The sequence below is a fragment of the Neoarius graeffei genome, chromosome 11 (genome assembly GCF_027579695.1).
Source record: "Neoarius graeffei isolate fNeoGra1 chromosome 11, fNeoGra1.pri, whole genome shotgun sequence".
NCBI lineage: Eukaryota > Metazoa > Chordata > Actinopteri > Siluriformes > Ariidae > Neoarius > Neoarius graeffei.
Window position 1 is genome coordinate 45,067,302 of NC_083579.1, and position 264,774 is coordinate 45,332,075.

Here is a 264,774-nt window from a genome sequence, read left to right on the forward strand (position 1 = left end):
ATTTTTTTTTTTTACCTTGCGCAATACCAGAAAAATTCAGTTGAAATCAAGCCATTTGAGGCGAATTGGTCCGCCTCTGAAAAAACTTGGCATTTGGATTTCCCGGGAAACATTGATTTTCATGACGTCATCTGCGGGACGCCTCCCTCTGAATCCTACGTCAGCGCTGGTTTGTTTATGAGAAAACGACCTGGTGGTTTTCTGCAAATTTCTTCAACGTTATCGCGCAATTATTAAAATGGCTAACAGATGTATCGTAGGACGGTGTAGCAACACCAATCTTGATGGGATTAGTACTCATCGTTTTCCAAAAGACCGGACAATGAGAGAGAAATGGGAGCGCTTGGTCTACACAGGCTGTGCACTGAAACCGTGCAAAGCTCTCACAGCCTGCTGGCACTTCCGCAGGTAACGTCACGAATCTGGCTCCAGACTCCCTTGTGATTTTTCCAGACGCGTTTTGTTATTTTATTTTTTTCTGCTGTAGACAGATGGCCTTGTGCAAAATTACCCTTCTAGATGAGTGTGTAAAGGGACATAGTTTCATATAAAACAAAAACACTAAATTGGTCCAGAATATGCCCTTTAAAGTAGTTTGACATTTGGCTGTATTATCATACATTCAACATTGTCCTCAACTGGGTTCTGGAGCGTGCCCTGTCTAAGCGAACCTTCTCACATGGAATTCTGCTCCAGAATCGACGCAGCTCTTGACACCCGGCAGTATACATCAGTAATCTCGACTATGCAGATGACATTGCTGTCCTTGACAGCAGGTTAGATGGTCTTCAAGAAGCGACATCCAACATCTCTGACACTGGTAAAGAAGCTGGCCTAAAGATCAATGCCAAAAAGACCAACTGTATGCTAATGGGCAAATTCCACAACCAATGTCCCTTTCAGCAGGACGAAGTCCTTGACCTCACAGTGGATAACGAACCTCTGGAGCAGGTGAACCATTTCAGATACCTTAGCTCTATTATCTCCAGTGACTGCTCCCTTGACAAGGAAATCAATGTTAGGATCGGCAAAGCATCGGGCACATTCAACTCTCTAAATAACATCTGGAGAAACTGCAGGATTACCCTTAGCACAAAGGTAAAGATCCTTGAGAGTGGTGTGCTCTCGCTGCTGTTGTATGGCTCCCCCATTTGGGCTCTGAAAAACTGGCATGTACATCGCCTTGAAAGCTTCCAGCATTCCTGTTTGCAGAGAATACTTAAAAGTATGTTGGCAAGATCGCATCACCAATAGGGAACTTCGTGCTTGGACTGCCTGTTGTAAGCTTGGTACACTTATACAGGTGAACAGATTGCGCTACTTCGGGCACGTCGCTCGGATGGAGACTGCCCAACTCCCTCCCATGGTCACCGCAGCGTTGGCCACCCACATCTTAGCATTCTGCAAACTATTGCTGTGGACATCAGGCAACTGTTCAGCGACTACTGCGACATCTCCACAGCCATTCGTGCTGCTATGGACAGGAGATCTTGGAGACGCCTCCTAAGTTCATTAAAACTAGATTGCGAGCAGGCAGAGTAAACATGAAGACTTTACCAAGTACAATCATACATTTGGGTGGATCATAAGGAAAATGCTAGAATAGTTACAACCCCGATTCCAAAAACATTGGGACAAAGTACAAATTGTAAATAAAAATGGAATGCAATAATTTACAAATCTCAAAAACTGATATTGTATTCACAATAGAACATAGACAACATATCAAATGTCGAAAGTGAGACATTTTTAAATTTCATGCCAAATATTAGCTCATTTGAAATTTCATGACAGCAACACATCTCAAAAAAGTTGGGACAGGGGCAATAAGAGGCTGGAAAAGTTAAAGGTATAAAAAAGGAACAGCTGGAGGACCAACTTGCAACTCATTAGGTCAATTGGCAATAGGTCATTAACATGACTGGGTATAAAAAGAGCATCTTGGAGTGGCAACGGCTCTCAGAAGTAAAGATGGGAAGAGGATCACCAATCCCCCTAATTCTGCGCCGACAAATAGTGGAGCAATATCAGAAAGGAGTTCGACAGTGTAAAATTGCAAAGAGTTTGAACATATCCTCATCTACAGTGCATAATATCATCAAAAGATTCAGAGAATCTGGAAGAATCTCTGTGCGTAAGGGTCAAGGCCAGAAAACCATACTGGGTGCCCGTGATCTTCGGGCCCTTAGACGGCACTGCAGCACATACAGGCATGCTTCTGTATTGGAAATCACAAAATGGGCTCAGGAATATTTCCAGAGAACATTATCTGTGAACACAATTCACCATGCCATCCGCCGTTGCCAGCTAAAACTCTATAGTTCAAAGAAGAAGCCGTATCTAAACATGATCCAGAAGCGCAGACGTCTTCTCTGGGCCAAGGCTCATTTAAAATGGACTGTGGCAAAGTGGAAAACTGTTCTGTGGTCAGATGAATCAAAATTTGAAGTTCTTTATGGAAATCAGGGACGCCGTGTCACTTGGACTAAAGAGGAGAAGGACGACCCAAGTTATCAGTGCTCAGTTCAGAAGCCTGCATCTCTGATGGTATGGGGTTGCATGAGTGCGTATGGCATGGGCAGCTTACACATCTGGAAAGACACCATCAATGCTGAAAGGTATATCCAGGTTCTAGAGCAACATATGCTCCCATCCAGACGACGTCTCTTTCAGGGAAGGCCTTGCATTTTCCAACATGACAATACCAAACCACATACTGCATCAATTACAGCATCATGGCTGCATAGAAGAAGGGTCCGGGTACTGAACTGGCCAGCCTGCAGTCCAGATCTTTCACCCATAGAAAACATTTGGCGCATCATAAAACGGAAGATACAACAAAAAAGACCTAAGACAGTTGAGCAACTAGAATCCTACATTAGACAAGAACGGGTTAACATTCCTATCCCTAAACTCGAGCAACTTGTCTCCTCAGTCCCCAGACGTTTACAGACTGTTGTAAAGAGAAAAGGGGATGTCTCACAGTGGGAAACATGGCCTTGTCCCAACTTTGAGATGTGGTGTTGTCATGAAATTTAAAAATCACCTAATTTTTCTCTTTAAATTATCCATTTTCTCAGTTTAAACATTTGATACGTCATCTATGTTCTATTCTGAATAAAATATGGAATTTTGAAACTTCCACATCATTGCATTCCGTTTTCATTTACAATTTGTACTTTGTCCCAACTTTTTTGGAATCAGGCTCGTATTTTTAAAACATCTAACGAAGGCTAAGAGATTTTTAAGCCATCATTACCCATTCATTCATCCCCAGTAACTGCCGTATCATTTATGGGTTTTTTTGGGAGATGGGAGGAAACCAGAAAACCCTGAGGAAACCCACAGACATGAGAAGAACATTGAAACAAGACAGACAATATATGGAGCTCAGGGTTAAACCAGGAACCCAAAAAAAAAAAAATTTATGGTGATAAATAAGGTATTTATGAAAAGGCACATCACTAACCTATGAGAATGACTATGAATCCGGAAAAATCTATTTAATAAAACATGCTCCGAGACTGGCAAAAGTTATGGAATCACCTCACTTCAAGGATGTTCACCCAGCTTTTTTACTTGGTAGCAAATAATCAAATCAAGGATATGACAACATTTTTTCTTCAATAACTGGAAACATGGCCTCAAACAAATTATTTTAAATTAATGGCATATTTTTTTCCCCAGATCATGTAAAGCAGTTATGGAATCACTCAGTGTTGAGGAAAAAATTATAGAAATCACCTAATAATATGCATTTCAAAAACAAATACAAGCACAAGTCTAAAAGTTCGAATCAGTCTGCTGTTGGACTCTGCTACCTGAAAGGAAACATGGCCCCAACAACAGAGTTGTCAACTGAAACAATGGAAAAGATTATAATCATGTTATATTATATTCCTTCAAGATGGAAATCCAACAAGATGTTGGTTGATCCCAGTCGGCACACTGCAAAAAATAAAAATCTTAGGAAGTTTGTCTATTTTCAAGTCAAAACATCTAGCCACCCTTATTATAAAGACATAATTGCCCAACAAGCAAAACCTCATTTAGCTAGAAAGGCTAGTTTTTAGACAGTCCATCTTGAAAATCTTGTATAGACAAAATGTCTAGAAAAAGTCTTATTTGGAGCACCTTTGAAAATAAAACAAGTTTTTTTTTTAAACAAGCAAGTACATTTTGGACATTTGTCAAATGCGGTTCATCTTGTTTCAAGAAAAAAAAAAAAACAAAGTATGCTTGTTTTGGGAATAAATGAACTTTACTGAAATCAGGCACCAAACAAAAACAAACAAACAAACAAACAAACAAAAACAGTCAGTGCCCCCAAAATGCATTGTTGCTTTGGCGTTGTGTAAGCACTGTAAGTCAAAATGCGTAGATGTTTGGGTCACCTTTCATATCCTTAGTTTACTGCGACTGTTTTCTCAGTCATTCAGAGTGAGCTCCTTCTAGATGCTGTACAGACTCTAGACCACACATGTGCCTTCAAAAAGGCTATGAGTGAGCGGAGGGCGTTTTAGTGAGGTCTTTTTGGAATGCTGCAAGTTAAGTTGTTTTTTTGTTTGTTTGTTGTGCCTGATCTTGTAAACCCCTCGTACACAAATAGTCAGTGCCCCCAAAATGCACTGTTGCTTTGGCGTTGTGTAAGCACTGCAAGTCAAAATGCGTAGACTTTTTTTTTTATTATTTATTTATTTTTGGTGCCTGAGGTCCTGGGGAAGTGGAATCTTAAGAGATGTTTTAATGTTTGAATGTTGAAATGGGAAAAAAAAATAAACTTGTTGCAATGCTACACGTGTCGTCAACTTGATTCAAGATAGTCTCTGGTCTCATATCTAGAGTATTTTACTAATTACAGGTCACAAAAGGAGAATCTTTTAAGCTAGCAATGCTTAGTTGTAGAATTTAACAATCCTAATATTAGTATATTTATCTTAAATTCAGTTTTTACTGCTAAGACTTTGTCATGAATTTAAGTGAAATACCCTTAAAATGAAATAAATAAAAATGACTTGAATGGCGAAATGTAAGAAGTACGATCTTGTTATAAGAACTATTTTGATTATTTTGAGTTAATCAGATCTCGCATAATAAGTTCCCCAACCTTATTTTGGAATTATTTCACCTAAAACCGGGTTAGATTTTTCATCTTAGTTTAAGAAATCTTACCAAGTCAAATTTGACTAGTTCCATTGGCAGATTTTTTTTCCACCTGATTCAAGCAAATATCTCATTATCTCTAGCCGCTTTATCCTGTTCTACAGGGTCGCAGGCAAGCTGGAGCCTATCCCAGCTGACTACGGGCGAAAGGCGGGGTACACCCTGGACAAGTCACCAGGTCATCACAGGGCTGACACATAGACACAGACAACCATTCACACTCACATTCACACCTACGGTCAATTTAGAGTCACCAGTTAACCTAACCTGCATGTCTTTGGACTGTGGGGGAAACCGGAGCACCCGGAGGAAACCCACGCGGACACGGGGAGAACATGCAAACTCCACACAGAAAGGCCCTCGCCGGCCACGGGGCTCGAACCCGGACCTTCTTGCTGTGAGGCGACTCAAGCAAATATGCTTTTTTTAAATCTTTTATTTCTTATTTTTGAAAGGCCATTTTTTGCAGTGCAGTGTCTAAAATCGGGTGCAGGTATAATCAAAATGGAAAGGTTATAAAAGGAAAATGTGTGGGTAGACCCAGGAATATGTCAAAGCATCAGGATAGAAAGCTCAAAGCAGTATGCCTTGAAAATATAAAATTACAAAACAAAACGAAGGCAAAACAAAATCTTCAGAAACAGAAGTCAAGGCTTGTGATCGACCTGTAAGAAATCAGCTGCAGGAAATGGGATTTACATACAGAAAAGCCAAATGAAAACCAGCTCCTATCCAACACCTAAACAGAAGAAAGCAACGTTACAGAGGGCTAAAGAGAAGCCGTCGTGGAGTGTAGATGATCGGATGAAGGCGACATTTAGTGATGAATCACGAATCTGCATTGGTCGAGGAGATGATGCTGGAAATTGTGTCTGCTGCCATTTTAATGAAACATATCAATATGATGGCCTGAAGAAAACAATCACATTTCCCCACTAATTTATGACATGAAGTTGCAGGTCAGGTAAAGGACCAGGGGAGATCACAATCATTACTTCAACAGTCAAAGCTCGGGTGTACACTGAAAATTTGGACACGTTTCTCATTCCACTGATAGAAAATAGGTTTGGTGGTGATGTAGTAATTCTTCCAGGATGATGTGTGTAGCCAAGACTGCTAACACCTTTCTTCAGGAAAGGGATATCAAGTTAAAGCTAGACGGCCTTTTGATTTCATAAAATCGGTGAAATTTAGTCATTGTGATACATGTTTATTTCTGCAATATCTGAAAAACAGGCCATTCTGTGGCTGGGAAGTTATTTAATTTGAGGGGATTCCCGAGCAAATAACGTGCATGAAATCGCTCGCTTCGCGCAGTCAAGCAGACAGAGGGAGTCCGTGTGCACCTTCTTCTTTTGGGTTTTACAGCAGCTGGCATCCACAGTATTGCATTACTGCCATCTACAGGTTGGGTTTTTTTTTTTTATTGATGCACATCACAATACAACATATAACACCACAAGGACGACACAGCAATGGCACAATAATACATCATTACAATTTACATACATAAGGGAAGAAAAAAAATGAAATACACAATTATCATTTTAGAAGTGTGTGGAACAGGCAAAGTAGTCTGTCTTTTTTTGTGTGTGTTATTTCTGACAACACGGAGGGAGTTGAGGAGCGAGTCTAACTCCAAAATAAACTCTCAAAAGGAAAGCTGTGTTTTTTGCCTTTTTTTAATGAAGGAAAAATTTTGCCTGCAAAATAAAAGAAGTTCACCACATATTACAGTGGTTTGTGTGATTTTCATAAAAAATAAAATACTAAAATCTTTATCACTAAGGGAGTACAGTGTGCGTCATCTACAGGTTTACCTTAACCGTGCACTGACAGTTACATCATTCTGTCGCTAAACGAACAGCTGATCACACCGAGGTGCTCGCTGACCACCGATATTTATTAGTCTGGTCCTGTATTTCCTTTCCTTCGCAACATAACGTGTTTTCTTCTTGCTTTCCATTACTGTAGTCAGTCTTTCAGGTTTCATTTGCGTCGTCCATTTTTCTCTCCTGTTTCAAATTTCTGTCCCACAATGCCTTGCATGAACGGGGAAAGCCCACCATGTAGTATCTTGAATTGGGTCATGGTGAAGCAGGAAAAAATAGTGGAGAATGTAGGACCACGTGGCCCTAAATTCATTAAATTGTTCCATTTATAAAAAACCTAATAAAATTGGAAGTCTGTGATTCAAATTCACTAGCTTTCAGTCCACTAAACAAAAATAATTGGGTGTCAGGGAAAATTCTTTTTATGACCCACACTTGAAAAATCGGAAAGGCAGTCTAGATTTAATGACACAGCCAGCAAACAGTCCAGAACTCAATCCAAGTGGAAATTTATGGTGGAAATTAAATGTAATTAAATTAATAAATAGGTCCATGACAAGGCCCAGTTCCACAAAGCTGACCTGTCAAGTGCTAACTGAGAAAGCCGATGTGAAATATTGCTTTTCATTAGCGAAGTCCACGTCTCAAAGAATCTCATGGAGTGTAGATGATCAGATGAAGGCGACATTCAATGATGAATCACAAATCTGCATTGGTCGAGGAGATGATGCTGGAAATTGTGTCTGCTGCCGTTCTAATGAAACATATCAAAACGATGGCCTGAAGAAAACAATCACATTTCCCCACTAATTTATAATATGAAGTTTGCAGGTCAGGTAAAGGACCAGGGGAGATCACAATCATTATTTCAACAGTCAAGGCTCGGGTGTACACTGAAATTTTGGACAGTTCCCATTCCACTGATAGAAAATACGTTTGGTGGTGATGTAAATTTTCAGGATGACATGCATTTTGTGACGTAGCAAAAACCGTTAAAGCCTTTCTTCAGGAAAGGGATATCAACTCAATGACATGGCCAGCAAACAGTCCAGACCTCAATCCGGCTGGAAATTTAAAAAAAAAAAACCCGGGCCATGACAAGACCCAATTCCACAAAGCTGATCTGTGAATCGCTACTCAAGAAAGACGATACCAGCCTGATGCAGAACATTGTTTTTCATTCATGAAGTCCATGCATCAAAGAGTTCAGGATGTTATAAAAGCCCAAGGAGGAGCAACAAAACATTAATTTTTTCCTGCATATTGAATGATTCCATATTGTTTCTTCTAATTGGTCTGGGGGAAATGCCATTAATTAAAATGGTAATAATTAAATTATTTTGATGTATGTTTCATAGAGGGCGGCACGGTGGTGTAGTGGTTAGCGCTGTTGCCTCACAGCAAGAAGGTCCGGGTTCGAGCCCCGTGGCCGGCGAGGGCCTTTCTGTGTGGAGTTTGCATGTTTTCCCCGTGTCCGCGTGGGTTTCCTCCGGGTGCTCCGGTTTCCCCCACAGTCCAAAGACATGCAGGTTAGGTTAACTGGTATGCAACCGATGCAAAGATCAGAGGAAGAAAAATAACTTTTCTACGAAAAGCTGGGAGATTGTTTGAATAATGCAAAGGATGACAATATCATTGCCCTGGGTGACTTTAACGCACGAGTTGGAAAAGACTGGATGTCCTGGCCATCAGTGTTTGGCAAACAAGGAGTTGGAAAAATGAATTCAAATGGACTCATGCTTTTAGAATTCTGTACCAGGTTCCAATTATCAGTTATGGGAACGATGTTTAAGTTGAAAAATAGGTACAAAAACACGTGGCAGCATTTACGGTCGAAACACTGGCATCAAATTGATCATGTACTAGCTAACGGAAATGCAAAGATGCATATCTCTGTAACAAAAGTCAATATGACAGCCGATTGCTTTACAGACCACAAGTTACTTATGTGCAAGTGTAATTTCACTCTTAAACCAAAGAAGAAGGGCGTGAAACCTCCGAAGAAGCTAGATACTACAATGAACAATGAGCGAAAAGTAAAGCTTGAACGGTTTCTTAATGAAAGACTTCCAGAATGCAGCGAAGATTGGGAAGAATTTAAACTACTTCTTCAAGAGGCAGCTACGCACACATTTGGAAAAAAGAAGGTGTCCAATAACTGGTTTGACGATCAAGATGCTGAAATCCAAGAGCTGTTAAGGGATAAACTCAATAAGATTGCGATCAGAGATCGCATCAGAATGATGAAAAACAGCGGAAGCAGCGGAACAGTTTGCTCAAGAAAAGAACAATCGGGATTTTTATGCTATCATGAATGAAGTTTATGGTCCTAGAACAAAGAATACACACCCAATAAGAGCAAAAGATGGTGCTCTTCTCACATCATTGGAAGACATCAAGGCGAGGTGGGTGGAACATTTTACTGAACTTCTCAACCAACCTTCGGAAGTAGATATGAACATCCTTGAAGATATCGAACAGCTTCCAATAGATGAATCGCTAGATGAACCAATCAAGAGGGAGGAGCCAGATCAGGCAATCAAAAACACCAAACTTGGAAAAAGTCCTGGACCTGATGGAGTTCTACCTGAAATCCTTGTTCACAGGGGTAATCGATTAAATACATTCTTATTCGCATTAATGTCTATTGTCTGCGAGTCTGAAGAGATCCCGTCTGATTTGACTGATCCCAATATTTCGAAACTTTTCAAAAAAGGGCGACCGAAGTGAATGCGGCAACTACAGAGGTATATCCCTCCTCAGTGTTGTTGGAAAAGTGTTGGCTGATATATTTCTACAAAGACTCAAGAGACTGGCTGAAAAGTTATATCCTCAATCACAATCTGGATATCGAGATGGGAGGAGTACCATCGATGGTATTTTTACTCTAAGACAACTGATGGAAAAAAAAGAACAACGGAGGAATATATATCGCCTTTGTCGATTTCACTAAGGCTTTCGACACAGTAAATCGAGACCTTCTCTTCAAAATCTTGGGTAGACTTGGTTGTCTGCCAAAATTCACTCGATTAATCAAGAAACTGTACTCTAATGTACATGCAAGGCTCATTGTAGATGGAGAACGAACAGATCCCTTTGAATACAACTGCGGAGTGAAACAAGGTTGCAAACTAGCACCGACTCTTTACGGTATCTATGCGGCAATTCTTCTATGGATTGCCTACAAAAACATAGACCACCTGTATAGTATGAAAATCAGTTTCCGCCACGATGGTGACCGGTTTGACCTTAGAAGATTAAAGAGTAAATCTAAAGTCTTCACAGAATACGTCAGAGGCGCTCAATACACTGATGATATTGCGATCTTCAGTGGCAGTTCCTATGGGTTGCAAATCCTCTTAACAGCTTACAACGAAATGGCCAAAAGGATGGGCCTGTCCATCAACATATCAAAAGACTGAAACTATGTGCATTGGACCGGAAGTTGAATTCCTCATTGATGGTGAGAAATTGAAGAACGTTACACGCTTTAAATATCTGGGTAGCTATGTGACTGAAGATGGCTCGTTGCACGAGGAATTAACAGCTCGCATCCAGGCAGTGTCCTGTGCGTATGGACAATTACGTAGCCATGTTTTTGACTCACATGACTTAACTCCCTCCACCAAAGTTAAAGTCTACGACCAGTGCCTGATGCCTTTACTACTTTATGGCTGTGAAACCTGGACTTTGTACCAGCATCAAATCAGACAACTTCGTACTGTTCAGCAACGCCATCTTAGAAGAATATTGAAAATAAAATGGAATGACTATGTCAGCAACGAACAGGTCCTCTCTGTGGCTGGTGTAGAAGATATAGAAATAAAATTAGTCCGAAGTCGCCCAAGATGGCTGGGTCATGTTTCCAGAATGGGGGATGAGAGGCCAGTAAAAGCCTTATTATACGGTGAACTTGTGGAAGGAACACGTCCCACTGGACGTCCTAAGCTTAGGTTCAAAGACACCTGCAAGAGTTCTCTGAAGTGTGGAGAAGTTCTTGACCAATGGAAGTCCAAGGTTGTAGACCGACCACAGTGGAGAAAGCTCATTCGTCATACATGTGACAAAGTCAATGAGAGAAGAGTCAGTACTTACAAGAGAAAGAAGGAAAAGAGAAGAAAACTGTAGCACCACTAGAGTAGTTTTCCTTCCGTAATCATTACTGTTTTTTTGTTGCTGTTACTCTATCATATGCCTTTTTGTGTATGGTATTGTGTATTGTAGTTTTAAATGTGTCCCTACCCACTTCGGGTCAAGGCGTAAGTAGTATGACTCTAAATTGACGGTAGGTGTGAATGTGAGTGTGAATGGTTGTCTGTGTCTATGTGTCAGCCCTGTGATGACCTGGCGACTTGTCCAGGGTGTACCCCGCCTCTCACCCGTAGTTAGCTGGGATAGGCTCCAGCTTGCCTGCGACCCTGTAGAACAGGATAAAGTGGCTAGACATAATGAGATGAGATGTTGCATGGAGCCAGAATGTCCAGCAATAAATAAAAATGGCCTCTGCTCCAGGAGCACTGGATCATGGCAGACCGTGCGCTCTGACCCTCAGCCCTGATCCCTAAAGTCGGGATACGCGAAGAAAAGAATTTCACTATGCTGTAATGTATAAGTGACAAATAAAAGGTTTCTTCTTCTTGTTTATTTGCTAGAAAGTGAAAAGGCTGGGTGAGCACCGCATCCATTCATGTGACGATTCCATCATTTTTGCCAGAGGTTGTAGGATCCAGGGCAGCCATGGCCTGAAGGTTAGAGAAGCAGCTTTGGGACCAAAGGGTCACCAGTTTGATTCCTGGGACCAGCAGGAAGAATGTGAGGGGTGTTGAGTGAATGAACAGCACTTTCCCATCCCTCTCTATCATGGCTGAAGTGCCTTGTTCAAGGGCACCTAACCCCCAACTGCTCCCCGGGCACTGTAGCACAGCTGCCCACTGCTCTGGGTATACGTGTGCGCTCATTGCGTGTGTTCACTGCATTTTACGGTCCTTAAGTGTACATGTGATAAATAAAAGCTTCTAAAAAAAAAAGATAGATAAATAAATAAAAAGCCTTCTCTATCCAGCCAAGTTAAAAGTGCATTTTCAGTCTGGATTTAAAACAGAGTCATTCCTCATGTTCCCTACAACATTATTCCACAGTTTAAGGCTGACGTACCGCAAGAACGTCATCTCCCACCGCGTAATTAGACATGGAAGTATTTTCCTTAACTTCTCAAACTTTTCCCAACGCAAAGCTGCAAGCTATGGCCTAAATAACTGGAAGGTTAATGCCGATATAACTGGACGTATTCTGATCTGCGTATACAGTCTGGGTGCCATATTGTTCGAATAATGTGTGTTTAATTTCTTTTTTCACTCCTGCTCAAAGCGGCCTTGAGGTGGTGTAAGAAATGTATCATAGAACAAAAAAAAAAATCCTTCCTGTGCCAGCCCCTGGTCTTCTCAAGCAGTCTCGTGTCCCGGTACTAAATAGGCACTTAAGGCACAGATCTCCGTTTCAGCAGCCCTCGGCCTCTCGCCTATTACACAGCTGGTGTTACAGCGGGGAGCTGGTCCTCTGGTAACCATGAGAGACTCCCTGTTCACATCTGTATTGTGGCACTTCACCACATGGTAGTAGGTACCATTTTTATGATGGTCTTTGGTATGGCCCGACCGCAAGTAGAACTCGCAACCTCCTGGCCGAGAGGCAGACAAGCTAACCACTACACCAACTCACCTAGATAACAAGTGGTATTGAATTAATTATTCATCTCATCTCATTATCTCTAGCCGCTTTATCCTGTTCTACAGGGTCGCAGGCAAGCTGGAGCCTATCCCAGCTGACTACGGGTGAAAGGCGGGGTACACCCTGGACAAGTCGCCAGGTCATCACAGGGCTGACACATAGACACAGACAACCATTCACACTCACATTCACACCTACGGTCAATTTAGAGTCACCAGTTAACCTAACCTGCATGTCTTTGGACTGTGGGGGAAACCGGAGCACCCGGAGGAAACCCACGCGGACACGGGGAGAACATGCAAACTCTGCACAGAAAGGCCCTCGCCGGCCCCGGGGCTCGAACCCGGACCTTCTTGCTGTGAGGCGACAGCGCTAACCACTACACCACCGTGCCGCCCTGAATTAATTATTACTGAGCCCAAAATCTCATTGTAAAGTGACGCTTTCACATGTAGCCACACTGATAATAGTTTGTAATTCTGCAAAACAATTACATTAAATCTGCCAAAAAAAAAAACCCTACCTTAGTTTCTTAATTAGCCTGCTAGCTAATAACACATATTTAATTTTTCATGCATAAATTAATTTTAATAGTAAGTGGATAGTCCACCTGTAGGAACACCAGGAGTATCTAAAGGATAAAACTGATTACCTTAAAAGATATCTTCTAATGTGTTTATAAAGAAAAAAAAATTATTAAACATACAGGCTTAAAAGACTTAACGTTGGTCACCAAGAGTATATCATTTTCTGAACAAAACAAAGCACTCTCATAACATTCAATCAATCAATCAATCAATCAATCAATCAATCTCTTCTGATATGTACAAATTTTACACAGTTCTGTGGCGGGTTGCCCAAAAGCCTCTTAACACTAAGGGCGTCTTAACTAGAAGAGAGAATTCACCGTGTTGCTCACTCTACCATTTAACGATGATCTTTGTGCTGCGACGCTTTTGGGAAACTCAGGCCAGAGCAGTTGCATGTTATGCAGGCGATTTCATAGGTTAAAAAAATAAATACATTTTCTACAGCCTACTGCATATCCATTGTGGGTGGCAGCTGAAGCTGGAGCCAATCCCAGCTGACTTTGGGTGAGAGGTGGGGTACAGCCTGGGCAGGTCACCAATCTATCATGGGGCTAACATGGAGAGATAGACGGCCATTCACACTCACAGTCACATCTATGGGCAATTTAGAGTAGCCAGCTGACCTAATCCACACGTTTTTGGACAGCGGAAAGAAACGCACCAGGAGAACACGCAAACTCTACATCCTGTACATACCCTGCAGATTCGAACCCAGAACCTGTGTGCTGTGAGGCGACAGTGATAGTTTCTCATTCTCATCTCATTATCTCTAGCCACTTTATCCTGTTCTACAGGGTCGCAGGCAAGCTGGAGCCTATCCCAGCTGACTACGGGCGAAAGGCGGGGTACACCCTGGACAAGTCGCCAGGTCATCACAGGGCTGACACACAGACACAGACAACCATTCACACTCACACCTACGGTCAATTTAGAGTCACCAGTTAACCTAACCTGCATGTCTTTGGACTGTGGGGGAAACTGGAGCACCCGGAGGAAACCCACGCGGACACGGGGAGAACATGCAAACTCCGCACAGAAAGGCCCTCACCGGCCACGGGGCTCGAACCCGGACCTTCTTGCTGGGAGGCGACAGCGCTAACCACTACACCACCATGCCGCCCAGTGATAGTTTAAAAAAAGTCAAGCTGTTCAGTAGAGGTGTTGCACGTCTCGAGCCAGAAACATCATCAGTGACCCCTCACACCCTCACTATGGACTGTTCTCCCTCCTGGCTTCTGGAAAGAGGTTCCGGTGCAGGACCACCAGGTTCTGTAACAGCTTTTTCCCCCAGGTCACCAGACTGCTGAACTCCAAATCCAAACTCTAAACTTTGATTTATACTTGAACATTTCCTAATTCCACAGGTCACTTTATACTATTGCACTTTAGATTAGAAAGAACTTTATTGATCCCTTTGGGCAGGTTCCCTCAGGGAAATTAAAGTTCCAGTAACATCATTACAGGAGGAACAGAGAATAGAAATAGAGAAAAACTTCTAGATAAGTTAAATTAAATTATATTTTTGCTACTGCATAATTTAATTTAATACACTTTATATTTAATTCCGTGCTGAGCCAAATTGCAACGAAATTTCGTTCTGTGTACACTTGTTGCATACTGAATGACAATAAAGGTTGTCTAAGTCCTTGGCACATATTTAATTTTGCTATTAATTTGGTGTAGACAGTTTGTAAGGATATACCACAGACATTCTGTGTTGAGGAAAATTGAAATCAGGAGAATTATGTTTAATTACAGCTGTAATGTTTTCAGTGCATTTTGTTTTATTTATATATAAAAAGAATTGATTGTCAGCAAGTGTAGACATCTACAAAAAATGTCCTATAGGACTTTCCATAGAATTCCGGTGTTCTATAGGATTTCAGCATGGTTCTATAGGAGACTGAATTGTGTTTTCTCAGCGTACTATAGAACTTGCCAAGTGTTTTCTTTAGGACAGAAAATTTCTATTAAAACTCAAGTTCTATAGAAAATCTATATTTGAACATTATTTAATTGGCTTGGCGGTTTTGAGTCTACTCAAGAATATCTCCTTGATATGATGGTGGTGGCACCACTGTTGGGTTAACCATACTAAAGGAACTGGAGAGAGCCCAGAGGACCCCAGACCCCTGTTGCAAATCCTACACAGGATCCTGTAGGATCCTGTAAGATCCTGTAGGATCCTATAGGATCTTATTTAGGAATGGGATCCTGAATAGGATCCTACATAGGAACAGGATCCTATTTAAGATCCTGAATAGGATCCTATGTAGAAATAGGATCCTGCACAGGATTACATTCCTATTTAAGATCTTAAGTAGAAATAGGATCCTATATAAGATCCTGTGCAGAATCCTAAATAGGATCCTAGAAGGAACCAAAATCTTGGAAATGACAGGATCTTGAACATGATCCTGTATAAGATCTTGAAAAAGTATCAGGATCCTGTAAAAGATCCTAAGTAGGATCCTGAATAAGATCCTAGCTCATATGCTTCAGGATCCTAAGTAGGATCTTGTAGGATCTTAAACAAGATTTTGAGTGGGATCCTGAATAAGATCCTAACTCAAATGCTTCAGGATCCTGAGTATGATCTTGTAGGATCTTAAACAAGATCTTGAGTAGGATCCCGAATGAGATCCTAACTCGAATGCTTCAGGATCCTAAGTAGGATCTTAAACAAGATCTTGAGTGGGATCCTGAATAAGATCCTAACTCAAATGCTTCAGGATCCTGAGTATGATCTTGTAGGATCTTAAACAAGATCTTGAGTAGGATCCCGAATGAGATCCTAACTCTAATGCTTCAGGATCCTGAGTAGGATCTTGTAGGATCTTAAACAAGATCTTGAACAGGATCCTGAATAAGATCCTAACTCTATTGCAGCAGGATCCTGTGTAGGATCTTGTAGGATCTTAAACAAGATCTTGAGTAGGATCCCGAATGAGATCCTAACTCGAATGCTTCAGGATCCTGAGTAGGATCTTGTAGGATCTTAAACAAGATTTTGAGTGGGATCCTGAATAAGATCCTAACTCAAATGCTTCAGGATCCTGAGTATGATCTTGTAGGATCTTAAACAAGATCTTGAGTAGGATCCCGAATGAGATCCTAACTCGAATGCTTCAGGATCCTGAGTAGGATCTTGTAGGATCTTAAACAAGATCTTGAACAGGATCCTGAATAAGATCCTAACTCTATTGCAGCAGGATCCTGTGTAGGATCTTGTAGGATCGTAAACAAGATCTTGAACAGGATCCTAACTGGATACCAACAGGATCCTGGGTATGTTCTTGTAGGATCTTAACAAGATCCTAAGTAGGATCCTGAATAAGATCCTAACTGGATACCAACAGGATCCTGAGTAGGTTCTTGCCGAACGAATTCCCAATACTCTGATTCAGCAAATTCAGGGTAGCATGGAAACAAGGCTTGCTAGCCCTAAATTCTTGAATAGATAGTGCATTTAAAGTTTTTTTGCGAGGTTTTTTTAAACTTAAATAAATATCCTTCTGTACAAGAGCAGAAGAGGGCTCACACATACTATATGTGATTTAGGGTTTAAATATAGCTAAATATGATGACCTTTATTTCAACAAACCATAATAATGTGAATATGGAAGACAATTTTAACTATTCCATGATAATATTTCAGAGTTACAGTTTTTATGAGTTTGCTTGAATAAAGTTATAAAGAGCACTGTTCCATATTTATTCAACTATGAAACCTAGTACAATCAACAGCATGTTTGGTTGAAAAATAACCTTCATAATAATGTGATTCATCTAAAAGCCCTGGTGCAAATCCTGGCCAGGATCCTACCAGGATCCTAACCAGGATCCGAAATATAATCCTAAAGGATATTGTCCAAGATCCTGTAGGATATTGTATGATCCTGTTCAAGATCCTGTAGGATCCTGTAGGATCCTGTACAGGATCCTGTAGGATCCTGTAGGATATTGTAGGATCCTTCACAAGATCCTGTAGGATATTGTAGGATCCTTCACAAAATCCTGTAGGATCTTACCAGGATCCTATAGGATATTGTAGGATCCTTCACAAAATCCTGTAGGATCTTACCAGGATCCTATAGGATCCTGTACAAGATCCTGGTTAGGATCCTACAGGATCCTGTTCAAGATCCTACAGGATCCTGTTCAAGATCCTACAGGATCCTGTTCAAGATCCTGTAGGATCCTACAGGATCCTGTAGGATCTTGGACAAGATCCTTTAGGATTATATTTCAGATCCTGTACAAGATCCTGGTTAGGATCCTGGTAAGATCCTGGCCAGGATTTGCACCAGGGACCATGTGCAACTTGCTGGCATGCAATCTGATTTGTCTTTTTAAACTTTAGGTTGTAAGTATGGCTTACATGTCATGTCATGAAATTTCAGTGCCTCAGCCAATTGGTTTCACCTTAACTCACCTGATCACCAGAATTATTTGGAGGAGGAAGTAGGAATTATTTTTAAATACAATATGGATTTATTAACAAACAGGAGCTTACATGTAAGAGATGCACAAATCATGAAATGTGTTATTAAATCAAAATAAGTAAAACAACAAAAACAGGACTAAAATTACAGTTGTAGGTTAATTTTTCTTTGGGAAAATACGGTCATTTATTACATTTATACATTTCGTACTAGTTGAAACTTCACACCACCTGCAGTAACTGCATTTTAGTGGAAATAAACCACCGCATCTATCTTGACGAGTATAGATCATTGTGCATCCTGCTAATGGATTTATCTTAAAATATTTAATAATTTTTACTCCAAAAGATACTGCAAGTATTTACTAGTATGTGTATAGCGAGGTGACAAATTTTAGGGACTGATCAACAGTGCAGCTTGCATGGAAGAATGCCAAAAGAACCTGTAGCAATAGTAGCTGCGGAGTTGCTGGGTCTATGGAACTGGTCTATAGGATCTGCTCTAGATGACGTTTTTCTATAGAATGTGCCTATGGAACTTTTTTCCTATAGAACTTGAGTACTACAGGATTTCCATTGGAGCAGCACGGTGGTGTAGTGGTTAGCACGGTCACCTCACAGCAAGAAGGTTCTGGGTTTGAGCCCGGCGTCCAGGCCTTTCTGTGTGGAGTTTGTATGTTGTCTGCGTGGGTTTCCTCCACAGTTCAAAGACATGCGGTTAGGTTAAAGGGCATATTCTGGACCAATTTTTTTTTTTTTTTTTTTTTTATGAAAGTATGTCCCTTTACACACTCATCCAAAAGGGTAATTTTGCACAAGGCCATCTGTCTACAGCAGAAAAAATATAAAATAAAACGCGTCTGGAAAAATCCCAAGGGAGTCTGGAGCCAGATTCGTGACGTTACCTGCGGAAGCGCCAGCAGGCTGCGAGAGCTTTGCACGGTTTCAGTGCACAGCCTGTGTAGACCAAGCGCTCCCATTTCTCTCTCATTGTCCGGTCTTTTGGGAAACGATGAGTACTAATCCCATCATGATTGGTGTTGCTACACCCTCCTACGATACATCTGTAAACCATTTTAATAATTACGCGATAACGTTAAAGAAACTTGCAGAAAACCACCAGGTCGTTTTCTCATAAACAAACCAGCGCTGACGTAGGATTCAGAGGGAGGCGTCCCGCACGCGACGTCACGAAAATCAATGTTTCCCGGGAAATCCAAATGCCAAGTTTTTTCAGAGACGGACTAATTCGCCTCAAATGGCTTGATTTCAACTGAATTTTTCTGGTATTCTCTCATCTCATCATCTGTAGCCGCTTTATCCTGTTCTACAGGGTCGCAGGCAAGCTGGAGTCTATCCCAGCTGACTACGGGCGAAAGGCGGGGTACACCCTGGACAAGTCGCCAGGTCATCACAGGGCTGACACACAGACAACCATTCACACCTACGGTCAATTTAGAGTCACCAGTTAACCTAACCTGCATGTCTTTGGACTGTGGGGGAAACCGGAGCACCCAGAGGAAACCCACGCGGACACGGGGAGAACATGCAAACTCCACACAGAAAGGCCCTCGCCGGCCACGGGGCTCGAACCCGGACCTTCTTGCTGTGAGGCGACAGCGCTAACCACTACACCACCATGACGCCTTTTTCTGGTATTGTGCAAGGTAAAAAAAAAAAAAAATTTCCAGAGAATGTAGAATGTGACAGATATTTGACCAAAGTTTAATATAAAATAGGAGAATTACATTGATCTTGCTCCTGAATTTACCCGTGATATGCACTTTAATATAGGACGGCCTTGGGCTGAGGTGCGCTTGAGCGAGGCCCCTGACTCCCAACTGCTCCCCGGGCGCTGTTAGTATGGCTGCCCACTGCTCGGGGTGTGTGTGTGTGTGTGTGTGTGTGTTCACTGCTTCAGATGGGTTAAATGCAGAGAGGACTTTCACAAGTGTGTGATGAATAAAGTTGTCCTTTCTTTCTTTCTTTCTTTAGTTTTCTATAGGATTCCTCTAGAAGATTTTTAGCAGGGATACACTGCATGAAAGGATTGATTTGATTTCAGTGTCACAGTGAGATGTAAATGATGTTTTGTCTCCACAATCCTGAATGAAACACTCACTCACATCTGAACTCACCTTTCCAATGAGATCAACATTCTGAAAATAATCCTCTAGGTTTATGTGACAATCCGGATCGATGAATGAATATTTGGTCTCATACAGGCCTGTGTTAGCCCACAGACTTCCTGTTTTACCTACATAAACATAAACACACATCCCTTCAGCCTTATAGTGCAGCTAAGCGACAAAGTATTCACAGGATAAACTCAGCTTCGTGTTCAGAAACAAAAAAAATCATTAATCAGCACATGAACACAAATATACCTTGTATGTAGGACGCCATGAGCTCGGGAAACTCAGGCTAGTGCACCACTAAGGCCTAAAAGCACTATGAAACCAGCCCTTTGTACTATTTTGTTTACCGAATTACTACTAAGTCATCGTGTAGTATACAACAGACACAGCCTGTGTGTGATAGTTCACCACTAGATGGCGCCTTTGGCATAGCTTCGGTGTGGTTTGTTTAAACGGCTTATTTGAATACTCAGTTCTGATTGGTCGATTACGGCATTCAATCTGTATAAAATCTGTATAAAAGATTGTTTACGTAATAGCGTCATACGTCATTAGCGGAAGCAATAAAATTAATCAATATAATATTTTTAAATCAATATTTTATGTCAAATTATTGATTTATTTAGTAGGTAGCCGTGTGATAAGCGTGATAACAAAATTTAAAAATAAATAAACCCCTTCAGTGTGATTCAAGGCCCCTCCTCTTCCTGTTGAGGTTCTGCTTCATCCTATCAGGGTTTATTTTGCATTAATGACCGATTCACTGTACATTATGCCTTACATAATAACCGGCTCTTAATACTTTATCCCTGATTTGTTGAATACTCGATTCTGATTGGTCAATTACAGCATTCAGCAATCTGCATAAGAGATCGTTGCTAAGGCCTACGTCATTAGCGGAAGCAATAAAATTAATCAATATATTTTTAAATCAATATTTTATGACAAAATTATTGATTTATTTAGTAGGTAGCCGTGTGATAAGCATGATAACATATAAAATTTAAAAATAAATAAACTAAATAAACCCCTTCAGTGTGATTCAAGGCCCCTTCTCTTTCTGTCGAAGTTCTGCTTCATCCTATCAGGGTTTATTTTGCATTAATGACCGATTCACTGTACATTATGCCTTACATAATAACCGGCTCTTAATACTTTATCCCTGATTTGTTGAATACTCGATTCTGATTGGTCAGTTACGGCATTCAGCAATTTGCATAAGAGATCGTTGCTAAGGCTTACGTCATTACCGGAAGCAATAAAATTAATCAATATAATATTTTTAAATCAATATTTTATGTCAAATTATTGATTTATTTAGTAGGTAGCCGTGTAACAAGCGTGATAACGTACAAAATTTAAAAATAAATAAACCCCTTCAGGTTGATCCAAGGCCCCTCCTCTTCCTGTCAGGGTCCTGCTTCATCCTATCAGGGTTTATTTTGCATTAATGACCGATTCACTGTACATTATCCCTTACATAATAACCGGCTCTTAATACTTTATCCCTGATTTGTTGAATACTCGATTCTGTTTGGTCGATTACGGCATTCAACAATCTGCATAAGAGATCGTTGCTAAGGCCTACGTCATTACCGGAAGCAATAAAATTAATCAATATAATATTTTTAAATCAATATTTTTAGTCAAATTATCAATTTATTTAGTAGGTAGCCATGTAATAAGCGTGATAACGTACAACATTTAAAAATAAATAAACCCCTTCAGTGTGATTCAAGGCCCCTCCTCTTCCTGTCAGGATCCTGCTTCATCCTATCAGGGTTTATTTTGCATTAATGACCGATTTACTGTACATTATCCCTTACATAATAACCGGCTCTTAATACTTTATCCCTGACTTGTTGAATACTCGATTCTGATTGGTCGATTACGGCATTCAACAATCTGCATAAAAGATCGTTGCTAAGGCCTACGTCATTAGCGGAAGCAATAAAATTAATCAATATATTTTTAAATCAATATTTTATGACAAAATTATTGATTTATTTAGTAGGTAGCCGTGTGATAAGCATGATAACGTACAAAATTTTAAAATAAATAAACTAAATAAACCCCTTCAGGTTGATCCAAGTCCCCTCCTCTTCCTGTCGAGGTCCTGCTTCATTCTATCAGAGTTTATTTTGCATTAATGACCGATTTACTGTACATTATCCCTTACATAATAACCGGCTCTTAATACTCTATCCCTGATTTGTTGAATACTCGATTCTGATTGGTCAATTACGGCATTCAGCAATCTGCATAAGAGATCGTTGCTAAGGCCTACGTCATTAGCGGAAGCAATAAAATTAATCAATATATTTTTAAATCAATATTTTATGACAAAATTATTGATTTATTTAGTAGGTAGCCGTGTGATAAGCGTGATATCGTACAAAATTTAAAAATAATTAAACCCCTTCAGGTTGATTCAAGGCCCCTCCTCTTCCTGTCAGGGTCCTGCTTCATCCTATCAGGGTTTATTCTGCATTAATGACCGATTTACTGTACATTATGCCTTACATAATAACCGGCTCTTAATACTTTATCCCTGATTTGTTGAATACTCGATTCTGATTGGTCAATTACGGCATTCAGCAATCTGCATAAGAGATCGTTGCTAAGGCCTACGTCATTAGCGGAAGCAACAAAAATTAATCAATATATTTTTAAATCAATATTTTATGACAAAATTATTGATTTATTTAGTAGGTAGCCGTGTAATAAGCATGATAACGTACAAAATTTAAAAATAAATAAACTAAATAAACCCCTTCAGGTTGATCCAAGGCCCCTCCTCTTCCTGTCGAGGTCCTGCTTCATTCTATCAGAGTTTATTTTGCATTAATGACCGATTCACTGTACATTATCCCTTACATAATAACCGGCTCTTAATACTTTATCCCTGATTTGTTGAATACTCGATTCTGATTGGTCAATTACGGCATTCAACAATCTGCATAAGAGATCGTTTCTAAGGCCTACGTCATTAGCGGAAGCAATAAAATGAATCAATATATTTTTAAATCAATATTTTATGACAAAATTATTGATTTATTTAGTAGGTAGCCGTGTAATAAGCATGATAACGTACAAAATTTAAAAATAAATAAACTAAATAAACCCCTTCAGGGTGATTCAAGGCCCCTCCTCTTCCTGTCGAGGTCCTGCTTCATCCTATCAGGGTTTATTTTGCATTAATGACCGATTCACTGTACCTGTGAATAACAGTCTTTTGCTATGGATACAATTCTGATCATTGACTCTGGAGGACCACAAACAATCGTGCCAGTCCTCAGAAAGAAGTCTGGTAGTATTTTGTTGCTGTAATAATCAGGTTCGAGTGTCAGCTCACAGGGCAAATAAAAGGACCAGAAAACACCATGGAAGATTTTTCTTATATGTATTTTAATATTTAGTTTAAAGTGAATTTTCAGGGTCAGGAGGCAAATCTTAAGAAGGCTACAGAGTTTATATTTCTATGGACAAAGTTCCAACAGTAGAAGCTAACAGACTTTTTTTTCTTTCTTTTTTTTAGTGGAAGCAATAAAAAAAAAATTAATCATTATCACTGATGTCATTACAAAATAAACCCCTTCAGTGTGATTCAAGATCCCAGTCAGTCAATAATGACTTACATAATGAATCCCTTGCATACTGAGCATCTCCCTGTACAGTATCCCTGACTGAGTGTATTTATTCAGTCTTTTACCATTTTGTTTCAATTATAAATGTTCACTGCCCACTTTATTAGGAACACCTGTACACCTGTAATTAGCCAATCAGAAAATCCTGTAGGTACAGGTCGACGGTGCTGCAGTGGAGAGGGTGAGCAGCACCAAGTTTCTGGGTGTGCACATCTCTGAAGACCTGTCCTGGAGCAACAACACCGCATCACTGGCCAAAAAAGCCCAACAGCTTCTGTACTTCCTCCGCAAACTGAGGAGAGCAAGAGTCCCGGCCCCCATCATGCACACATTCTACATCAAGAACATCCTGACCAGCTGCATCACCGTGTGGTATGGCACCTGCACCGTGTCCTGCTGCAAGACTCTGCAGCGCATCGTGAGAGCAGCTGAGAGGATTATTGGTGTCTCTCTCCCTTCTCTTATGGATATCTATAACTCCCGCCTCACCTGCAAAGCCATCAGGATTGCAGGTGACCCCACCCACCCATCTCACAGCCTCTTCAGCCTGCTGCCGTCGGGGAGGAGACTGTGGAGTCTCTGGGCCAAAACCAACAGGCTCAAGGACAGTTTCTTTCACCAGGCGGTCAGGAGGCTCAACTCCCTCCCTGTTCTACCCCTCCTCCCCCCTCATTTGCTCATTTGCAATATTCCGCACTACCTCACCTTAACAGCTATTAGTTTACTGTTTATACTGCTTATTTCATGTTTATCTGCTATATCTCAAGTGCCCTTGACTGTTTATTTGCTCCAATTTATATATATATATATATATATATATATATATATATATATATATATATATATATATATATGAGTGATTCCACGCTTATGGGTACTGAAATGGGGACATGAACTTATTTTTAAAAATTCACCTAAAACCATTTCTTTTTTTTACCATCAGGTCACAAAACATGTAATCTTTAATGAATGATATGTTAAAAGATAACTTTAATTTTCTGAGATGCAATAAAAACATATGCCAAAGTCAGAACGTAACAGAAGTGTTGTGGACATATATATTCTCAATTTTAACAATGTAGAATTACTTTTTGAAACATAGGAAGGTGATGTTTTAGCAAATATAATTAATAAACATGTGTAGTAGAATAAACATACACATTCTTTCAATAAGATTAACATGGTATATAGCTAGATTGTAATTAATTTGTAACAGACGCGAGATGGACAATCGTAACAGAAGTAATGTAACAGACATCATTTTGGAACTCATAGGCTTGACTTTGGCATATAAATATGTTTTTATTACATCTCAGAAAATTAAAGTTATCTTTTAACATATCATTCATTAAAGATTACATGTTTTGTGACCTGATGGTAAAAAAAGAAATGGTTTTAGGTGAATAAGTTCATGTCCCCATTTCAGTACCCATAAGCGTGGAATCACTCATATATATATATATATATATATATATATATATATATATATATATAAGGACTGGGACTGTTTTGGCCTCTAGAGGCCGCTGTTATTTCCATTTTGTCATGTTTGTTTTGGCCTCTAGAGGCCGCCACTGTGTTTTTTGTGTTTGTGTTGATTGCCTGTTTGTCTTCATTATCGTCACCTGTGTTCAATTTATTTTGTGTATAAATACCCCTCTGTTTGTTCCCTTGTCATGGAGTCTTTTTCCTTTACTATGCTGTTAGTGCTAGTTCCTTCTGTCCCATGTACCTTGTCTTTGTATTTGTTTTTTTTTTTTGGCTTCTTTCTTTTGGACTTTGTGGATTTTGTTTTGACCTTTTTATCTTCTGAGCGTTTGAGTTTTTTGCCTCTTCTTTTCTTATGTGGATTTTGGACTTTGAACCTTGGAATATTTTATTTTCGTTTATCTTCTGAGCTTTGGATTATTCTTTGTTTTTTTCCCTTGGATTGTACATATTGTAAATAAACTGTTTTTATACTCTACTTTTGCCTCACGCCTCTGCACTTGAGTCATCCCCCTGGTGGCCTAGTGGGGGTTTGTTGGATTATCACACCAGTGACCTGGGTTTGAATCCCAGCAAAACCCTAACTATATATACCATATGTGAGTGTTTAGTCTAGTTCTTATCTAGAGTGTTTATACTGGTTTTTTTATATTGTTTTTCAATTATTCTATTTTTATTTATTGCATTGGCTGTTTGCACTGTGGGTCAGAAAGGACTGAAATTTCATCTGTGCTGTATGTTGAGCATATATAGCATATTTGACAAAGTTGACTTGACTTGGAAAAACTTCAGTTAAATGTTCTGACTGCAAAGTTGAATTCTGTGCAAAATGTTCTATGTTAGGGGTGGCACGGTGGTGTAGTGGTTAGCGCTGTCGCCTCACAGCAAGAACGTCCTGGGTTCGAGCCCAGCGGCCGGTGGGGGCATTTCTGTGTGGAGTTTGCATGTTCTCCCCGTGTCTGTGTGGGTTTCCTCTGGGTGCTCCAGTTTCCCCCACAGTCCAAAGACATGCAGGTTAGGCTAATTGGTGGCTCTAAATTGACCGTAGGTGTGAGTGTGTCAGCCCTGCGATAACCTGGCGACTTGTCCAGGGTGTACTCCGCCTCTCACCCATAGTCAGCTGGGATAAGCTCCAGCTTGCCCGTGACCCTGTAGAACAGGATAAGCGGCTACAGATAATTGATGGATGTTCTATGTCTATTGTTGAAGTTTCGAGATGTTCTGCTGCACACACCGTGTACCCTGTGTGTACATGTTTTGATAAAACATGAGAAAACACATCCCGCATTTTACGATTACGGAGATTGCCAAAGTAAGTGAGCAACAATATCATGTGACCACCATGGGGCATGTTTGACCTACTTTTAATCAAAACAATTCAGTATGGGCAAACATGGCAGACTCGGCTCTCCCGCCAGCAGAAAAGGAAAGCCTGCCTAGTGAGCACAACTGCAAGATAAAGCAAGGTTTGATGACATCATTTTTCTGGACAGATAAAATCATTCTCACGAGTGCTCAGCTATCTTGGCCTTAAAACTCATGGGCTCGACTCCACGGTAGTGAGTATGGAGTTATACACCGAATGTTTTGATCTTACAGAGAAAGAAACAATAACACAAAAGCAGTAACAGAGAAAAGATATATTCATCTTTTGTTTCACTGATCTGTTCACAAACATCAAGCACAAATTACATCCCTGCAACTCAAAACTCTCCGAGGTTGATGCAGAGTCACGATGTTTTCTGCGCATTGCCATCTTGGTGTGATGCAGATCCGTAGTTAGACTAATTAGTTAAAGCTCCTCGCGTTTGGCTGTTTCCATTGGGCCATACTGTTTACCTTAAGAGGCAGGATATTCGGTCCCAAAACGGAGAAAAGCAACCCTCAGCACATCAAAATGATCACATCTTGTTGGCATGATATTGTTCTTGCAAAACAGGAAAATGCCATGCACAGTAAAAAAAAAAAATCAGATGACTTTGCAGTCAGCACCTTTAATGTTCACGTCAAACATGAAAATATGAAAATGCACATGTGATCTTCTGCTGTTGTTGACCACATGCCTCAATGTTTAAAGTGCCATTCCACCATTGGATGTATTCTTTGGCATAAAATACAGTATATTTTGACAACATATATAAATGGTATCACTAGATAGAGAAATCTTTTAGCTTCAAAATGATATATCAAACATAATTTTTTGACAACGACAAGTATATTAATTTTGCGACCAAAGTCACCTACCCTTTTAATTTCCGCGTGTGATGTCATCGGCAGGTTCCCCTTCTTGTGTGACGTGGCACATATTATCAGCAATGGCGGATAGAATGCGATAAAAATAATACCAATAAATCTAGCTAATACCAATAAATCTAGCTAACTGAAAGATTAACTCAAAATTTTTCGCAATTTTTTTTGGCCCCCATATACGAGGAGAAATGACTCTCTCACTTTGGGGGTTTCCTGGTCTAAAAATAGACCGACACGTGGTACACAAGAAGGGGAACCTGCCGATGACATCACATTTCACTACCGCGCGGAAATTAAAAGGGTAGGTGACTTTGGTCGCAAAATTAATATACTTGTTGTTGTCAAAAAATTATGTTTGATATATCATTTTGAAGCTAAAAGATTTCTCTGTCTAGTCATGTTGTCATAAAATCTATTGTATTTTATGCCAAAGAATACATCCAATGGTGGAATGGCACTTTAACGGTGTCTGCCGTCACCCTACACCAGCACGATAGAACGTGGTATCTACTGATCAGAGGTTTACGTCACACAAACAGGAAGCCAAGCGTCAGAGTCTCCTGCCAGCGAGAATATATCCAATGGTGGAATGGCACTTTAACATGCTGTGCATTCTGTGATGCTTTTCTGCTCACCATGGTTGTAAAGAGTGGTGAGAATAAACAAACTTCCTGTCAGCTGAAACTAGTCTGGCCTTTCTCCACTGACCTCCTCTTCTCATCAGCAAGATGCTTCTTCCCACAGAAATGCTGTTCGCTGGATATTTGTTTGTTTTTGTTTGTTTGTCTGTCCACTTTAATAGGAACACTTGTACACATGCTTATTTAAGCAGTGATCCAATCAGCCAGTCATGTGGCAGTAGCACAATGCATACAGTCATGCAGGTATAGATCACGAGCTTCAGTCATACATGTCAACCTTTGGTCAATCAAACCTGTATAACCAACCTCCAAAATCAGTATTTCCCTTATAAAATCCTTATAAGATGCAAATTAAAATAATTTACCTAAAATTTGAATGATAATTAACAATGATATATCCAAGTTACTTTTTATTCAATATTAATAACAATAAACCTTCAGAATGAATACAAAGCTCCAATGTTCGATAAAAACACAAAGTGTCACTCTAATGTTCTGAATTGTACTCCATGACAGCTTTTTTAGCACTCTGCACCAATACTCACTAGGCTGCATGTCACAGCAAGTGTCTGTGTTGATCTTGCCGGAGTGCCCATTCAGAATCTTTTCTGTCACTAGTGAAAGTCGCTCAGGTGGAAATACGCGTTTCAAACAAAATGTTACTTCCCGGTTGGCGGGATTCTCGCACTTTGGTGTGCGCATGATCAAAAGTGGAATGAAGTCTCGCTACCACAAGATAACGCGCGATTTCATAAGACTCTTTACTGGCTGTTTGTGCTTTCTGTGGTGTACAGTACGTTTGTAAATGTTATGCGCTTTTTTATCATTGTGGGAATTGATTATAGCTCTAAATAAATATTGAAGGTTTTTTTAAAGAATCCGTATAACTTTATTTGTACGCCCGTATACTATGTTTATTGAATCAAATCCGTATAAAACCTTTTGCACTATGTTAGTATGTTATTGTACAAATGGGGAGAGCAGAGCAGGAACTCTTTTCACTGCCATTGTCTTGAATGTTGTGTATGTGACGAATAAAAACTTGACTTGTCTTGACTTAACATCAAACATCAAAATAATGAAAAAGCGTGATCTCTGTGCCTTTGAGCATGGCACCAGATGGGTTTCATGTGTTTCTGTGGCCAACAGTTAGTTCTGGTCAAGCAGTGATATTAAAAACAACACAGCACAGGGGCTTGGTCTTAACGATATCCCTTAGCAAAAAGAAGTTTATTCAAGTGTACTATGAGTATACTTATTTTTTACTAAAACTGAGGAAGTATACTTGAAGTTGACTTTTTATAAACTATATTTTATATACTTAAGAACAGTATAGTGAAGTATACTTGACTTATACTGAAAAGTATAAACAAAAGTCTAAGACTAAGTACATTAATACTAAGACTTATACTTTAATACTAAAACTTATACTTTAGTATACTTTTAACGTTTTTCTGCCACAAAGTACTAATACTTAGTATATCTTGCTCCAAGTGCATAATAAGGTCAAGTCATTGACTCATGCTTAAGATTTAATTTATCTCATCTCATCATCTCTAGCCGCTTTTTCCTTCTACAGGGTCGCAGGCAAGCTGGAGCCTATCCCAGCTGACTACGGGTGAAAGGCGGGGTACACCCTGGACAAGTCGCCAGGTCATCACAGGGCTGACACATAGACACAGACAACCATTCACACTCACATTCACACCTACGGTCAATTTAGAGTCACCAGTTAACCTAACCTGCATGTCTTTGGACTGTGGGGGAAACCGGAGAACCTGGAGGAAACCCACGCGGAGACGGAGAGAACATGCAAACTCCACACAGAAAGGCCCTCGCCGGCCACGGGGCTCGAACCCGGACCTTCTTGCTGTGAGGCGACAGTGCTAACCACTACACCACCGTGCCACCCACAAATCATTTTTTCTTTCAGTTTTAATTTCAATTTCAACATACTGATCTAACTTTTTCTGATGTGGGATACTAGATTTGGGCCAAAAAGATATGTCATTAGGGTCTTTTTTTTTTAAATAGACATTTATAATGATCTATAATAATTTATATTTTAATAAAATAAACTTTAAATATATAATGTCATGTTCAATTTTTCTAAAACTGAAAACATTTATACAGGGTTAGTCAAAATTATGTTAACACTAATGGATTATTTTTCTCCTGAATGTGTGGTGCGCTGTGACTGCTGCTGGCGTAACTGGGCCCTACTTTTTTGACACCCCAACAGTGACGTCTACTTACAGATGGTGCAGCAGTACGCCATTGATGAACAGATCCAGTTGGTTTCTACCATTTAAGTGTTAACATAATTTTGACTAACCCTGTATATAGACTTATAGACTTGTACATTCTGTATCAGAAAAGACACATAGTTCTATCCATTATTAGTGTTCTATAATTAATAGCTTTAATTGCATTAGGTTGTGCCCGCCTGGGTGTCTGCATAAGCCTTGGCAGTAATCTGGACCTGTTTGCATCATGCATGCCTAAGCTTGTCATGTTAATCTTTTATGGGACTGAACATCTGCTCTCTCATCATGACGATGTGAGTCATGCAATGAAATCTTGTTGCAGAACAAGCCATTAAACATGTCTCCGACGTTCACAAAAGTAAAATCGAATAAATCGGAGGAAAAGTATAATGTTTCTTGTGTAAGAAATGCTCACAATATACAACCCATCTGTCATCATGGGAGTCCTTTTGAGCTACTTTGCTACATGTCTAACTTTTCGGAGCTACTTATTCGGGTGAATTAGGGAAGTGTTTCTTGCAAATCCCAGAAAGATGGGAGAGAAACATTAACCTGTTAAGCCTGTGTATAGGTTTTGGGAGTTGGCTAGGTAACAAAAGAAAACACACACACACACACACAAAGAAACAAAGAGTCCTGAATGGTACACTGTAAAAAAAAAAAAAATTCCTTCTGAATTACACACTGGAAAAAACTGAAAACTGAACTCGTATTCTCCTAATAGGAAATGCTAGATCATTTCAACTATATTCAAGATATTCTAACTTAAGATATTGTTTTTGCGGTGTAGAAGAATACAAGACACCAACTCTGAGATTATTAAAACTAGTTCTAGCTTGTAACCAACTTATTCCAAGATGCCTTTTCAAGTAAAATTATCTGTCCATGCAGCAAGATAATTTCACTACTATTAAGCAATTTTCTCCTCAAATTCAGTTTTGATTTTTTTGCAGTGCATCTGAATTGATAACTACAGTAAATGTACAAATAGACAGAAATTAACTTCCATCCATCCTTCCATCCATCCATTATCTGTAGCCGCTTATCCTGTGCAGGGTCGTGTGCAAGCTGGAGCCTATCCCAGCTGACTACGGGCGAAAGGCGGGGTACACCCTGGACAAGTCGCCAGGTCATCACAGGGCTGACACATAGACACAGACAACCATTCACACTCACATTCACACCTACGGTCAATTTAGAGTCACCAGTTAACCTAACCTGCATGTCTTTGGACTGTGGGGGAAACCGGAGCACCCGGAGGAAACCCACGCGGAGACGGGGAGAACATGCAAACTCCGCACAGAAAGGCTCTCGCCGGCCACGGGGCTCGAACCCGGACCTTCTTGCTGTGAGGCGACAGCGCTAACCACTACAACACCGTGCCGCCCTGAACTTATCATTATTAATTAAAAGCATTGGCAAAAGGTACAAATCAGAAGATGTTGAAAACACAGAGAATGCTAAGTACTAGGAATCTGGAAACTAGAAACTATAAAATAAAGACTAGAATCTATGAACTTGAAACTATGAATGCTATGCAATCACACTGAGTCCAGCTCAGAATGACAAACCTAGAACAATACAGGAAGCCATGGCCTAATGATTAGAGAAGCAGCTTTGGGACCAAAAGTTACTGGTTTGAGTCCCTGGACCAGCAGGAATGACTAAAGAAGCAAGGCACCTAACCCCAGGCTGCTCTGGGTACATTGTACATTACTCTGGATAAGAGCGTCTGCTAAAGACCTGTAATGTAATGTCATACAGTATATAGATATATACACTACTGGCTATGCCAGATTAACAAAAGAAACCATGAAAAGTAATAAGTGAAAAGTGATAAGTAAGACAGCATGTAACCAGAAGGCTACATTGTAAGCAGTAGTACCTGACAGAGTGGAAAAACAACAACAAATCATACGGAATAGAGCAGTATAAACACTAGCCAGGCAGTGGACATGGCAAGGATCACTATCCTAAAATTCCTAAATGAGTCTCTTTTCAACACATGGGGAAGTAAGTCATCTGTGCATGTGATTTTTTTTTTAAACCTTGGGTTATACAGACAGTAACGAGTCGTTGTACAATAGAATGCCTTTATTGTCACTGCACAATGAAATTTAGTTCATCATAAGAGAGCAAAGCCACTGTGCATACACGTGTGCCGCCACTCTTAGGCACTTCAGCCCAAGGCCATCCCATGTTAACCTAACCACTTGTCTTTGAACTGTAGGGGAAACCAGAGCACCTGGAGAAAACCCATGCAGACATGGAGAGAACATGCAAACTCCACACAGAAAGGCCCCCATCAACCACTGGGCTCGAACCCAGAGCCTTCTTGCAATTTGTGAGGCGATAGTGCTAACCACCTACACCACCGTGCCACCCAATGTGTTCTGTTTGACTCTAGTGACAAGACAGGTGTGTTTCTGAAGGAACAAACCAACCAAACAAAAATGTCTGAAGGTAGGCTCGAGAGACTTTCCAAGACATACACAGGTGTAGCTGCACAGACTGTGACATGTATCTGACAATTATTGGTCATGGACAAGATCATGCAAAAAAACAAATATTCTTTCGTGTTCCAGGCTAGCTTAACAATGAAAACTTTGTGAGAAACGCATTTATGAAGCTAATCCAGATTACAATGCTACTGAAGGCCAGTGTGGCATGGTGGTACAGCAGGTCGTCCTGAGTGCTTAAACTGTATGCTTGGGCAAGAAGGCAATTGTCAGAGAAGTGTCTGTGAGTCCAGCTACAACACTGAATGGGTTACAGAGCTCACTAGCAGAAATAGATAGGAGAACTGGTGAAGACCTCAACAATATCATCAGCACTTCACAAACACTTCGGTCGAATCTATGGGAGAGTGGAGAAAACCTGAGAGCTTACAATACATTGGTCCATGGTTGCCTCAATTTGGTTGAACAAACAGTGGAACGATTGTTTTTTGCCATTTCTTCCCGTCCACTGTAATTGTGAACCTCTTTAATACCACTGGCAACTTTCTCCACTGTTTTTTGTTTCTATTCTCAGGTTGGGCTCCTTTCCACAATTACATCTTCTATTGCTTATCTTCTTCCTCCTTCTTGTGTCAGTCTTCAACTGTGTCTGCTTGGTCTACTTGAACTTCTCTCTGCAATGACATAATCTGTTGCTTATCTTCTTCATTCTTGTGTAAGTCTTTGTGTCTGCTTGTTCTTTTTGAATTTCCTTAGTTTCACAATCAGATATTTTTTTCTTTTCATTCGTCTCTCATGACATTTCTTGTTGTTTATTAATCAAATCCCTCACTCCAATTCAATTTCTGGTCCATATGGCCCACAACCAATGATGGTTTTTCTTATGATCTTGACCAAATATGGTTATAGATAGTTCAGACCAGATTTCTGATGAATAACCTCAGAAATAAGATTTATTTCCCCATCATAGTCATTTTGCAGCAGACTGAAAATGATGGAAATACTACTGCAGGTAGAACAGAATCGAACATTGCTCCTGATTGGATAGTGACTCAGTCACCTCATGCATCCTTCATATGATTGGTGTAAAGGCAAATGGCCATAAGGGAGCAGTGCAGCAACAGATGATCTATTATTAGCCATATGAAAATTCACCAAAATTAAAATTCTCAGAATTATATGAAAGCCGTTTTTCTTGAACTAACTGTTGTAGTATAACCAACAGGAGACTGCTGATGTGTGCAGTGATTTTGGTGACACTACAGTGAGTAAGAGTGACGTTATCAAATATTTTTCCCAATAAAAATTCCCCAAAATTACAACCCCAGTCCCAAAAAAGTCGTGACACTGCGTAAAACAGAAATAAAATCAGAATATGATAACATGCAAATCATGGAAACCCTATATTTCGTTGAAAATAGTACAAAGACGACATATCAAATGGTGAAACTGAGAAATTTTATTGTTTTTTGAAAAATATATGCTCATTTTGAATTTGATGTCAGCAACACATTCCAGAAAAGTTGGGACAGGGGCAACAAAAGACTGAAAAAGTTGTGCAATGCTAAAAAAAAAACCAAAACCTAATTTGGTTAATTGGCAATAAGTCAGTAACATGATTGGTATAAAAAGAGCATCCCAGAGAGGCGGCGTCTCTCAGAAGTAAAGATGGGGAGGGGCTTACCGCTCTGTGAAAGACTGCATGGGCAAACAGTGCAACAATTTAAGAATAATGTTCCTCAGTGTAAAATTGCAAAGAATTTGGAGATCACATAATCTATGGTCCATAATATCATTAAAAGATTCAGAGTATCTGGAGAAATCTCTGTATGCTAGAGACAAGGCTGAAAACTGGCATTGGATGCTTGTGATCTTCAGGCCCTCAGGAGACACTGCACTAAAAGCAGACACGTGTCTGTAGTGGAAATCACTGTCTGGGCTCAGGAACACTACAGAAAACCATCATCTGTGAAAACAGTTCATTACTGCATCCACAAATGCAAGTTAAAACCAGATATAAACAATATCCAGAAACACTGCCACCTTTTCTGGGCCCGAGCTCTTTTACGATGGACTCAGACGAAGTGAAAAATTGTCCCGAGGTCTGATGAATCAAAAGTAGAAATTCTTTTTAGAACTCATGGGCACCATGTCCTCCAGGCTAAAGAGGAGAGGGACCATCCGGCTTGTTATCAGTGCACAGTTCAAAAGCCAGCATCTGTGATGGTACAGTATGAGGGTGCATTAGTGCACGTGACATGGGTAGCTTGTACAGCTGGGAAGGCATCATTAATGCTGAATGATATATACACATTTCAGAGCAACATGCTGCCATCCAGACAAAATCTTTTTCAGGAAAGGCCTTCCTTCTTTCAGCAAGACAATGCCAAACCGCTTTCTGCAAGCATTAAAACTGCATGGCTCTGTAGTAAGAGTCCAGGTGCTAAACTGGCCTGCCTGCAGTCCAGACCTGTCTTCCATTTAAAACATTTGGCTCATTATGAAGTGCAAAATATAACAAATGAGACCCCGAATTGTTGAGCAACTGAAATTGTATATCAGGCAAGAATGGGACAACATTCCTCTTTCAAAACTACAGCAATTGGTCTCCTCAATTCCCAAAAAGTTTACAGAGTGTTGTTAAAAGGAGAGGTGATGCAACACAGTGGTAAACATGCTCCTGTCCCAATTTTTTTGAAACGTGTTGGTGACACCAAATTCAAAATGAGCATATATTTAAAAAAAAAAACAATAACATTTCTCAGTTTCAGTGTTTGATATGTTGTCTTTGTACTATTTTCAATGAAATATAGAGTTTCCATGATTTCCAAATTATCACATTCTGTTTTTATTTACAGTTTACACAGCGTCCCAACTTTTTTGGAATTGGGGTTGTATGCAAAAGCATATTTTCCCAAAATAACTGTTGTTACTTTTTGACTGTTGATGTGTGCAGTGATTTTGGTGAAACTACTGCGAATAATAAACTTTTCACATTATTACTTGACACTGATTTTTTTCTTTTTTTCTGGTGTGGCAGTTTTGGCAACAAAAGAAGTGAACATCTAAAATAACAGATACACCGACAGGAATTTTAATTGAATGTTTACGCCTATGTTTTTCTTGCCTAACAAATGCCTGAGTTTGAATGACATTTCCAGTATTTTCTCTACACAATGATCAGGATATGAAACAAAGGCATAACAATTCAATAAGCCTTATAGAGGACCAGATTTACAACCAAGGGTGCAACCAGTTTACGTATTATAAAAATCCAAAGAAGTGCACAAAAGCAGAGAGCCAATAATACTGAGCCAATACAACTAAAATCTAAATCTAAATCAATTGTTCTTTGGCCCATGGCTTTCCTTTACCTTTCCTCAATATTTAATCAAAATCCATTCACTACTTTTTGCGTTACGCTGGGAACAGACGAACACACAAATAAACAAACAAACAAATAGAAGTGAAAATATGACCTCCTCCATTAAAGTTGGTGGAGGTTAAAAAAAAAAGGGTACATAAACAGAGTCAACATGCATGTTATTGTATCTCTGGCTTTGAATACAGCCTGTCTGTGGATTCCAGAGATGTTCACAAGCAATAAAGTGCAAGTCCAAGTCGAGTCTCATGTCTTTAGCTGAGAATCCAAGTCATGTCTCAAGTCTTTAAGCTTGAATTCTTTGAGCTGTAAGTCGAGTTATAAGTCAACAGATTCTAGGAGTACATGAGAACTTTAACTGTATAGCAACCATAGAGCACAGTAGTGTTCAGAGTAAAGGCTGGGCTGCCAACTCTCACGCAATGAGCGTGAGACACACGCATTTGATTGTCTTCACACGCTCACACGCCATACCTCTGATTTCTCACGCTAGAAAAAAATCTAGTTTATCTATCTAATCTAGGCTACCCATTGCGTCGCGCCAACCACTTGCGATAGATCAATTACGCCTTACGCATGGCTAAACAGGCAGAGAGGTGTTCCCTTCTGTACACACTCCCCTATGGTAGGTGGCGCATCTAATGATGCTGCACTCGCCGGAAGTTGGATAATTGCCTACCGTCAATTTAGAGGAAGAGGAGAGAGAAGAAGGTATCCGAGTTGAAGACGGGTGTCTCAGACAGGTTTGTACATATGCACGCCAATGTGTGATGTTACTGGCATAATTATGAACTTATATAAAGTTTCTGAATCGTTTTAGCCTATAAGTGTTGTGAGAATATTTAATGCCATATCGAGAGCTGTGTACTAGGCATGCTAAATCATTATAGGCCTCCTGCCGTGCCACAGCCTCTATCTTCCCCAACAAGCAGCACGGGAGAGCACCTCCTTAGCACACGTTTATTAAGGCGCATTTTTAGTTTGTTTACTGTATGTTATCATACTTTATGACTTTATTTGAAGCCATACTGGAAATGTTGTAAAATAAAGCAAGTAAGAGATAATATTACAAATGTAAGAAGAGCCATTAGCCACCATACGTATTGTTTATTTACAGGGTATTTATTTTTAATTATTTATGATGTACGTAATTGCTCAGTTAAAGTAAATAAAGCATGGTCACCTGTAATATCAAAGAACTTGAACTTGTGAATAATTTAAAAAAAAGACAGAGAACAATATACTGAGGAGACAGGGTTTCAAAGAGGGCAAGACAGGTAGAGAATATTTGTCAGATAACAGGCCCTGACAAATCCTCTATTACTAATAAGAAACATAGATAAGAAATAAATTAATAAGAAATATATTAATATAGCTTATTTACTGTAAGTATGACCAAAATTTTTAAGCCCAACTTTGTGTGCACATTCCCACCTATGGCCAAGGTTCAGCTTTTTGTGTTTCAATACTGTTCAAACTTAATCATTTTATTGTTTCTTGTAGCACATGCACATTTTGCTTACTGTTTAAGCATTTTATTTGTTCTTTTGCTGTTGATATTTTTCCCCATGCCAATCTTCTGCTGAACCCAGTGGTGGGGAAAGCCCTTAAATGCATAATGAATAGTCAGTGAGGGACAATCTTGTTTTTTGCAACAGTTATTAAAAACTTAACATTTAGTTTCAATTCAGAAGGTGTTTAGGCTTAGCTGATGAAATATTTTCAAACATGAACTTGCCTTTAAATCTGAAACACAGGTCTATAGGGCTACAGGAACATTGGCAGTCATCTGTAGTTTTCTAGTGTGGGGGCTTTTAAGCCAAAACTTGGTGCTTTTGTTGGCCACAAGCTGAAGGCCTGGCAAGTCAGGGTGTGTAAGAATGTAGGTATGGCACAGCAGGCCACTCCAAAAATCCACCAGAATGCAGGAACATCTACTAAATCCAAAATCTCAACACCCCCCCCCCACCCCCCCCCCCCCCACCCCCCATTGTCCATCTCCAGCTGGACAACCCACAAACAAAACACCAGAATGCAGGGGGACAAGTGAATATCAAACTGAATACAAAATTCCCACTTACTGCATGGTGTGCGGAAAAATTTTGCCATCAACCCCCCTCCAAATCTCACTCGAAGGAATTTCGAAAAGTTGGCAGCCCTGGTAAAGGGGAAAAAAACCACAATAGATCAACAGGTGTGTGCAAGTTGCAACTATATTTTTAGAAATACTTTTACAACACTTCTTTTCATAGGCTGAAAATACTTTAAAAATGCCACTTGAGACATTAAAAAGTCTTGTTTATGATACCACACATTTTTTACACATAGAAAGGAGCATTAAGGTGCAACATGATAATACCAATTTGGTAACAGTTCTATGTTGGAGAACTTAGCAAGCGCATTTGTCCCCCAAATGTCTGCTAATACTAACACAAGAAATCATGAAATGGATTCTAAGTGCACAACTGTTAGTCTGAGTAAAATGAATGGTAGATATAGATGTTTAGTTCTAGTGTTACCAAATGTAGCAAGCAGCTCAAATGCCTTTGGTAATGATGCAATGAATATGCCGTGCTATGTGAATATTTACTGACATGAGCAGACGAATGACTTGTCAACAACAGCAACATCGCTCTGACACCAATGACACTAAATGAAAAGAACATGTATGGGTGTGTTTTCTGGTGTATTATGAAATTCTGTTTAGTCAGTCTGGTGTCCCCACATTCTTTACACATTGAAATTCTTCTGTTCCCATGCACGATGTTTCTGATGAAGCTATGATGTGCTGCTCTGTTTACACTGGCGCTAGCAGTTGTGGGAGGCTGGAGCCCAAAATACATAAATAAAACAAAGCAACTACATGTGCCCAAATAAAAATTCTTTTAATACAACGTCACACTCTATGTCTGGGTAACTATATCCATCCATCCATTATCTCTAGCCGCTTATCCTGTGCAGGGTCGCGGGCAAGCTGGAGCCTATCCCAGCTGACTATGGGCGAGAGGCAGGGTACACCCTGGACAAGTCACCAGGTCATCACAGGGCTGACACATAGAGACAAACAACCATTCACACTCACATCTACAGTCAATTTAGAGCCATCAACTAACCTAACCTGCATGTCTTTGGACTGTGGGGGAAACCGGAGCACCCGGAGGAAACTCACGCAGACATAGGGAGAACATGAAACTCCACACAGAAAGGCCCCTGTTGGCCACTGGGCTCGAACCCAGAACCTTCTTGCTGTGAGGCAACAGTGCTAACCACTACACCACCGTGCAGCCTTTGGGTAATCATGGAAAGACTTATTGTTCACAAGTTACTATGGATGAATCTAAGTCAAGTCAGGAGTCATAAAGGATGAGTTGCAAGTCAAGTCTGAAGTCTGTTTTTATGCAACTTAAGTGTGACTCAGACTCAAGTTGCAAGTTCTGCTGTGGCCGTTCCTATATTTCATACACCATAACAGCACTGCACACTATACAGAATCTAGATAACATTTATTTTTTAGGTGTTTTGCACTTGTATTCTTAATTCATATAAATACACAGGTGATTATGGAAAACTGTGTGTGCTGACTGGTTGAGAAATTCAGACTACTTCTTGATAATCACCTTGAGTGACTTGACAAAATGGCAGCCAGTCGCTTTGCCACTGTAAGTGAGGAAGAATTACAACCCTGATTCCAAAAAAGCTGGGACAAAGTACAAATTGTAAATAAAAATGGAATGCAATAATTTACAAATCTCAAAAACTGATATTGTATTCACAATAGAACATAGACAACATATCAAATGTCGAAAGTGAGACATTTTGAAATTTCATGCCAAATATTGGCTGATTTGAAATTTCATGACAGCAACACATCCCAAAAAAGTTGGGACAGGGGCAATAAGAGGCTGGAAAAGTTAAAGGTACAAAAAAGGAACAGCTGGAGGACCAAATTGCAACTCATTAGGTCAACTGGCAATAGGTCATTAACATGACTGGGTATAAAAAGAGCATCTTGGAGTGGCAGCGGCTCTCAGAAGTAAAGATGGGAAAGAGGATCACCAATCCCCCTAATTCTGCGCCGACAAATAGTGGAGCAATATCAGAAAGGAGTTCGACAGTGTAAAATTGCAAAGAGTTTGAACATATCATCATCTACAGTGCATAATATCATCAAAAGATTCAGAGAATCTGGAAGAATCTCTGTGCGTAAGGGTCAAGGCCGGAAAACCACACTGGGTGCCCGTGATCTTCGGGCCCTTAGACGGCACTACATCACATACAGGCATGCTTCTGTATTGGAAATCACAAAATGGGCTCAGGAATATTTCCAGAGAACATTATCTATGAACACAATTCACCGTGCCATCCGTCGTTGCCAGCTAAAACTCTATAGTTCAAAGAAGAAGCCGTATCTAAACATGATCCAGAAGTGCAGACGTCTTCTCTGGGCCAAGGCTCATTTAAAATGGACTGTGGCAAAGTGGAAAACTGTTCCATGGTCAGACGAATCAAAATTTGAAGTTCTTTATGGAAATCAGGGACGCCGTGTCATTCGGACTAAAGAGGAGAAGGACGACCCAAGTTGTTATCAGCACTCAGTTCAGAAGCCTGCATCTCTGATGGTATGGGGTTGCATTAGTGCGTGTGGCATGGGCAGCTTACACATCTGGAAAGACACCATCAATGCTGAAAGGTATATCCAGGTTCTAGAGCAACATATGCTCCCATCCAGACGACGTCTCTTTCAGGGAAGACCTTGCATTTTCCAACATGACAATGCCAAACCACATACTGCATCAATTACAGCATCATGGCTGCGTAGAAGAAGGGTCCGGGTACTGAACTGGCCAGCCTGCAGTCCAGATCTTTCACCCACAGAAAACATTTGGCGCATCATAAAATGGAAGATACGACAAAAAAGACCTAAGACAGTTGAGCAACTAGAATCCTACATTAGACAAGAATGGGTTAAACATTTGATATGTCACCTATGTTCTATTCTGAATAAAATATGGAATTTTGAAACTTCCACATCATTGCATTCCGTTTTTATTTACAATTTGTGCTTTGTCCCAACTTTTTTGGAATCGGGGTTGTAGAAATGATGAAAGAAAATGCTGTTCCTACAAGCACTACAAAGTTTGATCTAAAACTATTCAAAGGTAGGGTGGAATTGTGATTTATATTAGTGATTTCAAAACAAAGTGTTTTATACGAGTCAGCATAGATAAGTGACACAAATCGGTGTACATTACATTTGCATGCCGCTTTTGAAGTTTGAAATAAATAATTAAAAAATATTTAAATAATCACCTGCAAATTTATACTAAAACAGTTATCCTCTTCCACAGTGGTGTAGTCGCCTCACAGCAAGAAGGTTCTGGGTTCGAGCCCAGTGGCCGGTGAGGGCCTTTCTGTGTGGAGTTTGCATGTTCTCCCTGTGGGTTTCCTCCGGGTGCTCTGGTTTCCCCCACAGTCCAAAGATATGTGGTTAGCCTAATTCAAGAAGCCTTTATTTGCCACACGTACACTCAAGCACTCTGCATTTAACCCATCTGAAGCAGTGAACACGCACACACAAGTGAGGAAAGAGCACACACACATATCCAGAGCAGTGGGCAGCTATACTGCAGTACCTGGGGAGCAGTTGGGGGTCAGGTACCTTGCTCAAGGGCACTTCAGCCCAACCTCAGGCCACGGCTCCCCTGTGTTAACCTAACCGCATGTCTTTTGAACTGTGATGATCTGGCGACTTGTCCAGGGTGTACCCTGCCTTTCGCCCATAGTCAGCTGGGAAAGGCTCCAGCTTGCCTGCGACCCTGTAGAACAGGATAAAGCGGCTACAGATAATGGATGAATGGATAGAAATACCTGACTCAGGCTCAGTGAATATTGGTGAATAATAACCTAGACTTTGTTTCGGTTATTATTCCCTGGCATTAACATCATCTTCTGTGAATAATTGTTAATTATAAGATTAATTAACTTTTGTTCAGTATTATTGTGGTGGCATGAATTTCCAAAGTAGACATGCTGTTTGTTTTGTAAAACCTTTCATCCCACTACTTCGGGCTCTGAAATGTCCTTTGTATGTAATTATCATCATTTGACTTGTTTTCTTGTTTGACCTTAAGCCTCATAGAGTAATTATCAGTTGACAGACGCTCACTTTAACACAAGTCTCCTGTTATATGCAGTGGCTGTTTTTCAGGTGTGTATGGGGAAACTGACATACCTTGGAGAACCAGTTATGAGCATTTGTTTTTGGGAGGACCTCGTCCGGGAAACACTGGAATGCAGTGTGACTGTTGGTTTGTTTGTTTGGATGATATATAGAGCGCCAGCTACAGTTATCCATACCTTAACGATCTTTTGGCTGTTGCAAAAGTAGAAAAGACTTTCAATACGTAAATTGTGCATGAATAATTACTCAAACTTCCACTGGGAAAAAATGAGTTGATTCCCGATTACTTAGTGTATCAGATCACGTGACACTGTTCCACAATTATCATCCAGATGATTAAAAAAAATAATCGGTATGTGGTATTAAGTTAACAAAACATAGTTTTTATTTAAAATTTGTTTTACATAGACTTATATTTAGTACATAATATATTTTATATGGGCGGCACGGTGGTGTAGTGGTTAGCGCTGTCGCCTCACAGCAAGAAGGTCCGGGTTCGAGCCCCGTGGCCGGCGAGGGCCTTTCTGTGCGGAGTTTGCATGTTGTCCAGGTGGGTTTCTTCCGGGTGCTCCGGTTTCCCCCAAAGACATGCAGGTTAGGTTAACTGGTGACTCTAAATTGACCGTAGGTGTGAATGTGAGTGTGAATGGTTGTCTGTGTCTATGTGTCAGCCCTGTGATGACCTGGCGACTTGTCCAGGGTGTATCCCGCCTTTCGCCCGTAGTCAGCTGGGATAGGCTCCAGCTTGCCTGCGACCCTGTAGAACAGGATAAGGCGGCTAGAGATGATGAGATGAGATATATTTTATATAAATATATCGATGTCGGTTCTTACGTAAATGAGGAAGTAATTCTAATGTTTTGTAAACAAATGAACTGATAATGTTTAACCTCATCTCATCTCATTATCTCTAGCCGCTTTATCCTTCTACAGGGTCGCAGGCAAGCTGGAGCCTATCCCAGCTGACTACGGGCGAAAGGCGGGGTACACCCTGGACAAGTCGCCAGGTCATCACAGGGCTGACACATAGACACAGACAACCATTCACACTCACATTCACACCTACGGTCAATTTAGAGTCACCAGTTAACCTAACCTGCATGTCTTTGGACTGTGGGGGAAACCGGAGCACCCGGAGGAAACCCACGCGGACACGGGGAGAACATGCAAACTCCACACAGAAAGGCCCTCGCCGGCCCCGGGGCTCGAACCCAGGACCTTCTTGCTGTGAGGCGACAGCGCTAACCACTACACCACCGTGCCGCCCTAATGTTTAACCTGTGTCAGAAAATCTTTTAGTTCCACTTTCTACCCACTTTCTAAGTATTTTCGTAGATCACATTTTGTTAATCATTCGTTGTTGTTTATTAATTTCTAGTTTTGTAGTTTACCAATAAATGTCAACAGGCAATTGACATTGTAACCATATGAAAATCCAGGTCAAAGGTTGTATATCGTTCCTCAAACCAAAATATAAAATGTTTACTGATATTGTAATATGTGGTAGATATTTACAACAAACTGCAAAAAAAAATTTTTTTTAATTCTGAATGTAATAGAAAAATCTGAATATTACAAGCATGTAATTTTTTATATTCTAGGAATTTAATTCTGGTCTAATTCTATTTATAGACCGCTACCGCGTGAAGTCAGAGGTCACATGATTTATGTTTGCACTGCCATATTGGAAGACCAGCGCGAGACACACACACACACACACACACACACTTCACAGGGCCTCTGAATACTTGAGGTTGTATTATGCATGTGAAGTGATTATTTTTACTGGAGGCTATTTTTGTTGAGTATTCTCATGCTGCTGCTGATAAGCATAAAAATAATTTAATCTCATCTCATTATCTTTAGCCGCTTTATCCTTCTACAGGGTCGCAGGCAAGCTGGAGCCTATCCCAGCTGACTACGGGCGAAAGGCAGGGTACACCCTGGACAAGTCGCCAGGTCATCACAGGGCTGACACATAGACACAGACAACCATTCACACTCACATTCACACCTACGCTCAATTTAGAGTCACCAGTTAACCTAACCTGCATGTCTTTGGACTGTGGGGGAAACCGGAGCACCCGGAGGAAACCCACGCGGACACGGGGAGAACATGCAAACTCCACACAGAAAGGCCCTCACCGGCCCCGGGGCTCGAACCCAGGACCTTCTTGCTGTGAGGCAACAGTGCTAACCACTACACCACCGTGCCGCCCACATAATTTAATCTAAATGGGAAATTTATTTTACTTTTTACTGATATTAACCTGAATAAAACATTAGAAAATTACCTTGCATTTCACCACATGATTTTCATTCTTCATCATGACAAACACATGATGGACCCAGCCACACACAAACTGATTATAAGCATCCAGGCTTTTGTAGGATTTTAGATTGTCCATGGTGTAGGCACTTGGTGAGAATACCAGATAATTTACTACATCTGGATAGGTCACAGCTGGCAGGATGTCAACATCTTGCTCCCACTCAGCCCCAGCATCACTGCCAGGGTCAAAACCATCAATCAGTCAGTTTCTCTACATATCGCTTCCTTTCAGCAGGCTTCAGGGTTTTGAAGTAATCTGCCATGTCCGCAGACCATGCACAGACCAGCCACTGTTTTTTTCCAAGTCTCACACAGGTTTCTTTCAAGTCTACTGTTGGGTCAGTAAATCATAAATAAAACACCTCAGATTTGTTTGTTTAAGTTGTTTGCCACTCCACTTTATTCTTGTGGGTTCACTTACCGCTGCTGTTATTTCCTCTTAACCACGAGTTTGTTGGTCTTCCAATATGGCGAAGAGTGCTGTTACTTCCAGTAGTGGTGATGTCAGGGGTAGCAGTCTATTGCAATAGGATTCCAAATACTCTATAAACATTCCATTCTGTTATGAATCAGAAAAAAATTATTATAAATCACAGCACTTTTTTTTAAGTACTTCATCTACTTCAACAATGCTACACAAAGATCGATCCATAACAGTTGTAAATGTCACTTAATTCCACAGGGTGTCGATAATGGTGGACACCGGTGAAAGCGATCACTATTATCAACACCTCACGTGACTTCTCAAACGCATGTTTAGATACAAAATGGCGACTGTCAAATGAAAGAGTAAGAAACAAAGTAGGTTTCAACAAGGAGATCATGAAATATTGGTGAATTTGATCAGTAAAAACATGTCCATGATTTTTCCACCATGCTCAGCTGCGATGATAACGTCCGGGTTTTCCTCAAATTGCTGATTGTGCTAAAAAATTCCAGCTCAGGTAACGAGCAGTGTCATCAGATGACAAGATCAAAGGGTGGGGGGGGGGTCTTCCGGTTGATTAATTAACCAATAATAACTGTTGTAACTGAAACTCATCTCATTATCTCTAGCCACTTTATCCTTCTACAGGGTCGCAGGCAAGCTGGAGCCTATCCCAGCTGACTACGGGCGAAAGGCGGGGTACACCCTGGACAAGTCGCCAGGTCATCACAGGGCTGACACATAGACACAGACAACCATTCACACTCACGGTCAATTTAGAGTCACCAGTTAGCCTAACCTGCATGTCTTTGGACTGTGGGGGAAACCGGAGCACCCGGAGGAAACCCACGCGGACACGGGGAGAACATGCAAACTCCACACAGAAAGACCCTCGCCGGCCACGGGGCTCGAACCCGGACCTTCTTGCTGCGAGGCGACAGCGCTAACCACTACACCACCGTGCCGCCCTAACTGGAACTCACCTTTTGTAAAATTGTTTTTTATTGGTGAATCTGAAAAGGTGTCGATAATTATGCACTGTCGATAACTGTAGCTGCCGCTCTAGTAGCAACTGTATAACATTTGCAAGTCTGGAATTCCTAAGAAAAAAGTGTTAGCCAATGCCCCCCAAAACTGGCTAAATTATATTTAAACTTCAGAATCCTCCATCCTCAGACTGCTCTAGTTTTGAAAGAATCTCCATTGAGCTCCTTCAGAAAGGACAACAGCATTCACAACACGCTTCTCTGGAGTGAATTAATTGATCATTCTTGCCTGCAACTGAGATGTCCAACAATCTGTAGCAGAAAAAAACTCTCAGAAACAATCTTCTTCTAACCTAAAAGCAAAGGCAGAAATATGTACAAATGAAGACTGAATGTGTGTGTTGGTTTCATTAAGTAAATATCTGACTCATTGCCTTACAAAAGTATTCATCCCCCTAGGTGTTTGTCCTATTTTGTCGCATTACAAGCTGGAATTAAAATGGATTTTTGGGGGGTTAGCACCATTTGATTTACACAACAAGCCTACCACTTTAAAGGTGCACATTGTTTTTTTGTGTGTGTGACACAAACAATAATGAAGAGGAAAACAGAATTCTGGAGTGTGCATAAGTATTCCCCCCCCCAAAGTCAATATTTTGTAGAGCCACCTTTTTGTTACAATTACAGCTGCAAGTCTCTTGGGATATGTCTCTATTAGCTTAGCACATCTAGCCACTGGGATTTTTGCCCATTCCTCAAGGCAAAACTGCTCCAACTGCTTCAAGTTAGATGGGTTGCATTGGTGTACAGCAATCTTCAAGTTATGCCACAGATTCTCAATTGGATTGAGGTCTGGGCTTTGACTAGGCCATTCCAAGACATTTAAATGTTTCCCTTTAAACCACTCCAGTGTAGCTTTAGCAGTCTGTTTAGGGTCATTGTCCTGCTGGACCGTAAACCTTTGTCCCAGTCTCAAACCTCTGGCTGACTCAAACAGGTTTTTCTCCAGAATTGCCCTGTATTTAGTGCCATCTATCTTTCCTTCAGTCCTGACCAGCTTTCCTGTCCCTGCAGATGAAAAACATCCCCACAGCATGATGCTGCCACCACCATGCTTCACTGTAGGAATGGTGTTCTCAGGGTGTTGGGTTTGCGCCACACGTGGCATTTCCCATGATGGCAAGAAAGTTCAATTTTTGTCTCATTTGACCAGAGAGTGCTCTTCCATGTGTTTGGGGAGTTTGCCACATGCTGTTGGGCAAACTCCAAATGTGTTTTCTTAAGTAATGGCTTTTTTTATGGCCACTCTTCCATCAAGCCCCACTCTGTGGGGTGTACAGCTTAAAGTGGCTCTATGGACAGATACTCCCATCTCCTCCATGGATCTCTGCAGCTCCTTCAGTGTTATCTTTGGTGTCTTTGTTGCATCTCTGATTAATGCCCTCCTTGCCCGGTCTGTGAGTTTTGGTGGGCGGCCTTCTCTTTCCAGGTTTGTAGTGGTGCCATATTCTTTCCATTTTGCTATAATGGATTTAATGGTGCTCCCTGGGATATTCAAAGTTTGGGATATTTTTTATAACCCAACCCTGATCTATACTTCTCCACAAGTTTGTCTCTGACCAGTCTGGAGGCTCCTTGGTTCTCATGTTGCTTGCTTAATAGTGTTGCAGAGTCAGGGTCCTTCCAGAACAAGTTGATTTATACGGACATCATGTGACAGATCATGTGATACTTTGATTGCACACAGGTGGCTCTTAATCAACTAATTATGTGAGTTATGAAGTGAATTGGTTGGACCGGCTCTTATTTAGGGGTTTCATACAAAAGGGGTGAATACTTATGCACACTCCAGATTTCTGTTTTTTTCATCTTAATTATTGTTTGTGTCACAACAAAAAACAATGTGCACCTTTAAAGTGATAGGCATGTTGTGTAAATCAAATGGTGCTAACCCTCCAAAAATCCATTTTAATTCCAGCTTGTAATGTGACAAAACAGGACAAACACCAAGGGGGATGAATACTTTTGCAAGGCACTGTATTTATACTTTTAATGTAACTGAATGATCTGCTGGACAGCATGGTGATGCAGTGGCTAGCGCTGTCACCTCACAGCAGGAAGGTTCTGAGTTCAAATCTTGCAGCTGACTGGAGCTTTTCTGTGTGGAGTTTTTGTCCCACACATGGATTAGGTTAACTCGTTTCTCTAAATTGCCCATAGGTGTGAATGTGAGTGTGAATGGTTGACTGTCTCTCTGTATTAGCCCCGTGATTGATTGGTGACCTGTCCAGTGTGAACTCCGCCTCTAGCCCAATGTCAGTTGGGATTGGCTTCAGCTCACGCACAACCCTCAAAGGATAAGCAGTATAGGCAATGAATGAATGAATGAATGAATGAATGAATGATCTGATGCATAATGTTAATGCGGGCGGCACGGTGGTGTAGTGGTTAGCGCTGTCACCTCACAGCAAGAAGGTCCGGGTTCGAGCCCCGTGGCCGGCGAGGGCCTTTCTGTGTGGAGTTTGCATGTTCTCCCTGTGTCCGCGTGGGTTTCCTCCGGGTGCTCCGGTTTCCCCCACAGTCCAAAGACATGCAGGTTAGGCTAACTGGTGACTCTAAATTGACCGTAGGTGTGAATGTGAGTGTGAATGGTTGTCTGTGTCTATGGCTACATCCACACGACAACGGCAACAAGATGTTATTTAAAAAAATATCGCGTCCAAATGGGCAACGATCAGTAAAATATCAGGTCCATATGGCAACGCAACGCTTGCTGAAAACGATGCAATACACATGCCACACCTCTAGGGGCGCTGTAAGACGGTCCCTTCGGAGACACCAGAACAATAGAAGAAGTAAGGACGCATGCGCGTAAACTATTACGCGCGAGACTTCATATTAGCCACAAAGTCAGAAAAATCTGTTCGTAAAATTACATTATAATGACCAAATACAATGAAAAGTATTTTTCCAGTCTCACCTGTGAAAGGTAATCCCATGTGATCTCGTTTGGACGGTAAACCTGTTGGTACAGTTAAACGCAGCACATGAATGAGGCATCTTTATTCTCCGCTTTGACCTATCCAATATGGCGGCGAGGATGATGTATGATTCTACGTGGAAGGCGGCGTCTTTAATGGTCCGGAATAAATTGAATGCTACACGTTGATGGATTAATTTGTTCTTCTACGCCCTTTTTGAGGAATGTATTGTAGGACTTAAACCAACATCTGAAGAGGTGAGATCGCTCCTTTTTTTCCCTATTTTTGCTGGCGGGATTGACTCTGCCCTAAGGGCTATTTTCTCTCTCTCTCTCTCTCTCTCTCTCTCTCTCTCACTTTGCACCATTACACAATAAATATTCACAGTGAAAATATTTTGTAAGCGCGTTTCATGAACCAAGTTATAGGATTTGTTGACAACTCGCATCGAGTTCGTTACACTTCTACCCGGCGTGAAGCACTGACAGTCATGTGGTTGTGACGTCATCGTAAACAAATCCGTTCTACTCATCCAGACGACTTCGCAACGGCACCGTTGCCAAATCTTTCCACTCTGGAACCCGTTCTCAAAAGATTGCGTTTTGGGGCACCCAAAACACCGGTGCCGTGTGGACGCCAGGCCTAAACGATAAACAATTGTATCAGATTCACCTGAATCCGTTGCCATGTGGACAGGGCCTATGTGTCAGCCCTGTGATGACTTGGCGACTTGTCCAGGGTGTACCCCGCCTTTCGCCCATAGTCAGCTGGGATAGGCTCCAGCTCGCCTGTGGCCCTGTAGAACAGGATAAAGCGGCTAGAGATAATGAGAGATAATAAGATAATGTTAATGCAACTGATTCCAAATAATCAAGTCAAATCAACTTTATTATCAAATATGCTATACATGCTCGACATACAGCACAGATGAAATTTCAGTCAATGAAATTTAATTAAAATGTCAGAAAGGTATTAACAATACCATACTAGTATGTACCCAGTTTTATTCACAACTAACATGAAGCTTTTCACTAAAATGGAACTGAAAGGTTTCAGAAGCTTTTATTTATCTTTACGTATGCACTGGATAAACCACTCTCATACACTTTTAACTCTAAGTACATATTGTATGAAAGAGTTCCTCTGCTACATCAGCGGTTTATTATATATTGTAGATAAAAGCAGCAGCCTTTTTATAGTTGCTTGTATAATGTCTGACAGAACATTATACTCAACTCTCTGTGGGCATTCATTTATCCTGACAAAAACAGCCGAGTGATTTCGGACAATGTTAGTGTACCGTTTTAGACAGTATAAGATAACAAATATTTGGTTGGCAAACCATTCTGGTGAAAATGTATGAATAATTTATTAAGACAGCCAATCAGGAATCCCTAAGGGATCAGGTTTTGTCATCCATCACTCCTCATGTATTAGCGTAGGAGTTGTTTATTGTATTTCCTGCAAGAGACGCAATAAGTTCTACATCAGAGAAACCCAGATGAGACTGGCTGACTGTTTGGAATGAAGGATTTCTCTTTTCTGTTGGTGATCTGCTTCAACAACAATGAATATATGATCCTTTTGTGTCAGTAGCTGTTGCTAAAAGAACCCCATGGAACGAATGTCATGTTTTGATGACAACAACAATTACTTCATCAGCCATTTTCAATATCGAATGCTTTCATCTCCAACAGCTTCAGGAGCACTTTGCTTGCACAGCACAAAGACTAAATATTATAATTTCTTAAAATATTATAATTAAGCAATATTGCAAGAGCAAGAGTGGGGTTTCGCTAGAAGTAATTACAGTTTATGTATCTACACTCACCAGCCACTTCTGGGTTCGAGTGGCCGACGGGGGCCTTTCTGTGCAGAGTTTGCATGTTCTCCCCGTGTCTGCGTGGGTTTCCTCCGGGTGCTCTGGTTTCCCCCACAGTCCAAAGACATGCAGGTTAGGTTAACTGGTGACTCTAAATTGACCGTAGGTGCGAATGTGAGTGTGAACAGTTGTTTGTCTCTGTGTGTCAGCCCTGTGATGGTCTGGTAACTTGTCCAGGGTGTACCCCGCCTCTCGCCTATAGTAAGTTGGGATAGGCTCCGGCTTACCCACAACTCTGCACAGTATAAGCAGTTACGGACGATGGATGGATGGATGGATGGATGGATGGATGGATGGACTCACCGTCCACTTTAATAGGAACTTGTTCTTGATTCTAAGATTCCTGTTCTTGACTGGCAGGAGTAGAACCCAATGTGGTCTTCTGCTGTTGCATGCTGAGATGCTTTTCTGCTCACCATGACTGTAAAGAGTGATTATATGAGCTACTATATCCTTCCTGCCAGCTCAAACCAATCTGCCCATTTTCCGCTGACCTCTCTTATCAACAAGATGTTTGTTTCCACCCACAGAACTGTCGCTCACTCAGTGTTTTTTGTTTGTTGCACCAGTCTGTATAAACTCTAGAGACTGTTGTGTGTGAAAACCCCAGGAGATCAGCAGTTTGTGAAATACTCAAACCAGTCCATCTGGCACCAACACCCATGCCATGGTGAAAGTCACACTCTGAGATCACAAGTTTTCCCGTTCTGATGTCTAAAGTCAACATTAACTGAAGTTCTTGGTTTTTATCTGCATGATTTTATGCATTGTGCTGCTGCCAAGGGATTGGCTGATTAGAGAACTGCATAAAACAGCAAGTGGATGAGTGTTTCTAATAAAGTGGCTGGTGAGTGGATACAGTATAACTGCAGGAATGTGATATTGATATTGCTTTTATACAGCAGTTCTATAAATAAGAAATTAATATCAAATAAGTGAAATTTAGGACACAGTATGACCAAATGTACTTTTTAGTTTTACTCTGGGGCGGCATGGTGGTGTAGTGGTTAGCACTGTCGCCTCACAGCAAGAAGGTCCGGGTTCAAGCCCCGTGGCCGGCGAGGGCCTTTCTGTGCGGAGTTTGTATGTTCTCCCCGTGTCCGCGTGGGTTTCCTCCGGGTGCTCCGGTTTCCCCCACAGTCCAAAGACATGCAGGTTAGGTTAACTGGTGACTCTAAATTGACCGTAGATGTGAATGTGAGTGTGAATGGTTGTCTGTGTCTATGTGTCAGCCCTGTGATAACCTGGCGACTTGTCCAGGGTGTACCCCGCCTTTCGCCCGTAGTCAGCTGGGATAGACTCCAGCTTGCCTGCGACCCTGTAGAACAGGATAAAGCGGCTACAGATAATGAGATGAGATGAGTTTTACTCTGCTCGCGAAAATAGACTCCAAAGAAACCAAACTCACTTTGGAACACATTGGCTAGCTGGCTAGCTAACTTACATTGATTTGTACATTCCCTTTAAAGGTGCTTCTGGTATAATTGGCATCCCTTTTTCTTTTTCATCTTCATATGACAAGCTTTCATATTTTAAGCCAAAAATTATAAAAGTATTGTTTGGCATGTCTGCTGATGATGTCACTCACTCCATTGTAGTTATCATGTTAAACGAGGAAGTGTAATTTTATGAGCGGCGTGATACACACAGTGAAACCAGAACTAACACAGACTAAGGCTGCACTGATCCACTGAGTATCAATATCAGTATCAGGACTGATAATGGCTTGAAATCCCAGGATCAAACAATTTTGGAGCATTTTCTGTCCAATCACTTTATTCTATTCTGTGAGTGCATGTGATATTGACTGACATCACACACATACCCTTCATGTGAATACAGGCAACATTAGAAGGAAAGGCTTGCAAAGAGTCAGTGTCTGATCAGTATCCCAGCAGCGATATACACCGATCAGTCAAAACATTATGACCACTGACAGGTGATATATCCACTGACATAACATTGATTTATCTCATTACAATAGCACCTGTCAAGGGGTGGGATATATTAGGCACACAGAGAATAGTCAATTCTTGAAGTTGATGTGTTGGAAGCAGGAAAATGGACATGGGTATTGAAGGCTAGCCTATATGGTCCAATCCCAGAGAAGAGCTACTGTAGCACAAACTGCTGAAAAAGTTAATGCTGACACCTTTCTGTTTTAACCAGCATTACCTTTTTCAGCAGTTTGTGCTACAGTAGCTCTTCTCTGGGATTGGACAATACGGGCTAGCCTTCGTGCCCCATATGAAACAATGAGCCTTCAATACCCATGACCCTGTCACCGGTTCATCAGTTGTCCTTCCTTGGACCACTTTTGGTAGGCACAAATCACTGCATAGTGGGAACACCCTATAAGATGTGCCATTTTGGAGCTGCTCAGACCCAGTCATCCAGCCATCACAATTTGTCCCTTGTCAAAGTCGCTCAGATCCTTACACTTACCCATTTTTCCTGCTTCCAACACATCAACTTCAAGAACTGACTGTTCTCTTGCTGCCTAATATATCCCACCCCTTGTCACTATAAGGAGATAATCAATGTTATTCACGTCACCTGTCAGTGGTCATAATGTTATGTCTGATCGGTGTGTGTATCTTATTGAAAATGAAAAATGACATCAAGACACCTCTAACAGCTTTAATAGAACAGTTGCTTGTTTTGGAGCTTTTGCCTTCCAGCTTGTGTTTAAGTTCAGAGCAGAAACTGACCTGTGCCGAGTTTCCCAAAAGCATCGTAGCATAAACATCATCGTTAAATGGTCAAGCGAGCAGCACAATGAACGCTCTCTCTCTCTCCTAGTTAAGATGCTCTTAGCGTTAAGAGGCTTTTGGGAAACCCACCCCTGACCAGTATTCCACGGGCACAGATAGAGGGGGGGACGGGGGGGATTCATCCCACCCAGATTTAAATTCACCTCGTTCGGTCCCCCCCACTTATAGGGAGGAAAAAACGTCTATGCTGTCTTTCTTTGCATACAGCAAACCTCACGGAAAAATCAAAAGACTAATTACCATTTGGTTTATTGAGGTGCACAGCAGTACATACATAGTTGCAACTGCGCAGACTGCACAGGTTGCGAGCTCGAGCTTGGTTGCTATGGTTACCCACAACAAGTTTGACAGGCATATCGGGGACAGCTCCTCCTAGTTCAGGACCCCAACACGGCATGATGAAGGGTGCCAAAAGGCAGAAAACGATTGCATCGTTTTTTAAAAAAAAAAAACAACTGTAAGTAAACTGTGCCTTACTTTATCATATCAGCTTGCAATTTTTTGATAGTCTGTTCAAAGTAATGTCGTAGTGAAAGTAAAATCGTACGGAGTAGAGCTGCCTTTCTGGTAGCCTCCTTCTTTCGGTGGCAGCCTGTAGATACAGTGCTCAGAAGGCAGTTTTAATGTTTAATCTGGCGTTCCCTGCCATAATTTCAGTGAGCATATTGTTTCATAAGGAAACTTTGCAAAGAATTGTTGACTGACTGCCGCTCACGCAACACACAGGCATAGTTAGAAAGTCAGGATGCACTGGTTTACACTTTACACACACACACGTAGCCCAGCCTCTCGCTATGTTTAACAGTTGGAACTTAGCGGTTTTAAAACTAGTTTTGCAGTTTTGCAATTTCTGTGCGTGATGATAATGTGTAAACTTTGGATTTCCATAGGCTATGTTAAAATGTTATCATTGTCCTGGCCTGCAGGTAGTTCCTGGTGATGGCAGTGAGGAAGGTGAAATAACATGTATACACACTACCGTTCAAAAGTTTGGGGTCACCCAGACAATTTTGTGTTTTCCATGAAAAGTCACACTTTTATTTACCACCATAAGTTGTAAAATGAATAGAAAATATAGTCGAGACATTTTTCTGGCCAGTTTGAGCATTTAATCGACCCCACAAATGTGATGCTCCAGAAACTCAATCTGCTCAAAGGAAGGTCAGTTTTATAGCTTCTCTAAAGAGCTCAACTGTTTTCAGCTGTGCTAACATGATTGTACAAGGGTTTTCTAATCATCCATTCGCCTTCTGAGGCAATGAGCAAACACATTGTACCATTAGAACACTGGAGTGAGAGTTGCTGGAAATGGGCCTCTATACACCTATGGAGATATTGCACCAAAAACCAGACATTTGCAGCTAGAATAGTCATTTACCACATTAGCAATGTATAGAGTGGATTTCTGATTAGTTTAAAGTGATCTTCATTGAAAAGAACAGTGCTTTTCTTTCAAAAATAAGGACATTTCAAAGTGACCCCAAACTTTTGAACGGTTATATATATATATATATATATATATATATATATATATATATATATATATACGCACACATACATATATACACAAAATGGAATCATTTGCTGACAGCTCAGTCCCCCCCAGTTCAAAAATCCTATCTGCGCCCCTGCAGTATTCAAGTCTTTGGTACTGAAGGTCTGAACAATTGCCATTGGGGTTCATTGTCCTTCAGGGTGAAGGGCTACCCTGTGAGTTTTGAGGAATTAAGTCATGGAAGTTATAATAATATTTCAGCAGTTATTTGAATCTGTTCCACATGAATATCTCTCTGGAAAACACCGATCAAAAACAATAACATTACCATAAGAGGCCAAGAGCAATGTATCTATGATCAAAAATAGATTATAACAGTCTTGAAAAAACATTTCCAGCAGGCCTGAATTATTACACTGCACACATAGTAATAGATGATTCAACTTCAGCAGCAACTTCCCTTCCCAAAGACACACCCACAAACGCACTGTAGGAGTCACGTTATTTCCTGTGCCTTTAAGATATTCTCAGAATATTCATGTGTACACACAGTTAATTCAAACAGTTATTATAAATACACTCATACAAACAACCACACTGTGCTCTTTTATGACTTTTTTATGTATTTTTTTAGATTGCATTCATTTTCTCATAATTTTTCACATTATTCAGGCATTTAAAATAATGCCCTATATTAGCAAATCCCTGTTAATGGTTATGTTAATGGTTCAAAGAATGTCAGGCTGAATGGTCGGCCCCCACACATTTTCACCTCACCAAATCTGGCCCTCTTTGCAAAATGCTTTATCTACTTTTAGGAGTTGTGTGAAAATCTGATGATGTTTTAGGTCATATTTATGCAGAAATATAGAAAATTCTAAAGGGTTCACAAACTTTCAAGCACCACTGTATTTCCAAAATTCAAGATTTGACATTGTTTTGGCATTCCCACCTTCTTTGCTCTGTAAAGTTGCACATCTTGCCACAGCTACTTCATTTTGTTTTACATCCGGAGATTGAGATTGAAGATATGTGTGAATTTCAAAACCCAAGGAGACAACAGTTGTAAGAGCTGTTCTTTAATGCCAGTACTTTATTATCACTTAACTGAAAACAAATATATGTGGCTTACTGATACATGTTTTATTAGTCATGTTTGAGAAAAGAGAAAAAAAAAACGGCATCAGACAGACTTCAGCGGTCTCTTCATTCAACTTCATGTCATGTAATGGTTTCAATCAGATGGCTTGCCTTTGCCCTCCTTTCCACGTCCAGGTCCTTTACCCTGGCAATGATCTGGTCTATGGCCATGATCTGGTCCATGGCCATGATCTGGTCCATGGCCATGATCTGGTCCATGGCCTTTTCCTTTGCCCTTAGCCTTCTCGCACTCTTTATTGTCACCGCACTGCAGCAGAAATATACATGAGCTTCATATGCTATAGTTACATATGTATATTATATGTATGCATGCATATCATTAGCACATATGTCAGAAAGAAGTGAAGCTGTTTACCTGAGGCTCTTGATCTTTACATGCAAAAAGAGAAAACAGAGCAGTTTTTTTTTTGATTGATTAAACAAAAGCTTCTTTTAGAAAGGATTATAGAAACTAGATAAATGTTTATATAGTCTGGAAATATATTTACCTGGGTTTCTGTCTCCCATTGTTCTCAGGAATAATAGCACTGAAACTGCATGAAAAAGAGACTGTTAAACTAAAGTAAGAAGCATGCATTTTGTTCCTTAAATTCAATTTTTTCTGTAACTTTAATCGGTGCATAGTTCCACAGTCCACATATATTCGTACATCGCAAATAAACAATATTTTAAAACATCTCTTTCTCAACAATCATCATTAAAAATAATTCTCGTATCACGTCCTACCTTTTGCCTTGACGAGTCCACCTCTGAAGCAACTCTCTGCTCTGTCTGAATTTATAAGGCAGCCACACCCAAGAGATAGACGGATATAGAGTGGGACAGACTGGTAGAACATGTTAAGCAAGAGGAGAGAAAGGTTAAGGACAGCCCTATCCTGGAATGCCAATTACAAAAACTACTGGAGACGATTGTTTTCGATATTAAAGTGTTAATGTTGCAAAGTTAAATGTGGAAGAGAAAGGAGGAGAAAAATAAGGGAAAATTGAAAGAAGTGTTTATTTTGGGTGGGGGGAATTCATGAGGTAAAACATTTTGAGTGTAATCAAGGTCAAAGACCTTTTACAAACCATTGTTTTCAGTTTTAATTTCAACATACCGGGCGGCACGGTGGTGTAGTGGTTAGCGCTGTCGCCTCACAGCAAGAAGGTCAGGGTTCGAGCCCCAGGGCCGGCGAGGGCCTTTCTGTGTGGAGTTTGCATGTTCTCCCCGTGTCCACGTGGGTTTCCTCCGGGTGCTCTGGTTTCCCCCACAGTCCAAAGACATGCAGGTTAGGTTAACTGGTGACTCTAAATTGACCGTAGGTGTGAATGTGAGTGTGAATGGTTGTCTGTGTCTATGTGTCAGCCCTGTGATGACCTGGCGACTTGTCCAGGGTGTACCCCGCCTTTCGCCCATAGTCAGCTGGGATAGGCTCCAGCTTGCCTGCGACCCTGTAGAAGGATAAAGCAGCTAGAGATAATGAGATGAGATGAGATTTCAACATACCGTCCCAACTTTTCCTGACTTGGGGTTGGAGATAAATAGTGTGGGTGAAAGAGAGAGAAAGAAAAACAAATGAAAGAATCAGAAAAGTCAGGAGAGAGTGAGAGTTTAGACAAAAAGACATGAAGGAGATGGGGAAGTTGATAAAGATATTACAAAACAGAAATGAAGAAATAGATAACTGTTGAGACTGCAGCAGTGACAATTGACAGTCATAGAAGGTTAAAGTCATGACGATTGCACCATTCATTTCAATGGGAATTTTAGTCTTTCTTTAATATCTTGAAAAATATAAAAAGTGTTGAAAAATAAAAATAACATGGCTTAAGTGTCATTTACAAGACTTACAAAGTTTGAACGGAGTTTCTACATTAAGCAGTTCTTTAGGAATTATTCACAGAAAATCACTTAGAACAAAAAAGGGAGTAATAAAAAGCCTAGGAAGAACAATATAGTGCTTTAAAATGCAAGCACTATAATTAAGAATGAATATGGCTCTCAAGCTCAATCTTAGTTTATTAGGCGTCAAGCACTGATGGTGCTGTTGTTTTTTGTTTGTGTTCTTCTATTATTATTATTCTATGCCTGTAGTCTACACCATCCTTTAGAACTGTCTCATAAAAAGTTGGAAAAACTGGGTTCACAGATTGGGTATAGTCATTTCACCAGTTTTGGACTCCGTCCCTCAATCCCTTTAGTTCCACCATTGGGTCAAATTCCATCCATCCATCCATTATCCGTAACCGCTTATCCTGTGCAGGGTTGCTGGCAAGCTGGAGCCTATCCCAGCTGACTATGGGCGAGAGGCAGGATACACCCTGGACAAGTCGCCAGATCATCGCAGGGCTGACACATAGAGACAAACAACCATTCACACTCACATTCACACCTACGGTCAATTTAGAGCCACCAGTTAACCTAACCTGCATGTCTTTGGACTGTGGGGGAAACCGGAGCACCCGGAGGAAACCCATGCAGACACGGGGAGAACATGCAAACTCCACACAGAAAGGCCCCTGTCAGCCACTGGACATGAACCCAGAACCTTCTTGCTGTGAGGCAACAGTGCTAACCACGGCACCACCATGCCACCTGACTAAATTCTTATTATGTATAAATTATACATTATACGTGCCACCCAGGAAGTGAGGCCATATCTCGACAATGGCTTGGATCAACATGAAACTTGAGTGGGACAGCTCTACCCAGAATTTTCACATCATTTGATATTGCTCATGAAAACCTATATTTTTGCGATTTACTCTGGAACCATTTGTAATAAATTGATAATTCTGGTGTAGTCAGATTTCTGACATGATGTCAAGTCATGTCAATGCAAACATCTTCCATCCACCATTTCTAAATTTACACTATTACACAAACCAGAATGGCTGGCTGTTTCTCAGCAGTGTTTTGACATTTTCACACCAATCTTGACAGATACTTCAAGAATGAGTTCTGGAATAGACTTATACAGTTTTGTCTCATTTGACCACTAGGTGCTGCTATAATAAGGAAAAAAATGGTGGGTTTTTTTCTACCCCACTCCTAACCCTAACCATTTGGTTTCAGAATCATGATTATTTTTTTCCTGATTCCTTGGAAGCTTCTAAGGTCAGCAGATGTCATGTCCACCTTTGTATTTTATGAACAATTGGAAATTTCTTGAAAATCCTGTAAAACTTCTCACAGCCTTCATTTTTGTCCAATCCTCACCACCTTTGGTTCAGATCATCTTCAGGCCAAACTGAACAACAAAAAAAAAAACTAATGTGGTTAATTGGCAACAGGCCAGTAACATGATTGGGTATAAAAAAAAAGCATCTCAGAGAGGTGGAGTCTCTCAGAAGTAAAGATGGGGAGGGGCTTACCGCTCTGTGAAAGACTGCATGGGCAAACAGTGCAACAATTTAAGAAAAACGTTCCTCAGTGTAAAATTGCAAAGAATTTGGGGATTACATCATCTATTTCATCAATCTGTGACTTACAGCATGCACTGGGACGGTTTGCAGCAGAGTGCGAAGCGGCTTGGATGAGGATCAGCACCTCCAAGTCCGTGGCCATGGCGCTCAGCCGGAAACAGGTGGAGTGCCTACTCCAGGTCAGGAGGGAGATGCTACCTAAAGTGGAGGAGTTTAAGTATCTCGGGGTTTTGTTCATGATTGAGGGTGGGGGGGAACGGGAGTTGGACAGAAGGATCAGAGCAGCGTCAGTAGTGATGCGGACGCTAAACCAGTCTGTTGTGGTAAAGAGAGAGCTGAGCCAAAAGGCAAAGCTCTCAATTTACTGGTCCATCTACATTCCCACTCTCACCTATGGTGATGAACTATGGGTAGTGACCGAAAGAATGAGATCGCGGATACAAGCGGTAGAAATGAGTTTTCTCCGCAGGGTGGCTGGGCTCTCCCTTAGAGACAGGGTGAGAAGCTTGGTCATTCGGGAGAGACTCGGAGTAGACCCGCTGCTCCTCCACATCGAAAGGAGTCAGTTGAGGTGGTTCGGGCACCTTGTTAGGATGCCCCCTGGACGCCTCCCAAGGGAGGTTTTCTGGGCATGCCCCACCGGGAGGAGACCCTGGGGCAGACTCAGGACACACTGGAGAGATTATATCTCTCGGCTGGCCTGGGAACACCTTGGTATTCTCCTGGAAGACCTGGTGGAGGTGGCCGGGGAGAGGGAAGTCTGGGCTGCTCTGCTTAGGCTGCTACCCCCCGTGACCCGGATCCGGATAAGTGGTAAAAGATGGATGGATGGATCATCTACGGTACATAATATCATTAAAAGATTAAGAGAATCTGGAGAAATCTCTGTATACAGGAGACAAGGCTGAAAACTGACATTGGATGCCTGTGGTCTTCAGGCCCTCAGGAGACACGTGTCTGTAGTGGAAATCACTGTATGGGCTCAGGATCACTTCAGAAAACCATCGTCTGTGAAAACAGTTCATTACTGCATCCACAAATGCGAGTTAAAACCAGATATAAACAATATCCAGAAACACTGCCACCTTCTCTGGGCCCAAGCTTTTTTACAATGGACTGCGTCAAAGTGGAAAATTGTCCCGAGGTCTGACGGATCAGAAGTAGAAATTCTTTTTAGAAATCATGGACACCACGTCCTCCAGGCTAAAGAGGAGAGGGACCATCCGGCTTGTTATCAGTTCAAAAGCCAGTATCTGTAATGGAATGAGGGTGCATTAGTGCACATGACATGGGTAGCTTGTACATCTGAGAAGGCATCATTAATGCTGAATGACATATACACGTTTCAGAGCAACATGCTGCCATCCAGACAAAATCTTTTTCAGGGAAGGCCTTCCTTCTTTCAGCAAGAGAATGCCAAACCACTTTCTGCACATTAAAACTGCATGGCTCTATAGTGCAAGGGTCCAGGTGCTAAACTGGCCTGCCTGCAGTCCAGACCTGTCTCCCACATTTGGTGCATGATGAAGTACAAAATACGACAAAGGAGATCCTGAACTGTTGAGGACTGAAATTGTATATCAGGCAAGAATGGGACAGCATTTCTCTTTCAAAACTCCAGCAGTTGGTCTCCTCAGTTCACAAATTTTTTGAAACGTTGCTGACATCAAATTCAAAATGAGCATATATTTTTCAAAAAACAATAAAATCTCATTTCCAACGTTTGATATGTCGTCTTTGCATTATTTTCAATGAAATATAGGGTTTCCATGATTTGCAAATCATCACATTCTGTTTTTATTTACAGTTTACACAGCGTCCCAACGTTTTTGGAATTGGGGTTGTATATCATTCATACTTGTAGACCCATGGCAAGTTGAAAAAAGCAGTGTGCAGGCCTACCATGTGTACACAGCATACTAATTGCCTAATTACTAATTGTAATTGCCTTATTAGACAATTACACAAAGAGAAAACTCTTTCTTTTTGACTTTTGCCAAACAAAACATTTCATTTAATATGTTTAAACAAAGGGTGGCACGGTGGTGTAGTGGTTAGCGCTGTCGCCTCACAGCAAGAAGGTCCGGGTTCGAGCCCCGTGGCCGGCGAGGGCCTTTCTGTGTGGAGTTTGCATGTTCTTCCCATGTCCGCGTGGGTTTCCTCCGGGTGCTCCGGTTTCCCCCACAGTCTAAAGACATGCAGGTTAGGTTAACTTGTGACTCTAAATTGACCGTAGGTGTGAATGTGAGTGTGAATGGTTGTCTGTGTCTATGTGTCAGCCCTGTGATGACCTGGCGACTTGTCCAGGGTGTACCCCGCCTTTCGCCTGTAGTCAGCTGGGATAGGCTCCAGCTTGCCTGCGACCCTGTAGAACAGGATAAAGCAGCTACAGATAATGAGATGAGATGTTTAAACAAACACAATACACTCCAGCTGGTCCATATGCTGTGGTGGATGCTACTGCTTCTGAATCCTGCAACTTACTGATGCATTCTACATGTGCACCAAGGGCATGGTCTGGCTGTTAGAAGGAACTAGATTTACTAGTCATGTTAATTATCTTGAATGGATGATAGCTATGGAAACAAAGTTTAGTTATGGCCGGGTTCTTGCCCAAACTGATAATCATGTCATCAGTTTTTCTCTGGCTAATCAGACACAAGGTACGCCACCAATCTTGCCGGAGCAGTTGGAGGTTAGGCACCTTGCTCAAGGGCACTTGAGCCAGTGACCTTTTGGTCCCAAAGCTGTTTCGCTAACCATTTGGCCATGGCTTCCCATGGAAACAAACCTAAGCACTATGCAGTATAAAAACTGTTTACAACTCGATCACCAGCACAACAGTTACCTCATGTTGAAATGCTTCATCAGGTGAAATGAAGACTAGTCAGATTCCAATGCTGAGATGAAAAAATACCACAGCTCACAGCTGGAATGTTAGTCAAGACTTTCTGGCATTTTGTCAGACAGTTGTGTTTAAAAAAAATTGCAGAACACCACCAGTAACCTGATGAATCACTGTTATTAATAGTAGTGACATTTCTGCATGGCAAATAATTTCCTTGTAGATGTAGTAGTGTAACAGAAAAACAACAGACCCAACTGTCATGATATACATGATGCTTGTACTAAGTAAATGACTCATTCATTGAAAGGGGCGTGTTCAAAATAATAGCAGTGTGGGGTTTAAATTATATTTCCTTAAAATGGGCCTTTCCAAGCACTGTTCGGAGGAACAACGTAATTTGATTCAAAAGTTGATTAGAGAGGGGAAAACGTATAAAGAAGTGTCGCAAATTATAGTACGCTCAGCTAAAATGATCTCCAGTGCTTTAAAATGGCAACAAAAACCAGAAACACACGGAAGAAAACGAGCAACTACTGTTAAAACAGATCGAAGAACAATCAGAATGGCAAAGATTCAGCCAATCATCACCTCCAGAAAGATCAAAGATGATCTAAAATAACCTGTGAGTACTGTTACAGTCAGAAGATGTTTGATTGATGCTAAGCTATCAGCAAGAAACACCCGTAAAGCACCATTGTTTAACCCTTTGATGCAAAACATATGCACACCCCTTCTAATGCGCAACATGGGTCAAAAATGACCCGCATTCATTTTCCAGGTTATTTCATGCTGACTGAGTTTTTCTTTGCTCTATCTTTTTAAATCAATTTATTTTATGATTGAATATTCCAAGTATTCTTTAAATATCTTGTTTTTAATTGCCACAAATCCATCCATTATCTGTAGCCACTTTATCCTGTTCTACAGGGTCGCAGGAGCCTATCCCAGCTGACTACGGGCGAAAGGCGGGGTACACCCTGGACAAGTCGCCAGGTCATCACAGGGCTGACACACAGACACAGACAACCATTCACACTCACATTCACACCTACGGTCAATTTAGAGTCACCAGTTAACCTAACCTGCATGTCTTTGGACTGTGGGGGAAACCGGAGCACCCGGAGGAAATCCACACGGACATGGGGAGAACATGCAAACTCCGCACAGAAAGGCCCTTGCCGGCCACGGGGCTTGAACCCGGACCTTCTTGCTGTGAGGCGACAGCGCTAACCACTACACCACCGTGCCACCCTTACCACAAATCTAATTCTCATTATCTCTAGCCGCTTTATCCTGTTCTACAGGGTTGCAGGCAAGCTGGAGCCTATCCCAGCTGACTACGGGCAAAAGGCGGGGTACACCCTGGACAAGTCGCCAGGTCATCACAGGGCTGACACATAGACACAGACAACCATTCACACTCACATTCACACCTACGGTCAATTTAGAGTCACCAGTTAACCTAACCTGCATGTCTTTGGACTGTGGGGGAAACCGGAGCACCCAGAGGAAACCCACGCGGACACGGGGAGAACATGCAAACTCCACACAGAAAGGCCCTCACCGGCCACGGGGCTCGAACCCGGACCTTCTTGCTGTGAGGCGACAGCGCTAACCACTACACCACCGTGCCGCCCTTACCACAAATCATTAATTTAATTTTTTCTTTCCTACTTTATGAACAAAAATACTTTTATTACTACACATGGGTCATTCAAGTGTGATTTAAAATTAAATGTCTTAATACTATAATAATAATTTGTTTCAAGTAATTACTTGAGCAGTGAATGGGGCCAGTTATTTATTTATTAATTAACTATGTAGTTAGCTAAGCCAACTACAATAAAATTAGCTAACTAAAGTAGAATATGTCAACAGCTAGGTAGCTAATAGTAATTACTTGTAACTTTCTGACAAGTAATCTACTCACTCTCAAGGTAACCCAAACATAACCAATTTTTTTTCTAAGGTAATATTAGAACAACTGAAAAACATTACTTCTATGTATTAGATGGGCAAAGGGCGCTGTGCTGAGCTGTGAAATGTCTGACACGAGCACAATTCACAGTTCCCACCAAACGCTGGAGTAAATGCATGCGGGTCGGTTCTGACCCATGTGTGTAAACTTGATGTAGAATTACAAAAGCTGTGCTTGTTCATAACTTAAGAAAGGAAAAATAAAAATGATGATTTGTGCTAAACAAAATCAAGATATTTACTGCATATTTGGAAAAGTAAATGACAAAATGAATTTATTTCAAAAGTATATCATAGAAACACTCAGCCATACATGAAATAACCTGGAAAATGAATGCAGGTCATTTTTGACCCATGTTGTGCATTAGAAGGGTAGTGATACAAAAAGGGTTTTTATTCAAAAAGTAAGAAAGGAAAAAATAAAATAAGGATGTATGATGATCAAAAACAAGTTAATTGAGGAATACCTTGAATACTGAATGATGGAATTAATTTATTGCAAAGATATAGAAGATAAAAACTCAGCCGGGTCACTTTTGACCCATGTTTTGCATCAAAGGGTTAAAAAACAGCATGTGCTGAATCGGTTAAAATTTGCCAAAGAACAAATTGACAGTACGTCAGACGACCCCGGGGTGCTGAATTCAAGCCACAGTACACTGTGCAGCATGATGGTGCAAACATCATGGTATGGAGATGTTTTTCATACTACAGTGTTGGGCATATTTATCGTATACCAGGGATCATGGGTCAGTTTGAATATATCAGAATACTCGAAGAGATTATGTTGCCATATGCCGAAGAAGAAATGACCCTGAAATGGGCGTTTCAACAAATGACCCCAAACACACAAGTAAGCAAGCAACATCTCATCTCATCTCATTATCTGTAGCCACTTTATCCTGTTCTACAGGGTCGCAGGCAAGCTGGAGCCTATCCCAGCTGACTACGGGCGAAAGGCGGGGTACACCCTGGACAAATCGCCAGGTCATCACAGGGCTGACACATAGACACAGACAACCATTCACACCTACGGTCAATTTAGAATCACCAGTTAACCTAACCTGCATGTCTTTGGACTGTGGGGGAAACCGGAGCACCCGGAGGAAACCCACACGGACACGGGGAGAACATGCAAACTCCACACACAAGGCCCTCGCCAGCCACGGGGCTCGAACCCAGACCTTCTTGCTGTGAGGCGACAGCGCTAACCACTACACCACCGTGCTGCCCGAGCAACATCTTGGTTCCAGCCAAAAAGGATTGAAGGAATGGAGTGGCCAGCTCAATCCCCTGACCTCAACCCCAATGAAAACTTGTGGGGTGACATTAAAAACGTAGTTTCTGAAGCAAAACCCAAAAAGTCCCAGGAACTGTGGAATGTAGCTTGTTCGTCCTGGGCTGAAATACCTCTTTGTAGGTGCCAGGAGTTGGTTGATTTGATGCAATGCAGATGCACAACAGTTATCAAAAACAACAGTTACGCAACTACATATTAGTTCAGTTTGTGGAGAAAAATGTCAACCCTGCTATTTTTTTGACAGATTCAAGATACTGACTGCAAAGCCATCTGAAATTACATTTTTTAAATTTATTTTTAATTGTGCATGGCATTTTCCTATGTCCTGCAAGAAAAATATCATGCGGACGAGGTGTGATCATTTTGATGTCCTGAGGGTTGCTTTTCTCCATTTTGGGACCATTTCCTCCCTCTTGAGGTAAATAGTACAGCCCTGTAGAGACAGCCGAACGCAAGGAGCTTGAACTAATTAGTATAACTGTGGAACCGTGTCACACCAAGATGGCGACATACGGAAAACATCGCGACTCTGCATCAACCTCGGAGAGTGTTGAGTCGCAGGTACGCAATTTGTGGCTGGCATTCCCGAATAGAGCCGTGAAACAAAACACACATGTATCTTTTCTCTGATACTGCTTTTGTGTTATCGTTTCTTTCTCTGTAAGATCAAAACATTCAGTGTATAACTCCATCGCTACCGTGGAGTCGAGCCCATGCATTCTAAGGCCAAGATAGCTGAGCGCTCGCTAGAATGATTTAGTTATCTGTCCAGAAAAATGTCATCATCAAACCTTGATCTATCTTGCAGGTGCGCTCATGAGGCAGGTTTTCCTTTTCTTTTCTGCTGGCTTTTAGCTCGAGGGAGAGCCGAGTCCGCCATGTTATTTTTTAAAGATTTTTTGGGGGCTTTTTTCGGATAGGACAGTGTAGAGACAGGAAATAAGCAGGAGAGAGAGATGGGGAGGGATTGGGAAATGACCTCGGGTCAGAATCGAACCCAGGTCCCCGGATTTATGGTATGGCGCCTTATCCACCTGAGCCATGATGCCCCCGAGTCTGCCATGTTTGCCCACGCTGACTTGTTTTGGTTAAAAGTAGCTCAAACATGCCCCACGATATTGTCGCTCACTTGTTTTGGCAATCTCCGGAATCGTAAAACGCGGGATGCATTTTATCTCAGCAAAACACGTGTACACAGGATACACAGTGTGTGCAGCAGCGGAACATCTCAAAACTCCATCAGCAAGAGAAACAGAACATTTTGCCCAGAATTCAACTTTGCAGTCAGAACCTTTAATTTTCCTTGACTTTGCTTCCCATAAAAGAATAACACAGATTTGATAAAAATGTGTTAATGTTTTGATTTGGAATTGAATGTGTAATGTTTCCATTACATTTGAAATATGGAAATAAAAGCTATTAAATGTATTTCACTTTATTAACGCACTGCTATTTACAACCCAGATTCCAAAAAAGTTGGGACAAAGTACAAATTGTAAATAAAAACGGAATGCAATAATTTACAAATCTCAAAAACTGATATTGTATTCACAATAGAACATAGACAACATATCAAACGTCGAAAGTGAGACATTTTGAAATTTCATGCCAAATATTGGCTCATTTGAAATTTCATGACAGCAACACATCTCAAAAAAGTTGGGACAGGGGCAATAAGAGGCTGGAAAAGTTAAAGGTACAAAAAAGGAACAGCTGGAGGACCAAATTGCAACTCATTAGGTCAATTGGCAATAGGTCATTAACATGACTGGGTATAAAAAGAGCATCTTGGAGTGGCAGCGGCTCTCAGAAGTAAAGATGGGAAGAGGATCACCAATCCCCCTAATTCTGTGCCGACAAATAGTGGAGCAATATCAGAAAGGAGTTCGACAGTGTAAACTTGCAAAGAGTTTGAACATATCATCATCTACAGTGCATAATATCATCAAAAGATTCAGAGAATCTGGAAGAATCTCTGTGCGTAAGGGTCAAGGCCAGAAAACCACACTGGGTGCCCGTGATCTTCGGGCAATTAGACGGCACTGCATCACATACAGGCATGCTTCTGTATTGGAAATCACAAAATGGGCTCAGGAATATTTCCAGAGAACATTATCTGTGAACACAATTCACCGTGCCATCCGCCGTTGCCAGCTAAAACTCTATAGTTCAAAGAAGAAGCCGTATCTAAACATGATCCAGAAGCACAGACGTCTTCTCTGGGCCAAGGCTCATTTAAAATGGACTGTGGCAAAGTGGAAAACTGTTCTGTGGTCAGACGAATCAAAATGTGAAGTTCTTTATGGAAATCAGGGACGCCGTGTCATTCGGACTAAAGAGGAGAAGGACGACCCAAGTTGTTATCAGCGCTCAGTTCAGAAGCCTGCATCTCTGATGGGATGGGGTTGCATTAGTGCGTGTGGCATGGGCAGCTTACACATCTGAAAAGACACCATCAATGCTGAAAGGTATATCCAGGTTCTAGAGCAACACATGCTCCTATCCAGATGACGTCTCTTTCAGGGAAGACCTTGCATTTTCCAACATGACAATGCCAAACCACATACTGCATCAATTACAGCATCATGGCTGTGTAGAAGAAGGGTCCGGGTACTGAACTGGCCAGCCTGCAGTCCAGATCTTTCACCCATAGAAAACATTTGGCGCATCATAAAATGGAAGATACGACAAAAAAGACCTAAGACAGTTGAGCAACTAGAATCCTACATTAGACAAGAATGGGTTAACATTCCTCTCCCTAAACTTGAGCAACTTGTCTCCTCAGTCCCCAGACGTTTACAGACTGTTGTAAAGAGAAAAGGGGATGTCTCACAGTGGTAAACATGGCCTTGTCCCAACTTTTTTGAGATGTGTTGTTGTCATGAAATTTAAAATCACCTAATTTTTCTCTTGAAATGATACATTTTCTCAGTTTAAACATTTGATATGTCATCTATGTTCTATTCTGAATAAAATATGGAATTTTGAAACTTCCACATCATTGCATTCATTTTTATTTACAATTTGTACTTTGTCCCAACTTTTTTGGAATCGGGGTTGTATATACTCATTGCGGGCGGCACGGTGGTGTAGTGGTTAGCGCTGTCGCCTCACAGCAAGAAGGTCCGGGTTCGAGCCCCATGGCCGGCGAGGGCCTTTCTGTGCGGAGTTTGCATGTTCTCCCCGTGTCCGCGTGGGTTTCCTCTGGGTGCTCCGGTTTCCCCCACAGTCCAAAGACATGCAGGTTAGGTTAACTGGTGACTCTAAATTGACTGTAGGTGTGAATGTGAGTGTGAATGGTTGTCTGTGTCTGTGTCAGCCCTGTGATGACCTGGCGACTTGTCCAGGGTGTACCCCGCCTTTCGCCCGTAGTCAGCTGGGATAGGCTCCAGCTTGCCTGCGACCCTGTAGAAGGATAAAGCGGCTACAGATAATGAGAATGGGGGGATATACTCATTGCTCACCTGTGTGCATGTGTGTTCACTGCTTCAGATGGGTTAAATGCAAAGGAGGAATTTCGCTGTGCTTGAGTGTACATATGACAAATAAAGGCTTCTTCTTCTTCTGTAGAAACGACATTTAGTTCCGATGTATACCAGCCATAGAGAGGCATGACAATAAAAAGCCTTAAAACGTGTGTATGCAGTAATGATATTGAAAGACATGCCTTTATTTAACCAGACAGTGCCGGCATTAAGATGGAGTTCCAGTCTTGGGTCTAAAGGTTTCATTTTGTGAAAAAAAAAAAAAAGACAACACTGACTCAGACATTCAACATCAAGTCAGAATTTCAGAAGGAAGGAAAAAAAACCTTCATTAAGAAAACAGTCAGTCAAGCTTAATACTTGGAGAAACTTAATGGTGCACTTACAAAACTGCATGGCAAAGAGTCTTTATGGACTAGAACTTAGGGGCATGTCCCCAATTTTTTCAGTCTTCAGCTTTGTCTTTCAACCAGCCTACTGTACATCAGCCATGTTTAATCATCACATGACCAACTTCAGTACGACTGAAAAATGGCTTTGTAATTTTCCCCTAACAGGGCAGGTAGGTCTGAACATGTCAGTTCAAAGAGTTACACACAGAATTAATACAGCGGATAACTGATCATGTAGTGTACCATTAAAGGAATGCTCTAAAATATAAAGGGGGGGGAAAAACCCTAGTCCATATTTTCTGATTCACATTGCTTACAGAAGAAATTCTGTTTGTATTTTCCTGTGTCTAAAATTTCCAAAACATTTCTTCACTGATATAAAGTGTAATAATACCCGTTCATTTTAAACCACGTTGTTTTAAGACTGCTTTACTGAAAAATTCCATTGTGCAATTTCAAGCACATTGCAAAAAAGTGATTCATTTTGAATCTGAGGAAGGAAGAAAAAAGAAAAAAAAGCTCTACATTGGTCTTCATTTTGTGATCACTGCTCATTTTTTAAATTTCCCAAGCTGTGTTTTTATTATTATTATTTTATTTTTTTATAATGGGCACATGAAAAGCATTATTAGCCAAATCTGTTGACCTAGTTTGTGAATGATCTCACTCTTTCAACATCATGTCAACTAACTCTTCATAAAATAAGTAATTACTCAAATCAAGGCTAGTTTATCCGTTACAAGCAAAGCCAAGGCTTTAGAGATTGTACGTTGGAATAATAATAATAATAATAATAATAATTCCATCCACCACATACAAATTACAATCCAATTGGAGGGTAGGTGTGAGAGCCTGAAATTACATGCATTTAATTGAACGTAAGGACAGTAAGGGCTTTGCTGGCTCTTTGTCAGTTATAAGAACATCTCTTCACAGCAGAATACACTAACCTGTAATACTGATCCAATAACAACGAAGACCATTTACAAACTAATCAATCAATCAGCAAATCACTAGAACTCTACTGATATCTCTCTAATTTTAAACTATTACAAGCATCTGGTTCAGAAGTGTGCCGATGGTGGATTCAGTTCAGCATGTGTTAGAAGAGTCCGATGACTTCTCCGGTCACTGGGTTCAGATCGATGTCGTAGAAACATGGGCGTGTCGGGAGGCCTGGTATGGTGGGCATCTGTATCGGAAAACCGCAAAGTAAGAAACGTGTAAAGAGGCAATTTCAACCTTTTTAAAACTCTCTTTTTAAACCACAACCCTGTTGAATTCTCATTACTGAGAAGCCGTTTATTCACTTTTTTGGTTACAACAACGTTCACAGGGACTTGCATAGTTGACTTGACAGAATTGCATTAAATAAGACAGCAATATAATTGTTGATCTGGTGAAGCTTTCTGTGAGATGTTTAGTTCACATTTTTGGAAGGAGTCTCCACTGTCACAGCGATCAAGCTGTTTCAGACACAGAATTTTTCATATGGAGTACAGGTGCTTGTTAAAACTGCATTTTTTGTCTTGTGAACCAAGATAAACAAGAAAAGGCTGGTGAGGGAAAATACTGTTTATAACTGCATTACTGTTAGCGATAATAGGAATCAACTTGTTTCATAACATTAACAGCAACTAAAAATGGATAACAGCTCATTAAATAAATACACATATACAAATTATTAGTGTTGGCAAACTGTGACGATATAAGAGGAATAATACACTTACTTAAATGTTACTCTATATGTGCTCATAGGCACAATATTAATACTAGCAAGCTGTGTATGCAGTTATCAGTCCAGTGTACTGGTTAGGCTTATTGTAATCAAATCATACAGAAAATGGTAAAGCCAGTAAAGTCTGTTTTCTTGAAATGTACACTATTTCCTGTCTTAATTCATATTGTAGGTCAAGAAAGAACCAGTGACAATAACTTAGAAATGCTCACCGTGCCAACTAATGGGTAGAGAAACCCAGCACCAACGCTCGCACGAATATCACGAATAGGCAGGACAAACCCAGTGGGCACACCCTTCTTTTCAGCATCGTGAGAGAGAGACAAATGGGTTTTTGCCATACAGATGGGCAAATTGCCAAAACCCTACAAAAAGAGGACAAAAATGAAAAGCCCTTTAGAAACATAACATGCAAGTCATTTATCTGCACTGCAAGCAACGTGATGTCACAGGGCTCGACATTAACGGTAGTCTGACTGTCCAGGACTACTAAATGTTTGGTCTGGACAAGTCAAATCCACATCTGCCTGTCTGAGGGGACAAGCTGAATATTTGTTGAAAAATCACCACTGTAATAGTAATTATTCAAGGATTATATCAATAAAATTCCAACAAATATTTTCCTCAAATTGCACCAGTGAGCATCCAGGGTTTGGACATTGAGATCGTGGAGGAGTACAAATACCTGGGTGTTCACCTCAACAACAAACCGGACTGGACTAACAACACAGATGTCGTGTACAAGAAGGGCCAAAGTCGTCTCCACCTCTTGAGAAGACTGAGGTCTTTTGGTGTGTGCAGGACACTGCTTAGGACTTTTTATGACTCTGTGGTGGCATCAGCGATTTTCTATGCTTTGGTCTGCTGGGGCTGTGGAAGTTCAGAGAGGGACAGGAAGAAACTTAATAAACTGGTCAGAAGAGCTGGCTCAGTCTTGGACTGTCCTCTGGACTCCATTGAGGTGGTGGGTGAGAGGAGGATGTTAGCCAAGCTGACCTCTATCATGGATAACCCCTCTCACCCCCTACATGAGGCTGTGGGGGCTTTAAGCAGCTCTTTTAGTAGTAGACTGCTACACCCACGGTGTAAGAAGGAGAGATACCGCAGGTCATTCATACCTGCTGCTGTCAGACTGTATAACACCCACAACTTGTAATGTAGCACCAATAACCTGTTTGTCGTTATATTTGCACTACTTCACCACTACTACCTCTGCCATCTCTCATCGATGCAATTATGTGCAATTAATATAGGCCTTAAACTATTTTTATGCATACTTATATTTATATATAAATATTATTACAGAAACACCCAGACGCGCCTGCCATTATAGCAGGGGATTTAAATCACTGCCAATTGGACGCAGTTCTACCTGGCTTCTATCAAGTAGTCAAAGGTGAAACGCGGAAAGACAGACTATTGGATAAATGCTATGTGAACATAAAGGATGCTTATGGATCTAAAATTAGACCCTCCATTGCTAATTCCGATCACAATGTGGTTCACTTAATCCCGACATACAAATCCAAATTGAAACGCTGCAATGCAGTAGAAAGAGAAATACGATGCTGGTCTCCTGAAGCGTGCGAGGATCTGAGAGCATGTTTTGAAATAACAAACTGGGATATATTCCACGACCAGAACTCCTTAGATGTCACCACTTCAGTCATCACGGATTATATTAACTTTTGTGCACAGTTAGTTATCCCCAGTAAACGTATAAAGATCTATCCCAATAACAAACGATTTGTATCCAAGGACATTAAAGACATAATTAACAAAAGAAAAGCAGCTTTCAAAAGCAAAGACATGATTAAATGTAAACAATTGGAGAAGGTTTTAAAAAACAAACTAAGGGAAGCTAAACAGGTACATAGAGATCAGCTGAAAAATAACTTTAAAGAAAAAAACCCCAAAAGACTCTGGGACAATATGAAAAAAATAACTGGAATGTCATCTTCCAACAAACCCATTGTGACTGGTAATGAACTCATGTTTGCAAATGAACTGAATGACTTTTTTTGCAGGTTTGATTCTTCTTCCCACTTCAGTGATTGTGAAAATATAATCAACACCATTAACCCGTCCTACTCTGACAGAATCCTCATAACTGTCGAGGAGGTTAGGGGCGTCTTCCAGCGCAATAATACAAGGAAAGCCTTAGGGCCTGACCACAGCAGTGCTCTTATATTAAAAACATTCGCCAGGGAACTAGCCCCGGTATGGCAACCCATTTTTCAGCAGTCCCTGGACACCCATTATATCCCACTAGCATGGAAAACATCTCACATTAAACCTATCCCCAAAAAGAAATGCCCTAAAGAACATAATGACTATAGGCCAATAGCCCTCACATCAGTGATCATGAAGTCACTAGAAAAAATCATAGTCCAACATTTAAACAGACAGATGGGGGGACTTCAAGACCCCTACCAATTTGCATATAAACACGGCCGTAGCACAGAGGATGCAGTGGTTGCACTGACACATATCATATCTAAACATCTAGATAAATCCAACACATATGCCAGGGCACTTTTTATTGATTTCTCTTCAGCATTCAATACTGTTCAGCCAAACTTGCTTCTGTCTAAAATGATTAAGTTTCATATAAACCCATATATTATTTACTGGTATTTTTCTTTTTTAACAAACAGGGTCCAGCTAGTTAAGGTTAATGACACACTTTCTTCTCCCATCACCAGCAATGTTGGAGTTCCCCAGGGCTGCATAAGCTCTCCCAGGTTGTTCACCCTGTATACCTCGGACAGCACCACCAATGTGCCAAATCAATATCTTTTTAAATATTCAGATGACTCAACATTAGTCACTCTTTTCACAAAATCAGATGATGACTCTTTGTACCAAAACAATGTGGACTGGTTAATTGAATGGTGTGATAATAACTATCTTATCATTAACACAGTGAAGACAGAGGAGGTCATCTTTGGAAAACCTCCTCTCCAACTTTCCAAAGTTAAAATCCATAACTCAGACATTGCTCAAGTCCCATCCTATAAATACCTTGGTGTCATGATTGACCAGAATCTGACATGGACTGACCACATAGAATTCACATGTAAAAAAATACAACAACGTATATATTTCTTGCGAAGACTAAGATCTTTTGGTGTCAGCGACCAAATAATTTTTTTGTTCTTTACATCTGTGATCCAGAGCGTTATGCTTTACTGCAGTACAGCTTGGTATAGCAGCCTCTCTGTCAAGGATAAAGCTAAACTCCAGCATCAAATAAAAATATGCTCTAAGATCATTGGGCAGCCCATAGCACACCTATTTCAGGAAGCTCACAATAAGAGTATGCTCAGACTGGCCACATGCATCTCCACTGATGCTACGCACATCTTACACCAAGAATATCAATTATTACCTTCAAATAGGCGCTTCAGAGTTCCCTTCTTCAACCGCAATAGACTTAAACATTCTTTTATACACCAATCAATTCTTTTACTGAATCTGCAGCATGCACCAGCGAGCGTTTAATCCAATGTATTACACATGGTGAAAATTTCCCTCATGTTATGTATGGCTGTTTTTATGTATGTCTGTATGAAGGTTTGTGTCCTCCGTCTTGCCTTTACCCCTGACTATGGTGGTGGGTTATTGTACTGTTACTGTGATGTTATATGTGTGTGTGTTGTCCTCAAGCGAGTCTTGTTCAGGGATGTAAACCAAATTTCAGTGTAAACTGACAATAAAGTATTATCGTATCGTATCGTATGTGTGTGTATATATACAGAGTCTACCTGTAATATGCAATTTTTCCGAGCCTCTCAATAAGGCAATGTTTCTATACTTTTTCACAGTAGATAATGCAAATAGCCCTCTGTATTTAATCCTTTGTTTGTCTAATTTTTATATTCAGTTTTATTTGTTATCTGTTTGACATTTTCTTGCTACTGTAACACGTGAATTTCCCCGATGTGGGATCAATAAAGTGAATCTAATCTAATCTAATCTAATCTAATCTAATCTAATAAAACCAGTTCAACCCCCTTGATCTGGCCGTGTTATTGTTTACGAAATTCCGTAAGGTGCGTGTGTAAAAATAACCATGTCGTAATATCTAATTATACATTATTAGACTATGAATTAATCAAAATCAGAGAAATGGCGATCAAATACCTCATTAAAAAAAATACCTGTGGTGAATTTTCATTTCATTCGGACAGTCATTGTATTTTTCTTTTGTACGGTACACAGTAAGCATCACAAATGTCGGAATTTTGCGACAGTGCAGAACTCACTTGTGGTCTGCTTCATTCGCAATTTGATTCCGTCACCTTTATCATGTCCAACTTGTTTTCTTTGGGTTTCATTTCGTCGAAAGAAAGTGAAAAAGACGACAATCCCAACTCTTAAAACTGCAGATCAGGTAATGGGTTATAACACCACACACACCATAATGGGGCACTGGATAGTTTTAGTTTATTGTTACAGTTAAGTAGCCTAGTAAACTAGACCCGCCCGCCTAGCGGCCAAAAATATTTTTGCCTACGAGTGGGTCTAGCCTCGCACCATATCAACAAAACACCCCGGGCATCAAATCGTGCCCGCCAATCACAACGCAAGGTTTTTGTTTGGATTCTTTGGGCGGGCTTTTGCAGGAGTGACGACAAAGCTGCGCGACGCTGGAGAAAGCACAACAGGAAAAATGGCTACGGCTAGTGAACAGCGCGCGTTTGACTCCGCTTTGGAATCAGTTTTAGAAGAATTAGACTTGGAGTTTTCGTTGAAACATGAGCAGGAAGAGGCTCTCCGCTCATTCCTTTTCAAGAAGGACGTTTTCGCTGTTTTGCCGACCGGCTATGGCAAAAGTCTGATCTACCAGCTGGCTCCGCTCGTAGCCAAAAGGATGGGGCTAGTTTGTGCAGTACGAAGAATTAATAAACCGCTTTGAAACATTACTTTTTGATTGTTTCTTATTTTCCCGTTATTTTAAATTTAAGGGAAATTATTTCACCAAACACCACTAAATAAAAACTCTCAAAAACAGTTTAAGCAAACCCTTGAAAAACACTTGAAAAAAAAAAATAAGAGTGTATGTTAAGTATGTGGTACAGCCTCCAAACTAGTGGTCATTATCTCCAAACTTCTTAATATCGAGAACCTGTTTATTAATTAATACGCATTTTGAAAAATTATTTATTTCAAGGCCTCCCCCACTGCTTTCTGTCGCTCTGACTACGTCACAGTCACTGTTGCGCTGATTGGTCAGAGCGTTGGCCTATACGCACAGAGACAGTTTGAAAGACAACGGGTTGTTCCTACCCACACCCTTCGGAAATGTCTACGACCGAGACCAGACTAAATATTCACATTTAGTCTGGCTTGCCAGGCTAACAGTTAAGGATTAAGAAAAAAAAACTCATTACAACATAATGATCATCAGAGCTACACCTGCTTTTCGATAAACTTTAACCACTTTCCTTTCATTTAACTAATAAATACACAGCAATAAAAAGGTTATGGTCAGGACAAGTGAAAAATCTTGCTGCTGGCCTGACTGAACAAGTCGATTAAACGGATAATGCCAAGCCCTGTGCTCATGTGCAATTATTTCGCTCACTCACCCATTAAAACAACACACCTCATTGAGCATTTCTGGCTCCAGAGGCCTCCACCCTTTCAACAGGTATGAGTCATGTTGGCATGCAGAGCTTTTCATCTCCAGAGAAGTTGTTGTCAAAAACAAAGACGTCTCATCTTGTTTAACGGCATTCTGACGTGACTCTGGGTGTCTCCAGCGATCTGAAAGCTACCTAGACGAGGATAAAGTCCAGTGTGCTGCTCAGCCAAATGTTTTGGTTGCCTGGAAACTAAAAAACTAGTAGCTAACAATTTAATATGTGATATAGCAGGCCATTTTTGCTAGCTCAATGCAGCAATGCAGACCAGTGTTCTCCACGGGCGCTTTTAAAAAAGTGGCGCACCGCCACGTTATAATACTGATCCGCTACCCTTCCCTTGGCCAAAAAAAGTAACTTCATCAGTATGCACCAAATAAATTGTTAAGTATTTGCTTTATGATAATTTTGTAACTATTTAACACGCAGAAGACCATTAAACGAATGCATACGGGGCTACCTGAAGTGGCCACGTGACTGCAATAGAAAATCATCCGGCCGGCTGCGTACAGACTGTGACCCAGAGTTCTGCAGATTGAGGTTGATCCCTGCGTTACACTACACCGCACCACATTACACTATACTGACACATAGTAACACTGGAAGCTACAAACTGCAGCTAGCCAGCAGCTAAATAACTTTTCGGATGCACACGCAGGTTGCTTGTAGTGTTATTGTGCAACGTCTTTTCTGACCATACACAGTTACAGTAATCCTATAACAGCACACACACGCACACTTTAGTTAAGTTCAGGTCTTTTATTTTACGTATCTGTGATTGTGTAGGCGAGAGCTGCATTTTCCCGTTGCTTCACTGTTTGTTTACTGCAGGACTTCTGGGTTCCTGGGTCAAAGGACCCGAACTACAGAGGCCGGGGTGGCTTTGTAGTGCCAGTTTTGGGCATGCGCACCAGCTCGTACATGGATTGTAGTGGTTTCACCCAATTAACATTAATTATGTGTATTTAAAAAAAAAGTATGCATTTATTGTCACACATCACATCACATTATCTCTAGCCGCTTTATCCTTCTACAGGGTCGCAGGCAAGCTGGAGCCTATCCCAGCTGACTACGGGCGAAAGGCGGGGTACACCCTGGACAAGTCGCCAGGTCATCACAGGGCTGACACATAGACACAGACAACCATTCACACTCACATTCACACCTACGGTCAATTTAGAGTCACCAGTTAACCTAACCTGCATGTCTTTGGACTGTGGGGGAAACCGGAGCACCCGGAGGAAACCCACGCGGACACGGGGAGAACATGCAAACTCCACACAGAAAGGCCCTCGCCGGCCATGGGGCTCGAACCCAGGACCTTCTTGCTGTGAGGCGACAGCGCTAACCACTACACCACCGTGCCGCCCTGCATTTATTGTAATTGGGTATTTTGTTTATGAATTATAGAGATTACTGGCATGCACTTAGACCTGAAAGTGTTCTGTAAATGTATGGCTTATGCGATGTTGGTAATATAAAACAATTGGTATCTTCCAGTGGGTGGGGACAGGCCACTATATTAGATTAGATTCACTTTATTGATCCCACATCGGGGAAATTCACGTGTTAAAGTAGCAAGAAAATATCATACAGATAACAAATAAAAACTGAAATAAAAATTAGACAAACGAAAGATTAAATACAGAGGGCTATTTGCATTATCTACCGTAAAAAGTATAGAAACATTGCCTTATTGTGAGGCTCGGAAAAAAAAAATTGCACATTACAGGTAGACTCTGTGTGTAATGTAATTATATATATACACACACACACACACACATACATATATGTATATATATATACACACACACACACACACACACACATACATACACACACACACATACATACACACACACACACATATATATATATATATATATATATATATATATATATATATATATATATATATATATATAGAGAGAGAGAGAGAGAGAGAGAGAGAGAGAGAGAGAGAGAGAGAGAGAGACACACACACACTGTATACAGTATAGCCTTCTGAAGGGAGGTGGGTTAGTTGGGTCATGGGCACTGGCTGTTATGTAGTAGTCCTGTAATGTGCATGTAATCAGGTGGTGCAAACATAGTGCAATACAGTATTCTGTTTTGTAGACAAAGTATTTTTTTGTTGTAATAATTACTTGAAATTTTATTATTATAATTTATTTTGTATTAAATTTCTGCTGTGACTTTGGGAAACCGGACCCAATAAAACATCTTGTATTAAAAGTTCTATCTTTGGCTGTTGTCCATCAGATGATATGTACAGTAAGAATGTGTTAATTTTTTTGTAAAATGATTTTAACAATGACTTAGCATTTCCTATCCATTTATTGGCCAGTTTCACTGTCCAAAAAAAAAAAAGTCCAAAGTCCATCAGCTTGTGTTATTGCCAGACCCAAGTTTTAACCAGCAACGTTATTTACAGTTCTAAGGCCACACATTGGTTAAATGTAGTTTTCCGACATATTTGCGTATCTTCACAAGGGGTAGTTAAGGCTAGGCTTGTTGATCACACATCTTGCCTGTGACTCTGCAAGTGACCTCGTGTTATCATGTCAGATCACAACTCAAATTGTAGTAGATAAAGAAAAACTTAAATATTGAGCAATGTAAGACACTATATGGCAGCATTTCCGCTAGAAAAAAATTCTGCCGGTCAAAGTGACCGGCAGAGGTTTCACCTTCCGGACATGTTGATAACATGCCGGTCAAATATTCCATCGTTCCTAATTAGCCTAGTGCAGAAAAATTGGAAGTAGACTAGTAGCTTAAAGAATGACAATTAGACCGTATAAAAATAATGCAACATGTTTATTGGCCTTACTTTCAAATAATTCCATGAACACTCGTTGCGCAAACGACCCCATGCGTTATTCGCACGAGGTGCCAGAGTTATTTTTAAGAAACGTATCATTAATGATGAACCAGCAATATCAAATAAAATCAGAAAAAAATACATGTAGTGAAAATTCATTATGTCTGATTATTATAACTATTCTTTAAGTTCGTTTCTTAAGACACGTATTTTTTCGTATGTTACCTCGTTTGTTGACAGTTTCGGCGAACACTTCCGCCTTCTTCAAAACAGTCACCAGATGTCGAGTGGTGACGTGCCTTATCAGCTGATGTTACTCTATGGAGGCGTGAACGTCCCGCCCAATTTGACAGGTAGTCCACGCCTCCTGCTAGACTCACAAGATCCGAAAAAGAAAAAGCAAACCAAGAAAACTTAAAATCAGCCATTTCAGACCACTGCAAACGACAAAATCATATTATGAATTGGGAAGAGGCCAGAGTCATTCGTGCTGAAGAGAATAGATATCAGCGTTGGATTTTGGAGGCAGTGGAGATACAAAAGTGGGCGCAGAGGACGATGAACCGGGATGAGGGAGCGTACGCGCTGTCACACATCTGGAGCGCAGTCCTGGGGCAGCGACCTGACTGCAGGAGGCGTGGACTACCTGTCAAATTGGGCGGGACGTTCACGCCTCCATAGAGTAACATCAGCTGATAAGGCACGTCACCACTCGACATCTGGTAACTGTCAACAAACGAGGTAACATACTAAAAAATACGTGTCTTAAGAAACGAACTTAAAGAATAGAAAAAAATACAGGTTCTTCCTTGTGGTTTAATAAACTAATCCCCCTTCCCCACATCAAACAAATAAGACTAAATAACAGCCTAATAATAACAACACTGTGTCTTGACGTGCACCTGAATGGTGCAGGTTAAATTGTCAAATAGTAGGCTAACTATCAAATTATTCATAACACTGCCTCGTATAACTGAACTCCTACTTTTTACGCTGTTTGGCAGTGTTGAAGTTGGCAGCTGCCGACATGAAATCGAAACTTTGCAGTGTCTCTCCACAACTGGCGATGCGCATAAGGGCCTCTGCATGCTCTTGCGACAAGGCTTTCGCAGATAGCTTTTCGCAGACAGTTGTAATTTATCGTTGAGCGGGGAGTAATAGGCGTGCGCGATGTTATTCACCGCCACAACGCAAGGGGGCGCGAAGTCGCGAAATCGCTAGGAGTAGTTGGTGGGTGTGGTTAGTGGAGTGTTTATCCTCCGGTTACTTATAATGACTAGAACTGGAGTCGTATAGATGTACGTACTTCCTCGATCAACCGCTCTTCGTGCTGCTCCATCTTCGCTCGTGTTTTTAAAAATGGCGGTCGTGAAAACAAACCAAACTGGGAAAGTAGGGAAGCGGAAGTGCGTGTACAGCGGATGTAGAGTGGACCAATCAGAGCCCTCTTGTCTGCGACGCAGTCTGCGAGGCTTCTGTGGTGGTCACAATTTTTGGGAGGTGCGCGCAGAGCGTCTGCGAAGGGGGGGGGGGGGGGGGGGGCGCTACGCAGATGCCATCTGCGACGCCATCTGCGAGGACTGCGTTGTCAGCATAAATTGGCCTTAAGTCGCGTAACCTTGTTCTCTAAGAGGCGACTTCGCTGCTTTGTCTTGATCCGATTCGAGACAGGGATCACACAGGCTATTTTGGCGAGCTTGGCCCACTCTGGAAATATTTCGTTGAAATCCCGTATGAGGACTTCACAGGCTGTGGCGAATTGCAATCCTCCATAGCCACGGAGCGCTGTCATCACAGCGAGGGCATCTCGTCGCAGGGCCACGGCATCGATAAGAGTGGTGTCTGCAGACTCGACGCTTGTGAAATGGGAAACAACCATTCTGACCGTTACCACCAATTACCTCACATCTCAGCCATGGGAACTTTTCACTCCATTCCGAATGAAACCCCCGACACTTTTGCTTTTTCTCTGGAGGTGGAGCTGTCGGCACATCTGGGACAGAGCGTTGATCATGGGATTCACCATCACCTCTCTTGTGAGTCGCATCTGGCCTCTGAAAAAAACTTTTAAGGCTAGTCTGCCTGGGACCGGCCATATTTTAACTTAGCCTAGGTATTTGTTTGTTAGCAGAAGACGTTAGCCGCGTTCATTAAACAAAGTGGTTGTCATGTTTATTTTTACGCAGATTACGCTGTAGAATCTTTGCTGCAAACAAACGCTGGTCGGCCAATCACACATGTTCCTTCCGATGCGTTTTTATTAGGTTAAATTATTTTATTTTAATATTGTGTTACTACATTAGACCTAAATGGTAGTATTATTCTGAAATTCAAATTGTGTTAGAGAGACGGGATTATTAGTCAATTTCAATCAGACAATTTGACCGGTGAGATTTCATTTTCTCCGACATATTTTTTTTTTCCCGGCCAATGTCCGGTAATTACCGGACAACGGAATGTCTGCCATATGGCCAAGTTTATGGAGACCTGACCGTGTGGTTCTCAAAACTGTTGCCACAAAGTTGGCAGCGCACAACTATATAGGACGTCTCTGAATGCTAGATCATTTTAATTTCCCTTCACTGGAACTACAGGGCCCAAATATATTCTAGTATGACAATGCGCTTGTGCACAAAATGAGATTTATTAAGGTTCGAGTGCAGGTGCTCAAGTGGCCTGCACAGAGCCCTAACCTCAACACTTCTGGGATGAACTACAATGTGGACTGCACCCCAGGCCTCCTCGCCCAACAGCAGTGCCTGACCTCATCGATGCTCTAGTGGCTGAAGGGCTTATATGTTCAAGCACGTATAAAATGTTTTGCTTGTGTTCCAACACACTTTTGGCCATACAGCATACATTGCTTACGGTTTTTAATTCATAAAGTAGATCGTTTTTAAAAATTACCTAAAAAAAACCCAAAAAACAAACTATGGTGACTATAACTCCAACACGTCAATGTTTTCACAGAAGTTTCCTAAACCTCATACCATTGATTTTCTAAACTACATCCACACCGTTATTGAATGCTGAAGATGAAGTCTGAACTCTAAGTGCTAGCACAAGGCATAACCCTGATAACTGTCTTACCTGTTTGGTATAGAGCTCTACTTTATGCTGGGCTTCGGAGAGGAGCTCGATATCATCTGCTCCGTAAATCTTCTGTGCAATTATTCTGATCTTATCAGCAATGGGCAACTTAAAAAAAAATAAAAATAAATAATTGTAATACATGACTTACAATCAGCAGTCATGAAGTCTAGAAACTACAACAGAAGTGCTGAGTGCGAATGATCTTACCTCAAGGTCATACAAGAAGCTGAAGTTGCTGGGTACCTCTGTAGCTTTCTGCACAGCTTTGCCCAACTCTGTGGCTCCAGCGCCCCCGTCTGCCCAGTGAGTGCAGGTCACTGCGTCAAAGGCTCCTGCCTCTTTAGCCAGCTTACAGATCAGATTCAGTTCGGTTTCAGTGTCCGTCCTGCACACAAACACGCAGAGAGAACGTTCATACTCGAACTGTATCCCAATTCAAATGTAAAGCCTGGGTCACAACCGGCCGTACGTGCTCCTACGGCCAGTCTACGTGCAAAAAACACAAGAAACGTATGGAGGGCGCATGTGAAACGCACGGAGGGTGCACGTGTGACGTGCTGATTTTCGAGCCGTAGACTGGCCGCAGAGGTTCTTTGTCATGTCAAACAAACTCTACGGGCGCTTACGTTTTTTTCAGGTTGCAAGACAAACTTACAGCCAACGTGTGTCTTTCTCCATGAACAAAAAAAACGCAGCGATTTGGGAAACGCCAAAAATCGCACGGCCAAAAAAAATCGTACGTCCGGTTGTGACCTAGGCTTTAGGCATAAAAACACAAAACAGGGCATGCTGTTATGGGTAATTAATCAACAACAGCAGGGTGGTGTGCTGTGATGTGCGTAGATGAGAAACGGAGTTACTCTTCCCACCACAAGTTGATTGCTTTTCTTTAGCAGCAGGTCATACTTTTTATCCATTTATAGTTACATTTAAAATTTGTTCAACCTCGCTTTCTTTCGCTTACTCGTAGTTGATACACAAAATATACTGCTCGTCATGTTACCAAGAAAATACAAATCCCCCAATCGTGAAGACGTTCCCATGAAAGAAAACTTAAAGTGCATATCCTGGACCAAATTTGTTTTGTTTTTTTTTTTAAATATGAAACTATGTCCCTTTACACACTCATCCAGAAGGGTAATTTTGCACAAGGCCATCTGTCTACAGCACAAAAAAATAAAATAATAAAACGCGTCTGTAAAAATTCCAAGGAAGTCTGGAGCCAGATTCGTGACGTCACCTGCGGAAGCGCCAGCAGGCTGCGAGAGCTTTGCACGGCTTCAGTGCACAGCCTGTGTAGACCAAGTTTAGCAGCGAGCGATTTTGCATTGAAATATGGAATTGTCACCTGAGCGCAATGTTACTTCACCTTTGGATGAAGAATGTAAGGTTGCTACACCCTCCTACGATACAGCTGTTAACCATTTTAATAATTACATGATAGCGTTGAAGAAATTTGCAGAAAACCACCAGGTCGTTTTCTCATAAACAAACCAGCACTGACATAGGATTCAGAGGGAGACGTCCCGCACGCGACATCACGAAAATCAATGTTTGCCGGGAAATCCAAATGACAAGTTTTTTCAGAGGCGGACCAATTCGCCTCAAATGGCTTGATTTCAACTGAATTTTTCTGGTATTGCGCAAGGTAAAAAAATTGCACAAAATTCAAAATGTGACAGATATTCGACCAAAGTTTAATATAAAACAGGAGAATTACATTGATCTTGCTTCTGAATTTACCCGTGATATGCACTTTAAACTTATGGTACAAAACACTGACGCTGGAGACTCATTCCAAAAACATTAAACATCTCACAGAAAGCGTCAATTTGTTTACCATGCTTTCTTTGTTAAAAGTTTTCCTAATTAATGAATAGCCTTAGGTTATGACCATTATTCTCTATACAAGTCCCCATGCAAGTTGCTACTATAATAACAAATGCATTAATTCGAAAGCTTTTTAATTTGAATTGGAGCCAGGAACGCTCTCAGAGCCGTACTGTTACGGAAAATAAATCAACACCTTCTGACCAATCAGGATCGAGCATTTTTCATAACTAAGCCATATCTTTCAACGTAATATAATCTGACCCAAATCTCATGAGTAGAATGTATAGTCTGTGCATTCTGTTAAATTTATTTTAATTCCTGTATAGTTTCTTACTTGAAAGCATTGACTGCTACGACGACTGGCACACCAAAGTGCTTGGCATTCTCGATCTGCTTCCTCAGGTTGCTGAAGCCTTTCTCCACCAGCTCCAGGTTCTAGAGACCATCATATACATAAATCATACGGTCAGGTTTCTAGTAGCTTTATTTAAAATACTGTACAAATGTAATATTTCTATACAATACACGTGGCTGGTGTAAAATGCACAAGTCAATTTGTCCCGGACAGAAGAACTGATCGATATTATCACCTCTTCTACGTATTCCTTTGGAAGAGGCATGCCAGCTGTGACCTAGAGAAAAATACAGACATTTCAAATACATTGCAGGAAAGCAAAAGTACAAATCAAACTAAATATTTCAGGGTTTTTTTTTTTTTTTTGATGGTCCAATCACCAACATATCCAGCATGTCACTTTGAAATATACGGAATTAAAAATCTAGCCAATAAAAAGACATTACTACTGATGATGAATAAAATTTCTCATACATGGGTTATATTGCTTCTGTAATACTGACAAAGAGAAAAGGAAAAGGAAGAAGGGACAAGATCCGAGCACAGCACAGCAGCAGTGACCTCACAAAAACAAAAATTCATGAGCGTAACCTAAAGCAGTGATTCCCAATCGCTGTGCCGCAGCACATTAGTGTGCCGTGAGAGATCATCAGTTGTACCGTGGGAAATTATCCAATTTCACTTAATTGTTCTGAAAATTATTATTGATTTACTGCAAATAATTTGTCTTTGTTTGTCTATGCCAGTGACGTATAGTGACAGACAGAACAATTAAATACTCTTCCACTAGATGGTAGCAGGTAGCTAGTTAACCTGTGTATCTACCTGTTGCCATTCAAACAATAGAATTAGTAATGCTTCGGGTGTGACAGCGGTGATGGCGATGGATAAATATTTGAAAAGAAAAAGTACACAATCCAAACTGGGTCCTGGAGAAAATTCTGACCCAGATGAAGGCCCTAGTATGAATAGAGGTCAGAAGAAAGCAAAAAAAAGTGATTTTCCACAACCTATCTATGTGAGCTGGGCTTTTCAAGCATTACTGCTATAAAAACTAAAAAAAGGAGAGTGACTCAGAGCTGTTGAGGAAGATCTTCGTGTGTCTTTCTTCAATTCCTGCGAGTATATCAGCTTTGTGTTCAACTAAACAGGCCCAGGTTTCACACTGAGTAAGTAAATTGTGAGTAAATTGAGACTAGATGATCATTATATTTCATTATATATACTTTTTATGACATTTTTGTTTGGTGGTGTGCCGTGGGATTTTTTGAATGTAAAATATGTGCCGTGGCTCAAGAAAGGTTGGGAAACACTGACCTAAAGGACCTGGTAAAATATTTTTATATAAATATATATTTTTTTTTTTAAAGTTTTTTTTTTTACTAACGAGTAGCAAACTAGTACACTAGGGATGTAACATAATACCATTATGTGCTATTGTCTATGCTGGGCTTCTGCCGTTGCAGCCCATCCACCTCAAGGTTCGATGTTTCGTGCATGCCGAGATGCTTTTCTGCTCAGCACGGTTGTAAAGAGTTTCTATATCCTTCCTGGCAGCTCGAATCATCTCATCTCATTATCTGTAGCCGCTTTATCCTGTTCTACAGGGTCGCAGGCAAGCTGGAGCCTATCCCAGCTGACTACGGGCAAAAGGCGGGGTACACCCTGGACAAGTCGCCAGGTCATCACAGGGCTGACACATAGACACAGACAACCATTCACACTCACATTCACACCTACGCTCAATTTAGAGTCACCAGTTAACCTAACCTGCATGTCTTTGGACTGTGGGGGAAACCGGAGCACCCAGAGGAAACCCACGTGGACACGGGGAGAACATGCAAACTCCACACAGAAAGGCCCTCGCCGGCCACGGGGCTCGAACCCAGGACCTTCTTGCTGTGAGGCAACAGCGCTAACCACTACGCCACCATGCCGCCCCAGCTCGAATCAACCTGGCCATTTTCCTCTGACCGCTCTTATCGACAAGTCGTTTGTTTCCACCCACAGAACTGTCGCTCACCCAGTGTTTTTTGATTTTCGCACCATTCTGTGTAAACTCTAGAGACTGTTGTGTGTGAAAACCCCAGGAGATCAGCAGTTTCTGAAATACTCAAGCCAGTCCATCTGGCACCAACACCCATGCCACAGCGATCACAAGGTTTCCTCATTCTGATGTGAATGAAGCTCTTTAACTCTATCTGCATGGCGTTATGCATTGTGCTGCTGCCACATGACTGAATGATTGGATAACTGTATCAACGAGCAGATGTACTGGTGTTCCTAGGAAAGTGGATGATGAGTGTATATAATATAACATTTCTTCACACATGGATAACACTACATCACGTAGCGGACACATCTAATCATTACTTCAACTCTGAGACAGTTAACAGATCACTAATAAAAGTAAATCACATGTTTATTAGTTATTAATAAGTGCTCCCACTCACTGTTGGTCCACCCCCGTGCATCTTCAGTGCCCTCACTGTGGCCACCAGCACCACCACGTGAGGCCGCAGCCCAGAGTAACGACACTTAATGTTGAAAAACTTCTCCATGCCGATGTCTGCACCAAAGCCTGCCTCGGTTACTGCCAGAAACAAAGCGCCAAGTACAAAACATGATTAGAAATAAACATGACATTTCAGCTATGTCCATGTTGCGAAAAAGAAAATTAATTAAGCCAGTGCTTCTCAAAGTGGGCTTCAGGAACCTCCAGGGGTCCGGGATTTTTTTTTTTTTTACAGTGGTGGAAATCACAATCCATTATTCACTCTCAAAGTTATTATATTTAGCATCAACTTTCTAAAATTATTAGCCTGTATGACTTGTCACTAATCCATACCTAGTTAACTCCAAAGTAAAAAGTATGGCTACAAATAATGGCAACTTATTTGTGCTATTTTGTGGAAATTTCAGGGATTAAATAAATAAATACAATTTAAAAAAATTATTTATATATATATATATATATATATAATAAAATCCCCTCTATGATGCTAATAAACAACCAAAATACTATCACACTCGTTTAAATTATGTTCAGAATGGATGTGTGACATTTGAGAGTTAAATTGGCTATTGGTTGCAAAAGGCTGAGAATCATTAACTTCAGTTTTAAACCATAAACCAGAGGCTCGTGTTCAGCACTGAATTTGTGAAGTCACAGTCCACAGTAGTCGTTAATAGCTCACACTCAGGGCTTTAATAATTTACAATTTTTAATAAACATACTGGATATTTTTTTACCCATCCTACTAAGTTGTGCTGGTCTGTTTTATCTCCGTACCAAAGGTTATTACAGAGAGGTGTGACCTGTTTGCCCAGCAGAGGCTTCCATCTTATCCCATCACCCTGCTCACCAGCAGCTAAGCACAGAGTCCCGATACTCTACACTAAACAGTATCCTGAATAAGACTTGTAGTGATAAAATAATTTGTTTGGTTTACACTGACTGAAAATGTCAGATCAGTCGATTTACATTCCGCTGGCAGAATGGAACACCAGCGTACTGCGAGAAAGTTTTAACAGTGCAAGTATTTTTCTAAAACACAACCTTATGATTTACCACAAAACACGGCCAGCTCAGTCACTGGAGCATGACGGTAAGAAGTTTATCAAAAGCTTTATTTGTCATACCTACAAATCCTTCAGGCCCTACAAGCTTCAGAGCAATCTTATCAGCCAGGATGGATGAGTTCCCATGGGCGATGTTGGCGAAAGGGCCGGCGTGAACAAACACAGGGTTTCCCTGAACAGAAACATGAATCGCTTTGGTCATTTTTCTTAATAGAAAAACAAGCTTCTTTTCTACCCAAGCACAGAAAACCAACCGAGTGTATTGTCTGTTTTCTCATATTTCTCCTTTACATATTTCTAATACTTTTCATGATTTCTGACACATTTTGGGGCTACAATTCACGATCAATCTTCAAATGACATGGATGTGTATCAGCAATTATTTCAGAAGTTAGCAGCAAGAAGGGAAGCGTAAACTGTGCTGTTGGTGTCGGATGTACTGCTAATATGGATCACTTTGAAGTTCTTTTTAAAAAGAGCAACAGGTTGATGTTCAAGAGTAGACATCCAGACCAGACAAGAGAGCATAGAGCTACATGTACAGCCTATTTGGGAATTTTTCATATTTAAATCATGAATTCTGATGAATTCTAGGTAGTAAACAATTTTAGAAAAAGGTTCATTTTAAATAATTTTGTGGGAAAAAAAAAATGAATACATTTCCTATTTTAGTGTGTGCTGGGGGGGACACCACACACTAAAAAAAGCTGTTTTGCTCTTGTCCCATTTTCATTTTGAAATGTAAAATAGATGAATGCAAAGCACATGGACTCATTGCTCTCCTCCAAAACACAGCTCATAGTGGTGTGTGTTGGAGATATCCCTCATTCATATATAAATCTCGATCCAACACACGCTCTCATACCTCGAGGGTCTGCATAAGGTTGGGTTTGATGGCATCTCTCATTAGCACGGTCAGTGCTCCACACACACCCTGAAAAGAGATTGGGAGAAGATAAAACAGGGCTGGATTAATCACAAATTCACTCGCTAGAAAAGTACAATCTTCAGTGTGCTCGCCTGAAAGACTACTTACCGAGGCTAGAAAGCACCAACTAGCCATCTTAAATGTATTACAACATCTTTACGTGCATTATTTTTTTCCCCCCATTCTTTTCATTATATGCTATAGTTTTTGTAAAAAGCATAGAGTTCTTTTTTTTAATGCGTATTGAAGAAATAAAAAGTATTATTATTATTATTCTCTCCCAGAAATGGCAACATTGACAAATGGGGGTGGGGGGCAGTTCACACGTGTTCACACGTCACAAACCTGCTTACTAGAGAGAAGCGTGTTAGCACCGGTGCAACCCCACTTGCGTTCACACGGCAGTTTTTGCGACCGTGCTATACGATAGTAATAATGCGGAAATGAAATATGCGCATGCGTGAAAATGTACTTCCTTTTCCCGGTTGTCATGGCATCACCAAGCGCCGGGAAAACAACGTGGATGAAGACACCAGTGTTGCCAGATACTGCTGACGTTTTCCAGCCCAAAACATGTTCAAATCCGCCAAAATGCACTTAAAACTGCCCAATCTGGCAACACTGGAAGACACGCAGTTCTGTTGTTGTTGATATTCGCCATTTTGGAAGCGCAAAATACCAGGATGCAAATTATGCAATGCCCATATGTAATCAACTCTCCTCACGCGTAGCGAGTCTACCCCTGTAGCGTTCAGACGTCCCATTTTATATCGGTGCTGCCCCACAAACTAGCATTTACTCCGGAGTAAATTTCTTAAACCACCTCCCGAGCAGGGTTAGATTTGCACCGGTTTAAGCAGCTTTCAGGGGCTACACCGGTATAACTTTGTACCGTGTGAACGCTCTACCGGGGCAGCCCCGGTGCTACACCGGAGTAAAAGTTGCCGTGTGAACACCCCTAAAGAGGATGTTCAGATAAAAAGGGGTTCAGATAACTGAGCTTGTACTGTAATACAGCATTTCAATAGTTTCATCATGATCAACAACAAAAGCCAGAGTAAAAAAGACAAAAGATTTATGTATTGGTCTTTCAATAACAACAAAATTATTACTGTATTTACTTCCCAAACTGCACCAGTCTAACATTGGACTTAAAGTCAATACTGAAAGATGCCCATCCATACAACATTTCATTAAACTGAACATGCTGAAGTTACTTCGATCATTTGTTGTATGGAGCTGACTTTGCTTTCTTCAGTGTACTTCTGTTGTATGACTGGTGGTGGAACACTGAACCTTTGGCAATCATGAATTGCTTGTGTTTGACCAGGCTGCTCAGTCTCGGTCTTCATGTTTGGCTTGAACTCCGGCTTATTTTTGGTTACAAGACTGAACACTCGCTCGCACGCTGCATTGGAGTGGAATATACATATTACAGACAGCGTTACCTTACACATCGCTCCTCCCCCCATGTCGCACACTGAAATCGCACCTACACAGAGTACAGTAGGCGTGGTGATTGTCCAGTTTCGACTGTACAATACACGGCCACGTATTCAGCTAGACATGGCTGTTCACGTAGCCTCTTCTTTTTAGGCGGAGACCCCATCATTCACAATCCATGGTCTGGCTTCACTTCACACCTGACACTAATTTGTGAGAGAAGTCGAAAGTTTCAGTTCTGGAACACGACCGACGAAGACAGTTTACTTCCAGGAAGACGACTACGCATCACTACTGTGCGTTTCTGAGCACTGCATTTAACATGTGCTGTGATTGGCCGAGAACATGAATCAGGTCACTTCTCAGCCAATCACAGCGCAGCCAACATAAGGATATGGAAATTCCTGGAATTATCCGAATCAGTGTAAACAATGACATGTGGAACAGTCCAAACACCAAAAGTATGTTGATTTAATCGATACAGGCAAAACCGGTTGAAAAATGTATTATTTTCAGGTCTACACATAGCACCGTAATCGTGCTTCAAATCCATAGCTGCTATGCCCGAACCGTGTATGCTGGCATCTCTGCGTCTCCTGATGACAACATTCATCAAAAAGGCAGAAATTCTGTAGTGTTCCCTCTTTGCATAGAAAGACGTTGTCAAGCGTCTTCAATCTGACTAACGTCAATGAAGTGTTGAAATGGGTGGTGACCGAGTGCTGTACTGGACTGTACTTTGTTCAGTTATGTCACTTTCCACATCCCCTTCTTATTCCTGATACTGAAAAGATCATTCAATCACGCCATCATAGTTGGGGCAATTCTGTGCGAGTCTGCCTCAGTGCAGATTTTTTTGGACAGTTGGTGGAAAACGGAGAACCCAAAGAAAACAATCAAACTGGGGACCCTGGAGCTGTGAGACAACACCATTACCTGGAGTTCCTATCAAACAGAACAAGTCCTCGGTTCACAGTAGGACTTTTTTTTGGGGGGGGGAAATAGCACACCTCAGAGTTCAGGTGCTTTTCATCACTAAAGAATGTATGGACCAACTCAAGCATGTTAAGCTAATCAAATCAAATAACCTTTTGAGAAAGTCAGTAAGGAGGAGAGTATTTATTTTGCTGGTTGCTCTGCAGTTTTCCTGCAGAACATACTTGTCCACCAGATGAAACTCGTAGCCCGGACACATAACTTGCTTGTCTCAAGTGCCCGAGCTAGAGATTTGTCCACTTCTTTAAAAAAAAAAAAAGAAGTCAACTAATGCAAACCATAGGTGCTAAAGAAGGCAACCGGACTTGCTTGAAACTCTTGAAGACATTTGACCTCGTCTGAAAGGCTTCTTCAGTTCTGTCTGACAAGTGGGGCGTTCCAGGTATTTATCCTCTAGTGGACCAAAAGCAACCCTAAGGAGAGTCGTTGAGGTCACATGGGTCATTGACCCTCTAGGCTGCTAACACCGTTCACACCTGGCCTCCAGTGACCCTAACACCTACAGGATGACCGAGAAGGTCAACAACCCATGTGACCTCAACGACTCTCCTTAGGGTTGCTTTTGGTCCACTGGAGCAGTGTTTCCCAACCTTTCTTGAGCCACGGCACATATTTTACATTCAAAAAATCCCACGGCACACCACCAAACAAAAATGTCACAAAAAGTATATATGAAATATAATGATCATCTCATCTCGATTTACTTACTCAGTGTGAAACCTGGGCCTGTTTAGTTGAACACAAAGCTGATATACCTGCAGGAATTGAAGAAAGACACACACAAAGATCTTCCTCAACAGCTCTGAGTCACTCTCCTTTTTTTAGTTTTTATAGCAGTAATGCTTGAAAAGCCCAGCTCACATAGATAGGTTGTGGAAAATCACCTTTTTTTGCTTTCTTCTGACCTCTACTCATACTAGGGCCTTCATCTGGGTCAGAATTTTCTCCAGGACCCAGTTTGGATTGTGTACTTTTTCTTTTCAAATATTTATCCATCGCCATCACCACTGTCACGCCCGAAGCATTACTAATTCTATTGTTTGAATGGCAACAGGTAGATACACAGGTTAATTAGCTACCTGCTACCATCTAGTGGAAGAGTATTTAATTGTTCTGCCTGTCACTATACATCGCTGGCATAGACGAACAAAGACAAATTATTTGCAGTAAATAAATAATTTTCAGAACAATTAAGTGAAATTGGATAATTTCCCACGGTACTCCTGATGATCTCTCACGGCACACTAATGTGCCGCAGCACAGCGGTTGGGAATCAATGCACTGGAGGATAAATACCTGGAACTCCCCACTAGTCAGACAGAACTCAAGAAGCCTTTCGGATGAGAGGTCAAACGTCTTCAGGAATTTCAAGCAAGTCCAGTTGCCTTCTTTAGCACTTACGGTTTATGATGACCTGGATGACTGAGAACCTTCACAGACATATCAACTAATGCAGTTAATGCAACCAGGTAGAACAGCTAGTGCTCCACACACAGATAACTGAGCTGTAGTTATATTAGCTCTGAGCCCCATTGCATGCATATAGTGATTATAATCAGAATTTTGGCCATAATATACGCTTCGGGGCCGTACAGTGGTGCAGTGGTTAGTACTGTTGCCTCGGAGCAAGCAGGTTCTGGGTTCGACCTTGCCTGTCAACTGGAGCCTTTCTGTGTGGAGTTTTGATGTTCTCCTCGTGCTTGCATGGGTTTCCTCAGGGTGTCCTGGATTCCTCCCACAGTCCAAAGACATGTACATTAGGTCAAGTCGCTACTCTAAATTCCCCATAGGTATGAATGAGTGAGAATGGCTGACTCTCTCTCTCTCTCTGTGTGATAGACTGATGACCTGTCCAGGGTGTACACAGTCACTCGCTCACAATGGATAAGCAGTACAGAAAATGAATAATTGAAATCAATACATGCTTGATGGAGGTCTGTTGGTCACTTTGTACATATATCCCCCTCTCTGCCTCTCCAACAGACATACTAATAAATAACTATACAGTAACAGTCAAAAGTTTGGACACACCTACTCATGCCCCTTTTCCACCAAAGCAGTTCCAGGGCTGGTTCGGGGCCAGTGCTTAGTTTGGAACCGGGTTTTCTGTTTCCACTGACAAAGAACTGGCTCTGGGGCCAGAAAAACCGGTTCCAGGCTAGCACCAACTCTCTGCTGGGCCAGAGGAAAGAACCGCTTACGTCAGCGGGGGGGCGGAGTTGTTAAGACCAACAACCATGAAAGGTCGCCATTTTTAAGCGACGAGAAGCAGCAGCTGTACAAACGCGAAGTCATCCATTATTGTTGTTGTTGCTTCTTCTTCTCCGTGTTGTTGCTTCGATATTCGCGCCAAGGTTTATGCAAACGCAGCGACGTAACTGACGTATACAGCGACGTAATGACGTGGCTCCCCTTAGCACCGTGAGCTATGGAAAAGCAAACTGGTTCTCAGCTGGCTCGCAAGTTGAACAAGTTGTGAACCAGCACCGGCCCCGAACCAGCCCAGGAACTGATTTGGTGGAAAAGGGGTATCAGAGGTTTTTCTTGTATTTTGACTGTTTTCTACATTGTAGAACAATAGTGAAAACATCAAAACTATGAAATAACATATAGAACATACAGTATATGGAATTGCATGGTAAGCAAAAGTGTTAAAACACGCACACAATGTTGTATATTTTAGATTCTTCAGCGTAGCCAATGTTTACCTTGATGACACTTTGTACACTATTGGCATTCTCTTAACCAGCTTCATGAGGTCGTCACCTGGAATGCTTTCCAATTAACAGGTGCCTCGTCAAAAGTTAATTAGTGCAATTTCTTGCCTTCTTAATGCGTTTGAGATCAAACAGTAAATAGTAAAAACACAGTAAATAGCCCTATTCCACAACTCTAGTAATCCATATTACATCAAGAACCGCTCAACTAATGGCCCTTTTCCACTACCCTTTTTCAGCTCACTTCAGCCCGACACGGCTCGCGTTTCGACTACCTCAGAGCAGCACGACTCAGCTCGCTTCAGCCCTACTCAGCCCCCAAAACTCGCACGGTTTTGGAGTGGGGCTGAAGCGAGCCAAACCGAGCCGAGTGGGGCTAGGGGTGTGAGGAGACACTCCCCTGTGCACTGATTGGTGAGGAGGAGTGTCCTCACATGCCCACACACGCCCCGCGAGCGCGCTGGGATCTGTAAACACCGTAAACCCAGAAGAAGAAGAATTACGAATTACGAGAATTTCTGAAGCCTTATGTGCCTCGCCTCATCTATACGCTCTTGCCAGTATCTGTTGGCGTTGTCGGTGACAACAAGTCACAGCACCAAGACCAGCAACACTAACGACTCCATGTCCTCCATGTTTATTGTTTACTATCCAGGTCGTGAGACTACCGCTTAAAAGATCACTGATGTCACTGTTTGCGCCGCCTAACGACATCACGTGACATCCACCCACTTTCGCTAACTCCACCCAATGTGTCCACCCACTTCCAGCCAGCACGGTTCAGCGCGGTTGTAGTCAAAATGCAACTCCAACAGCCCCACTCAGCTCAACTCAGCACCGCACGGCTCAGCCCAACTCAGCCGCGTTGGTAGTGGAAAAGCGGCATAAGTAAAGAGAAACGACATCCATCATTACTTTAAGACATGAAGTGTCTTAATTAATAAAAATCAAGAAAAATCATTGAATTAGTAGGTGTGCGAACAGCAAAAGAAAATTAAGCAGCTACACAACAGATGTTTCGTTAAAATGGATTGTACTGAACTCAAATTTAATGGATATCAAAATGTGCATCACTGACCAGGTCTTCAGTGGTGATGGGTTGGCCACTGCGATTGGTTGCTACCACCATTTTAGCCAGTCTCTGCCTCATATCCTGCAGACTGCTGGTGAGAGCCAACACAGCCATGATCTCACTGGCCACCGTGATGTCAAACTGAGCCTGCAAACCACACATACGTTTACAGCTCCAGAACAGTGACTTTACTAACAATTAGACTCCAATACTATACACCAGTGACGTGTACAGTAGTAGTGCATCCAGTATGCTTACTGTTCTGGTATAGCCCTTTTCAGTGGGACTTTGGCCAATGGTAATCTTCCGGAGGAATCGATCATTTGTGTCCAAAACTGCATTGTGGGAAGGGGGAGGGGGGGAAGGGGGGGGGACCCCACACACAATAGAAAGAAACCTGTGTATTTCGGCACAAGTGAGAAGAAAGAGGATTTGATATATTTGCACACGGTAGTAAATTCAGAGGCTGCAGTCACCCATACCTCTTTGCCAGGTGACTGATTCAGGGTTAATGTCCAGCCTGGCAAAGCGAGTGATCTCTTCGTCTGTCAGCGCAGATGGATCAGTTTTCTCAATACCCAGTTTCTGTGGTTACAACACACAAATCACATTCTTCATAAGCAAAGGAATAATGCTACAAATAAACAACGGTGCTAATATTTCATTAAAATAAGCGATATTGCTGGAAAGTACAGTTTGATTTTTGTGCCAAAAATAAGAAATCATTAAAACATGTGATCAACAAAAAATGTTCCTACTTTGAGTCGTTCGATCTGCATGGGGGAAAACTTTCTCAGGCCTCCACTTAATGGCACCAGGCGGTTAAAAAGTGCCTGAAAAGATCACGGACACATAAGAGAGAGCTTGGATGGTTAGAGATGTTACAATTATAAAAACACTACATTTAGGGGCAGGCAACATGACGACAATATCACGATACTGAAAGACATTACTACAGTTAACGGTTATTCCATGAAATCGATTCCTCCATGAGCTGATAGCCAACGAAGCGCATAGCACCGAGTGGGATATAAGCTATGTACGATGAGAGTGAGTGGAATCACTGTTTTATTCTATCCACATTTCACTGGATTTTGAGAAACGGAGCATTTTTATTTTTTGTAAATTCGATAAATAAAAACTTTACTCAAAGCATCCAACAAAATCATTTCTGCTTAGAATGTTAACAAGCCAGCGAAGTGACAGTTGCATTTTTTTTGAAAAATGCTATAATAATTCTTGAAAAGTTATTTTTATAAATAAATAAATAAATAAATAAATAAATAAAATTCTTACCATCAAATACTTTTAGTCCATATTTTGTTGCTTTGTTTTCGAGTAGAGTTTTTATTTCGTCCTCAGTTGGTTAAGCAACATATTCCGCCACTTTGTTTTTCTCTACTCACAGTATCCTTGACTTGCAAGTGATGCCAAAGCAAAATAAAATAGAAACCCGGATGTCAGCCATGTTGGTGGATATACAAATGCGGGGTCAAGCGACATTCCAGACAAAACAGTCACGCGTAAGCAACTCTGTTTTTCCACTGCTTTAAGCGTTCTTTTAGCTATGCCATATCTATGTGCTGTATAAGGGTGTGGTCACAACAGTACTCGTGACTGTGGCACGTTCCTTTTTTTTTGCTTAGTATGGAGAGGAGACGAGCACGGCTGAACAACACTGGCAGGGCTGATCGAACCGAGGCTAAAATCAAAACAGCTCGTGTTTGCAGTAATCATTTTATCTCAGGTGAGATTCAAAAGCTGTCAATAATATCATGGAAGAATTTTATTTCGCTTTGCTAGATTTGCTATAAAATGAGCGCTCTCTTGTTGTGGTTCACTTGGTCATTATTATAATTTTAACACGTGTATTACCATTTTGCTTCTAGGAGCGCCAGCAAAATTATACGATAGAAACAATCCAGACTGGGCACCCACTCAGAACACGGGCTATGTTTCGTCCAAGGTCAGACTTGATTCTTCGGCAGCCAAACCAGATAGAACGCGATATCTGGGTATGCGATGGTCGGTAGAAGCGTCTTATCTTCAGAAAAGTCTGACTTTTTTTTTTTTTAAATAATATGGGTGAAAACCACACATCTATCTTCTCTTTGTATCGAATCTTCACCGAACCGTTGAAATCGTGGTAATCCTGAGCAAATTCAGCATTGTTTACAGACACGCGTTCAGCGGCGGCCATCCTAGTTGCTTGTATATCCACCATCATGGCGGACGCTCATGACGTAGCACATTTTGATCACGTGGTTGCAAGTCATCTATATATGGGCTGATTGGCTACTACTAGGCTATCAGAGCGCACGATTGCTCATACCCAGTGAATGCAGATAGAATCATACTAGATCGCTACGTTCACACTGCAAGGCTTAATGCTCAATTCCGATTTTTTTGTGAAATCCCATTTTTTTGTGAGGTCGTTCACATTAACAAATATATGCGACTTGTATGTGATCCTCAGTATGAACGAAAAGTGACCTAAAAGTGTTCCGCATGCGCATTGCAGGATACGACAACGTCACACGCAGTGAGCATGGCTAGTGTTTACGGAAGTAAAACCGCCCGGTTGCGGTATGACCCATCCAATCTAGCTTGAATAGCTGTATCCCCCCAAATGGAAATCAGCTCCCTAACCTCTGCGTCCTTCCATTGAGAAGATTCAGAACCTTCACAGCCCGAAGCGTCCCTCGCATTGATGTCATGCGCAGGGGCGCAGATACGTTTTTTGAACTGGGGGGGACAAAGCTGCCAGCAAACCAACCCCAACCCCGATATGCCTGTCAAACTTCTTGTGGGTTACCATAGCAACCAAGCTCGAGCTCGCAACCTGTGCAGTCTGCGCAGCTCAACCAACCGAATATCAGTCTTTGTTTTGTTTTATGTGAGTTGTTGCAACTATGCTAACACTGCTGTGCACCTCAATAAACCGAATGGTAATTAGTCTTTTGATTTTTCCGTGAGGTTTGCCTTATGCAAAGAAAGACAGCATAGACGTTTTTTCCTCCCTATAAGTGGGGGGGACCGAACGAGGTGAATTTAAATCTGGGTGGGACGAATCCCACCCGTCCCCCCCTCTATCTGCGCTCGTGATTATGCACCACGTTGTTGTAACTTTTTTGAGAGACCCGCCGCCTACTTCAGCGCAGAATAGTGATGTTTGTGGCTTGTTGATGACGTGTAAGTCGGATGAATGCGACCTGGCGGTTCAGACTGAAGTCGCATATGAAAAGAGCGGATAGGAATCGGAATTAGGACCACATATCCAAACGGCCTGGGTCGGATTTGAAAAAATCGGATCTGTGTCGTTCATATTGTCAATAAAAGATCGGATACAGGTCACATATGGGCGAAAAGATCGGATTTGAGTCACTTCAGCCTGCAGTGTGAACGTAGCCGATGTGTCACAATATATAGGTTTGTCAGCAAACTGCCAGATGTTTTACATTAACTTATCAATTGTACTTTTACTTAATGCCTACAACAGGATGTTATTTAACAGTGAAAAGGAAGAAAATTAACTGTGTACATTTTTAAACAATTTTCTGAAACATCAAATCAAATGACACCTGTAATGGTTCCTTTAAACAGGGATGAGAATGAAAAATATTTTTAAAAGTCTGAAAAAAGCCGGGGGTTTGGGGGCCGCAGGCACCCAGCGGGGCCCAGGGGGCGGGAGCTAATGATTTTTGGCCATTTTTTTTTTTTTAACCCCAAAACTATTAATTTTATCAGCAAAAAGTTGCAATTTATTTGGAAATAAATTCCCCTTCTTGGTGGACTACCAGGTGAAAATGATTAATATGGTACAAGAGACTTGTTCTTAATCAATTCACATTTGATGATTTCAAAACATCAATGCACCTTTTAATATAAACGAGCTCTACAGTATTATATTTCCGCATTTTTGCTATTCATGTCTTTGAATACTCTAATCCTTTAAAATGAAGTGCAAACCAGAAAAAAGTTCTATCATATAATTCTCTTAAGCTTTCTTCTGATGTTATCATGGTCGCAGGAGGTCTTGCATATTAAGCAGGCAACATTCAACATCACTTATCACTTCCCTTTCAACTGTTGTGTGAACTAACTAGGTTTTATCTGGACAGGATGTTGTGTAATGTAATACAGATACCATATGGTCAATTTGAACATCAAGATGGTGATTTTGAATTAAAGAACAGGCATGTACAATTGGCATTACATATTGGAAATTTTTTTAAAATCAAAAACTATAAGTTCATCTCGGCCTAAAAAATTTGGGTAGATGCTCCCGCGCGGCACATGCCAGCAATTCCCCCGTCCCCCTATGAAATAAGCAACAAGTAGGAGAGTTATACATGGTATCATACCTAAAATTTTATCAGAAATATAGATATGATACTATGATTCTCCCCAACATGCTACATTAGATAAGCTAACCCCATTTATAAAAGATACATGCTTATATATGACATGTATTTGAGAATATATATGGCATTGATTCGTGCGATATACATTATAAATATAATGAATCATTGAACAGGCAAAATAATTTTCGACCTACCTTTGTGGTTTTTGGTGTATATGTGAAGTTCGATAGTCCTTGCCCTAGTGTAGTTTATCATGTCAGAACACAACGACCAAAGTACTTTTCCTGGGATGTCTATTTTCCGTATGTGATCACCGAGCTTCGTTGTGACAGTCTGCTTGTCGATCCCGACATTCAGTGTTCTTTCTAACCAAGCCCATTGAAAACAGTTCTTTATTCCTACACCTTTATCAGTCTCCCTCACTCGATCCTCTTCTTTCTTATCTAGGACTTTTGCCATTGTCGATATGCTAAAATATGCCCGAATACGTGTCTTTCCGATGTTACCAATGCGTATCGTCAAACAGTGTGTCCGGTCAGTGAACGGCGATTGCAAGCCACACGTGGAGAGCATGCGTACTTGTGTTTATACACTGCACGCGATGGGATTTCCCGGAAATTCTACCGCAAATAAGTCGAACATTGTCGCAAAAGTGAATGTTAATTACGACATGTCGAAAGACAGGAGTGTGTTAACCTGGAGCCCACCAAGAATCAAGACGTTATAAGGTGACCACAGATCGTTAACCATACCCACCCACCCCGAAAATTTCTCAATGGATTTACATCGACCTCAAAAGCGATCATTTTGGTCTGAAAAAGTCAGAAATCCGCTGATCGGCGGAAAATTCTCATCCCTGTTTAAAAGAGGAAAAAGATTTGGCAACATCTGAAACCGTCACAGTACAGTTTACTATCAGGATATCAATATTAGCTTGACATATTACCCAGCCTTATACTACACTTTTACATGCGTTCTCAAAAAGCTCAAACTATGTTCAGAGAATCCTTTACCTTATCAGATTGTGTGGCTTCATGAAATATCCGAGTATCGATGGCAGCAGCCACCAGGTTATTTGCAGCAGTGATGGCATGGATATCACCAGTGAGATGGAGGTTAAACTAAAACCGACAAAATTCAGCAAACGTTAATGTATTTTAATGATTATACTTTGAGAATTATCGAGTCTAACTGGTCAGTAAGTGATTAATTTTATATAAACAGCAGCTCTGATAATAGCACCAATCATGGGTTCATATTAAATTCACTCACTCATTCTGATACATTATATTTCTGTGGTTAAAAACATTCATGGTAACTTGGATGAGAGATGCTCCAGAAATTCAAGACTAATAATAAATGGATTAAAAAAAAAAAAGTATACAGTGGTGCTTGAAAGTTTGTGAACCCTTTAGAATTTTCTATATTTCTGCATAAATATGACCTAAAACATCATCAGATTTTCACACAAGTCCGAAAAGTAGATAAAGAGAACCCAGATAAACAAATGAGACAAAAATATTATACTTGGTCATTTATTTATTGAGGAAAATGATCTAATGTTACATATCTGTGAGTGGCAAAAGTATGTGAACCTCTAGGATTAGCAGTTAATTTGAAGGTGAAATTAGAGTCAGGTGTTTTCAATCAATGGGACGACAAATCAGGTGTGAGTGGGCACCCTGTTTTATTTAAAGAACAGGGATCTATCAAAGTCTGATCTTCACAACATGTTTGTGGAAGTGTATCATGGTATAAACAAAGGAGCTTTCTAAGGACCTCAGAAAAAGTGTTGTTGATGCTCATCAGGCTGAAAAAGGTTAAAAAACCATCTGAAAAGAGTTTGGACTCCACCAATCCACAGTCAGACAGATTGTGTACAAATGGAGGAAATTCAAGACCATTGTTACCCTTGCCAGGAGTGGTCGACCAACAAAGATCACTCCAAGAGCAAGGCGTGTAATAGTCGGCAAGGTCACAAAGGACCCCAGGGTAACTTCTAAGTAACTGAAGGCCTCTCTCACATTGGTTAATGTTAATGTTCATGAGTCCACCATCAGGAGAACACTGAACAACAATGGTGTGCATGGCAGGGTTGCAAGGAGAAAGCCACTGCGCTCCAAAAAGAACATTGCTGCTCGTCTGCAGTTTGCTAAAGATCACGTGGACAAGCCAGAAGGCTATTGGAAAAATGTTTTGTGGACGGATGAGACCAAAATAGAACTTTTTGGTTTAAATGAGAAGCGTTATGTTTGGAGAAAGGAAAACACTGCATTCCAGCATAAGAACCTTATCCCATCTGTGAAACATGGTGGTGGTAGTATCATGGTTTGGGCCTGTTTTGCTGCATCTGGGCCAGGATGGCTTGCCATCATTGATGGAACAATGAATTCTGAATTATACCAGCGAATTCTAAAGGAAAATGTCAGGACATCTGTCCATGAACTGAATCTCAAGAGAAGGTGGGTCATGCAGCAAGAAAATGACCCTAAGCACACAAGTCGTTCTACCAAAGAATGGTTAAAGAAGAATAAAGTTAATGTTTTGGAATGGCCAAGTCAAAGTCCTGATCTTAATCCAATCAAAATGTTGTGGAAGGACCTGAAGTGAGCAGTTCATGTGAGGAAACCCACCAACATCCCAGAGTCGAAGCTGTTCTGTATGGAGGAATGGGCTAAAATTCCTCCAAGCCGGTGTGCAGGACTGATCAACAGTTACCGGAAACATTTAGCTGCAGTTATTGCTGCACAAGGGGGTCACACCAGATACCGAAAGCAAAGGTTCACATACTTTTGCCACTCACAGATATGTAATATTGGATCATTTTCCTCAATAAATAAATGAACAAATATAATATTTTTGTCTCATTTGTTTAACTGGGTTCTCTTTACCTACTTTTAGGACTTGTGTGAAAATCTGATGATGTTTTAGGTCATATTTATGCAGAAATATAGAAAACTCTAAAGGGTTCACAAACTTTCAAGCACCACTGTAATATATTGTAAGTTGTCAAGACGGTGAAGCTTTCTATAAGAAGACGGTTAACATTTATGGGAGTCCTGGATAACGGTCAGTACAATTTCTACTGAGGGAGAACAGGAACTAACCTGTCTCGGATGTTCTGCAACCTTAAACACAACTATTAATGGTTAAAAAGTACAAGCTATCATTCATGAAGTTTTAAAACTGTAATCAATAGGGAACTGTTATGATATGAGGAATAAAACTAGAATTACCGCGCTGTGGTTGTATGGCTCCACAAACTACTGTAGTTCAGATACAATTTCCGTCCAGACGTTTCTGATATATCGTGTTCACAAGAACATGGTCACTATAAACTTGACAGTTGACCACCCAATTCTCAGTTCATCTTTGAGTGCAAGTGAACGGTTTCTAACAAATTCAAAGTTGTTCCCTTAAAGCGTTCTTGAGATATTGTGTTTACGAGAATGGGACATGCGAGATCAGTGACCTTGACCTTCAACCACCAAAATCCAAATCAGTTCATCTTTGAGTTCAACTGAACATTTGTACCAAATTTGAAGAAATTCCATCAAGGCGTTCTTGATACATCTTGATAGATCAAGGACGTCATAGCTCATCTGGCCTGCCATCAAAACAACCATGACTCCCAAAACATCACACAGGACTGAAACATGACAATGTGAGAGACGACCAACCTCCACGACAAATTGTTTACAACAGGAAAATCAACAAAAGGACTAAATTTTGTTCCCCAAGAGAAGATCTACCCAAAACATTGATCACAGCTGAACTTGCATGATAAAAGAGAGGAGATACAATTCTAGTCAGAAGAAATTTTATTAAGTTGACCTAATGACTAATTTGTTCACAAAAAGTTGACAATACAGTGACCAAGTGTTGTGCAGAATGTCTAGTTTTTTTTCAAACAAAAACAATCAGAACTAGGGCGGCACGGTGGTGTAGTGGTTAGCGCTGTCGCCTCACAGCAAGAAGGTCCGGGTTCGAGCCCCGGGGCCGGCGAGGGCCTTTCTGTGCGGAGTTTGCATGTTCTCCCCGTGTCCGCGTGGGTTTCCTCCGGGTGCTCCGGTTTCCCCCACAGTCCAAAGACATGCAGGTTAGGTTAACTGGTGACTCTAAATTGAGCGTAGGTGTGAATGTGAGTGTGAATGGTTGTCTGTGTCTATGTGTCAGCCCTGTGATGACCTGGCGACTTGTCCAGGGTGTACCCCGCCTTTCGCCCGTAGTCAGCTGGGATAGGCTCCAGCTTGCCTGCGACCCTGTAGAACAGGATAAAGCGGCTAGAGATAATGAGATGAGATGAGAACAATCAGAACTGAAATCCATTGAGAACTGAGGGAGGAGATATGATTTAAGTGAAAACAAAGTTGTAAACAAATTGTTTACAACAGGAAAATCAACAAAAACGACCAAGTTTTGTTCCTCAAGGGAAGATCTACCCAAAACATCAATCAGAACTGGAAACGGGTGAGAACTGCGAGAGGAGATACAATTCTAGTGAAAAGTCCGAAAACTCGTTCAAGTGACCTAATCAGCAGCTCGTTATCAAAAATTTGACAATACAATGACCAAGTGTTGTGCAGAATGACTGTTTTGTTTGAAAGAACTAATCAGAACTCCAGTTCACTGAGAACCGAGGGAGGAGATATGATTTAACCGAAAATAAACAAAGTTGTAAACAAATTGTTTACAACAGGAAAATCAACAACCAACCAACCAAGTTTTGTTCCTCAAGAGAAGATCGACCCAAAACATCGATCAGAACTGGATGAGGAATGAGAGCAGAGATAAAATAGTGAGAGGCCTGGAAAATTTGTTAATTTGGCCCAATTACTAACTCATCTCATCTCATTATCTGTAGCCGCTTTATCCTGTTCTACAGAGTCGCAGGCAAGCTGGAGCCTATCCCAGCTGACTACGGGCGAAAGGCGGGGTACACCCTGGACAAGTCGCCAGGTCATCACAGGGCTGACACATAGACACAGACAACCATTCACACTCACATTCACACCTACGGTCAATTTAGAGTCACCAGTTAACCTAACCTGCATGTCTTTGGACTGTGGGGGAAACCGGAGCACCTGGAGGAAACCCACGCGGACACGGGGAGAACATGCAAACTCCACACAGAAAGACCCTCGCCGGCCACGGGGCTCGAACCCAGGACCTTCTTGCTGTGAGGCGACAGCGCTAACCACTACACCACCGTGCCGCCCCAATTACTAACTCGTTAGCAAAAAAATCTGACGAAACAACGACCAAGGTTTGTGCAGAGTGATGAGTTCTTTCAAACAAAACAATCGGAACGGAAATCTGGAGAACTGATGGAGGAGATACGACTTAAAGGAAAAGGCAACTTTTGTACAAAATCACCACAAATAGATAGATAAATATATAAAGTAATCGATCATGGAATTTATAGAGAAAGAACAGACCGCATAACAGTATCTCTTAACTTTTAATAATATGGGCTTGCGCTGAGCTCAGCGAAGATGCGTTCCGCCATATTGATCTACTGCGTGACGTCATGCGGCCCACCACTGAAAAGAACTCTTCAGTGCTTCATGGTAATAAGGTAAAAAACCAGTACAATCGCTTCTTCAAAGTTTCACCAAATGGTTTTATTTATGCAACTTAAAGCTCATAATACTGTATAACTTTGGTCGAGTAAAAACACGGAGCAAAAACATGGCTGAATCCTGAATGACTCCTATTTGGATTTGTCCTACCAAGCCTACTGCGCATGCGCGAAGCGGCTCGGCTAGGTTTTCCCTTTCGGGCGCTCTCGTTTTCTGTTAGAATTTGGTAAAGAAAAAAATAAATAAATATTATTTACCAGCTTACCGGGTCCATGAACATAAATCTGACAGCTGACAAGGTCGGGATATAAACGAATCGAATACAAGCCACCCGCCGGGACTCCTAATCACAGTGATCTGCTTGTAAACACTGTTTTCATGGGCCCAGTGACGTCACAGATCAGAGGGAGGCGCATTAACGAAAGATTCTGATTGGTTTATAGTTGCCCACAATCTCAAAATGGCTGCCTCCTCCAACTTCGACTCCTCTGTGTCAATTCATGATTTCAAAGTTAAAAATATTTTTTCATGTTCGATATATAATGGAAATAATTAACGGAATTGATTACGTACATGTTTTTCTCCTATTACACACCTGGTTTTGTACAAAAGTTGCCTTTTCCTTTAACTGAACTGTGGATGACGGATGCCACACCATACCAATAGCTCATCGGCCTTATGGCCAGAGGAGCTAATAACCGGACATGTGGACGACCTGAAAACATATTGCCTCCGACTACAGATGTCGCCTTCTTTGTTTTTTCCTATAACCGTCTGTTATTTTATTACACATTTAATATTTCTGTAAGATTTAAAGATCTGACCATTTTCTGAAACAATGTAGTAAATTAGCCAGAGAACAGCCAGATTACCTCTTCCATAGGAATAACCTGAGAATAGCCACCTCCAGCTGCACCACCTGGTAAGAAAACATGTTGTGTCCATATTCAACGAAGAAACATGCTCAGTAAATCCTGCAACATGACCACGTGACTTACCTTTGATGCCGAACGTGGGGCCTTGAGACGGCTGGCGCACGCAGGCAAACACATTGCGCTTGAGGTGAGCACCAAGAGCCTGCACTAACCCGATTGTCGTGGTGCTTTTCCCCTCACCGAGAGGTGTAGGAGTGATCCTACAAAAGCAACAGGAGTTTATAAACGGTACTTTTGCACTGAAGAGTTCTTTTCAGTGGTGGGCCGCATGACGTCACGCAGTAGATCAAGATGGCGTTTTACAACAGGGTTTTCTGAGCCACATAAAGCTGTGACTTATTTAAACATAAAATACATTTATTAATTTAAAAAAATGTATTTTCCAGCGTTTATAAACTCAATTCATACATAATGAATGTAAATTCACATTTTTGACCCAACACGAACAAAGCTAAATCTGACTTACAAAAATAACCAGATCATTTATGCCTCGTAGTCAGACGCATACATTTTTGCGAGTCAGAATGTTCCGTTCTCTGCCATCGATCTACAAACGTACGTTAAATCAATTGTAGAAATACCGGTACATTCCTTACCCAGTAACAACAACATATTTGCCATCAGCCTGGGACTTCAATCGATCAATAGTTTCCAACTGAACTTTAGCCTTGGTCTTGCCATAGAGCTCGACTTCATCTGAGAGAAGCCCGATCTCTCTGGCCAGGCGATCAATGGGCTTGGGGGTACCGGAGCGGGAAATAACGATATCACTGCAACAGAGGGAGGTAAAATTAAACAAAACTCTCAGTACTAAGATGCCAGACAGTTACAGAGTTGGATAAATGGTTTTCTGAGCCACACAAAGCTGTGACTTATTTAAACATAAAATACGTTTATTAATTTAAAAAAAATTTATTTTCCAGTTTTAGCTTGAATATAGCTTGCAACAATTAAAATGGTAGATCATCCTGTTAACGACTGATGCTATAAACTAACTAAGGAATAAAACAGGGGCGTGCTGTTGGGGTTTTTATTTATTTTTTTAATTAAATGACAGGGTGATATAATGCATTACCAGCCCAAAGTGGATTATTTTCCTGAAACAGCAAATCCTGAAGTGTTTTATTCCTCTTTTTTCTTTTTATTAGTTACATACGGTATATTTGGGGCCCATGAGACAAGCTTGTACCTGTAACCACTTTCTGAAGAGGCTCCAGTGGCATCTTCAAAATGTACTGTGTTACAAAGCCGACACACGAGCCTCCTTCCGTCCATGTTAAACAAACATTACCAGACAGAAAGCATCATCATATCAACGATTCCACAGATTTTTTTTTTTTGGTTAAATAACGAGACTTTCTTTTTTTTTCCTAAGTCTTGCATTTCATATACGCTATATGAAATGCAAGACTTAAAAATAAATAAATAAATAAAAATACAAGTCCTATGTATAAGAACGAATGCAATTAAAAGTAGACTGCCTTTCAGCTTTTAAGTGTACGTCATAAAAAGAATTTTCCCCGACACCCAATTATTTTTGTTTAGTGGACTGAAAGCTACTGAATTCAAAAATCACAGACTTCCAATTTTATTAGTTTATATATATATATATATATATATATATATATATATATATATATATATATATATATATATATATATAAATGGAACAATTAATGAATTTAGAGCCATGTGGCCCTAAATTCTCCGGTATTTTTTCCGACTTCTCCGTGACCCAGAGATGCCTACCCCATTTTTCAGTATTTTGGAATGACTTTCAGTAACATTAATTTATGCGCATTTCCATTATAAAGAGGTGTATATACCAATATGTTTAACATTTAAATTCTTAAAAAGTACTGTTTTGTGTGAATTGAATAAACAAAACACGAGCAGCCATCTCAACTGAATTTCCACTCAACAAATTTCTAGAGCATACAATTTCTCACATTTTTATAAATACAATAGTGTTCCCTGTTTGCAGACATTACGGTTGACTACCAATCATTGGTATTGAATGTAACTCCTCAAAAGTATTATATTATATTGCCTGGCAAAATGTTCCACCTGTTAACGGATTCGAATAAAATTTTTTAAAAATTTCTTATTTCATGCCAAAGAGAGTCCGACATTGTCATCTTAATGTCCCAATATATAAATACTTCAGCATAATGCTTCAGAAGAGGCACTGAATAAAATGACATTTATAATTGTATTTAAAACAGTGGAATGATCAATTTTTTGCCACAATCCCAACAGCACTAATCATAAAATTCTGTTTTTGATCATACTACATGTACATTTGCACTTGCAACACTGAAAAGACTTTGAATTAAAGAAGTACAGCCAGTGTTTGATATTTCAGTGAATAAAAATCAGACATGTAAAAAGAAACTGAATAAGTTTAACTCACATTTCACGGCACTAATTGGCAAGTTCAACTCCAAGCACAGGTCAACCATCACCGCTTCAGCACGGGTCCCGTTCCGTGTCTTTTCATTCACAGATTTTGTAAAAAACTGCTGGATACCCCCAGATTTACTTTCCACCTGACTCGCCATTTCAGCATACTCCATATGTTTTTTGGAGTTGACATGCCGCCTGCAGTCATCGCGACCACCATGAGTGATGCTAATGTCAGTTCTACACAGTTTGCAGTGCGCGTATCCATTGCCCTTTTGACTGGGTGTAATGCACGGCCATTCTACCGTATATCGTGGGAGGAACACCTGAGACCTGTGCTTCACTTGTCCCGATACTGAGCGTTTCATTTCCACTACTGAGAAGCAGCACCATGCGTGTGTGATGTCGAGCGAAAATAGCGCGAACAAATGTGCGGTATCTGCGCATGTCACGCACAGCATGTGTGGTTGTCGTAAAAATAAATAGCCGTGAATCGCGCATGGATTGAAAAAGTCGCTTGGACATTTAAAAACAACTCACTGGAATTTTTTAAGACTTTATAATAATTACGTACAGAATAACACTGTTTGCCGTAACATCGTATTTACGTAACTTTTCCGTACAAAATACGGCCAATCCGTATTAGTAGGCATCTCTGGTGACCCAATTCAAGATACTACGTCATACATCATGTGGTGGGCTTTCCCCGTTCGTGCAAAGCATTGTGGGATACAAATTTGAAACAGGAGAGGAAAATGGAGGACGTGAGTGTGCGAATGAAACGTGAAAGACTGACTAGAGTAACGGAAGGTGAGAAGAAAAGACGTTATATTGCGAAGGAAAGGAAACGCAGGACCAGACTAATAAATATCGGCGGTCAGCGAGCACCTCGGTGTGATCAGCTGTTCGGTTAGCGACAGAATAATGGAACCGTCAGTGCATGGTCAAGGTAAACCTGTAGATGGCAGTAATGCAACACTGTGGATGCCAGCTGCTGTCAAACCCAGAAGAAGGTGGTAAACCTGCGCATGCGCACACGGACTTCCTCTGTCTGCTTGCCTGCGCGACGCGAGCGATTTCATGCACATTATTTGCTCAGGAATCCCCTCAAATTAAATAACTTCCCGGACACAGAATGGCCTGGGTTTTTTTTTTTTGAGATATTGCAGAAATAAACATACAAATCACAATGACCAAATTTAAGAGGGAACTAAATTTCACCGATTTTATGAAATCAAAAGGCCGTCTAGCTTTAATATAAACCTGGGATTGGAATTAAATCTGACCCTTCTGTTTGATAATTCAAGAGCGCTATGGGATAATATGCTTTAAAAATAACAGAGATCATAAACTTGACAGCTTCTGTAGTTTACATGAACTCCCTTCCATCCATCCATTATCTCTAGCCGCTTTATCCTTCTACAGGGTCGCAGACAAGCTGGAGCCTATCCCAGCTGACTACGAGCGAAAGGCGGGGTACACCCTGGACAAGTCGCCAGGTCATCACAGGGCTGACACATAGACACAGACAACCATTCACACTCACCATGGATTAAAGCAAAAAATAAAATAAAAATGATCTGACTGAAAAAAAAAAGCTCCATGTCGTTGGCCCCTACCATGTCAGCAATGCGTCAAATTTTAAACGCCATGTTGTCCATTATCCCCTCGGCCCCTACTTATAGTACATTTACATAATTTTAACAATGACTAAAGCTAAGGCAAGACTTTACCATTGTCATTACTGGCTATAAATGATGAAACATCAAGCTTTCAGCGCAAAGTGCAAATTTATTTCAACAATACTTTAGTAATGCACAACAGTGGTTAAGAGAAAAGTGCAAGTGCAGTAGAACTTGAACCATGTTTTCAAAAGAGTGGAACAGAAAGAACTTGCAAGAAAACTAAAGTGAAAGTTCACTTTTTCTGCTTCTTCGCAGTGAAGCCAAAGGCATCTAGTTTTTTGCCATTGCTTCCATAGACTTTTTTTTATGGCAAACTACACAAAAGCACACACCTGCCATTTTCATCTTTTTGCACCATGAACTAAATGGCTTGCCATTATCGCCCATTTCATTTCGCCAAGCCCATCTCCACTTATTCTTTACCGTTTTGTCGATGTCTGACACATCTGTGCTTTCATTTAAAAGAAGCACGTCCATGCTGGCAAAACCGAAAGTAATTTGACGCGCTCTAGTGATGGAAATCGAAGGGCCTATGTCCGGTGAAATATGGCCTTATACGCAGTACTCGAGTTGGGGGGGTGGGGTGGGGGGGGGGTGTGTGTGTGGGAGGAGGCATCCCCCTTCTGAAATAAAAATCTCAAATCATCCCCCTTATAAAACGGCCATCCCCCCATCACATCCCTTGTGCCATTTTACCAATTAATGTGGAAATTAGCCTGCTATTATTTTAACAAATATTACTACCATTTCAACAGTAGAGGCTTTGCGCAGTGATAGCCTACATGTAGCCGGATAAAAAAGACGCATATTTATTTATTCGGTTGCACCTCTCATTCAAGGTTTCAGTCACTGAAAACAGCTACTTTCGCAAACTCTGGGCAGAGTGGAGATTTCTGAAAACTCCATCTTCAGACACGCGTGTAAATCGGGAAAACGAAGCAACAGTGGGCGCGCGCGAATATAATGAGTCATAGGTGTGAATCTTTCACCGAATGCCAATTGTCCCGGTTCTTCATGAAATCGCACGCGCAAATTCATCAGGTTAACTTTCAAATAACTGTTCTTGTGCACTTGCGACACCGGAGCCACTTTCCTGAATTTTGAGCTTCAGAGTATTCGCTTCTTTATCTATTTAATCAATTAATTTATTTGTCACATACATTAAATTACTAATGTAAAACATTAGTAGCCTATTTAAGCAATAGCTGTTTTCTCCACTGTTTTCCGACTTTTTGTGCTGAGTGAATGAGACACTTCATTACACTCCATTGACCGACTTCCAATTCCGGACTTTTTTGAAAATGTAAAATATAGGCCTACGAGATGTTTTTTTGGGACTTAATTCGCGTTGGTCCTTCACTATTAATTTTTGAGACTGACGAGGCACTAAATACTGTGGAATTATTTTCTCCTTACTATGAAGTTTGGCATCTTAAACAAGTGTCGGGAAATCTTGCAGCCCGACTCTGCAGCCTCCAATGTTTAAGCGAACTGCTGAAACCATAATGTTTAAAGATTAAATCGTAGGTTAATCAAACCAAAGAAAAACACAGCCTTTCCAGAACATTGTCTGCTGAAGCCTACAAAACGCTTAATAGCATAGGTCTTGCTGCGGCTTCAACTTTTCACCTGATCACCTTTCAATAGGCAAATATCATTATTACTACTACTACAAAAGGCCTAGTATTAGTAGTAGACAAGTAACCTAGTTGCCTAGTAGTAGGACAGCCAAATAGTTTCATCAGTGGCCCACGCCGAGCCTCCCCGGGACTAGACAGTAGCGTAGGCTGTATTTATTTATTTATGCCTATCTAGCGCAACAACTTATTCCTTTACATAAACTCAAACATAGCACAAGAAAGGGTTCAACAACAGGCAATCACAGCAGCTTGGTGAAGTTCTAAATCACATCGGTGTCACCCTTTTTTCCCCTCGGATCTGCATCACTCTCATTATTGACCTTTAGCGCTCCCAGTTGACGGAAATCTTTAATCCATGACTCACACTCACACCTACGGTCAATTTAGAGTCACCAGTTAACCTAACCTGCATGTCTTTGGACTGTGGGGGAAACCGGAGCACCCGGAGGAAACCCACGCGGACACGGGGAGAACATGCAAACTCCGCACAGAAAGGCCCTCGCCGGCCACGGGGCTCGAACCCGGACCTTCTTGCTGTGAGGCGACAGCGCTAACCACTACCATGCCGCCCTTTACACGAACACAAAAACACAAATTAGAAAAGAGGAGAAACAAACAGTCTAACCTGGGAACGGGTCTCTGCAAGTTCAGCTTGGTATAAGAGATGTTCCATTTGCCTGGTTCATGTGCTTGAAGGAAGCGCTTGGCACTCAGTACGGTATTCTAGGTGGGGGGGTGCCAAAACATACAGCTCATAGAAAGACAATAACAATCTGCTTACTCGAGAATAGGAAGACCGAAAACATCAACTATACCTGCATGAGCATGGCGACGGTCATGGGGCCGACTCCACCTGGTACCGGGGTGATGAAGGCTGCTTGCTCCTTGGCAGTGGCAAAGTGAACATCACCTACAACACGCTTCCCACTTGCCTTGGTGCTGTCTGTGAAAAGATTGGTTTTTAAAAACCACACACACAGCCTCAGAGATGAGAGAACTGTTTTGACGGTATGCAGTGCGTATAAAATTTTAATCGTTCTTGCTCTCTGCTTGAGCCAGCTGTCTTCCGACACTGCGCAGTAGGTGGTGTTTGTATTTTACTTTTACTCCATTTTCTCCCAGTTCTCACTGCCCCTCCTAATCACCCAGGCTGGGTGAAGGCTAACATGCTTACTCCAAGACACATGAACTTTTCAGAAAGATTGCTCATGATGCTAAAATCACAGCTCGGCGCAAAGCGCCATCTCCCCTCTTCCTCATAGACACCCGTGATTGGTTGTCGAACATCATAGTGATTGACAGGGGACAAAACTGATATTCCTCCCATCCAGAGAGACGCCTGGCCTCGGATGGCTGTGCGTGACGTAGTCAGGACTCTAATTTGTGGTGATCTGAGAATAGGGCAAATGTTTTTCCCGACGTGCCACTCAGAACCCTAAATATGAATGTTTTTAAAGAAAGCAGGCATCAGCCTTCACACTACCTGATGGTTTGCATGCGATTAGAGAACCACACACTAAACTCTGAGCAACCCCCCCCCCCCCCCAACTTTCCCTTCTCGATACCCACCTGGAATGTGGTTGATGCCACAGTCAATGACTACAGCGCCCTTCTTCACCCATTCGCCCTTCACCATCTCTGGTTTCCCAATCCCAGTCACCAAGATGTCTGCTTTCCCAACCTGTCGGGGTGGGGGATAAAAAAACAAAATAAAACCATGCATAAGTTTAGTGATCCATCATTTCAACATTAAAAACAATGTAAAGACTTGGGCCATACAATATTATCATCCCTCCACTCATTTGTCATTGCCAAGATATCCAGTGATGTTCACCACCAATTATACTGACACGGAGAGTGCACTTGTACAAGTTACAAGTCAAAACGCCTTATTAAGTTGTGATTTGGGGATGGACATTTGACCTCACAGTAATCGTGACCTGTGACCTTTTAACCTCAGAATCTAATTCTTTTATCTGTGTCCCCAAATGCACAAATGGTGAAAGTTTGGTGAAATTCCTTTCATTTGCCTTGGAGATATTGTGTTCACAAGGTTTTCGGACAGACATTTGATCTCACAGTGACCTTGACCTTAGACCTTTTGATCGCAAAATCTAATCCTTTCATCTTTGTCCCCAAATGCACCAATGGTGAAAGTCTGGTGAAAGTCCTTTCAGTAGTCTTTGAGATATGGCGTTCACAAGGTTTGCGGACAGACATTTGCAGGCCTCGACATTAACGCTTGTCCACTTGTCCGGGACAAGTGATACTTTATGTTGGACAAGTTCATCGTCTCGGTTACTTGTCCGATCGGACAAGTGCCAAAATACGCCGATATTCAGGTTATATTAAATTTATCAGTTTATTGGGGGCGTCGTGGCTCAGGTGGATAAGGCGCCATACCATAAATCTGGGGACCCAGGTTCGATTCTGGCCCGAGGTCATTTCCCGATCCCTCCCCGTCTCTCTCTCCCGCTCATTTCCTGTCTCTACACTGTCCTATCCAATGAAGGTAAAAAAAAGCCCCCAAAAAATTTAAATTTATCAGTTTATTCACATGATTTCCGAAGCATCTCACTCGACATATTGTTTTGATGAATTGCAGGATGTTTCTCTTCGGAAAGAGCGATGTGCACAGGCGCAATATTCCGCTTGCGAAACCGGCCAATACCGCTTCGTGTATTTGAGCTGAAAAGTAAACGGTCGTTTATCAGACCCTCCAGGATTTCGCGATGTTGCGCTTTGCGACATCAACGCAAATTCAACCAATCCCCGTGAATTCAGGGCGGTGTTGCAATTATATCCAATCACTGCAACTTTCCCGCAAATTTGACCAATCGTTGGCGTCTTGAGGTGACGTCGACAAACTACCTTCCGCCTTACTTCCGTGTATACATTCAAGAGAAGCAGCATGTGCGAGTCAGTGTTTATATAGGCTTAAATTCTGTTACTGAAAGTGTGTTATGTTTACAGTGAAGGACTGTGTGCACTTTACATTATTTTTTTTTCTTAATACAATAAATTAACGGATGCTAACATTTTTGCCAAAATGGTATTTTATTTTCCATTGTTTAGGCAGCTTCAGCATCATACTGTGAGATTCTGTTCAAATTGTTTTTTTTCTTCTATGAAGCCTGAGCCATTTATTTTATTAGTTTATAATTATTCTTTAATTTAGTCTTCAGGAGAGACTGCCTGCACACAGTACTAGTATTAATAGTTTTTTTTCCTTACATAAAAGCTGAGGCATTTATATTATATTTTAAGGTAACTTCATGTTGTGCTGTGAGGTTCTCTGCACTTTAACTTTTGAACCAACAGGAGCATTTGGATAAGTAAAGCTTATTTTTCTGCATTTTTGTAGTCCTGGTAATCTTTTATATTGGTAAAGTTGTTTATAGGACCATTTCTCAGTGTCTGGTTTTTTTAATCAATAGTTTTTCAGTAATAACTTAATATTTAACATATCACTCAATTTTAATCACAAAAAGAGAAAATCGCAACAATTTCTCACAACTTTCACTTCCTCCCGCAATGTAATCGCAACAAAAACCTAAAAAACACCACAACTTTCATCGCAACCATTAAATATCATACAGGAGCCACACTGAATAATTAGACAACAACAATTAAATCAGTGGAGGATATATATTCAAAGTTAATCATTTAAAAATGAAAATATATATATAATTTTAATTTTCTGGTTTTCAATTTCTCATAAATTAATGATTGATGGAGTCCAATTTTATTCTGCAGTGAATAGATTTTTGTGTTAAAGTAATTCTGGTGAAATTAGTTTATTACAAATAATTTGTGTGTGGGGGGGGGGGGGGGGTTTCTCTCAAATTTTTCTTTGGACAAGTCAACTTCACATTCAGACAAGTAAATTTCCTTTCAACTTGCACGACAGGACAAGTGGTTTCAAAAGTTAATGTAGAGCCCTGGACACAACGGAAAATACAAAAAAAGCAAGATCAGCACGTCTGGAGGAAACACAACAAAACTGTTTAACCAGCAAGGGGGAAAGGAAAAAAGTGCTCTAAAGAGTATGCTGCAAGCCAGACAACTCGAATAACCAGCACTGAAGCAAAATGACAAATACATATTTTAAAAAGGCACTACTTACACTCACCGGCCACTTTAATAGGAACTTGTTCTTGATTCTAAGATTCCTGTTCTTGGCTGCAGCAGTGGAACCCAATGTGGTCTTCTGCTGTTGCATGCTGAGATGCTTTTCTGCTCACCACGGTTGTAAAGAGTGATTATATGAGTTACTATATCCTTCCTGGCAGCTCGAACCAATCTGGCCATTTTCCTCTGACCTCTCAACAAGGTGTTCGTTTCCACCCACAGAACTGTCGCTCACTCAATATTTTTTGTTTTTCGCACCATTCTGTGTAAACTCTAGAGACTTGCTGTGTGTGAAAACCCCCAGGAGATCAGCGGTTTCTGAAATACTTAAACCAGTCCATCTGGCACCAACACCCATGCCACATACGGTGAAAGTCACAGAGATCACAATTTTTCCCTTTCTTCTGATGTTTGAAGTGAACATTAACTGAAGCTCTTGATTTGTATCTGCATGATTTTATGCATTGTGCTGCTGCCAAGGGATCGGCTGATTAGAGAACTGTATAAAACAGCAGGTGGATGGGTGTATAAGAAAACAAGTAAGCACTGGAAAGACATCTCTGATGCGGCGTCATTTCCAACGACCTAACAAAACGTTCAACGTTCAGAAGGGATTTTAAATGACTTCTAAAAAAAATAGTTGATTCTCGTTAAAACTTACTACAACTGAGCTGCAAATATTCCATGGCTGTACACGTAATGACCAGAGAAGTGTAATAAAAACCACAGGGATGAAACAAATCGCAATAAATAAATAAATAAATAAATAGAAATAAACTCTGCTAACTAATCCAGTATTTAAACACATTTTTATTGCACTTTTAAAATACTTAAGACATCGGTAAACCATATTTAACCATATTTAAAGGTAGACTGCCTTTCAGATTTTTCAAGTTTAGGTCGTAAAAAGAAGTTTCCTTGACACCTAATTATTTTTGTTGAGTGGACCAAAAGCTACAGAATTCTAATCAGATGTCGAATTTTATTAGGTTTTTTTTTAAATAGAACAATTAATGAATTTAGAGCCACGTGGCCCTAAATTCTCCACTATTTTTTCCTGCTTCACCATGACCCAATTCAAGATACTACATCATGCATCATGTGATGGGCTTTCCCTGTTCGTGCAAGGCATTGTGGGATACAAATTTGAAACAGGAGAGGAAAATGGAGGACGCGAATGAAACGTGAACGACCGACTACAGTAACAGAAAGCGAGAAGAAAAAAAGACGTCATGTTGCGAAGGAAAGGAAGCGCAGGACCAAACTAAAATATCGGCAGTCAGCGAGCACCTCGGTGTGATCAGCTGTTCGTTTAGCGACAGAATGATGGAACGATGGCAGTAATGCAACACTGTGGATGCCAGCTGCCGTAAAACCCAAAAAAAGAAGACGGTGGTAAACCTGCGCATGCGCACACGGGCTTCCTCTGTCTGCATGAAGCGAATGATTTCATGCGCATTATTTGCTCGGGAATCCCCTCAAATTAAATAACTCCCCAGCCACAGAATGGCCTGTTTGGATTTTTTTGTTGTTGTTTTTTTGAAATATTGCAGACAAACATCCATCACAATGACCAAATTTCAGAGGGAACTAAATTTCACCGATTTTATGAAATCGAAAGGCCGTCTACCTTTAACATTTTGTAAATACATTTAGATTTAACATGTGGAACAATTTCATTTTTGTTTGGAAGTGCACTTTATTGGATATGGTTTGAAAAGTGCTTTGTCCCAAGTGGTCTGTGTAATTATTTTTCTTTGAGGGTATGCATATTTATAGACTAATATTTTTATAACTAAGGAAATTAATTTGGTTGCTTTGCTCAGTGACTTAAAAACACACACAGTCTTATATATGTGCTTAAAGAATTATTGTGGAACATTGTAAAGGATTTATTCTTAATTGCAAAGGATTTATTCTTAATAATTGTAAGGATTTATTCTTGATCTCATTTTAACCAAGACCGACATGTGCAAATATTTTGTGTTTAATCTTATGTGGAACATATTGCCCTGTGCTATCATATCATATCTCATATCATATGAACAGGCTTTGCATCAAATATTTTGTGTTCTATCTTAAGAACAGGCTGTGCATAATCTGTCTGAACATTTTGCTTATTATTGACGTAATTAAGATGTGACCTGCTCAGACCAAGGTTTCACTCACACATACAGGTTATGATCACTACAGCCTCTCTCTCCAGCATGCATTCCTTTCTCAGTCAACACTGAGCAGAATTGCTGATAAGTGCTCACAGACTGACCCAGTTACAGATATCACACACACACACACACACACACACACACACACACAGTATAAAAACTTTTTTGTATTCTCTCGTCTTTGGCGAAGCTGTGAAATAAAAGACGGTGAAACTGATTTCTGGGTTCCTGTCTGTTTCACGAATCGCCCCAGAATATTCTGGGGGACACGGAGGGACCTATCTGCAAGAGTGTGATCGCTCCGGTTGGGGGCAAGACCTAACAAACATGATCGAGGAAAGGGGAGGGGGTTAAAAAAATTTTAAAAATTAAAAAAGGGCATATATGGTATGACAGTTTTGCTAGATCACCCACACCTAACTCCAATCAGGAAGAGATACTGATTCATGCTGTCGCAGCACCACACGTGTGGACATTGATTCAATTAATATTTCATATGTTTCATGTGAGCAGAGGTGCCAACAAAAAGTAACCACTATGAGAACAAATACACCTTCATATCGCAATCCTTTCCCCTTCACCGAATATTCTTTTACACCACGCAAACTTTATTTGTGTCTTGACTGTGTGTGGCTGGGACAGACGTAATGGTGTGTGCTGATCAGCCAGCAGCTCCAGACAGGATTCAGGACTGAGGTTATGATAGTTTACTGATAGCTTAATGAGTAATGACAAGCTGGTCAGGCTGGATTATGCAACAGAGTTGACTTTTTTGTTTGGTTAGATTTCATAAACGCAAGGCAAGGCAAGTTTATTTATATAGCACATTTCATACACAATGGCAGTTCAATGTGCTTTACAGAAGTAAAAACAAAAACAGTAAACAATAGAGAAATAAAAGTACATAAAATAATTTTATCTTTATTCTAAAATAATTAATTAAAATAATTAAAAGAATTAAAAGAAAATAATAAGAATTAAACAATAGTAGAAATAAAATATTAAAATGCCAAAAAGAAAAAGGAGAAAGAGAAAAAAAAACTAGCAGAATAAAATAGAATAAAGTTAAAGTAAATTTAAAACATGCAGAGAAAGTAAAGATTATAAAAAATGTAAAAATATTAATTATTTAACAGAAAGCATCTGAAAACAGCTTGGTCTTTAACCTAGATTTGAAGCTGCCAACAGCAGGAGCATTTTTAATGTCCTCTGGCAGTTGGTTCCATAGCTGTACTGCATAGTAGCTAAAAGCTGCTTCACCACACTTTGTTTTAACAACTGGTTTTAATAGTAAATTTTTCTGTTTTGATCTGGTAGATCTGATTGGGTTAGGCCACTGCAACATATCAGAGAGGTAATTGGGCCCTGTACCATTTAGAGATTTGTATACCAGCAGCAATGCTTTAAAGTCAATTCTGTAGCTTACTGGAAGCCAGTGAAGGGACCTTAGAATTGGAGTAATGTGCTCTGTTCTTTTTGTTCGTGTGAGAACCCTCGCCGCTGCATTTTGAACCAGCTGAAGTCGTTTAATGGTCTTTTTTGGCAGGCCTGTGAAAAGGCCATTGCAGTAATCAACCCTACTAGAGATGAAGGCATGTATTAGTTTTTCCAGATCATGTTTTGACATAAGTCCTCTTAGTTTGGAAATGTTTTTTAGGTGATAAAATGCCGTTTTAGTGACTGCTTTCATGTGACTGTCAAAGTTTAGCTCGCTGTCAATGAAAACACCAAGATTTTTAACCATTTCTTTAGTTTTAATCCCTTTTGTGTCAAGAATAGTGGTAATCCTGAGTCTTTCATCTTTTTTTCCAAATAGAATTACTTCTGTTTTATGTGTTCAGCTGAAGAAAATTTTGTGACATCCAGCTATTGATTTTATCGATACACTGGTAGAGACATTCAAGGGGGGCATAATCATTTGGTGATAGAGCAAAATAAATTTGGGTATCATCTGCATAGCAGTGATACAAAATTGAATTTTTATTGATAATTTGCCCAAGTGGGAGCATATAAAGGTTGAAAAGTAATGGTCCAAGAATCGACCCCTGGGGGACACCACAGGTCAAGGGCATTGACGTTGAGGAACAATTTCCCAGGGTAACAAAGAAGCTTCTATCTTTTAAGTATGATTTTAACCAATTGATAACTTTACCAGTCAATCCAACCCAGTGTTCAAGTCGATATAGCAGTATGTTGTGATCAACAGTATCAAAAGCTGCACTGAGGTCTAGTAATACCAGGACCGATGTTTTGCCTGCATCAGTATTAAGACGTATGTCATTTATAACTTTAATCAGCGCTGTTGATTAAACGCACTCGCAACATCCAGATATATATAATTAACAGGACCCAGGAATCAACTCTGCTCAGGTAGACAAAGTGGGTTTTCCACCATACATACAAACGCTCAAGTAAAACAAGCACGTGCGAGACACACCATTAGAAATAGGCGGGGCTAGCGCACAGGCGGAGACGACACTGACGGCATGTACAACCCCGATTCCAAAAAAGTTGGGACAAAGTACAAATTGTAAATAAAAACGGAATGCAATGATGTGGAAGTTTCAAAATTCCATATTTTATTCAGAATAGAACATAGATGACATATCAAATGTTTAAACTGAGGAAATGTATCATTTAAAGAGAAAAATTAGGTGATTTTAAATTTCATGACAACAAATCTCAAAAAAGTTGGGACAAGGCCATGTTTACCACTGTGAGACATCCCCTTTTCTCTTTACAGCGGTCTGTAAACGTCTGGGGACTGAGGAGACAAGTTGCTCAAGTTTAGGGATAGGAATGTTAACCCATTCTTGTCTAATGTAGGATTCTAGTTGCTCAACTGTCTTAGGTCTTTTTTGTCGTATCTTCCGTTTTATGATGCGCCAAATGTTTTCTATGGGTGAAAGATCTGGACTGCAGGCTGGCCAGTTCAGTACCCGGACCCTTCTTCTACGCAGCCATGATACTGTAATTGATGCAGTATGTGGTTTGGCATTGTCATGTTGGAAAATGCAAGGTCTTCCCTGAAAGAGACGTCGTCTGGATGGGAGCATATGTTGCTCTAGAACCTGGATATACCTTTCAGCATTGATGGTGTCTTTCCAGATGTGTAAGCTGCCCATGCCACACGCACTAATGCAACCCCATACCATCAGAGATGCAGGCTTCTGAACTGAGCGCTGATAACTTGGGTTGTCCTTCTCCTCTTTAGTCTGAATGACACGGCGTCCCTGATTTCCATAAAGAACTTCAAATTTTGATTCGTCTGACCACAGAACAGTTTTCCACTTTGCCACAGTCCATTTTAAATGAGCCTTGGCCCAGAGAAGACGTCTGCGCTTCTGGATCATGTTTAGATACGGCTTCTTCTTTGAACGATAGAGTTTTAGCTGGCAACGGCGGATGGCACGGTGAATTGTGTTCACAGATAATGTTCTCTGGAAATATTCCTGAGCCCATTTTATGATTTCCAATACAGAAGCATGCCTGTATGTGATGCAGTGCTGTCTAAGGGCCCGAAGATCACGGGCACCCAGTATGGTTTTCCGGCCTTGACCCTTACGCACAGAGATTCTTCCAGATTCTCTGAATCTTTTGATGATATTATGCACTGTAGATGATGATATGTTCAAACTCTTTGCAATTTTACACTGTCGAACTCCTTTCTGATATTGCTCCACTATTTGTCGGCGCAGAATTAGGGGGATTGGTGATCCTCTTCCCATCTTTACTTCTGAGAGCCGCTGCCACTCCAAGATGCTCTTTTTATACCCAGTCATGTTAATGACCTATTGCCAATTGACCTAATGAGTTGCAATTTGGTCCTCCAGCTGTTCCTTTTTTGTACCTTTAACTTTTCCAGCCTCTTATTGCCCCTGTCCCAACTTTTTTGAGATGTGTTGCTGTCATGAAATTTCAAATGAGCCAATATTTGGCATGAAATTTCAAAATGTCTCACTTTCGACATTTGATATGTTGTCTATGTTCTATTGTGAATACAATATCAGTTTTTGAGATTTGAAAATTATTGCATTTCGTTTTTATTTACAATTTGTACTTTGTCCCAACTTTTTTGGAATCGGGGTTGTAAGTATCAGACCTGTCCATTCGAGTAAGGGGTTTTTGTCCTCGTGTCGTGTTTGGGAGTTTACCTCAGCTGCCAGGTCAGCAGTTTTTGAGTGGCAGGTGGTAACAGTGGCGTGATTCCAGAGCAGGAGGTCATGCATTGGCGCACCGACAATCTTACTGCGGCCAACCACAACAGCCCTTTTTCCTGCCACGGAGACGCCTGAGGAAAAGCTTCACGTTAAAATCAACCACACTAACGTTTACACTTTTCAATGAAACCACTGTAGACAAGTCAGTGTTATAAGCAGCACCTTTATCATGAAATACCACTTTACAGGTTGCGATATTTTCTAAAACAATATGGCGCCGATATCGGTCTCTGATATAACGAACACAAGCCAGAGTCAAACAAGTAGGCAAGCAGGTGTCTTGTTAACACTGGGCCTCGTTTATCAAACTGGATTCAAATTCACTGACTTGTACATCATTCACCCAAGCATTTACACAATAAATGTGATATTAAAGATCCATTCAGTTTGGAGGAGAAAAAATATATATATCCTACCTTTATTATGTTCTTATTAAGTTGTCAGATGTAAAATTATGTATTTATTTCAATTGCACACACAAATTTAAGGACAAATTTTCTGACATTCATTCTTTTAATGACTTGAAAGAAAAGAATCCAAAACAAATTTAAGTCTTGGTATTCAATTAAGACAAAAGAAATGGCACCCTAAAGAAGGAGATGTAGTTATTGACTGATCACGATGTACTACAGCAGTGTTTCTGAACCACTGGGCTGTGACCCATTAGTGAGCCACGAATTCCCCCCCAAAGTTGAAGCTAATTTTTACTCATATACCCCTTTTCCACCAAATCAGTTCCAGGGCTGGTTCGGGGCCGGTGCTGGTTCACAATTCGTTCAATTTGCGAGCCAGCTGAGAACCAGTTTGCTTTTCCATCGCTCGCGGTGCTAAGGGAAGCCATGTCATTACATCGCTGTATACGTCAGTTACGTCGCTACGTTTGCATAAACTTTGGCGCGAACATCGAAGCAAAAACAACACGGAAGAAGCAGCAGCAGCAACAACAACAATAATAATGGATGACTTCGCGTTTGTACAGCTGCTGCTTCTCGTCGCTTAAAAATGGCGATCTTTCGCGGTCTTGTTATTGTTCTTGGCCTTAACAACTCCGCCCCCCCCCCCCCCCGCTGACGTAAGCGGTTCTTTCCTCTGGCCCAGCAGAGAGTTGGTGCTAGCCTGGAACCGGTTTTTCTGGCCCCAGAGCCAGTTCTTTGTCAGTGGAAACAGAAAACCCGGTTCCAAATTAAGCACTGGCCCCGAACCAGCCCTGGAACTGCTTTGGTGGAAAAGGGGCAATAGTAAGGTACAATTGCTGGGTACAACATCCACCTCATGAAGCTACGGTCACAGTACAGCTCGCGATGGGTTATCGATGAAAATGAGGCATTTTGGTGGCGATATACATGTGAGGTAAAACTTGTGGTCACACAGCAGGCAAGCGCTTAACTGTCACGCCTTCACGCACTTGAGTCTGGCACAGCTCGAGCAGCTGCGCTTGCTCACGGAGCGCGTTGTGCACGTGCTCGGGACCTGGTCATCACAGGAAACACCTGATACTGATTTGAGCGCAATCAGCATGTGCAGATACGGACGCTGTGCGAAGTATATCACGGTCACGTTTCTTTCTCGCCTTGTTTATAACACTGCTTAAATACTCTGCTTTACAATTCTGCATTCGGTTTTGCTTTCGTTTTTATAAATATCACGCCTGCTAACACACTTCCTGCACTTAGATTCGTCTACCGCCGTCGATTTTGTAGTGTCCTGATCCGCAGATCTTTAACCCGGCCACATAATAAAAGCTGTACGCCTCCATGCTCTTCTAGATTTTCATCTGTTTGTCCGTGTAGAACAATGTCTGCAGTAGAGGTCTGCGCGGGACAGAATTTTCAGTCCCGCTCCTGCCCGCTCCCGCATTGTGCAGTCCCGCTCCCGCAAAGAATTATGATTTTCAGTCCCGCTCCCGCCTGCCATATTTTGTCCCGCTCCCGCCCACAAATCCCGCATGATGCAGACGTTCGCGTTATTTCTCACGAAAGTTCTTGTCATTGGCTTGGGGAATTAAACATGCTGAGCTTAGCTGAGCTCTCCACTGACCGATCCTTCACCTAGCGCACGTAGCGAGGGTGCGCGTTGCCAGGCGACATGCGCAGCTGAGGCTTTACAGCGATACCCAACACACCTACCAAAATCTACAGTGGATATTAAGAATATTGTACATTGCACATAGCTTATATGTCACTCCTCACATTTACATTCTAGGAAATACAAGTAGGCCTATAAGAAATTAATATAATTTAAAGACACAGCGTGATGGTGCCCCGCCCCCTACTTTGAGTGGATTTGAGCATAAATATCTACAGCTCACGTTCAGGGGTGCGTTTCCCAAACACGCAAATGTACCTCTTTTTAAAGCAGCACTTACTTCTGAAGCACTGTGAGCTTCACTAGAGGAGCTCTACTCTTCTGCCATGATCGGAGATCTCAAACACAGAAGAGCGGAAAAGAATCGGAAACGCACGTGAGATTAGACCACATCCGCAAATTTAGGCATCTTAAAATGTTTTTATTAATGCCAAATAAAATATCCAGCACAAATTATATATGATAGACATGAATTAATAATTTATAAATTTTATTTTAAACACGTTTTTAGTTAGCGGGACTGCAGCTTATCACCTCTCCCGCCCGCTCCCGCATTGTGCACTCCCCCTCCCGCCCGCAATGAGCTTTCAAAATTTGTCCCGCGCCGCACTGCTTTGCGTCGGGTCCCGCGGGACTCCCGTGGGAGTGCAGGGCTCTAGTCTGCAGCACCGGGTAGTCTGAGATGTCGGGGAACTCAACAGATGGATAATTTTCCAACTCATAGGAAAACCCCTTCTTTGTTAGCGTGTAAGGATCTAATCCCACTGAGTGGTTTCTATATCCACTTCTTTTGAGTGCACTTCTTCGTTTTAATAACTTGCTTGTTTGCTGAACACAAACATGGCAATAAGTTCTTGTGTTAATGGACCAGACTCACTTTTGCATCATTAATCCCTTTTGACTGAGAATGACCTGCATGCATGGTTTGGCTTCTGGCACGTCTATACAGTTTTAAATACAAAACCTACAATTAAAAACAGTTTGTTTTTATTGCGTTTCTTTAATTCCTGGACTCCCATCTGTAACAGGGAGTGATTCTATTAATACACTTTATAAGATATTATTAGATTCTAATAGAATAGATGAGCCAAAATAATTGGGGATCTTTTTTTAATGGGCCCGACTCATTACAAGTATGAATAGGTGGGCGTCAAAGCAGAAAAATTTGAGAACCTCTGGTCTACAGTAGCGGAGCTGCATTATTAGAAAATTTAGAATATGCTGCACCTAGGAGGCGCTCTTCCACCATTTAGTCATCATGAGCTTTGCCTTTTTTGGAGATTTGCACTTGGTAATTTAGAGCTGACTGGAATTTATCACCATAGGTATGCGAGCATGAAGAAAATCACAGTTACTTAACCTTTTACAAATCTGGTGGGAGGTTTTAGTTTCGGTATGGTCTATGAAAAATAAATGAGGCCTGTTGTTATTATCAGTTATGAAACAGAAGACCACACGCAGACCTGTGTGTTTAATGAGCTCCATACAGCCGTTGGGAGTGCAGGGAATGAAGCAGTCTCCAAGGTCACCCCGGGCCAGTTTCCCTGCATTAATGCTCGTCAGACTGGAAAACAGAACACATCCGCTCTCATTTTCCAAAACATCACCCGATAATTACAAACGCAACGTCTTTACATCAGAAGTTATGATACAGAGGGGAAGGCTAGAGGAAGACTCTTTATTCACCCGTCTACATCCTTCTCTGGAGCCACAGCATTGGTGACCTTCTCAGTGTCAATGCGGTGAATGGAGTCCAAAGGCAGCTGCACTAGGAGCCCATGCACACTGTAGTTCTCATTGACCTCTGTGATGCGCTGCAGGATCTGAGGACATGTGTGATCAAGATAACAAACACTATATTTTGCAGCAGATATCAAATATTTCAAGCTTCCAAAATGAGTGACTGCTTTTTCTCTTTTAAAAGACTTTACATTTTAAACCTCTGTTTTCTGATTTACACACAACGAACAAGAACAATCTACATCCGTGAGGTTTCTCTCACCTCGTCTTCAGTAGCGGTCTGTGGAAGCCTCATGTGTGTCGCATTGATTCCAATCTAAAATTACATCCGATTAAAAGAAAAAAATTTTTTATAAAAAGTTATTATATGAAAATGATGCATAAATTGGTAAAGCCAACCAAGTCGAATAGTTTGGCACATTTTTAGTCTCTTATTTCATAAGCAAACATGCAATTACTCGAGCCCCAATGAAGTTTTTTGGCCTGTACGGTACAAGTTCTTTACCTCAGCAGCAGCTTTCAGCTTCATGCTGATGTACAGGTTGGAGTCGTCTCTGTTCCCCACCTGCGAGACAGATGGAATGTCATGACAAATGTCAATGTTTGTGAAGAGCTGCATTACAAACTAACTGATAGGTTATTAAAGTTTATTTCCAGAAATCAACTACTCTGCCAGTACAAGTAATCCTAAGCACACCATGGAGAGCGTGTGATCTGGTGCCACGTCATGGTACAGGAGTCCACTGCTGGAAGAGGACTTTTGAAAAACCTAAACTAGCTTGAATCAAGAGCTATACATATTAGCCAAATCCCACACTACAAATAGAGCGGCAGCTACAATTAATCGATAGTCCATAATTATCGACGCCTTGTCAGATTTACCAAGAAATTAAAAAAAAATAAATAAATTTACAAAGGTGAGTTTCAGTTACAACAGTTATTATTGGTTAATTAATCAACCGCAAGACCCCCCCCCCCACCACCACCCTTTGAGCTTGTCATCTGATGACACAGCTCGTTATGAGATGGAATTTTTTTTTTAGCACGATCAGCAATTTGAGGAAAACCTGGACGTCATCATCACAGGTAAGCATGGTGGAAAGATCATGGACATGTTTTTACTGATCAAATTCACCGATATTTCATGATCTCCTTGTCGAAACCTACTTTGTTTCTTACTCTTTCATTTGACAGTCGCCATTTTGTATCTAAACGTGCGTTTGAGAAGTCACGTGAGGTGTCGATAATAGTGATCACTTTCACCGGTGTCCACCATTATCGACACCCTGTGGAATTAAGTGACATTTACAACTGTTATGGATCGATCTTTGTGTAACATTGTTGAAGTAGATGAAGTGCTTTTAAAAAAATAAATAAAAAAGTGCTGTGATTTATAATAATTTTTTTTCCGATTCATAACAGAATGGAATGATTATAGAGCATTTGCAATCTAACTGCGATAAATAGAATAAGACCAGAATTAAATTCCTAGCATATATATAAAAAAAACAATTTTTAAATGCTTGAAATATTCAGATTTTGATTAAATTCAGTTTTTTGCAGTTTGTTATATCTACCACGTATTACAATATATCAGTAGACATTTAATATTTTTGATATAAATTTAAAATCTCAATTTAAAATTTTTTATATATTTTCATGTGGCTACAATGTCAATCACCTGTTGACATTTATTGGTAAACTACAAAACTAGAAATTAATACAAACAACAATGAATGATTAACAAAATGTGATCTACGAAAATACTTAGAAAGTGGAACTAAAAGATTTTCTGACACAGGTTAAACATTATCAGTTCATTTGTTTACAAAACAACATTAGAATTACTTCCCCATTTATGTAAGAACCGACATCGATATCTCATCTCATCTCATTATCTCTAGCCGCTTTATCCTGTTCTACAGGGTCGCAGGCAAGCTGGAGCCTATCCCAACTGACTACGGGTGAAAGGCGGGGTACACGCTGGACAAGTTGCCAGGTCATCACAGGGCTGACACATAGACACAGACAACCATTCACACTCACATTCACACCTACGGTCAATTTAGAGTCACCAGTTAACCTAACCTGCATGTCTTTGGACTGTGGGGGAAACCGGAGCACCCGGAGGAAACCCACGCGGACACGGGGAGAACATGCAAACTCCACACAGAAAGGCCCTCGCCGGCCACGGGGCTCGAACCCAGGACCTTCTTGCTGTGAGGCGACAGCGCTAACCACTACACCACCATGCCGCCCCGACATCGATATATTAATATAAAATATATTTTGTACTAAATACAAGTCTATGTAAAACAAATTTTAAATAAAAACCTGTTTTGTTAACTTTATACCACATACCGATTATTTTTTAGCATCTGGATGTTGATAATTGTGAAACGGTGTGACATGATCTGAGCCACTAAGTAATCAGGAATCAACTTGTTTTTTTCCTAGTGCAAGTTTGAGTAATTATTCAGGCACAACATATGCACTGAAAGGTCTTTCCTACTTTTGCAAAGGCCAAAAGATCATTAAGGTGTCGATAACTGTAGCCGCCGCTCTAGTTAAGATAAACCAAAATGTGGTGTGTCAGGAATGTGCATGTTCATCAAACTTTAAAAAGACCTCATCCATCAACCTTGGAAATGTGTTCAATGATGGTTTACAGTGGAGAAAAAAAATAAATAAATAACTTGTTTTACCATTTTTTTCCCAACTGCTGTTGAGGTTTTATGATTTATTATGAAGATCACTGACAGTCTTTTTTTATAAGAAAGAAAGTGCATGCATTAAAAAAAAAAAAAAAAAAAAAAAAAAAAAGAGTTTGGACACCACTACTCATTCAGAACTTTTTCTGTATTTTGACTATTTTCTACATTGCAGAAAAATACTGAAGACATCAAAACTATGAAATAACACGTGGAACATATCTGGAATTATGTGGTAGACAAAAAAAAGGGTCAAAAAACAAAATATGTTTCATATTTTAGATTCTTCAAAGTAGGTGCCGTTTATCTTGATACTTTACATGCTATTAGCGTTCAGAAAGAAAGAAAAGAACTTTGTCATATGCACACTTCAAGCACAGTGAGATTTATCCTCTGCATTTAACCCATCTGAAGCAGTGAACACACGCGCGCACACACCCAGAGTAGTGGGCAGCCACACTAGAGCGCCCGGGGAGCAGTCAGGGGTTCGGTACCTTGCTCAAGGGCACTTCAGCCCAAGGCCGCCCCACATCAACCTAACTGCATGTCTTTTGGGAAACCGGAGCACCCGGAGGAAACCCACGCAGACACGGGGAGAACATGCAAACTCCACACAGAAAGGCCCTCACCGGGCGCTGGGTTCGAACCCAGAACCTTCTTGCTGTGGGGTGACAGCGCTAACCACTACGCTAACCAGCTTCATGAGGCAGTCACCTGGAACGCTTTTCAATTAACAGGCGTGCCTCGTTAAAAGTTAATTATTGGAATTTCATGCCTTTTTAATGTGCTTGAGATCAAACAGTAAATAATAAATAGCCCTATTTTACAACTGTAGTTATCCATATTATATCAAGAACCGCTCAACTAAGTAAAGAGAAACGACATCCATCATTACTTTAAGACATAAAATGTCTTTTAAAGTGCCATTCCACCATTGGATGTATTCTTTGGCATAAAATACAATATATTTTATGACAACATGACTAGACAGAGAAATCTTTTAGCTTCAAAATGATATATCAAACATAATTTTTTGACAACGACAAGTATATTAATTTTGCGACCAAAGTCACCTACCCTTTTAATTTCCGCGCGGTAGTGAAACGTGATGTCATCGGCAGGTTCCCCTTCTTGTGTACCACGTGTCGGTCTATTTTTAGACCAGGAAACCCCCAAAGTGAGAGAGTCATTTCTCCTCGTATATGGGGGCCAAAAAAATTGCGAAAAATTGAGTTAATCTTTCAGTTAGCTAGATTTATTGGTATTAGCTAGATTTATTGGTATTATTTTTATCGCGTTCTATCCGCCATTGCTGATAATATGTGCCACGTCACACGTCACGTGGTACACAAGAAGGGGAACCTGCCGATGACATCACGCGCGGAAATTAAAAGGGTAGGTGACTTTGGTCGCAAAATTAATATACTTGTCGTTGTCAAAAAATTATGTTTGATATATCATTTTGAAGCTAAAAGATTTCTCTGTCTAGTGATACCATTTATATATGTTGTCAAAATATATTGTACTTTATGCCAAAGAATACATCCAATTGTGGAATGGCACTTTAAGTAATAAAAATAAAGAAAAAAACAAAACACTGAATTAAAAGGTGTGTCCAAAGTTTTGACTGGTACTGTACAAACAGAACTAAACAAAATGAATAGCTACAGTAAAACTGGCAATGATAAATTGCTTACATTCAACATTATACTTTTCTGTAGCAAATTTAATTTGCATTCAGTATTTGGACTAAATGATTTTACTTAATTATTGTTAATATGGAAGTAACCGGGCCGGCACGGTGGTGTAGTGGTTAGCGCTGTCGCCTCACAGCAAGAAGGTCCGGGTTCGAGCCCCGTGGCCGGCGAGGGCCTTTCTGTGCGGACTTTGCATGTTCTCCCCGTGTCCGTGTGGGTTTCCTCCGGGTGCTCCAGTTTCCCCCACAGTCCAAAGACATGCAGGTTAGGTTAACTGGTGACTCTAAATTGACCGTAGGTGTGAATGTGAGTGTGAATGGTTGTCTGTGTCTGTGTGTCAGCCCTGTGATGACCTGGCGACTTGTCCAGGGTGTACCCCGCCTTTCGCCCGTAGTCAGCTGGGATAGGCTCCAGCTTGCCTGCGACCCTGTAGAACAGGATAAAGCGGCTACAGATAATGAGGTGAGATGAGCTCTATAACCATAGAGTAAGTGTTTACTCGTAGCATATGGCTGTGCACTTTAGGAAATACATGCAACTGAAATAAACTAATCAAATAAGCGAAATAAATAAAAATGAGCCAGTCATAATCATGGTGATGACGACGACGACTCATGTAACCATAAAGATATCTTATTACTATGAAAAGCATCCATCTCAAATTCAGTAGACAGCAAACAGCTTGCCCCTACTGACCTGTAACACCACCAAGCCTGGTCTGAAGTTTGGGTCTTGAGCCTTCATTTCTTCCACCTCCTTCTTCAGCCTCTCTCGCACCTGCCTGTATTGTTAAAAAAGAAATAATCAACAATTTACTCAATTCGTTTAGTCACTTCAGTCAGTCAATGAAATGCCAAAAGTCATTCAGCCCTGACGTGATTCTCAGTACAACGAGATTGGTTGGCTGGATGAGAAAAAATAAAACATTTCCTCGTTTTAGGGCTCTAAAAGCAAACCAGGACTGTCAGTTTGCTTCCAACTTAATGGAACATTTCACCCAGAATGACTTGCTAATTATTGTTCATATAATTAACATGTGATCACCAGCAACCTCCAAGATTTATTTTGTAATGAAGTTCCAAGTTTACTTTTATTTAGTTGAAAATCCTTCACTGACCTGTTGGTCTAATTTCACTTTAACGCTTTCCCACATTACCAACAGTGCCAGTTTAACTACCTGCTTTATTCCTACCTACTGTAAATGTAGAAATATCAGCTGAATCAACAATCCTGTGCATCATTTTTACTCCATATTCAACCATTTTAATCATGGAAATCAAATAAATGCTCAGTGTGTGTAGGATAGTATGTACAATGAAATTCTTTTATGTAACAGTAGTTACATCACATGATTTCTGTCGAGGCATGTTGGGACGGCTCAATTTGGCAATAAATCTGTTATCTGTAACCGCTTATCCTGTACAGGGTCGCAGGCAAGCCGGAGCCTATCCCAGCTGACTACGGGTGAAAGGCGGGGTACACCCTGGACAAGTCGCCAGGTCATCACAGGGCTGACACATAGACACAGACAACCATTCACACTCACATTCACACCTACGGTCAATTTAGAGCCACCAGTTAACCTAACCTGCATGTCTTTGGACTGTGGGGGAAACCGGAGCACCCGGAGGAAACCCACGCGGACACGGGGAGAACATGCAAACTCCACACAGAAAGGCCCTCGCCGGCCACGGGGCTCGAACCCGGACCTTCTTGCTGTGAGGCGACAGCGCTAACCACTAAACCACCGCAGAGGTGGACAGTGACGAAGTACATTTACTTGAGTACTGTACTTAAGTACACCATGAGTATCTGTACTTTACCTGAGTATTATTTCTTTTGGAAACATATGACTAACTTCACTACATTTGAAAGACAAATATCGCATTTTTTACTCCACTACATTTCTATCAAGGTCCTCGTTACTCGTTACTATGAAGCAGCTTTGAAAGTGGATGTTTTTTAATTTTCTTTTCTAAAACGTGTTTGGTTTTTCGCAGGTGACACTGAGACAGCCGATCAGTAATCACTAGGGTCCACAGACTGTATAAAATCAAGCTCAATGATTTCTCAGCAGCTTTATTTAACACGATCAGTTGATGGCGGAACGGAAGGAGGCGGTTCTTCTGGAGCATGCACGCACTCATGGCTTTACCTAGAACCCATGTTTCAGTTTTCTGAAAGGATTAAAAATTGGTTTTGTTTTAAATGTTTGCCGAAAACGAAGCACATCACGGCCGACAAAAACTCGCCATCCAACCTGCGGAAGCATATTGAGGTATATAAACGTTTTATTCCAAGAGAAAGCTTGCAGTGAAGTTGTCTGTGCTTTTAGAGCGAGCGATAACGTTGGAATAGCTATGCAGTCTGGTTAGTCACATGACTTTCTGTGGATTTGCCCGCCAAGTTGCCGTAGCCTTGTCCACAGCTAACGTTAACACACAGCTAGTTAACTTGGACACTGTTAGTAAAAACTGAGTTATGCTAACATGAATAACGTTAACTTATCTGAAGTGCTTTCAGAAATGTTTTATCATAATCTTGCCAAATAAACAGAATGTAGAAATCTTTCTTTTCTAGTAGCGTTAGCTACCCAATATGATTTAGAGTTTGAAAAGCATTTGCTAGCATGTCAGGTGGAGCTTCACTGACTAGCGAGCTTAATGTTAAACCACCATGATGCACAGCATGCGTTCATTTTGTGAATCCACATTTCTGTCTTTGGTAACAGCGTTAGGTTTTGTAAGCGTTGTGGCAATAATACAACAATGCGTTGACAGAAATTATACTTTTAATACTTAAGTATTTTTAAAAGCAAGTACTTCAGTACTTTAACTTAAGTAAAAATTTGACTGGACAGCTTTCACTTGTATCAGAGTAACATTTGACCAGTGCGATCTTTACTTTGACTTAAGCCTAGGTCACAACCGGACGTATGATTTTTTTGGCCGTGCGATTTTTGGCATTTCCCAAATCGCTGCGTTTTTTTTGTTCGTGGAGAAAGACGCACGTTGGCCGTAAGTTTGTCTTGCAACCTGAAAAAAACGTAAGCGCCCATAGAGTTTGTTTGACATGACAAAGAACCTCTGCGGCCGGTCTACGGCTCGAAAATCAGCACGTCACACGTACGCCCTCCATGCGTTTCTTGCACGTAGACCGGCCATAGGAGCATGTACAGCCGGTTGTGACCGAGGCTTTAAGTAATGAAGTTGGGTACTTTGTCCACCTCTGAGAAATCTGTAGGTATTCCTATCTAATGTGCGATCATTTAATCTGCCCAGCTCTCTCAACTCCTCATCTCATATGACAGAACTTAAAAAAAGAGTAACCATTTCCACACATGAGGATTGCTGTTTACATTTCCTCAGAATGCAAACTCGCATCTAATTATTGTGCAATTTTTTTTTTGCCGTGTTCAGCTTAAAATAGGCCTTTTGACTTGTACTTCAGAATTCAAGCACGTCTATCACGTCTCCAGTGAACAGGTCATACAGAAAACAGAAATCTGGAGACATACATTAAAAAAAAAAAAAATTACTACAAGACTCTCTAATCATAATTTTCTCTTTCACGCTCCAATAAAACATGTAGAAGCCTTTAACCAAAAATATTTACTGGAATTTCAATTCTACTATTTAAGCAGACTGTGTGACCAAACATTAGATTACACCCTAGCAGCTGAAGATAAATTACATCAATTAAATAACCGAGTTTATTTTTTTCACGGTCCAAATCCTGCGCTCTGATTGGCTGGCGAGCGGGTCTGTATCCTATGGTACGGACCCCGGTTACGGACCTCTGGCGACTCGCTCGTTCACAACAACAACAAACATAGTAGCATTTTTTGTCAACGTTTATCTTTTTTTATAAGATTTATTTATAAGTTTATCAAAAATCTTATACATTTTTGCCAGCATTTCTCAGGAGAACAGCATTAATTTTACAGCATGGATAGCGATAACGACAATGTTCATAGAGAAAGCAAGTTTTACTACCCTGAGGAAGAAGAAATAAAAGAAAACATTTCAGGAGAAAGCTAAAAACCTGTAATTTGCTCACACTGAGCAAAAACATGGCTGAATCCTGAATGACTCCTATTTTGTATAAATAGGGGACTACATAGGTGGCAAAATGTAGTTTTTTTCCTGCCATGGAAGTGCACTTGTATACCGAGGAGGAAGCCATTTGCATTACAGCCGTGAATGAGGATTCAAAATGGCGGCTCGGCTCGGTTTTCCCTTTTGGGCACTCTCGTTTTCTGTTAGAATTTGGTAAAGAAAAATATAAATATATTATTTACCAGCTTAAGGTCGGTCCGTATGGTGAAATACCGTGACCTCGGCCTTGAATACTGACCTCGGCCCAGAGGCCTCGCTCAGTACTTTCAAGACCTCGGTCACGGTATTTCACGATACCGACCTCCCAGCTGGTAAATAACACATACATACATACATACATACATACATACATACATACATACATACGGACACGAGTGTTTTACTGGGAAATACACCACTCGTATTTTTCATATGAACTAACATCCAGGACATACACTACGTTCAGACTGCACCCTGAAACGACCCATATCCGATTATCCGATTTTTTTGCCCATATGCGACCTGTATCCGATTTGTAATTGACAATCTGAACGACACAGATCCGATTTTTTCACATGCGACCCAGGCCGCTTGGATATGTGGTCCTAATTCCGATGCATATCCGTTATTTTCACATGCGACTGCAGTCTGACCGGACAGGTCGCATTCATGCGACGTACACGTCATCAACAAGAGACAAACGTCACTATTCTGCGTTGGCTAATCCCGCCTCTTTGGTGGAAAACAACAACAACATTTGTACAGTTTTCAGAATTTAAATAGACTTTTATAGAATTGATCAAGCTAATGGTGGATTTGGTAGGGACCTGGATGTTAAATCATCCTGTATTACAAGATTATAAGATTGTTCTGGAAATTTCCAGTAATTTGACACCTTCGGTCTCATTAGTCTGCTGCCCACATTAATCAGATTATTGTGTGAGTTCCGCCGCCGCCACAAAAACCACATCGCCAGGTCTCGCCTCATCTCCATGCTTTACTTGCAAACTTGAAGAGTGCGCTTTTTTTTTGTTTACGTATTACGTAGATGTGCTTATATTACGTGTCAATTTGCACATGCGGGACACTTTTGGGTCGTTTTCCGTTCATATTGGAGATCGCATACAAGTCTCATATAATTGGTAATGTGAACGGCCTAACAAAAAAATCGGATTTCACAACAAATCGGATATGGGTCGTTTCAGGTTGCAGTCTGAACGTAGTGTATGTCACTTGTGAGGAAATCAATGAATCGTTTTGATAAATTTGGATACACTTTGTTTGTGAATGTGTCTATATAATAAAAAAAGAACATCAGACGTTGATTTGAAGATATGAAGTTTATCTTCTCGTGTTGAAAAACGCGCATTTTCCAGATGAAACACATCTCGGATCTGAGTGACACATTTAAATAATATTGGCTGGCTTTGAGTGGTATATCCGATATATTCCATTCAGCTAGCATGATACTGAACGAGTCGAAGACGAGTTCAAAAAATCATACTAACTGAATGGAATATATCAGATATACCACAAAAAAAGCCAGCCAATATTATTATACATATACACTCTTCATATCAGTATTCCCAAAGGCTAACGCTAGCTTACCTCTGACTCTGTGCTGTTAGCGTGGCAGTCCAATTACCTTCTAGCTGGTGTAGTGTTAGCGAAGGCCAAGACTAGCGCAGTCAAGCCGAATATTATTATTATCCGTGTAATTTACTTATATTTTAAAAGTAACAACATCGACAACTACACACAACGGCAGCCAAAATTCTCTCAAAAATCTTCCGCTTTTAATGAAGTAAACCTCGCAGCTATGTTTGTTTACAAACTATCACGGTCACTCGCTAACATGGAAGTTTTACATCTCTGATGCGTCTCTTTTCCAGTTTTTTGATGTCCGTTGGTATGTTTTTCTCTTGCAAATATGCGTGAAGAATATATAATGAAGTTTTGGTAGCTTTTCGGGTGTTCAGCGCGTCTTCAGTTTATTTATTTAGTGCTTAAACCTAGCACTGGATTAGCCTCGTCTTCTCTCTTTCCCAGCTGACAAAGAAATGATTGTGCGCATGCGCTGCAGAAAAGTTGTCATTGGATCTTCGCATGAGCTCTGACGTGCGATGTCGTGTTGTCTTGACAACGTGCAATATTATAACAATATCGCATGCTCATTCCTCATTGGGGAGAGTAGTGTAATCCATGGAGGATAAGCGATATGATAATATTGCATGCCATCAATAAACCCACTAGAAGGGAATAGAATACATGTTTTTATTCCATGGAAAAAGTGGCCCGTACGTATAATAATATGTATAATATGATTCGCTCAGGCTCAGTAACAAAGTCCTGTATCATATTGTCATTGTCACAAGTTTGGTAGTACGATCATACATGGAACTGTTTGGTCAAGGTCTTTTTATTTGTCATTTCAACCATACACAGTTGGTACAGTACACAGTTAAAATGAAACTATGTTTCTCCAGGACCATGGTGCTACATTAAAGATCACAGGACTGGGGAAGAGGGAAGATGGCGGCGTGAGTGGTCGCAGGGTTAGTCAGCTCCCCCCAGTCGGAAGGAAAAAGACATAAATATACAACTCGATGGCATAAAGGCAAACTATGAGTAAAGGAATCTCAACAAGAAGTTGCAAGAGTAAAAATCACAAGGAGAAGAAACGTGAAACAACCTCTAAAGAAGCCAAAGCGGACTACCTCGAGGACATTAAAATGGCGAATCTCACAGAGGAGCTAAGAGATGGGCTCGCAGACATCAAAAAAAGAAATAAAGGAGCTAAAAAGTGAGTTCCACAAAGACCTAACCTCGTTCAAAAGCGAGATAAAGAATGAGATTAGAACCATACGGGAAGAAATGGACCGCAAGCACTCTGAAAACCGACAGGAACTACAAACACAGGGCGCTAGCATTGAAGATGCGCAGGCCCGTATCGCTGAACTTGAAGAGTGGCAGGCGGACTCGTGTGCTCTTATGAGGGAGATGTCCCAACAGACACACCATCTACAAGAGAAGTTAACCGATTTAGAAGGCAGATCACGGAGGAATAATCTGCGTATTTATGGAGTACCGGAAGACGCTGAAAGAGACTTTGAATCGGTAAACAAATATGTGGAGCACCTGCTAATCACTGAACTCGGTCTACCAGAAAGAACGGAGCTCCACATGCAACGCTGCCACCGAGCCCTCGCAAAAAAACCTGGCCCAGACGCGACGCCCCGGTCTATTGTTGTCAATTTCTTGCAATTCGAGACTAAGGAAATGATCCTGCAAAAGGTATGGGGGCAAAGAAAAGAAAACAATAACTAGACAGGGACACTCTAACGAGTGCAAACCCCGCCTTTTCCCTATTAAAATACATTGGGCGAAAATTTCGAAGTTCTGCCATGACCTTGACCTTTGACCTCCAAAATTTAATGGTTTCCTTCCTGGGTGATTGGCAACACATGTACAAAATTTGGTCCAAATCGATCCATTGGTTCTTGAGATATCTTGCAGACACACAGACAGACAGACAGACAGATACACACACACACACAGACTGACGCAGGTGAAAATAATAACCCCTCCGACTACTGTCGGCGGGGTTAATTATAGGAAACAAAAAAGTTTTCTTTGACCATGATTACGCGACTGAAGTTGTGCAGAAACGGAAAACTTATGCGAGCCTCAAAAAAAGACTGAAACAAGAAGGAATCAGATTTCAAACTCCGCTCGCAAAAATGAGAATATTCTGGGATGATGGCGTGAAAACATACGAAGATGCGAAAGAGGCAGCGCGAGCGATGAGGGCAAAAGGCTACGCGGTAGAAGAACCAGACGAGGAGAGGGGACCAGACGGCTGCAGGGGAGAGCAGCGGTGCATCAGCTCCGGAGCGCGGCAGAACTTGGGACCGAGGTGAAGTGGATACAGCGGGATGGCAACGAGCTGGTGACAGGAGGACTCGACAAAAGGCAGCACAACGCTTTAAGGAGAGGTTACAAGAATTTAAGAGAATGTGAAACTTATTTCATTTGCAATAGTGAAATCAATGATAGCATTTAAAATCTCTTGGAATAGCCTTTACAACGATGTCCGATGGGGGGGCGACGATGTGAATGGAGTTGGACATGTCTAGACTAAATAGCCATAGTGGTACTAAGTCTAGGGAGAGGCCCTCTAACCAGAGGACTTCCTCTCCACCCAGTAACAGGGGCACTGGGATAAAGAGAAAACTGCCCCGCAGGTTGAAACCCTCTTTGTTTTTGGGTTTTATTTTTGTTAGTGCGTTATATGTACATAGTTACCTAGTTCATATTTGTTGGGGTACACTTGAGAATACAACTGTGATGGTAATATGACTAACATCAAGATAATGTCGATGAATGTAAACGGTTTGAGTACGCCAGCAAAAAGAGGGAGGGTTATGACAAAACTAAGAAAGGAAAAGCCAGAAATTGTGTTCTTGCAAGAGACCCATTTATCACAGTTAGAGCATGAAAAACTCAGAACATTTGGCTACAAAACCCTTTATTACAGTACATACAGGCAAGGGCGTAAAAGAGGGGTGATAATACTGCTGGCGAACTCAATCCAACTGGAATGTGAAAGAGAATACAAAGATAAAGAGGGGAGATTTGTTATTGTAAGGGGAAAGCTAATGAATGAACCAATAACATTGATTAATGTGTATGCACCTCCAGGAAGCAATAAGCATTTTTTTAAGTATCTATTCGATACCATCGCCGTGGAATCAAAAGGTATTATAATCTGTGGGGGTGACATAAATGTAGCATTATGCCATAAAAACGATACAACAAGTCTTAAAAGAAGCAAAAAGCGAATATCAAAATTTGTTAATATGTCATTGGAGGAGATGGGCCTGATCGATGTGTGGAGAATCTTACGTCCACTAGGGAGAGAATATACACACTACTCGGCTACCCATAATGTGCATTCGAGGATAGACTACTTTTTTATGAGTGTTGGGGACTGTCATCTAGTGGAGGAATGCAGTATTGGAGGGGCAGCTGTGTCGGACCACAATCCACTTTATTTAAAAATTGGTTTAAATAAAAGAAAACGACAAACAGTATGGAGACTGAACACAGGTTTGCTGAATAATAAACAGAGGCAGGAAAGGATTAAAGGAGAAATCAAAACATATGTTGAGGAAAATAACAATGGTGAAGTGGACCCAACAATACTCTGGGATGCCATGAAAGCTGTCATTAGGGGGAAATTAATAGCGGAAGCTGCACTAACCAAAAAGACTAGAACAGAAACATACAAAAAGAGCATGAAGAAATTAAGGGAATTAGAAATAGACTTCCAAAAAACCAAAAAACAAAATATATACCAAGAAACCAAGAACTTAAAGGCTAAAATAAATGACGTGTTAATGGACGAGGTCGAGAAAAAGCAACAGTATTTGAAACAGATGGCCCTTTTCCACTACCCTTTTTCAGCTCACTTCAGCTCGCTTCAGCCCGACACGGCTCGCGTTTCGACTACCAAAAACCAGCACGACTCAGCTCGCTTCAGCCCTGCTTAGCCCCTAAAACTCGCACGGTTTTGGAGTGGGGCTGAAGCGAGCCAAGCCGTGCCGAGTGAGGCTGGGGGCGTGAGCAGACACTCCCCTGTGCACTGATTGGTGAGGAGGAGTGTCCTCACATGCCCACACACGCCCCGCGAGCACGCTGGGATCTGTAAACACCGCAAACCCGGAAGGAGAATAATTACGAATTACGAGAATTTCTGAAGCCTTATGCGCCTCGCCTCATCTATACGCTCTTGCCAGTGTCTGTCCGCGTTGTCGGTGACAACAAGCCACAGCACCAAGACCAGCAACACTAACGACTCCATGTCCTCCATGTTTATTGTTTACTATTCGGGTCGTGAGACTACCGCTTAAAAGCTCACCGATGTCACTGTTTGCGCTGCTTAACGACATCACCTGACGTCCACCCACTTTCGCTAACTCCACCCAATGTGTCCACCCACTTCCAGCCAGCACGGTTCAGCGCGGTTGTAGTCGAAATGCAACTCCAACAGCCCCGCTCAGCTCGACTCAGCACGGCACGGCTCAGCCCGACTCAGCCGCGTTTGTAGTGGAAAAGCGGCAAGAGTTACTATGAAACCGGACCACGAGCTACAAAATTACTGGCAAAGCGCATAAGAAAACAGCAAACAATTAATAATATATACAAAATAAGAGATCCCCACACTCAGATGCAAGTAAGTTCACCAGAGGCTATAGAGAAGGTCTTTCAGCGATATTATAGTGAATTATATGCAAAACCAACATCAGCAAGTGAGGAAGAGATGGAGGTGGTCTTGAGTTCCCTGGATCTACCCTCAATTGGCCTTGAACAGAACAAAATACTGACGGCTGAAATAACAATGGAGGAAGTGTTGGATACAATTAATAAGCTAAAAAATAAAAAGAGCCCGGGCAGTGACGGCTATCCTGCTGAGTGGTATAAGGTATTTAAGGACGAATTGGCACCACTGCTTCTGGCATCCTTTAACTGGACCCTGAAGGAAAATAAAATTCCACCCTCTTGGGATGAAGCAATAATTACTATACTTCCAAAACCTGGCAAGGATAAAGAACAACGTGGAAATTATAGACCAATTTCATTATTAAATGTAGACTATAAGATTTATACATCTATTATTTTGAATAGATTGAACACATTTTTAGAAGACATAATAGACGAGGATCAAACAGGATTCATTAAAAACCGGCAAACGCAAGATAACATCAGGAGAACTTTGCATATAGTAGATAAAGCTCAAAGAGACAAACAGGACACTCTACTAATAAGTGTCGATGCAGAGAAAGCATTTGATTCGGTTAATTGGAGATTCCTATATAAAGTTTTAGAAAGATTTGGGTTCAATAGTGAATCAGTGCAATGTATAAAGACACTCTATCACCAACCTAATGCCAGAATCAAAGTTAATGGTAGCCTGACAAATAAAATAGACCTTCAAAGATCAACTAGACAAGGCTGCTGCTTGTCGCCAGCACTATTCGCCCTATTTATTGAGCCGTTGGCCCAAACAGTCCGACAGAATGACAAAATTAAAGGCATAATGATGAACGACACAGAACACAAGATAGGGCTTTTTGCAGATGACATCATAGCCTACCTCACACGGCCAGATGAATCGCTCCCTGAGTTGATAAAAGTGTTTGAAGCATATGGGTATCTCTCAGGATATAAGATAAACATATCAAAAACACAAATACTAACTTTGCATTATACCCCTTCAAGACAGATACAAGAAGCATTTAATTTTAATTGGAAACAAAAGAAAATCAAATATTTGGGGGTCCAAATCACTAAAAAATTGACTAAATTATATAAGGCAAATTATAATAATATGACTCAGGACATCCAAAAAGATATTGAAAGGTGGTCCACACTACCATTAGACTTAAGTTCACGTGTTGAGACTATCAGAATGAATATACTACCCAGGCTCTTGTACTTGTTCCAGGCCCTACCTGTAGATATCCCCCGGGCTCAGTTTGTGCACTGGGACAGAATAATTTCAAGATACATCTGGGGGGGGTAAAAGGCCTAGGGTGAGATATGAAACTCTCCAGCTACCAAAAGATAGGGGCGGATTGGGCCTTCCAAAACTGAAGGAGTATTACCATGCAGCCCAATTTAGATATATTGTTTGCTGGTGTAAACCAGACTATATAGCAAAATGGAAAACCATGGAAAGAGAATTCAATGGATACCCAACCCTGAGTATCATTGGAGATAAAGAAATTTACAAGAAAATTCAGGACAAAATAGATCCAATTACTGCTTTCACTTTGGAATTATGGTTCAAAGTAGTAAAAACACATAAAATAATTAATATAAGACAATTAAAGTGGGTGGCATTTGATGAAAATTTCAAACCAAATGCATATGATAAAGGGTTTAAGTCATGGATAGATAGGGGAATAACAGCATGGTGCACCTTGGAAGTGAAAGGGGAGCTGGAGAGTTTTCAAAACATGATGAACAGGTATGGCCTGGAGAAACGTGATTTTCATAGATATTTACAACTAAGGGACTATTATAAGAAGGAAATTAAAAGAGACCCCTACATAGAAGTGAGTGGTGTAATTCAAATTTTAAACAAATCATACTCAGGAAAACCAATCAGAAGTGTGTCTGTACTATATCAAGCATTGACAGCAAATACAAATTCAACTGATTATGTAAAAGAGAAATGGAAATCAGAACTTGGCATAGAAATCACAGATGAAGACTGGCAAAATATGTGGATTACACACCAAACATCCACCAACTCACGGACATGGAGGGAGTTCTCTTGGAAAAATGTGATAAGATACTTCATCACTCCCATGATAAAGAACAAATACTCCAACACAAATTGCACATGTTGGAGAGAATGTGGTGAATTACAAGCAAACCATGCTCATATCTTTTGGAATTGTCATAAGATATCTGTGTTCTGGGGAATGGTTCATAATACTCTACAAACAATACTAGGATATGATGTTCCTATGAACAGTAAGACACTTTACTTGTGCAATCTAATGGAGGGAAATATCCAAAACGAAGATAAGTATTTAGTTAAAGTTCTGCTAACAGCTAGTAAAAAAGCTATAACCAAAAACTGGTGTAAAGTGGACCCACCTACCCGAAATCAATGGCTGGCGATTGTAGAGGAAATCTACATAATGGAAAAGATGACATTTCATATAAGACTACAAGAGGAGCAAGGAGAACAAAGATGGACAAAATGGACTCTATATAAGGACTCAAACATAGACGGTCATAATGACTTTGGAGAGGAAGACTGAAAATACAATGTGATTCCCCAAGTTTCAGGCTTTTTTTGGTTTTGTTTTTATCTTTTTGTCTTTTTTTTTCTTTTGGTGTGTGATTGTTATTTCTCACTGTTGAATGAAAACATCAATAAAAATTAAAGTTAAAAAAAAAAAAGATCACAGGACTACAATCTACAATAGAACAAAGTGCAAGAGTGCAACGCCGCAGACGGTAAATGACACAACAGACAGACAATAAACACCACAACAAAGTGCAGACACAAGTAACATAAGGTGCAGAGTTGTGTGCATATTGAGGTAGTATATGAAAGGGAATAAATAAATGTAAACCTTGTGCGTGTGTAAACATTATAAGGCAATAGTGCATTATTGTCCACTGTGCAAATGGTATAATCAACAGTGCATGAGAATCAGTCCAGTCCCTCAGAGCTGAGGAGTTTGATAGCATGTAAGAAGGAAGAAAGAAAGCACAACTTTACTCATCACACACTTGTGAAATTCCTCTCTGCATTTAACCCATCTGAAGCAGTGAACACACACGAGCAGTGAGCACACACACACACATACCCAGAGCAGTGGGCAGCCATGCGAACAGCGCCCGGAGAGCAGTTGGGAGTTAGGTGCATCGCTCAAGGGCGCCTCAGCCCAAAGCCGTCCCGTTTTAACCTAACCGCGTCTTTGGATTATGGGGAAAACCAGAGCACCCACGCAGACACGGGGAGAACATGCAAACTCCACACAGAAAGGCCCCCGCCGGCCTCGAACCCAGAACCTTCTTGCTGTGAGGCGACCGTGCTAACCACTACACCACCATGCCGCCTTAAGGTGCACATTAAGACCAAGTACAAACCATATGACACTAAATAACATGTGTGGAGGTGCGCATCGAGACCGGGATCTCACAGGACCCAACAGGAACATTTTTAGTGGTGTACACATAACCACGTGGCCCAAAATGAAGCTCATGTTACAAAGAAAAGCCATTTTGATGAACAAAAGGCATGTATTGGACACAGTATGGTGCTCGAGATGCTTTTATCATATTCGGTCATTAATCGTCAGTAAATTCTCTATCCTAACGAGAGGCACTGTGGATTAAATCTCATCTCATCTCATTATCTGTAGCCGCTTTATCCTGTTCTACAGGGTTGCAGGCAAGCTGGAGCCTATCCCAGCTGACTACGGGCGAAAGGCGGGGTACACCCTGGACAAGTCGCCAGGTCATCACAGGGCTGACACATAGACACAGACAACCATTCACACTCACATTCACACCTACGGTCAATTTAGAGTCACCAGTTAACCTAACCTGCATGTCTTTGGACTGTGGGGGAAACCGGAGCACCCGGAGGAAACCCACGCGGACACGGGGAGAACATGCAAACTCCGCACAGAAAGGCCCTCGCCGGCCCCGGGGCTCAAACCCGGACCTTCTTGCTGTGAAGAGACAGCGCTAACCACTACACCACCGTGCCGCTCGTGGATTAAATCACTAGGATTTTATTATGCATTATCCATCCATCATCTGTCGCCACTTATCCTGTTCAGGGTCACGGGCAAGCTGGAGCCTATCCCAGCTGACTAGTCAGCTGTGCATTATATTAGATTCTATTTAAGAAAATAGAACTGAGTAAATGCATTAGAAAATAGCCACGGGCAGGTGCAAAGAAAAATAATAATCGTGGGAGCAGAAGCCAGTGGGATTAAAAATCAATCCAGGGAAAAAAAAAAAAAAAAACAACTCTAGATCAATGGTCTTTTTTTTTTTAAACCATGACTGTTATAACCAGAGGTGGACAAAGTACCCAACTTAAGTAATGAAGTCAAAGTACAGATCGCACTGGTCAAATGTTACTCCGATACAAGTGAAAGCTGTCCAGTCAAATTTTTACTTAAGTACTGAAGTACTTGCTTTTAAAAATACTTAAGTATTAAAAGTGCATTTTCTGTCAACGCATTGTTGTATTATTGCCACAGCGCTTACAAAACCTAACGCTGTTACCAAAGACAGAAATGTGGATTCACAAAATGAACACATGCTGTGCATCATGGTGGTTTAACGTTAAGCTCGCTAGTCAGTGAAGCTCCACCTGACATGCTAGCAAACTCTCTTCAAACTCTAAATCATACTGGGTAACTAACGCTACTAGAAAAGAAAGATTTCTACATTCTGTTTATTTGCCAAGATTATGCTAAAACATGTTTCTGTAAGCACTTCAGAGAAGTTAATGTTATTCATAGCATAACTCTGTTTTTACATGCTAACTAACAGCATCCAAGTTAACTAGCTATGTGTTAACGTTAGCCGTAAACAAGGCTACGGCAACTTGGCAGGCAAATCCACAGAAAGTCATGTGACTAACCAGACTCCATAGCTATTGCAACGTTATTGCTCGCTCTAAAAGCACAGACAACTTCGTTGCAAGCTTTCTCTTGGAATAAAACGTTTACATCCGTCAATATGCTTCCGCAGGTTGGATGGCGCGTTTTTTGTCGGCCGTGATGTGGTTCGTTTTCGCCAAACAAAGCAAACATTTAAAACGAAACGAATCTTTAATCCTTTCAGAAAACTGAAACACGGGTTCTAGGTAAAGCCATGAGTGCGTGCATGCTCCAGAAGAACCGCCTCCTTCCGTTCCGCCATCAACTGATCGTGTTAAATAAAGCTGCTGAGAAATCATTGAGCTTGATTTTATACAGTCTGTGGACCCTAGTGATTACTGATCGGCTGTCTCACTGTCACCTGCGAAAAAATCAAACACGTTTTAGAAAATAAAATAAAAAAACATCCACTTTCAAAGCTGCTTCATAGTAATGAATAACAAGGACCTTGATAGAAATGTAGTGGAGTAAAAAATACGACATTTGTCTTTCAAATGTAGTGAAGTTAATGTCATAAGTTAACAAAAAAATAATAATACTCAAGTAAAGTACAGATACTCGAAAAGTGTACTTAAGTACAGTACTCAAGTAAATGTACTTCATTACTGTCTGCCTCTGGTTATAATCAGTTGGAGGAAGAAGGTGTTGTACTCTGATCACAGTCATTGTACAGCCAGTTTGATAAAAATTACAACATTGTCTTTATCTCTCAGTGATTAAAAAAATAAATAAAACTTTACAGCATGCACAAAGGTCAGTGTGCAGGACACAAGATTACACCATGCATCCAAATTCCAGGATTAATCTCTTTAAAGAGAATCACACAGCTCAAATTTAAAAAAAAAAGTAAAGAAAGTCAGAGCAGTAATGGTAGATCAGCCACTGTTCATTACTGGCAAATCAGTCTTGCGCTGTGAATGTCTCAGATACTTGATTACTTCAATTCAGCTCTGCTGTTCGTAAACACAGACGGAGGACCCCATCAGGCCGCCACCACCACCGCTATCCAACAAAGACCGTCTGGATGATTCTCCTGTTTACGGAAGCCGAGAGAGGCCCTTCATATAATCCTTTTTTTTTATTCACCTTGTTATCCCGAGATAACGACATAATTAATTCAGGATCTCAAGCAAACACCACAACTAATTCGAGATCTCGAGAAAACAAAACCGTTATTCCGTGATCTCGAGAAAACAAAACCGTTATTCCAAGATAACGACATAATTAATTCAGGATCTCGAGAAAACAACACAACTAATTCGAGATCTCGAGAAAACAAAACCGTTATTCCGTGATCTCGAGAAAACAAAACCGTTATTTTGTGACAACACCTCAGGACTGCGCACCTTACACACAGCACATACACCTCAGGACTGCGCACCTTACACACAGCACATACACCTCAGGACTGCGCACCTTATGGCCCTTTTCCACTACCCTTTTTCAGCTCACTTCAGCTCGCTTCAGCTCACTTCAGCCCGACACGGCTCGCGTTTCGACTACCAAAAACCAGCACGACTCAGCTCGTTTCAGCCCTGCTTAGCCCCTAAAACTCGCACCGTTTTGGAGTGGGGCTGAAGCGAGCCAAGCCGTGCCGAGTGAGGTTGGGGGCGTGAGCAGACACTCCCCTGTGCACTGATTGGTGAGGAGGAGTGTCCTCACATGCCCACACACGCCCCGCGAGCGCGCTGGGATCTGTAAACACCGCAAACCCGGAAGGAGAATAATTACGAATTACGAGAATTTCTGAAGCCTTATGTGCCTCGCCTCATCTATACGCTCTTGCCAGTATCTGTTGGCGTTGTCGGTGACAACAAGCCACAGCACCAAGACCAGCAACACTAACGACTCCATGTCCTCCATGTTTATTGTTTACTATCCGGGTCGTGAGACTACCGCTTAAAAGCTCACTGAATCAGTGACATACAGAGCATCGTGGACGAGTTCGCGGAGCGCAAGGCTCGCCGTATGCCCTTCAAATAATGCGCGCAGTAGGCTATTTATGTTTTATTATGAGCCATGTACAGTATGTCACCTAATGTTTTTTTGTTTCTGAGTTACATGTTCGTTTGAAGGACTTAATGTACAAAATAACATAGTTGCACCCCGTAGTGTTGAAATTGGTAAACACAGTGCATTCAGTGAGGTTTGCACCGCCCTCCTTTTATTTCTGACTCTTCCTGTCACCGTTGCAACCTCTGAGCGCTCATTCGTATGCCCTTCAAATAATGTGCGCAGTATAGGCTATTGATGTTTTATTATGAGCCATGTACAGTGTCCTAATGTTTTTTGTTTCTGAGTTACATGTTCGTTTGAAGGACTTGATGTACTAAATAACATAGTTGCACCCGGTAGTGTTGAAATTGGTAAACACCGCAGTTGCGGACATTTTGTAGCCTAAAATGATGTTATGATAAGCTTTAATAAAGGGCCCGGTCATTTGCCCCGCCCCCGGCCCGGCTCTGACTTGTTCCGCCACTGTCACTGATGTCACTGTTTGCGCTGCTTAACGACATCACGTGACGTCCACCCACTTTCGCTAACTCCACCCAATGTGTCCACCCACTTCCAGCCAGCACGGTTCAGCGCGGTTGTAGTCGAAATGCAACTCCAACAGCCCCACTCAGCTCGACTCAGCACGGCACGGCTCAGCCACGTTTGTAGTGGAAAAGCGGCATTACACACAGCACATACACCTCAGGACTGCGCACCTTACCTTGCAATACTTCATAATGTGTAATATTTTATCTTATAATGTGACTATCTCGTGCAATAATTTACAATGTGACTGTCACTGTGCAATATTTTATATGTGCAATACCTCACTCCATAATGTGTAACACAGCACATACACCTCAGACTGTGCACCTTACCCCCCCTTTTTTTTTTCTCTCTTTTCCCTTCCCCTCTCTCTCTCTCTCTACACGCTGTTTGCACTGTTATTGGAGATGCTTTAATCTCATTGTACATGTGTATAGTGACAATAAAGGCATTCTATTCTATTCTATTCAATATATGTCATATTTAGCAAAATTACTCATGTCATTTAGAAAAAGTGCTTTTTTGACCACAGGTAGCTCCAAAAGGGATGCACTTAAATCATTCTTTATACCATAAAACAAATATTTGGTTCCATATCATTGGAAACATAGTTGAGTTTTAATGTTGATTGCCAGTAAGTTTTCAGACTATTTTGATCAAATTAGTATGTAATTGTGTCAAAAAAATGTCCTCTCCGAGACAGCTAATTTTTCAATATAAAATAACATATCTAAAATGATTATTTTCATCCTAAAATGTGGTCAAGATATTGGGACATAAATATTAGAGACAACTAACACAAAGCTTACAGCCTTATATTTAAAAGCACTATGGAAGTAGTGGATTCTGAATTGTCAAAAAAAAAAAAGTCCTCTCCGAGAATCACTTCATTTGTTTCTCCCAGCCCTGCTTAAAGCTACACTTAATCTTCTTATAATACAAACTATTACACATGCCTATCTGTTCTTTAACTTGTCCTTCACTTAAAAACTGGTACAAGAACCAGTTTGAATCAATCTGAATTTTGGACCCCTGTGACACAAACTTTGTACCCTGATTGTAAAACAACCCACAATTCAAATTATCATATATTCAATGTATTGAAATCAAACAAATGCATATTTTATGGGAAATGTCTTTATCTTATTGTCCAGATCACTTGTATGTTTTATTCAAAAGGAAGAGCATACGTCTATTCACACTTTTTACAGTTAAAGTTGTTTACAGTTCCCAGTTATTTTTGAAACAAATTTTCATTACATCATTTAGAATTCTTCTTGGGCGGCACAGTGGCGTAGTGGTTAGCGCTGTCACCTCACAGCAAGAAGGTCCTGGGTTCGAGCCCCAGGGCCGGCGAGGGCCTTTCTGTGTGGAGTTTGCATGTTCTCCCCGTGTCCGCGTGGGTTTCCTCCGGGTGCTCCGGTTTCCCCCACAGTCCAAAGACATGCAGGTTAGGTTAACTGGTGACTCTAAATTGAGCGTAGGTGTGAATGTGAGTGTGAATGGTTGTCTGTGTCTATGTGTCAGCCCTGTGATCACCTGGCGACTTGTCCAGGGTGTACCCCGCCTTTCGCCTGTAGTCAGCTGGGATAGGCTCCAGCTTGCCTGCGACCCTGTAGAAGGATAAAGCGGCTAGAGATAATGAGATGAGATGAGAATTCTTCTTCAGCTTCTTGGCCAAAGCCAAAAGCTCATCAGTCCTCTCTTTTTTCCTTTTTCTTTCATTAGCCAGCGCCTCCTGGGTTTTTACATGCTCTAACCTGGCTCTCTTCTGCTCTCTCTCTCACTCCTCTCTTGCTTTCCTTTTGCTTTGCTAAACTTGTTTTTTATACCAGCATCAATTTCACGTACCTTCGCTTCATCTCGCTTGTCAATAGTACTCGGCATCTTGAGAAAACACGCCGATTAGAGGAAAGTATTTTTGATATGCAGCTCACGAACGTGTAAGTTTTGATAAAAGAAAGTGGATGTGGGTGTCTTTGTAAAAACTGTTTTGATTGGCTATTATGGTCTCGACATCGATGTTTTGACCAATGACAATGTAGATAACACGAATTTTACATCACATTCAACAAGATTAAACGAAACTAAAGATGGCGACTTACAAATAATGTGTAAACATTGTTGGAGTTAATTAAGTTTGAACAACATGAAGGAACGTACCCCAACCCCCCGAAATTAATTTTTAAAAAAATTCTCAACGGATTTGGCATAATATAAAAAAGGTTTTTTACTCAGAAAAAGCAGAAATCCGCCGAAAAGCAGAAAACTCTCATCCCTGTGTTTATGAAATGGTGGATGCAGAATGTGCTTGGAACTTTTTTAAAAACACTTTTCTGTTCCTTATTAATAAGCATGCACCTATGAGAAAGTTTAGAGTTAGTGGTAAAGATAACCCATGGTTCAACGATGCTATTGCAGCTGTTATCAGGGAAAGACACACTGCTTGGGTCAAAGCTACAGTTAGCAATGAGGCTAAACACTGGGCAGATTACAGAGCACTAAGAAACAAGTGCACTAGACTGATAAAAAAAAATACAAAAAGTGAGTACTATCTTCATTTAACGGATCTTGCTGTGAGGCGACAGCGCTAACCACTACACCACCATGCCACCCAAGAACTTGAGTCTCATTCTCATTATCTGTAGCCGCTTTATCCTGTTCTACAGGGTCGCAGGCAAGCTGGAGCCTATCCCAGCTGACTACGGGCAAAAGGCAGGGTACACCCTGGACAAGTCGCCAGGTCATCACAGGGCTGACACATAGACTTCACTACGGAACTAATTTGCCGATCCAATTTAAAATCACTGTCCATCTTAAAACCCAAGTTTGTGACTGTTGGCTTTACATAGTCTGCCAAAGGGCCCAAATCAACGGGCAAGGGTTCACAAGAGCCGCTGGGGCCAAACACCATCACTTCTGTTTTATTTTCATTAAAATTTAAAAAGTTCAAGGCCGGGCGGCACGGTGGTGTAGTGGTTAGCGCTGTTGCCTCACAGCAAGAAGGCCCGGGTTCGAGCCCCGTGGCCGGCAAGGGCCTTTCTGTGTGGAGTTTGCATGTTCTCCCCGTGTCCGTGTGGGTTTCCTCCGGGTTCTCCGGTTTCCCCCACAGTCCAAAGACATGCAGGTTAGGTTAACTGGTGACTCTAAATTGACCGTAGGTGTGAATGTGAGTGTGAATGGTTGTCTGTGTCTCTGTGTCAGCCCTGTGATGACCTGGCGACTTGTCCAGGGTGTACCCCGCCTTTCGCCCGTAGTCAGCTGGGATAGGCTCCAGCTTGCCTGCGACCCTGTAGAACAGGATAAAGCGGCTACAGATAATGAGATGAAATGAGATGAAGTTCAAGGCCATCCAGGCCTTGATGTCTTCGAGACATGACAGAAGTGGTGTGAGGGAGAAAGCAACTCTCACTCCATAGTCCGGGAGCCATGGGGTCGGACCCGGAATTTTTGGTTAAAGTTTTTTTTTTTGCTTTATCTTATAGATTTGAGGTAGCTCTTCAAGATTTAAGAGGGTGCCCGGTGATATCCCTTGGGCAATTTAATATATTAACCCTTTAATGCCCTATATGCCCAAATAATGGAAGAAAATACAAAAAAAATAATATCAGTGTAAATACTGATATTAAATGCACCAAGTTGGCTGTATCTGATAGGTATTCACATTTTTCTCTATATTTGTCATTCAAATACATCAAATGTGGATTAATTAACCCTTTCATAACTTTTCCAAATAAGCGATTTTTATACAAGTATTACATAAACTCTACAGTTAATACAAAATAATGATCAATATCTATGTAAGAACTATACAGCATGCAAAAGAACTATATACAGCATGCACACACACACACTAATGACCAATAACTATGTAAAAGAACTATATACAGCATGTATACACTCACACCAATGATCCACTATGTAAACGAACTATATACAGCATGTATACACTCACACCAATGATCCACTATGTAAACGAACTATATACAGCATGTATACACTCACACCAATGATCCACTATGTAAACGAACTATATACAGCATGTATACACTCACACCAATGATCCACTATGTAAAAGAACTACAGCATGCAATAGAACTATATACAGCATGCATACACTCACACCAGTGATCCACTATGTAAAAGAACTACTGTATATACAGCATGAAATAGAAATACATACAGCATGCATATACATTCACACCAGTGATCCACTATGTAAAAGAACTATATACAGCATGCAATAGAACTATATACAGCATGCATATACACTCACACCAGTGATCCACTATGTAAAACTATAGTATGCAATATATCAAGCATGCAAAATGGCATATACAGCATGCGCACACACACACACACACAAGAATAGCAAAAGATACTGATTTTCAATTAACCAAATTGGCTGTACAGTATTCACGCTTTACTGTCATTCAAATTAGTCAAACGTGTAATTGTCCCTTTCATAAATTTGCAAAATTAACAATTCTGATACAAGAACTACAGTACATAAAGCATGTACGTGCATGCATGCATGCACACGCACACACATACACACACACTAATGAGCAATAATTATGTAAAATAATTACATACAGTATGCAAACACACACACAAAACACAAAAACTATTTAAGGAAAGAACTAAGAGTTCAGATGAAAAAAAAAAACCCTCTAAACCCTTTGCCATTGCTTAGTGTCTGTAAAAATATGCTTATGTACTGGATGCCAGCTAGTACAGAGGAGAATGTTAAGTAAACCTTACTCCCCAACGTTTTAAAAGTCGTGCTAGTCAGTGGAAGAGCAGTGTGGTTTGGAGTGGGGGTGAATCGGGGACAATGCCCTGAGTTTTACTAGGGAACCAGGAACATTACTATTTCAACAGTCAATATCGTAAAAATAAGCAATCTATTAGCTTAATGTATTAGCTTAAGGAAACCTTACTGCCCAACGTTTTAAAAGTCGTGCTAGTCAGTGGACTGGCTAGTGCACATGACTCTCAGTCCACAAGCAGTGTGGTTTGGAGTGGGGGTGAGGGTAAGGTTAACAGACTTTTGAGATGATAATCGGGGACAATGCCCTGAATTTTACTAGGGAACCAGGGACATTACTATTTCAACAGTCAATATCGTTAAAATAAGCAATCTATTAGCTTAATGTATTAGCTTAAAAAAAATCAGTGACCAGCATTTACTAGGTGAGAGTTGGGTGTGCTAGCCAGTGTTGTGAAACTATGGGTCTAGTTCACTGGTGAGCAGTGAGTACATGTCACTGCTCTTTCATGATTACAGTCAAATAGTTTCTCTGCTTAGCTTATGCGTGCTGTGATCTTTTGGGGTCAGTGTGATTGACAGAGTTAGCAAGATAGCTACACAAGTTGGCTTGAATTAGCTAATTGTGTCCCTCATATGCCCCTGCAGAAGTAAACACAAGGATGACAATGGAGTGTATGCCTAATAATTTAAGGCTCGCATTAACAACCAAAGTAATAGAGTAATAAAGGGCTTTTTGGTATAAGCCCCGCCCCCAATTGCATGGCCACACCCCCAACCATGGCTGGAACCCCACCCCCAGGCCTCAACTCATCCTATTATGTTAACAAACACAAAAATAAGTATGATATATAGACTTTGGGGCGGCACGGTGGTGTAGTGGTTAGCGCTGTCGCCTCACAGCAAGAAGGTCCTGGGTTCGAGCCCCGGGGCCGGCAAGGGCCTTTCTGTGCGGAGTTTGCACGTTCTCCCCGTGTCCGCGTGGGTTTCCTCCGGGTGCTCCGGTTTCCCCCACAGTCCAAAGACATGCAGGTTAGGTTAACTGGTGACTCTAAATTGACCGTAGGTGTGAATGTGAGTGTGAATGGTTGTCTGTGTCTGTGTGTCAGCCCTGTGATGACCTGGCGACTTGTCCAGGGTGTACCCCGCCTTTCACCCGTAGTCAGCTGGGATAGGCTCCAGCTTGCCTGCGACCCTGTAGAACAGGATAAAGCGGCTACAGATAATGAGATGAGAGGAGATATAGACTTTGGTGAACATAAAGTGAAGAATGTCAAAATGTCAGAATTTAGGCTATGACTGCAGCACATCCAACAATAAAGGGCCAATATCCGGAATTGCCCAAGGGATATCACCGGGCACCCTCTCTTATCTTAATGAGTAGACCTTGGACAACAACAAACAGCAAAAAAAAAAACTTTAACCGACGAAGCCAGGTTCAGCCAAATTTGGGCCTTTGGCTCCCGGACTACCAGTGTTCTAATGGTACAGTGTGTTTGCTCATTGCCTCAGAAGGCTAATGGATGATTAGAAAACCCTTGTACAATCATGTTAGCACAGCTGAAAACAGTTGAGCTCTTTAGAGAAGCTATAAAACTGACCTTCCTTTGAGCAGATTGAGTTTCTGGAGCATCACATTTGTGGGGTCGATTAAATGCTCAAAATGGCCAGAAAAACGTCTCGACTATATTTTCTATTCATTTTACAACTTATGGTGGTAAATAAAAGTGTGACTTTTCATGGAAAACACAATTGTCTGGGTGACCCCGAACTTTTGAACGGTAGTGTGCACTCGCACTAAACAAAACAGCTCCGCAGAATGCAACACTGGAGGACATTAAATTAACGCGCACGCGCTGCACGTGCTCCACCATGCTCCTGAATTCGAGAACTTTCTCGCGTCTTATTATTCAGTACAAAACTTCAGAACTTCAAGAAAGAAAAAAAACCCTCCATCGACACCACGTTTATCTGGTGTGCAGAAATGTGGTCCATAAAGCCCCCTGAACACGTCAAGCTGCGCACCCAGCTACTTCAGAGTTTACCTGAGTTACGCAAATTGCGGTAGATGTTTTCCGATAAAACTTACGCTGAGACTTCCTTTCCGCTGATGATCTGGGCCGACATGGTGAGCTTCCGTTCTTGCAGAGAATGAAGTTAGACTACCTTGCAACTTTTCCAGAAGTTCACTGCACTCTCACACACGCTTAGAAACGATCTACGCAATTTCCGCAACACAGCGAAACCTTACTGCTACTCAAACAGCCCGCGTGCGGACACTAACCTTCGTGAATAGTGCCAACGTAAAAATAGTAGGCGTAACTATTTGCACCAATCAGAAAGCTGGGAAAACTACAGGCTGGACAAGTCGCCAGGTCATCACAGGGCTGACACACAGACAACCATTCACACTCACATTCACACCTACGGTCAATTTAGAGTCACCAGTTAACCTAACCTGCATGTCTTTGGACTGTGGGGGAAACCGGAGCACCCGGAGGAAACCCACGCGGACACGGGGAGAACATGCAAACTCCACACAGAAAGGCCCTCGCCGGCCACGGGGCTCGAACCCGGACCTTCTTGCTGTGATGCGACAGCACCGTGTTTACACCACCGTGCCTCCCAAGAACTTGAGTTCTATCTCATTATCTCTAGCCGCTTTATCCTGTTCTACAGGGTCGCAGGCAAGCTGGAGCCTATCCCGGCTGACTACGGGCGAAAGGCGGGGTACACCCTGGACAAGTCGCCAGGTCATCACAGGGCTGACACATAGACACAGACAACCATTCACACTCACATTCACACCTACGCTCAATTTAGAGTCACCAGTTAACCTAACCTGCATGTCTTTGGACTGTGGGGGAAACCGGAGCACCCGGAGGAAACCCACGCGGACACGGGGAGAACATGCAAACTCCGCACAGAAAGGCCCTCTCCAGCCCCGGGGCTCGAACCCAGAACCTTCTTGCTGTGATGCGACAGCACCGTGTTTACACCACCGTGCCTCCCAAGAACTTGAGTTCTATCTCATTATCTCTAGCCGCTTTATCCTGTTCTACAGGGTCACAGGCAAGCTGGAGCCTATCCCAGCTGACTATGGGCGAAAGGCGGGGTACACCCTGGACAAGTCGCCAGGTCATCACAGGGCTGACACATGGACACAGACAACCATTCACATTCACACCTACGGTCAATTTAGAGTCACCAGTTAACCTAACCTGCATGTCTTTGCACTGTGGGGGAAACCGGAGCACCCGGAGGAAACCCACGCGGACACGGGGAGAACATGCAAACTCCACACAGAAAGACCCTCGCCAATCACGGGGCTCGAACCCGGACCTTCTTGCTGTGAGGCGACAGCACTAACCACTACACCACCGTGCCGCCCGGTCTGAATTTACCACAGTATAAATTTACCAACTTGGTATAATTGGGCCTAGTCTGAATTTACCAGCCTAATATGAGATTTATGTTCATACTTGAATCATTTACACTTTATCTTGATGAATATTGATTTGTTTAAGTAAGACTCCTCATGATTATAATAATTTAGTTATCTCAAATTTACCAACTTGGTATAATTAGACTGCTGTCATTGGGCCTAGTCTGAATTTACCAGCCTAATATGATAGGAGATTTATGCTCATACTTCTCATCTCATCTCATTATCTCTAGCCGCTTTATCCTGTTTTACAGGGTCGCAGGCAAGCTGGAGCCTATCCCAGCTGACTACGGGCGAAAGGCGGGGTACACCCTGGACAAGTCGCCAGGTCATCACAGGGCTGACACATAGACACAGACAACCATTCACACTCACATTCACACCTACGCTCAATTTAGAGTCACCAGTTAACCTAACCTGCATGTCTTTGGACTGTGGGGGAAACCGGAGCACCCGGAGGAAACCCACGCGGACACGGGGAGAACATGCAAACTCCACACAGAAAGGCCCTCGCCGGCCACGGGGCTCGAACCCGGACCTTCTTGCTGTGAGGCGACAGTGCTAACCACTACACCACTGTGCCGCCCTGATGCTCATACTTGATCCACAAATAAATTTTCACTTTATCTTAATGAATACTGATTTGTTTGAGTGAGACTCATCATGATTATAATATAGTTATTCTGTCAAATTTACCAACCTGGTATAATTAGACTCCTGTCATTGGACCTAGTCAGAATTTACCAGCCCAATATGATATGGGATTTACGTTCGTACTTGATCCACAAATAAATTTTCACTTTATCTTGATGAATGAATGAATGAATGAATGACCCGTGTTTTAGTTCCAGTTTATGCACTAAGTAGGCTGATCAGGACCAGCCAGCAGCCAGGAATGATGAACTTTATCTTCATGAATATTGATTTGTTTAAGTATATATGAAAGAATGAAGTCAGAATGTAAAGTGTTTTGAACAACTTTATTAACTTCATTTACATATATACTAATAAAATTCAATCCAAACCATTCTTCTCTACTGATAATCAAATCTCACAATTGTAGTCACAATTCGCGTTCTATTAGTCCACAAATGTGTTGAAATGCTCGGTACAAAATCGCAGCAAGAAATGGTAAATTTAGACTTCCCGGAAGTTGACCGGGGAAAAAAATCGGTCTGCGCATGGTAAATTTATACCAGCGCACGATCAGACCGTGACACTGGAAATAGGGTTCCTTATAGAAAGAAAAGAAAGAAACAAAGCACAACTTTATTCATCACACACTTGTGAAATTTCCTCTCTGCATTTAACCCATCTGAAGCAGTGAACACACACGTGAACAATGAGCACACACACATACCCAGAGCAGTGAGCAGCCATGCTAACATCACCCAGGGAGCAGTTGGGAGTAAGGTGCATCGCTCAAGGGCACCTCAGCCCAAGGCCGTCCCATATTAACCTAACCGCATGTCTTTGGACTGTGGGGGAAACCAGAGCACCCGGAGGAAACCCACGCAGACACCATGCAAACTCCACACAGAAAGGCCCTCGCCAGCCGCTGGGTTCTCTTGCTGTGAGGCGACCGTGCTAACCACTACACCACCGTGCCGCCTTATGTACGTGTTTAAGCCATAACTAAAAACCCAAGCTACTTATGAGGAAAATTTCAAGTTTGGTATAAGTTCAGTAGAATACACAAGCAGTGAACACACACATGAGCAATGAGCAGCCATGCTAACAGCACCCGGGGAGCAGTTGGGAGTTAGGTGCCTCGCTCAAGGGCACCTCAGCCCAAGGCCGTCCCATATTAACCTAACCGCATGTCTTTGGGGGAAACCGGAGCACCCAGAGGAAACCCATGCAGACACGGGGAGAACATGCAAACTCCACACAGAAAGGCCCTCACCAGCCGCTGGGTTTGAACCCAGAACCTTCTTGCTGTGAGGCGACCGTATGTATGTGTTTAAGCCATAACTAAAAACCCAAGCTACTTATGAGGAAAATTTCAAGTTTGGTATAAGTTCAATAGAATACACAAAGTTTCCAGTCAAAGAGAAAGCTGTGGTGAGACTCAGAAACACTCATGAGCACAGCTCATGAAGGACTTTTCTGTTTCACTGGAAGCTTTGCGTACTACTCCACCATTATACACAGTCAACTCCATACATATTTGGATATTAACAAAGTTAATTCAGACAATTGAATGCACACCAAAACCCAGCTGTTTTCAGTGACTCACAGGAGGACAGAGAGAACCAACAATCCATTGATCACTCCAATGACTCTCTAGGCCGCTCACACCCAGGCCCTAGTGACCCACACCAACAGGATGACTCAACGACACCTTAGGATTGCTTTTCATCCATGACAGGATAAATATCTGATACTCCCTATTAGTCAGACAGAACTGAAGAAGCCTTTCGGATGAGAGTTGAAACGTCTTCAAGAATCTTCAAGCAAGTCCAGTTGCTCTCTTTTACCACCCACAGTTTACTATGACCTGGATGACTGAGAATCTTCACAGACATTTTAACAAAGTTATTGTTATTTTATATCTACCACAGTATTGGGGTATAAATTAAATATGAACTCAAAGTTGCAACTCTTGGCTTTTGAGAGCATTTGCATCTAAATCAGGAACCAGATTATTCATCCATCCATTGCTGATTATGGGCGAGAGGCGGGGTACACCCTGGACAAGTTGCCAGATCACAGGGCTAACACAGAGACAAACAACCATTCACACTCTCATTCATACCTACAGTCAATTTAGAGTCACCAGTTAACCTAACCTGCATGTCTTTGGACTGTGGGGGAAACCGGAGCACCCGGAGGAAACCCACATGGACACGGGAAGAACATGCAAACTCCACACAGAAAGGCCCTTGCTGGCCGCCGGGCTCAGACACAGGACCTTCTTGCTGTGAGGCGACAGCGCTAACCACTACACCACCGTGCCGCCCCCCCGAAAGGAATGTATGTGTATAATAATAATAATAATAATATTGGCTGGCTTTCTTTCGTGGTATATCAGATATATTCCATTCAGCTAGCATGATAATGAACTAGTCTTCGACTCATTCAGGCTACATCCACACGACAACGGCAACGAGATTTAAAAAAAAATATATCGCGTCCACATGGGCAACGGATCAGTAAAATATCAGGTACATATGGCAACGCAACGCTTGCTGAAAACGATGCAATACACATGCCACACCTCTAGGTGCGCTGTAAGACGGTCCCATCAGAGACACAGAACAATAGAAGAAGTAAGGACGCATGCGCATAAACTATTATGCGCGAGACTTCATATTAGCCACAAAGTCAGAAAAATCTGTTCGTAAAATTACGTTATAATGACCAAATACAATGAAAAGTATTTTTCCAGTCTCACCTGTGAAAGGTAATCCCATGTGATCTCGTTTGGACGGCAAACCTGTTGGTAGAGTTAAACGTAGCACATGAATGAGGCATCTTTATTCTCCGCTTTGCCCCATCCAATATGGCGACGAGGATGACGTATGATTCTACGCGGAAGGCGGTGTCTTTAATGGTCCGGAATAAATTGAATGCTACACGTTGATGGATTAATTTGTTCTTCTACGCCCTTTTTGAGGAATGTATTGTAGGACTTAAACCAACATCTGAAGAGGTGAGATCGCTCCTTTTTTCCCTATTTTTTCTGGCGGGATTGACTCTGCCCTAAGGGCTATTCTCTCCCGCTCTCTCTCTCTCTCTCTCTCTCTCTCTTTGCACCATTACACAATAAATATTCACAGTGGAAATATTTTGTAAGCGCGTTTCATGAACCAAGTTATAGGATTTGTTGACAACTTGCATCGAGTTCGTTACACTTCTACCCGGCGTGAAGCACTGACAGTCATGTGGTTGTGACGTCATCGTAAACAAATCCGTTCTACTCATCCAGACGACTTCACAACGGCGCTGTTGCCAGATTTTTCCACTCTGGAACCCGTTCTCAAAAGATTTCGTTTTGGGGCACCCAAAACACCGGTGCCGTGTGGACGCCAGGCCGAAACGATAAACAGTTTTATCAGATTCACCTGAATCCGTTGCCATGTGGACAGGGCCTCAGTCTCATGCTAGCTGAATGGAATAATATCTGATAGACCACTCAAGGCCAGACAATATCATTTCAATATGTCACTCAGATCCATTTCATATGAAAAATGCAAGTTTTTCAACAAGAGAAGATAAACTTCATATCTTCAAGCCAACGTGTGATATTCTTTTTATTATATAGACACATTCACAAACAGAAAGCACCCAAATTTATCAAAACAATTCATTGATTTCCTCACAAGTGACATATAGAGATTTATGTCATGGTTTTGGTTCTCCATGTCCTGGATGTAGCTCATATGAAAAATGCAAGTGGCATATTTCCCAGTAAAACACTCGTTTCCATATAATATAATACAATATATCATAATGTCAGCTTTCATTTCCTGATATTTACAATACATCTGATATATTAACAACAAATACAGTCTTCACAAGTGAAATCTGGGGCTCAAACTAAGAGTATACATTCATAATTATTAATTGTTTCAACAATCAATCTAACAGGGCACACCTGGGCAATAAGATACACCAATATTTTTGATCACATAAAACGTGGGTGGAGCGGCACGGTGGTGTAGTGGTTAGCGCTGTCACCTCACAGCAAGAAGGTCCGGGTTCGAGCCCCATGGCCGGCGAGGGCCTTTCTGTACGGAGTTTGCATGTTCTCCCCGTGTCCGCGTGGGTTTCCTCCGGGTGCTCCGGTTTCCCCCACAGTCCAAAGACATGCAGGTTAGGTTAACTGGTGACTCTAAATTGACCATAGGTGTGAATGTGAGTGTGAATGGTTGTCTGTGTCTATGTGTCAGCCCTGTGATGATCTGGTGACTTGTCCAGGGTGTACCCCGCCTTTCGCCCGTAGTCAGCTGGGATAGGCTCCAGCTTGCCTGAGACCCTGTAGAACAGGATAAAGCGGCTAGAGATGATGAGATGAGATGAAAACGTGGGTGGATTCAAACAAAAAGTGTGATGTTCGAAGTTGTTTAACACATCTAGATGTAAATATAAGAAATGACAGCTGAAATTCTGATCCATCATCTCATATTCATCTTATGCAAGTCTTTTTAATTAGTAAGCCATGTGCATTTGCATTTGTTCTGGAATATGATATTGTTCCAGAACTGCACAGGCTTTTTCGGATGTTTTTGGCACAATATAATCTAGTCTTGCTGTTTTTGAGACTTACCAATGGTTTAGCTCTTTAGAAACACAAGAAGGACTCCGTGGCCTGATTTGTCAAATTCTGTGTAATTCAGTTCCAATTTTATTTATTTTGCACTTTTAAGAATGGGCATTGACCCAAAGCAGCTTTACAGAAATCTGGATGTAAATTTATATTTAGATCCAAAATGTGCAAGCCAGAAACAGCAATGGCAAAGGAACGGTGCCTGAGATGACATGAGGAAGAAACCTTGAAAGGAACCAGACTCAAAGGAGAACCCATCCTTTTCTGAGTGACATCAGATAGTGCGATTATACTGTTAGTCATAAAGAAGTCCTGAACACTAATTGGACCATGTGATCCATCCATCATCTATACCACTTATCTTTCAGGGTCACAGGGGAAGCTGGAGCCAATCCCACCTGACTTTGGGCAAGAGACAAGGTATACCCTAGGCCGGTTTCCAATCTATTGTTGGGGTAACACAGAGACAAACAAATGTTCCCACTCACGGGCAATCTAGAGTAGCCAGTTGACCCGATCAGCATGAGGAAACCCACACAGGTACAAGGAGAACATACAAACTCCATACAGAAAGGCTCCAGTCGACAGGTAGGTTCAAACCAAGAACCTGCTTGCTGTAAGGCGACAGTGCTGACCACTGTATTAACACCAGCGTGTTGCAGTGAAATGAATTAAATTGTCAGCAGCTTTGGCGGACAGGATACCTGTAGCTCTGACTGTCTTGATGTGTGTGGACACGCACAACAAAGCATCCAGGTGTTTAAGCACTGCACCTGAGGTTAGGAAGGATGAACTAGATCTGTAGTTTTCAGACCTCCATATGATTTCACCATGTGAAGGCATTTCACAAGACTATGAGTAGAAATATTGTTTGTGAATTAGCCATCTGACTGACACTTGTATTGAAACTGTGGTGGATATTTGAGATCAGTGTTGGATATTTGAGATCAGTGTTGGTTTCGTTTGTGTTTTGTTACTCTGACCTTGCCTCATGTTTTGTTTTTGTAAATATCACGCCTGCTTATAAACACTCTTCCTACACTTACATCTGTCTACCGCTGCATACCTGACAGAATACTTTGCAAAATTTGTGAAAACAGTGTTCTTATATGTGCATGCTGATTGCACCCAAATCAGCATCAGGTGTTTCCCATAACGACTGGGTCCCACAATGCGCTGCGAGCACGGCCGCTCAAGCTGTACCAGGCTTGAGTGCGCAAAGGCGTGACATTGCCTATGTCCTTTTGAGGATACATTTTTCCTAGGAGGCATGCTTGAGGGTTTTGTACACGTCGACGTCCGGCAGGAGAATGAGCTCCGATGCCTTGCTCAATAGATTTCAACAATGCACGATATCAGCGCCAATCAGTCAGCAAGAATCACAAGTGCGTTGCCAAACATTTGCTGAATATTCATGAACCTTTCGCCCAACCAATTACGAACCTTGGTGAAGGATCATTGACTGTAAATGCACTTTTCAAGTCTAGGCGAAGGTTCGGCTATGCCAAGCCACTATGTCACTGAGGCCCCTGCAAGCACTGGGGACACGGATTCGAGACAAACACATGTCAAGAGGCTCGACGAAGGTTCTCCGAGCTTCAGGACGTATTCCCAAACCCATCTGCGAGTATTCGCTGCTTAGTTTGCTGACAAAAATAAACATTGCCACCAAATTTCAGTGCATGCTTTGAAATTTTTTGTGACGTTTATTGGTCACTCACGAGGCGGAGACACACTAAAAAAACAACTCACGAAGCTCGGAGAGCTACCAGTTTTTCATTGACAAGTATTCGCAAACCCATCGCAAGCTGTAGAACCTAAAGCCACACTCACAACCCACCGTAAGTGTTTTGGACACGCATGGGTCGCAGGGTTTGGTAGCTCGCAGCTGTGCTGCAGGGTCGCGGTGACTTGCATTTTACCAGTTTCCTGCGCTAGGAGTTCGGGCCGCACTTGTGAAGCGTGTGTGACGCATGTGATTAACACGTGACAATCACTCATGACTTGCATGTGACGCAAGTCAGGAGTGGGTATAAAACCAGCGTGTCTGCAGCATTCTGCATCTGTCTTTTCACTGAAGAACATTGGATATTTTGTGGGAAAATTTTGAAAATTTTCAGTTTAAAGTTTAGAAAATGGGACCCAAGAAGAAGCGAGCAAAAGTGAAGTAGCCCAGCCTGAAACAGCAGAGGGGGAGGAGGAGGAAGAATTTGATGATGATGGTGGCAGCACCGGCGAGCCCTGCATGGACAGGGAGAAGTATGCCGGCAAAAGGCACAGCACCCCGCCAGAGGGATTTTCATAGGTAAATACTAATTAAACCTCTTGCACTATAATATACATGCCTTAAACATTCATTTCGGGATCTGTATGTTATGTAATTAATATTATATATGCTGATTTTCATGTAGGTTTCAGCTAACGACGCCCAGAAGTGAGGACATTGCAATCCCATCATTGCCGTCAGGCCATTGTGCCATGCTCAGTGATGAGGACAAGGACATCCTGACACCCCGTCCCACCACTCAGCAGGAGTAGGAGCAGGACAGCAGCTCGGAGTCAAAGTGTTTCAGTGCCCAAACTGTTGGGCTATTTAGTTGGGATTTTTTACAATGTAATAAAATGCGTTATTCCCTTATACTCATGCTATATTATTTGGCGTTTGCATGGTAAATTAACATGTACTGACCTGTGGTTGGTAGAAGAGAGCAACTGGACTTGCTTGAAAAGTCTTGAAGACGTTTCGCCTCTCGTCCGAAAGGCATCATCAGTTCTGTCTGTCTAATAGGGAGTATCAAGTATTTATCCTCTCATGGATCATAATAGAATCCAAATCAGATGGTCGTTCCAGGCTGACAAAATTGAACGATCCTCTCTGGCTAAGATGTCTGCCAGTTTTCTGGAAGTCCTCTCATACTCCCGCACTAGTCGAAGGGAACTCATCCCAAAGTGTGTAGAAACATATCTGTGAAGATACTCAGTCGTCCAGGTACATAGTAATCTGTGGTTGGTAGAAGAGAGCAACTGGACTTGCTTGAAAAAGGATAGAGAGGATAAATACTTGATACTCCCTATTAGACAGACAGAACTGATGATGCCTTTCGGACGAGAGGCGAAACGTCTTCAAGACTTTTCAAGCAAGTCCAGTTGCTCTCTTCTACCAACCACAGATTACTATGTACCTGGACGACTGAGTATCTTCACAGATATGTTTCTACACACTTTGGGATGAGTTCCCTTCGACTAGTGCGGGAGTATGAGAGGACTTCCAGAAAACTGGCAGACATCTTAGCCAGAGAGGATCGTTCAATTTTGTCAGCCTGGAACGACCATCTGATTTGGATTCTATTATGATCCATGAGAGGATAAATACTTGATACTCCCTATTAGACAGACAGAACTGATTATGCCTTTCGGACGAGAGGCGAAACGTCTTCAAGACTTTTCAAGCAAGTCCAGTTGCTCTCTTCTACCAACCACAGATTACTATGTACCTGGACGACTGAGTATCTTCACAGAAACATGTACTGACTCAAATAAAAACAGCAAATGAGGTGGTGGTCTTCCCTTCTACATGCTACATGATCAGTTCCTTGGTTCCTCCCCCAATATATATATATACCCAGAGTCTTGCCCCTTGTGTCGCATGCGGGTCGCGTGCGCTGCGTGCACGCCACACATAGGAGTAGAAAGTGAGATGTACTTCTGTCTTGGGGGCTGCACAAAGAGCAAGTGTGGAATACTTGTGTAGTACTTCTGAGGCACGTCACTCGTACAGTGACCGTGCGTCACTCGTGCATCTTACTGTCATTGCAAAAAGCCCCTACTAGCCACGCTGCATATAAAAGGAGTACGGGTCCCGTACGTAGTGTATGCGTTCTTGATTTTTCGCAAGACCCATAGAATTTGCATGTGCAGGACCAAAAGTGTCCACGGCCAGTCTGCGACCTTCTACGGTGCTGAACACATGCAAGTGTCACGCAAGTCTCAAGCACGGTTTTGCCCTTTTTTTTTTTTTTACCACAGACCACCCGTAGCAGCACGTACGGCGGGTTGTGAGTGAGCCTTAAGATTTTAGTGACACAAGATTGCGTGAGGGGGTGGCACAGTGGTGTAGCAGTTAGCAATGTCGCCTCACAGCAAGAAGGTTCTGGGTTTGAGCCCAGTGGCCAACGGGGGCCTTTCTGTACGGAGTTTGCATGTTCTCCCCGTGTCCGCGTGGGTTTCCCCCACAGTCCAAAGACATGCAGGTTAGGTTAACTGGTGGCTCTACATTGACCGTAGGTGTGAATGTGAGTGTGAATGGTTGTCTGTGTCTATGTGTCAGCCCTGTGATGACCTGGCGACTTGTCCAGGGTGTACCCCGCCTTTCGCCCATAGTCAGCTGGGATAGGCTCCAGCTTGCCTGCGACCCTGTAGAACAGGATAAGCGGCTAGAGATAATGGATGGATGGATGGATGGATGGAGATTGTGTGACGGGGTGGCACAGTGGTGTAGCGGTTAGCACTGTTGCCTCACAGCAAGAAGGTCCTGGGTTCGAGCCCAGTGGCTGGCGAGGGCCTTTCTGTGCGGAGTTTGCATGTTCTCCCTGTGTCTGCGTGCAGGTGCTCCGGTTTCCCCCACAGTCCAAAGACATGCAGGTTACGTTAACTCATCTCATCTCATTATCTCTAGCCGCTTTATCCTGTTCTACAGGGTCATGGGCAAGCTGGAGCCTATCCCAGCTGACTACGGGCGAAAGGTGGGGTACACCCTGGACAAGTCGCCAGGTCATCACAGGGCTGACACATAGACACAGACAACCATTCACACTCACATTCACACCTACGGTCAATTTAGAGTCACCAGTTAACCTAACCTGCATGTCTTTGGACTGTGGGGGAAACCGGAGCACCCGGAGGAAACCCACGCGGACACGGGGAGAACATGCAAACTCCGCACAGAAAGGCCCTCACCGGCCACGGGACTCGAACCCAGACCTTCTTGCTGCTAAGGTTAGGTTAACTGGTGACTCTAAATTGACCGTAGGTGTGAATGTGAGTGTGAATGGTTGTCTGTGTCAGCCCTGTGATAGTGGAGATTGGAGACTCTTATTGTGACAGTGCTGTGTTCGTGTCCCTGCGGTGTGGAGAGAAGGAGAAGCTCTGCTAGTTGACAGCTGTGCATGGCGGCAGAGCTAAACTACTAGCTCCCGATCCCGGAACACAGGTTAGTTTCTATACGAAACATTTTTCTCTTTAGTGAAAGGCCAGGATAATGTGTTAGCAATATATCAGGGTGACCAAAGAAGAAGAGTTTGTGCTCTGATCGGGACATGAATTAATCAATGAACACAAAGCTGCAGCACTGTTAAAGGAAACGCTGTGATTTAATGAGTGGACTCGTTCTCACTGGATAACAGCTGAGCTTTCAGGTCATACTGGTGAAGAGAACATTTTTGTTTTCTACTAGATCAGATAACCATCTATGGTGGGCTAAGGCTAACTAGCCATTGTCTCTACTTCCTTTGTTACTGAAACAGTGAACACACACACACCATGAGAAATATAACCAGTAACCACGAAGACATGTTTTATCGTAGTTGTTGAGGTATTTAAAGGGAAGAATGTATTTAAAAATAACTCTCTTTTGGTTAGCTTAGCTTTTGTAAACATTTCTAGATAGTTAGCTCCGTTTCCGGTGTTGCTAGCTGGCTCTGCCTTTCCGTTCTCGCTTGGTGAGGAACACTGTTGGTGCCACGTCGGCATTTAGAAACTAATCAGCTTTAAATAACATCGTGCCATATGACCGGAGTAAAGGAAATGAGGAAGTCGTGGTCTCTGTGGGCGGATGTGCGGTGCAGTGTGTCTGTGCTGATGTCCTGTTTACACGGCAGTTAAATGTCCAGCCGTGGGCTTCCGGAAAACTCACTTCCCCTGTTGCCCCTTCAGTGCGCATGTGCGAAATCGTGACATCATCTCATTTACAGATGGTTCAAAAAAAACAAACAAACCCTGAATCTGGACGCACTGGTGCTGCAGACTATATCCTACAGCTATAAAAAGAACAACAACAGATCATCTTTCAGTATACACAATAGAGCTTGTGGCCATAGTGCTAGGATTAGTATGGGTAGAGGAAAACAACCAGAGAGTTTATCATCAGCACTCATGAGCATCAGGTTAGGGAAATCATGCAGGCAAGATATCCATCCATCCATCATCTCTAGCCGCTTTATCCTGTTCTACAGGGTCGCGGGCAAGCTGGAGCCTATCCCAGCTGACTACGGGCGAAAGGCGGGGTACACCCTGGACAAGTCGCCAGGTCATCACAGGGCTGACACATAGACACAGACAACCATTCACACTCACATTCACACCTACGGTCAATTTAGAGTCACCAGTTAACCTAACCTGCATGTCTTTGGACTGTGGGGGAAACCGGAGCACCCGGAGGAAACCCACGCAGACACGGGGAGAACATGCAAACTCCACACAGAAAGGCCTTCGTCGGCCGCTGGGCTCGAACCCAGGACCTTCTTGCTGTGAGGTGACAGTGCTAACCGCTACACCACTGTGCCACCCTATCACACAATCTCCATCCATCCATCCATCCATCCATCCATCCATTATCTGTAGCCACTTTATCCTGTTCTACAGGGTCGCGGGCAAGCTGGAGCCTATCCCAGCTGACTACGGGCGAAAGGCGGGGTACACCCTGGACAAGTCGCCAGGTCATCACAGGGCTGACACATAGACACAGACAACCATTCACACTCACATTCACACCTACGGTCAATTTAGAGCCATCAGTTAGCTGAACCTGCATGTCTTTGGACTGTGGGGGAAACCGGAGCACCCACACGCAGACATGGGGAGAACATGCAAACTCCACACAGAAAGGCCTTCGTTGACCGCTGGGCTCAAAACCAGGATCTTGCTGTGAGGCAACACCGCTAACCACTACATCACCATGCCGCCCCATTCTGTATATATGATATGATATATTTCATTTATGGTATCTTGTTTGCAGGGCAGCACGGTGGTGTAGTGGTTAGCGCTGTCGCCTCACAGCAAGAAGGTCCTGGGTTCGAGCCCAGCAGCCAATGAGGGCCTTTCTGTGTGGAGTTGCACGTTGTCCGCGTGGGTTTCCTCCGGGTGCTCCGGTTTCCCCCACAGTCCAAAGACATGCAGGTTAGGTTAACTGGTGACTCTAAATTGAGCGTAGGTGTGAATGTGAGTGTGAATGGTTGTCTGTGTCTATGTGTCAGCCCTGTGATGACCTGGTGACTTGTCCAGGGTGTACCCCGCCTTTCGCCCGTAGTCAGCTGGGATAGGCTCCAGCTCGCTTGCGACCCTGTAGAACAGGATAAAGCGGCTACAGATATATATAAAAAAATATTTGGGTGCCTGCTAGAAGTAAACGAGGATGTAGACATATTGGCAAAACAATCAGTGAAATCGCAAACAATTCATCTGCAAATTCCACTATGTAAAACTGAGGCTAAACCCAAACAGAAAAAGTATGGCAGGAGCACTGGGACACCAGTGATACAGGAAGACATCTCTACAATATACAAAAGCATGTGGGTGTGGGGAGAAACAGAAGAAGGGAAACCTTCACCCGTCTAAGAATAGACCATACAGCACTCAGCAAGACACTTCATGTAATAGGAAAACATCCGGCTGGATTATGCAGACATTGCAGTCAGCCAGAATCGGTGCAGCATGTGGTAGTGGACTAAGTGAAGCACTTAAAGAAATAAAGCTTAACTTCACACTAGAGAACATCTTAGGTAAGGCATTAGGACACCTATATGGCCAACTAATAACATTTTTAAAATAAACAGGTGTAATAGAGAGGCCGGCACGGTGGTGTAGTGGTTAGCGCTGTCGCCTCACAGCAAGAAGGTCCGGGTTTGAGCTCCGGGGCCGGTGAGGGCCTTTCTGTGTGGAGTTTGCATGTTCTCCCCGTGTCCACGTGGGTTTCCTCCGGGTGCTCCGGTTTCCCCCACAGTCCAAAGACATGCAGGTTAGGTTAACTGGTGACTCTAAATTGACCGTAGGTGTGAATGTGAGTGTGAATGGTTGTCTGTGTCTATGTGTCAGCCCTGTGATGACCTGGCGACTTGTCCAGGGTGTACCCCGCCTTTCGCCCGTAGTCAGCTGGGATAGGCTCCAGCTTGCCTGCGACCCTGTAGAACAGGATAAAGCGGCTACAGATAATGAGATGAGATGAGGTGTAATAGAGAGAATTTAGGTTTTTTGTTTGTTTGTTTGTTTGTTTGTTTTTCCCTGCCAATCTTCTGTTCCACACTCCAATCCAGTAGTTGGCGGTAATGCACCTTTAATCTGGCATGCCAACTGCCATTAAACCCAAAAGAAGTAGTAGTAGTAGTGACTTCATCTCCTGCGGTTGCTGTGTTGAGTGGCTTCATCATCTTGTGCGTTTGTTTATTACTTTTCTTGAGACTAAAGATAAATGTTACTTTGTCTGTTAGTTTGCAGTTACTTTTATACTGTAAAGTACAGAATGTGTTGTCAGAGGTTTTATTGCTCACTCGTGTAATAACTAGAATTAACGTTAAGTTTAATGACGTAATAAATCTCAATTAGAGCTGTAAATGCTTAGTTCTTCAGGGGCATGTTGCTGTTGTTGTTTTTGTTACACAGTCTGATGTTTTGTCCCAGACACAAATGACATTGCATGGCACAATAATCAGTCTGTGTTGTTATTTTCATTTTAGTCTCAGCTCGTTCAGTTATGTCCCACTTAATATATTTTATCTCATGGAGCATAATTTCAAGTGAGTCTTCATTTAAATCATTTATAGTACAGGTGTTATATTTACAGGTGTTGAGAGACTTGAGTGGTCATCCTCTGGTCACATGTCGTACCCCGGTCTGAGGTTGCTGGGGGGGAACCCCTGTTTTGCCCCCCCATCATCCCGTTCCGAGGCTGCTGGGGGGGGAACCCCTGTTTTGCCCCCTGTCACCCTGGTCCGAGGCTGCTGGGGGGGGGAACCCCTGTTTTGCCCCCCCCCATCATCCCGGTCCGAGGCTGCTTGGGGGGGGGGAACCCCTGTTTTGCCCCCCCCCCATCATCCCGGTCCGAGGCTGCTGGGGGGGGGACCCTGTTTTGCCCCCCGTCACCCCAGTCCGAGGCTGCTGGGGGGGACCCTGTTTTGCCCCCCGTCACCCCGGTCCGAGGCTGCTGGGGGGGACCCTGTTTTGCCCCCGTCACTCCAGTCCGGAGGTGGCTCCCTTTGAACTCCTGAATTTGGATTTGGTGTGGTTTTATGAACCTACTCTTCCATGCTGGCTCAAGGCAACTTGGAAGAGTTGGAAACAATTTATATAGTCAAGTTTAAAGGTCTTTCCAACTCCATGAAGTGGGTTATCCCGTGCCAGATCCCAACCCTGGAATTTATACCCTTGCGTTATTGTTTGTGCTGTCAACACTAGATTAGCTGCAGACCCATGCTAATGACCCTAACCTGGCAGTGATGAGGCAGACTAGCTCCCGCTGGATGCCAGCCCGGTACTTCATGGTCTCGGGGAGGGTTAACGGTTACTACACCTTGTCCAAAGGTTACCTGGACGTAGCTATGGCAGAAAGTCACCTCATTATCCCACATTGAAACTCCAGAACTGGATACAGTTTAACGTCATACCCAGGACTATTATTTTAACTGGTTCCCCTTTATATAACGGTGTGAGGATTTATAACACACTACAGTGATGCTGGTAGTGTATTGAGGTGTAGTCATTACATATAACAAGTTTCATCTGTAGAACAGTCTCTCACTAGGGCACCACTCCTCTCAGGCCTCCAGGTAAGTCTTTGTTCAGAGGGTGAAGAGCTGAGCTCAGTTGATGAAACATGTACACAGTAATAGTGTTGATTTTAATCGCACAGCAATATGGAATACACTGGGGAAACTAATTTCTAAGGGTGATGGTGTAATCGTTTCCCCTTGTTTCTTAATTATATAAGCATATGGATTAAACTTATGGAGTTTAGAGGGGAAAAAAGAGAGAGAGAGAGAGAGAGATCACTATAATCATTGTCATATTTCAAAGCAATTTCAGTTGTTCTATTCGTAGGAAACTTCCTGTGTGACAAATTACATGCACATAATAATAAAAACAAACTGCCGTCGAACCAAGAGAATGCCCCGGACGATCGATGCATTTAAACTTCTATTTGGGGTCTATTAGGTCGTTAACCTCGATGCATTAATTCTAGCTGTGTTATGGAGAGACTGAAAACAGGACGAAAGCTAGAATTGGTAAGTTTATCTGACTAACCTTTTGAGCAATAAATCCTATGACCACACATTCTATACTTTTATGAATTTAATTGCAAACTAACTACACATTTACCTTTATTCTGATGAAAATAAATAACACTAGAAACAAACGCACATGATGGTAAAGCATGCATTAGGCGCTCAACACAGCAACAGGAGACGTCATGATTTCATACATGAGCATTGAAGGGGAAACGAGGGAACTGAATTTTCCAGAACGTCTATCAGTGTTGTAGATTCTGTTCAAGGGAAAGTAGCTAATGCATGCTCAAAAACATTCACCTGAGGTCACTAGGTGAGGAAATGGACAAATTTGTATATCAGCTGAACAGTAACAATCGTTTGCATGTCAAAATGTGCATGAAGAAGGACGATTTTCTGAGAACACTTGGACTAGCGTACTGGCAAAACCCTAAATTACCCCTGATTTGAGCTTTATTTACAGCTTTGAATTCGCTACAGCACAATACAGAAGCTTTACTACAGAATTACAAGTGTGGGTGTCCACTTGCATTTGGTCTTGTATAAAGCCCGTGAGAACTTTTCTTGTGAGATAAACCGAAGTCAAGCCAGAGTTCAAGTATACGAGTCACCCATTCTCATCTCATCTCATTATCTCTAGCCGCTTTATCCTGTTCTACAGGGTTGCAGGCAAGCTGGAGCCTATCCCAGCTGACTACGGGCGAAAGGCGGGGTACACCCTGGACAAGTCGCCAGGTCATCACAGGGCTGACACATAGACACAGACAACCATTCACACTCACATTCACACCTACGGTCAAGTTAGAGTCACCAGTTAACCTAACCTGCATGTCTTTGGACTGTGGGGGAAACCGGAGCACCCGGAGGAAATCCACGCGGACACGGGGAGAACATGCGAACTCCGCACAGAAAGGCCCTCGCCGGCCACGGGGCTCAAACCTGGACCTTCTTGCTGTGAGGCGACAGCGCTAACCACTACACCACCGTGCCACCATGAGTATAACAGTTAACAAGAAATTTGCAAACGTGCTTTGTCCTGCTCAAAAAAACCTGCCCTCCCTCTCAAATAGCTCGTGTTCGGACTGCTTTGTGTGCCCGTGAATCTTCTGCTCACAGATGTCTGCGCGCTCTTTCTCACTTGTTCTCCCCCGCTGGCCGAAAGGCCCGAAGGGTGATTATGTCGTGACGGTTTCCGTCCATCAGTCCGTCCATCCTGGGAAGGGTGCTCACCTTCTGAAATCAACTCACAATTTTTGGAGGAATTTCATGAAACTTGGCAAGATTCTTTGTGATATGTCGGTAATACACATATTGTAATTTTGTTAAATTGGGTCACATTTTTACCAGAGTTACCGCCCTTGATTAACAAAATTATAATTTGACAATTTCATCAGTGTTTTTTTTTTTTCCTTCTGAAATCAACTCCCTCTTACAATTTTTGGAGGAATTTTACAAAACTTGGTGAAAGACATTTGTTATACGTCAAAAGTACACATATTGTCATTTTGTTCAATTCGGTGGCATTTTGCCAGAGTTGTAGCCCTTGAGTAACAACCTTGTACTTTCACAATTTCATGAAGGTGTGCTTGCCTTCTGACATCGACTCCTCTCACAATTTTTGGACGAATTTCTCAAAGCTTGGCAAAAGGCCTTGTTATATTACGGTAATACGCATATTGCGATTTTAATTTCGTTTGTGAAAATTTTACCAGAGTTTTGACCCTTTCATAAATAACTTGTACTTTGACAATTTCATGAGCGTGTACGTTCTTCTGAAATCAACTCCTCTCAATTTGTGGAGGAATTTCACCAAACTTGGCAAAAGGCTTTCTTATATGACTGTTATACGCATATTGAAATTTTGTTTAATTTGGGCAAATTTTACAAGTTATGCCCTTGATTTATTAACAAACTTGTACTTTGGCAATTTCATCAAGGTGTGCTTGCTTTCTGAAATCAACTTCCCTCACAATTTCTATTATCCCCCGCTGGCTGAAAGGCCCGAAGGGGGATTATGTCATGGCGATGTCTGTCCGTCCATCCCGGGCAGGGTACTCACCTTCTGAAATCAACTCCTCTCACAATTTTTGGAGGAATTTCATGAAACTTGGCAGGATTCTTTGTTTTATGTCGGTAATACGCATATTGCAATTTCGTTCAGTTCAGTCACATTTTACCAGAGTTATGGCCTAGTTGCCAGCGGGGGATATTGTGCTCTCAGCACTCTTGTTTTCTTGTTGAACTTAAAAGATAGGAATAAAACTCCATATTATTTAACCCGTGAACACACAACGCCTTGAGCATTACTTGCCAACATCCCGTCTCTGCACTTCAACTCTTTAAGGAGATTACGAACGTCTCGCTTTTGTTGTTCTGTACCCAAAACTTTCTCTTGAGAGCAGGTATGCAATTATTGAACAAACAATACCCGACCCTACTTATGACGCAGCTACTCACTAAAGGAATCAATACTTCGATGTAAAATAGTAATTTAAAATTTGTATCGCTTCCACTAATGATGGAATCCATAGCAACAATCTGTTGTACAGAAATGTCATAATTGACCAATCGGAGTCGAGGATTCTGTAATAAGCATGGAATAAATTGCATTTATTACTTGTGAACGTAGCTGAGTGAGGTTTTAAAACAAAGAACGAAGAAGTGCATGGGAAGGACAAGCGGAAGTGATCAGTGATTAGTCATTAGGCTCCTAAAGGGGAATCCAGTCAGGCCTTATACACTGGTGAGGGGTTGACCAAACCTGGTTTTGAAAATGTCAGGTAGCTTATTAGTCTGGATCATCATGCTAAACATGTTTTGTGTCTATAAAACCAAGTTTCATACAGTGAATTTTCCCCAAGTTGGTTTTACTGTGATGTCTTGTAAATACATGACTTCTCTACAGGAGACAGTAGCCCTGCCGCCGAGCTGTAAGATGTCAGAAGGAATCACTGAAGGTTGTTCATCAGTCGGTGTCTCGTTGCCACTTTCTACCCTGTCTTGGTCTCTTTTGTTCTTTGCGAGTTTGCTGTCTACGACACAAGCATCAAGTAAGTTCCTTGTAGCCAGATATGCTTCTCCTACAGTTTTAATTAAGTGCCCATGGGACAACATGGCTTCCATTGATTTAGCTGTAACATGAGTTAATGAGATTCAGAGGACTGTGTTGAAATGGTAGTAATAATTACCCCACCTACTAAAGACAGGCTATTAATTAGTTCTGCGCTCGGCTTTGAACTACTACTTCCTTTGTTCTTTAGCTTTAATAAAGTTGGGAATATGTCTGCTGGTGCTTCCTTACCAGGTTGTGTGAGGCCGTTCTCCATCCAGCATGGCCGCATAAACGTGACGGAGACGAACAGAGGATCGTTCCCTCTGGGCACTGTGCTGCAGTACAGCTGTGATTCAGGCTACACTGTGGATGGACCCAGTATCATCGTGTGCACCAGAGAGGGCCTGTGGTCCTCGGGTCCACCACGCTGCCTCCACAATAATTGTGAGCCTCCCTTATGACAAATTTGTAAGGGTTATTCACGGGTAGCACCTGTAAATCATGAACGCCTCCTAATGCTTATGTAAAATTATCGCTTATTATTATACATGCAGGACACTTTTTCGATGGAATGAAAACATGTATTCTATTCCCTTCTGGCGGGTTTCATTCATTTGGTTTGATAGCATGCAATATTGTTAGCATATCGCTTATCCTACATGTATTACATCACTCTACCCAATGGAGAATGAGCGTTGAATATGGTTTACGATATTGCATGGTTGTCAAGACAACATGACGTCACACGTCGGAGCTGATGTGAATATCCAGTGAGAGAATTTTCTGCTGCGCATGCGCAGAAGCGTTTCTTTGTTTGCCAGGAAAGAGAAAGACACATTGAACACCCGAAAGGCTACCAAAACTTCATTAGATGTTCTTCACGCATGTTTTACAAGAGAAAAACAGACCAACGGACATCGAAAAACTGGAAGTGTGTGTATGTCTATTATTATTATTAATAATAATAATAATAATAATAATAATATTGGCTGGCTTTTTTTCATGGTATATCAGATATATTCCATTCAGCTAGCATGATATTGAACTCCCCTTCAACTCGTTCAGTATCATGCTAGCAGATTGGAATGTATCTGTATGTACATATTGTTTAAATATTGCAAGCTTAACTAAATCCTAAAATATTGTCAAAATAAGCACTCGTATAGGCCAAGAGTAGTTAATGGACTGCTGGAGTATTTCTAAAACCAACTGTTTTTGTTTTTTTTCTTCTTCTTCCCCCCCACCAAATGTCATGTTGCACAAATAAGATAAAACTTTATTAATCCCGAAGGAAATTCTTGTGCCAGAAATCACTCCGTAACAATACAGTATGTTAAAATACAATAGAAGCTGAAAATAAATCGTATGTAAAATAAAACTGTACAACCCTGATTCCAAAAAAGTTGGGACAAAGTACAAATTGTAAATAAAAACGGAATGCAATTATGTGGAAGTTTCAAAATTCCATATTTTATTCAGAATAGAACATAGATGACATATCAAATGTTTAAACTGAGAAAATGTATCATTTAAAGAGAAAAATTAGGTGATTTTAAATTTCATGACAACAACACATCTCAAAAAAGTTGGGACAAGGCCATGTTTACCACTGTGAGACATCCCCTTTTCTCTTTACAACAGTCTGTAAACGTCTGGGGACTGAGGAGACAAGTTGCTCAAGTTTAGGGATAGGAATGTTAACCCGTTGTTGTCTAATGTAGGATTCTAGTTGCTCAACTGTCTTAGGTCTTTTTTGTCGTATCTTCCGTTTTATGATGCGCCAAATGTTTTTTATGGGTGAAAGATCTGGACTGCAGGCTGGCCGGTTCAGTACCCGGACCCTTCTACGCAGCCATGATGCTGTAATTGATGCAGTATGTGGTTTGGCATTGTCATGTTGGAAAATGCAAGGTCTTCCCTGAAAGAGACGTCGTCTGGATGGGAGCATATGTTGCTCTAGAACCTGGATATACCTTTCAGCATTGATGGTGTCTTTCCAGATGTGCAAGCTGCCTATGTCACATGCACTAATGCAACCCCATACCATCAGAGATGCAGGCTTCTGAACTGAGCGCTGATAACAACTTGGGTCGTCCTTCTCCTCTTTAGTCCGAATGACACGGCGTCCCTGATTTCCATAAAGAACTTCAAACTTTGATTCATCTGACCACAGAACAGTTTTCCACTTTGCCACAATCCATTTTAAATGAGCCTTGGCCCAGAGAAGACGTCTGCGCTTCATGTTTAGATACGGCTTCTTCTTTGAACTATAGAGTTTTAGCTGGCAACGGCGGATGGCACGGTGAATTGTGTTCACAGATAATGTTCTCTGGAAATATTCCTGAGCCCATTTTGTGATTTCCAATACAGAAGCATGCCTGTATGTGATGCAGTGCCGTCTAAGGGCCCGAAGATCACGGGCACCCAGTATGGTTTTCCGGCCTTGACTCTGACGCACAGAGATTCTTCCAGATTCTCTGAATCTTTTGATGATATTATGCACTGTAGATGATTATATGTTCAAACTCTTTGCAATTTTACACTGTCGAACTCCTTTCTGATATTGCTCCACTATTTGTCGGCGCAGAATTAGGGGGATTGGTGATCCTCTTCCCATCTTTACTTCTGAGAGCTGCTGCCACTCCAAGATGCTCTTTTTATACCCAGTCATGTTAATGACCTATTGCCAATTGACCTAATGAGTTGCAATTTGGTCCTCCAGCTGTTCCTTTTTTGTACCTTTAACTTTTCCAGCCTCTTATTGCCCCTGTCCCAACTTTTTTGAGATGTGTTGCTGTCATGAAATTTCAAATGAGCCAATATTTGGCATGAAATTTCAAAATGTCTCACTTTCGACGTTTGATATGTTGTCTATGTTCTATTGTGAATACAATATCAGTTTTTGAGATTTGTAAATTATTGCATTCCGTTTTTATTTACAATTTGTACTTTGTCCCAACTTTTTTGAAATCGGGGTTGTACAAGAAATAAATGCCTAAAAAAATAGTGCCTAATAGAACAATAAAATAACAATGTAAATACTGTCGGTTACATAAGGGGCTAAACCAAGATCCGGGGGGCATAGAAAACGCAAAAACGAGTGCCTAGATAGTTAGCATTCGAGCTATAGAAATAAGGTAAGTTATCTAAGAGACTAACCTGATGGTGAAAGTAAATGTTGCACGTAACGTTGGGGGGAAAATATGTCGTGTCTAAGTTTTGACCGAAGTCACTATGTAATATTTCAGTATTCAGTTTGTATGTCGTTTTTCAGAACCGTCTATCTAAACAGTTCTTCTTGGATTGGTAGTCTCAGCTGATAGTTTTTTTTTTTTTTAAATAAACCAATCGCTGTGTGACTCTTGATTTCCACAACAATAAAGCTGAAGTCTGAATGCAAAGTGCGCTGCTTCTTTTTGTGTTGAAACATAAAATTTATAAATCTTCATCATGTTCACTCATTCATTCTGTTATCTCAATTCTGCCCCCTTGTGATTTCGCCACCAGACTGTGTCCCCCCATTAGAGCCAGAGAACGGGGGTTATACCTGCCACCCGTCCCCATGCCGTCGTCTGACTCATGGCACAGTGGTGGAATATTTCTGCGATGAAGGCTACATGCTGAAGGGGGATTACAGATACCTTACCTGCCAGAAGGGAGAGTGGAACGGTCCTATGGAGATCAGCTGTGTGCTCAGTCAAGGTCAGTAGCAGCGTTAGGAATTAGATGTAAAGCAGGGATTTGTTATTCTTATTAAGCTCAGCTTTGATGTCTCACCACTCCTGACTGCCAGAGGCGATGTGAAACAAGACATTCATTCCCACTGCTGCTTTTACTAGTTGTTGGAACACCCAGTGGCTTCCTCTGCAAGCAGATCTGGTAGTTCAGTTGGATAGCCAGATGTGCGGTATCTGGTTATTTAGCACAAATCCACCACCGTTAGCACGGTCGCCTCACAGCAAGAAGGTTCTGGGTTCGAGCCCAGCGGCCAGTGAGGACCTTTCTGTGTGGAGTTTGCATGTTCTCCCCGTGTCTGCGTGGGTTTCCTCCGGGTGCTCCAGTTTCCCCCAAAGACATGCGGTTAGGTTAATATGAGACGGCCTTGGGCTGAGGTGCCCTTGAGCGAGGCCCCTAACTCCCAACTGCTCCCCGGGCGCTGTTAGCATGGCTGCCCACTGCTCTGGGTATGTGTGTGTGCTTGTGGATCACATGTGTGTTCACTGCTTCAGATGGGTTAAATGCAGAGAGGAATTTCACAAGTGTGTGATGAATAAAGTTGTGCTTTCTTTTCTTTATTTAAGCACAAGTTCTAAAGTCTCTTGGCACAACTCTGGATTATGGTCACAATAATAATGAAAAAAAAATCCTTATTTTGATATAGGAAGGGGTTTATTATGATTGCTTAAGGCCAATTTATGCTGACAACTCAGTCCTCGCAGACGGTGTCGCAGATAGTGTCTGCGTAGCCCCCCCACCTTCGCAGACACTCTGCGCGCACCTCCCAAAAATTGTGACCACCGCAGAAGCCTCGCAGACAGCGTCGCAGACAAGAGGGCTCTGATTGGTCCACTCTACATCCGCTGTACACGCACTTCCGCTTCCCTACTTTCCCAGTTTGTTTTGTTTTCACGACCGGCATTTTTAAAAACACGAGCGAAGATGGAGCAGCACGAAGAGCGGTTGATCGAGGAAGTACGTACATCTATACGACTCCAGTTCTAGTCATTATAAGTAACCGGAGGATAAACACTCCACTAACCACACCCACCAACTACTCCTAGCGACTTCGCGCCCCCTTGCGTTGTGGCGGTGAATAACATCGCGCACGCCTATTACTCCCCGCTCAACGATAAATTACAACTGTCTGCGAAAAGCTATCTGCGAAAGCCTTGTCGCAAGAGCATGCAGAGGCCTTTAGGGACTGGAAGCCAGAATTTCTGCTGCAGTGCATGTTAAGTGTGGAAATGCGTCTATAGCCATGGTCAACGCATGTGTTGCTGCGACGTCAAAACATCAGTTTCACGTGGCATAGTTAAGTTTTAATTACCCGTCGCATCTATTACTTGTAATGCAACTTTTTTCTCATGATAAATTTCACCTTCACAAACAAATCATTTTTTGCAACTTATTGGCATGTACATGCAAATCTTGGGAGAAGTTCATTTCCTTTTCTCGATCAGTGCTCTCTTTTTATCTTCATTATGTTCTTTCTTCCTGCTGTTACCTATTTTTACACTGGTTTTTAGTGGCGTCCCCAAGCCGAGCGATCTAAAACTGTTGTTGTAATAATAGTGGGAGAGATGGTGAAAATTTTCACTTCTGTACTCCTATTGTTCCCTTTAAATTGAGCACTCGGTTAAGTAGCCAATAAGAGTTTCTAAAAGAAAGCTGTGATCCGTCCGATAAGTATAAAAACGGAGGGTCACATTACTACAGGTCATTCTATCGCTACTAGATTACACATAGATAAAGATGACGTGTTCTTGGATCTTGTGCTAAAGAACTTAGACTTTAGAACTTGTGCTGAAAGACTTTTGTGCTAAATAACCCTAAACCAGATGTGCCATTAATCATGGCACCGATTCTATTCTGCTGATAACGCTACCTGGCAAATAAAGCCAGTTTTTTTTTTAAAAGATATTTTTGGGGCTTTTTTTCACCTTTATTATTGGATAGGACAGTGTAGAGACAGGAAATGAGCGGGAGAGAGAGACAGGGAGGGATCGGGAAATGACCTCGGGCCGGAATCAAACCCGGGTCGCCCGGATTTATGGTATGGCGCCTTATCCACCTGAGCCACGACGTCCCCACTCCTAATGTTTTCTGTTTCATAACTGCTTTTCCTCGTCAGGTTGTACGAGGCCGTTCTCCATTCAGCATGGACGTGTAAACGTGACGGAGACAAACAGAGGCTCCTTCCCTGTGGGTGCTGTGCTGCAGTACAGCTGCGATTTAGGCTACACTGTAGACGGACCCAGCATCGTCACCTGTACCAAAGAGGGCCGCTGGTCCTCGGGCCCACCACGCTGCCTCCACAATAACTGTGAGTTCCTCCTTAGCATTTGACGGAGTTCTGTATGAGTGCTTCAAAATATTCAAAACGGATATCAATTAAAAATGAATCTTTTATGAAACAGTTTAAGAAATTCTGAGCTGTGATTTTGTTTATGAACTTGATTTGGGAGCTTCCCAAATGAATAAAAGTGAACTGGTTGGGTTTTTAAATAGAAAAAAGGCACCGAAGTTTGGCATGATTTCTTACGATGTCACTTATTCAGACTTTTCTTTTGTGTGTGTTTCTCCTGTGTGGTTCAGTGTGCAGTCCTCCATTTGAGCCAAAGAATGGGGGTTACACCTGCCATCCATCGCCATGTCATCGTCTCACCGATGGCACAGTCATGGAGTATTTCTGTGACGAGGGCTACACCCTGAAGGGAGATTACAAATATATTACCTGCCAGAACGGAGAATGGAGCAGACCCCTGCAGATCAGCTGTGTGTTCAGTCAAGGTGAATTCTCACTTCAATCAGCTGCCAAACCACTTCAGTGTCCTCCAGTTCGACTTTATGAGGCGTTTTTAGGTTCCTCTGTCATTAATACAAAGAATGATCTGGCTTGATTTGAAGTGCAGGAAATCAAGCCACGTGTCACAAGCCAGATATCGTAAGGAAGCTATAAAGGGTGAATAGTAAGATGTAAGAGAGCCAGGTTTTTTGTAGCCTTTAAAGAGAGACGGCCTTTCGAGTTCATAAAATCAGTGAAATTTAGTTCCCTCTGAAATGTGGTCATTGTGATGTACTGTATGTTTATTTCTGAAATATCTAAAAAAAAATATCAGGACATTCTGTGGCTGGGAAGTTATTTAATTTGAGGGGATTCTTTAGCAAATAATGTGCATGAAATCGCTCGCTTTGCGCAGTCAAGCAGACAGAGGAAATCCGTGTGCGCATGCGCAGGTTTACCTTTGACCGTGCACTGACGGTTACATCATTCTGTCCCTAAACGAACAGCTGATCACATCAAGGTGCTCGCTGACCGCTGATATTTTATTTATTTATTAGTTTGGTCCTGCATTTCCTTTCCTTCGCAACAGAACGTCTTTTCTTCTCGCTTTCTGTTACTGTAGTCGGTGTTTCACGTTTCATTCGCACACTCGCGTCCTCCGTTTTTCTCTCCTGTTTCAAATTTGTATCCCACAGTGATTTGCGCAAACGGAAAGCCCACCACGTGATGCATGACGTAGTAATTGAGTCGCGGTAAAGCAGGAAAAAATAGCAGAGAATTTAGGGCCACGTGGCCCTAAATTCATTAATTGTTCTATTTAAAAAATAATAATAAAATTGGAAGTCTGTGATTTGAGTTCAGTAGCTTTCAATCCATGAAACAAAAAATAATTGGGTGTCAGGGAAAATTCTTTTTATGATCTACACTTGAAAAATCTGAAAGGCAGTCTAGCTTTAAAGCTTGTAAAAATAAATTCTGCTCTGTACAGAGAAGCATGCAGCTCCTGTGCTGGGAATGAACACGCTGTCCATTGTGGCCACCACAGCCAGCTCTGTGGTACTCGTCCTTCTCCTGATAGTGGTGTTCGTTTTACTGCAGCCCAAACTGAAGGCTTTTCATCATGGACGGTGAGCTCACTTTTACATGTAGGCTTTCTAATCCTCAGTATAATGGGGTACAAACACAATCTGTGAACAGCAGTTTTCTTGGAGTGGAAGAGAAGGTGTTGTGTGGTGGTTTTTTTTTTTTTCCGAATCTAGATCAGTTTGGTTTTTGATGTGTTCCTAGTTGCTCCAAAGCAAATTGGGTTTGACTCCAATAACCACCTTAATAAATGAGTGTGCCTTGTTGAGCTGTCTTCTACATTTTGCCGTTGAAATCATTTCGATGTTCAAAACATGTGGAAACATTCACAGTTTGCATTTTTTTTTTTTTTTATCAAATTACTGAACAGCGATCACCTAAAGTGATGAAACGAGCTCGGATGTCATTGACAACCTTGTATGCGTCCAAAAAAAAAAAAGTCGGGTAATGGGAAGTACTTTTTGTTAACTTTCTCTGAAGAATGTTCGTTAATTAATAGGGGTGTTCACACGGCACATATTTGCATCGATGCTGCACCGATGTATTTTGTTGCGATATATCTTACACCGGTGTAAATTTTGTGGAGCGTTCACACGTCACAACCCTGCTTACTAGAGAGAAGCGTGTTAGCACCGGTGCAGCCCCACTTGCGTTCACACGGCAGTTTTTGCGACCGTGCTATACGATAGTAATAATGTGGAGATGAAATATGCGCATGCATGAAAATGTACTTCCTTTTCCCGCCTTGTTTGTGATTGATATATCGAAAAACCATGGTTTATACTTCTCCAGACAAACTTTCTACGTTGTGGATCAGACACCGTAAAAGGGTAAAAGAGAGAAAGGAAAGGTTGCGAAAGTACAAGAGAGCACGAAAACGACGCATTCTACAATTCATTCGGCAACAAATCGACGACTTCGTGGCGTTCATGGCCATGTGGACGGTTGTCATGGCATCACCAAGCGCCGGGGAAACAACGTGGATGAAGACACGTATGCAATCAACTCTCCTCACGCGTAGCGAGTCTACCCCGTAGCGTTCAGACATCCCATTTTATATCGGTGCTGCCCCGCAAACTAGCATTTACTCCGGAGTAAATTTCTTAAACCACCTCCCGAGCAGGGTTAGATTTGCACTGGTTTAAGCAGCTTTCAGGGGCTACACCGGTATCACTTTGTACCGTGTGAACGCTCTACCGGGGCAGCCCCGGTGCTACACCGGAGTAAAAGTTGCTGTGTGAACACCCCTAATGAGTGTTTCCCAAAAAGTGATCTTGGACCTTGCATGCAGTTCTACCTCAAGGATATGCTGTCACTGAGGTCAGTAATTTTGCTGAGAGGAAAAAAAACCCCACACTTATCTATTTCCGAAACTGAAGTTTTTATTATTATTATTATTATTATTATCTCATCTCATCTCATTATCTGTAGCCGCTTTATCCTTCTACAGGGTCGCAGGCAAGCTGGAGCCTATCCCAGCTGACTACGGGCGAAAGGCGGGGTACACCCTGGACAAGTCGCCAGGTCATCACAGGGCTGACACATAGACACAGACAACCATTCACACTCACATTCACACCTACGGTCAATTTAGAGTCACCAGTTAACCTAACCTGCATGTCTTTGGACTGTGGGGGAAACCGGAGCACCCGGAGGAAACCCACGCGGACACGGGGAGAACATGCAAACTCCGCACAGAAAGGCCCTCGCCGGCCCCGGGGCTCGAATCCAGGACCTTCTTGCTGTGAGGCGACAGCGCTAACCACTACACCACCGTGCCGCCATTATTATTATTATTATTATTATTACTATTATTATTATTATTACAGGCCACAGTAGGACTTGTTTTAACCTTTGATGCTACATTGTTCTAATACAGGGGTTCTCAACCTTTTCTGCTTTTGAGGCCCACCTATTCATGTGTAACGAGTCAGGGCCCATTTAAAAAAGATCCCCAACTATTTTGGCGGCTCTATTCTATTAGACTCTAATAAACTATTGTAAAGTGTATTAATGGGATGCGACATCACGCCCTGTTACAGATGGGAGCCCAGGAATTAAATAAATGTAATAAAACCAACTGTTTTTAATAGACACACTTGTCCAGAGCGAAGTACAGCATACCCAGAGCAGCTTGGGGAACAGCCCACGGGTTAGGTGCCTTGCTCAAAGGCACGTCAACCATTCCTGCTGGTCCAGGGAATCGAACCAGCAACCTTTTGGTCCCAAAGCTGCTTCTCTAACCATTAGGCCATGGCTTCTCTCTTATTATTAACATAATAATGAGCATAGAGCACGACGAGCTCTGTGAGTGCGCATGGCTGCTCAAGCACGCAAAGGCGTGACAGTCAAATGTTCGCCTGCTGTGTGACCACAACTTTTAGCTCACATAGAAATCACCATGCATCGCCACCAAAATGCCTTGTTTTCATTGTTAACCCATCGCAAAGTATCACCAGCTGTAGTGTCACCGTAGCTTAAAGGAGATACGCAGAACTTTTTATTTTTAAATACGTTTCTGAGCGGATAGTGTATCTATCCTTGACTCTTGTATGCTGCATAAACGGGAATAAAAAAAATATATTTTCGAGAGTTAAAATCGACTGCAAAGTTGGCATTCGAGCTGCCCTGCTGAGCCAGCCAGCCCTGAGTGCATGACTCCACTGTGGTAACCGGTTTTAAGGCTGAGGCCTTTGACAGCTATAGACCAAAGTCATATAAATAAAAACTTATGATGAAAGTAAGAAATCCTGTCACCGACTTGCTCAACTAAGACTGATTTGACTTCAGTGATTGTGTGTCGACTCTCATTAAAACAGGAGAGGTGTTATAACTTGCATGTTCAGTTCTCTGTTCATTCGCTTCTTCCAACTAAGGGTGAGATATTGCTACTGAGGCAAGCATATCCAGCGGAGAAATCGGACAGCTGTTCCACTCATTCTCCATTTCCTCCAGACGGAGTACTCCGCCATTACGGCTTGGCTCAGGCAATTACTAAAACCCGGGATGGGACGTCACTGGTTTTAGCAACAACCGTGGGGAGGTCACTACCCGAGCGATGTCATTATGTAAACCCGTCCCGGGTTTTACCAACAACCCTTGGCTCACACTCCAGTGCGACTGAACTTACTTTCCTTTTCTCTTAGTTTTCTTTTCTTTTAATTGCTGGTACTGCACCCTCTTTCAATACGTGCTTATAGCCAACGCTCCTCAACAGATCAGAGGTCTCGTATAAGTCTTCAGTAAAATGTGCAGAGCAGAGGACAGACCATTTCGTAGGCGCCCAATGTGCCCGTGAACTTCTCGCAAAACACGTCCAAGTCTTTGCAGTTTGAATGTTCTTGGGCCATGAATGCAATGTAAATCCACCTTCTGTCGTGTTGCTACTGTACAGCCGCCAGCAACACATCTACATGGCATGGCGATAAATTAGCTCAAAATGGAGGATCGGAGTTGCAGTCAGCTCTGTGTTTTAGTATAGCGGAAATAGCGACGACACCGATAGACTTCCTGCGGTGACGTCACAGATGTCAAGGTCATTAACTCAGACCGCTACCTATATGAATCATTTTGATCATTGTAGCAGTTCGGATGGGTGGGTGGCAGAGGTGGAAAAACCCGGGTGCAGAAAGTAAAAACCCTGCCACGTTTTTGGTCCAGCCAATTCAATGAACCAGCTGATCCTAATTACCACATCCCCTAAGCCAGGTTGATGAGCTAATTGGTGAAATCACCTGTGTTGAGAGCACAGCCAGAAGGAAAACCTAAGCAGGACTTTTACTTTGTCAATCCAGTTTTTCCACCTCTGGTGGGTGGAGCACAGAAGGACGGCAGGCCAGAACTGAGATCACAAAACTCTTTTATTTTCACTTTTCAGCGTACTTTCACTCTCTCAGCCACACACGCATGCACACACTCCAGTCGTCTGGTTGGGGAGAGAGCTCCCTCTGCTCTGGCTCTCTTTCCTTAAATAGGGCGCGGTCACTGGGGAAGACACACAAACACATTAATTAACCTCAGGTGCAGCGATTCTGCCACTTACCTTCCCTGACTCCGCCCTCCGGTCACAGACCGATGCTTGGCCACGCCCCCGCTCCCACAATCATAAAATTACGATATTAGATTTATTGTTAACGCTTAAAACTATTCCTGTGCCATTCTTGAGGTCTCAAGGTGTTTTATAAACAAAAAGTGAGGCCATGGTTCTGCGTATCTCCTTTAATGAGGCGGATGTGACATCGGATGCAACCCAGCAATTGTACCCTACTATAAGTAAAAATTAACTTCAGGTTGGGGGGGGATTTCATGGCCCACTAGAAGATGCTTCTAGTGGGCGGCAGCCCAGTGGTTGAGAAACACTGGTCTGATATAGAACTATGAAAAGACGGGTGACCTTGCGCCAGCAGGGCAGCTGTTGGAGTCCACCAGGTGGAGCTATTTGTCCAAATGCTGTGGTGTGATGAAATATAAATCTGGCTCGTCTAAGTCAGCCCTAGTGGTGGTGGTGGTGGTGGTGGTTTTCTCATCTCATTATCTGTAGCCGCTTTATCCTGTTCTACAGGGTCGCAGGCAAGCTGGAGCCTATCCCAGCTGACTACGGGCGAAAGGCGGGGTACACCCTGGACAAGTCGCCAGGTCATCACAGGGCTGACACATAGACACAGACAACCATTCACACTCACATTCACACCTACGGTCAATTTAGAGTCGCCAGTTAACCTAACCTGCATGTCTTTGGACTGTGGGGGAAACCGGAGCACCCGGAGGAAACCCACGCGGACACGGGGAGAACATGCAAACTCCGCACAGAAAGGCCCTCGCCGGCCATGGGGCTCGAACCCAGGACCTTCTTGCTGTGAGGCGACAGCGCTAATCACTACAGGTGGTGGTTTTATTTAGAATATTTGATTCAGTGCACAATAAATGCCACACAACTGTACTAGCATTATAGTTGTAAAAGATAACAATGACAATGATTAACACCCTCCTGGCATGTTAAGCCTCCAGCGTACTGGTGACACTTCTCCTTTTTCTTTGAGCAGCTAGTTGCTGCTGTTTTGTTGAAATGATTGCTCGTTTGGCTTTAAGTGCTACATACATAATCTGTCTACAGTGTCACACCCCCCCCCCCCCATCCTACTGCGAGAGTTAGACGTTGATGTAATTTGTGATTTCCGTTACAAACTGCTGAGTACATACATCTGCAGTCCACTGTTTTATAAATACCATAACGGCTATTTCAGTCGCTGAACTGTGAATCGATTGTTTAACCGTTTACTTTTGCTGCTTTTCTTCAGGCTTGGGCTGGAGGCGGAGTCAGTGAAGTATTGAACTCTTTCTTTAAATATCAGTGAATTAAAGCTTCACTGACAAAACAGGCTTATGTAACAGACACAGCATACAGTGTAAGAATTTCCACAGTGTACACCAGAGCAACAAATGATTCTAAAGCGTAGAAGTCTAAATTAAGGTATTTCTTAAAATGGACTTGCTTGTTGTTATAAAATCTGAAACTTGGCTGCTTATTTGCGCTCTCCCCTGCTGTAGGCGTGAGCAGGGAGACTCCGGGCAGCCGGTGACCATCATGGTGGAGGGGGTGCAGGTTACCTTGCCATCCTATGAGGAGGCCGTGTCTGGAGCCGGAGGTGCAGTTTTAGCTTGGCTCCTCCCCCAAACGCACCTCGAGTCCACGGAGCATGCGTTAACCCAGACTTCAGCAACACACCCTCAGCACACGGAGATCTCAGTGGTGCATCAGGCATCGTCCTCATCATCTTTCTCGTCCTCCTGGAGTTTGGATGGTGCGCAGGGAGCGACGGCAGTATCCTCAGCATTTCAGTGCCAGAATCCAGACTCCAGTCAGCAAAACAGTTTACCGTCTCTACACGGCTCCGAGCAGAACCTCGCTGACGGTACGAACTCGCTACGCTTTTCTATTATTCCTTTAACCTTTTCATTCATGTCTTAAGCTTTTCAGTCTTTCTGGTTGGTTTGAAAAATGTCCTCTAAATGGTGGCGCGTTAAAACTTGTTGCCTTGATGTGTCGCACTAGACATCTTTCACCTTGTTCTCCGTCCACCTCTGTCTCAGCATTTCTATAAACTGTTCGAAAATACATTAGCGCTGCTTTACTTGAGTCTGATTGGTTGGAAGATGTTTATCACTTTTTCTACTAAACGGGTAGGACAGTCGTTCCAGCTGCAGTGCAGATGACAGGTTTATAGTAATGCCCTTGCTGTGATATGTGATCACTTCTATAACAACAGTTCATTCACAAGGCCTTTGTATGCTGGACGTTTCACATATCCTAAGCCTAAAGGCCCGTTTATGCTCCCTTTTACGTACATATGAAAATAAATATGGCCATTTCAAATGATGTAACGGTCGTGTACTTGCGTCGTTACGTCGTTTACGCCGGCTTGGACGTTAATTAAGTAATGCATTCACTAGAGGGCAGCTCGGTCACATGTTTCCAATAAAACCAAACATGGCAACAGGGAAGGTGTCGTAATAATGTCCCTGTTAAAGCTAGACTGCCTTTCAGATTTTAAGCGTAGGTAATAAAAAGAATTTTCCCTGACACGGTTATTTTTTGTTTAGTGGACTGAAAGCTACTGAAATCAAATCACAGCCTTCCAATTTTATTAGTTTCTTTTTAATAGAACAATTAATGAATTTAGGGCCACGTGGCCCTAAATTCCCCGCTGTTTTTTTCCTGCTTCACCATGATGCAATACAAGATACTATGTCATGCATCATGTAGTGAGCTTTCCCCGTTCACGCAAGGCATTGTGGGATACAAATTTGAAACGAGAGGAAAATGGAGGCCGCGAATGAAACGTGAAAGACCGACTACGGTAACGGAAAGCGAGAAGAAAAGACGTTATGTTGCGAAGGAAAGGAAACGCAGGACCAGACTAATAAATGTCAGCGAGCACCTCAGTGTGATCAGCTGTTCGTTTAGTGACAGAATGATGGAACCGTCAGTGCACGGTCAAGTAATGCAATACCGGTTGCCAGCTGCCGTAAAATCCAAAAGATGAAGAAGAAGGCGACGACAATGCTGAAAGGTAAACCTGCGCGTGCGCACACGGACTTGGTCTGTCTGCTTAATTACGCGAAGTGAGCAATTTCATGCACGTTATTTGTGAAGGAATCTCCTCAAATTAAATAACTTCCCAGCCACAGAATGGCCTGGTGGGATTTTTTTTTTTTAAACGGACATTACAGAAATGAACGTGTATCACAATGACCAAATTTCAGAGGGAACTAAATTTCACCGATTTTATGAAATCGAAAGGCCGTCGACTTTTAAAGCAGCAAGAGCAGAGGTGGAGTTGTAGATACTGAAAACATAGATTGTGTGTGTGCGCGTGCTTTTCAGGTTTGTCGTCCATAAATACATTTCCTTTTCTCTTCCCATTAGACATTCCTTTATTAAAGGAGTCCTGAGGGTTTCTGTCGCAGCCTCTGTTGTCGAGGCCACAAAGACTGCAGCAGCGCACGCCTGACTGCTGCGATCTGACTTTGAGCTGCATCTGTGCAACACACAGCCCGTCTCAGGTGATACTGAACTGGACTGAGCTGATGCCCGGCGTGAGCCACCAGTTCTGTCCAGTCAAGTACTTGCAAATTATTTACACACACATTTTACACACACATACACATCATTCACAGCTTTTGATTCCTCAGTGTCCTTGGACATGTAGCAAAGACACACAACACTGTACAGAGAGTAACCATTTAAAGAGAGGTTTTTCAAGGATTTAAATCTTTATTTTAGTAAATCTTACGTTGTTTTCAAATTGAGAACACCCACTCCCCACACACATATACACACGTGCACAAATGTCACCCATACAGCAAGGTTATAAAAACACACACGGAGCACCACCTGACATTGTGATTGATGTATTCATACTTGTGCTAGCTCTAAATGTTTTTTGTGGTTGGATGATTTTTTTTTTATTTTTTATAAGATCGGGGAATTGAAAACGTCTTCACACTCATGGTAATTTAGTAGTATCTGTGGAAATAATTGTGTACACACTACGCTACACCATAACAAGGGCTGTTTCTACTCTCACAGTGAGCCAGTTTTATCCCCGTTTGTCACTGCCGAGCATTGTTTTAAAAAAAGTAACATTATCTGATTAGCATGTGTTATACAAAAAAAAAAAAACCTCAAGATTAAGTAATGAGGCATGAGACTTAATGTTTTAAGAAGCTTTAGGGTAGGATTGAGGTGGTTGGTGACGTATGGAATTTAAAAAGCATGGATTTGCTCTGAAAGCATAAGAAGCACATTGTAGGCCCTTCATCTATAAATTAGCTCCACGTGCAGTGAGGCTCCATTTCCATCTGGATTGGTTCGATTTTCTCACCGCATCTTACAGCTTGAGCGAATGCACTTGCTTTGACAGGATCACTGGCTTTTTCTACATTTCTCTGTTTATATGTTAATATTCATTGTGTGTTTAGTACGTTTTTTAAAAAAAATGACTTTGAATACAAAGTGCTATTGAATAGCATTGTAAAATTCATTTCTAATTCTATGAAGCGAGCGAGTAACTGACTTTCCTTGCTTGAATTAAGATAATCCTGATATCGTTGCAAGATCGGAGTTTGGATAATTTAATGTAATGTGATTTTATTTAATACCAAAACAAGTGACGTCCTGTACTGTATAATATCTGTTTTTCATTTTCGAAACAGATTGAAGTTACTTGCCAGGCATAGGATTTTTTTTTTTTTTTAATAAATTTAATTTATCTCTGCTTTTGTAAATAATTGTTTCTGATTAAATATCATTTCACCTGTAAAATGTCTTGGGGTTTTTTTTTTTTGTATTTATTTATTTACTTTCTTTGTTTGCTCGCCTTCGTGCTCCCGTACAGTGGGAATTCCATAAAAGCTCCGCTTGACGTCATCATTTGACCTATTACGACAGCCGTGAATACAACAGGTGTGCACCATTGCTAGCTTTAAATAGTAATAATGTAACTATAAATGTAAATAATATATAAATAAATGTAACTCGCGCGTTACAATGTGTGCTCAGTCACCCGTATGGTAAGCTTGACCCGCAAGATCAAGATTTTTGGGCGGCACGGTGGTGTAGTGGTTAGCGCTGTCGCCTCACAGCAAGAAGGTCCGGGTTCGAGCCCCGTGGCCGGCGAGTGCCTTTCTGTGTGGAGTTTGCATGTTCTCCCCGTGTCCGCGTGGGTTTCCTCCGGGTGCTCCGGTTTCCCCCACAGTCCAAAGACATGTAGGTTAGGTTAACTGGTGACTCTAAATTGACCGTAGGTGTGAATGTGAGTGTGAATGGTTGTCTGTGTCTATGTGTCAGCCCTGTGATGACCTGGCGACTTGTCCAGGGTGAACCCCGCCTTTCGCCCGTAGTCAGCTGGGATAGACTCCAGCTTGCCTGCAACCCTGTAGAACAGGATAAAGCGGCTACAGATAATGAGATTTTTTTTTTTTAATTGATTTGCAACTCACACACTCTCGTCACCAGTCAAAAGTTTGGGCACCCCTACTCATTCATAGGTTTTTCTGTATTTTGACTATTTTCTGTGTTGTAGAAGAACACTGAAAACATCTAAATTATGAAATAACATCTGGAATTATGTGGTAAGCAAACAAAAAAAAAAAGAAATGTTTTGTTTAATATTTTAGATTCTTCAAAGTAGCCAGCGTTTATCTTGATGACGCTTTAAACACTTGGCGCTATCTTAACCGGCTTCATGAGGGAGTCACCTGGAACGCTTTTCAATTAACAACTGTGGCTCGTCAAAAGTTAATTAGTGGAGTTCCTTGCCGCCTTAATGCGTTTTGAGATCAAATAGTAAATAATAACAAGACAGTAAATAGCCCTATTCCACAACTGTGGTAATCCATATAAGTAAAGAGAAATGATAGTCCATATTTTGAAAGTTTAGAGAATGAGCCCTTTTATTCAAGAAAATCATCTTCAAGCATCCCAGCAGGATTCCACATTAATATATATATATATATATATATATATATATATATATATATATATATATATATATATTTTTTTTTTTATTTATTTATTTATTTAAAAAAAAAAACAAAAGCTCCAAATGTTTTCTTTCTGGATTAGATGTGGATGGAGTACCACAGAGCTCACCTCAATCTCCACGTCGGCATTTAACAAGATGCCCGGACAAGCATGTCCTTCGGTGGAATTTCTTTTACTGTTAAAGGGGTCCTGAGCTACACAAAGTTTGAGATCCCTAAACTACTATACGCCCTTTCAGATCAGCAGTCATATTTGTGACGTCTGTTCAGATTACTGTTAACATCAGACTGACGAGATATCTCGCCTTCAGCTGAGGGTTTAAACCTTTGGTATATTCTGAAGAGCATGATGAGGAATAGAGCTTCAGCACCCTGAAATATGACGTAAACCACTGGAAAGAGAAACAGCGGTCCAATTTCATCTGGAGGGAAAGTCACTTTCAAAATTGCAGAGCACAGCTGGACGTTTTGACAGCCGGTTTCCATAGCGATCGTCCTGCTGCACCTGAAGAGACCGCAGAAAACCAGAATTATCTTGTCTTATTTTTTTTTAATAATAATCAAATTGAACAAACTTAGCAAGACACATATATACAGTGCCGAGCATAAATGAGTACACCCCCTTTGAAAAGTAACATTTTAAACAATATCTCAATGAACACAAACAATTTCCAAAATGTTGACAAGACAAAGTTTAATATAACATCTGTTTAACTTATAACATGAAAGTAAGGTTAATAATATAAACTTAGATTGCACATTTTTCAGTTTTACTCAAATTAGGGTGGTGCAAAAATGAGTACACCCCACAACAAAACTACTACATCTAGTACTTTGTATGGCCTCCATGATTTGTAATGACAGCACCAAGTCTTCTAGGCATGGAATGAACAAGTTGGCGACATTTTGCAACATTAATCTTTTTCCATTCTTCAACAATGACCTCTTTTAGTGGCTGGATGCTGGATGGAGAGTGATGCTCAACTTGTCTCTTCAGAATTCCCCATAGGTGTTCGATTGGGTTCAGATCAGGAGACACACTTGGCCACTGAATCACTTTCACCCTGTTCTTCTTCAGAAATCCAACAGTGGCCTTAGATGTGTGTTTAGGATTATTGTCATGTTGGAAAAGTGCACGACGACCAAGGGCACAGAGTGATGGTAGCATCTTCTTTTTCAGTATAGAGCAATACATCTGTGAATTCATGATGCACTCATGCAGCCCCACATAAGGACACTGCCACCACCATGTTTCACTGTAGGCACCATGCATTTTTCTTTGTATTCCTCACCTTTGCGACGCCATACAGTTTTGAAGCCATCAGTTTCAAAAACATTTATCTTGGTCTCATCACTCCAGAGTATAGAGTCCCAGTAGTCTTCATCTTTGTCAGCATGGGCCCTGGCAAACTCTAGGCGGGCTTTTTTGTGCCTGGGCTTTAGGAGAGGCTTCTTTCATGGACGGCATCCATGCATGCCATTCCTCTGCAGTGTACGCCGTATTGTGTCACGGGAAATAAATAGTCATCCAGTTTGGCTTTCTACTTCTTTAGATAACCTATGGGGAATTCTGAAGAGACAAGTTGAGCATCACTCTCCATCCAGCATCCAGTCACTAAAAGAGGTCATTGTTGAAGAATGGAAAAAGATTGATGTTGCAAAATGTCGCCAACTTGTTCATTCCATGCCTAGAAGACTTGGTGCTGTCATTAAAAATCATGGAGGCCATACAAAGTACTAGATGTAGTAGTTTTTGTTGTGGGGTGTACTTATTTTTGCACCACCCTAATTTGAGTAAAACTGAAAAATGTGTAATCTAAGTTTATATTATTAACCTTACTTTCACGTTATAAGTTAAACAGATGTTATATTAAACTTGTCAACATTTTGGAAATTGTTTGTGCTCATTGAGATATTGTTTAAAATGTTCCTTTTCAAAGGGGGGTGTACTCATTTACCCTCAGCACTGTATGCAACAGATATGCATTTATTTAACTAGTTTTCCGTCCACGAAGGCTATGTTAGACATTTTCCGTTCTATTTTCTTGCCTACGTGAACTTTAAACTCCATACAGATTGATTCAAATCCATAATTTCACTTTATATCTGTGAAGATATTGTGATTGTACAGTCTGGAGTTGCATAGCAAATTGTTTGTATGGCGGTGATGGCCTACGAATGATATTTGAATAACTTGGGGTGCATGTGCTGTTTACTTCCAGTCCTACGGTCTCATGCTACAGTTTCATTGAACAATGTTGTTATTACAGCTGACCAACTTCATCTGTTCCCATCCCCCATGTTTTACTGACGAGGTAAACACAGTAGAAAGACTTCCATGTCGAACATGCCTGGGATGTGACACAAATCCTTGAGATTAAAGGCTCGTTCTTTTAACAGAACACAGTAGTTGGGATCAATAAAGTGGGTGGAATTTGATGTTTTGTTGCTCTGTCCTTTTCCAATCTTCACCGGTCCTGTTTCAGTGAGCCTGTGCCTACTGTAACCTCAGCTTCCTGTTCTTGTCTGTCAGGAGTGGAACCCAATGTGGTCTCATTAAAGGTGACTTAAGGCCAATTTATGCTGACAATGCAGTCCTCGCAGATGGTGTCGCAGACAGCGTCTGCGTAGCCCCCCCACCTTCGCAGACGCTCTGCGCGCACCTCCCAAAAATTGTGACCACCGCAGAAGCCTCGCAGACAAGAGGGCTCTGATTGGTCCACTCTACATCCGCTGTACACGCACTTCCGCTTCCCTACTTTCCCGGTTTGTTTTGTTTTCACGACCGCCATTTTTAAAAACACGAGCGAAGATGGAGCAGCACGAAGAGCAGTTGATTTGAGGAAGTGAGGAAGTACGGACATCTATACGACTCTAGTTCTAGTCATTATAAGTAACCGGAGGATAAACACTCCACTAACCACACCCACCAACTACTCCTAGCGATTTCGCGACTTCGCGCCCCCTTGCGTTGTGGCGGTGAATAACATCGCGCACGCCTATTACTCCCCGCTCAACGATAAATTACAACTGTCTGCGAAAAGCTATCTGCGAAAGCCTTGTCGCAAGAGCATGCAGAGACCTTTATACCCCTTTTCCACCAAATCAGTTCCAGTGCTGGTTCACAACTCGTTCAACTTGCGAGCCAGCTGAGAACCAGTTTGCTTTTCCATAGCTCGTGGTGCTAAGGGAAGCCACGTCATTACGTCGCTGTATACGTCAGTTACGTCGTTGTATACGTCAGTTACGTCGCTACGTTTGCATAAACCTTGGCGCGAATATCGAAGCAAAAACAACACAGAAGAAGCAGCAGCAACAACAACAATAATAATAATGGATGACTTTGCGTTTGTACAGCTGCTGCTTCTCGTCGCTTAAAAATGGCGATCTTTCGCGGTCTTGTTATTGTTGTTGGTCTTAACAACTCCACCCCCCACCCCCCACCCCGCTGACGTAAGCGGTTCTTTCCTCTGGCCCAGCAGAGAGCTGGTGCTAGCCTGGAACCGTTTTTTCTGGCCCCAGAGCCAGTTCTTTGTCAGTGGAAACAGAAAACCCGGTTCCAAACTAAGCACTGGCCCCGAGCCAGCCCTGGAACTGCTTTGGTGGAAAAGGGGCATTATTAAACCTGTTTTCCACCAGTTAACGCAGCTCCCTGAGGTCTAAATGCAACGTCTGTGACATACTTTGGTCAAAATACCACAAGGATAAAACACTACAGCTCCCTTTCTCACCCTGTCTAAACAGCCCTGATCAAAATGACTGATTTTGAGTGCCTGTTCCTTTAAATGATAATGAGCCACTGCTCACTCCACCGGCCAGCCAGGTAGCACTTTGCTCATGAATATTCATTTAGAAAGGCAGTTCTCAAAAATCAAATTTGCCAAATGTGAACAGCTTGTTGAAGCACATGTTGGGTGAAATACGCAGCCCAGAAGAAACTGACTGAGCATCTTATCTCAGAGTTTGTGGGTTGATGGGGTATACATTCCAGATACATTCGGGTATGTGCACAAGCACTGATAAAGTGAGTTTCATCATAGGTCCCCGTGAAGGTTGTGTTGTGCATTCTGACATGCTTTTCTGTTCATCATGCTTGTAAAGTGTGGATATTTGAATTACTGACAAGTTAAAGCAGTTTGGCAGTTCTCCTCTTACTTGTCTGATCAACAACACATTTCCATCCATAGAACTGCCACTTACAGAATGTGGGTTTTCTTTTTTCTTTTTTTTTTTAAGTTCTTCTCAATAAATTGTGGAGAAATTTGATGTCTCTGTTTTAACACATCAAGCTGCATTAATTTTTTTTCCTTATAATGGGCTCCTACAAAATACTTAAAACTAGACTGCCTTTCAGATTTTTCAAGTGTAGGTCATAAAAATAATTTTCGTCAAGTGGACTGAAAGCTACTGAATTTGAATCACAGATTTCCAATTTTATTAGTTTTTTTAATAGAACGATTAATGAATTTAGAGCCACGTGGCCCTAAATTCTCCACTATTTTTTCCTGCTTCACCATGACCCAATTCAAGATACTACATCGTGCATCACGTGATGGGCTTTCCCCGTTTGTGCAAGGCATTGTGGGATACAAATTTGAAACAGGAGAGGAAAATGGAGGACGCGAATGAAACGTGAAAGACCGACTACAGTAACAGAAAGCGAGAAGAAAAGACGTTATGTTGCGAAGGAAAGGAAACGCAGGACCAGACTAATAAATATCGGCGGTCAGCGAGCACCTCGGTGTGATCAGCTGTTTGTTTAGTGACAGAATGATGGAACTGTCAGTGCATGGTCAAGTAGATGTAGGTGGAGTATTGCAATCTGGAAGAATCTCTGTGCATAAGGGTCAAGGCCGGAAAACCATACTGGGTGCCCGTGATCTTGGGGCCCTTTGATGGCACTGCATCACATACAGGCATGCTTCTGTACTGGAAATCACAAAATGGGCTCAGGAATATTTCCAGAGAACATTATCTGTGAACACAATTCACCGTGTTAAAACTCTATAGTTCAAAGAAGCCGTATCTAAACATGATCCAGAAGCGCAGACGTCTTCTCTGGGCCAAGGCTCATTTAAAATGGACTGTGGCAAAGTGGAAAACTGTTCTGTGGTCAGACGAATCAAAATTTGAAGTTCTTTATGGAAATCAGGGACGCCGTGTCATTCGGACTAAAGAGGAGAAGGACGACCCAAGTTGTTATCAGCGCTCAGTTCAGAAGCCTGCATCTCTGATGGTATGGGGTTACATTAGTGCGTGTGGCATGGGCAGCTTACACATCTGGAAAGACACCATCAATGCTGAAAGGTATATCCAGGTTCTAGAGCAACATGTGCTCCCATCCAGACGACGTCTCTTTCAGGGAAGACCTTGCATTTTCCCACATGACAATGCCAAACCACATACTGCATCAATTACAGCATCATGGCTGCGTAGAAGAAGGGTCCGGGTACTGAACTGGCCAGCCTGCAGTCCAGATCTTTCACCCATAGAAAACATTTGGCGCATCATAAAACGGAAGATACGACAAAAAAGACCTAAGACAGTTGAGCAACTAGAATCCTACATTAGACAAGAACGGGTTAACATTCCTATCCCTAAACTTGAGCAACTTGTCTCCTCAGTCCCCAGACGTTTACAGACTGTTGTAAAGAGAAAAGGGGATGTCTCACAGTGGGAAACATGGCCTTGTCCCAACTTTGAGATGTGTTGTTTTCATAAAATTTAAAATCACCTAATTTTTCTCTTTAAATGATATTTTCTGAGTTTAAACATTTGATATGTCATCTATGTTCTATTCTGAATAAAATATGGAATTTTGAAACTTCATCATTGCATTCCGTTTTTATTTACAATTTGTACTTTGTCCCAACTTTTTTGGAATCGGGGTTGTAGAAACGGCACTAAAACTTAACTTCGAAGCCACAAAATGCAACTTTGATGGGAAAAAAATATATAATAAATTGCTTACCTCTCTTCACGTCGAAAGGAGGAAAGTTTCCCTTGTTTTGACATGGCGAATTATTAACACGAGTAAATACTCGTAATTCGCAACTAAAAAGACTGCAGCTACACTGGCAGCTTGACCATGCTTTCTAGGGCGATCGTGTTGCGCTTGCACAGAACTGGGTTTTCACGCCCAAACCACAGGAAGTCCATACAAGGTTATAGAAACCCTAAGGAAGCTGAGGTGACGATCTAGTTAATAAAAAAATGTTAGAAAAATTACAGTGGGCGCTTTTCTAATATTCTTATGTGGCTATTGAAAGAATGTATGGTCCGACAAAGGGGGGGGGGGTCACAGGTACCCCAGCCACCCCCCCCCCCCCAAGCTATGCCCCTGTGCGCACACGGACTTCCTCTGTCTGCTTGACTGCGTGAAGTGAGCGATTTCATGCACATTTGCTCAGGAATCCCCTCAAATTAAATAACTTCCCAGCCACAGAATAGCCTGGTTTTTTGAGATATTGCAGAAATAAAGCACATCATAATGACCAACTTTCAGATGGAACTACATTTCACTGATTTTATGAAATCAAAAGGGCGTCTAACTTTAATGTGAAAATTATAGTTGTTTTTCAGTTACTGTTTTGTTCTTTGGCCAGCAGTTGGTCACCCTGACAAGGTTAGTGTGTGAGATTTGGTGTTGCTTGGTGGTTGTTGTGGTACATTAAGCCATGTTAAGCTTTTTTCATGTTAAACTTTTAGAATGTCCTGCAAGCTGGTGTGAATTTTTGGAGTGGAAATGTAAAATACTGAAATAAGAGGAGTACTGCCCAGTCAAGATTTCTGCCGTTTACAGTTCCTTAAATACTTGGCTCACGTTTTCTGAATGGAAAATGACGCATTACAGAAACAAGCATAGTTTGATAAACGCACAGCAAGCAATACATGGAGGAAAAGTGGAAGGCCTATTGGGAGAAGATCAGCAGCAGGTGTGAAAGACAAGGATGGACAGAAAGAACCTCAAGTGTCTATTGGAACATCATTTTCCAATGGCATGCTCCAAGGCCAATCATGTGCCACATGGGAAGAAATGATGAAGACTGGATTAGTACTATGACATTGGGTATCTCACAGGAAACTACAACGATGTAAGTATCTTTTTGCGTTAATGCTTTAAAGACATATTTGGTACTCACGGGCCATTCTGCTTGAAGATGAGGGACATGGTATAGCCTAAAAGGTAGCCTATGAAAGGCATGAGGGAACCAACAACCAGGATTTGAGGAGAGAGCATAATCCACACTGTTGCTCCTAAAGTGATGCCGCAGATCGTACCAATCACCACACTGGCTATGAGCAAGATGCAAAAACCAGCCTGTTGAAAAGATAAGTGTCACTGGTGGTTCAATGATTTAAATTCATTGTTATGGTTGGTAGCAGAAGCCTCACTCAGAATTATTAGCATAGATGTAAGTCTAACTCAGCTGCCTATTTCAAAATTGCATGTAAAGCCATTTTCCTAGATGGTCCTTAAGCCTCGCTGCAGCTGCTGAAAAATTTTTCACTCGTGCTGCATTTAATTTGTCTCTGAAACTGAATCCTTGAGTTATATTCCCAGACTAGTTACTAATTCATTATAGGACAGTGGTCACCAAAGGTATAATATACATCAAAGCACAAAAGATGGCATACATAAAGAAGTTGAATTTATAGTAACAAGAAATGTCGAGGTTGTTTCCTGGACATGGTTAAATTAAGACAGGTGCACGCTGGTAGACCATCTGTACCAACTGGTAAGTGCTGATAGATGCAAACGGTTTACTGATGTTAATGTACAATAGTAAGACAACTGGAAAATCTAAAAGATTTCTTAATTCAGTTACAGTGGTGCTTGAAAGTTTGTGAACCCTTTAGAATTTTCTATATTTCTGCATAAATATGACCTAAAACATTATCAGATTTTCACACAAGTCCTAAAAGTAGATAAAGAGAACCCAGTTAAACAAATGAGACAAAAAATATTATACTTGGTCATTTATTTATTGAGGAAAATGATCTAATGTTACATATCTGTGAGTGGCAGAAATATGTGAACCTTTGCTTTCAGTATCTGGTGTGACACCCCCCGTGAATCAATACTACAACTAAACGTTTCCGGTAACTGTTGATCAGTCCTGCACACCGGCTTGGAGGAATTTTAGCCCATTCCTCCGTACAGAACAGCTTCAACTCTGGGATGTTGGTGGGTTTCCTCACATGAACTGCTCACTTCAGGTCCTTCCACAACATTTCAATTGGATTAAGGTCAGGACTTTGACTTGGCCATTCCAAAACATTTAACTTTATCCTTCTTTAACCATTCTTTGGTAGAACGACTTGTGTGCTTAGGGTCGTTGTCTTGCTGCATGACCCACCTTCTCTTGAGATTCAGTTCATGGACAGATGTCGTGACATTTTCCTTTAGAATTTGCTGGTATAATTCAGAATTCATTGTTCCATCAATGATGGCAAGCCGTCCTGGCCCAGATGCAGCAAAACAGGCCCAAACCATGATACTACTACCACCACCATGTTTGACAGATGGGATAAGGTTCTTATGCTGGAATGCAGTGTTTTCCTTTTCTCCAAATATAACACTTCTCATTTAAACCAAAAAGTTCTATTTTGGTCTCATCCATCCACAAGACATTTTTCCAATAGCCTTCTGGCTTGTCCATGTGATCTTTAGCAAACTGCAGACAAGCAGCAATGTTCTTTTTGGAGAGCAGTGGCTTTCTTCTTGCAGCATTGCCATGCACACCATTGTTACAGAACGCATACAGAACGCGAAGTTATTAAGATTATAACCGCCCTGAACAATTCTAAAGCAAAGGATATTTACGGGCTTGACACAAACTTCTTAAAATTACACAAGGAGGCTCTTGCACCCCCACTAATGCACTTGGTCAATTTATCTATTAAAAATTCCAGTCCCTAGAGTGTAGAAATTGGCCATTGTTACACCTGTGTTTAAAGCTGGGGATAAAGTTGATATGAATAATTATAGACCTATTAGCATTTTACCTGTCATCTCAAAAATTATTGAAAAATGGGTCTTTAAGCAGTTAATTGAATACCTCAATAATAGTCAAACACCTCTTCACCCTATGCAGTTTGGGTTTCGTCCACACCACTCTACTGAGACTGCACTGGTCATGTTTATGGAAAAAGTTAAATGTCAGTTAGATAGGAATGGTTGTGTTGGCGCTGTTTTCTTGGATTTAAAGAGAGCTTTTGACACTGTGAATCATAATGTGTTGTTATCAAAACTCATTTTAATTTTTTTGCTCAATCTATAAATTGGTTTCGTTCATACTTGTCACACAGAGAACAATGCACTGTGGTGGATGGTTTCAGGTCCACCTTCATGGGTTGTCCAGTTGGGGTCCCCCAAGGGTCTATACTGGGGCCGATCTTATTTTCTTTTTACATTAACGATTTGCCTGAACATTGTCCACATGTTGATGTCCAGCTTTATGCAGATGACAGTCATTTTCACTAAAGCCAAAGATCCTGAGGAAGCAGCATGTGTACTTTCCACAGCTCTTACACACATACAAACCTGGCTCAACAGATCGTGTCTTATATTGAATGCAAAAAAAACTGTCTGCCTGTATTTGGCCAAGCAACCTTCCAATATGGTTTCACATCCTGGTGTCCTCTTAGGCACTGAAGAGCAGTGGCATGCACAGACATTTTGGGGGGCAAGTGCTCCAGGGGGGAAAAAGGGCACTTTTTTGCGCATGTGGAACACCTTATTATAAAAGTCTGAGATTTAACCCTTCTCTTGTGTTCGGGTCGCCACTGACCCGTTTTAGTTTTTAAAGGTGTAAAACAACCACTTAATGTTAATTTATTACATCAAGGCTTTTTGACTTTGCCAGGAATCTCTAGTTGAACAAAATAGAAAAAGAAATTTTTGTTTTCCTAAATCTGAAAATGGTCTAGCAAAAAATATAATACTTATGTGCAGTTGTTTCTGTATGCGACGGGCTACTTCACGACAAAATAATTACAGCTTGGGCTTAGAGGGCAAACAATACATTTTCACTCGATTCATGTGTTACCTGGCTGGTGGGGCAGGGGAAGAGCTGACTGACTGCCTGATGTGTTGTCTGCGCTACAACAAGGCCGTGGCTTCCAGGACGCTATGCTGCTGCAACCTCACATTGAATGCACTGCACGCTTGTTCACGTGACAGAGCAAGAGAGACAGAGGTCCGGTGTGTGTGCAGAGGGGGCACACATCGGGACATTATTTTCACACACGCTTTTAATACCGCGGCTTTTCTAAAAGATCATGTCGACATTGGCCTCAGTAAACTGTAAAAAAAAAAATTCAAAAGGGCACTTTTTTGGACAGAGGGCAGAGGGGCAGGTGCTTGAGCACCACCTCATGTCTATCTGTGCACGCCACTGCTGAAGAGTTAGAAGTGGTCACAGATTTTAAATATTTAGGTGTTATTTTAGACTCCAATCTTTCTTTTAAAAAACACAAAATGATAATTAAAAAGATTAAAGTTAATCTTTATAATTTTAAGTACATTAGAGGTGCCATGTCAGATATTGCTGCTCTATCGTTTTTACATGCGATGATTTTCTCTCACTTGAGTTATTGCATTACCAGCTGGACCATGGTGGGATCAACCATCCTCAAACCAGTGGAAAACCTTTATAAAAAGGCACTCAAAATTCTAGATAAAAAACCACTCTCATACCATCACTGTAACATCTTGGGCAAATATAATCTATTGAGTTTTGACAATTTCTGTAAATTTTCATACAGTTATAAAACTCTGCATGGTCTGGCGCCACCCTTTTTGCATGATTTTATTAAATATCGCCAGACACGAGTTACTCGAGCAGTGGTCAACAGGGATGTGGAGGTTCCTTTTAGAAAAACATCTTTCAGCCACAATGCACTATCTATTAAAGGTAGTGCTTTGTGGAACACAATACCTGTGTCTATAAGGGAATGTCCCTCCTTGGCCACTTTCAAGACCCATGTCAAGGTGTGGCTTAGAGCTCACCAAACATGTACACACCTCTAATTTCTTATACATACATACACACACTCTATTAACATACAACTCTAACAGCACTAATACATAGTCCTATTCTCAAGTAAGTGTATTATATCATAAATGTGATTGTGGTTTTTGTATTTGTATTTCTTCTCTTTTAGTACTTACTATGTGTGTATAGCTGTGTATATCTGGACTTTTTTTGTCTTTTTATTTATGAACATCTAACCTGCCTATTATGGACTACAGATGGAAATTAGCCCTCGGGCTACAATCTGGCACATTTACATGTACTGTGTATGTGTTCATCAATGTGCATTGTCCTGAAAATAAAGTAAAAAAGTTGTTCAGTGTTCTCCTGACAGTGGACTCATGAACAGTAGCCAATGTGAGAGAGGCCTTCAGTTGCTTAGAAGTTACCCTGGGGTCCTTTGTGACCTCGCCGACTATCACACGCCTTGCTCTTGGAGTGATCTTTGTTGGTCGACCACTCCTGGGGAGGGTAACAATGGTCTTGAATTTCCTCCATTTGTACACAATCTGTCTGACTGTGGATTGGTGGAGTCCAAACTCTTTACAGATGGTTTTGTAACCTTTTCCAGCCTGATGAGCATCAACAACGCTTTTTCTGAGATCCTCAGAAATCTCCTTTGTTCGTGCTATGATACATTTCCAACATGTGTTGTGAAGATCAGACTTCGATAGATCCCTGTTCTTTAAATAAAACAGGGTGCCCACTCACACACCTGATTGTCGTCCCATTGATTGAAAACACCTGACTCTAATTTCACCTTCAAATTAACTGCTAATCCTAGAGGTTCACATATATAATTTTGCCACTCACAGATATGTAATATTGGATCATTTTCCTCAATAAATAAATGACCAAGTATAATATTTTTGTCTCATTTGTTTAACTGGGTTCTCTTTATCTACTTTTAGGACTCGTGTGAAAATCTGATGATGTTTTAGGTCATATTTATGTAGAAATAAAGGGTTCACAAACTTTTAAGCACCACTGTAAGTAATAAGGAAGCTGGAAAAATAACTAACCAGCTGGAGAAGTTTGGGAGCAGATCAGATCCCCGATTCAAAAACCCTGAGGGTTATAAACATTTGCACCAGAGTTGCAGTATACCTTAATTATGAACTGAGAGTAACGTGGTGCCCAGTGGTTGATGGTGATTCCCACAGCACAAGGCACTAGAGTCATGAGGAGAGCAATGAAGATCTTGATGTAGGGAACTGCATTCTCTAGATTGGCGAGCCCTTGGCAGTACAGAAACAGGAGAAGGGGCATTGCACCCAATGCCAAAACTGTAGAGCATGTGGTCATCACAACACTGTAGAAAAGAGTTTGTGTCATTTTTTTCTTTGCAGGTTTTAACAAAAACATTTAAACAAAAGTGTAGGGACCTTGTAGCGTTCCACAAACTAGCCTGTGACGTCAGTGAATGAACGGATCAAGGATTTATTTGGGAGATTCCATGATTTGGAGTGTCGTTGAGCCATTATACCTCTAAAAAATGTAACTTTTTAGAAATGAAAACTCATGTATTTAACCATTCAAAAATGTGTTAGTCCATCTCTGGCAACGTGTGTGTGTGTGTGTGTGTGTGTGTGTGTGTGTGTATATATATTCTACATTTTATATATAATGTTGTCTGCTTCAAAGTAGGCCCTACATATGTCAGCTATACAAAAAATGCGTAAAACACATTTAGAAGCTCACAAAGTAAAATTCGAAAATTTAATTATATAAAACTTGAATACTGACAGATTATATAATGAGGCTGGGTGATTTGTCATTGATACTCACATTGAAGGTGTCAAAAGTTTCTAGCTAAGCTTGGTTTGAATCCCAGTGACTTTCAGATACGCCCAAGTAATAATACAAGAAATTTTAATTATTTGCCATTTCATGAATATTCCTCCAGTGAGGATCACCTTTTGGAGGCCTGTGTTTCCTATTATTAGTAGATTTAATGTTCCCGCCCTGGGTACACTGGCTCTTGATACATTAGGGTTCAACCTCGCCCCATCCACCACCCACCCACCTTATAATTTTCAGCCTACATAGGCCTACATGGATATGGTCTATATATAGGGCCTAAGGCACAGCACAGGGCTGGTGCCCCCCCCCCCCCCCCCCCCGCACGGGTCCCCATAGACCCTTACGGCTATTTACAGAAACCGGTATTCAAATTAATAAAGCTGTAGCCTATTCTGAATTGTGTTTATAGAGGCCTAGATCTATATTGGCTCCTTTTCAACAAGTTCAAGTCAGCTTTTCATGTTATAAGATTTATAATCAACATAGGTATAGGGCTAAGACTATTTATAGACCTTGATCAGTCAATAGAGGTAGGCCTAGATAGATCTATCTAGGGCCATCGTATAGATTAGTTGTAGACATATAGGCCTAAGCCCTATACAACCCATGTAGGCTATCACTTCTGCCAGGGGCATCGGGTACAAACATCAATCTATATAGACATGGTTTGTGGGTACAACTTGCATTTCTCCCAGTGTTAGAGGCCCCTCTCTCTCTCTCTCTATATATATATATATATATATATATATATATATATATATATATATATATATATATCCAGAGGAATTGTGGTGTCAAAGTCCTTCCCACGCCATGTGGCGCATAGGGCGGCGCCGATCTCCGTTTCCTCTCACGTATTACTTAGCTGGGGTACAGTGGGGAGCTAGTCCTCTGGTAACCGCAACCGGTAGTGGGGGCACTTGGGGCAGTAACCCCCAAACTGGGAGAGTGGCTCCAGCAAATCCCAGGAACAACATCTGAAGCCTCAGTACAGAAGAGCGCAGTCCTAGGAACATCAAAGATACTGCGCAGAACCCTCAAACTCCCAGGCCTCTGGTAGAGGACCTGAGCTTGAGGATGACATGGATACCACCCCCCCCGCCAGGGGTGAGAAGGAGATTTTATATATATATATAATAAATACATTTTCATCTCATCTCATTATCTGTAGCCGCTTTATCCTGTTCTACAGGGTCACAGGCAAGCTGGAGCCTATCCCAGCTGACTACGGGCGAAAGGCAGGGTACACCCTGGACAAGTCGCCAGGTCATCACAGGGCTGACACATAGACACAGACAATCATTCACACTCACATTCACACCTACGGTCAATTTAGAGCCACCAGTTAACCTAACCTGCATGTCTTTGGACTGTGGGGGAAACCGGAGCACCCGGAGGAAACCCACGCGGACACGGGGAGAACATGCAAACTCCACACAGAAAGGCCCTCGCCGGCCATGGGGCTCGAACCCGGACCTTCTTGCTGTGAGGCGACAGCGCTAACCACTACACCACCGTGCTGCCCCTAACATTAGGCCTATTATTATTTATTTTTATTTATTTATTTATTTATTTGGGGGGGGGGGGGGGCTGCTAAGCCGATTCTTTTCCACTTCTCTGCTGCCTGGTGGATTTTATTTCCTAATATGTTCCCCCCTCCAACTATTAACTAGTCCACCCCTAAGATCCACAGGCGTGCTTGGTTTCAGTGGTATTTTCCCCCTGGGTATTTTCCATCAAATTGGCGGTAAAATAATACGGGTCATCACGTGTCATCCCAAGCGCGCACGTGTACGTAGTTCTAAAGACCTGCACCAGCGGATTTTTTTTCACTCTGGACAGCAAGTCTGCATCAGAGCAAGGCATTGGAGAAGCATTAAAAAGCGAAAAACAGTTTAGATCTCCCATTATACAAATATATCATCACTATTAAATCACTGAAATTTATTTTTTGTGGATTTACTGAAGTGAACTCGGAAGTTTAAGTCTTCCAAAAACACTGGCTTCAAAGCACATCAGGCCTAAACAACTTGGAGGTAAGTTAAAATTATTTTAAACATATTTTGTCAAATCAGTTACTGTAAGGCTATGTTATTAGTCTGTCTGAGGCTTTAGAGTGTTCAGTCATACAGAAGCGTATTGCTGCCACACTCAAAAAAAAATTGGCTTAGTATCAAGTAATTACATGAAAAGTTATTATAACAAAATTATCATGTAATATCACAATATCATGATACGAAATTATCACGTTATTTCATGATATTTTCATGTAATAATGTGAAAACACCTTATCAAGAAATAACGTGAAAGTATGGTTTAATGTCATAGGCTAGGCTACTTTCATTAGATGGCCTAGCCTAGCCTACTGTATAACTTTGGTCGAGCAAAAACATGGCTGAATCCTGAATGACTCGGTTTTGTATAAATAGGGGACTGCATAGGCGGCAAAATGTAGTGTTTTTCCTGCCATGGAAGTGCACTTGTATACTGAGGAGGAAGCAATTTGCATTATAGCTGTGAATGAAATTGAGCCAAGGCGCCATTTTGAATCCTCATTCAAAATGGTGCCTCGGCTCAGTTTTCCCTTCCTCCTCAGTATTGCTTGGTGTTAGGCTAGGCCGTCTGCTTTTAATGGAAGTAGCCTAGCCTATGACATTAAACCATACTTTCACGTTATTTCTTGATAAGGTGTTTTCACATTATTACATGAAAATATCATGAAATAACGTGATAATTTCGTATCATGAAATTACGTAATATGTTATTACATGATATATTGTAAAAACGTGATAAGATATTGTTATAACAAAGTTTTCACGTAATTACTTGATACATATAGGGGGCGAAGCCACTCTATATGTAGTTTTCATTATTTATGGCTCACAGACCCTGTCCCATAGCCAATATCAAGTGCCTGTGATACAGGCCTGTATTGGCTCTAGTTAGGATAGAGAAATATGAAACACTTTGTGGAAAGAGATCAGAGATAGAAAGCTACTGTTAGACTATTCCAGTGGGAGTTACTACTGTAGGAACAGGCCTGATTTTGTAGTAGTAGAAAACTATTTGTGTATGAGGGCCACAGTTCTTAGATATGTACGTACATTTCAAGTTTACTTAAATATCCTTTTTAATTAATTTTGTATATATGCATCATATGTGTGTGTGTGTATACTTGCAGAATAAATGGTTCATATGAATATTCTAGCTGATATGGAGCGGCTGTAGCATGTCAGCACATACCCCAATGCAATTTCATGGCAGTTGGGGTGGGGTGGCATGGCGTCCTTGGCCACGCCCTGGCTATGGGCAAAGCATATTTGCACACATATATATATATAATTTATTTTACTTATTATTTTACTCCACCTCAAATTTTTATGACTATTGTATGTCTGGTTACATGTTTACAAAACAAAGCTACAGATTGTTTCAGCCCCATGCCCCCCCAATTTTCGCTTTTTATGAAACTAGAAGACGTAAATAATAAATTACTAACTTATTTTTGTGAAATTTTGAAGATAATGCCATGTTTCCGTGGTAACCATTATTTTATACTGTACTGGGCCTAATAAACGCACATGCCCTAATAAACACGCATCAGCAAAAATACTCATCGTGAAATGGCAGGATATTTAATTTTAAAATTTCATGTTTTTGGACTTTATTGAAACTGTATTGCTGGGATTCAAATCAAATGTAGCAGCGATATTATGAGACAATGTTGTACACAGAAAGTTGACCCTCACTGGCTAGAAACTGGGAAAAATTGGCAAACTTGAACTCTTTAACACATTTTGGCCATTTTTTCAGAAACATAACATACACTTTATGGCATGTGGAAGAATTATTAACACTCTTTGCCATTCTTTATGGACAATAATAAGATGTGGGACCTCCATCGTGATTGTCAACGACAAATCACTGGGGCCTCGTTTATACTGTTTTCATGACATGTATTTCCGAAATCTCCTCAGGTGGCAATCATGCAGTGTTATACTGGTTTAATTTATTGTTGCAATTTTATATGCAGCTTGTATCATTGTCATCTGAGGAGATTTAAGAAATACATGTCATGGCAACAGTATAAATAAATAATATTCTTTTTGTTGACAATTTATAAGTTTTAATATTTACTTCTCTAATAAGACTGTATATATCAATATATATTCCTTGCTTGTATTTTTCAGCTCCGTGCATTCAACGACACCATCACAGGTGCCTACAATTCCACAATGCCTTAGCTGCTGCAATACCTGATGTGGGGACAGGTGAAGGACAGATTTCATTGAGGGGCAGTCTGAGACAATGTCTTAGAATCCTTGCCCCTGATTATATATGGCAGTATTTTGCAGCCAAGGGCGGGAAGGGGTCCAAGAAAAATTTTTATTTTAGGTCCGACCTTCCCACAACATACAACATTGTGTGTGTTGTTGTGATTAAAAAATCACATCAATCAGCACAGTTCATAGAACGCGAACTGGGTGAGGTCATGAAGTCATGCCCTCACAGGGCCTCATCCAAGAGTTACCACACTGCTGTAAGTACTGGCCAGTCCAGTGAGGACGCAGCAGCTGCTGCTGAAGCTGCTGGGGAGGACATTGAGATACCCGGCGGCAACAGGCAGCCAGTGAATGAAAATATTGATGAGCATGATGAGAACAGTGACTCTGAATCTGATGAAGAATCATCTTCATCTGACCATGATTGTGAAAATTAGTGACTTTTAATCTTATGCAAATGGTTTTTAACCCTCAGAAACCTATAAAATATCCCAGTTTAGTATTTTTAGTTTTTGGAGGGGTCATTATGTTTTTGGGTTTTCCGTCCATCACGTCCGTCCCACTCACTTGGTTTCCGGATGGTAACTTGGAAAGGATTTATCACAGGGCTTTTCAAAGTGTGGGGTGTGCCTCCCCTAGGGGGTGCCAGAGTTCTTCAGGAGGGGCGCAACGTGAGGAAAAATAAACCAGAATAAGTTACTATTGCGGACATTTAGCGAACTACAGCTAGCCTTTGCCAGAGACAAAATGGATCGATTTTTAGTACCTAAAGCTACAGTGAGTGAGGAGACAGTCTGGGCCAAGCAAAAAAAGAAGGAAGTATGACCACGATTATTTAAAGTTTGGATTTTCATGGACTGGATCTGAAGATGCTCCACTGCCACAGTGTGTTGTCTGCCAAGAGGTGCTAGCTAACGATGCTATGAGATGTTTAAAATGTGTAAAACAAGATGTTTTTTTAAAAAAAGCACAGATGTGTGTAAAAAAAAGGGGTTTTAAAAAAGCACAGATGTTTAAAATGTGTACTAAAGAGGTTTTAAAAAAAGCAGATGTTTAAAATGTGTACTAAAGAGGTTTTAAAAAAGCACAGATGTTTAAAATGTGTAAAACAAGATGTTTTTAAAAAAGCAGATGTTTAAAATGTGTAAAAAAAAAAGGGGGGTTTAAAAAAGCACAAATGTTTAAAATGTATACTAAAGAGGTTTTAAAAAAGCAGATGTTTAAAATGTGTAAAACAAGATGTTTTAAAAAAAGCACAGATGTTTAAAATGTGTAAAAAAAAAGATGTTTTCAAAAAGCACAGATGTTTAAAATGTGTAAAAGAAAAAAAAAGTGTACAACAACCATTTTTTTAAATACGAATGGAACATTAAGTATAGCAACAACAAATATTGTAAGGGGGGGCGCTGCTGTTTATTTGCTCTCTGAGGGGTGGCTGACTCTCCCACACTTTGAAAACCCCTGATTTATCGGATTTTCTTGAAACATTACACATATGTTCCCTACCCCACCCCAAAGAACCCTATTGATTTTGGGGTCCAAAGGTCAAGGTCACAGCGGGCTTCAATACAATTTTCATTTCTGGGCTCTAACTTGACAAATAATCAACAGATTTGGATCAAACTTTGCACATTTGTTCTCATTCCACTCAAGGAATGTGTGGTTAATGACTGTGACCAGCAGAGATTGTATAATTATGTAACTATATATATATATATATATACACACACAGTGGTGCTTGAAAGTTTGTGAACCCTTTAGAATTTTTTATATTTCTGCATAAATATGACCTAAAACGTCATCAGATTTTCACACAAGTCCTAAAAGTAGATAAAGAGAACCCAGTTAAACAAAGAAGACAAAAATATTATACTTGGTCATTTATTTATTGAGGAAAATGATCCAATATTATATATCTATAAGTGGCAAAAGTATGTGAACCTCTAGGATTAGCAGTTAATTTGAAGGTGAAATTAGAGTCAGGTGTTTTCAATCAATGGGATGACAATCAGGTGTGAGTGGGCTCCCTGTTTTATTTCAAGAACAGGGATCTATCAAAGTCTGATCTTCACAACACATGTTTGTGGAAGTGTATCATGGCACGAAGAGAGGAGATTTCTGAGGACCTCAGAAAAAGCGTTGTTGATACTCATCAGGCTGGAAAAGGTTACAAAACCATCTGTAAAGAGTTTGGACTCCACCAATCCACAGTCAGACAGATTGTGTATAAATGGAGGAAATTCAAGACCATTGTTACCCTCCCCAGGAGTGGTCGACCAACAAAGATCACTCCAAGAGCAAGGCGTGTAATAGTCGGCGAGGTCACAAAGGACCCCAGGGTAACTTCTAAGCAACTGAAGGCGTCTCTCACATTGGCTAATGTTCATGAGTCCACCATCAGGAGAACACTGAACAACAGTGGTGTGCATGGCAGGGTTGCAAGGAGAAAGCCACTGCTCTCCAAAAAGAATATGATTTAGAAAAACAGAAAAAGCATTGTTGATGCTCATCAGGCTGGAAAAGGTTACAAAACCATCTGTAAAGAGTTTGGACTCCACCAATCCACAGTCAGACAGACTGTGTACAAATGGAGGAAATTCAAGACCATTGTTACCCTCCCCAGGAGTGGTCGACCAACAAAGATCACTCCAAGAGCAAGGCGTGTAATAGTCGGCGAGGTCACAAAGGACCCCAGGGTAACTTCTAAGCAACTGAAGGCCTTGCTCACATTGGCTAATGTTCATGAGTCCACCATCAGGAGAACACTGAACAACAATGGTGTGCATGGCAGGGTTGCAAGGAGAAAGCCACTGCTCTCCAAAAAGAACATTGCTGCTCGTCTGCAGTTAGTCCAAGTGCATTAGTGGGGGTGCAAGAGCCTCCTTGTGTAATTTTAAGAAGTTTGTGTCAAGCCCGTAAATATCCTTTGCTTTAGAATTGTTCAGGGCGGTTATAATCTTAATAACTTCGCGTTCTGTATGCGTTCTGTAACAATGGTGTGCATGGCAACGCTGCAAGGAGAAAGCCACTGCTCTCCAAAAAGAACATTGCTGCTCGTCTGCAGTTTGCTAAAGATCACATGGACAAGCCAGAAGGCTATTGGAAAAATGTCTTGTGGATGGATGAGACCAAAATAGAACTTTTTGGTTTAAATGAGAAGTGTTATGTTTGGAGAAAGGAAAACACTGCATTCCAGCATAAGAACCTTATCCCATCTGTGAAACATGGTGGTGGTAGTATCATGGTTTGGGCCTGTTTTGCTGCATCTGGGCCAGGACGGCTTGCCATCATTGATGGAACAATGAATTCTGAATTATACCAGCGAATTCTAAAGGAAAATGTCAGGACATCTGTCCATGAACTGAATCTCAAGAGAAGGTGGGTCATGCAGCAAGACAACGACCCTAAGCACACAAGTCGTTCTACCAAAGAATGGTTAAAGAAAAATAAAGTTAATGTTTTGGAATGGCCAAGTCAAAGTCCTGACCTTCATTCAATCGAAATGTGGAAGGACCTGAAGCGAGCAGTTCGTGTGAGGAAACCCACCAACATCCCAGAGTTGAAGCTGTTTTGTATGGAGGAACGGGCTAAAATTCCTCCAAGCCGGTGTTCAGGACTGATCAACAGTTACCGGAAATGTTTAGCTGCAGTTATTGCTGCACAAGGGGGTCACACCAGATACTGAAAGCAAAGGTTCACATACTTTTGCCACTCACAGATATTTAATGTTGGATCATTTTCCTCAGTAAATAAATGGCCAAGTATAATATTTTTGTCTCATTTGTTTAACTGGGTTCTCTTTATCTACTTTTAGGAATTGTACAAAAATCTGACTATGTTTTAGGTCATATTTATGCAGAAATATAGAAAATTCTAAAGGGTTGACAAACTTTCAAGCACTACTGTATATATTTCATAGTGTTTTATATGTTTCATAAAATATTATTAGGGTTATTCTATATATACAGTACTGTGCAAAAGTCTTAGGCCCCCTATTTTTTCATACAAACTGTGATAGATTTCTGTGTTATGACTTCTACATTATCAAGTCAGTACAAAAACATTTTCTAGCACAAAATTAAATGTTACAGAAAAAAGTTTGTATCTGAGCAGCAAATTACATGAGACCGCTTTTCAGATTAAAAAAGAAAACATAATGAAGGCTGCTGGGTTTTGCTGCAAAATTAAGAAGCGAGTGTGACGGTCAAAGTGTCCAGAAGAACTGTGGCTGGTTCTGTAAGATGCTCAGTAAAACCTACAGCTCATTTCCGCATAAAACTGCACTCATTTACCTGAGACAGTAGGACATAAATGACACCACAATCATAGATTCTGTGTGTAAAGCAAATCTGAAAATCACCTCTGAGCCCCTTGCTAAATGTAGGCCACTCTAACTTACCTTAAGTTCATGTCCCCTTGGAGAGCTAAGGCAAGAATGTTGGAGAGATTTCCTCCAGGACAGCATCCACAGATGAGTACAGTCATGGTCTCAGTGGGCCCGAGCTGGAGGATTTTGGCCAGGCAGAAGGCTGAGAGAGGCATTATTACAAACTGAGCCACCACCGCTATACCCACACCACTCGGCCTGACAATGTGGTGCTTGATCTTGTCTATTTTCATGGTGCAGCCAAGGGAAATCATCGTGGTAAAGAGGATGGTAATGGTGATGCCACTGATGGCCTTATCCATGCCTGGAGGGAAGAGAGGCTGGAAACCTTTCATGGTGCCATTTCCTGATGTGCCGTTGGCAAGGCTGTAGTTAAAGCTGCTGCTGCTATGTCCTTGGTAATCTTCTGTCACGTTCATCACTGCGTTAGAAGCTTCCCAACACAATGGTCTCTGTGCTCACTAATAAAGATTAAAAATATTTTTTAATATTCATTTTCATTATTTAATTAAATATCTGTCTACACTTTATAAACTACATGTAGCCTGGTGAACTACTTCCTTTTTTGCGAGGAAGTACATTACTAATTGGTATGGCACCAGCTGGCTCATTTAAATGTAAAACGAGGTTAAAGCATATACGCAGAACCATGGCCTCTCTTTTTGTTTATAAACGCCTTGAGACCTCAAGAATGGCACAGGAATAGTTTTAAGCGTTAACAATAAATCTAAAATAGTAATTTTTACGATTAAAATGATTCATATAGGTAGCGGTCTGAGTGAATGACCTTGACATCTGTGACGTCACCGCAGGAAGTCTATCGGTCTCATTGCCATTTCCGCTATACTAAAACACAGAGCTGACTTCAACTCCGATCCTCCATTTTGAGCTAATTTATCGCCATGCCACGTAGATGTGTTGCTGGCGGGTGCAGCAACACGACAGAAGGTGGATTTACGTTGCATTCATGGCCCAAGAATGTTCAAACTGCAAAGATTTGGACGCATTTTGCGAGAAGTTCATGGGCACATTGGGCGCCTACAAAGTGGTCTCTCTTCTGCTCTGCCCATTTTACTGAAGACTCATACGAAACCTCTGATCTGTTGAGGAGCGCTGGCTATAAGCCTGGATTGAAAGAGGGTGCAGTACCAACAATTAAAGGAAAAGAAAACTTAAGGAAAGTAAGTTCAGTTGCACCAGTTATCCCGGAGTGTAAGCTGAACAGTAATGGCGGAGTACTCAGTATGGAGAAAATGGAGAATGAGTGGACCAGTCGTCAGATTTCTCTGCTGGATACAGTGGCATGCAAAAGTTTGGGCACCCTTACTGAAAATGTCTGTTACTATGAATAGTTAAGTGAGCAGAAGATGAACTGATCACCAAAAGGCATAAAGGGAAAGGTGACACATTTCTTTTCAGCGCTTTCTGCAAGATTTGTGTATTATTTTTGTTTTGTACAATTGGAGAGTGAAAAAAGAAAAGGAACACCATGCGAAAGTTTGGGCACCCCAATACATTTGAGTTCTCAGGTAACTTTTACCAAGGTTCCAGATCTTAATTAGCTTATTGAGCTGTGGCTTGTTCAAATTCTTCGTTAGGAAAGGTCAGATGATGCAGATTTCAAAGCTGTATAAATTCTCTGACTCCTCAAACTTGTCCCTAAAATCAACAGCCATGGGCTTCTCTAAGCAACTCCCTCGCATTCTGAATAATAAAATAATTGATGCTCACAAAGCAGGAGAAGGCTACAAGAACATAGCAAAGTGTTTTCACGTAGCTGTTTCCTCAGATTGTAATGTTGTTAAGAAATGGCAGTTAACAGAAACAGTGGAGATCAAGGTGAGGCCTGGAAGATGAAGAAAACTTTCTGAAAGAACTGCTTGTTGGATTGCTAGAAAGGCAAAAAAAACCCTGTTTGACTGCAAAAGACCTTCAGAAAGATTTAGCAGACCCTGGAGTGGTGGTGCACTGTTCTACTATGCAGCGACACCTGAACAAATATGACCATCAGAAGAAAACCTTTCCTGCATCCTAGCCACAAAATTGAGCGTCTGAAGTTTGCAAATGAACATCTAAATAAGCCTGATGCATTTTGGAAACAAGTCCTGTGGACTGATGAAATCAAAATAGAACTTTTTGGCCACAATGTGCAAAAGTATGTTTGGAGAAAAAAGGGTCCCAAATTCCAGGAAAAGAAACCTCTCCAACTCTGAAGCATGGGTGTGGATCGATCATGCTTTGGGGTTGTGTTGCAGCCAGTGGCACAGGGCACATTTCATTGGTCGAGGGAAGCATGGATTCGAATAAATACCAGCAAACTCTGGAAGCAAATATCACACCATCTGTAAAAAAGTTGAAGTTAAAAAGAGGATGGGTCCTACAATAAGACGATGATCCAAAACACACCTCAAAATCTACAATGGAATACCTCAAGAGGCACAAGCTGAAGGTTTTGCCTTGGCCCTCACAGTCCCCTGACCTAAACATCATTGAAAATCTGTGGATAGATCTCATATGAGCAGTGCATTCAAGACAGCCCAAGAAATTTGTAGAACTGGAAGCCTTTTGCAAGGACAAATGCACGAAAATCCCCCAGGTAAAAACTGAAAGATTATTAGCTGGCTACAAAAAGTGTTTACAAGCTGTGATACTTGCCAAAGGGGGTGTTACTAGGTACTAACCACGCAGGGTGCCTAAACTTTTGCTTCAGGCCCTTTTCCATTTTGGTCATTTTGAAAATGTAAAAGATGAAAATAAAAAAAAAATTTGCTTAAAATATAAAGGGAATGAGTCATCTTTAACTTTATGCCTTTTGGAGATCATTTCATCTTCAGCTTGCTTCACTGTTCACAGTAACAGCAATTTTGACCAGAGGTGCCCAAACTTTTGCATACCACTGTATTGGATTCACTTTCCGATGGTTTGAACTGATATAGCAGTATATACGGTTCTATGTGTATAGCAGTAGCATGTGTACACACTCCAATTTCAGGACTATCACAGTCAGATGTATTGCTATCTGAGGAATCTGAAGAATCTCCAATAAATCTGAATGAAGAGGCCATTGCAACCACTCTCGCCTGCCAAGTCTGGCTTTGGTCTATAGCACCAGTTCCTGCTGTGATGTCACACACTCGGGGCTGGCTGGCTCAGCGGGGCAGCTCGAATGCCAACTTTGCGGTTGATTTTTAAAACTCAAAAATATATATATATATTTTTAAAATTCCCATTTATGCAGCATGCAAGAATCAAGGATGGAGATACTATCCACTCAGAAATGTATTTAAAAACTAGAAAAGCACTCGGAGAGCGCAGACCTCCGCCAAGAATCCTTTAAAAAAATCTGGGATCCAGAAGGTGATCCGGATCACCGCCAAAATTTAATGGATTGTTACTTGTGCCCAGTCACACCTCTGGAAAAAATTTCAGAGCAATCCGTTCATAACTTTTTCTGTAATGTTGCTAACAGACAAACAAACCAACCAACGCTACCGAAAACATAACCTCCTTGGCGGAGGTAATGAAGGTTCTGCGTATCTCCTTTAAAGTTAAGGAGTTGTTTTTGTATAGTAACGAGAACTGCTAGAAGCTGTGTTACTCACTGTGATCAGTCAAATTACCGATTGCTCTCTGTTTTCAATGTCAAAAAATAAGGAATACTGGAGTATTTTTGTATATCAGGGTAGTTCTCCGGTAATGGAATTACATTCACAGCAAAATGTGGGAACATATTTTGGTTGCAGTACTCGAGATAAGGGTATTAAATAAATAAAAATTTCACACTGTATGGGGTACCTTTTGACCCTAAAAAAAGCATAGAAAAATTGGCTATGTTTAACTCTGAATGCAAAATCTTTTATGAGACAAGAAGTCAGTAACGGAATTACGTCAGAACACCCCCCCCGCTACAACTTTCATTTCTTAAAATTCATACCAAGATTTCTCTGAAGCGACATTTGCTATAATTGGGGGAGATGATTTTAAAATACATTTCAGCACATTTTGCCTTGAATTCCATACTTTAGCAACATCATCGAGCTGACAAGTTTGCATGCACTTAATAATTTCATAATTTTGGCCTCTCTGCTGAAGAATTGCCAAGAAGAACTGCCAAATTCTTGGTCAATTTCAATCTGCTTTGTGTGTATTTTCATAAACACAAAGCATGAAATACAATTTATATTCTTGTAGTCAGGGGTGGCACGGTGGTGTAGTGGTTAGCGCTGTCGCCTCACAGCAAGAAGGTCCTGGGTTCGAGCCCCATGGCCGGCGAGGGCCTTTCTGTGCGGAGTTTGCATGTTCTCCCCGTGTCCGCGTGGGTTTCCTCCGGGTGCTCCGGTTTCCCCCACAGTCCAAAGACATGCAGGTTAGGTTAACTGGTGACTCTAAATTGACCGTAGGTGTGAATGTGAGTGTGAATGGTTGTCTGTGTCTATGTGTCAGCCCTGTGATGACCTGGCGACTTGTCCAGGGTGTACCCCGCCTTTCGCCCATAGTCAGCTGGGATAGGCTCCAGCTTGCCTGCGACCCTGTAGAACAGGATAAAGCGGCTACAGATGATATGAGATTCTTGTAGTCACATTTAATTTAGATCTGAATTTGATAAGACAGTATTTGATTATTAGTACCACCCTGTCATAGAATGACTTACAGGATCATCTTGCCATTTAATCTCGAACAGGTTTTAATTTTAAATTATTTATAAGGACGCTATTTTGGTATGAATGCTTCCGCTTGCGTTATTATATTGGGTTTCCTTCTTGGCCAGGGCTTGGTTAAAAGGGATTTTTGTGTCAACGTGGTGAAGGCAAATACATTCTCGGTACTTGGGATAAAGTACAACTTTTATATTTTTGTTACCCAGCTGAAGGCTCACTAGCCCAACCACCGTGCTGCTCGTAACCCCCCCCCCCCCCCCCCCAAAAAAAATCTGTCCCTCTGAGTTACATGTCGGTCCTGGGATCGAGATGCTGACCTCTTCTGCTCCTCGGACCTGCCTGATCCATCCTGGTGCCCTGTGTCTGGTTGGAGTCTCATCGCATCGCTCCTGTGGAGGGCGGCCCCATGTGGATAGTTGGGGGTCGCACCTGGAGGATGCTCTGGACCAGCCTTTCTCAACTGGGGTGCTGCAGCACCCTGGGGTGCCGTCTGGCCTCGTTAGGGGTGGCGTCAAAAAATTATATATTCTAACACTGAAATAAATAAAACGAATTAAAATTCCAAAAAACGATAGTTACACTAATGCAGATCATCGCCACCTCATGCATCGTCAAAATTTGTCTCACGGCCCCCTTTCCCATGTCACAACGTCAGTGCCGGGGTCAGCGTATGGTCAGCGTGACTGCGTATATTTTATATGGGTGTGCCTTGAGAATTTGCATACTTCTGAAGGGTGCCGTGACTGAAAAAAGGTTGAGAAACGCTGCTCTGGACTCTTGCAGTGGTGCTTTTGTGGCTGGGGACTGCGGTTGACTTGCTGACTTTGGGACTGCGGTTCTCGTGAATGGTTTTGCGCTCAGGTTTCAGTCAGTGGGGGGTTTATAGCATCAACGAAGCTGACTTTATGTTAGGACTGTTAATGTTATAATCATGTTGTCTGTTGTTGCCCAAATGAGGATGGGTTCCCTTTTGAGTCTGGTTCCTCTCGAGGTTTCTTCCTCATGTCGTCTGAGGGAGTTTTTCCTTGCCACCGTCGCCACAGGCTTGCTCATTGGGGATAGATTAGAGATCAAATTAGCTCCTGTTTTAAGTCGTTCAAATTCTGTAAAGCTGCTTTGCGACAATGTTGATTGTTAAAAGCGCTATACAAATAAACTTGACTTCTCAGAGGAAATAAAACCCGAAAGGAGCTTGTGCCTTCCAGCCTGCTGAAAAGGAGGTTCAAGCATTCTCCATTAACCAATCTCAAGGCTGAAAGCAATGGAAGCTTATAAACAATCGTGCTGCTGGTAAGGAGAGGTAACATCCGTTTCACATGATCTTCCTCACAGATTACCACAGACACACTGTTGGAGTGCTTTAATCTATTATACTCTGCTACACACTTTGCAGATTATTTTTCACTTTCACTTTCAAAATATAGTAATGTAGTCACAAGGGTTTTTGGTTTCTTTGGCGAAAAAGTGCGGTGTGGCTCCTTCTTATAAGACATCGCACATCCTTAGTAAACAAAGTGCAAAACCGAAAAATTCAGATTGAACACTAAATAGTTTAAAATCAGTCTGGATTCATGATCATCAAAGATGTAAATAAATAACTTGTTGAGGGAGTTATTAATTCATGTTTAAAATCTATACTTTACTAGAAATGTCTAGTTAAAAGCACTACACAAATCCACTGACTTGACATGTGCACTCAGAACTTTGCAGTCATTTAACTTCCAACTTGAAATCAATCAACTTCACATCCTGAATATACTAGAATACAAATGTTTTAATGAATAAAAGGGTTTAAAAAGGGAGTTATTCACGTTACAAGTACAGCAAATGGATTTTCTTACCTTACTTGACCTGAGTGCATGAAGCAGTGTGGAGCATCTCAAGTCTCTGAATCTCACTCGCGCTTACTTTTCTCTCTCGCACGTTCCCGACACCCCCTTTCTCTTCTGCTCAAAGTCCTGACTGTGTAAACTCTGCAGTCATGTGGTGTTTTATAGGTACAGGCTGTCCCCTAAATAGTCAACACTGAATTGAATCAACAATCCTGTGCATCATTTTTACTCCATATTCAACCATTTTAATCATGGAAATCAAACAAATGCTCAGTGTGTGTAGGATAGTATGTACAATGAAATTCTTTTATGTAACAGTTGTTACATCACATGATTTCTGTTGAGGCATGTTGGGACGGCTCAATTTGCCAAGAAATCCATTATCCGTAACCGCTTATCCTGTGCAGGGTCGCAGGCAAGCTGGAGCCTATCCCAGCTGACTACGGGCGAAAGGCGGGGTACACCCTGGACAAGTCGCCAGGTCATCACAGGGCTGACACATAGACACAGACAACCATTCACACTCACATTCACACCTACGGTCAATTTAGAGTCACCAGTCAACCTAACCTGCATGTCTTTGGACTGTTGGGGAAACCGGAGCACCCGGAGGAAACCCACGCAGACACGGGGAGAACATGCAAACTCCGCACAGAAAGGCCCTCATCGGTCACGAACCCAGAACCTTCTTGCTGTGAGGCGACAGCGCTAACCACTACACCACCACAGAGGCAGACAGTAACGAAGTACATTTACTTGAGTACTGTACTTAAGTACACTTTTTGAGTATCTGTACTTTACTTGAGCATTATGCATTTTGGAAACTTATGACTTCACTACATTTGAAAGGCAAATATTGTGTTTTTTACTCCACTACGTTTCTGTCAAGGTCCTCGTTACTCATTACTATGAAGCAGCTTTGAAAGTGGATGTTTTTTTTTTTCTTTTCTTTTCTAAAACGTGTTTGGCTTTTTCGCAGGTGACACTGAGACAGCCGATCAGTAATCACTAGGGTCCACAGACTGTATAAAATCAAGTTCAATGATTTCTCAGCAGCTTTATTTAACACGATCAGTTGATGGCGGAACGGAAGGAGGCGGTTCTTCTGGAGCATGCACGCACTCATGGCTTTACCTAGAACCCATGTTTCAGTTTTCTGAAAGGATTAAAGATTCGTTTCGTTTTAAATGTTTGCTTTGTTTGGTGAAAACGAACCACATCACGGCCGACAAAAACGCGCCGTCCAACCTGCGGAAGCATATTGACGGATGTAAACGTTTTATTCCAAGAGAAAGCTTGCAACGAAGTTGTCTGTGCTTTTAGAGCGAGCGATAATGTTGCAATAGCTATGGAGTCTGGTTAGTCTCATGACTTTCTATGGATTTGCCCACCAAGTTGCTGTAGACTTGTCCACGGGTAACGTTAACACATAGCTAGTTAACTTGGACGCTGTTAGTTAGCATGTAAAAACAGAGTTATGCTAACATGAACAACGTTAACTTCTCTGAAGTCCTTTCAGAAATATGTTTTACTGTAATCTTGCCAAATAAACAATGTAGAAATCTTTCTTTTCTAGTAGCGTTAGCTACCCAATATGATTTCGAGTTTGAAAAGAGTTTGCTAGCATGTCAGGCGGAGTTTCACTCACTAGCGAGCTTAACGTTAAACCACCATGATGCACAGCATGCGTTCATTTTGTAATTCACATTTCTGTCTTTGGTAACAGCGTTAGGTTTTGTAAGCGTTGTGGCAATAATACAATGATGCCTTGACAGAAAATGTACTTTTAAGACTTAAGTATTTTTAAAAGCAAGTACTTCAGTACTTTAACTTTAGTAAAAATTTGACTGGACAGCTTTCACTTGTATCGGAGTAACATTTGACCAGTGGGATCTGTACTTTGACTTAAGTAATGAAATTGGGTACTTTGTCCACCTCTGCACCACTGTGATGCCCCTAAATCTGTTCTATACCCGGAATGTAAAGAATCCATCACTGTGTTTTAGACAGCACCCATCTCATCTCATCTCATTATCTCTAGCCGCTTTATGCTGTTCTACAGGGTCGCAGGCAAGCTGGAGCCTATCCCAGCTGACTACGGGTGAAAGGCGGGGTACACCCTGGACAAGTCGCCAGGTCATCACAGGACTGACACAGAGACACAGACAACCATTCACACTCACATTCACACCTACGGTCAATTTAGAGTCAGCAGTTAACCTAACCTGCATGTCTTTGGACTGTGGGGGAAACCGGAGCACCCGGAGGAAACCCACGCGGACACGGGGAGAACATGCAAACTCCACACAGAAAGGCCCTCGCCGGCCACGGGGCTCGAACCCAGATCTTCTAGACAGCACCCAAAATCAAAATAAATAAACCAACCAAACTTTGTCATCATTTAAATTTAAACTTTAAAACTGAAACATATGAAATGAAATCACTTTTAGAGATGGAGGGGGACATTCTACGAAGAATTCTTTTGGATAAAAGTTTTATATGTCTCATGGTTTCCATAGAGACATGACTTGATGCTCAGTCCACAAGTTCTGACTCGGTTTTGCGTCTTCTCTGTTCAACACAGGAATATGAAATAACTACTGTACATCTATGCTCGACAAAGCGCCTCTTATTTGCAACCAGCAGTGTAATAAAGCTTGCACTGATGGTCTGATGGAGCTGGGAATTTTCCTGGCGTGTCAATTTTTTTTTGCCATTCACTCATATTGAGGTATTCAAAACAATCGGGGTGAAGAGCCAGAACCGGTTCTCTACCAAGCTTCCCTGGCGTCTGCTGGGAAGACATCACTGCTGGTATTTTATTGATGTTTATTATGGGGGGGGACGTCCTGCAGCGCAGTATGAACCATATCCTATCTTAGATTGACAGTGTGAGCTCCAGATTTGTGTTTTTGACTGCAGTCCTTTCTCCATGCTGTCCTTTTTAAATGTTCGTTAGGGTGGTCCCCAAATTTTTTTTTTTAGGATTTTATTACGACCACCTTACCTTTTTTTTTTTTTTACATTGCCTAAAAGAAGTTATTGTGCGAAATTTGGTTAAGATTGAACAATGTTTAGAGGTGCCACAAAGCCATTAAAGTTTTCACTCAAGACACTATAAAATAATGTGGCTTATTAACTGTTTCATATTAATACAAACAATACAGTAATATAACTTCCTGTGTTCAAAGTAACAATAGCTATTGTCTGTGATTTTCTAAACCCTTCGGTATTATGGTATCTTGTGGAGATAAAAGAACACACTAAGGACTTCCCTAGCAGAAGGAAGCTTTCTCCCAGACAGTTCCTTGGAAGTGGGACCAATTAACCAAACATAATTGTCCTTTCTGGTTTTGTGCTTTGCACCACCGGTACTACTTGTATTACTGTTGCTAGCCATCTGAAAAACATAGAAAGAAAAACATTCACAACTTCATCAGCATATTACGATCAGTGCTCATTGTTTAAGAACCCCTTAGTGCATGAAAGTTAACCTTCTATCAGTCTATAAACTCTTCCTGCCTCTTCTTTTTCATAGAAGTGGCATATTCCCTCTAGAACTGTGACTTTTGGGGGGTTTGAGATCTTCTCTGCAACAGTCTACGCACCAACTAATGTTAATGGCTTAACCCGATTTGCAACCTCGTGTGGCATCTCTAAATATTAACCAATTTTTCTGAAATTTTGCTTGTTGCCTTCTTTTAGCCTATGTAAAAAAATGGTAGGGTGGTCGGAATGTTTTGGTAAAAAAAAATTTTCCCATACATTTTGGGACCGGGCGGCATGGTGGTGTAGTGGTTAGCGCTGTCGCCTCACAGCAAGAAGGTCCGGGTTCGAGCCCCGTGGCCGGCGAGGGCCTTTCTGTGTGGAGTTTGCATGTTCTCCCCGTGTCCGCGTGGGTTTCCTCCGGGTGCTCCGGTTTCCCCCACAGTCCAAAGACATGCAGGTTAGGTTAACTGGTGACTCTAAATTGACCGTAGGTGTGAATGTGAGTGTGAATGGTTGTCTGTGTCTACGTGTCAGCCCTGTGATGACCTGGCGACTTGTCCAGGGTGTACCCCGCCTTTCGCCCGTAGTCAGCTGGGATAGGCTCCAGCTTGCCTGCGACCCTGTAGAACAGGATAAAGCGGCTAGAGATAATGAGATGAGATGAAACATTTCGGGACCACCCTAATGTTCATATACCTGTAGATGTAGTTAGAGTAAACATGAAAGAAGAAAGACAGGAAACCTCGTACAAATGCTTTCAGACTTGCACACAGTGATTTCTCTAGAATACGATTAATATTCTCATGCAACAGTCCTGAGAGCCCTTCGATAGAGTGGTGTTCAGGATGCGTCCCCACCTCATGCCCAGTTTTGTCTGGAGTTACTGAAGATGAATGGATAATCTATTGTGTGTATCTACGCTCACCGGACACTTTAATAGTTCTTGACTGTAAGATTGCTGTTCTTGGCTGCAGCAGTGGAACCCAATGTGGTCTTCTGCTGTTGCATGCTGAGATGCTTTTCTGTTCACCACAGTTGTAAAGAGTTGCTATGAGCTACTATATCTTTCCTGACAGCTTGAACCAATCTGGCCATTTTCCTCTGACCTCTCTTATCAACAAGGTGTTTCTACACACAGAACTGTCGCTCACTCAATTTTTTTTTTTGCACCATTCTGTGTAAACTCTAGAGACTGCTGTGCGTGAAAACCCCAGGAGATCAGCAGTTTCTGAAATACTCAAACCAGTCCATCTGGCACCAACGCCCATCCCATGGTGAAAGTCACAAAGATCACAATTTTACCCGTTCTGATGTTTGAAATGAACGTTAACTGGAGCTCTTTATTTGTATCTGCATGATTTTATGCATTGTGCTGCTGTCAAGGGATTGGCTGATTAGAGAACTGTATAAAACAGCAAGTGTGTGGATGTTCCTAAGGAAGTGGCCGATGAGTGTATTTTGTTGATTTGACTTTGCGTTTTCAGTCACTACGCTACTTATCCTTTGGCCACTGTTTCATCTGAGTGTGGCAGTGTGATTCTAAAGGAGCTGATATTTCATTCTAACAAAGACAATCAGGCTTATTTGACTTGGAGAGGTTTGCCCCAAAGAAGGCTTGTTTTAATAAGAAAATGGCAGTTTAAGCTCGGTGTCAGATACTGGCAGTCACTCAGAGTTCATTATTATCCCAGTACAGTATTTTCACATGATCGTTCAGAGAGATATATTTATCTTGAATAAATGCCAAGATGAAGCTTGATACCTTTGCTAAAAACAAAACACTTCTTATTTCTCAGGGAAAGAGAACTGAATACCATGAAGATGATGCACTGCAACAAAATGATAAATGTCGCACGTTTTAACGTGTTTGGGAGTCAGACATAATCATGGAGTGAAAGCTGTCACTTTTACTAAAATACTAAATTTATCATCAATAACTCTTACCAAGGGCAGCATGGTGGTGTAATGGTTAGCACTGTCACCTCACAGCAAGAAGGTCCGGGTTCGAGCCCAGTGGCTGATGGGGGCCTTTCTGTGTGGAGTTTGCATGTTCTCCCCGTGTCTGCGTGGGCTTCCTCCGGGTGCTCCGGTTTCCCCCACAGTCCAAAGACATGCAGGTTAGGCTAATTGGTGGCTCTAAAGTGACTGTGAGTGTGAATGGTTGTTTGTCTCTGTGTCAGCCCTGTGATGACCTGGCGACTTGTCCAGGGTGTACCCCGCCTCTCGCCCATAGTCAGCTGGGATAGGCTCCAGCTTGCCTGCGACCCTGTACAGGATAAGCAGTTATGGATAATGGATGGATGGATAACTCTTACCAAGTGCTTGATCACGTATCAATCCCCCAATTAATTTTTAAAAATTATTATTTAACATATTGAGTTTCAACTTGTAACTGAAATGTACATAATTGTGATTTCTTTTTAAATTTTGCTTAACGCACTATACAAATACATGTATTTATTTTTATTGTTTTATTTTTTTGACACAAAGCACTTCTATAAAGCCCAGTTAGAGCGCCCCGGTTATGGTTTGTCCTGTGAACAGCTTCTCTCAACTGTGCTGTGGATCTCTCCAGCTTCTTCAGAGTTAACCCTGGCTCTGGTTGCTTCTGCCCTCCCTACTAGGCCATTGACTTCGGTGGACGACGTCCACTAAGTAATCACAGTAGTTCCATTTTTAGATCATGGATTAGTGAGTGTACCATGGGATGGTCAAAGTTTGGAATTTATTTTAATAATCAAATCCTTATTGACATTTTTCCCCCCCCGAACTTTGTTCTGGATTTGTTTTTGATAGCTTCTTCATTTTCCTGATGCTGTTTGCTTTAGGTATGTTCTCTATAAAACTCTGCAGACTTCCAGGAAGAGGTGTATTTACAGTATACTGAGATCACATGACACTTGGACTCCATTAAAATAATTATATGAATTGTAATAGCAACTGATTGCACCAGAACTAATTTAAGAGTTTTACAGTAATGGGGCGAATACGTACTTATGCACTTACATATGGAAAATCTTTACTTTTTTGTTTGCAAATAATTTTGATTCAGTATATACACTCACCAGCCACTTTAACAGGAACTTGTTCTTGATTCTAAGGTTCCTGTTCTTGGCTGCAGCAGTGGAACCCAATGTGGTCTTCTGCTGTCCCATGCTGAGATGCTTTTCTGCTCACCACGATTGTAAAGAGTGATTATATGAGTTACTATGTCCTTCCTGGCAGCTCGAACCAATCTGGCCATTTTCCTCTGGCCTTTCTTATCAACAAGACATTTCTACACACAGAATTGTCACTGACTCAGTGTTTTTTGTTTTTCGCACCATTCTGTGTAAACTCCAGAGACTGTTGTGTGTGAAAACCCCAGGAGATCAGCAGTTTCTGAAATACCAGCACCCATGCCACAGTGAAAGTCACAGAGATCACAATTTTTCCCCGTTCTGATGTTTGAAGTAAACATGAACGGAAGCTCTTGATTTGTATCTGTAAGAGTTCACGCATTGTGCTGCTGCCAAGGGATCGGCTGATTAGATAACGGCATGAAACAGCAGGTGGATGGGTGTTCCTAATAAAGTGAGTGTATAATACTGAAAAGGGCTGGGGGACTTCAGACTAGATAAGCAAACTGGGCACTATTTTTCTATAATCTGTTCAGTCTTGTTGTTACTTATCCTAAAGAGTCAAAAGTGCAAAGGGTGTCTCAATCTTTCTCCAAATCAACGCCGCCTGAACAGATTCCAAAACCATGGAGGCACTAATCTGCTCTGCATATCTGGATATGAACAAAAATCTCCTGCCATGCTCTGAATCTCAAAAGATTTTCATTGGTACATTCAAGATGGGGCGGCACAGTGGTGTAGTGGTTAGCGCTGTCGCCTCACAGCAAGAAGGCCCGGGTTTGAGCCCCGTGGCCGGCGAGGGCCTTTCTGTGCGGAGTTTGCATGTTCTCCCCGTGTCCGCATGGGTTTCCTCCGGGTGCTCCAGTTTCCCCCACAGTCCAAAGACATGCAGGTTAGGTTAACTGGTGACTCTAAATTGACTGTAGGTGTGAATGTGAGTGTGAATGGTTGTCTGTGTCTCTGTGTCAGCCCTGTGATGACCTGGCGACTTGTCCAGGGTGTACCCCGCCTCTCGCCCGTAGTCAGCTGGGATAGGCTCCAGCTTGCCTGCGACCCTGTAGAACAGGATAAAGCAGCTAGAGATAATGAGATGGGAGATGAGGGAGACATTCAAGATAATCAGACACACGTTGGAGGATTGCCACAGTCTTTATATCTCTTAAAGGCGGGTAGGGAAGGTTGGTGGAAATGAATTGTCACGGTCAATATCACCACTGCCTCCTGGAAAGAATCACTTACAGATTCAGAGACGGAACCTGCTGCCTCTTCACTCTACCACTTTTAAGAATTTTATCATTGACTACTACTTCTGCTCCGCCTACTCAAGCGAGTAGGACGCTTCTTTGCTTTGCTCCTGCTTTGCTCCTGCTTGATCTTTATTTTACTTTACTTTCTCACTTAATTTCCACTATTTCTTCATTTTATTTTTCACCTTTACAAGATAAGTTAGCTTTTAAAACAAAATGCCAGGGGGCAAAAAATCCAGGAGATCCTGCAGAAAATGCACAGAACTAGAACAGAGGATTTCTATCCTGGAATCAAAGATTGATGCCATGCCAAAGACGGACGAACTAAGAGCGATATCTCACGAAAGGAGTACAGAAACAGTGGCTGAGAATGCAGAGATTGCACCCCGACAGGCCACAGCCATGCTATTAGAAATAGAGCCAGGTCTACAAACTACAATAGGATTTACAATCCTATGGAAAATCCACAGCCCATAAGGTTTCAGAACAAATTTGAATGCCTCAGGGATGTGGAAGCAGAATTTTTGGGCGGACAAGCACATCATAGAAAGAGATCGCACCACAACCGAAGAGCTGTGGGAAGAGGCAAAAAGCAGCTCGTAACACCACCTGATCCCACAACCCTTGTTCTTGGTGATTCCACTGTAAGACATTTAAAAGGACATGGGATGATTATTTGCTGCCTTCCAAATGCATCCATCTCTGACACCAAAGACAGCATTTTGAAACTCATGTCCGAGCATAAAACTATCAAACGTATTGTTGTGCATGTGGGAGCAAATGATGTTTTCAGAGAACAGCTGTTTGTCCAAGATGATTTCAGAAAACTTTTTTCTGATCTCTATAAGACTAGAATACAATCTTTTATCAGTGGCCCACTCCCTGCAAGGGGAAGCTTTGCATTTACTAGACTCTTCAGTCTTAACACCTGGCTTGGAAAAACTTGTTTTTTATTTGGTATGAACTTCATAGACAATTTTAACCTTTTCTGGAATCGCAGAGAATTCTTCAAGCCAAATAGCACTGAACTCAGCCGGATTGGGACCAAAGTTTTAGCTGATCACTACAGCCTCTCTCTCCAGCATGCATTCTTTTCTCAGCCAACACTAAGCAGAACTGCTGATAAGTGCTCACAGACTGACCCAGTTACAAATATCAACAATACCTCTGCAAAGTCAAAACAATCATCCATGCAAGCACAGCATAGATGCTTCAGCAAGGACACACAGCTATCTGGGGCAGACTACCAAGGACATCAAGAATCACATGGAGAATGTGAGCATGTTGTTAACAATGGGCAGCCGCAGATATCTGCATCGCCCATCCAGATTGAGGACCTGACCAAAGACAATCATGCCAAGGCTGCATCATCCACATCTCGACCCCATGCAAGTATCACAGAGACTGTCAGGGAGACAGTCACCACAGAGACAGTCATGGAGACACTCACAAAGACCTCACCAAAGTCCCAATCTCAGTCTCGCTCTTCTGACTTTGTTGTACCATCTCCGTCTCCCCCCTGCATGGATTTCCCTAAAAGTATGCAGAGACTGCTGCCAATGGCTGCACTCTCTTTTTCCAGCCCAAATCATTCGTGACAAGCAGTGTACCCAGTTCATCGAAAATCAACCAACAGACTGAATTGTGTTTGCCCAGGACTTTCAGCTGGCTACCAATCTTTTTCGCCATCTAAAAAAATACATGACATCTCCAATCCTTCCCCCTCCCAACCTCATGGAACATACAGAGAGTCTTGTATGATGTGCTGGGGGTCCCTGCATTGGGTGTAGTTTTGAAAACAAGCTGGGACCCAGTATGCCTATGCCATTCTCTATTCCTGTGTTGATAAGAAATAGAAAACATAGAGCATATTTAACCCAGGGAGTAAACCAGTCTAGTCCCCTTCCTGTTTCAAAACAACATCAGAGGGCCCAAGCGGATATTACTTCTAGACTTTCTGTAAAGCTAGCTCTTCTGAACGTTAGATCACTTTCAAACAAGTCATTTTTAATTAATGATCTTATTTGCAAACACAATCTTGATTTACTTCTAACTGAAACATGGCTGGATCAAGCAAATAGTGCTACCACCCTTATTGAAGCAGCTCCCCCAAATTTTAATTTCATGAGTGCTACCCGACAGGGGAAAGGTGGAGGGATCGCAAATATATTCAAAGCCTCTTTTCAATGTAAACAGTCCTCACTTGGTGATTTTACATCCTTTGAACACTTATGTGCACTTGTTACATGCTCTCCTAACATATTGTTATTAACTATTTACAGGCCTCCGAGACATTCAGCCAAAGTTTTTCTGGAAGAGTTTGGTGAACTATTGCCAGTCATTTGCTTAGAGTTTGACTGTCTTATCATATCTGGGGATTTTAACTTGCATGTAGATAATCCTGAAAACACTTGTGCCAGAGAACTACTTGCACTTATTGACAACTTCAACCTAGTACAACATGTACAGGGGCTGACCCACTCTCGTGGTCATACCCTTGACCTCGTCATCACAAAGGGTCTCACTGTTTCTACTACTGTTGTTGACCTGGCCTTATCTGATCATTTCTGTGTTTTCTCTGATGTTTCTATGTCCCCTCACATTCAGAACAGCTCAACGACTATGGGTAGGAGAGTCATAAACGACAACATGTGTTCTCTTTGAGCAAGCTCTCTCACGGATCTCAACCAAAATGTCAGACTCTGTAGACGACTTACTGGAAATTTTTAATTTAAATATGACCCAAATTACGGATGATATTGCTCCATTGAAAATCAAAAGAGTCAATGACAAGCAGAAAGCACCATGGAAGCAATACCCAGCTGTTAAATTGCTAAAGAGAGACTGTAGGAAGACTGAAAGAAAATGGCGCAAATCTAAACTTCACATCCATTATCAAATCCATAAAGAGATGCTTTGTAAATATAATTATGAAATTCGTAAAGCAAGACAGTCTTTCTTCTCCAACATCATCAACAGGAATATGAACAATGCCCGTGTGCTATTTTCAACAGTAGAGAAGCTAACTAATCCCCCACCACAATTAGCACCTGAACTTCTCTCAGTTAATAATAAATGCAATGAGTTTGCATCCTTCTTCAAAGGTAAAATTGATAAAATATGGCAGAATATTGCTCATAATATATCTCAGTTGCAAATAACTGAAAAGCTGCAATCACCAGTGACACAGACAGACAATTTCAACACAATGTCAGAATTTTGTTTGATTGATTACGAGACTCTTGAAAAAACTGTACAAAATCTCAGTTCCTCAACATCTGAATTGGACATTCTGCCCACCAACTTTTTTAAGTCTGTTCTTCACCTCATAATTACAGATGTGCTTCAGATCATAAATACATCCCTAGAGACTGGCATTGTTCCTGTGTCCCTGAAAAAAGCCATTGTAAAGCCCCTACTTAAAAAGAATAATCTGGATGCTTCAGTATTAAACAACTACAGGCCAATATCAAATCTACCATTCATCGGGAAAATCCTTGAAAAAATTGTCTTCAATCAATTAACTGCCTTCTTGATATCAAACAGCTGTTTTGATAACTTTCAGTCAGGATTTCGTGCCAATCATAGCACTGAAACAGCGCTGATTAAAGTTATAAATGACATACGTCTTGATACTGATGCAGGCAAAACATCGGTCCTGGGCCCTGTACTACGAACAGAGGTCAACCTACCCAGAAGTAACCCAGGGTTCCCCCGCTAAACCGGGGTTGACAAAACCTGGTTATCTTGTTTGGGGTTAAACGGTACTACGACGCCAGTTATGAAGTTGATTTGTTGAACCTGTGTTAACCTAATCAGGGTTAATGCGCGTTCACGTTAAAGGGGAGGTTATCAGCACAAATCACCACTGTTCACAATGGCACGGTCGCCGTACTTCACGGAGGAAGAATGCGCTGTCATAATGCAAAGCTATGAGGAGTTCAAGACAACATTAAGAGCAAAATCTAACACAGCGGCTGCCAATAAGGAGCGGCAAGCATGTTGGCAACGAATTGCTGATCGGGTAAATGTGTAAGTACAGTACATTCTCCCTTCTACATGTTCCAGAACAGAAGTATAGGATGAGAGAAAGCTTCATGATCAATCACAAGTCACAGAAAATGGTCCTTCGACGTGGCCCCAGTCATATATAGCTTGTTTAATGTCCGAAAAATCCTGAATAAAATTTGGTATGGTAAATTCATGGAGTAGCCTACTTAAGCTGATATGTGCACAGAGTCACATGAATTAGGATGACTGACTGTTCAGTCCCTTTGACTAAGTTGGTGTATCTCCTGTGAACATTTCAGAGGCAACAGCAGTGCCAAACGCACCTGGCAACAGGTGAAAATGAAATATAAAAACATCATTCATAATGGTGTGTGTGCGCACGCATGCAAGCAAGCATTCATTTGCCTTTTATTTATTCAAGTTTTATCTGTTTGCCTAATAGTTCAAATTGTTTTGTCTATAGTTTATAATGTAGTTGTGTGATATTAATGATAATATTGTGGGAAAACTACTTTGCACGGACGTTCATTTAATTTATTCTATCGTCATTTTGTTTGTTCTATTTTTGTGTATTTTATTTATTTATCTGTTTGTCTAGTTGTATCTATTTTTCTAATAATATATTTTTTACATTAATAGTGTTTTTTCCTATTAAAATAATCTTGTGTTCTTGTTATAACTTTATCTATTTATCTGACTGTTTAGTTGTATCTATTTTTGTTACAATTTCAATATTTTTAATATAGAAAGTTTTTTTCTATTAAAATGTTCTTGTGTGATAACTAGTTCTTGTGTTATATTTATTGTAGTTGTATCTATTTTGTATCTCAGACTTAAATATTTTTGTAAAACAAGTGTTTTTCTATAAAATATTCTTGTGTTCTTGATAACTATGTTCTTGAGTGGGTTCTTTTTTTTTTTTTTACAGAAAAGCCGTTCTGCATGGACATTGATTGAAGCCCTCATTGTTTTTTAATGGTTATTTATGAGCGTTTAGGGGTTACAATAATGTAAGTCTAGGTTGCTTTATATGAAAGGTATGTCCAGAAATATTGATGTCACTGTCTAAGCAGAGGGATCTGGCTTCTTTAGACGCTGTCTTCTTAAAACTGAATAAATATTTAAAAAGTGCCAAATGAGCCAGTCTTTTGAACAGCTCTTTTCAAAGAACAGATCACAAAGATGTGGATCCCATCAAAGAGCCATAAATCCCATCTCTAATCTGCGCTCCAATATCGCACGGGTCATCCAGGTACGCTGGCATTGTCTCTAGAGGAAATGTCAGTGGAGAGGTGGTGTTTAAAAAGGGTGTGGTTAATCGGAAACCTCGGGTTAACCAAGAACATAACCTGAGACGAGCAGGTTTGAGATGCAGCGTAAATTGCCATGGCAGCATACCTCGGTTTGAACATAGCCAACTTTCATAGTATGTGTTAATCGGGAAGTTACGCTGCACGTGATCAAGTTACTCTCGAAGTTACCCTGGTAAGCCAGAAAACCCGCTTCGTAGTACAGGGCCCTGGTGTTACTGGACCTCAGTGCAGCTTTTGATACTGTTGATCACAACATACTGCTATATCGACTTGAACACTGGGTTGGGTTGACTGGTAAAGTTATCAATTGGTTAAAATCATACTTAAAAGATAGAAGCTTCTTTGTTACCATGGGAAATTGTACCTCAACATCAATGTCCTTGACCTGTGGTGTCCCCCAGGGGTCGATCCTTGGACCATTACTATTCAACCTTTATATGCTCCCACTTGGACAAATTATCAAGAACAACTCAATTTTGTATCACTGCTATGCAGATGACACCCACATTTATTTTGCTCTATCACCTAATGATTATGCCCCCCTTGAATGTCTCTACCGGTGTATCGACCAAATCAACAACTGGATGTCACAAAGTTTTCTTCAGCTGAACACAGATAAAACGGAAGTAATTCTATTTGGGAAAAAAGATGAAAGACTCAGGATTACCACTATTCTTGACACAAAGGGGATTAAAACAAAAGATATGGTTAAAAATCTTGGTGTTTTCATTGACAGTGAGCTAAACTTTGACAGTCACATGAAAGCAATCACTAAATCGGCATTTTATCACCTAAAAAACATTTCCAAACTAAGAGGACTTACCGTATGTCAAAAAATGATCTGGAAAAACTTATACATGCCTTCATCTCTAGTAGGGTTGATTACTGCAATGGCCTTTTCACAGGCCTGCCAAAAAAGACCATCAAACGACTTCAGGTGATTCAAAATGCAGCGGCTAGGGTTCTCACACGAACAAAAAGAACAGAGCACATTACTCCAATTCTAAGGTCCCGTCACTGGCTTCCAGTAAGCTACAGAATTGACTTTAAAGCATTGCTGCTGGTGTACAAATCTCTAAATGGTACAGGGCCCAATTACCTCTCTGATATGTTGCAGTGGCCTAACCCAATCAGATCTACCAGATCGCAGCAGCAAAATTTACTGGTAAAACCTGTTGTTAAAACAAAGTGTGGTGAAGCAGCTTTTAGCTACTATGCAGTCCAGCTATGGAACCAACTCCCAGGGGACATCAAAAATGCTCCTGCTGTTGGCAGCTTCAAATCTAGACTAAAGACCAAGCTGTTCTCAGATGCTTTCTGATAAATATCATTGTAGAGCTCTCTGAGGTGTGGGTGGAGCACAGAGGACGGCAGGACAAAGCTTCAGGTACGAATAGGCTTTTATTGCCAGACTTTTCAGTATAACACAGTTTTATTCTGGTAAATACACACACACACACACACACACATGCTGTGTTCTTGTCCCCGGGAAGAGCTCTCCTCTGCTCTCCCTCTGCCTCCTTAAATAGGGCGCGGTTACTGGGAAGACACACAAACACAGGTTAATTACCGTCAGGTGTAGTGATTCTGCCACTCACTTTCCCTGGCTCCGCCCTCCTGTCACAGACCGGCGCTTGACCACGCCCCCGCTGCCACATACCCCCACCACCCGACTCAGGCCGGGCGCCCGTCCGGCCCGCAGCCGACTCCCCCCCCCTTGACGGGAGAGGAAGTCCGCCACGACCATCTGCGCCCCCGGCCTGTGGACCACCTTGAAATTGAAGGGTTGGAGTGCCAGATACCAACGGGTGATCCGCGTGTTGGCATCTTTCATGCGGTGGAGCCACTGGAGGGGCGAGTGGTCCGAGCAGAGGGTGAAAGGGCGCCCCAGCAGGTAGTAACGGAGGGCGAGGACCGCCCACTTGATCGCCAGGCATTCCTTCTCAATAGTGCTGTAGCGCCCCTCACGCACCGACAGCTTCCTGCTAATGTACAGGATGGGGCGGTCCTCCCCCTCCACCTCCTGGGACAACACCGCCCCCAGCCCTCTGTCCGACGCGTCGGTCTGCAACACAAAAGGGAGAGAAAAGTCAGGGGAGTGTAACAGTGGCCCCCCACACAGTGCAGCCTTTACCTCAGAGAAAGCCCGCTGGCACTGCTCTGTCCACTGGACCGGATCTGGCGCCCCCTTTTTAGTGAGGTCAGTCAGCGGGCTGGTGACGTCCGAATAATTAGGTATAAACCTACGATAGTAGCCAGCCAGCCCCAGGAACTGTCTCACCCCCTTTTTGGTCTTGGGCCTCGGGCAGGCTGCAATCGCTGCTGTCTTATTAATTTGGGGATGCACCTGCCCATTGCCCAAGTGGAAGCCCAGATACCGTACTTCCACCCGCCCAATCGCACACTTCTTCGGGTTGGCAGTGAGACCCGCCCGCCTCAGTGACCTAAGGACGGCCTTCAGGTGTTGCAGGTGCCGCTGCCAGTCGTTACTATAAATGATAATGTTATCAAGATATGCAGCCGCATAGGTGGCGTGGGGCCGGAGGACCCTGTCCATCAGCCGCTGAAACGTAGCGGGCGCCCCAAACAGCCCAAAAGGAAGTGTGACAAATTGGTGTAAGCCGAACGGTGTGGAAAAGGCCGTTTTCTCCCGGGATAATGGAGTCAAGGGGATCTGCCAATATTCCTTCGTCAAATCCAGTGTCGAGTAAAAGCGAGCCATGCCTAGTTGATCGAGCAGCTCGTCAATACGAGGCATTGGGTACGCGTCGAATTTAGACACCGCGTTGACTTTTCTATAGTCCACACAGAACCGGACCGACCCATCGGCCTTGGGTACCAAGACCACCGGGCTGCTCCAGTCACTGTGGGACTCCTCGACCATGCCCATTTCGAGCATGGTCTGAAGTTCTTCCCGAACCACCTTTTTTTTGTGTTCGGGTAGCCTGTAAGGGCGGCTACGCACTACCACCCCCGGGGGCGTCTCTATGTGGTGTTCTATGAGGTTAGCGCGACCGGGCAGGGGCGAGAACACATCCAAAAACTCGGCCTGCAACTGGGCGACCTCCGTGAGTTGGGTCGGGGAGAGGTGGTCTCCACAGGGGACCGGAGAGGTACGTGATGCCAATGTCCCTTTTTGAACCTCCGGCCCCAGCTCCGCCTTCTCCGGAACTACCGACACCAACGCCACGGGGACCTCCTCGTTCCAGAGTTTAAGCAGATTGAGGTGGTAGATCTGTAGCGCCCCCTCCCTGTCCGTTCGCCTTACCTCATAGTCGACGTCCCCGACTCGCCGTGTGACCTCAAAGGGTCCTTGCCACTTGGCGATTAATTTGGAGCTCGACGTGGGCAACAGTACAAGTACCTTATCTCCCGGAGTGAACTCTCTAAGGTGCGTCCCCTTGTTGTACAGGCGGGCTTGACGTTCCTGGGCCTGCCGCAAATTCTCCTGAGTTAGGTGGGTGAGCGTGTGGAGTTTTGCGCGCAGGTCCATAACGTACTGAATTTCGTTTTTACTCTGTGAAGGTCCCTCCTCCCAATTTTCTCGCAGCACATCTAAAATGCCGCGCGGCTTACGCCCGTATAACAATTCAAACGGGGAGAATCCCGTGGAGGCTTGGGGGACCTCTCGCACTGCAAATAACAAGGGTTCGAGCCATTTATCCCAGTTACGTGCGTCCTCACTTACGAATTTTTTAATTATATTCTTGAGGGTGCGATTGAACTGTTCAACTAAACTGTCCGTTTGTGGGTGATAAACGCTGGTGCGGATCGGCTTAATACCTAATAGCCCATACAGTTCGCTCAGTGTTCGTGACATAAACGAGGTGCCTTGGTCAGTCAGAATCTCTTTCGGGATTCCAACCCGAGAGATGACGTGGAAGAGGGCCTCCGCAATACTGCGAGCTGAGATATTGCGAAGAGGCACCGCTTCCAGGTATCGCATTGCATAGTCCACCAGAACCAATATAAAGCGGTACCCTCGTGTTGACCGATCTAATGGCCCGACGAGATCCATCCCAATTCTTTCAAACGGGGTCTCGCTTAATGGTAGGGGGCGCAAAGGCGCTTTTGGAATGGCCGCTGGATTTACTAACTGGCATTCGCGGCACACCGTACACCACTTACGGACATCGCCACGAATCCCTGGCCAATAGAATCGGGCCATTATCCGGGCTAGTGTCTTATCCTGCCCTAGGTGTCCAGCCATGGGATTAAAGTGAGCCGCCTGAAATACCAATTCCCGGCGGCTCTTTGGAATTAACAGCTGTGTGACTCGCTCTTTCGTCTGAGTGTCCTGCGTCACTCGGTATAATCTATCCTTCATAATAGAAAAATAGGGGAAGGACGGGGTGGCGTTCGGCTGGAGCGTTTGAGCCAGCTGGAGCGTTTGAGCCGGCGGCTCCTCATTCTGTCGCGGAGATGACGTAGACGGCTCTGCGACAGCAGCTCCAGCCAAAGCGACACCGGGACCTCCCCCTGTCAAATGGCAGGACCCACTCTTTACTAGGCGCGTCATTAAACCCCGAAATCCCGGCCAATCAGTCCCCAAAATTAAAGAGTGGGTAAGGCGAGGATTAACCGCCGCCTTCACTATAGATTTTTCCCCTCTGAAAAATATGTGGACCGATACCAAAGGGTAGCTGTGAACATCCCCGTGCACACACAACACCTTCACCCCCTGTGCTCCCCCCAATGCCTCGTCTTGCACCAGGCTTTGGCGGATCGAGGTCTGATTGCAACCAGAATCCACCAACGCCTGATATGTAGCCCCTTGGACACTCACCGGTATGCGATACGCTCCGGCCCGATCGAGGGCAGCTTCTGGCACGTCGGGGATCCGTACCACCGCGCCCACCTCCATTGCTGCGCACTGTTGTTACAGGTGGCCCGGCTCCCCGCAGCGCCTGCAAACCGGCCCGGGCTTTCCCTCTGCACTGGTGCTCTGGGGCTCACTCACCTGAGGGGGGGGGAGAGACAGACACAGAAGGGAGAAACGGGAGGGCACCACGGGTGCGGCGGGCCGGCTGGGGTGGAGCCGGCCCCCGTCTCCATGGTGGGGGAATGGGGCGAGGACGGGACACAGAAGGGAGGGGAGAAAGAGAGAGAAGAGGAGAGAAGAGAAGACGTCGTCGGTTGTCCTGCCGCCGGAACAGCCGCCAAATGATCCTCCGGCAGTCCTACTGCCTGATCCAGCGATGCCGGGCGGTGGCACTGGACCCACTCCGCGGTTCCGGCTGGTAAGCGGGCGATGAACTGCTCCAGCACCACCTGATCGATGATTCCCTCGGCGTCGCGATCGTCGGCCCTCAGCCACCGCCAGCAGGCGTCCTGGAGCTGCTGGCCGAACGCGAACGGCCGGCCGACTTCCTCCAACCGCAGCGCGCGGAAGCGCTGGCGCTGTTGTTCTGGTGTGCGCCCCACGCGCTGGAGGACGGCCCGGCGAAGGTCCGCGTAGGCCAGCCGGCGGTCGGCGGGGAGCTGTAGCGCAGTCAGCTGCGCCTCTCCCGTCAGGAGGGGGAGGAGGCGCGCCACGCGCTGCTCCATCGGCCACCCCGAGGCTTCGGCGACCTGTTTGAACAATGTGAGGAACGCCTCGGGGTCGTCCTGCGGGCCCATCTTGGTCACGGTGAGGGGAGACGGGCCCGCGGCCGGGGTGCTGGTGGACCCCGCCGACGCGAGGAGATGCCGGAACGCCTCGCGATCTTCCTGCTGGGCCAGCACCAGGGCTTCGAAGCGCTGCTCTTGCTCCTTTCGGAGCGTGACGAGCGCCTGGTGCTGGCTTTGCTGAGCCGTGGCGAGGGCGTGGACCAGGTCCGCGAACGGGGAGGATTCCATGGGGCTGCTGGGTTGGTGCTCCACCTTTCTCCCGGGTTTCAGCACCACTGTAGAGCTCTCTGAGGTGTGGGTGGAGCACAGAGGACTGCAGGACAAAGCTTCAGGTACGAATAGGCTTTTATTGCCAGACTTTTCAGTATAACAACACAGTTTTATTCTGGTAAATACACACACACACATGCTGTGTTCTTGTCCCCGGGAAGAGCTCTCCTCTGCTCTCCCTCTGCCTCCTTAAATATGGCGCGGTTACTGGGAAGACACACAAACACAGGTTAATTACCGTCAGGTGTAGTGATTCTGCCACTCACCTTCCCTGGCTCCGCCCTCCTGTCACAGACCGGCGCTTGACCACGCCCCCGCTGCCACAATCATCTTTACATGCTTTAAACTTTACTTAACTTTTACAGTCTCTGCATGTTTTAAACTTTACTTAACTTTTATTCTATTTTATTCTGCTGTTTTTTTACTGAACTTTTACTTCATTTTATTATTTTATTTCTACTATTGTTTAATTCTTATTATTTTTCTCTCTTCTTCCCCATTTATTTTATGTAATTTTATTTTCTATTGTTTACTGTTTTGCTTTTACCTCTGTAAAGCACATTGAACTGCCACTGTGTATGAAATGCGCTATATAAATAAACTTGCCTTGCCTTACTACTTCTTTTGGCTGCTCCCGATTAGGGGTCGTCACAGCAGATCTTTCGTCTCCATTACTACCTGTCTTGCGCATCCTTCTCTACCACACCTGCCACCTCTCACCACATCCATGTATCTCCTTTTTGGCCTTCCTCGTTTTCGTGTGCCTGGCAGCTCCATCCTCAACATTCTCCTTCCAACATGCTCTGCATCTCTTCTCACACTGTAAAAAATGTAACTTGTAAAACTGTTGAGTGAAAAAAGGATTCTAAGTTGAATTAACAAATTTCCCTTCTAATTGTTCAAGTAACTAAAAAAAAAAATAGTTGAGACGCCTTTCCTTCGCCACAAGTTCATAGGAATTGGAAAATTAAGTTAAGTGAACTTATATATTCAGGTGCTGATTGACGCCCCTTAACCGATGCCACTGCGCATGTGCACTTCACAAGTTCGAAAGTTTCAACGGTCGGGTGGAGTGAGAAGTCCGTGGAAACTGACACGAGACGTTGTATAGGAGTCTAGACTAAGCTTTCCTCAACAGAGGCCAGGGAATTCCCTCCTTGTATGTCAGTATTTGTTTCTGTTTGTGTAATAATAGGCAAAGCGAAGTAGAACTTAAGTGTTGAGAGGTTTGTGTTAACTAAAAAATGTAATGCACACTAAATCTCGTTATCTCAAGCCACTTTATCCTGTTCTACAGGGTCGCAGGCAAGCTGGAGCCTATCCCAGCTGACTACAGGCGAAAGGCGGGGTACACCCTGGACAAGTCGCCAGGTCATCACAGGGCTGACATGTAGACACAGACAACCATTCACACTCACGGTCAATTTAGAGTCACCAGTTAACCAACTTGCATGTCTTTGGACTGTGGGGGAAACTGGAGGAAACCCACGCAGACAACATGCAAACTCCACACAGAAAGGCCCTCACCGGCCACGGGACTCGAACCCGGACCTTCTTGCTGTGAAGCGACAGCACTAACCACTACACCACCGTGCCGCCCTGCACACTAAATCATTGTTAAAAAAAAAAAAGTCAAGCCAACTTAAAAATGTAACACAACCTGCTGCCAAAGGATTTTGAGTAAACTCAACTTAGAACCATGATGTGCCAACTTGCTCTTCTAAGTTAATTGGCATTATTATTTCAATTTATTTCAACTAAACAATTTGTTGGACTGAACAACTAAAGGCAAGTCAACTCAACATAAAATACTCTTCTATGTGAACTTAAAAGACCATTCCGGGGTGTCGTGGCTCAGGTGCCATACCATGAATTCAGGGACCTGGGTTTGATTCTGACCTAAGGTCATTTCCCAAGCCTGCCCTCTCTCTCTCTTCTGGTCATTTCCTGTCTCTACATTGTCTTATCCAATAAAGGTGGAAAAGGCCCCAAAAAAATCTTTAAAAAAAAGAATAATTTAGGATAACTTAATGTTTTTGTGCCAACTTGCTTTTCCAAGTTAATTGGAATGATTATTTCAATTTATTTCAACATCACAAGTTGAATGTACTGAACTTGCTAAATCAAGTAAGGTCAACATAAAATACTCATCTGTGTCGACTTAAAAGAGCAAGTCAGCACAAGTATTTGGCCCGGAGTTGAGTTTACTCAAAATCCTTTGGCAGCAGGTTGCATTCTATTTTTAAGTTGGCTTGACTAATTTTTTTTACAGTGCAGGATATTTTCAGGCGGCACGGTGGTGTAGTGGTTCACGCTGTCACCTCACAGCAAGAAGGTCTGGGTTCGAGTCCCGTGGCCGGTGAGGGCCTTTCTGTGCGGAGTTTGCATGTTCTCTGCGTGGGTTTCCTCCGGGTGCTCCGGTTTCCCCCACAGTCCAAAGACATGCAGGTTAGGTTAACTGGTGACTCTAAATTGACAGTAGGTGTGAATGTGAGTGTGAATGGTTGTCCGTGTCTATGTGTCAGCCCTGCGATGACCTGGCGACTTGTCCAGGGTGTACCCCGCCTTTCGCCCGTAGTCAGCTGGGATAGGCTCCAGCTTGCCTGCGACCCTGTAGAACGGGATAAAGCGGCTACAGATAATGAGATGAATGTGAGCTAAGACATCTAACAAATTTAATGTATTTTTGTAGTTATTAAAATTATGTTACTAATTACTGGCCACTGACGAGGACAAACGCTTTGTTCCTCGACATAATGTGCATTGCATGTACACATTTTTGCCTTTTATTTCAAGTAATGAAAAGTAATGGCTGTATTTCCAGTGTGAAAGCGCAGTGTTGGGCTCACCGCTCGCCATCGCTGGGTCTTCCGATTGAAAGAGCGCGCAGTAGTGCAGTAGGCGTGGCCTACCTACGTATGTTGTCCAAATCTACTCTGATTGGCTTACTGTGCCATTGTCTCGTGTCTCCCCGCCCCACACTAAAGCAGAGTAAAGAGAGGCTGAACGAGCAGCGTGCCAGATGAGAACAGCTTTAATAAAGTAACGCATAGTATTTTATTGTAAGTAACGGGAACGGCGTTATAACGATGTAAAAAGTAATTAGTTAGATCAGTGGTTCTCAAACTTTTTTCACCAAGTACCACCTCAGAAAATACTTGGCTCTCCAAGTACCACCATAATGACCAACATTAAAATACAGTAGCGTAGTAGGCCTAAGTATTCATTAAAAACAAGGCGGAGGTTTTATTTAACAAGTATATTTAATATTGTTGGCCACTGTAACATTACACACAGTACTTTGAACAGTAACACTGTGTTTAAATATAGGAAAATAAAACACTGTATTTAAATAATGAATCAAATAAATTGGCCAAATCTGCAACATCTGTAGTCTCATCAAGCTGTATGGTAAAATATCTACTGTTCTTAATGCGCTCAATCAGTGTCTTTTTAACATCGTCAGCCATGTCGTTTATTCTCCTTGACACGGTGTCATTTGAAAGCGGCACCAAGTTTAACTCTCTGGCAGCTTTCTCTCCACACGATACGTGTCATCTCTTTGGCTAATGGTAAACACAGCAGTTCCCCGATTGTGTGCGGCTTACCGGCTCTGGCGATCAGGAGGCTGGCGCGATATGAAGCTTCCTGTGCTTTGGCTATGGGTGGACCATAGGACAGAATGGTGGACTTGGACTGCTTCAGTTCATCACGTTTTCGTAAAAAAAAATCCATTGGTTTGTCCTTTAGTGCTGTGTGTTTGGTTGTAAGATGCCATTTGAGATGCGATGGTTTCATGGACTCATTGCTCAGAACGTCCCCGCATACAACACACTGTGGCCTGGGCAGCTCCTGTCCCGCTCCAAATGAATCCCAGTTTTATGTATTTTTCGTCATATTTCCTCCTCACTGGTTTCTGCCGTTTGCTAGCAGTTCTGGGGCTGGTTTTGCTACTGTCGTTGCGCTCGGCTCACACACGTCCTCTTCAGTTCTCCCTCTCTCCTGATCCACGCTCCCATTCGCGGATTTAAGCCACGACAGTAATTTTGTCCTACTCATCATAATTAGCAAAGCCACCTCCACCTTTTCCCATCACAGCCTAGTCTACCAATGGCGGATAACCGTCTGTCAGCGGAACCGGCGGGAATGCGTACGTACGCTACGTATGGCTACCCAGAAGCACTTGCAAACTTTTTAAAATTATTAACTTATTAATTTGTATCTCCGGGGTGGCACGGTGGTGTAGTGGTTAGCGCTGTCGCCTCACAGCAAGAAGGTCCGGGTTCGAGCCCCGTGGCCGGCGAGGGCCTTTCTGTGCGGAGTTTGCATGTTCTCCCCGTGTCCGCGTGGGTTTCCTCCGGGTGCTCCGGTTTCCCCCACAGTCCAAAGACATGCAGGTTAGGTTAACTGGTGACTCTAAATTGACCGTAGGTGTGAATGTGAGTGTGAATGGTTGTCTGTGTCTATGTATCAGCCCTGTGATGACCTGGTGACTTGTCCAGGGTGTACCCCGACTTTCGCCCGTGGTCAGCTGGGATAGGCTCCAGCTTGCCTGTGACCCTGTAGAACAGGATAAAGCAGCTAGAGATAATGAGATGAGATGAATTTGTATCTCCTTTCATTTTCTTGTCATCGGTTGATAAGATATTTTTCATCCATTTGGATATTATGGATAGTATTTCACGTTTTTTTTTTTTTTATTTATTTATATTTAATTAAGTGATTCTTTGGCGTACCACTAGAATGGAGCCCACGTACCACTAGTGGTACACATACCACAGTTTGAGAATCACTGAGTTAGATTACTCATCTCATCTCATCATCTCTAGCCGCTTTATCCTTCTACAGGGTCGCAGGCAAGCTGGAGCCTATCCCAGCTGACTACGGGCGAAAGGCGGGGTACACCCTGGACAAGTCGCCAGGTCATCACAGGGCTGACACATAGACACAGACAACCATTCACACTCACATTCACACCTACAGTCAATTTAGAGTCACCAGTTAACCTAACCTGCATGTCTTTGGACTGTGGGGGAAACCGGAGCACCCGGAGGAAACCCACGCGGACACGGGGAGAACATGCAAACTCCGCACAGAAAGGCCCTCGCCGGCCCCGGGGCTCGAACCCAGGACCTTCTTGCTGTGAGGCGACAGCGCAAACCACTACACCACCGTGCCACCCAGTTAGATTACTCGTTACTAAAAAAAGTAACACCGTTTATTTCTAACGCCGTTATTCCCATCACTGATTATCAGAAAGCATTGTGGTTTTCTCAATGGTGGTTTTCTGTGACATAAGAAGAAACTGTCTATGTGGTGACCAAGGAACATGCTGATTTCATGGAGTCCAATGAAATCAGCATTATGTTATTTGTCCTTCCACAGAAATCTCAAACGGGCAGTACGCCATGCTATAACACGTGCAATATGGCATGCTCGTCTCAGCAGTCAGTTTTCCAGGCAGCCCTGTGAGAGAAAAGGCTCTTTATTCCCCTATTACACTCGAAATTGATCAGCTGCTTCCAGTCAACTGACTGCAGAACCACGGTTCATAAAGGATTATGCTTGAGGATTCATATTTGTGTCGTGTTTATTGTGTTGATGGAATGTTATACCAATATTTCTGTATTATGGTAGTACTGAATTCAGTGTGTCTTAAGAGCTGATAGCCGACTTGGCTCTAAGCCATCTTATTTATAATCATATATTTGGATAGAAGGCACCAAATTTTCTTCCAGTTCAGATCTGATGTTCAGTTATTCCTGTAGGAGATCACAGTGGTGCTTGAAAGTTTGTGAACCCTTTAGAATTTTCTATATTTCTGCATAAATATGACCTAAAACATCATCAGATTTTCACACAAGTCCTAAAAGTAGATAAAGAGAGCCCAGTTAAACAAATGAGACAAAAATATTGTACTTGGTCATTTATTTATTGAGGAAAATGATCCAATATTACATATCTGTGAGTGGCAAAAGTATGTGAACGTTTGCTTTCAGTATCTGGTGTGACCCCCTTGTGCAGCGATAACTGCAACTAAACGTTTCTGGTAACTGTTGATCAGTCCTGCACACCAGCTTGGAGGAATTTTAGCCCATTCCTCCGTACAGAACAGCTTCAGCTCTGGGATGTTGGTGGGTTTCCTCACATGAACTGCTCGCTTCAGATCCTTCCACAACATTTCGATTGGATTAAGGTCAGGACTTTGACTTGGCCATTCCAAAACATTAACTTTATTCTTCTTTAACCATTCTTTGGTAGAACGACTTGTGTGCTTAGGGTCGTTGTCTTGCTGCATGACCCACCTTCTCTTGAGATTCAGTTCATGGACAGATGTCCTGACATTTTCCTTTAGAATTCGCTGGTATAATTCAGAATTCATTGTTCCATTAATGATGGCAAACCGTCCTGGCCCAGATGCAGCAAAACAGGCCCAAACCATGATACTACCACCACCATGTTTCACAGATGGGATAAGGTTCTGATGCTGGAATGCAGTGTTTTCCTTTCTCCAAACATAACACTTCTCATTTAAACCAAAAAGTTCTATTTTGGTCTCATCCGTCCACAAAACATTTTTCCTATAGCCTTCTGGCTTGTCCACATGATCTTTAGCAAACTGCAGACAAGCAGCAATGTTCTTTTTGGAGAGCAGTGGCTTTCTCCTTGCGGCCCTGCCATGCACACCATTGTTGTTCAGTGTTCTCCTGATTGTGGACTCATGAACATTAACATTAGCCAATGTGAGAGAGGCCTTCAGTTGCTTAGAAGTTACCCTGGGGTCCTTTGTGACCTCGCCGACTATCACACACCTTGCTCTTGGAGTGATCTTTGTTGGTCGACCACTCCTGGGGAGGGTAACAATGGTCTTGAATTTCCTCCATTTGTACACAATCTGTCTGACTGTGGATTGGTGGAGTCCAAACTCTTTAGAGATGGTTTTGTAACCTTTTCCAGCCTGATGAGCATCAACAACGCTTTTTCTGAGGTCCTCAGAAATCGCCTTTGTTCGTGTCATGATACACTTCCACAAACATGTTGTGAAGATCAGACTTCTTTTATATTGTTTTATGGTGGTTGGCAAACAGCTTTTAGGTGCATCACCGCCACCTTCTGGACTGGAGTGTGAACGAGAATGTTTACTACCCTATTGTGTTAAATTCTCCTCATAATTCCTGTATCAATTAAAAACCTAAAAATAGCCCTATATCCCACATTATCTGACCTCAACTGCAATATCTCTCTGATACCTAGTTTCATATGATTTCTTTGAAGCGTCTCTTTAAGTTTCTGTCTCTCTTGTTGATATCTAGGACAATCCAACATCACATGCTCCACCGTTTCCTGTAATCCACAATGTTCACATTTACCATTGACATGCTTATCCGTTATGTTTACTGTTCAGACCAGTGTGACCAAACCTCATCCTTGATATGTCTTCCTCCTTTCTATTTCTTTTGCTTCCTGTCATTTCTCCTACTTTTCTTTTGAATGCTGTAGCAATATCGACCCTTATTGCCTCTATCCCACTCTTCCTGCCATTTCTTTCTTGATTATACTTTTAACCTCCACCTCACTATATTTTACATCCATATTTATTTGTCTTTTTCTTGTTGCTTCTTCTGCATATCTGTCTGCCAGCTCATTTCCCTCCACACCTGCACAATATGTGCAGGAATCCACATGAATTTAACTTCCACCCCTGCTCTTTTAATTCTGGAGTCCTCACATGACTTGAGCTTCTTTTAGGGACGCTCCCACTCGAAGTGATTTGGTGTCCTGTAAGGATTGGAACTACTAGTTCACATATTGTGACCAAGCACACACACATTAAATATGAGTGTCTTTTTTTTTAAATTAAAATGTTCTTTCTTTTTCAATAATAATAAACTTATAAATGTCATCATAAAATTATTTATGTAAAATTAAATTTTTAATATTAATTTCTAATTGTTTTATTTCTCATTTTTTAAAATAATTTTATCATGAAAGTTTGGATATTTGATCCGATCTAGAAGCAGGTGTCTGAGATTTTCTTTTACACCATAAGTTGTACACTGATTGGAGGTTATTTTTTTAAAGAAATTGTGTATCATTTAAGTAGACATTTTCCAAATTTGAGTCTTTTTATTTATTTATTTATTTATTTGACTTTGCCAAGTATATAATACACAGAAAAATATGCAAAAAAATGTATAAACAAAATAATAAATAACAAAAATATAATAGGCAGGACAGCCACAACAGCAAATGCCAATTACTGTGGCCCCTAACATGAAAAAGACAGTAGACAATTAAAAAACCGTAAACATTACACAAAATTAGAAACAACAAATTATTGGTCCAGCTAGACCTCGGGCATTGTTGCGTACTGGGCAAATGGATCGCCATGTCCTTGGGTTTTCGGGATCAAAGAAATCTAAGGCCTGTTCATAATAGAGTTTAAGATTAACTTTAAAATCAGCTAGAGTAATTGTGCTTAGTCTAAGATAGTCCGGGAGAGTGTTCCAAATTCTAGTAATTCTACTTATATACGATCTTTGAAAGGTTACAGTTTTACATTTACGAGGCCTGAAAATAAGTGCATTAGGATTACTTGTAGATCTGGTTACACGAGTAGGTACAATAGGCTTAGGGAGAATGTCCGGATTTATATCTACAAGTCCATTAAGTGCTTTGAAAAAGAAAACTAAGTCCAGATATTCATGCCAGTAACATAGAGGTAAAAGTGACGTCAGAGTCAGGCGGTCTCTGTAGGACTCCGAGCATCTAAATGGCAGACATAAGATGAATTTTGTTGCCCTTCTTTGAACTCATTCCACCTTCCTCATCAGTTCAATAGCCTGTGGTACCCAGATCTGTGTGGCATACCCCATTGAAGAGCGCACAATTGAAAGGTAGAGTGTACGGCATGTGCGCATGCTCTGAACCTCTGCAGCACTCCTACGCAGAAACCCTAGGAGCTTGTTAGCCTTAGAACAGCAGTCGAATACATGTTTCGACCAGGTTAGATCACTCTTAATGGAGACTCCTAGATCTTTTTCGGTGTCAGTGACTTCCAGTTCTTTGCCATTGATAGTATAGTTAAACTCGATAGGGTTCCTTTTTCTTGTTATTCTTTGACACTTGCATTTGCTCTCATTAAATACAAGTCCTGATTCTTCAGACCAGCGCTCAAGACGAAGGAGATCTTCTTGTAAGCATTCAGCGTCAGAAGGAGAGTCAATACAATGATAGAGCTTAGTATCATCAGCGAAGCTTGCGACGCGAGATGACTTGACAACATCTGGTAGATCATTTACGTAAAGTAGAAATAGAACTGGTCCTAGCAGAGATCCTTGTGGAACTCCAGAAGTAACATGACGCTGGGATGACGTAGCGCCAAGTACAGTTACACACTGCTGACGATCGTGGAGATAACCTTTGAACCAGTTTAGCGCATTACCACTGATGTTAAACTGACGGAGTTTTATTGCCAGAATAGAGTGACTAACCGTGTCAAACGCCTTTGACATATCAAGATAAATCACATCAGTCTGCTTCCCTGAATCTAGTTGGGAGCCAATACAGTCCAATACTTCTATTAGCTGCGTAACACACGAGCGTCCCGTAATAAAACCATGTTGTATACGGTTAATAAGACCCTTAAGATGGTCTCGCAACTGAACTAGTACACACCTCTCCAGGACTTTAGACACTATTGATAAGAGAGATATTGGTTGATAGTTTTCCACTTGAGATTTATTTCCCTTTTTGTAAACAGGTACTATATTAGCTAACTTCCACTCATCTGGTAGGTGGCCTTGTTGCATAGATATGTTAAAGAGTTGTGCCAGGGAGGGTGCGATCTGCTCAGCGGTCTCCTTTAAAAGTCTTGCGGGGATTTTGTCTGCTCCAGTAGCTTTATTGGTGTTGAGTGCTTTAAAAGCAGCAAGGACGCATTGGCTTGTGAAGTGGAGATTGTCTAAACAAGGACCAGAAACTGATGGCTGGACTGCGCAAGCGTTATTACCAACATTGTCACTGAATACAGAAGTAAAATAGCGGTTGAACAACTCTGCAATTTTACTTGGGGTTTTGACAGTTATTGTTCCTTCCCCCGGCGCGTCACTACCAGTGCAGTCCCCTAACTTCATTTCCAGTGGAACGCTGGCTGATTTAGTCTTAAATCTGAAGAGAGACCAGAAGCGTTTAGGGTTCTGCTCAGGCCCGGCGCCGTGGGGGGGCGAAAGGGGGAGTCGCCCCCTCGTGGCTACAGCCCTGCCCCCTCAACGGAGACTCAGATCACTTAATTGTTTTCTTATGAAAATATAATGTGTTATAGACGTATTAATAATTTGCATTTTCAAATACGAAATATTAAGTGGTTGCGCATTGCACAAAAATACATTTCACATAAATCACCTGTTTTAGACATAGATATGTAATGCTGACACAGCCGCGCACACACAGACCTGTGATAAGGACAAGGGGAGGGGTCGTGCGGGCGGGGGTTTTACATGTACACTTACAAGTGCACTGTCTCTGCAATATCCTGTAATATGCAGTCAGTTTACGGGAGTAGTCTTTCCCCCACCGAATTAAACGAATTCAATCACAATATTGTGAATCCATTTTCTTTCTTTGTAGGCTAAGTTTATCTCCGTTTATGTTGGTGTATGTGTTCATATATGGTCCGCTTTGTGCGCAAATAGCGTAAGAATATGTGTCGTTGACGTCACCCCCCATGCAGCGGGGGTGAAAATTCATCACTTCAGAGTGTTTAGTCCCCTACACGCCTAAACTGGGATCGCTATTACTGGAAGGCTATTACTGGTGCAGCCGCGGGGTCTGTTGATTTTTTAAAATTATGATTTTGGCCGCGGGCGGCACGGTGGTGTAGTGGTTAGCGCTGTCGCCTCACAGCAAGAAGGTCCTGGGTTCGAGCCCCGTGGCCGGCGAGGGCCTTTCTGTGTGGAGTTTGCATGTTCTCCCCGTGTCTGCGTGGGTTTCCTCCGGGTGCTCCGGTTTCCCCCACAGTCCAAAGACATGCAGGTTAGGTTAACTGGTGACTCTAAATTGACCGTAGGTGTGAATGTGAGTGTGAATGGTTGTCTGTGTCTATGTGTCAGCCCTGTGATGACCTGGCGACTTGTCCAGGGTGTACCCCGCCTTTCGCCCGTAGTCAGCTGGGATAGGCTCCAGCTTGCCTGCGACCCTGTAGGACAGGATAAAGCGGCTACAGATGATGAGATGAGATTTTGGCCGCCGAGCCAAGTACCTTAGACTTGCATTGACGTTTTGTTTTCATGCCGTGGAGCTATTTGTATGTATTTTAAAGGACTTGCCTGTAGGTTTGTGTGTGTGTTTTATGTTTGGCATCTTTCCGGTTGTAACGCGTGTCTGTGAGAAAATTGGAGGGGAGGGTTAACAGGTGGGCACGGGTGCTGATAAAGCGCAACTGCCCTGGTAATATGCCACATGATTTTCCCGGACTAAAGCAACCTTCGGGGCAGTGGTTTTGCGGTTGGCGCAGTTAATTGTTTGAAACACGTTGTCAGACCGCCATCACTACTACACACTATATGAAAAATATTTGTCCCCTTGCGATTTCTAATTGCCCCCTTAGTAAACTGTTCCTGGCGCCGGGCCTGGTTCTGCTGAAGGGTAGTGTCCAATGAGTTGAAGAAATTAGCGCGGCTCTCCGAAACCATTTGCTTCACATCCTTGCACGGGCGCAGATAGAGGGGGGGACGGGGGGGATTCGTCCCACCCAGATTTAAATTCACCTCGTTCGGTCCCCCCCACTTATAGGGAGGAAAAAACGTCTCTGCTGTCTTTCTTTGCATAAGGCAAACCTCAGGGAAAAATCAAAAGACTAATTACCATTCGGTTTATTGAGGTGCACAGCAGTACATACATAGCTGCACCTGCGCAGACTGCACAGGTTGCGAGCTCGAGCTTGGTTGCTATGGTTACAAGTTTGACAGGCATATCGGGGACAGCGCCTCCTAGTTCAGGACCCCAACACGGCATGATGAAGGGTGCCAAAAGGCAGAAAACGATTGCATCGTTTTTTTCAAAAAAAAAAAAAACAACTGTAAGTAAACTGTGCCTTACTTTATCATATCACCTTGCAATTTTTTGATAGTCTGTTCAAAGTAATGTCGTAGTGAAAGTAAAATCGTACGGAGTAGAGAAGCCTTTCTGGTAGCCTCCTTCTTTCGGTGGTAGCCTGTAGATACAGTGCTCAGAAGGCAGTTTTAATGTTTAATCTGGCGTTCCCTGCCATAATTTCAGCGAGCTTATTGTTTCATAAGGAAACTTTGCGAAGAGCTGTTGACTGACTGCCGCTCACGCAACACACAGGCATAGTTAGAAAGTCAGGATGCACTGGTTTACACTTTACACACACACACGTAGCCCAGCCTCTCGCTATGGTTAACAGTTGGAACTTAGCGGTTTTAAAACTAGTTTTGCAGTTTCTGTGCGTGATGATAATGTGTAAACTTTGGATTTCCATAGGCTATGTTAAAATGTTATCATTGTCCTGGCCTGCAGGTAGTTCCTGGTGATGGCAGTGAGGGAGGTGAAATAACATGTATACACACTACCGTTCAAAAGTTTGGGGTCACCCAGACAATTTTGTGTTTCCCATGAAAAGTCACACTTTTATTTACCACCATAAGCTGTAAAATGAATAGAAAATATAGTCAAGACATTTTTCTGGCCATTTTGAGCATTTAATCGACCCCACAAATGTGACGCTCCAGAAACTCAATCTGCTCAAAGGAAGGTCAGTTTTATAGCTTCTCTAAAGAGCTCAACTGTTTTCAGCTGTGCTAACATGATTGTACAAGGGTTTTCTAATCATCCATTAGCCTTCTGAGGCAATGAGCAAACACATTGTACCATTAGAACACTGGAGTGAGAGTTGCTGGAAATGGGCCTCTATACACCTATGGAGATATTGCACCAAAAACCAGACATTTGCAGCTAGAATAGTCATTTACCACATTAGCAATGTATAGAGTGGATTTCTGATTAGTTTAAAGTGATCTTCATTGAAAAGAACAGTGCTTTTCTTTCAAAAATAAGGACATTTCAAAGTGACCCCAAACTTTTGAACGGTAGTGTGTATGTGTGTGTGTATATATATATATATATATATATATATATATATATATATATATACACACACACACACACACACACACACATATATATATATATATATATATATATATATATATATATATATATATATACACACACACACAAAATGGAATCATTTGCTGACAGCTCAGTCCCCCCCAGTTCAAAAATCCTATCTGCGCCCCTGCATCCTTGCAGAGTTGTCTGAATTTCTCCTTTAATGCTTGGTTCGCTGGTTCCTTTTTTAGCTTCCTGCGGAGCGTCTCTTTCTTTCTAATTGCATGCACAATATCACCAATAATCCATGGAGGGGAATTTCTGCCCTTGATTTTCTTTTTAGGTACATAGTCCGAAACTGCGGCCATAAATGTGTCTTTCCATCGCGTACAGTTCGTATTTACACTTGCGCTCGTGTTAATCACTCCAGATAAATTTACAGCCTCCAAAGCAGTTCGCAGACCATCAAAATCCGCCCTTCTATAATCAAAAACCTCTCTGTCCAATCGCGGCGCCGCTTTTATAGATGTTTTAAAATGGAAAACAATGGTTCCGTGATCGGACTGAATACCGCATTGTTCAGGGGTAAGAACCATGATATCTTCTACACGCTCGGGTGTGCTTGTGATTACCAGGTCTAGTACGTTCTTGCCTCTGGTTGGAATGTGGATTACTTGCGTTAAGAAGTAATCATTTAATATGTCCATGAACCTGAGCTCGTTAGCACCTGTGGTCAATTCCGGTGACTCCCAATGGATTTTACGCAAATTTAGGTCACCGCATACTAATAGGTTGTTGTATTTTGATGCAAGTTCTGACAAATAAATATCAAATGAGTCCAGCCAGGCGGCACGGTGGTGTAGTGGTTAGTGCTGTCGCCTCACAGCAAGAAGGTCCTGGGTTCGAGCCCCGGGGCCAGCGAGGGCCTTTCTGTGTGGAGTTTGCATGTTCTCCCCGTGTCCGCGTGGGTTTCCTCCGGGTGCTCCGGTTTCCCCCACAGTCCAAAGACATGCAGGTTAGGTTAACTGGTGACTCTAAATTGAGCGTAGGTGTGAATGTGAGTGTGAATGGTTGTCTGTGTCTGTGTGTCAGCCCTGTGATGACCTGGCGACTTGTCCAGGGTGTACCCCGCCTTTCACCCGTAGTCAGCTGGGATAGGCTCCAGCTTGCCTGCGACCCTGTAGGACAGGATAAAGCGGCTACAGATGATGAGATGAGATTTTGGCCGCCGAGCCAAGTACCTTAGACTTGCATTGACGTTTTGTTTTCATGCCGTGGAGCTATTTGTATGTATTTTAAAGGACTTGCCTGTAGGTTTGTGTGTGTGTTTTATGTTTGGCATCTTTCCGGTTGTAACGCGTGTCTGTGAGAAAATTGGAGGGGAGGGTTAACAGGTGGGCACGGGTGCTGATAAAGCGCAACTGCCCTGGTAATATGCCACATGATTTTCCCGGACTAAAGCAACCTTCGGGGCAGTGGTTTTGCGGTTGGCGCAGTTAATTGTTTGAAACACGTTGTCAGACCGCCATCACTACTACACACTATATGAAAAATATTTGTCCCCTTGCGATTTCTAATTGCCCCCTTAGTAAACTGTTCCTGGCGCCGGGCCTGGTTCTGCTGAAGGGTAGTGTCCAATGAGTTGAAGAAATTAGCGCGGCTCTCCGAAACCATTTGCTTCACATCCTTGCACGGGCGCAGATAGAGGGGGGGACGGGGGGGATTCGTCCCACCCAGATTTAAATTCACCTCGTTCGGTCCCCCCCACTTATAGGGAGGAAAAAACGTCTCTGCTGTCTTTCTTTGCATAAGGCAAACCTCAGGGAAAAATCAAAAGACTAATTACCATTCGGTTTATTGAGGTGCACAGCAGTACAGACAGTTGCAACTGCGCAGACTGCACAGGTTGCGAGCTCGAGCTTGGTTGCTATGGTTACAAGTTTGACAGGCATATCGGGGACAGCGCCTCCTAGTTCAGGACCCCAACACGGCATGATGAAGGGTGCCAAAAGGCAGAAAACGATTGCATCGTTTTTTTCAAAAAAAAAAAAAACAACTGTAAGTAAACTGCGCCTTACTTTATCATATCACCTTGCAATTTTTTGATAGTCTGTTCAAAGTAATGTCGTAGTGAAAGTAAAATCGTACGGAGTAGAGCTGCCTTTCTGGTAGCCTCCTTCTTTCGGTGGCAGCCTGTAGATACAGTACAGTGCTCAGAAGGCAGTTTTAATGTTTAATCTGGCGTTCCCTGCCATAATTTCAGCGAGCATATTGTTTCATAAGGAAACTTTGCGAAGAGCTGTTGACTGACTGCCGCTCACGCAACACACAGGCATAGTTAGAAAGTCAGGATGCACTGGTTTACACTTTACACACACACACGTAGCCCAGCCTCTCGCTATGGTTAACAGTTGGAACTTAGCGGTTTTAAAACTAGTTTTGCAGTTTCTGTGCGTGATGATAATGTGTAAACTTTGGATTTCCATAGGCTATGTTAAAATGTTATCATTGTCCTGGCCTGCAGGTAGTTCCTGGTGATGGCAGTGAGGGAGGTGAAATAACATGTATACACACTACCGTTCAAAAGTTTGGGGTCACCCAGACAATTTTGTGTTTCCCATGAAAAGTCACACTTTTATTTACCACCATAAGCTGTAAAATGAATAGAAAATATAGTCAAGACATTTTTCTGGCCATTTTGAGCATTTAATCGACCCCACAAATGTGACGCTCCAGAAACTCAATCTGCTCAAAGGAAGGTCAGTTTTATAGCTTCTCTAAAGAGCTCAACTGTTTTCAGCTGTGCTAACATGATTGTACAAGGGTTTTCTAATCATCCATTAGCCTTCTGAGGCAATGAGCAAACACATTGTACCATTAGAACACTGGAGTGAGAGTTGCTGGAAATGGGCCTCTATACACCTATGGAGATATTGCACCAAAAACCAGACATTTGCAGCTAGAATAGTCATTTACCACATTAGCAATGTATAGAGTGGATTTCTGATTAGTTTAAAGTGATCTTCATTGAAAAGAACAGTGCTTTTCTTTCAAAAATAAGGACATTTCAAAGTGACCCCAAACTTTTGAACGGTAGTGTGTATGTGTGTGTGTATATATATATATATATATATATATATATATATATATATATATACACACACACACACACACACACACACATATATATATATATATATATATATATATATATATATATATATATATATATACACACACACACAAAATGGAATCATTTGCTGACAGCTCAGTCCCCCCCAGTTCAAAAATCCTATCTGCGCCCCTGCATCCTTGCAGAGTTGTCTGAATTTCTCCTTTAATGCTTGGTTCGCTGGTTCCTTTTTTAGCTTCCTGCGGAGCGTCTCTTTCTTTCTAATTGCATGCACAATATCACCAATAATCCATGGAGGGGAATTTCTGCCCTTGATTTTCTTTTTAGGTACATAGTCCGAAACTGCGGCCATAAATGTGTCTTTCCATCGCGTACAGTTCGTATTTACACTTGCGCTCGTGTTAATCACTCCAGATAAATTTACAGCCTCCAAAGCAGTTCGCAGACCATCAAAATCCGCCCTTCTATAATCAAAAACCTCTCTGTCCAATCGCGGCGCCGCTTTTATAGATGTTTTAAAATGGAAAACAATGGTTCCGTGATCGGACTGAATACCGCATTGTTCAGGGGTAAGAACCATGATATCTTCTACACGCTCGGGTGTGCTTGTGATTACCAGGTCTAGTACGTTCTTGCCTCTGGTTGGAATGTGGATTACTTGCGTTAAGAAGTAATCATTTAATATGTCCATGAACCTGAGCTCGTTAGCACCTGTGGTCAATTCCGGTGACTCCCAATGGATTTTACGCAAATTTAGGTCACCGCATACTAATAGGTTGTTGTATTTTGATGCAAGTTCTGACAAATAAATATCAAATGAGTCCAGCCAGGCGGCACGGTGGTGTAGTGGTTAGTGCTGTCGCCTCACAGCAAGAAGGTCCTGGGTTCGAGCCCCGGGGCCAGCGAGGGCCTTTCTGTGTGGAGTTTGCATGTTCTCCCCGTGTCCGCGTGGGTTTCCTCCGGGTGCTCCGGTTTCCCCCACAGTCCAAAGACATGCAGGTTAGGTTAACTGGTGACTCTAAATTGAGCGTAGGTGTGAATGTGAGTGTGAATGGTTGTCTGTGTCTGTGTGTCAGCCCTGTGATGACCTGGCGACTTGTCCAGGGTGTACCCCGCCTTTCACCCGTAGTCAGCTGGGATAGGCTCCAGCTTGCCTGCGACCCTGTAGGACAGGATAAAGCGGCTACAGATGATGAGATGAGATTTTGGCCGCCGAGCCAAGTACCTTAGACTTGCATTGACGTTTTGTTTTCATGCCGTGGAGCTATTTGTATGTATTTTAAAGGACTTGCCTGTAGGTTTGTGTGTGTGTTTTATGTTTGGCATCTTTCCGGTTGTAACGCGTGTCTGTGAGAAAATTGGAGGGGAGGGTTAACAGGTGGGCACGGGTGCTGATAAAGCGCAACTGCCCTGGTAATATGCCACATGATTTTCCCGGACTAAAGCAACCTTCGGGGCAGTGGTTTTGCGGTTGGCGCAGTTAATTGTTTGAAACACGTTGTCAGACCGCCATCACTACTACACACTATATGAAAAATATTTGTCCCCTTGCGATTTCTAATTGCCCCCTTAGTAAACTGTTCCTGGCGCCGGGCCTGGTTCTGCTGAAGGGTAGTGTCCAATGAGTTGAAGAAATTAGCGCGGCTCTCCGAAACCATTTGCTTCACATCCTTGCACGGGCGCAGATAGAGGGGGGGACGGGGGGGATTCGTCCCACCCAGATTTAAATTCACCTCGTTCGGTCCCCCCCACTTATAGGGAGGAAAAAACGTCTCTGCTGTCTTTCTTTGCATAAGGCAAACCTCAGGGAAAAATCAAAAGACTAATTACCATTCGGTTTATTGAGGTGCACAGCAGTACAGACAGTTGCAACTGCGCAGACTGCACAGGTTGCGAGCTCGAGCTTGGTTGCTATGGTTACAAGTTTGACAGGCATATCGGGGACAGCGCCTCCTAGTTCAGGACCCCAACACGGCATGATGAAGGGTGCCAAAAGGCAGAAAACGATTGCATCGTTTTTTTCAAAAAAAAAAAAAACAACTGTAAGTAAACTGCGCCTTACTTTATCATATCACCTTGCAATTTTTTGATAGTCTGTTCAAAGTAATGTCGTAGTGAAAGTAAAATCGTACGGAGTAGAGCTGCCTTTCTGGTAGCCTCCTTCTTTCGGTGGCAGCCTGTAGATACAGTACAGTGCTCAGAAGGCAGTTTTAATGTTTAATCTGGCGTTCCCTGCCATAATTTCAGCGAGCATATTGTTTCATAAGGAAACTTTGCGAAGAGCTGTTGACTGACTGCCGCTCACGCAACACACAGGCATAGTTAGAAAGTCAGGATGCACTGGTTTACACTTTACACACACACACGTAGCCCAGCCTCTCGCTATGGTTAACAGTTGGAACTTAGCGGTTTTAAAACTAGTTTTGCAGTTTCTGTGCGTGATGATAATGTGTAAACTTTGGATTTCCATAGGCTATGTTAAAATGTTATCATTGTCCTGGCCTGCAGGTAGTTCCTGGTGATGGCAGTGAGGGAGGTGAAATAACATGTATACACACTACCGTTCAAAAGTTTGGGGTCACCCAGACAATTTTGTGTTTCCCATGAAAAGTCACACTTTTATTTACCACCATAAGCTGTAAAATGAATAGAAAATATAGTCAAGACATTTTTCTGGCCATTTTGAGCATTTAATCGACCCCACAAATGTGACGCTCCAGAAACTCAATCTGCTCAAAGGAAGGTCAGTTTTATAGCTTCTCTAAAGAGCTCAACTGTTTTCAGCTGTGCTAACATGATTGTACAAGGGTTTTCTAATCATCCATTAGCCTTCTGAGGCAATGAGCAAACACATTGTACCATTAGAACACTGGAGTGAGAGTTGCTGGAAATGGGCCTCTATACACCTATGGAGATATTGCACCAAAAACCAGACATTTGCAGCTAGAATAGTCATTTACCACATTAGCAATGTATAGAGTGGATTTCTGATTAGTTTAAAGTGATCTTCATTGAAAAGAACAGTGCTTTTCTTTCAAAAATAAGGACATTTCAAAGTGACCCCAAACTTTTGAACGGTAGTGTGTATGTGTGTGTGTATATATATATATATATATATATATATATATATATATATATATATATATATATATATACACACACACACACACACACACACACATATATATATATATATATATATATATATATATATATATATATATACACACACACACAAAATGGAATCATTTGCTGACAGCTCAGTCCCCCCCAGTTCAAAAATCCTATCTGCGCCCCTGCATCCTTGCAGAGTTGTCTGAATTTCTCCTTTAATGCTTGGTTCGCTGGTTCCTTTTTTAGCTTCCTGCGGAGCGTCTCTTTCTTTCTAATTGCATGCACAATATCACCAATAATCCATGGAGGGGAATTTCTGCCCTTGATTTTCTTTTTAGGTACATAGTCCGAAACTGCGGCCATAAATGTGTCTTTCCATCGCGTACAGTTCGTATTTACACTTGCGCTCGTGTTAATCACTCCAGATAAATTTACAGCCTCCAAAGCAGTTCGCAGACCATCAAAATCCGCCCTTCTATAATCAAAAACCTCTCTGTCCAATCGCGGCGCCGCTTTTATAGATGTTTTAAAATGGAAAACAATGGTTCCGTGATCGGACTGAATACCGCATTGTTCAGGGGTAAGAACCATGATATCTTCTACACGCTCGGGTGTGCTTGTGATTACCAGGTCTAGTACGTTCTTGCCTCTGGTTGGAATGTGGATTACTTGCGTTAAGAAGTAATCATTTAATATGTCCATGAACCTGAGCTCGTTAGCACCTGTGGTCAATTCCGGTGACTCCCAATGGATTTTACGCAAATTTAGGTCACCGCATACTAATAGGTTGTTGTATTTTGATGCAAGTTCTGACAAATAAATATCAAATGAGTCCAGCCAGGCGGCACGGTGGTGTAGTGGTTAGTGCTGTCGCCTCACAGCAAGAAGGTCCTGGGTTCGAGCCCCGGGGCCAGCGAGGGCCTTTCTGTGTGGAGTTTGCATGTTCTCCCCGTGTCCGCGTGGGTTTCCTCCGGGTGCTCCGGTTTCCCCCACAGTCCAAAGACATGCAGGTTAGGTTAACTGGTGACTCTAAATTGACCGTAGGTGTGAATGTGAGTGTGAATGGTTGTCTGTGTCTATGTGTCGGCCCTGTGATGACCTGGTGACTTGTCCAGGGTGTACCCCGCCTTTCGCCCGTAGTCAGCTGGGATAGGATCCAACTCGCCTGCGACCCTGTAGAACAGGATAAAGCGGCTACAGATAATGAGATGAGATGATTCCAGCCATATCCTGTCCGGTTCACTAGGGCTGTAAACACAACAAACTAGCATTTTATTATTTGAAGTAGTGGTCAATTCTGCTGAGATCACTTCAAGCTCTGAATTGATTCTTTCAACTTCACATGACGAAATAAATGAATCTTGTTTTACCGCCAAAAACACCCCGCCTGCTCGAGACTCTCTGTCCTTTCTGTAGATGGTATATCCAGAGGGGAGTATTTCTTTATCATCGATCTCACTATTAAGCCAGCTCTCAGTGACCCATATAAGATCAGCATTCTCGGGATAAACAAGTTCATGAAACTTCTGTAAGTTGCAGATCTTTCCACCAGTCGGCGTTTTGTGAAGGCTTTTAATACTCCGAGCACTTATTACTAAGCAGGTTGCAAAGCCAGTTTTAGGCTGTGAATTTGCCCAGCCCGGATTAGGAGATATGTCACTGGCCACAAGCATCAAGGCAGCGAGTGTAAGGCATTGTATAAGTTGACAGGATTTTGCCAAGCGTAATGGCGGAGCTGAGATGGTTCTTGTCCCGCCTGAAGATGTTGAAAACACGGCTGTTGTAGGTCAGTTCGTCAGCATTATTGCGCTAGAGATATAACTAGGCTTACTAGAACTATGAAGAAGTAAGATGTCTCGCAACAGAACGCAAAATAGATGGAAAATCAGTATTCTGTGCGGAGCGCCTCTGCCTCGTAACGACGCCATTACTTCCTTTTAATTCAAGTCTTGTAATTATCCTTTGTTTGTTTGTTTCTGTTTTTTGTCAGAATATGTGGCATGTGTTGTAATATTTGGTTCAAGTTGGTAGAAGAATCTACCATTTTGGGAATTTTCCCATCTGTCTTGCCATATTGTAAAAATAACATCTTTGATATATTTTGTGATATCAGAAGTGGTAAAAGGGTAATGAACGTCATAATAGGTTTTATTTACAGATCTTTTTGCAGATTTATGAGCCATTTCATTTCCTTTAATATCCACATGAGCTGGAATCCAACAAAAAACAACCTCGCCACCCATAAGATAATGCTGGTACATAAGATATCGGAAATCTAATAATTCTATGTCATTATCTTCCTTTTGAATTTTTTGTAAGACAGACAAGGAATCAGAAAATATCACACATTGAAAAGGAGGTTTATCAATAAGAAGTTCCAAAGCCTTTGTAATTGCTAGTAACTCAGGGCTAAAAATGGTACCATTTGAAATTGTATAATCTTTTTTAATGTTTAGACTTGGAATTACAACGCCAGATGCACGATCAAAATCTTTTTTTGAACCATCAGTAAATATATGTAAGTTTTGACTGTATTTGAGTTGAATGTGTTCTAATGTCGAGTGTAACATGGAGAAACTACTATCCTCTTGTTTAGAGATTTTAGGGACTAAATCCAAGTCAAATTTTGGAGCTTGGGATTCCCAGAATGGAAAAGGATCAACCCAAGGATTACAAGCTGGAACTGGAAGACTTTTAACCAAATGAACCTATTTAGAAAATATAGGACGAAAATGAAGATCGTCACAGTTTTTTTTTGTTCTAAAAAAAATTTTTTTTGTTGGATGATCTTCAAAAGATCTATATTTAATTGCACTGTGAGTTTGTTTGAATTCTCTTCTTTGGTCTAGAGGCTTATAGAGCAGTCTATCTCCAAAACAGAGATCGGAGTACATTTCAGAGCACCAGTGCAGATTCTAAGGCATTGATTTTGAATAACATCTAATTGTCTTTTCCTAGGGCGGCACGGTGGTGTAGTGGTTAGCGCTGTCACCTCACAGCAAGAAGGTCCTGGGTTTGAGCCCCGGGGCCGGCGAGGGCCTTTCTGTGCGGAGTTTGCATGTTCTCCCCGTGTCCGCGTGGGTTTCCTCCGGGTGCTCCGGTTTCCCCCACAGTCCAAAGACATGCAGGTTAGGTTAACTGGTGACTCTAAATTGACCGTAGGTGTGAATGTGAGTGTGAATGGTTGTCTGTGTCTATGTGTCAGCCCTGTGATGACCTGGCGACTTGTCCAGGGTGTACCCCGCCTTTCGCCCGTAGTCAGCTGGGATAGGCTCCAGCTTGCCTGCGACCCTGTAGAACAGGATAAAGCGGCTAGAGATAATGTGATGTGATGTCTTTTCCTAGAAATACATGCGGTATCATAAACTTCACAACCATAATCAAGACATGATAAAATTAAAGATTTATAGAGAATGATCATTGTTTCTTTGTCAATACCCCACTTGCTGCCACATATAACTTTAAAAACATTTATTCTTTTACGACATTTAGTCATGAGATAATCAATGTGAGTTTTCCATGCAAGTTCTTTTTGGAGAGCAGTGGCTTTCTTCTTGCAACCCTGCCATGCACACCATTGTTGTTCAGTGTTCTCCTGATGGTGGACCCATGAACATTAACATTAGCCAATGTGAGAGAGGCCTTCAGTTGCTTAGAAGTTACCCTGGGGTCCTTTGTGATCACTTTACACTTTTATCATTTTTAAGTTTTTTACCATTATACATCAATTTTATATCATATTTTCTACCTTTATGGAATAAGACCACAGAGAATTTACTTTCAGAGATTTAAAAACCCCATTTATCACACCAAGATTTGAAATCTAAAGCCTGTTTCTGGAGAAAATTTGTTTTTTTCCAAATTGCTGTATCATCAGCAAAAACAGAGAAAAACACATGAGCAGGAACAAGATCATTTACAGTGGTGCTTGAAAGTTTGTGAACCCTTTCGAATTTTCTATATTTCTGCATAAATTTTTTTTTTTTTTTTTTTTAAAGATATTTTTTTTGGGCTTTTTGCACCTTTATTGGATAGGACAGTGTAGAGACAGGAAATGAGCGGGAGAGAGAGACGGGAAGGGATCGGGAAATGACCTCGGGCCGGAATCGAACCCGGGTCGCCTGCATTCATGGTATGGCGCCTTAACCACCTGAGCCATGACGCCCCCATTTCTGCATAAATTTGACCTAAAACATCAGATTTTCACACGAGTCCTAAAAGTAGAAAAAGAGAACCCGGTTAAACAAATGAGACAAAAATATTCTACTTGGTCATTTATTTACTGAGGAAAATGGTCCAATATTACATATCTGTGAGTGGCAAAAGTATGTGAACCTCTAGGATTAGCAGTTAATTTGAAGGTGAAATTAGAGTCAGGTGTTTTCAATCAATGGGATGACAATCAGGTGTGAGTGGGCACCTTGTTTTATTTAAAGAACAGGGATCTATCAAAGTCTGATCTTCACAACACATGTTTATGGAAGTGTATCATGGCACAAATCAGGACCTCAGAAAAAGCATTGTTGATGCTCATCAGGCTGGAAAAGGTTACAAAACCATCTCTAAAGAGTTTGGACTCCACCAATCCACAGTCAGACGGATTATGTACAAATGGAGGAAATTCAAGACCATTGTTACCCTCCCCAGGAGTGGTCGACCAACAAAGATCACTCCAAGAGCAAGGCGTGTAATAGTCGGCGAGGTCACAAAGGACCCCAGGGTAACTTCTAAGCAACTGAAGGCCTCTCTCACATTGGCTAATGTTAATGTTCATGGGTCCACCATCAGGAGAACACTGAAC

General features: G+C 42.0%; 4 protein-coding genes across 6 annotated transcripts; 1 reads left to right on the plus strand and 3 right to left on the minus strand.

Annotated features, from left to right (window-relative positions):
* Positions 1-56,149: 56,149 nt before the first annotated feature.
* On the minus strand, positions 56,150-57,112 carry si:dkey-248g15.3 (uncharacterized). 2 transcript variants are annotated; one of them, XR_009655600.1, is made up of 4 exons: positions 56,974-56,988; positions 56,736-56,796; positions 56,603-56,616; positions 56,150-56,494 (listed from the first exon to the last, which is right to left on the minus strand). XR_009655600.1 is itself a non-coding variant. In XM_060933013.1 (4 exons), the coding sequence occupies exons 1-4, from the start codon at positions 57,083-57,085 to the stop codon at positions 56,321-56,323; spliced, it is 345 nt and encodes a 114-aa protein (XP_060788996.1). In that variant the 5' UTR covers positions 57,086-57,112; the 3' UTR covers positions 56,150-56,320. The 2 variants fall into 2 exon arrangements, 1 of the variants encoding a protein (XP_060788996.1); XM_060933013.1 differs by having other exon boundaries at positions 56,736-56,780; positions 56,974-57,112.
* A 12,306-nt stretch (positions 57,113-69,418) lies between these two features.
* Positions 69,419-156,134, minus strand: mthfd1b (methylenetetrahydrofolate dehydrogenase (NADP+ dependent) 1b). Of its 2 annotated transcripts, XM_060933995.1 has the most exons (27): positions 155,949-156,134; positions 131,940-132,024; positions 127,341-127,400; positions 127,098-127,151; positions 126,782-126,918; positions 126,559-126,659; positions 122,945-123,081; positions 114,064-114,175; positions 113,310-113,437; positions 113,120-113,217; positions 107,363-107,536; positions 106,830-106,966; positions 106,704-106,750; positions 101,263-101,370; positions 96,644-96,718; positions 96,368-96,470; positions 96,144-96,220; positions 95,892-96,032; positions 89,595-89,663; positions 88,790-88,901; positions 87,601-87,740; positions 85,383-85,424; positions 85,127-85,227; positions 83,167-83,344; positions 82,957-83,064; positions 71,607-71,759; positions 69,419-70,848 (listed from the first exon to the last, which is right to left on the minus strand). In XM_060933995.1, the coding sequence occupies exons 1-27, from the start codon at positions 155,984-155,986 to the stop codon at positions 70,759-70,761; spliced, it is 2,805 nt and encodes a 934-aa protein (XP_060789978.1). In that variant the 5' UTR covers positions 155,987-156,134; the 3' UTR covers positions 69,419-70,758. The 2 variants fall into 2 exon arrangements, with proteins under 2 accessions (XP_060789978.1, XP_060789979.1); XM_060933996.1 differs by lacking the exons at positions 95,892-96,032; positions 96,144-96,220; positions 96,368-96,470; ... (13 more) ...; positions 131,940-132,024; positions 155,949-156,134 and adding an exon at positions 92,805-92,959.
* Positions 156,135-167,701: 11,567 nt separating this feature from the next.
* LOC132894326 (sushi domain-containing protein 6-like) lies at positions 167,702-192,292 on the plus strand. Its single transcript, XM_060933997.1, has 9 exons — positions 167,702-167,785; positions 175,756-175,900; positions 176,155-176,346; positions 179,410-179,604; positions 181,754-181,945; positions 182,218-182,412; positions 183,396-183,534; positions 189,038-189,402; positions 190,917-192,292. The coding sequence occupies exons 2-9, from the start codon at positions 175,786-175,788 to the stop codon at positions 190,940-190,942; spliced, it is 1,419 nt and encodes a 472-aa protein (XP_060789980.1). The 5' UTR covers positions 167,702-167,785; positions 175,756-175,785; the 3' UTR covers positions 190,943-192,292.
* Positions 192,293-193,598: 1,306 nt separating this feature from the next.
* On the minus strand, positions 193,599-221,794 carry LOC132894327 (hepatic sodium/bile acid cotransporter-like). Its single transcript, XM_060933998.1, has 5 exons — positions 221,546-221,794; positions 215,059-215,507; positions 205,681-205,885; positions 200,677-200,855; positions 193,599-194,039 (listed from the first exon to the last, which is right to left on the minus strand). The coding sequence occupies exons 2-5, from the start codon at positions 215,463-215,465 to the stop codon at positions 193,775-193,777; spliced, it is 1,056 nt and encodes a 351-aa protein (XP_060789981.1). The 5' UTR covers positions 215,466-215,507; positions 221,546-221,794; the 3' UTR covers positions 193,599-193,774.
* Between the last annotated feature and the right edge of the window lie 42,980 nt (positions 221,795-264,774).

Excerpts from the sequence above, each read along its gene's own strand:
- si:dkey-248g15.3 (XM_060933013.1), bottom strand. The coding sequence starts at position 57,085 with ATGTTCTACCAGTCTGTCCCACTCTATATCCGTCTATCTCTTGGGTGT. Across the intron at positions 56,781-56,973 it reads TGGACTCGTCAAGGCAAAAG|TTTCAGTGCTATTATTCCTG; the intron begins GTAGGACGTGAT and ends TTTTTCATGCAG.
- LOC132894327 (XM_060933998.1), bottom strand. The coding sequence starts at position 215,465 with ATGAACGTGACAGAAGATTACCAAGGACATAGCAGCAGCAGCTTTAAC. Across the intron at positions 205,886-215,058 it reads CAAGGGGACATGAACTTAAG|TGTTGTGATGACCACATGCT; the intron begins GTAAGTTAGAGT and ends TCTTTTCTACAG. Across the intron at positions 194,040-200,676 it reads ATCTTCAAGCAGAATGGCCC|GTGCAGCAGGACGATCGCTA; the intron begins GTGAGTACCAAA and ends CGGTCTCTTCAG.
- mthfd1b (XM_060933995.1), bottom strand. The coding sequence starts at position 155,986 with ATGTCGGCCCAGATCATCAGCGGAAAGGAAGTCTCAGC. Across the intron at positions 127,152-127,340 it reads AGCTGAAAGCTGCTGCTGAG|ATTGGAATCAATGCGACACA; the intron begins GTAAAGAACTTG and ends ATGTAATTTTAG. Across the intron at positions 85,228-85,382 it reads CAAAGGAATACGTAGAAGAG|AACCTGGAGCTGGTGGAGAA; the intron begins GTGATAATATCG and ends GATGGTCTCTAG.
- LOC132894326 (XM_060933997.1), top strand. The coding sequence starts at position 175,786 with ATGTCAGAAGGAATCACTGAAGGTTGTTCATCAGTCGGTGTCTCGTTG. Across the intron at positions 175,901-176,154 it reads GTCTACGACACAAGCATCAA|GTTGTGTGAGGCCGTTCTCC; the intron begins GTAAGTTCCTTG and ends CTTCCTTACCAG. Across the intron at positions 182,413-183,395 it reads CAGCTGTGTGTTCAGTCAAG|AGAAGCATGCAGCTCCTGTG; the intron begins GTGAATTCTCAC and ends TGCTCTGTACAG.